Below are 288,358 nucleotides of genomic sequence, written 5' to 3'. Positions count from 1 at the left end.
GTAATAGTCAGGAGCTGACAGGTGTAACAGTCAGGATCTGACAGGTGTAATAATCAGGAGCTGACAGGTGTAATAGTAAGGAGCTGACAGGTGTAACAAACAGTATTTGGCAGATAAAAGAAACAAGAGTCATCAGGGGTAATAAAGTCAGCTACTAACTGATATACGGGTGGTCAGAGCACTGTTTCAGAAGTCTTATCTCATTGTATCCTGCCTCTCTCTGTTCTGTTGCTTGCAAGTTGTCTTTCCTTGTTAAGTCTATAATTTTTACTGCATACGGTGTCTTTGTTGTCTTCTCAACGCACTTCCTCACGACACTGCAGAGCCCTCTGTTTAAAGTGTAGCAAATCGTAAAATTAGGGTCAATAATGTAGTTGGAAGCAAGAGTGAGCTCCTGGAAGCAAGAGTGAGCTCCTGGAAGCTAAGATGAGTCAGACAAATGATCGAAATCTTAGATTAGGGAAGCGCAGGCTATACTCAACATAAGATGAGTCAGACAAATGATCTAAATCTTAGATTAGGGAAGCACAAGCTATACTCAACATAAGATGAGTCAGACAAATGATCTAAATCTTAGATTAGGGAAGCACAGGCTATACTCAACATAAGATGAGTCAGACAAACGATCTAAATCTTAGATTAGGGAAGCACAAGCTATACTCAACATAAGATGAGTCAGACAAATGATCTAAATCTTAGATTAGGGAAGCACAGGCTATACTCAACATAAGATGAGTCAGACAAATGATCTAAATCTTAGATTAAGGAAGCACAGGCTATACTCAACATACGGTAAGACGAGATAAAATGCTTGCAAGCTTTACCAACGGAAATGTTTAATTTACTACAAGAAATGGCCGGAGAGAAACATACCTTCCAAGGATTTCATATGGCTCATACTTTTCATAAAATGGGCAGCCGGATGATTTGCTGCCCTCCAGAAGGGAGTCTGCGATCTCCTCGAATGTCATGTCCGGTGTGGAGCTAAAGCACTTTCTCTCAGTCCTGTAGCCAGTCTTGAGTGAAAGAGAGCTAACAGAAAGGTAGTGAAGATTTCTTCGGTCATCACTATCAGCTACAGTATCTTCCTGGCAACCAAGTTTCCCTGTAGCAACAACAGTATTACACACATGTGTTCTATTGTACACATAAAAGCTCTTCAGTCGAAGACCCCTCATCCTGACCTTGAAACTTCAACACAACATTTTACAGATTAAATAGTCTAAATAGTCTAAAGTGTCAGCTTTTGTTAATGAAGCCCCGAGGGAATATTGCAGCCATCCGATGACACCTGCTGGTCATTTCACAGTCATGGGATTATAACTACACGCTTCTATAATAGTAATAATATCCACACTAGTCCCAATATCCAAAGTACTTACGCAACTTCACATTTGTTGGAAGATAAAGATGTCACACAATAGATACATACCGGCTAGAAACAAAACTGCAGAACAAGTTCAACATTGACCTCATAATTGACAATACATAGTAGTACAACTAGTAGTAACTGCTACTTGCCCAACCACAAGACACACACACACATAGCCTAATGCTGTTCTAATTCACCAGCCCAAATAGACTGTCTATTGGTTACCAAAGCAAATTACCTACCCAAGTCAATGGGAGATGAATCTAACAGACTTTCAGGATGAGTGAAGAAGAGTCTGCAACATGTTTGCACCATGTTTTTTCTTGCACACCATCTAGTTACTGAGTGAGCCACAGGCCTTAACGTCAATGACTTATGACAATAGAGAAATGGTATCGCGTTAAGGCTTTTATCCTAACTATTGTGCTTGCTTATTGTACTTGTGCCAAATCACGACAGACATGCCAACTTGAAGGCTCGTAAGGGTGGAGCGATATTTTCCTAATACAGTCATACCTGACATACGAGTTTAATGCGTTCCGGGACTGAGCTCGTATGCCAATTTACTCGTGTTTCAAGGCATTATTTCCTTATGAAAATAACTAAATACAAATTAACTCATTTCATAATATGAAAAAAAACACATAAAACCGGATTTACAGTGGAAAAACGTGTTTTTAATTGCTGTAATTCAGTACCTATGCTAAAAAAGTAACAAATACATATTTAGTTGTTAAAATCTGCAATAAAATGTCACACTACTATGTACACCATTGGAAGTTTTACCTTTCAGACAGACGTAGTGGCTAATGGCGGTCTGAGAGAAACTTGACAGCAGTAACAGAAACTTTCAATTTATCTTTAATTAATTTAGCTTACTTAAGACTAACTAAAAGCTAAGTTTTAATCTTTTACTATTCTCTCTTTAATTTTGTCATATTAATTTTGTATTCTCTGCTTCAGGTTTGGCGCTTTTTCATCTCATTCACTATAACTTTTAGCCAACATTTTAAGACATTTTTTAAACTGATTCGCAGAGAAAGACCGAGTGATGCTGTTTTTGAATGTGGCCTCTCGAATACTTGGCCATAGAGTGGCCATCAAGAACTGGCTCGCATGCTCGTATCTCAAAGATTACTTGTATCTCAAATAATAAACTTGGTTGAAGTTCTGCTTTTACTCTTATGGGGCACTCTTACGTTGAAGTATGACTGTACTAAGCCGATGCAATGCAACCGACACCAACCACAAGACGCGTGAAACTGATAATATCTACTACCTCTCATACTAAGTACTTATCAAGGGTACTACTTCTGACCCCAAGCACTTATGGAAGGTTATTTTTCAAGCAGATTAGTTGGATGTTGTGCATAAAATCTATCGTACGAAGAATCGTCACATGAAGGTCAAAGTTGCATCCTACAGAGACTACATTTAATACAGACATCAGTCACGTAACTATTATGAATATACCTCTGTATGAAGTAGGCCTACTAATGTTCCAAACAACCACTTTAAATTTAATAGAACACTACAGAGTCAGCTATATTCTTGACAATTGTTACCGCAGGGTCAGACTAGAAACCAGAAATAAAACAGAAACTTTTTTATTTCTGTATTCATGGCATCCAGAATGCGAAAATCTAATGCAACGTCACAACGAGTCAAAACTATTGGCAAGTATGCGATCGGGTCAAAAATAATAGCCACATACCGCATTGCTTTTACTTGTATTGCACGTGAAAGGTGGAGCACGTGTTGCGTGACAGCCAAAACGTGAGAATGCTAGCAACGGGCGGGCGTAAAATGTAGCAATGACTTGAAGGTCACCTGTAATCAACTGAACTGGTACAATACATGGAGTTCAGTTTAGACCCATGCACCACCTTGTTGAAATAACAATTCTCACCAATCGAATAATTCAGATCTTTCACTGGATCTTCATTGTTTAGACGTGTCTTCAGTGCATAATATTATTGCCCATGTGCTGGATTCAAACAGGTTAAGAGAGATACAGGAGAATTACATCATTGCTATATTTATAACCATATTGATTTCCATGAATCAAATCATGTAGTCATATACTACTTAATCAAACACTGACAATGCAAAAGGTTTACCGATTGTCAAACATGGACACTATACTACATACACCAACCAATGCCATGAGGCCGATGCAAAGATGTTGGTCGGCGTGAAATGTAAATACATTGACTTCGATAAGTCAATATGCTGAGATATCAACCTTAACACATGAATGCCATTATTGGTATCTATGATATATGAACAAGAAACTGAAACCATTTTTAACGCACGTCTGAGGTAGCAGATGTTTCAGCAATGGTAAGTAGGAATATCTTGGTAAATACTAGCACCAATTTAATTTAATCACAATACGGTCTGTAAGTGTACATAAAAATATAGTTTTTGAATAAGGGGTATTTTACACATGCCTCAAAAACCTTTATCTCGATCTAGCATAGGGACCTTCATCTCAGTGTAGCATAGGGACCTCAGTTTGGCATAGGGACCTCAGTTTGGCATAGGGACCTCAGTCTAGCATAGGGATCTTCATCTTAATGTAGCATAGGGACCTCAGTCTATCATAGGGACCTCAGTCTAGCGTGGGGACCTCAGGCTATCATAGGAACCTCAGTCTATCATAGGGACCTTAGTCTATCATAGGAACCTCAGTCTATCATAGGGACCTCAGTCTATCATAGGGACCTCAGTCTAGCGTGGGGACCTCAGGCTATCATAGGGACCTCAGTCTATCATAGGGACCTTAGTCTATCATAGGAACCTCAGTCTATCATAGAGACCTCAGTCTAGCACAGAAACCCAACATTTTTCTTAAACCTTGTTGGTTTAATTCAAATAATCAGGAAATCTTTTAAAAACTTTTTTTATATTGATACAAATCAGCAGCAGTTTTGCACGCAATTTAACCAAACTGTGTCTACTATAGACATCATCAAGGTGTATAACCAAACTGTGTCTACTATAGACATCATCAAAGTGTATAACCATAAAAAAACATTAAAAAGTTCATTACCAAGGATGAGACAATCTTAAGCATTACTTGACTCGATAAACTTGACTCCTTTCTTTATGAGACACGCATAAGCGATCAATAGCCTCTTCAGAGCCTTTTATATGTACTGCTAATGTGATAAAGAATACTTACACCAAAATTTACATCAATAATTGGTAACGCTCACATTAGCATCCCTCCCGATTCACCAGCCATTAAGATTACGGACTCAGGTTCATCAATCATATTTTATTGATGAACCCGAGTGTTATTGTATTTGATTAGCTGTTTACGCTATTGCGTTCGCTTTTAGTAACATAGTAATAATGATGAGCCAACTGATGCCATGTATAGCAACTTAGCAAGCCTACATGACAAATACAGACACATTATAAATTCATGAACAAACATTGCATCTAACTACACTAACTGGATATGCTAGAACAAATTTAAAGTAAATGTAGTGCATACTAGTCTTGACATGAAATCCCAACACTACTCAATAAATCAATTTACTTTTGTGTAAATCTTGTCCATCTGTGCAATTTTTTTCACAAGATATTTCTTTGTTCCTTACTATATTGTAGAGCAGGTTTTTGTGAGTATTATGGAGAGAAAAGGTTACTTGATGACAACTAGAAAGCAGTGGAGTATTGCAGAAGTAATCAAAATTGAATGAATGCATCATTTATATGGTCATATAGGGAAACACTTGGCTTTTCATAGTAAATTGATAGACATCTAGAAGCACACAACTTGCATCCCGAAACCAAATAACTCAGCATTAAGAAAAAGGTCAACCTATAACTCAACAAGTTCACGCCACAGGACACATACTCAAAAGTCAATGCTACCAGCCACCAAGGTCTTTAGGATATTCTTAAAAATTCCCAATATTATGTGGACAGAGTTTCAATCAGTTTTTGGTTTTCTCACACAAGGTAAACCTAAGATGAAATAACTATGAGCATAATAATAATACAATATGATAATAACAAAGAACTTTGATGAGAAGTGCCTCAGTGTAACTGGTGATTTAAACACAACCTATGCACAGCCTCGCTGCCTTTCCACGGCCACAAATGGCTAGAACGAATACAATAAAAAGTATGGACTCGGTAGATTGTAGCCTACTTATTACAAAGAACTTGCTAGAATAATCCTCATTAACAGTGTATTACAAAACAGAGTCAAATGTAAATAACAACTGAAATATTAGAGGTTAGGAAGTTAGAATGTTTAGCTACTAACTGCAGACAATAATAAGTTGCCAAAGTTGGTTGACCCGGCGCAGACTCATCATCAAACAATGGTGAAGGATAAAAGCAACCTGAGCATATCTAAGGTAGCCGCAAAAGCTCTTCACAGCATCAAAAAGTGGTCTTTGGACTTGAAAAAATAGAAACTGCAAAGCGGATCTTACAACCTTGATGAATTAGAACTCGCTTCATAAGTGCTCTAACTAGCGGTGTTACATTTGTGTTTTGAAGTGCCATTTAACCATTTTTGTTACAAGGCTTTTCCATACTCACAAGAGTTTTTATACTTTATATTCAGCTCTTGTCTAAGAGATTACAGACAAACATCTAGACCTATAACAAAGACAGATGCTCCATTAGAGTTTCACTATTAAGCACTACATAGTGCTATATGTGTAAGGATGTTCAGATAAGATTGTGTTTTCTTAACTTCTACAATGTGAAACTTCAGCATTCGTTTGTGATTTTACCTGTATATTTAGAATTTTTCATTGGCTTGTATTCCTTTCTATTCGCGTGATGGAATGACTTAAACATCATTTTTCACAATCATTTCATTCATGAACACACATTTCATCATTCTTGTCTTCCCAAAAAGAAAAAGCCAATTTATTTGCAATCGAAATACCTGCAATAGAATTTATCAATGACAACCCATCCCAAACAGAAATAATGTGGGCGCTACAGTTACCATTTAGTTTTATAGAGAAAACTTTTGTTGAAAATAGCTTATTTCCGAATGAAATAATAAGCCTGAACTCTGGGTTGCTATTATTGGCAAATATTAGCCATTGTTTACCATAAATCAAGACAGTAATTCACCACAAATCTAAATATGTTGCTAACAGGGCCAACATCTTAACCAAGCTCGCCTGCTTGCATTTTGAAGCTAATATGTTAAAACGTTGACAGTGTGGAAAAGTATTGAAGTGATAGCTATGGACTAGAGCTTAGTCTTCTAAACTGCAGTATCGTAAGAAAAGTAAGATTATTATGAAATAGTCCATTTTAATGGTAATAAGCTGCTTCAATGCATTGTATTGTATTTTCTTTGCTATGTACAATTTAAGATATTAATTCAACACATTTTATATATTTGAAAATGGTGGCTTTGACTGAGCAGATTTATCTCATTTTATAAATACTGACTTTAGGTCCTCTCAACTATGAATATTTAGGATTGTATCACCACGACTCAGTTGTCATGCACTCAAAAAAATGCAACATTTACTAGCTTAACAATTAAAGCTCACAACCAAGTACTTCATATCAGAACTCAGTTTAAAATCACATACACATCACCTCAAAAATACGCTTAGATGTCGAGTCATCATTCTCACTAAAAATAAGCAGAAATGAAATAGTCTAATGAAAAGTTTTTTTGTAAAACTCTTCCGAGGCTTATTTCCAAAATATCGATTCTTCAACATGAATATTATCCAATGAACTGTCTCACAAGCCGTTACACAAATTGGTGAACAGAGTTTGTTCTTAAATTAAACAAATCGTCATTCACCATAATTGTAGTTGTGTAATAAAGATTCGCACCCACTGCCATCATATTAATCTTTTAATTCAAAAGATTAAATATTTTTATATAAATCTGCTACATAAAAAACCCAAACTACACCCACTGTCCTCCGACTATTAATTGCGGTCATCATATAGCCTTACCTATTTTAACATTTCTGCATTATATTTTTGTTTTCATAATTAGAAATCTGTTGCAATCGATATGTAATAATATTGTTGTAATACATAAATACACAATATGTAATAATGCATTGTTGTAATAATTCTGCTGTAATATATATGTATATATATTACAGCAGAATTATTACAACAATGCATTATTACATATTGTGTACTTATATGTAAACCAGAAACCGTATATATATACATAATAGCTGTGCTACTCGGCATTGCCCAGGTAATAGAAAAGTCTTTGGACAAAAAATTGATTTGTATTTAATGTATAACAACATTTGCCATTCTAACTTTCAAACTACATATCATGAGAAAAGTGTTTTGTGTAGTGGACATAAATTAAGAGAGAAAATAAAAATAACTGTAAAGGTTTTCAAACATAGTCAAACAACTTTTAAACTTCATATCATGAGGAAAATGTTTCGTGCAGTTCAAATAAATAAAATAAAGCGACTATAAAAAGGTTTAGATGTAAATGTGAAATAATTAGCAAGTAATAGCTAAATTAAGTCAGTTTTGCTATGATTACAATAAAAGATGATTCTGTAATGATACAATTGATACGAACTGAGAAAACAAAATAAAAATCTTGAATATGTTGGATTAATAATAACGAGTTTTGCATAGAAGTGTGTGTATAAAAAAAGTTACTGTTTCAGCAGAAGCTGTCCATCAAAACTTCGAATACGACGATACTGGTACCTCTTGATACTAGTAGAAATGTAAAAATGAGATATGGTACCTACTTTCTTTGTCTGACCAAACGGAGAGATAATGTGAATTGGCCTTGACCCAGATGTAGTAATTGAACCTTACGAAAAATATTTTTAATAGAGGTATTGTAACGCGTGGCCGCATTGGTAAAATAATCAGTGCGCGTTATAGCTATATTCATAGCCAGAATGACAGACAGATCCACATACTTTGAGAAATATATATAGATATATACGTATATATATATATATATACTAGTTATAAAAAATAGTTGTACTTATCTTTGCAACTACTGTCAGTTTACTGACCTCTCTGGTCAATTCTTTTTGCTCCAATTTCTTGTAGAGCTCTTTTATTTTAGTATTACTTTACTGTACTAGCTTATCATATAGCAGAGCCCTAGTTGTAATTATATATATATAGATATAGAATGATCCATTACGCCCCTAGACATTACATGGATACTTACTAAAATAAAAAAATTAAATAGAATGTTTTCCCTTTTTCTCACTAAAATGAAACAAGGAATTATCTGCAATTTACTATGATGACGACGTTAGCACCAGTTTATCTAATAAAACTCTGACACAACTATAAAATAAGAACTTGAATTGGTTCAAGCAAAAATGAGAAGCATTAGTACCTTTTTAGGTAGAATACGATTTATTAAAAGAAACATAATTCTTAATGCCAATGCCATATTGACCAGATTCAACCTTTTCAATAAATTTTTTATCAAAATCCTGTTGCCGAGACTCAAGTGTATCTATAGTATGTTCTCCTATACAGTTAGTGACAATTTCGAGTCTGAAAATCCATCTAATGGCATGTCTCTAGACGCTCTCTAGCATATCTATTAAAACTTATGATATGGCAGCCACACCTGACAGCCCTAGTTTGAAAATCTATCTAATGACATATCTCTGGAGACAAACCTATATTCAAAAATTGGCCTCACAACTGCTTTACAAGCGATCAGTTTGTTCTTAGAAGAAAGTTTTAAAAAGGTTTTTTTTATTAAGCCCGCAGTCTTGTTATCACTCTTGGCAACTTTTGATATATGTTCATGTCATTTGAAATTATTTTTTTTAAAGACGCCTTAGTATCTTACACTGTCCACTTGTGGAACAGGAGTGCTATTTAGCTCTACAGTAAAACTGGAAAAATCTTTCCCAACCTCCATATGAACGCATTGGGCAGGGTTTAAAGTAATGCCCCATTACACAGACCAGTCATACAGTTCTGTTACGTTATCTTGAAGGCCAGCAGCCCCGCAAATTGTGATATCCATGCCTAATTAGGTGTCATCTGCATAAAGCTGGCAGAATGCACTTTTTACAGCCAGGGGCATGTCGTTTACAAAGAAAAACAGCAAGGGGCCCAGAACAGATCCCTGCGTGACTCCAGAGGGAACAGCAAACCAGTCTGACATCATGCCGTTGATAGTAACAAAGTTTGGTTCCTCAACCACATCTCCCACCACCACCCTACATAAACATCTAATCCATAAGCCTTGATTTTACTAACAAGTAGATAATGAGGCCCCTTATCAAAGGTATTAACAAAGTCAAAAAAATAAGATAAGCCTTTCGCTCGGCTAGAGCCTGTGTTGCATGGTGAATAACATCAAGAAGTTGAGTTGTGGTGCTATACCGTCTAAAAAGACCATGTTGGCTACTACTTATCAAATTGAAACGATTCAAGTGTTACCAGATGAAACTAACTATGACATCAATGATATACAGCCCAATGATTTGGGCTGTGTATCATTGATGACATGCTTAATCATTTTAGAAATAACAGAAGTGAGACTAATAGGCCTGTAGTTATTGGGGAAATCTCTTCGCCCGCTCTTAAATATGGCCACAATTATATGCATAACTATTATCATAAAACTTATCCTTAACCACTTTGTGTTTAAAAAACACTCGTATTAATCCTCAAAGTTTGCTTTTCACATAATTTAGGCTTTTAGTTCCAACATTATCATATTAGTTAGACCGGACAGGATAGTTCGGACCATACTATAGTCCGAACCTCGACTGGTTTGAAACTCGACGAGTTTGAATATCGACAACGGTTGGTCCAATCTCGACAGCAGTTTTACTATTTTACCATCTACTATTTTCATAATAAATGAGCGATTTATATGTAAAAGATTTATTTGTGCAAAAATATCTTGTGATCCATTTGATGCAGCACTCTCCAGCTTTTGTAGGCCTAACAATATTTTGCCCAACCTAAATATAGAACGAATGCTAAAACAAGTAACAATCATAAATATGGTTGACTGTTAAGCTAGCAAAATGTTTTATTTGAAATCTAAACTTAAGTGAGTAGCTTTGATTGTTATTTCTTGACGTGAGGGTATAACTGCAAAAAGACATTTATTATTTGTTGAAGATTAAATTATTGTAAAACTGCATCAGCTTTTGTCGATGTTCGGACCAACCTTTGTCTAGATTCGGACCAACCTCTGTCGAGATTGGGACTTGTCTAGGTTCGGACTTGTCGATGTTGGGACTGTTTTCCGTTAGACCACCATTAGTTGGTTTTTGTTTGTTTAGTTTGTATACTACTATTTAGTTTACTTGCTGTAGTACTTTGTATGAAAAAATATGACTATTGCTTACCACAACAACGATTACTCGTGTATATATAACTAGCGGTAGCTAGATTATCTTACCATTTCCAATGGTGAGACCTGATAGCACTAATCGCTATAGTTCGTCCTTGGCAAATATTTAGATCAGATTTTTACTTTGAGACGGGCCTTAGTTTGGGATCGTTACGCCAAGTGAATAGCGTACATGTAGTGTAGTTTGTGTGTGGGGTGTGTAGTTTCGATTTGGAATTGCTTCCTCGTTATTACTAAATATTTTTCGGATCATTTCATCCACGATATACATCCACTTAGTTTTTTGCAAGACAGTGGAGTTACAAATTTTAGCCATTATTGACTTTCAAATCATAGAGCGTACACATAATCAGACAACAACTTTTATAGCATCACACAGTTAGTAGCTTGAGCATTACAAATACATGTACATATGTGTTATGTACATATGTACATACGCATACTTGCTACTCATCATTCATCGAACACCAATGGCTTATTACTTCCCATGACAATGCAATTTTCAAAGACTCACATAGTTTTAATTAGCGCAAAGCTGAAAAGTTCAACATTTTTGACCCAACCAATCAATTTGGTCTTCTAGAAACTCATTTGGTGGTAGTGATATAAGAAGTTAAATTAATCTAGCACATACATGTATAGTAGCACTACTGTAACAGTGCTAGTATTAAAGCGTTGATGCTCAAGGGAGACAATTACATACAGTTTAATTTATAAATCAGCGCATTTTGATTCCTAACGAAGTAGGAATCAATACAAGCTTAGCTTTTCGTGAATTGTGATATTATGTAGTCGATAGCCTACAACAACTATTCGCTATTCGTCTATAGCCTACAACAACTCAACAACTTTATCGCTAAGGCTTACAGCATCCCGGGGTTGATACTCCCCCAAAAGGCTCATTAGGTTCGGCCCAAAATCAAATTTTAGAGGGGGTTTTCAGACTATGGGGCACCGTCAGTGAATTTGCTACTTTAAGGAGGGGGGTGGTTTTCATAGCCAAGCCAGTAAAAGGGCCCATGTTTCTCATAGCTTGACCTGATTAGATGTTCTCCTAGATACATGAGCGATACATATGCTATAGGTTTAGTGGAAATTATTTTTATAGCTTCTGAATCATATTGGATGTTTAGCAGGGCATGGAACCTGGGCACCACTAGGAACTCCCGGTGTTTAGGGGGTGTATTTCAAATTGACCAACCAGGTGATTGGGTGTACAATATCCAAGTCTGGGCCTAGCCAGGTGGGTGTTTCTTTCAGAGTATCAACCCTGGGACAGTATTCCTCATTGGTGATTATTATAGATTCATAGGTATTAGCTGCAAAACTACAATCAACAGCAGTAGCCTGAGAGACAAATATGACAACCACTGATGCCCAGGTATACAATAATCTGCTGTTGATTGAATGTTTCTCTCTGTTAGACTTAGCACTTGCCATTACTGTATTGGCCACATACTGTATTGTTTACTGGTTGTAGGTTGTGTTCTGCACTAGGAAAGCGATGCTGTATTTGCTAATAGTGACCAATAATAGAAAATTACAATAAATACGAAGTATACATGATTAAAGCTTATAATTGATAGCTCAATGGTATAACATGATATTGCATTGAGCTCATTTACTTGATCAAAGAATTTTACAAAACTCAAAAGCCCAAAACTCTGACAAATAATTCAACAAAAAAACTACTGGCGTAATATAAGTTGCTCGTACAAAACCAGAGAATGAGCCAGAGAGATAGGAGCAAGCTTTCTTTAGGGATTGTTGTAAAGACTAGTTTGACTGGAAAGAAAATAAATATGATTGTTGAGCATTTGAAAAAATAATCGTTAACACAGTTGCAGTTGCATCCGGTAAATCTTTAGAATAAAAATTAATGACTTGTATGAACAGTTGGCACCCAGCAGTAAAGCTAATTAGTGAACCAATCAGAAGTAAGTAAGAACAGAGTGACAGTTGATTGGAACACAGAGGTCATCCTCTGAATCATTGGTTTAGCTACTGTAGAAGTCTGCGGGTTGAGAGGAGAGAAGCTGGCTGGTCACATCTGAGTCCATTTCTCGTAATCTGCTCAAGATACAACTAGAATTCAACTGAAACAACGTTTGCAGAGGGACTATGGGAAATGCAGACCAGCTAGGGTGAAGGACAACCTCAGATCTTATATAGCTGATGCTGACACATCTACGTAATCTAATATCACACGTTCAACAAAAGTTGTTTTTTCGCTGCTAAGCTTTCCTCTTAGCATGACATTCATTGACTATGATAGCAAAACTGTTGCTCAATGCATTTACCGTAAAACCTCTAATTGAATGCCACCTCTATTTGAACGCCACCTCCAATTGATCACCACCCTGAGAGAAAGGTTGAAACATAGAGCGCCCATTCTCTAATTGAACGCCACCTCCATTTGACCACCACTTTGACATTATTTGATCTATACAAGCCCATAATATCAATTTGATCAGGAGAAAAATGTCCACAAAATCGTATTAATAACGAATCGTTTGTATCAATAACAATTAATTTTCTTGTTCAATTCCAAAGCTTTTCGTTTTTTTCCGTTAAAACTTTGAAAGCAACTCCAATCAATAACAGCCTCAGGCTAATACTAGATCCTTGTTTAACACAGTCTTGATACTTCGAAGTACATTTATATAAAAAACGGTTTACATTTACGATGGTAGATGAACGACTAATTTTAGGGTCAAGGTTGCGTTTAGCAAGCAAAACTTTTACGCATTGCATTTATGCTAAATGCAGCGTGTAAAAGTATTGCTCTACCTAAAACTTGTTTGGACGCTACTATCAACTACTTCAGCAGTGCAGAAGAAGAGTTGAGGTTAGAAGACATTGTGGAAGGTATTGGACAACCAGAAGAAGCTTGTTTCATCGAAAGCAACTATCAGATCGCACATATCCGAGGAAACGATTCAAATATTTTTGTTTCTGCATGTAATATAAGTATGGTTCGTTTATATGTCACTTGTTCATGAATATATATTTTTTAGCATTTGATTGATTATCATATGAATCAATGCTCATAACTCTTCTATTGCGCATGCAAAGCTAGTTTTGGTTGCAAACTGTAGAAAATATATCAAGGAGTGAAATGAGCTTTTATTTAACATTGTTGAATATATATATATAATATAAATATGCCTTCAAATTTAGAATGAAATAAAAAATTGAATGCTCTAACAAATTGCAAAGCATGGCACAGGCCATAATATCATCACGGATTAATTGTAAGCTATAGGTAACAACTGGTAGACATACCTCTCGGCTTCGCAATGCATATTTTATTTAGAAATCTTTGACAAGTTAGAGGTAAGTTAGCAGATTTATTGCAGCCAAAAGGTTTAATATCGCTCTACAGAAAAAAGAGAGCAAAATGTAAGTGACATTCCGTTCGCCTGAAAAAGGGCTAAATTTACCTTCCCAAAATTCAGATGAACCATTTGAAAAATACAATGCCAGCCTCTATTTGAACGCCACCTCCAAGTGACCACCACTAAAGAAGGTTAAAAAATAGAGCACCATGGCATTCAATTAGAGGTTTTACGGTACTTGTACAATATTGCAAAAACCAAAGAAAAACATGGGAAAACACACATTTATACACACAAATTATAAGTTTCATACAAAACTATGATTAGCTCTACACCATCAACTTTGCGTGTATGTAACATTGATTTTAATTTGTTTTCTCTTATGCTACTTCAATTTATACTATTTTACAATATTGTATAAATAAAGCATCTACCAAATTTTTTTAAATCGATGAAGCCATTTTTCATATCATATCACTATGCAAGAAAAAGGGCCAGCACGTTATCATGTTTTGCAAAACAATGATTTGGAACCTGTGGTCCGACTGTGTGGAGTATTGAAACGCGAACGTGACAACCGTGTAAGTCTTCAGGCTTTCCAATTAAACTAACTCTAGAGCGTTAAAAGTGTTTGTCATTGTTCCGCAGTAAGACATAAACATATGAAAGCAGCATGAACGTTCACAACTCATCTCATCGACAACTGCCAGTTTTGGTCTTTTGGGAAAGTAATAAGATTTTTCACAGCAAATGATAAAACTAATAGCTGATCAGGGTTAACCAATAAAATGTTTATAATTGTTAGTTGCAGTTGCATGCTACTCAAACTACCTTCATCCCATATGACAAATAAAAACAGGATATAATTTTAATGTTCTGTATGCATGCCATACAATGATTACTTATTTCAAAATCTAAATCTTGAATACAGAATGATAGTAATGGTTCATAAGAATATACAGTAGGCGCCCCTACAACGTAAATAATCTGTTCCAGGAACATTTACGTTATCGGGAATTTACGTTATAAGAACAGTTATATAGGTGTAAATTGCCTAATCCTTCTCAAGATCTTTTCAAACTCTACCTCTTTGGTCATGTAGAAAGAAAAAACTTGAGGTAACACATTCAAGCTGTGGGATGTACCGTAACTGCAGCATTATTGATTTGCATCAACAACTTTTCTCCTTTCACTGATCAATCGCACTGGTTTTATAGACCATGATCGCAGTAATTTTACAATAAGTAGATGGGAAGTGCACATATTCGACATTTATTGACAATGATTTGCTGAATTTCTTCTAAACAGCTAAGCCTATTATTCAAAGAAAAACTAATAACAAATATTTTATACGTCTACAATACAACAAGACAAAATATTTTCACTAGAAAAACGGTACTACCCATTCGTCGTCATCTGTATCCAAGGGTCAAGGTTAGGATAAGAGAGAACTTTCGACAATACTCCAACTCGTCGCATTCAAATTGGTAGACCGACGCTGTAACGCCTGCACCAATCGATCGCCTTTGTTTTTTATGAACAATTGCGCAGCTATCCTATTCTCTGTTTTGTCGACACATCTGATGATCTATCACGACGAACTAAAATGCTGTATATCTAATAAATATAAAGTTGTATGCACATCATTTTTTTTTCGCAAGTGCAGCGAGATAGATTAACATTCAAATTGAATTTAAGAACCCGCCCGACTCGACACTTTACGTTATATGGAATTTTTTACGTAGTACGAAGCAATAACTTTACATAAATCCTTTATGTTATCTGGAATTTACATTATAGGAGCATTTATGTATATAAATAGGAGAATCACATACAAAGCAGGAAACTTCTTAAAGGTGAACTATTCACTGTAGAGGAATAGCTACACTAGTTATTATTTACATAGCAAGGAAGAGCAGAGGCTGCTCCTTAGACTTACTTAGCTGACTGAAGCAGACGAGTTATACATTTTGTAAACTTTTTAAAGCCTATTAGCACTGGATCCCAGTTGTGGTAGTGAGATAGAACTGTAATAGCCACAAATGAGAAGATAACTGGCACCATGCCAGCATAAAACATCCAGCTATAAGTTACCTGCAAAGAGATTTGGTTTAACTGTTAGCTTCTGCGGAGTGAAACTGGATGGCAAAGAGGACCAAAGTGATCATATAAACTTGTACATTTAGTAAACTGTAATAAAGTGTCATCAAATACACACTAAACAAATCAGTTCATCAAACATATCCAACTCAAGCATATGTACAGATGTTAAAAGAGTTTAAATCTAAATTGGCAGTGTTAGATGAACACTATAGGAGTATGGCGCCTTACAGTGCCTCGCGTTGCGTGTTCACAACTCGAGTTGTACAACTCGAGTTGCACAACTCGAGTTGTGAACACGCGACGCGACTTTGTAAAAGTAAGGTGCAATATATTGGTATTACGGTAGCATAACCGTAGATCTGGTTATATTAACGATAGTACATCAATAGGCACCTGTTAGCTAATAGAAATTAAACTATGTATGTACTGTAAAACTAGAGCTAATGGCGAATTATAGTTTGCCAAGTTTGCAACTCGAGTTGTACAACTTGAGTTATATTCACCAACTTGAGTTTGTAAATATAACTCAAGTTGTAAAACTCGAGTTAAACAACTCGAGTTCATCAAAACCCAAGCCGAGTTCTTTCAACAACAACTCGGCTTGAGAACATGGAACGCGAAGCACTTTTTTGGTACATCATTAAATGCCGTTGACATAATTTCTATGTTTGATCATTTCCGGTGTTAATTCAGTTTCTTGTCAGGTTCTAAAAAGAGAACTCTTTTTGTCATTTGAAAAAGAAGTGGCCCAGCTCCCACATAGATTGTTTTTTAGTTTGCTTCTTACATTCTACAATTGTTTTTGTCTCGTTATATTTATAGAAATAAATATGCGTAAATATCGCCAATATATATAATTTAAATGTGTATAAATATTTAAATTATTATTATCAAATTTCTGTAAATGTTCTGTAAATGAGACACCCCAATTACTCCCTTTGCTTTTTACAAACCCGTGTTTGTCTTGCGTAACACAACTTGAGTTCATCAAAAACCCAGGCCGAGTTGTACAACTCGAGTTGTGAACACGCAACACGAGGCACTGTAAGGCGCCATAATAGGAGAGTTGCCTATTTGTTGTTGAAGTCTGGTTAGTTGAATCTCTAAAAGGTTGTTAACTCAAGACTCAGTTGCATCAAGTGACAAGTTCATAAAAACTAGGTACTTATAATCAGCCCTGTAAAAATACCTACTGATATACTTATAAAAAGCGACTCACCTAGCATGCTATAATAAACATATTTGTATAGTCAACTACCGGAAGTAAACTACATACACCGAGTATTTAAAAATAAATAATATCACTCTGATATGTCAGACCGAACAATGTTGTCTTTACCCAGGAGATTAATTATGATTCTTTCTCTGAAATTTTAACAAAATGTTGAAGATTTTAATGAGGAGTTATTTTGCCCTTGATAAATAATTTCTGCCAAGGTATACCAGCTTGTGGTTGACTGTGTTTATATGCTCTAGCTCCAATTTATGGATACTCCCGATAGTGCGGAGAAGGTTATATACACATACGCCTAATTGGATTTCTTGATATTTAACATCGGCGATGTACAAAAGTATAAGAGGGGTTCCAATCCATCAAACACCCATTTCATGGCCACTGCATATATAGGAGCAAACAAATATAAGGAAACGGTCCAACAGGAATACAAATGCTGGGTATTGTACCTTTTTAATAAATATATCAAATAGCATTGTGAGAGGAGAGACGAGTCCAAGAGCAAGTGTCGCGAGTAGAGATGAGGTAAGGAAGCAACCCCTACAACATACATCCACAGTTAGTACAAGATAGCGACATGGGAGATGAATAAAAGGCTGTGAATATATAGACTACGACTATAGCTTAGCATTACTGTGGCCTGAAAAGATCAAACTTACCAGAGCCAGAGAAGTTCGGACAGCATCGTTCCAATTAGCCCATTGATGACGAGTAGCAACCATTGTAGTGGGGTTGGTAGGATAAATGTCTCCAACTGGGTGAAGTGCAAGATGAGCAAACCAGGCCATAATAGCAACATGTTAAATAACCCAACAAAGCCTGCAACAGAATGATATGCGATGTGCTGGCCTTCTACGTCAAGCAGGAATAAACCACAAGATAGTGAGAAATAATAGATCCATCCCGCAATTAGTTGGACAAAGGTCTCAGTGTAATATCATAACTTCATACCAAAGAACATGGGTATATCAAGTTTCCCTTCATCCGGCACCTTTCTCTTGAGAGTGACTAAGTAAAGAGCATAAGCCAGAGAACCAACTACAGACCAAATAGCACCGATTGGCACCGGCTCCAGACTCATATCGGAGAGACAAATCATGACAGTCCCTCCAGCGCTACAATCATAACAGCCAATATCATGGTAGAAGTGACAGAATAGTGCTATGCAATTGAAGCAGTAACATTGACACACTAGCAGCTAGACAAAACCTAAAAGTATATCATCATCAGACTATGTGTGAACTGAGAGAGATACCTGTATGTGAAGGGAGAGAGAGAGAGATACCTGTATGTGAAGGGAGAGAGATGCCTGTATGTGAAGGGAGAGAGAGATACCTGTATGCGAAGGGAGAGAGATACCTGTATGTGAAGGGAGAGAGAGATACCTGTATGTAAAGGGAGAGAGATACCTGTATGTGAAGGGAGAGAGAGAGATGCCTTTATGTGAAGGGAGAGAGAGATGCCTATATTTGAAGGGAGAGAGCGATACTTGTATGTGAAGGGAGAGAGATGCCTGTATGTGAAAGGAGAGAGAGATGCATGTATGTGAAGGGAGAGAGAGATACATGTATGTGAAGGGAGAGAGATACTTGTTGTGAAGGGAGAGAGAGAGATACCTGTATGTGAAGGGAGAGAGATACCTGTATGTGAAGAGAGAGATACCTGTTGTGAAGGGAGAGAGAGATACCTGTATGTGAAGGAAGAGAGATGCCTGTATTTGAAGAGAGAGATACCTGTATGCGAAAGGAGAGAGAGATACCTGTATGCGAAAGGAGAGAGATACCTGTATGTGAAAGGAGAGAGAGAGATGCCTGTATGTGAAGGGAGAGAGAGATATCTGTATGTGAAGGGAGAGAAATACCTGTATGTGAAGGGAGAGAGATACCTGTATGTGAAGGGAGAGAGAGATACCTGTATGCGAAGGGAGCGAAATACCTGTATGTGAAGGGAGAGAGATACCTGTATGTGAAGGGAGAGAGAGATATCTGTATGTGAAGGGAGAAAGAGAGATACCTGTATGTGAAGGGAGAAAGAGAGATACCTGTATGTGAAGGGAGAGAAATACCTGTATGTGAAGGGAGAGAGATACCTGTATGTGAAGGGAGAGAGAGATACCTGTACGCGAAGGGAGAGAAATACCTGTATGTGAAGGGAGAGAGATACCTGTATGTGAAGGGAGAGAGAGATACCTGGATGTGAAGGGTGAGAGAGAGAGAGATACCTGCACGTAAAGGGAGAGAGAGATACCTGTATGTGAAGGGAGAGAGAGAGATACCTGTATGAGAAGGGAGAGAGAGATGCCTGTATGTGAAGGGAGAGAGAGATACCTGGATATACAGGAAGAGAAACTCCTGTTTATAGAGGGAGATAGAGAGATACATGTAGCTGTATTTAAAGGAAAAGAGAGTTATCCGTATATAAATGCAGAGTGGCTCTTATTGCTTTGAAAAAGAAAAGTGAGTTGGAACTGTGTGCAATGACTAGTCCATCTACAACCTTTCTATAAAAGTCAATGAAATAACAAGTATTATGAGCTATGCCAGCAAGCCTTTATAACCTTTGACACAATAGTAATATTCTTCAATAAACATTGAAATTGTGCCACTTGACCGAGAAATGCTCCCAATATGAAATACACAGCTCTGGATTACAGGAGGTGAAAGCAGTTAGGTCCACGAGCAGGCTATTAGGAGAGCCATTACCTGAACAAGACAGCAAAGAGCTTGGAGAGAGTGAACTTATCCGCAGGTCCACTCGACCAGATGGCAGCAAGAATTAGTGTGAAAAGGCCAGACAAGGAAGAGAGAATGTTAACCACACCGGCCTCAGTTTGTAAGAGTGCCTCTTGGTAGGAGAAGTTGGCGAGGAACCACTACAAAAAACAGTAATCAGCGAGATCTACTTCGATCACAGACCACCCTAACTAAACACATTCGTTACTATGAACTAATGAAAAGCCTTGTTGGAGACACTGCCATAGTAAACCATGAGACCCTGCTAACATGTTCATCGACCCAAAAATGTATGTTATGGGCCACAGTACAAACTACAATGCTTTTACACAGAAGAATGTTCATAATATAGTGCAAGCAAGGTTGGGAAGGGCCCAATTAACAATCTTATAACTTTTTCCCATAAATTTAAATAGAGTTGTCTGCTCATAGCAAAGTTTTACTAATGCTGAATAGCATAAAATGGAGGATAGATAAGACAGAGTAGATAATCTACTGATCTATATAACATAACAAATGATGACATCTGCAGCAATAGCATGACAGTGCTAGCATTACTCATCGTAGATAATCTAGCATAAACATGGTCAGATCAAAGGTCGCTAAATGCTAAATTTATCTTACAGCAGCAAATGTGGAACGGAAAATAACAATTTTAGAAGCTAATGATCTGACATTCCGCCCTAGCATGCCAGTTATATTGCCCCACCAAACAGATAACTACAGGTATGTACCAACTGCCTCATACTGACTATATGCAATTTTGATACAGTACTGACTATAAGCTGTTACTTATACAGTACTGACTGTAGGTAGTTACTGGTGCAGTATTGACTATATGCTGTTACTTATACAGTACTGACTGTAGGTAGTTAGTGATGCAGTACTGACTATATGCTGTTACTTATACAGTACTGACTGTATGTAGTTATTGATACTGTACTGAATATGTGCAGTTACGGAAGCAGGACTACCTACTACATCTACCGTGCTACAGCTATGATAGACACAAACGAGGGGTCATTCACCAAGGAGATGCTGTCTTCACTCCAACACTCACCAACCCACAAAAAATGACAGCCAGCTTGCAAATAACTGGAACAGAATATTTGCGTCGCACTCTTGCACGCTCTTCCTGAGCACGCAAGAACAATTCATAGGGCAGTCGCGCAAGGTTAGCTTCTTCTGCATCAGCTTCTGACATAACACGCACTTCCATGTGGTCGTTGAATCGCACTCTCCGATCAGCCAAACTGTCTACTCTTGGACCGACTGCCTCTGTCAACCAGAGATGAATGTGAAGGAATAACTAAAATGTTCACAAACAGTTAAACAGAATGGAAGCCAAGTTATACCCATAATCCTTCAACATTTCCTATGTGACATGAAACAGCAAGCTAGTTTTCTTGGAAACTGAATTCAGCTCAACTTTCAACACACTAAACATGGCAGATTTACTTTTGAGAAAAGATATCTCAGAACGCTCCAAAACTTATATTGAGTAAACAGTGTGCGCAAAGGCTAGGTGCTACAAGTGTGGAGGACAAAATAAGCAGAAAACGTAAAGCTAATCAGCTACGTATAGAAAAGCATGTAATAAAGCATTATCCTTCCTTCTCAGTCTATATTTTGTTTAGCAAGTCAAGTTATGATGCAGCAAAGATAAAGGTTGCCTCTCTAACACTTACCGTTATCAGACGAGTCTATGCTACTGTATCCATCATCATCATTAATAGGCACATACACCGGGTCACTCTAGAATAGCCATATGAAAACCTCATGATGACATCTGCATCTAAACACAGGCCATACAGATATACCACTCCCCCTCCTCAACTCATCAATCCACCCAATCACCACTTCCAAAACCGCCACTCCCTTCCCCCAACTCACTCCCTTCCTCCAACTCACTCCCTTCCCCCAACTCACTTCACTCCCCCAACTCACTCCCTTCCCCCAACTCACTCCCCTCCCCCAACTCACTCCCTTCCTCCAATTCACTCACCTCCCCCAACTCACTCCCTTCCCCCAACTCACTCCCTTCCTCCAACTCACTCCCTTCCTCCAACTCACTACCCTCCCCCAACTCACTCCCTTCCCCCAACTCACTTGACTCCCCCAACTCACTCCCTTCCCCCAACTCACTTCACTCCCCCAACTCACTCCCTTCCCCCAACTCACTCCCTTCCCCCAACTCACTTCACTCCCCTAACTCACTCCCTTCCCCCAACTCACTTCCCTCCCCCAACTCACTCCCTTCCTCCAATTCACTCACCTCCCCCAACTCACTCCCTTCCCCCAACTCACTCCCTTCCTCCAACTCACTACCCTCCCCCAACTCACTCCCTTCCCCCAACTCACTTGACTCCCCCAACTCACTCCCTTCCCCCAACTCACTTGACTCCCCCAACTCACTCCCTTCCCCCAACTCACTCCCTTCCCCCAACTCACTCCCTTCCCCCAACTCACTCCCTTCCCCCAACTCACTCCCCTCCCCCAACTCACTCCCTTCCCCCAACTCACTTCACTCCCCCAACTCACTCCCTTCCTCCAACTCACTCCCCTCCCCCAACTCACTCCCTTCCCCCAACTCACTCCCTTCCCCCAACTCACTCCCTTCCCCCAACTCACTCCCCTTCCCCCAACTCACTCCCTTCCCCCAACTCACTCCCTTCCCCCAACTCACTCCCCTCCCCAACTCACTCCCTTCTCCCCAACTCACTCCCCTTCCCCCAACTCACTCCCTTCCCCCAACTCACTCCCTTCCCCCAACTCACTCCCCTCCCCAACTCACTCCCTTCCCCCAACTCACTCCCTTCCCCAACTCACTCCCTTCCCCCAACTCACTCCCTTCCCCCAACTCACTCCCTTCCCCCAACTCACTCCCTTCCCCCAACTCACTCCCCTCCCCCAACTCACTCCCCTTCCCCCAACTCACTCCCTTCCCCCAACTCACTCCCTTCCCCCAACTCACTCCCCTCCCCCAACTCACTTCACTCCCCCAACTCACTCCCTTCCTCCAACTCACTCCCCTCCCCCAACTCACTCCCTTCCCCCAACTCACTCCCTTCCCACAACTCACTCCCTTCTCCCAACTCACTCCCCTTCCCCCAACTCACTCCCTTCCCCCAACTCACTCCCTTCCCCCAACTCACTCCCCTCCCCAACTCACTCCCTTCTCCCCAACTCACTCCCCTTCCCCCAACTCACTCCCTTCCCCCAACTCACTCCCTTCCCCCAACTCACTCCCTTCCCCCAACTCACTCCCCTCCCCAACTCACTCCCTTCTCCCCAACTCACTCCCCTTCCCCCAACTCACTCCCTTCCCCCAACTCACTCCCTTCCCCCAACTCACTCCCTTCCCCCAACTCACTCCCCTCCCCAACTCACTCCCTTCTCCCCAACTCACTCCCCTTCCCCCAACTCACTCCCTTCCCCCAACTCACTCCCTTCCCCCAACTCACTCCCCTCCCCAACTCACTCCCTTCCCCCAACTCACTCCCTTCCCCCAACTCACTCCCCTCCCCCAACTCACTCCCCTTCCCCCAACTCACTCCCTTCCCCCAACTCACTCCCTTCCCCCAACTCACTCCCCTCCCCCAACTCACTCCCTTCCCCCAACTCACTTCACTCCCCCAACTCACTCCCTTCCTCCAACTCACTCCCCTCCCCCAACTCACTCCTTCCCCCAACTCACTCCCTTCCCACAACTCACTCCCTTCTCCCAACTCACTCCCCTTCCCCCAACTCACTCCCTTCCCCCAACTCACTCCCTTCCCCCAACTCACTCCCCTCCCCAACTCACTCCCTTCTCCCCAACTCACTCCCCTTCCCCCAACTCACTCCCTTCCCCCAACTCACTCCCTTCCCCCAACTCACTCCCTTCCCCCAACTCACTCCCCTCCCCAACTCACTCCCTTCTCCCCAACTCACTCCCCTTCCCCCAACTCACTCCCTTCCCCCAACTCACTCCCTTCCCCCAACTCACTCCCCTCCCCAACTCACTCCCTTCCCCCAACTCACTCCCTTCCCCAACTCACTCCCCTACCCCAACTCACTCCTTCCCCCAATTCACTCCCCTCCCCCAACTCACTCCCTTCCCCAACTCACTCCCTTCCCCCAACTCACTCCCTTCACCCAACTCACTCCCTTCCTCCAACTCACTCCCTTCCCCCAACTCACTCCCATCCCCCAACTCACTCCCTTCCCCCAACTCACTCCCCTCCCCCAACTCACTCCCTTCCCCCAACTCACTCCCCTCCCCCAACTCACTCCCCTCCCCCAACTCACTCCCCTCCCCCAACTCACTCCCCTCCCCCAACTCACTCCCTTCTCCCAACTCACTCCCTTCTCCCAACTCACTCCCTTCTCCCGACTCACTCCCTTCCTCCAACTCACTCCCTTCCTCCAACTCACTCCCTTCCCTCCAACTCTCTCCTTCCCCCCAACTCACTCCCATCCCCCAACTCACTCCCATCCCCCAACTCACTCCCCTCCCTCAACTCACTCCCCTCCCTCAACTCACTCCCCTCCCAGGAGCATCATAAATTGCTTAGCAAACAGCCAGCTGGACATGGAATAAATGTAAGCTGCTATCGCCTGAGGTTGTTAATAAAATTGACTCGACATGATGCAGTTTGATAGCTGTCATCTGTCGTTTCTCACCTTTACTTCAGATAGGAATGATACTTATCATGCAGCAAGACAGCATTTTAAGAATCAATCATTTCTGCCAAACTATGCGCTATATTACATGTTATTGAGACATTACTTTCATATGATTTATACCTTAGGCTCATTCCCTCTTTCTGTCATTCACTTGTGATAAACATTTTGGACTATGACCAGAGTTTGACCAAGAAGGATTAGAGCCAAACCACATTTACACAGCTGGACTGTTGACATCCATTTCGAACAATAAAAATGTTCACTTTTCGCAACTGCCACCACTTCAATGCCAGCAATCGATTCATACACTGTCGGACATCTATCTGATGAGCTCATACTCACCAGAATTTTAGAGAGTTCTGCCTGAGACTGATAAACCTACAACAACATGCACCAGGTTGCCATCTCAGTAAAAGCATAGAAGGCTCCCAAAACCACTGAGCTGTGAAATTAACTACCAAAGACTAGCATAATAACACTAGGCTGGATTTTTAGACAGACAACATCACATGATATGCACCAACTAATCTGTAGTTGGTGCATATCATGTGATGTTGTTGACATTTAATCCAACTAGTCTGCAGTTACTGGTTGGAAGAAAAAAAGGCATAGTATTTAAAACTTTCACAAGGTACTGCAAAGGTTTCTTACAAGCTGTTTTCTCATGCAAGAACTAAAGGAATTTTTGGTAAAGTTATTGCATACCATTGAGCAGTGACACCGCTGCCTCCATGACTTTCGGCATATAAACCCGGACAGATACAGAGTAAAAATTGTTGTCTTGACATATGTGGTGAAGAATGGCTTGTTGTAGTCGGTATTCTTGAACAAGAACTGTAATAAGAAAGAAAGGAATGTGCAAAAACTTTAAAACAGGCCTACTCCTTTTATGATATGTCACATTCATCTATTAACAAGTTTAGCATTAAATCAGAAACTAACCTCAGTTAACTCTGAAGAACCAACCCATAGCAGATCAACCACCAGGAGAAAAAACAGCCCGAGTAGAAGACGTTTTTTGTTTGTCCAATGCTGAAACATTTTGCTTATGGCTCAGAAAATGTCATGAGGTCTTTTCACGAGGTTTGTTCTAAAATTATTCCAATATTCCTTGAGAATGTAATAACCTAGACAATACCACAAACCGATCCGCAGCCTAGTTTGACAGATGTTAACCAGCGTGTTCATAAAATCTATATTAAAGAATAGAGAAAGTATGATATTATGATGCTTCATTATGTATCTTGAGGTGTTGACTGATGTTCTAAAAAGAATCAAGGAGATTGGCCCACCAGAAGCTGAGATATAGCCAGTCAAACACAGGTCTACCTAATAATGAATCAGAGGAAAAATCCTTCGAAAATACCGAAAATTGTGACGCATAAAATCAACTTATTGGACATATGCCGTAGTTGCACACCCTTACCTCCGTTGCGTATACTGATTTTTTTAGGCTGCGATATGTGAAACGCTTCTTGTGATAGTAAAGAATTTACCGACTAGCTCTGGTTTCTCAGGAAAACCAAGCAAACATTGTGTGGTAAAGGCAGTTGCCCACAACCCCTTGCCATGATTTTTCAAAACATAAGAGCAGATTTTGACTATCGCGCCTCAAATTTTAACTCTATCTCCACGGATGTGCTCCGAAAATCCTCTGTTCAACGAACGGCGCTTGTATAGTCTATATTATACGACATCCATCATTTGCAGTTTGTTTAGAATAAGAAATGGGAATGTAAACTTTTGTTCTTTCGTCATCTTTCTACTTTGTACCTACTGCAGCATTCAGTTGATTTTCATGATTATCGTCACTATTAACCGACTGTAAGTTCACTACAGCCATAATTTTGAAAAGAATAACTTGACTGTGCTGCTCTTGCTGTAAGAAAAGAAAACGATAACTTTTGATTTGATTCTTTTATCTATTATATTATGTATGATTATTTTTTATGATTACCTAATATAATTAAATTAAGAAACTATTTTTTATGATTAATATAATAATCATAATGCATATTATACAAAATAATAATATAACTGTGTATAGAGTAAATGATGTATTTAATATAATTTGTAGAAAATTCCAAATGATAACTGAGATTGATGATTGATTTAATTGATTCCATTTAATAGCTATAGATATGAAAATCTGAACAGCGCTAAAGATGAGTCTGAATAGGGAAGTCAAGTGGGAGAACAACAAAACGGAGCTGAACTAGCAAGATAGCGAAATAATAGATGCGTGTAATTAGTTCATGCTAAAACTAATCTACACGTCAGAGGGACTGGTTCGGAATTCTCAGAGCAATGATTGTTAGGCCTAATTTGAGTGTTCTATACTTCCAGGGATTAAACCAATTAAAACGCCGTGATTGTTATAGGAGCGCGCATTAGTTGGCTTAATTGACCAATGGCACACAAGTCAATTTCGTACGTCATACATTGATACTAATATGAGGATTAACAAAACACGTCTTTTGGCAGACCTGTGTTTGACTGGCTATATCTCAGCTTCTGGTGGGTCAATCTCCTTGATTCTTTTTTTAGAACATCAGTCAACACCTCAAGATACGCAATAAAGCATCATAATATCATACTTTCTCTATTCTTTAATAAAGCCAACTTTGCCATGGGTGCGTCTGATAGCCTGCGTGAACGCTGAATTCCACATTTCCTGACCGATTTTATCCAAATGTCACGCGCATCTGCTCTGTTTCTTCCACCACCTCGCTAAAATTACTGGGTTTCCAAACTCTGTCTGGTTCCTGTGAGCCAGCCTCTTAAACGCCCCCTACAGGCTATCTGATTCAAAATAAAAGAAATCTCTGAGTATCATCAGACTGAATGCTAGTCATTCCTGAAACCATCGGCGAATGAGCATAAAAAAATAATGTAATAAGGCATATGACTTGCATATGACAACATATTATTTTTATACAAGTTTAGACATGACCACGTATATTAGTCATTTCATAGACATATTTTCCTATATTAATACAAGAAAGAGAATAACAAAGAGAAACACAAAGGTTCAACTATAATTAACTACTGTAATTCAGCAAAATTCCAATTCAATAACATTAATACTCTGGCACTTTGATTAAAGGTTGACTTGCAACAAAATTCACATTACAGTTATTTGGTATCAAAAGATTCACCATGTCTTACTCTGTTGTGTTATAAGTGCCAAATATGTGGAAATGTGATTACAAGCTCTTAAAAGCTAAAAAACGAAAAGCCGCCGTAGATTGGAATCTCTTTATTTCGATGACGTAGTCATGAAATTTGGTTATTGTCTTGTCATGTGATGTTCTCACGTGAATTGAAAGGCCAATACAAAGCTCAATATAAAACTTATCGTAGTACTAGTTTATGACAAACACTTCGGGTTTCACCGAAGACCCCGTATCAAATATAGATGCTCGCTACTTCACAGTTTTGTTTCGGCATAATTCAATCGTCAAGTCGTTTTCTGATCATGTGACCCAATACTTCGCAAATAATTTTTGCAGCACTTTTCGATTATAACAGGTGACCAACAGACTCGTCATGATTATCAGACAATGATATGTACTCCTTCGAGCTAAGGTTGAAAAGTTTAATGATTTTTCACGGTAAGTTATAAGATATCACTGCTAGAAGTGACAGCATTACAATGACAATAAAATAGACGCATAAGAACAATAGACATAGTTTTATTGAATGCGTGAAGTATATTTGTGAAAATATTTCGACGAATAAGGTTGCATGAAAGTGTAAACAGAAACCATCTCTCATAACTACATCACATTTGAGCCGTTTTGGAAAGGGAATCCAAACTACGGCGGTCTCGTGTGGCTGCGATTTTCTGTTCGTTTTTGAGCTTTTAAGAGCTTGTAACCCCATTTCCATACATTTTGCATCTACAACACAACAGAGTAAGACATGGTGAATCTTTTCATATCAAATAACGGTAATGTGAATTTTGTTGCAAGTCAACCTTTAAGAATTTAATCAACATCCCAGCCAATATGTAGATTCATTATAAATCAAATACAATACCAGACTGGTTCACACCTCAGGTACCCCTCCAAACAAACACAAATAATTGGGTCATTAAAGCATCATTAAAGGTGAAGAGCTCTGCAGACAACATAAAAAGCTTTTTGTGATGCCCTCTGAATGTCTTAAATGTGATAAAGTAAAATAGGAGAGAGATTTATGTTAAGTTGTTTCCATTCAAAATTTCTAAAGGCCAAAAACAAGTAATCAACTATTGAACTTTTCATTGTATTTGGTGTGCATCCGAAACTTAAAGCCCTTTTTAGCTGAAAATGCATCAAGTGTACCAGATAGGCCGTCAGCAGCTAAATGTTTTCTAAAGTAAAAGCTGAACATGAAAAACATAGTGCCTTTAAGCATGTTATAGGATGTATAAGTCATGCAGCGGATCTTGAGGTCATATGTTGCTCAAATCAGCAGTTTGAAAGATAGATATTACATGCATCTATCAAATGTTCCATTCAGTTTGGGTGTTACTATAAAGTTGAAAGCCATTTATTCATAGCTATTCACAAATGCTCTCCCTGACAAAATAAACAATAGCAGTGAGTAGATTCCATAAAAACTTGGAGTACTTTGTCAACTTTGTACAACACTTTTGCAGTTAATCAGAACTCTAGATATTTGAACTAAACTTCAGAAGATGCAACTGATCCCAACAAAGGAGACCTGACCATAAACTTTTTTTATAAACTTGATACAGTAGCTACTTTTTCATATGTTTATTATTTATTTTAAAACCAATTTTAAATCGCTCCTTTCGTGATGGTACCAGCGCAACACTTCAGAGAAATGTATACAGTACAAAATTAAAAGATGGACTGTTTTCTTAGTTTTTGTGCAGCTAAAAATAGTGCGCTAGTCATAAGAAATAACTTTGTTTTTAATTTTTCTTGCAAAAACAAATCATAGGGAAATGGCCTATATTTTCATGTTTTCGATCCATGCTTTTTTGTTCACACGATGATTTTTTGACAAGCTTAACTTTGGGAGATGCAACTTTATGAAATTATCGGAAAGACCTACCATTACATTAAATTATTGTTAGAACTCAACTGATTACTACAAAAAATTATAACTGAATATCGTAACAACGCAATGTATTTGGTACAACTAACATCGTAGCCGACTGTGGAAACTTAGACCTGATCATCTTCATTCAACAAAACAATGATCAATAAAATATGTGGACAATATTTGCGCCAATAGTGTTAATGGCTATACTGAACTGTTCAATGCTAGCAAACTCTTTCAATAAAGATAGGTATACAGAGGTGTAGACTTATCCATTCGGGAGATGGATAGTGCGTAAGTAGAGGGGGTATGACAATGTGAATGTAAAATTGACCTAACCTATTTATATCATTTGTCCATATATTTCATATTGTCTGCATTGTATTTTCGATTAACTTTTTGTGCTCTCAGTTTTAGATAGTTCAGGTATACTTTTTCATCATCACTCTTTTCTCTATGTGATTATTAGATGACTTCATATATTTTTTTAAAGAATTGATTATAATATGATTGTTCGTTTTTTATAGTTACATGTACTTCCCTTCATAAAATGGAAATTATTGCATTTTTTGACTACTATTATTTGCGCCAGTCTTCTTATGATCCATGACTTTAAAGTCATAGCAGGAAAGTGTGAAGTGCTGTTCTATATTATTCAAACACAAAAAGATCAAACTAAGGCAAGAGAATGGCATCCATATGATATTTAACATTCTTGGCTTCCATCAGGTGCAAACTTGACATTCTAACACAATGCAAAGACATTAGTGAATTTATCCGAGTTCTTGCTGTCTGTATATTTTGCTTGTAAGGCAACCATTGGGTGTTTGTGAACCCTCTTAATGTCACTATGCTGCAACTGTCAGTAAGATTGAATTGATAGCTAGCAGAATGTCCAAGACGGAAACTAGATATGTGATAAAAAAAACTGACAATTGATAAAGCGCTGCATATTGTGTGCTTACAAAAAGCTTCACTGTAAAGCAGATAATTGAAATTGTGACTGATCGCAATTATTCTTAGGCCTTTAAGTAAAATATCTCTTTTGAATGCAGTCTAATAAATTGCAGTTATTGAGAAATGGTTATATGATTTTTTATATAACAAGTAAAGCAATGCATTGCATGCAAAACGGATAATATTGATGTGAGAGAAAAGGTTTCACTCCATATATATACTAAATTATCGATGAGGATAGCCATGAATCCATAAAACATTAGATAAATAGTAAGCCAAATGACTTTTGTCTAAATTGTTCATAGTAAGGAGCGTACTAAAAACACTACAATGGGATCTTGTAGTATGACTCAAAGGTTTACAATTGACCTTGTACATTGTATACTAAAATCCTTGTAATCTATGAAGCTAGAAGGATAAGACATTGTTAAGTGTTGTAGGGGAACTTAACACAACGTGTGGTAGGTGCAGGGGCGAATCTACTGTGGTGTATATAGTGCAAATGCACCACCCTAAATATGGCAAAAAAATTAAAAAAACGATTTAAAATCCATCAAGAATTTAGTGAATTACATTTCATTTCACTGAGAACTTGCTTTGGGAAGAAATGAACAAAAACGGCCTAGTAGGGCTCGTAATAACTATCAAGTTTTAATAACCTTGACCTGAATTTTTTTAGCATATAAACAAATGTGGGTGGTCCCAATAGACATCCCCAATTGAGCCACAAATTTTTTGAAAGAAGTTCTACAAGCAATTTTAAAAGCAAAATTTCTCAGAAGAAAGATTAAAAATGAACTCGGGATAATTTCTTTCAACAACAAAACAATTCTAAAAAGTATTCCCTACTATGTCTGTTTTATAAGAGCATCGTTGTGTAGCTAATACTAAAAAACATTTTTCATGGTAGTTTGCAGAAATGCTGGCTTATTTCTGCAAAGCCAAACCAAATGGCTGTTGAGGTTTTGTGATTGATTTTGTCTTGATTTTATTTTATTGCACAATTGTTTGTTAACTTTTTATTTACATGTAATCTTGATATACATAGTATAATAAACATCTTAAAACACCAATTTAATTAATCATATCTAATGTCAATTTTTACCTCAAAACTTGTTGTTTGCTGCGAATGAATGATTACACTTTTTTGGGCTAAAACACACCTCTTCTTCATTCTAAGATGCCTAAATTTCAAAAAGTTCCCCTAGCGCGGGACCAGGCAAGAGGTTGGCCCACGCACCCACTCCTACCCTAAATAGATCACACAAATTTTGCATCACACACTTTTTCTCCTAGATCCTCCCCTGAGGTGAGTTAGACCCAACATCCTACATATGTGTGATATAAGGATTATGGCTAATTAGAGAAAACAACAATGCTTTTACGACTCTTTTCAAGTGGAAATGCAATAAGAAACACTGTGCCTGTACCAAGTAAATCAACTCTCGTTCAGTTGGTGTTTATCAGAGCATTTAATAGTCCTTACAGCTGAACAGGTCAAACTGATAAAGAATGCCTCTCCAATGAGTTGCTGAGGAGAGTCACCTAAAGTGTACTCGTTAAAACAGGAAATTTTCTGTAGTTCTCTACTTTGGTGGTAACAAGATATTGGAGGGTAATGAAAGGGCTGAAGCCCATGAGCTACTTGATCAGTTATCCAGTGCAAGAGCTATGGAATGACAAGATGATATCCAAACGCACATGAAAGAGGTGTCAGATCGATAGATGTGCCACTTGTGGCAATGATGGAGATATAATGTTGGCTAACGACAAGCTTCGATTCACAAAACCTGCAGGTGTGATATCATTACTCGGTGATGCATAAAACAAGCAACAGAGATTCGAGTTATTCGTACTTATTACATATATGTTGGTTGTGACTGGTGTGGTTAGTGGCAGACATAAACGGAGAAGAGGCCGCCTTTGATGCTTCTAGCGGCCAGTCCAGCAACGAAGCCAAAATCAAGGCTCAATTTAGCCCGATGATAACTGATGGCAAGATAGGTGGGAGACAAGGGTTTTGCGACAGATTGTTCCATCCGTTTTTCATAGGGTATGCACGAGTATGAGGCACTGGAATAACGGAACAATAGCAAGTTGTGTGTAGCTATTGCAACCTTCCTAAACGTGGTCACTTTATTAGTGGCGTAAATAAGAGACAGGATAAGCTTTAAAAACGAGTTACTTTTCTATGGCGGATATGCATTATTTTGCGACTAAAACGGTGTAGCGAGCACTTTATAGCATTATGTTTGATATTTTGTTGCAAACTAACGTTCATTAAAGGATAACAGCGAGTTTCGTTTAACTACTGTATATAGTAACCAATATATGCAGAGAATTGGCTATGGCGACTAACGCTATGGTTGTTGGCGTCCTAAGTATATGAAATTTTGTTCATCAAAACTTTATTAGCGGTTTTAGAAGAAATCAAAACTTGTATTTCCATCATTTAATTTATTTTGCAAAAAATATATGTTACTTACCAAGCAAACGCTTTAGGTGGTACAAAAACATAACATCCCGTGATAAAACTTCGTTACAGTCTAGCCCAATCCGCCAACTGCTGTTAGTTGACGCCGATCAAGGTATGGAGTGCTCTTGACCTATGGTCCGCTCATTTAGCCCTTTTTATCAAGTCGGCTAATTTTCGCAAAAAGAAGGACAACTTCAACTTTGTCGCAAACATGGCAGGCTGCACTAATATGATGCTTGATGCCCAAGGGGTTCACTTTTTTGTATTCTTCCCAAAGGGCTAGTCTGAGATACGATAAAATGCACCCTTTCCACTGACTTACACATTATTAAAAAAATTTCACCTTATCACTTCATCACCACAGACTAATTGCCCCTTTTTTGCTCATGAATACCCCCTTCCACTGTGTGGAAAAGGGTACCCAAGCTAAAAAAACACCCTTTTTTATGAAAACACTCTAGAGTGTCAGGCCACCAAAAAACACCCCTAAAACGTGTTTTTTTTTGTCAAGCTTTTGGGGATGCAAGTTGAGAGTGAACCCCCTGGGGCTTGATGATATCCAAATGAGCAAAATCAGCCATAATAGTGTTGTTGGTTGGTGAATTGTTCAACGTTATCGCGCGGCAAAATACGTAATACATTCATACAAGCTACATTGTTTACACTATAAATATCTATGTAGGTCTATATTTCCGATGCTGTCATTTGTAAACATATACATTACATTCACTAGCTTGGTAGTTATTTGTGTCAAAGAGTACGTTTTGCTATATTTGCTAGTGGTGCAACCTTTGCACTATGCTAAATTGAAAATGAGACTCATGATTAAAGACTTCAAACTCATTCCATCATTAATATAAAACTGCCAATGCGGCTCACAAATTTTGAAAACTTTTTAAATCACTTTTTCAATCATGAAAAGCTTATAGCTGGAAGAAGAAAACTACTACAATCAAAAATGCAAATTTTTATGACGCAGTGACAGCTGAAAAATCATGTTGGCAATTACGTACTAGAGACAGTCAAATTAAGGCTATATGAAATAGTCCACATAAAATATAACCATAGATATTTCAGTTACTAGATAGTTCAGTCCAGTTGTATTGGAATTTGTATAATAAAACAGATCGCCTGTAGACAGATCCAATTACACTAAGTTGATTCCTTGAATAGTTTGCGTTGTAATTAGAATCTCAGAAAGTTTAGCATGAATATATTGTTTAACCATGAAAAGAACATAGGCCTAGCTCTTCACAAATATGTTGCGTATATTATGGAGAAAGAAACATGAATATGCTCATAACATTAAATGACGAATATGAGCATTAAGGTATTTATTCTGCCATGTCAAATGTAATAGATTACCTTATGAATATGCTTACAGTGAATCATGAAGTGATACACATATTTTCACATCAGGGAATGAGGAATTTAGGCATACATATATATTCATGATATAACGGAGTAAAAACTATATGCAAAATAAAGTTTTTAGGTACATGTTATCAAAATGGAAAAACTACTTCTTTTGTTTGTAGCAATAAAAAGTTATCATCGTTAAATAGTAAGCAAACTGCTGAGTAATAAGCTAAGCTGACTTCTAAAGAATCATTAAAAGTTTGAATCAAAGCGCAGTAGGCATGGAACACAACTCAAGATATTCTTGTGTGTATAAGACATATATTTTGCCTACATCACTCATTTTGAACACGAAAACTAAAGGTCATGTCGTTCAAATCTAGAGATATTGCTAAGTATTAAAAATTTGATTACGTAGTATAAAATTATACAAAAAACATTATGTATTATGAGCTCAATGCAACAATATGATGAAGTTTTTAATACAAAAAGATGAAAGTACAAAGAATATCCTAAAATACACAACTGAGGCCTCCAAGTATCAATACAACTGATAAGTTTTAGTAAAGAATATCTAAAATCAAGCAATTCCATAATACTAATGTTAGCATGAAGAATCTTGACTTCTCAGTCATCAGGTTATTCTTTGGGGGCTTCAGATTCTTTTGTTGTTGGGTCAGTTAGCTCTGCAGATTGTGTGAGGGTTTCGCTTTCTTCGGCTGTGATATCCTGTGCAAGCTGCTCCTTTGGAGGTGGCACAGCTTCGGTTGATGTTTCACCTTTCTCTCCTGCAGAAGCCTCTCCATCCTTCGCTGTTAATATTTCTCTTTCCTTTGGTGTTGATGTCCCTTCAGCCTTCACTGTTGATGCTGTTCCTTCTTTTGATGTTGATTCCTCGTCATCCTTCTCAACAGATGTTGCCTCTTTCTCTACAGAAGAATCTTCTGTTGATGCCATGCCATCTTTTGACTCTTTCTTTTCTCGTTCAGCGCGTTCTTTCGCTTCCCGCTCCTCTTTTTCTTTGTCCCGTTTTGCCTGCTGGATTCTAATGAGCGCTCGTTCATCAGCTTCTTTTTTCATTCGAATTTCCCGCATTCGAATTTCATCTTCTCTCCTGATCTTCTCATCGAGAATTTTGTCATCTATAATATACTGTTTTAGTCTTCGCTCACCCTCCTCGTCAAGCACTTCTCCGCAATCAACCACCTGGATGGGTTTTTTAGCTATACCGTTAGTCTGACCTAATTCAAACATCTTGTCTAAAATATCAAATCCTTTTTTAACGATCCCGAATGCAACATGCTTTCCATCCAGCCATTCTATTTTGTCCGCAATTATGAAAAACTGACACATATTTTTGTTTCTTCCATTATTGGCCATTGACACAATACCTAAAACAAAAACATAGGATGTACATATAGTTAAAATACTAGGAAAAAAACAGCAACAACAACTCATCATACCGAACAAGTGCTTCTAAAACTTGTAAATCATGTTTCCATGTTAATTTTCGGTGTAGTTGCAAAATAGTATTTGTTTAGAGCTACATGGTTGTACTTAGCTGCACAAAAACCATTTCATATTGGTAACACATTGTTGGATATTTTTGTTCCAACAGCCAGCTAAGAGTTTATACATATAAGGTAAGGCCAAGAATATTACAGTATTACTGTTGCATATAGAATGTACACTAATTTGCCACAACAAAGATATGCTAAATATGAAATAATTGTAAACTCAATAAAATTACCTTCAAATGTAATTAATTTACTTTAATAAATTAAACCATAATGCACCTTAAAAGAAACACATAATGTATTGTTGGAATGAGAATTGTCATATCAGTAGGTAGTAGGCCTACTGCTTAATTTTAAACACGTTTGAAACCATTAAGCTGTCATCTTTAGAACTATCTGACTACAGCTGATTAACGGTGATTAACAGTTGTGACAACAAACTGTTACAATGATTATGAAACAACTATCTTATATCGTTAGATTTGTGCTCAAGATAAATTCAGATTTGCCTCCCTTTTTGAGACAGTATATCCAAATGCTGCTGCGCAATGCTTTCTAGGTTTACTTTTATTTAACAGTTTTTATTTTTCTAAATAATCTAACAAATGGAAACTAACTTTTTTGTTTATATAATATTTAAACACATTTAACTATGACATAATAAACAAACTGTCCAGCAATAAGCTTTACTGTCTTCCAAACAATCTACTAGCCAGATATATAGTTTGCATTAAAATGCAGTAGACCTAAAGTACTTAGCAATACACAACTAAGGGGACTCGGAAAGGTATGCAGATCCTACATCGTAGTTAGCAGCAATTTGAGATACCAAGACATAAGGTTTCATAACAACAGCAAAAACGAGAAACCAGATTGCAAATTGTTGCAAAAGTATTCTACAGGTGCGTATCTATTCCAAAGTAAAGCACATTCATTTGTCCTATAATTGTTTGAGCGAACATGTAAAATAGGGCTTTAGACTCTTACACCTTGAATCAAAAATTTAGTGCAAATTGAAAGAGGAAAACCTCTAATGATTGTCATACCTCGTCTATCATGCTTTACTGTAAAATTCTCATCTTCAAAGAAGTAGCCATACTTTGATTTACTACCAAAGGGGTTCAACCTAGAGAAGTCGCCCCCTTGACATATGAAGTTCGGTATGACTCTGAACTTGGTACCTTTGTATGAGTACCGCTCTCTCAATGACTTTTGCTCACAAAAATACCGAAAGTTCTCTGCTGTACGTGGAACAATGTCATAGAACAGCTACAAAACAAAAGAGAATATCTGATTGGCATTATTAGCAAAATATATAGAAATAATCAAAATGTGAGTAAACAGCATTATTCAGATACAGCTTTCCACGGAATTTGTGAAAAAAAGATGGACTTACGAAAAAAAAATTACTTTCTGCGTATGCAACCCCCTACCACCTAGAGCTGCTCAAGTGCGGAAACCTAAATGCTTCAAGTCTATTCTAGTTCGATGTCAGCATTATGCTGAGAAACCTTCTGGGAAATTGATAAACTAATAATAAAATTAACAGCTTAATGAATGTTCATCGTTTAAAATATGGAGAATGCAACCTCTTTCAACATAAGATTTGCTTGTTAAAGCCTGGTTCTCATTCCATCCTGAACAGTTGGTGGTGTGCCTGCGGCACCCAGGGAGGCTGTATATTCTCAGCACCTATGGTACCAGCAGTGATCACGCGATGAAGGAATTGTATGCTCTTAGACAACAGTATCTTTTATGGAATGAGTTAAGATATAACATATGTTTCCGGGTCAAGGTCATATTTTTGCACAATTTTTACAAATTTTTTTGCCAAATCCCTTATGGAAATCGTATGCGCAATGCATTCTGGGTGCGCTGGACGGTGTACAGTTCTCATTACCGGCGACATTCTGCAATCTACATCAGGGACTGTAAAAAAGTTCAACTCGCTGAGCTTTGCCAGCGGTGGCCGCCAGCAAAAAAAATTGCTGTCGGCCTGCTGGTTTTCAACAACCCTAGCAGCAACAGGTTGCACAACCGCCGCTTCTTACGATGAGGGGAGAACTGAGCTTGAGTTTCTATTAAAATTTTTATCAAAATGGTTTATAACCATTTTAATAAAAATTATGTAAACAATTAATCCGGCTCAATACTGGTGGCATCTATAATAAGCAAGCATTCTTTACAATGGGCATCGCTGTCACTAAAATAAATGGTTGATGCCACAAATTTGGTCTCGATATTATCCAGGTAAAAAGTAAGAAGTATAAAAGTGCCTGTTTCTTTCAAAACCATGTTTGACATAATAATGAGAAGTAAATTTGTAATCATTAGGTTTTAATCTTGTATGTGATTTAAATATATAGTGGCCAATAACAACACAACTTCTGCCTAAAATTACGTTATAAAGGAAGATATGCTGCATTTATTGAGAATTCCACAATTTTTTATTTTACAATATTTGTATATAGATTCATCAAAATAAGGCATAAGAATGTTTGGACAAGTAGAGAAATCAGAACAGAATTGTCTTCCTTGAACATCTCTGCTAAAGGAACACCATTGTGTGTTGAAGGCTACTAGATAAATCAGTGCGCTTTTTTAAATTTGTGTATTGCCAGACGAGTGGTGTGAATGTCTTTTAGAATTTCACTTTTTCCACTGATTGGTAGTGCTATTCTCTGATTACGCAGCAGTAGATTGCCATCAAGAGTGTGTTGTGAGTTTTTCTAGGCCCGTTTGTTTTGAGATTTGTTTCGACATTGGAGAAATAGGCTATCCACAGTTAATGAAGTGTATCAAAAATGGTAGGACTATGCTCTTATTCTGTTTGATTTCAAAATCATATATTTGAGATCCACCGGCCCTGGTACTGTAGATACAGTGGCTATCGTTATTTCCCAAAGGAGTCATGTGTCTTCAACATCTCGTTTCATTGATCAGGACTTTTTGGTTCAGAAGATAATCTATGTTATTGCATTTACGAATGAAATGCATGCATATGTTTGGGTTCGAAACAGTTGTCTCTGAATTTTAGATGTAAGGTGATTGACAGTTTTAGAGTTGAAGATAGTAAAAATGGCTTATGAAAGGTTTTAATTGTCATATCTGCAAATCCTGTAACTTACAATTCGAATCTAATGCATGCTCAAATTATTTCTAACACTTCTAGCTCTATAGGCACCCCGGTAGATTCAATGTAGGTTAAACTTCGTGATTTGGAGATGGCGAGTCAAATAAAATAGAAAACTCCCTTGTCCTTGGTTTGAGGTATAAAGCCTGATGACAATTGGTTTTTGCGTATCATACCATACAAGGCAAGAAGCTTTGGAGGGTTCTGTTACGATATTTTTTATAGCTTAGGTCAAACTGTGTCCCATGTCCATTTTTTGGTTCAGTAACATTCCTAGTGGCTGAGTTCAGAAATTTTAGTAATCACAAAAATGGCTGAAGTTCTGTGATATATGCAAGATTGGGCAACTTAAATATGTTCTGTATAGAGTCTGCTATTCAGGTTTGGATGCACATGTTGCTCACTGATGATATGACCAAGGAATCTCATTGAATTTTTACTAACAAAACATTTTTATGGTTTAATGTCATACCAGCATCTCCAGGGTTAGCCGATTAAAATCAAATGATTTAAATCATCCTAAAAAAACCATGTTTGATTTATTTTTTTTCAGAACTTTCTCATCTCAAAGGCTGTGATTGTATAATTGATTTTTAGCTGTGGTCAAAGTTTGAAACATTAACTAGAAATTCCCCTGTCATACAGCCCACGACCGAAGTGATAATGGAAAAAAGAAAGAGTACTGCTGGTTGTTGAAAAAGTAGTTGTCAGCAGGAATTGACAGAGTATAGTGTAAATGAGAGTTGTTCGAGATAATATAAAATACATTTGAGAGAGCATGACTCCAAAAAGGTGCAACTAACAATTTATTTTGAAGGTAAAGTTAGGTTGAAACAAGATATATATGAGTAATTGGTTAATTGTTGATATTACAGCTGTATTTGGTAGTGTAATATAAATAAATATATAAAGGTGAAAAAGTTCTATTTTAAAGTGTAAGTATAGAAAAATGTTAGGAATGTTGTGAATGGAAAGTATATGGGGAATGTAAAGTTGTATATAAAGTAATAGAAATGGAATAATGGTATATGATATAGAATAATGCTGTATATAGATTTATATGTAGGCCCTATATAAGTATATGTAAAGTATTTTGTATACGAACTAATAACAAAGGAAATATATAATAATAGAAATATAGAAAAGGAGACACATCAAGTGTTTAGAAAAAGTTCATAAAGAAAATAATAGAAATAGTTTTGTTAGATAAGTGCAGTGTTCTATTAAAGGTAGCGCAGTCTAGTCTCCTCTCTTTTACGTTGTAGGATTTGGTCATTGATAGCTAATCGAGTGATGCCCTCCCTAGCGAAGTTGTTAACAAGTAAGTCATTAATGTTTCGAACTCGAGAGAGGGAAGAGTATAGTTCATATTGGAAAAAGTTCGTTTCCTGTTACAACGGTAAAATATTGAGAGTTGGTTTGTGTGAGCCGATGAATAGTAACTTTAAGATCTTGAAATTGGATTTTACTGAAGGAGAGCAAATTTTTCAGTTTCCCTAATAATAGGGGAAAGTATAGTTCAGTAAAATCTAATCTCAAGATCTTAAAGTTACTATTCTCAATATTTTGCCGTTGTAACAGGAAACGAACTTTTTCCAATATGAACTATACTCTTCCGAGAGAGAGCAACAAATGATATTCCAGCGGTAATTTCGGCCATAGACTGGTGAAATGTGCACGTTTTTTTCGTGAAATGCGCACGGCTTTATGGTTCTACCATCTGTCGCACGGCTTTATGGACGTTTTGTTGGCCGGTCCTAATTTTGATTAAAAAGGCTTGTCAGGTTTTAATGGTGATTTTAGGCCAAATTAATCTTTCTAGTTATGTATAATCCGATCAGATGGGTAAGTTTTAGGATATTGTCGACACTTTTCAAAGACTTGGTAACATATTTAAATAGGTTTATATGTGTTTTGTATCATTATTATACTTAAACGACTCCACAGAAAAATGATTAAATTTTTTGATGGGATTTCGGTACAGGGTTTGGGTATGGCGGTTGATGGATACTTCTCGGGAGTTGTGTGCACATATGCATTTATCATAAAGCTCCCAAACACTCGCTTCGCTCGTGTTTGGTCATGGGAAATGGCTAAGCAATAGTTATTAAGTACAAATTTCTTTTGTAAGTGATGAGTGGCCAGGTTCTGGGTGCTGCTGTTTCAAGGGCTGGAATAGAGCATATGTTTTTAACATTTTGTATCATGCATTCCAAGCTTAGAAACAGGTTTGGTGTAAAAAGGCATTGAAACTTGCATCCATTTACAAGGTCCTGAACACCGGATACTGAATGCTGACATGAATTCATCCCCAAAAATGGGACTTATAGAGAGTCTACTGTGAATATGAGCTGCACAACTTGGTCAAAATAGAAACTTTTAATAAATTAAAGTGATGCAAAGTTGTTTTATTATGTTGCTAATGTTTTTATGTGGCACACTTCAAAAAAAATAAAATAATATTATGTTAATGGTAATGAAAAAAGCTGGTAATCGATGTTTTTAAAAAAATCCGATTTAAATAAAAAAAATCATGATTTTTTTCCAGCCCTGGGCATCTCTGAGATAGTTTGGCACCTTGTACACAAAGCCAGCATATATTTTTCCTCACTACATGTAATAATACTGTATACCAACACATCGTTTACATGACGTACTACATCATCGAGAATATCAAACATAAAAAGTTAAATACATACAAAGATTACCAAGTTGAACGAACATAAGTAATACAAGAGTTAGTTTTAATCTTAGTTCGTATCTTGCTTTTTGAAACATGAATTTAGCAAATACATTTTAATATAAGGCTTTTCGCACAGTGCGTCCCCCAAACGCATCGCTATATTAATCACTATATATTAATGTTACCAATGATATACAGTAGCATCAATGATATACCATTAGTATATTATTGATGTTACTAATTTACGACAGTGCAATAGTCATGCAAGCTTAAATGTTGGCAAATGACGACTGGTCATGAAAATCAGAAATAGTAAAGTAGACAAAAATCCCTAGATACCTTGAAAACCATTCTACCTTCAGGTACACCGTCAATGGTGATATCAAACCAAACATCAGGATTTTTACCCTCCATGAACGTCGGCATGTTGGCAACCCAAAATATTATCGTAAAGCGACAGTTTTAAGTTTAGGTGAGGAGCTGTTGAGAAACGAAACTTCCCAAACGATAACGCAACAATTTATCGCTTGCTAAAAGTAAACATTCGTAGCACGCCGAGCTAACACGAGTGTATTTACAACGCAAAACTAGGCAGAAAAATGACACTTTTTCCGCTTAGATTTTATCTAAACGACATACATTCGCGCAGTGCGCGTATAGGGGTCACACAAAGAGTCAGTCCAATTGACCTACCCATAGAATTATCTTTCACGGGAGATAACTCTGTGGCACTACCTAATACCGTAGTAGGCGCGGCATTGGCCTGTCTTGTCAAACTGTTGTTCTGCGGAGTTGTCCTCCCGTCGAGCGGGCGAGCAACACAAGTTTAGAGGTAAAAATTGACATTAGATATGATTAATTAAATTGGTGTTTTATAATTTTTCTTATACTGTGTGTATCAAAATTACATGTAAACAGAAAGTTAACAAACATTTGTGCAATAAAATCTAGACAAAATCAATCACAAAACCTCAACAGCCATTTGGTTTGGCTGTTGTGTTGCTCACTCGACGGGGAGACAACTCCGCAAAAACAACAGTTTGTCAAGACAGGCTAGTGCGGCATATAGCACATGTATACCTATCGACGTAGGTATGTCGAGGACAGCATATCGTTGAGGCAAGTTACAGGTATTGTGGAGTTGCTCCCAAAAACTTGTGTCCTACTGTGAGTGTCATTAGGTTTAATTCGCTAGTTGTTTACCAGTTCGTTATTAACAGAGCTGCTTTCAAATCACCTATTTGTATTTGAAATAAAATCAGGTAGAAACTGATTTGATTACAATCAAATAAATAAAACCTGTTCTTATAGAATGATATCTAATACATCAAAAAACTAGCCTGATGCACTCAATTCAAATCCCAAATCGCTAATTGATACTCTGAAAGAAATACCCACCTGGCTAGGCCCAGACTTGGATATTGGACCCCCAATCACCTGGTTGGTCAATTCGAAATACTCACCCTAAACACTGGGAGTTCCCTAGTAGGGCGCCCAGGTTTCACGCCCCTCTAAACATCCAATATGATTCAGAAGCTATAAAAATAATTTCCACTAGGCCTAGAGCATATGTATCTCCTATGTATCTAGGGGAACACCTAATCAGGCCAATCAATGAAAGAAAAAACTCACTAAGTTCAGAAAAACTTACTAAATTTTATTTGGGGTTCATTATAGATGTGGAAACTCTCCCAAAGTAGCAAATTAACTGACAGTGTTCCATGGTCTGGAAGCCTTCCTTAAAATGTGATTTTGGGCCGAGCCTAATTGGCCTTCGAGGGAGGGGGTATCAAACCAGGGAGCATGGATACCACTGATCCTGACTGTGTTAGAACAAAGAAGCTGGTGTGAAAAGTGCACGGCTATAAAATTGTTCCTGTATAAGTTAATAGTAATATCAAGGTATAACTATAGGAATAAGTATAACAAGACAACAATGAATATAGTACTTACTGCTGGTGTGATGCACAGACTGCTGGTATGACTCACGCATACTAGAACGCAATGGTGTATAAAAAATCTACCAGTTCATTATGGAGCCTTATAGTGCCCCGTTTTCCATGTTCTCAACCCGAGTTGTTGAACTTGGGTTGAGAACATGGTTACATACATAGTTTTATAGTACATCCATACATAGTTTAATTTCTATTAGCTAACGGGTGCTTGTCGGTGTACCATTGTTAATATAACCAGATCTATGGTTATGCTACCGTAATACCAGTATATTGCACTTTATATTTACACCGAGTTTATACTCAGTGTGAGTATCGGTTTACACTTGCAACTCGGTTTATCAACTCGGGTTGCAAACCTGGGACACTCTAATCCGGCCATACTAGTGCGTTGTAAACTCGAGTTCCTGGTAAAAGAAATAAGTTCTAATTTTACAGTACATACATAGTTTAATTTCTATTAGCTAACGGGTGCCTGTCAGTGTACCATTGTTAATATAACCAGATCTACGGTTATGCTACTGTAATACCAGTCTATTGCACCTTATATCTACAAACTCGAGTTTGTAAACTCGGGTTGTAATACTGGGCTTGCAACTCGGCTTATCAACTCGGGTTGCAAACCCGGGACACTCTAATCCGCCATAGTACATGCTAATGCAGACGGGATGTTAAGTTGCGAAGAACATTCCTTATCACAGTATATTATACATAAGGCAGCACAAATGCGGGTGTATTTTGAAGCTGCTGACGCACAAGTTGTTATATTAATCCTGAGGAAAAGAGAGAAGTTGCTTGTAGTTTCCTACCTCTATTTTGACCTGAATGAAAACATTTAATGTATATCTTATGTGAGCTTATAAAGCATGGAAGCTCTGCCCAGCCCACTTACACATCACATGATTATTAGCCTAACTAAAAGTGGCCAAAATAATTTTTGAAAGTATAAGAAAGGTGTAATTGTTGATGTGAAATCAGTATGAGTTTGAGTTCAAAATTGTCAGGTCTATCTACTATAATTGACCATTGGTTTGCGTTGAGCACATGATGCACAACAGAGTAATAGCAAATTTTGCATACAGTTTAACACAGGGATAATAGTATATTTTTTATTACCTCAATGACGGGTAATCATGTACACGGTGTTACCAAAGTTTATGCAATGTTTGCTATTAGTCAGGCATTATCTGTTTATCTACTACTGTATATAAACGGCAATCGTTGTCTGTGTGTGCGCGCACGTGTGTGCGCACGTGTGTGAGTGCGTGTGTGTGCGCGTGTGTGTGTCCGCCTTATAGAGTACCGTACTTTTCGGAATATTAGCCGCTACTAGGTATTTAGGGTGCATTAACGGGAATCTCTGGTTAGTATGCCTCTATACATAACCTATTCATCGTTTCAGTTCTCACACACAAATGACGTCACATTCTGTTAGTTATCTCTGCCTCTTTCCAGTGCCCAATGGTACCGTTCCGTTTTAAACAGTAAAGTTGCTGCCATGCTAAAAAACACCATCCTGAGTTCTGCGGCCTATACAAAGGTGTCTATACAGCTATACAAATGTACTAATCATTAAATAAAATAAATTAATGAGTAGTAATTTACATGTAATTAATATTTACTGCCAACGTATACCGAGAAGGTCATGTGAATGTTTGTTTCTTGGGGTCACTGGAAAAAACGGCGTTCTCACCTACTAAATTTATACATCAGGTGAGTACTTTAAAAGGAGAGTACTTCTCATTCAAAGTTGTATTGTCTATGAATTGCCACACCTCCAATGCATAACCCTTTCACTCGCGTTCGTGTACAAATTTAGCTATTGGCCTACTTCCAGCCATTTTGCCGATATTGCTTCATGATATGTATACAATATTGTTTCAAAAACGAGTAAATTCATAAAAGAATCTACTTCAGTGAAAGCGTTTAAAACGTTGGATTTGCCACTGTTTGTGATTGTAAACATGTTCATTTCCTTCCGCAGCCGAGTTACTTTTACTTTTTTTCAGCTACGAGTGCTACAGAACTACAGCTACTACAGAACTTGCACGGGTACTGCTACTGCGTTTTACCTACTAAATTTCTACTTTAAAAAGTTAAGTACTTCTCATTCAACGTTGTAGTGTATTGACTATGAATTGCAACACCACTACTTAATAACGTTGGATTTGCCACTGTTCGTGATAGTGGGACATGTTCATTTCCTTCAGCAGCTGAGTTACTAATTTTTTTACAGATACGAGTAGGCCTACTATAACTTACTACTACAGAACTTGCACGAGTACTCCGATTGTTGCCATAGGTGATGGTGAAAAGAAAGAGAGCAGCTGGTATCGACTTACTGTCACCCTGCTTTAGTCATGACCAGCTGTACATCGCCTGCTCAAAAGTAGGCACAAGCCAAAAACGGTTTATTCATACACCCGACAGAAAAACAAAAACTGTTGTCTATCCGCAAGTGTTGCGTTGAACTAACATTGTGTTATTGTTATGTCATGCTATGTTCTTCATGTTCTGCTATATCACATGCAGCATTTTCTAACATATTTTTCAGTATATAGCCTATATACAGTCAAACATGGATAACTCGAACTTCAAGGGACCGAGCAAAAGTGTTCGAATTATCAGAGCATTCAAGTTATCAGAGCACTGTCACAAGTCCATATATTTACTTATTTATTAGTAGATACATGTACATATACAAACTATAATATAAATCAAAAGCACAAATGGCTTGTTTCAAATTAAATGCTTCTAATGTAAAGTTTAAAACGTTTTCATGAAAAAGTATAGAGATTTTTCTATCACTTGAGATTGGTTTGTTGTTTGAGGTGATGTTATTGCCAGGACGTTTTTCAGATTGACATTGGCAAAACTTGATCGTTGTTGAAATTCTCAAAAGAAAAGACATTTTTTTCTTTTGGGGTTTTACCCACCATCAATTTTGCCGTTTTTTCTTGAAGTTTATGCAGATTACTTTACTTTACCTGGGATTCGTTAAGAGCAACACTCCGAGGCAGTTCAATTAGAAGTTTTACGAGGTTTTACGGTACATTCTATATCACTCACGCTTTTTTAATAGATACTTATTGAATGTACACACGTATTCTGTGTTTAGGTCAAACGATGAATAGTTTTTTGTAGCTCAAACAACGTATACGTTTAATTACAACATTTTTTAAGACGTTTTAAACATTCAACATTCCGACGTTGATTCAACACGGAATCAACGTCGGAAAACTATTCATCACGGGCTAGCCGAGTCACGCACGCAAAGATTTTCGCCACGCACATACAAAACAACATGCGATTTTTGTTTTGTATGTGCGTGGCGAAAATTCTTGCGCGCGTGACCCGGCTAGCCCGTGCTATTCATCGTATCGCTGTATAAATCAAATTTCACCAAACTTTTAGAAAAGTCGTTGACAAAAATATTTTGCCGATGGTGGTAATAACGACGCTTATGAATTACGAAAAGATGAAGTTTACCTCTATGGCTTTGAATAAAGTGATTTTCTAAAGCGAAAACAACCGTTTCGGTAGCTGTTGGGCAAAAAAACAGTTCGAATTAACAGTGTTGAATTCGAGTTATCTATAGCAATTTATCATTACGTGGGAACGGACCAAAGGAAATGTTCGAATTAACCATTTTTTCGAGCTATCCGTGGACGAGTTATCCATGTTTGACTGTATTTTCATGCATTCGTTTTCCTTATTGTATCTCAAAAAAAGGCTATCATGTTGGCGTTGTTTTATTATTGTAAGGTGCTAATGTTGTATCTGCCTTGATATCATACTGTCTGTGCTGGTATACATATAAATCTTATCGACACAACCTCATTACTGTTTGTATATACCATGTCAAAACACAGGCTATAGACGAAAAACTGGTGAGCCATGATTAGTGTTTTAAGCATGTAGAAGTCTTCATTCAATCCATGCTGGCAATAGCAAAATAGTTTGTATAATTTTTTAAAAGATGCAAAATTTTTCAATACTGCCAGTTTGAAGAACTTCAGTTTGCCTAACAATGTCAATTTCATTATCAGTTTCCTGTACACAAATAGGGCAACGCTGATTTGAGTGGTTTGAGACTGATGCATTGTAGATTAGCTGTAAAACGTATTGCAGATTTCCATTGTTCTCCCAACATTATTGACATATATGACTGCATACGTGTATGCATAGTGTGATCAGGGCAAAAAAATTCAGTAAACTGCATATTTGGAGTTGTTTTACAGTATGAAAGACAACTCTCAATAAAGCTCTTGCTGTACATGAATCTGTTCCTGTGGATGGGTAATGCAGCTAGCAGTTTGAGGCTGTGGCGTCACTCGAGGATGTGCGGGAGACCTTTTTTGCCCCAAGTGCAGCGAGAGTCTCCAGGCGCGGCTTTCCGGATGAATGAGTTGGTGAGTGCAAGGCGATTGAGTGCTAGGCGATTGATTGCGAGGTGATTGATTGCGAGTGCGAGGCGATTGGTTGCGAGGCAATTAATTGCGAGGCGATTGGTTGTGAGTGCGAGGCAATTGATTGTGAGGCGAGGCAATTGATTGCGAGGCGAGTACAAGGCGATTGAGTGCGAGGCGATTGATTGCGAGGTGATTGATTGCGAGGCAATTGGTTGCGAGGCGCTTATATGCGAGGCGATTGGTTGCGAGGCGATTGATTGCAAGGCGAGTGCGAGGCAATTGATTGCGAGGCGAGTGCAAGACGATTGAGTGCGAGGCGATTGATTGTGAGGCGAGTGGGAGGTGATTGCGAGGCGAGTGCAAAGCGATTGATTGCGAGGTGAGTGCAAGAGTGCGATTGTCAACTGCTCGGCGGGTAAGACTGGTCAGCCGAGGCGGGGTCTCGGCGGCAGAAGTGCGCGACCGTCAACTGCAAATATAGACGGGTATGAACGGATGCATGAATCTAGACACATGAATCTAGAATATTTACTAGATTTTACATGCGTCTAGCTGTAAAATACATTGCAGATTTCCATTGTTCTCCCCAACATTATTGGCATGTATATGTGTATGCATACACTGATCAGGACAACAATTTCAGTAGGCTACATATTTGGAGTTACAGTCAAACATGGATAACTCGTCCACGGATAGCTCGAAAAAATGGTTAATTCGAACATTTCCTTTGGTCCGTTCCCACGTAATGATAAATTGCTATAGATAACTCGAATTCAACACTGTTAATTCGAACTGTTTTTTTGCCCAACAGCTACCGAAACGGTTGTTTTCGCTTTAGAAAATCACTTTATTCAAAGCCATAGAGGTAAACTTCATCTTTTCGTAATTCATAAGCGTCGTTATTACCACCATCGGCAAAATATTTTTGTCAACGACTTTTCTAAAAGTTTGGTGAAATTTGATTTATACAGCGATACGATGAATAGCACGGGCTAGCCGGGTCACGCGCGCAAGAATTTTCGCCACGCACATACAAAACAAAAATCGCATGTTGTTTTGTATGTGCGTGGCGAAAATCTTTGCGTGCGTGACTCGGCTAGCCCGTGATGAATAGTTTTCCGACGTTGATTCCGTGTTGAATCAACGTCGGAATGTTGAATGTTTAAAACGTCTTAAAAAATGTTGTAATTAAACGTATACGTTGTTTGAGCTACAAAAAACTATTCATCGTTTGACCTAAACACAGAATACGTGTGTACATTCAATAAGTATCTATTAAAAAAGCGTGAGTGATATAGAATGTACCGTAAAACCTCGTAAAACTTCTAATTGAACTGCCTCGGAGTGTTGCTCTTAACGAATCCCAGGTAAAGTAAAGTAATCTGCATAAACTTCAAGAAAAAACGGCAAAATTGATGGTGGGTAAAACCCCAAAAGAAAAAAATGTCTTTTCTTTTGAGAATTTCAACAACGATCAAGTTTTGCCAATGTCAATCTGAAAAACGTCCTGGCAATAACATCACCTCAAACAACAAACCAATCTCAAGTGATAGAAAAATCTCTATACTTTTTCATGAAAACGTTTTAAACTTTACATTAGAAGCATTTAATTTGAAACAAGCCATTTGTGCTTTTGATTTATATTATAGTTTGTATATGTACATGTATCTACTAATAAATAAGTAAATATATGGACTTGTGACAGTGCTCTGATAACTTGAATGCTCTGATAATTCGAACACTTTTGCTCGGTCCCTTGAAGTTCGAGTTATCCATGTTTGACTGTACTTTACAGTATGAAAGACAGCTCTCAATAAACCTTATGCTGCACGTGAATCTGTTCCTGTAGGCGGGTAATGCAGCTAGTGTCTATATAAATCTCAGTGTCCGTTTGTTGTGTGTCCAATTATGAAAATAAAGTTTTAGGAATAAAAAGACTGCTTCGCGCTGGAATTCAACTGAGAAACCCGAGTTCTGCAGACAGGCGAGCTATCCCCTACACCGCAAAACCTAATTGCCAAACTATAAAATACCTGTACAGACTTATTACACATGCCATTAGTTAAATACCCATGCTTTATCTAGCATACTTGAACTGATTTACTGAAAGAAAAATTTCACTGGAAGAAAAGTACACGCCCATACTTTTCAAAACTGCTCTAAATATATGTATACACTAGTAGTAGTTGATATATAGAGAGATACTAGTTGAATGTCCGAGTAATAAAAAAGTCTTTGCACACAAAACTTATTTGTGTTTAACATATACAACATTTACCATTCTAACTTTTAAACTTCATAAAGAGAAAAGTTTTTTTGCGCAGTTCAAATTAAATTAGGAGTTAAAATAAACAATGAGTATACGAAGACACTGTATAAAAAGGTTATTGTTGCTGCAGAAACTCGTCAGATTGAAAGTTGTGACGGGTGATACTAGTAGGCACCTCTCGATGCTGTTATAAATGTAAAAATTAAATATCAAACTTTCTTTGTCTGATACTTTGTTTGACCAAATGGAGAGAGAATGTAGAAGCAATTCCTACTCCGGACACCCATACAATTGTCCATGTAAAAAGTATTTCGCTCTTAGAGCTTTACCAAAACCAGAAATATGAGTGTAACGGCACATTTGAAATTGAAACCGCACATTTGAAAATCACAAATTGAAAAATAGGTGATGGTAAATGAAATTAGCTTTAAAAACGCAAAAGGTAATATTAAGTAATAATAAAAAGTGCACATTTGATGTGTGCAATCGCAAAGAGGATATACAGGATATGGTAAGAGTGATAAAATGTAAAGAACGGCCTTGTGGTTACGCACGTTTTTTTCATCACTTGATTGAACAACGATGTTATATATTGTACTGCATACAAGTAACGGCAATGAGTAAATAATAACTGAAATATTTCTTTCCTTGATGTTATATCACTTACCTGTTGCCATTAAACTTCAGAAACAAAAAATTTGAAAAATTTGATCCAGATAAAGAATTGAAAGATGCCTTGAATGCATTACAAATTCACTTTTACTCATTTTTTTTACTTTCAGAGTAGACGTTGCAGGAATTGACCTGAAAGCAAATGTCGATAGCATTTGTCTCGTTTTCATTTTATCATATATAATAAAAATGTTTCATTAAATATAAAATAAAGTTACTATATCTAGAATGGTTCTACCACTCTAGATACAGTAACTCCACACATTATTATAATAGTATAATAGCAGTTCACCAATCATTATTATATAATGAGTAAGTATATTCTGAGATGGCTTCCATTATTATTAAATAAAGTAGCTGTGAATCACAAATCTCCTTTAAGTAATCATATAAAAACAAGATATCTAAATTAGCAAAAGGTAAGGACATCATACAGATAAATAAATAAATTTAACTTCTGCCATTACTTCAACATTTCGCGATTGATTTTCCTCGATGAAAATATCGTTCAGAGGCCACAGTACCTGGCATTAGGCTAGTTATTAGCCTAATGCCAGTTACTGTGGCCTACTAGCCACTATTAAACCTACTAGCCGCTAGTAGGTTTAATACTTTTTTATAGATCTGGAACTACTTATTTGAAAGCAGTAAGTTTTATATTATTTGAAAGCCAAGAAAGTAATAGTACTGTATCAATTAATTCAACGAATTTTATAATGGGAGTAAATGTGCATGTGTAGTTGGCATCAAATCACTCTAAATGTCAAATTATTATAATTTATGGACACGCCCAGATACAACATTCATTGGAGTTTGTATTCAGACACGGTGTTAAAAGTTAAGTGTGATACGGTGAGTTTCTTAATAATATCACACCAGTGGTATGTTTATCAAAAACTCAGTAAGCAACAGATCACTGGTACATTTGTTCAAATTCAAAACGCAACTGATTAGTCCATGTACATAGTCTAACACAAAGTCATTGCATCAAGCATGACGTAATGTAAGCATTGCAATAGTCTGTACATTCTACATAGGCAATAGGCAATACATTCTACAACAACATAAAAGAAAGAAATATAAGTACATGTATCACAAGGTGATTGTTTCAGTTCGAGTAGCGAACTACTATACAAAACCTAAATTACATACTTAGAGTTACCTATATGATTTAGGAGTTACAAGATCATGAAGTATTGCAAAGCAATGATGCAATATTACCTAAAGGAAGTCCTGCTTCCTGGAGTACTTTACTCTAGTTAGCAGAAGTATTTAGTAAAATTGGCAATATAGGAATTGTTTCCGAAACTACATCTGCCTGCTCTCTCCCTCTCTATGGCAGGAAGGTGGGAAAGGAGGTGAATAAACTCTCTTCTCTCAGAGATTTAGGACTTCTTGGTGTGCCGTTTTGGGTGAATTTTGCTTGCTCTATATCGTTCTGGTTGAGTCAACCCTTGGTTAGCTATTTACTACAGGCTCTGTGGGCTTCGAGCAGCCAATCACCTGGCTTGGCGCTTCTTCCCTGCTTTCCCTCTTTTGATTTTCCCCTCCTTTATAGTTTCCTTGAGTCATTGTTGAGTTTTATCAGCAGGTTGTGTTTATTTGCACTTCTTACCTAATGTCTTACGCAACAACTTTTTTAGGGCTATCGCAGTAAGCGGTCAAGGCTTCCTGATGTTGGACTCAGCATGGTAACACACAAAAGTTAGACTGTTCGGCAACAAATTTGCCAAAATTAGCTATACATGTAACTCAAAACTATTAGTAGTAAAATTATGAAATGAATTATACAGCAATCCTCATCCTAAGATGTTGCGAGTTAAGAGCTGTCATTCCACCAAAGGCAAATTTTAAAGTTATTAACATGCCAGTTGCGATGATTGTGTTGGTTAGCGCAATAATAACAGTGCGAATAATAGGAAGATATAGCCACGCTCTAATGGTTTCAGAGTAGGGCTATTCAGGCATGGTTTCCTACATGGCCTAATTGTCCCAATTAGGCCACATAGGAATCAGCTTTGCTCAAGGCTCAGACACCCGATTTGCAGTTGGCTAATGCTCATATAATTTGTCGACTAACTCCCAATGATATCCATACATGTTTTGGAAGCTGATGATACTTATATCTCAGACATTTGATGTTTCACAACATGAATATCTAGGACAGTAATAACAACCTAATCTCTTACAAGCGTGCCCAATTATAGCACATAGTATGATCAAACCCAGCAGATCGCAGTCAAGTAGAAGCATATATTTAACAAATGACTTGCTGTTACCAAAGCATTGCTTCATAAAAATGTCACAAAATAACATAAAGGAGATATGCACAAATGTAATGCGTTACAACGGCTCATGAACCAGAAAATTGGTTGCAGGGTAAAAGAAAATGAGAAATGCAATGCCGGACAGATGTGAAAAAGAACAATTAGCATTGCCCTGATGCAGTAATGGTAACTTTCTTTGATGTTGAACCATCTTGGCTGCCAACACCTTCCATTGCCTTCACCACCTCGTATCCTTGAACGACTTTGCCAAAAACAACATGTTTGCCATCGAGCCATGGAGTGTTACCAGTGCAGATGAAGAATTGAGAACCATTAGTATTCTTGCCAGCGTTTGCCATGGAGAGGCAACCTTGAAAAAATATGCAAATACACATAACAAAAAATAATCACATTTCACTATATTATAATAAATACAATGAAAATAAATAATTCTCTCTGAAGGTGGAAAATTCCACAAGCATTACAGCATATTAGTGGTCATCATAATGCAACACTACCTGCTCCAGAGTGCTTCAAAGCAAAATTCTCATCTTCAAACTTGTTTCCATAAATGGACTTGCCGCCAGTGCCATTATGGTTGGTGAAATCGCCACCTTGGCACATGAACCCGGGAATAATCCTATGGAAGGAGCTTTTGGCAAAGCCAAATCCCTTTTCTCCAGTGCATAATGCACGGAAGTTCTCACAGGTCTTGGGAACGACGTCATTGCGAAGCTACAATATAATAAGGTAGCTAAGTCCGGGCGAACTTATAGGATAGCTTTACTCTCCAAAATGAGGATCGACAGTGTTCTATCATTCAGTAATGATGAAATAAGCATATCTGAAACCACGAGAATCGCACACGTATCTTACTCACTTAAATATATGCCACTTCCTATAAACTTGACCGCAGCCTTTTACCCAGAACTATCATGACACGAGGGTATTACCAAAAGCTGAAAATCACTAAAGAGTTCTATGCACTGTAACAATGTGATAACGCTATAGCATACTGGTTCCTCCTGAGACCCTCTACTTGCACCTAGTAATTTAGAGCGTAAATAGTCTCAGAAGTACAAGTCTATTCAAAAAGTGATAAGGAAACAAAGATGAGTCACAGCTAACGAGTGTTTTACTAGCCGAAATTAATCATATAAACCACATACCTCCATTGTTATTCTGCCTGCATTGTTTCCACCAATACTGATATCAAAGTAGACTTGGACGAGAGACATGGTGTCGCGAATTTGATCAATTTGTTAATAGCACAACCTACTATGGCGGGAACCTCAGGAAGAAAGAAAGGTACTACTTTTCATTGACAAAATTCTACCGCAGTGTGCATTTTTTGTTTTGGTTTAGTTATAGTTTTATAGTCAATTTTTTTTTGTTGCAAAACGCAGTTGTAAATATTTAATTAGTAACTTTTTATTTAGTCATTAACAAAATAAAAAATTACTAGCTAACTCTTGAATTTTAGAACAATTTATCCAAACACTAATTATTACAGCGTAGTAACTTGCTATAAACCCGCATTGAAAGGCTTCTGTCGATAGGTGCCTAGAAATTTAATACAGCGTTACAGCTAAAGTTTTTCCGGTGCTGTTGGCAGTAGTTTACAGATCGAAGCAAAGCGATCAGAACTGTTCATTCCCGTGAAAGTGTGATATCTGTTTGATGAAGACTGTGTACATGAAACTAACAGTACGTAGTTATGAGCACAAGGACTACGTGCATAGTAGTCGTAAATATCCGTTAAGGAGAATGTCAAAATATCTGAGAGCCTACACAGTTTGTTAGCTTAGAACTGTTTATACAGATTATAGACCGGGTGAAGATTTTTATTCGGTGATCTCAAAAATGTATTTGATATTTCGAGCTAAATTCGAAAAAGGAGCAAGTTGCAGGATTACAAAATGCAGCAGGAGATATTTTGCAATTTTAGAAAAACAAAATTCAGATTTCCTAACAGCTAGCTGGAAACTTATTCAAGTATTGCGTTTTTACTGGAGTCTAAGCAGCAGATAAAAAGTGCAGACAAGACTTGTTAACGGGTGCAGTTCATGGTTACTACTTTATTTGTCGTGAGAGACACCTACGAACGTACGCTTTTAGATAGGTACCGAGTGCGAAACGCATATACACAGGTTCAATGTCGATCTCACTTGTTGAAAATATGGTACATCATTGCTATGCAATAGCTTGCTGGTTGATTAAAAGCTGAAATTTTGTGAGTTTTATCAATAAGCGTTTCTAGGTTCCGTGATCCATCTAAGCAAGTTGGCACCAAACCATTTAGAATTCTACTATGGAGGAAAAACTGACTTTGGATCATCATGTTTAAAGCCATCTGGTATATAGAATCAGATGCTTTTGACTGTCAAATCAGATTGTTCTCACTGAGAGCCTCTAAAGGCAAAAATACGCGAGAACTCAGTTTTAAGAACTTAAAAAAAGGTGTGAGGTTTAAAGTTTTCTAGGCAACTGGACAATCTGTAGTACTTTTTACTTAGCTAGTTTAAAGGCAACTTATGAGAATAAACCAGTATTCGATACTCTGCCATCTATATGTCATGCGAAATAATATTAATTGTAACAAAGCTGGTGTAGGCTAGTCAATGTAGTTTAGAAGCATAAAATTGCGCATTATTGCAGCAAGCCTGAATCATGAATATTCTATTTGTCTCACACGAGTAATCTCTGAACTTTTAGCAAAGTACAGTCATACTTCAACTTACGAGCTTAATGCGTTCCGAGACTGAGCTCGTATGTCAATTTACTCGCATGTTGGTGCAATTTATTTATATATAGAACAATTAAATATATATTTATTGGTTTTCATACTCTGTAAATGCAAATAAAACACTCAAAACAAGATATTGTAACAGAAAAAACATGTTGATTATTGTCCTAACTTACCACTTGCTTTCAAAAAGCAACAAATAAAAAATAATGCAAGGAAATTTGTTAAATTAAAATGTAAAATTAAATACATACAATAGCAGCTAACGCTAGCATTTGCCAGAGAGAGATATATAAGTTATCCTTCATTACAACGGTTGACTTTGATAAATTTGGATTTTATCAGTCCTAAAAGACAAACTTAGAAGCAAATCTAAAAGCAAACTTTCATTTTTAACTTAACGTGATTAAAATTTCTTCGACGTTCATAGTTTGAAGTTTCTCGCTAGTTAGCTAATTATTCCTTTGTTTCGCTTTTACGACTAGCCGGCCGTTTTAAGATGAACCTATCTAAGGACGTTTGCCTTTGTCGCCCTTTCAACATGTCGCGATTAGGACGAACACAGGTGTCGTCACAAAGGTTAAATGCACGACCACTAGCCAACTTGTCCGAATGTCTATTTTTATAGTTTTGATAGATAGCAACGGCCTTTTCAAATAGCGTCGTTTCAGTTACGCTGTCACCGGCCAATTGTTTATCTTATATCCAATGCCTGAGCGGTCTCTCCATCAGCGGTGGTGAAGGCGCCGCGCCGTTTAGAAACTACGGTTAGTACTTTTGCGAGCTAAATGCCCTGAATATAATCCTTCTGTTTGATAATTGTGGATGTATTTCTGTCATATTGTTGAGCTAGCTCAATCATGCATACACATTTCGCATATTTTTCAATAATTTTCCGTTTAATATCAATTGTTATCATTTGCTTTTTCTTTGCATTATTTTTCATTTTACTGGCAAACTTTCGGTCTACGCACAGTACTTTTAATTCACATAATTCTGCACTGAAAAGCGTGCACAAAAATACGGTACAAAAGTATAACCTGTGCAGTTGAAAAATACAGATTGATGCTGTTGTCATAAAACCCCTCCGGCATACTTGGCAACTGACTCACGTGCTCGTAACTCAAATATGGCTCGTATGTTAGTGCTAAAACTTGCTTAAAAGCTGGCTCGTATCTTAAGTTTCTCGTACGTTGGAGCACTCGTAAGTTGAAGTATTACTGTATGTGTAAAAAAAGTAAAACATGTAGTGCCGTTATGTAATTGTTAGGTCAATAATTTTATTGAAACCACAAAAGATGCATAATTTATTAAAAAAAATTATAATATTTTACCATTATCATTTTTTTTAATGGTGCATTCTAAAGCAGTTAGCATTTCATTGGTATGCAAGATATTGTCAAAAAGAAGACACTTTCTCCTCTGTTGCAATTGGTTGTTTAAAATAAAATGTTACTTTTGCTGTTGTGCCTCTCGTGATACTACATGTTATACTACATGTTATACTACATGTTATAACACTGCACACTTATTGATGCAATGTTGTAAGCAATCACAGGAGTGCTATATTAGATCTGCCGTTTCAATGTTTTTCAAAGTTACAATCTGCATTGATGCTAAATGTATAGCCAGTGTGCATGATGATATTATAAAACATTTAGCATAGATTCTTTTAGGAATGTAGCTATTGAATTGTTTATCCTTTGTTTTTTTAGGAATGTAACTAGTGATTGTTGGGCTGAAAAACACTATTTCAGGGTTCCGTATTTACAACACTCATTGGTGTTCTGAGTTCTCTGGTTTGCCTACTGCATATGAACTACATTTATCTAGTCACAAATGTTTTCTGTTATTTGGAGGTCTGTTGTCAAGCATCTCAGTGTTTATGGTCACTAGATTTGGCAAAACAGAATGTTTTGTACTGGATTAGTAACAAAAACTCAACAATTTATGTCGTTTTTAATCACTATTGAAGATCAAAAGCATAAATTAGGATTAAAAACCCTTTTTTAGCCCACTATGAGATGTCGTAGCCTGTTGACTTTGTTGTCACTGCTGTCTCTTAGACCAATTTTGATAATTCACTAGCAATTTTTTATGCTGTAGGTATGCATTTGATGTTTATGGCATTGGTGTTTATATCCTATTCACCGCCAGTAGATGCACTTTATGATGGAATGTACTGTGGTAAAGAAAACTGTTATGATGGTAAGTTTTTTGTCTTTATCAGATGCTAAAAAGATTAATCAACCTGTGGAGCACTTTCCATTATTTTTGTTTTCTTTTACATCCTTAAAAAACTGTGTCTTTATATAGATTAACACAGGTGTTAAGTGGCCCACCTGGTGCTTGAATTGTCTATTAAGCACCTCAGCTTACTCACCCGTCTCAAGATCATAGTAGTTTCCAACTCCTGCTCTGTTTATTATCTGTTCATCGTTTGCTATTGTGGGCTTTGTACCTGCTGTCTGTTTTGTAGGCGATATTTTGTCTTGTCCATCTACAACTGGTGGTAGTAATACTGCTTTGTGTTTCCGCCATTCATGAGTGAGATGTGTTGTTACCATCTTTCTCTAGTGAAACCGTTTTTTTTTTTGGCTGCCGTTGTATTCTCCTTGGTCACCACGATAATCGGCTTGTCAAGGTAGTGGATCTGTCTGCATATGAACGTCTCAGAGAAAGTTAGTTTGACTCTCAATAACGTTATATGGAAGCTCTCAACGATGTTAGAGTCGTTCAAGATTAAACCCTCTCTATGCACTACCTAAAAGAACAAGCATACATTGTTTGGTGTCCCTCTGCTGCTTTCATCAACAAAGGGTTTTCAGGATGTTTTCACACAGGCTATATCATCAGTCAATTCATGTATTACCTATTTGTGTTAAAAATTGTCTGTTTGTGAGTACAGTAGACGCTCCTACAACGTAGATAATCCGTTCCGAGGACATTTATGTTATAGGGATTTTGCATTATATGTACCATACAATGTATGTAATTACCTAATATCTTCCAAGATCATCTCAAACTCACCATGTTGGTCCTTCAGATAGGAAAAACCAAATTTGACTTTTTAGTTTAATGATGTTAACTTAGGTGTTGTTGGTATGTATCGACATCTTTGCTCTTTTTTCTCATCACTTTCATTTGGTTTAAGGTTCATGATTACAGTAATTCTTGGCAGCGCACACCTTTAATGTCAATTTAAATCCTCTTTTGTCATTTCTCTGGACAGCAAGGTTTAGGCTGCAGAGAAAAAAAGTAAAAATACTATATATGTCTAAAATGAAGTACAATAAAAATATATTTACTATAGTAAGAGTGGTGTCTGACTGTCTGTTTGTGTGAAGCCTGGGTTACAGGTTGAAATAAAAGATTGCTTTTAACAAGACTCCAACTTGTGACATTCAGCTTGGTAGACCGATACACGAATAACTACACCAATCAACTGTCTTTAGATATTTTGGAATAATTGTACACATACTTATTCTCTGTGCTTTATCGGCACACTTGAGTATGTCTCACGGCGCACTAGACTGCCACGGTACTAGTATATATAGTCGAGATAGTCCTATATGTCATTGCCTCTCCCAAGTGCAGCAAGAGAGAAAACAATGCTTTTTAGGCTATGAGACTCTCGTTATTCAAATCCATTTTGTGAATTTGCACTGACTCGATGCTTTACCTTCTATGGAATTTCTTACCTAATTCGAAGCCAAAATGTTTACATTTAGTGAAACTTGTGAAAGAAGGTGTACATTATAGGAGCATCTACTGTACTTGCTTTTCTTAGTTCTTTGATCATCAATGGTTAGTCTTATGTGGTTGGTGAAAGTATCATGGTTCTGTCGATGGTCTGCACCTTGAAGAGTCCTCATTACCAGCAAGAAGTTTGAATGGATTTGGTTTCGCAACTTTTTTATGTCGGTTCTGGTAAGGGTGTAAATATCATTACACATTTTAACCTTTTATCACTCTCCATGGTACTAACTACTGGCTGAAAGGTTTTTACTCGTGGTGCATTATTTGTACTTTATTTTCTGTTTGCTATTCATTTTCATTAGTAGGCTTAGCCATTATTCTACATATATAACACTAACAAATAAAGAAAAGGTTTCTGGGTTAAAGCATGCTTTTATACATCTTGACTTTTTGCAAGGATTTAAAATTTATGCTTATGATGGCAGACAACTTCGTAATTAATGAAGTTTAGTCAACCAAAGAGTTAATTTTGGCCTCATCAAATCTGTCACGTTTTTAGCTTGAAGGCTCGAGTTTTGATCTATTATACTTTTGGATGTTTAAAGAAATGTTAGGAAAATTTGGTCTTTTATATGAAGTATATCTACTGGCATGAGGTTTCTCTTTGTGCCCCACTATGGTATCTCTTCTAAGCAGGAGCAATACAATATTTTACGCATCATGATCATCTTACTCTTCTCTCTGTACCTATAATAGATGTTGATGTGCCTTTTCCAGTTGCAATCTTCTAAAGAACTTTTTTTCTTCAAATTTTGAAGAAGATGTAAATCTTTAATGTCTGTGGTTTGAGTTTGGCTCAGAATGTAGTCCTAAACATTCGTTATTAACCCAATAAAAGTCTTTGTCCTCAAAGACTAGCAGAAGCCCTGGACTACAACAAATAGTTTATTTCTTATATCATTTTTTTCTCATTTTCAGGCCAAAAATTTCACAAACTTTGCCATATTACAAAAAGGAATTGTAAATAGCTGACAATAGCTGTTTTGACAGATGCATTGACAGATCCAATCCCACTTTTAACCCTCATCTTTTATTTTTATCCAAGTTTGTAATAGATATGCAGACCATTATCTGAAACATGGATGTTCTCAGTTTTACCTTTTGTCCTTAATATTGCTGCCGCATGATTTTTGAAACAAGATTTAAAGTAATATATTATTGGCTAATTATTCAAATGGTCTGATGGTTTATCGATCCCGTAAAATTGCTTTTTGCAATAGCAACTGCTAAAGATGAAAAATCTCCTTTATCAAAAAAACAATCTATGGACACATAATTTCAATAGACATCTGGAGGTAACTCTCACGGTTGTGGTGACTTTACATTTACAAACAATAACGTGTAACCTGCACTTCATGTAGTACTAACAAGAGTTGCTCCAATAGCTATAAAGGAAGATCTCATAGGACTATATATGCACCTTGATCAATAGCATTGTAACTTGGCTATGAGAACATGCAGGAGGGTGAGATTTTTTTATTACGAGAATCCTGCTTAAAATTTCATATTTTTCTTAAAGTGTTTTTAACTTTCTCAAATTTTCCACATCATAATATAACATCTTATCTAAAACTGTATAAAAATTGTAAACTGGTCTGTTAGTCCATGATATTTTGACAATTTTGTGACGTCTCCTCGAAATCCTAATAGGTAAAAGTTGACTTAGTATGCATGACTATTTATCTAGACTCAGTCTTAAGGTTTTCTATTTTTCTTGGAACTTCAATTGCAATGTTACTTTAGTCTCTTTATAGTTGTATGTTATAGAAAGTTTAATAAAAACTATGTTCAAACTTGATCACTAAGGCTACAATTATCTATAAGAACGATTTATCTCCCAAGTTAGCCTCAGCTACAAATACTGTAATGTCACACCTCTATGCTATGCGCATGGTATGCACCTTGTTTGGTCTTACTTATGCTATTAGTTTTGCCTTGTTAGTCTTCCTATCTCAGCCTGTCGGTTCCACAAAATGTTTTCTCTATTTTATAGTGCTGGGAGTCTCTAAAGACGATTCCAAGGTAAAGTATTCCCCCCTAAGCTTAGCTAAACCAGTGCAGACAGAAATTTACTAGCGGGATGGGTGGTCACTGGTTACCCCCCCCCCTCAGAGTAATTAGGTAAAATGTGGGGGCAACATGGTTAGCAGGTATTATTAAGGTCGAAAAACTACTTGCTGATGAGTTAGATTTGAGATACTCCAGTCTAATGTTGCATGTTTCGATAAAGGTTGTTTGTGCATGTTTCCCAAAGAACTCTTTCTCATGGCAATATCTGTATGTGCAGTACAAATTTTCCTAGAATTGTTTTCTTGCACATTTGAGGAGGTAATATGTCATATGTTCTATCATTTCATTAATTGATGAGACAACCTTTAATATTACAGCAGTTTTTTCATGAATTAAAATGTTTTAGGGGGATATCGCCAAAGCTTACAGGAAACTAGCACGAGTCTGGCATCCCGATATGCATCAGGGAGCAGAGGCTAAGCAAAAGGCTGAAAAAGAGTTTCAAAGAGTAGCGACTGCGTATGAGGTAGGGGAGAGGGTGCAGTCTTTCATAATGTCATTTATTAATGTCACAATATTACTTAGGGTCCCACTCTTTTTGGAACCATTGAAGTTGTTAGGGATAAATTGTGTAGAACCACTGCTTGTGTGTTATTTGCTTTAGATTTCTAAAAAAACACACACAATCTATACTCTTGTTGATATACATATTTATTTAAATACATTTTATATATATTTATATTGCTTATGTTGTCTGGTTCTCTGTGCCCTGACATGCATAAGTTCTAGTGTATAGTAAAAGCGCTCTCTCGCTACTTGGTATTTTATATTTCATAGCCACAGTTTTAACCTCTACATAAATTCGACGATAGTCTGAACATATAAAAAACAAACTTATTAGTCTAAAAGTTTCTTATATATTACTAACGAGATTCATTATTTCTTTAAAGGCGACAAGCCACACCCTGCGGCTTTTGGATTTTGCGCAGTTCATTTGCTTGTTGCATAGCAACCAATAATAGTAGCTAAATTATTTTGTAGCTGTGTTCTCCATAAAATTCTCTACAAGATACACCCTATTTGAAATCTTATATCGGCAAATTAAGTGGTTTTACCGTACTTTTTTTTTCAAAATTGACAATTCAAACATGAAGGCTAAATTGCCCGAGCCAAATATCTGGTTTGATATTGCTTATTGCCATGAAATCAGTGATACGAATGACATGAATTTTGTTATGCGAGATCTCCAGAAGTTTCTGATTCTTTTTGATCAGGTTTTTGATCATAAATTTTTGATCAAGCGATCTGACTGGTAAGTTACCCTTCCTCAACTATCGTTTTACAGACACTTGGTTTTGGAAGTTTCTCAGTAAATATTTTGTCTAGAAATGAATTTTTTCTTTGAAATAATCCATCAGCATTTCGTACCAACTTACATTGAAGCTTCCCAATCCAAGCTTCAAAGAATACAAAAGAGCATTGATCACACAACTTCTAAAATCCTACTCATAACTCCTCATGGTGCTTGATGGAAACACGCTCTCTGTAGAACATAACAATAAAGCTATTATCGTATGATGACAAGGTTTCAGTGCTCATTATGATGTACATGGCTAACATGAGAGATCACAAAACATGCGTAACATTATAGTTTTGTTTCTATAGCCAATAATCTCCTGTATTTTAGGGCTGATTTAGAAATTGTTTCTCTAAACTATTTTTCCCCATTATTATGGAATGGATGAATTTAGTAAAGCTAGCTATTTTGTATATCGCTAGAAAGGAGATTTTGTGCTGAATAAGATGCATATTTTGGTTTAAACAAATGCCAATTATTTCTGAAGTTATGAAAGGTTATATACGGCCATGACGACTTTTGAAATTTTTTTAGAAATTCATTCCAGTTTTTGAAGAAGTTGAGCAAACATGGGTCATATGTCAAAGGTTACATTAGGAAAGATTACTCCTAAAAAGCATTGCAGTAACCAATAAGAAAATGAACAAGTAGGTCAGTCTATACCACATATATCAGGTAAAGTAGTACAGTGAAGCAAATACATGTATTTACATTATAGGCAGCATTTGTTTTTACTAAAACTGGTTCGCAAGAACTAAACTATGGTTAAATAAACTATGGTAAACGCATAAACTATGGTGGATCTATTTCGTATACTAAATATAGAGTTGATACTACTTTGTAGTTTTTCACTTTTCACAGTCAGGGCTGGTCTTCATTAACAGTGATAAGCGAGGGTCCCTTGTATATTTTGTTCATATGTCATGTGACATATTGTTCAAATGTCATATGTTGCTAAGTCATTAATTGTGACAAAAAAGGACCGCTGTATGTAGACAGTTTTTATTTTATGCAGGGCTGGAGTCTTGCCAACACCTATAATAGTCAGCAACAATATATAAAAATGTGTGACAATACAGCAGTATGATCTGAAGATAATGATCAGTAAGGGTCCCTTGTATATTTTGTTCATATGTCATAACTGCTAGAGATTGCACTTACGATGTAATATTTTACAGATACTGAGGGATGCTGACTCAAGGAGTGACTACGATTATATGTTGGATAATCCAGGTAGTAAAATGTATATTTATATAGTCTTAAAATAATAGACTAGAAAATATATAGATGTACAAAATATATATCCGCTAATATATTTGTATATATTTATATTAATCAATGTATGTATAGCTATATAAACTACATGCTTTGACATGCTCAGGCATTTCTTTTTTGTATACCGTTACTCGTGGTCAGTTTTGCTTGTTGCTGATACCCTCTACAGGTTTAGTCAGCTTTAAGGTGCAAACACACAAGGCGATTTTATCGCGTGCGTCATGAAGAGCGCGGAGTTATTATTGGTGAACATCGATACGAAAAAGTTCCCAGCCATAAAATTGCATTCTGAGAAAACCTACCGATCGAAATGTATCTCGTGCGCGATAAAGTTGTGATAGAGAATTTCTAGCGTTATTGCTCCGCATGAGCTCGCTGAGCGACTTCTAGTGCAGATTAGCTCCATGCACCGCGAGATCACACTAGATATCGCCTAGTGTGTTTGCACCTTTACTGAGATTTCAACAAGAATGCTGAGTAAACTTCAATTGCCTGGATCCTTTTACGACTAGATTGGATTTTGTCCTTCTAAAGGAGCTTCACACATTTATTATAGATACATGCTGCCTGTTCATATAAATGATAACAATCTCTCTATGATATAATTATAGGAGTCGTTTCTGTCTTAGGAGTTGCCTATATATGGTAGGCATGAGTCATTTGGACTATTGTAAATACGATCAAACCTCGAAATTCGACGTAAATCCATACTGATATCTGCTTCATATGATAAGACCATGTATTTTGACGCAAATATGCTCATAAGAATACATTCATTTTAATTTGTTCCACTTTTAAAAAGTCAATGATAAATGCTCTGTGGTTTATACACAGAGCATTAAACCAAATGCTCTGTGTATAAAGCTATATGCATATGAGAAGTAATTTTAAAACGCTAACTTATATGTAAGAAACTAAATAAGTAATTATTAATATAAAAGGTTTCTTGTCACCATCACCTTTATATTAATAACAGGTAAATTTAAATGTGATATTGACAATATAGGAGATGGTTGACACACAGCTATGCTATGCAATAAAAATGTAGAGCTAGGCCAATTTAGATTATGTGAACTTTATAATGACGTAACGTACACTACATACGTGTATTTGTATTTCTGATTTTCATATTTTATTTTTAAATGTTAGTTTTGACTGATCATGACTAGCTGCTTCACTTTCACTTGTGTTCATGTTTCTTGTCTTCACATAGCTCACCTTTTTTCACCATAACTACTAGCTAACTACTAGGTAGAGATGACGCGAATATGTTTTTCACTTCTAGTATTTATGGCTTTAATCGTAAGAAAGGCGTTGCCTTCTTTTATTTTGTTACAACTACTGTCACTCATCCTAATCTTTTAAGATTCATGTTTTTAAAACTACAAAAGGAAAAGTATAAAACACTTTTTAATAATCTTTGTGCAGCATATAACCAAAGTGTCTTAGGGAACTGTGTATATACACACTTATTTACAAAGCTGCGATGTTTTGAATACTTTCAAATATAATTTGTTTCAAAATTATTTCGTATGTTGAGACACTAATTTGCTCAAACTTCATGTCGTGTGTCGAGTAATTCATTTATAGAGATGATCGCAAATCGTGGTTTGACTCATTAGTGAAAATACAAATTGTGTGTCATTTTGAATGTTCCGTAAAACCATTTTAGTAACTAAATAAAATTTAATATTTATGTTTTCCATCAATTTTCAAGAGGCAGGTTCTGTTGACATTTTCAAAAGCACATTTGTCAAAGCTCTGATCAAACTTAATTCAGCGATATGGCCTATTATAGTCTGTCGTAATCTCACTCTCTACACCAACTTGGCATTCTTAGCATAAAATGCTGTTGCGGTGCACTGCTGCACCATTCCATTCAACTGAGCATGCAGAACCTAAAGGTGCATCTGCGGGGGGGCGATGTTACTTTGTTGGTGATTCTTGTGGTGCTCTAAAATGCACAGAAGTTGGCTGTTTGCTGTCCACCACCATGGTACTCTGAACCAGCTGATGCTCTGAACCAGCTGATGCTCAGAACCAGCCAAGCGTGATATTTGATAAATTGCCAATATTATTCGTTTTTAAATTAAAAAAAATCATTAGCAGCTGCAATTTAGTACACAGCTGTGAGTTTCAGTCGCTAAACTTTTTGAATTGTTTAAAGAAGTCTATCTTTGTGATTGACAGTGAGCATAAGCAAATCATTGACTTGTTAGAATCTTATCAAGTCAACCTATCATGTCTTTTAAAAAATCTGCTTTTCCTGGTTTGTCGTAGCTTGCGACAAATCACTTCAATCATTTTAAATGATTCTAAATTCAATCACCACAAAATTCACTTCATCATCTGGAAATTGTTTAAGACATTTGGTTTATTATGCTAAACGTATAAAAGGTGGTTGAATATACTATTATTGTTATTATTATTGCATTATTGTTATTGAATACATTATTATTATTACATGTAAATTATTATTGAATATATTGTTATTTTTATTACTTGTATATTTTTATTGAATATGTTATTATTTTTTTCACATGTATATTATTGTTATTGAATATATGTATATCATTATTATTGCAGATGAGTTCTACTACCACTACTACCGCTACTACTACAGGAGGGTATCACCTAAGGTTGATGTGAGAATAGTCATAGCTGTTACCATCAGCGTTATATCTGCGTGTCAGTATTATGTGGCCTGGAGCAACTATACCTCTGCCATCAACTACCTTATCCAAGTGCCCAAGCACCGCATGCGCGCTATGGACATCGCCCGCAAGGAGAAACTCATTGAGATTGATAAAAAGAAGCTGCGTGGCAAAAGCAAGGTTATTATTTGTGTATGAATTTTGTAAAATGTGGTCTGTGCGACAGCCGCAATACTGAGACTATAAATGTCTTTGTCGTAATTTCTATCATAATAGCACTCTACTACAAAGTGTTAGTTTTAAATAGTAGGACTACGCTAACATGTGTTGCGCTTTTCAACTGGTAAATTTAACATAAATTCGTAAATTAATTTAAGGTAAAAAAAATAGGGCAGATGTTTAAAAATTGGTGTTAATGTGGATGAGAATGCGCTTAATATTAATACAGGTGGTTATCGGACAATTTTAGGTAAAATATGCATGTACAAACAACGCGCAGGCTATGCTTTATGTGGGTGAAATTGTCTATCTTGGACTGATCTTGTAGAGTGAAATAAGAGAGGAAGAAGAAGCGGTTCTCAAAAAGATTTTGCAAGAAAAAATGGATATAAGGTAACCAATATTGGTATTTAGTAAAATATCGTTAGATTGAAGGTATATATTTATCTTATCAGCTGGTCACCGCTTCACTCATCCTGTATTTTGTTTATTCAGCGATGAAGATAGGTTTGTTTCTGTCTCAGTGTCTTAGCTTTTGGTGCTGGGAGTATGTAGCTGTCTTCTTCCTCATCAATCCCATGCTTTGTTAACTTCTGCAGCTGACGGTGTCTACGCTTCGTCATGTTGTATAAATCCTCTTTTATGCTGACTCTAGTAACGCATGTTATTCATCTAAGTTATTCTTTAGAGGTGGGTACAGGAGGCCTCGCTGGACAGATGTGTTGTGGGTGCGGCTTATAATCTTTCCCTACACTTTGGCTGTTTATATCAAGTGGTATGCCACATGGGTTTGGCGCTTTGATATCAACAAGGAAGACTATGGAGAAGAGGAAAAACTATATCTTATTAAAAAATATATGAAGTGCAACGAAACGCAATGGGAGGTAAGCTGATCATTTACCGTGTTTGTTTTTGTGTTCTGTGACTAGTTGCTGAATTAACTCTCGTTACTAAATTAATTTTTTTACCGGGACACTTAAATATTTGTAAAACCTAACATTTGGCAAGGGCACACATAAATTGTCGAAACTTTAACCACACTATAAAAATATGTTGATACCAAATTAATCAGCATAAAATTCTACATCAGCTGATGCCATAAAAAAGGCTACAAATGTGTTGCAGACTGAGCTTTGACACATTTCACCCTTTTTTGCAACTACCATTAGCATGTTCCGAGTTGGACGAGTTATCAATATCGTTATAGCTCAAGTCACTATTATTACTGTTAAAACTAAAAGAATCACTCTCACTAGTACTATTTTTCAATATTAAAGCACCCAAGTCTGTTGATCTACATTTAATGAAACTTCTGTATCTGCAATGCGTCTGACACAGCTGGCCGTTGTGAAAAACAAATTACCGGTAAGTTTTTTAAAAGCGAAACTAAGCTCAGAATAGGTGGTAAACATGCCATAAAACTTCTATTTAAACACCATGGCGCTATATTTTTGAACTCTTTCCCTATTGTGGCGTTTTATTAGAGGTGAAGCTCTTAGCTATTAGATGGTGGCACCATAGTTTTTCGATTAGCTCGTCAGAATTTTGGGAAGATAAAGTTAAACCTTTTTACGGGTATATTTTGTACTCTCTTTCGAATGTAGTGACATTAATGCTTGTTGGCCTCAGCGTTTTCGTAAACTGTTTTTCATATACATCGAAGTATCAGATCAAGTGAAGCAAGGAACTATTTTGACTAAGATATGTTAACCGGGTACCGATCTTAATTATTTCGATGGTGTCGCTTTCAAAGTTAGAAAACCATATAGCTTTGGAATTAGAAAACTTCAATACGCCATAACAATGCCTGCTATTATGTCGTACGGTGTTCCTGAAGAGAGTTCTCATCATTCATCAAAACTCTCTGAAGTCTTCAGGTCAGGTTGTAAAAACCAGATTGTGGCACAAATCTGAAGACAATGGATCGGATTTAAACCTTAATGACTTCGAATCAGAGTGTACTTTTGATGATTGTGATGATCAATCTTCTCAGGTACATCATTACTATAACCATGCCAACCACTACGGCAAGGACAAAATAATTGTTTTTGATAAACATTATAACATCATCATCATAACAGTATTATTATAATTATTGTAAGTATTGTTATATTTATTATAACATTATTAGTCATTATCAATAGCATTTTGTGGACACTTTTTACTGATCATTTTCTATTATGGTTTTGTGAAGATCAAGGGATGTCAAAGTGGTGGTCTATTTGAGGTAACGTTCATTTAAAAGGTGTCACTATATTCTTCTACTATTTTCCTATAGTGATGTTCTATTCGAGGTGGCGTTGTATTAGATGTGCTGTTCAAATAAAGGTGCTGTTCAAATAGAGGTTTACCCAGTATCTTTTCTGGCTCAACGCAGGCAGATGATTGTTTACTTTTGTTAAAGTACAGACATTATAGGCTCATTAAATAACTACTCACTAATCAAAAACATTTTCCATGAAACCTAATAAGGTCATCCCGCATGGCTCTTGGTCATACGCAAATGCTTTGCCGAGCAGCACTGCAAGGCTCATGGTACTCAAAGAATTAAATTCTTTTTAGACATTTCATATTAAATGTGTGCATTGTCATTATGCAGCTGCCTTTAGTCTGTTATGTATTGTTCTTCTCGCTATGGAAGAATATTCACAATACAATGTTGATTTGTATCATAATATGACTGAAAGATCGGCTTTATGCATCATATATTTATGTGAAAACGAAGATACTAGATACTATTACATATTGTAAGTAGTTTGGTAACACTAAAAATGGGTGCAGGATGATGAGCTACAAATTATTAGTCACTTCACCGCGTCTTCTGGGACAATAGTATTGTATCAGATCGCCATTTCATTGTCTTAGAAGTAGCCTATAGTAAATCACTGGTTTACCCAGCTGTTTTTTTGGTTATCTTGGAAATGTTGGGATTTGTAGCATGCTTGCTATTTTACTGTACAGTGTATATGAAAGAGAGTTATTTTGAGAGGATATGGTTGCATTTTATCAGTACATATTAATGGCTATATTAGCTTTACTTGCAGCAATGAAGAATCAAGCATTCTTCATTTGGTTATTGCTCACTCCTGCATTTCCTCACCCGGAGTTCACATTCCTTTTCTTCATTTTTGTCTGGTTGTGGTCATAGCGTAAACGCTTAGTTTATTATTAATATTTTGGTAACCTAAAAATGTAAATGATACAACAGAAACACTTGAACAAAAAATACTTGGTATACACTTACAAAGTTTATAGTTAAGTTCTGCATTGTGTTGAGTTAGAATTTCATAGCTTATACTTACAGAGTGTAGATGATGAGCAGAGAGAAGAATATCTCAGACTAGAGCTGTGGAAAAAGGAAGAATTTGATGTAGGTTTCTAACTCCCGTTATATTTTCTTCTTTTACAATCATTTGTCTATAGATGGCTGTTTGTACTAACAAGCATTCTCTAGTGATAGTGTACAATAACTACAGCTGTTGTATATACATGTATATGTATATAAATGTTTATGCTGCTGTTAGCTGTACACTCTGGTATTGTGTATGTATAGCAATTTGTACACTCTGGCACTACATTTGAAGTTAATGTTACTCTACTATTGTGTCTGTATGGTCTGCTATGTGTATAATTTAGCTGTATGTTCGTTGCTACACGTTTTCCCAGATATCATAGACCTATTAACTATACTGTATAAGTATAGTTAATAGGTTTATGCCAGATATGTACTTGGATACATTATATTGTACCACCTTAGCCTAGCCTGTGGTTATAGTGTTAGCCCATATACTTGCTACTAAACACAAATGGTTGGTTGTGCCAAACAATTATACTGTTGATTATGTTGCTATTGTTAGGTATATAAGGCGGAACAGGAAGCAGAGATGAAGGCTAAACTAGCACAAAGTTCTCGATATAAATCCATCCGCAGATACATTAAGAATAACAAGCAACAAATGACATTCGGTCCAGAATGATACAGCTCAAAAGGCAAAAATATCTTGTGTCATACACAAGCGAGGTTTTGGATTATAATCTCTAACATTTACTGACAGTATTGGCCGTCTTTGGATAATATCTTGCGTGTGTCATAGTCATGACTACACGACGATGTTCCTCATTCAATTTTATGTAGCATTTAATGCAGTATATTTACTGTAAATATTTGCATTCATTTGTATGAACCCATCTGTCTGTAGAATTTAGCTTCCTGTATACACTTGGCTGATAGAAATTTTGTACTTGCAGTAAAATTAAAGGTGCTGTTTTCCTAACCTCATAATATACAAATTTATTTTACATGCCTGTGCTTCTTTGTTAAGAAGTATTAAAAATAAACCTATATCATATAATGTTTATCTTCTCAAATTCAATTTAAACATCATCTTGTAGCGCAACAATGGGATATTGGATTTTCATTTTACACATAGACATGTACTTCTTTCAATTTGATAAAAAAAGTATAAAGTCGTTACGTCTAGCTATTATCAACTATGAAACTCACTACGAAAACCTCTTCACACCCGTTATTTAACACCCGTCAAATCATCACACCTGTTATTTAAAATATTTAATTATATATATATATATATATATATAACTAGGTGAATGCTCGGGTGATGGAAATGATAAGAACGGCTTAGCCATGTGGTTATGTGCATTTGTTAGTATACAAATGTACTTGTGATTTAAATGTTGAGAGTGCAAATCCAGTACGAAAATGATTTTTCGTTGCTAAACTTTATCGCTGTAAATGGACAAACGAACGACAAACAGACAAACATTTAGATTTATATATATACACATGTATATAATATGTATATATATATGTATATATATATATGTATATATATATAATATGTATATATAGATTAAAGCTAATTGTAAGCGTTTGACAAACTAATGTTAATGTGTAGACAAATATTATCGCAAGTCTGGCAACTTGTAGGCAGCATGCTATTGGTGTGTGTATATAGCAATGTAGGTGTTTTAAAACTAGCAATAAGCTGTGTATTATAAAAGCTTATGCTATAGGAAAACAGCTGTTCTACAGGAGAGTTGCAAACAAGCAAAAACACATGGGCAGGAAATAATGAGTGTAAAGTAGCAAACGTCTGAAACTCACTTCCTTTTTTTCTCCTGCCTAGAAGTTTATGCTTATGCTCTTTGATTCGGAAATTCAAACTATTCCCAGGCAACCCAGCTTTCAGACTTTGTATCTTAACACCGTGTAGCCGCTAAGGATCAACCAAAAAGGATCAGGGTTAAACCAGCTATTTATAGACCAAGTAAGCACGCCGGCAGTTATATGCATGTTGAACAAGAGTCAAATAATGCAGCATCAATTCTACTATCTTGCAATGGGCCTATCATGGTACATGAATTGCATTTGCAGTTTTTCTTTGCTTTAGTATTATCCTATATCTGATTTCAACAGTTCATTGATCACACACCACACACAGTCATTCCAAAAAGCTGATTGCAGTTTAGACAGTAAAAATCTGCTGTAAAACTGCTCAAAATAAAGTTAAGTATGTTTCACAGTGCAATGATCTGTTTACTTTCATCCATCCCTAAACAACACCATTGATGTAGGCTGTAGCCTCTAGTTACGAGTAAGCTTATTGAGCGATGAATCGGATCATTTCCATAATTTTTTGATCGTTTGATATTGCAGCATATTTATCTCGTCGAAGTTGTCTACCCATTGTACGGGAGACCGCGGACAATATTTTCTACGGATGCGATGCAAATTTAGTACATGTACGTAATAATTTATGTCGCATCAAACTAAGTTACTATAAAAATATTCGGCAACATAGCGTTACGCACTATTTAACTTCAGAACTTATTTTTTACCCAGATTATATTTAGTATTTGAGCTTTGCAAACTAAACTGTTTAAAAAAAACAAAGTTTTTACTGATAATTTGAGGACTTGTCGCGCGCTCGAGCGTATATGCGCGCAGAAGGCTGTGAATATCGAAGATGATGAGATTTGTCACATCGAATGTATTCTCGTATTTTTTTTATTATTTTTTCCAACTTTTAGGTTCACAAAATAAATTTTTCATGACATTTTTAAATTTTCATGCATAGATCTTACTTTAGTTTACTGCTAAAGAAAGTGTCGGCTGTTACTCCATTTGACAATACGACGTCTATGTAATGTCACTTGCGATAGTTTTACTTCGGTTGTTGCTAAGTAATTTAACCGGATGCAAACAACGGATACTTCTCGTAAATGTAAAAGAAGCTCATAGGTTGTTGAGATTACTTAGTTGTACGTATATTTCTGTCTCCGAAAGACAATGGGAACACGTACATACAATCCGTCCGTGAGAGTTGGAAATTGGAATGAAGATATTCAGTTAGAAGAGGTAAGTCGCTTTTTACTGTATATTTTGCGTTGATAATGCTTGGAGAAACGCAGTCAGCAATTATACTTGATAACATAAATTCTCTCTACCAAATAAGAACCAGAAAATAATATTATTGTATCATGGCCATACAGCTAAATTTCGAACTTTTTTAAATTATTTAGATTATCATTAAGACTATCAATAACGGCTATGCGTACATTGTGCTATCAAAATGCTGTTCAAACTCGATATATTTCAGCAAATACTAGCTGTTAATCATGTATGCTTCGAACATACATAACACTACTAGCAACCTGATACAAAAGATACCCTGTAAAATGTTTTATGTGGTACAAAAGTAAGAGTAGTTTTTTAAATGCCAAACAGTGCAATCAGTTGTGCATAGACTGTTTTGCGTTTTTTGTAGGATACTGTCAAAGACTTTTTGGAAAAAAGAGAAAGAGGAGAGCTGCTGATTCAAAAATCGGCAGACTTTGCAGCAATCGTTTTGAAGGAGGTATGAACTTAAGGGTATATATATAGTTGTATATATATATATATAGTATATATATGCCAGTTGCTATATATATATATATATATATATATATATATATATATATATATATATATATATATATATATATATATATATATAGTTGTTTAATAATACCAATAATAAGACAATAAGACAAAAGAAAATAGTTCTCAAATTGCATTAGTTGATAGTGGTGCACAATCTTTTATTATAGGTTTGATACTTTCTTACAGGCCAGGTTAAGTGTTGTCAATGATGCCAGTGTACATATTGGTGACACTGTTCAGCTCGTTAACCCTATGGCTAAAGATAGGACAAAGTACTTTGCTAATATAGATCCACGCGATGAGTCCTGCCTTTCAGTAAACATTTCGGCATCTAAACTCCTGGAGGAACGAAAGATAGCTGGAACATGCCAAATTTCTTCATCTGTGCAGCACATTTTGCCAGTTGCTAGGAACACGTTTATCATTGAAAGGTTGGTTATATGTCAATATGTAAGTATAATTACCATATATGATATTGGTATATTATAATTGTACTAGGTGAATGCCCGGCGTTGCCCGGGTAATAAAAAAGTCTTTGGACAAAAATTTTATTTGTATCTAACATATAACAACATTCGCCATTCTAACTTTCAAACTTCATATCTTTGCTTCATAAAACTTCATAAATTAAGAGAGGAAATAAAAACAGCTGTAAAGATTTTCAAACTTTGTCAAATAACTGTAACTTTCAAACTTCATATCATGAAGAAAATGTTTTGAGAAGGCCAAATAAATTTTCAAAAAATAAAACCACTTTAAAAGGGTTTAAATGTAAATGTGAAATAATTAGCAAGTAATTGCTAAATTAAGTGTGTTTCGCTACAATTACAATAAAAGATGATTCGGTAATGATACAATTAATATGAACTGAGAAAACAAAATAAAAATCCTTAATATGTAGAATTAATAATAGCAATTTTTGCTTAGAAGTGTGTGCACATGCTTGTATATAAAAGGTTACTGTTCAACCAGAAGCTATCCATTAAAACTTTGAATATGACGATACTGGTACCTCTCGATACTGGTACAAGTGTAGAAATGAAATATCGTACTGCCTTTGTCTGACCGAACAGAGAGAGCATGCAGAGGCTCTTCTTCCGGAGATACTACAATTGTCTGCATAAAAAGAATTGGCCTTGACTGCGGTATAGCAGTTGAACCTTACAAAAAACTGAAAATAGAAGTTCAAGAAAACATGAAAACACCAAAAAGCATTGTGTTTCATAGAATTAATCGATTTCAAATAATATGTCATTTAGCCTGTGCATACACTATACAGTATATGATAGAGTTGTTGATCAATACGCTTTGTATAGCTCTGCGGTAAAGGGCATCGATTTAAAACTTGCGGTTGCAATCTTCGTGAGTTCGAGTCCAGCAAAAAGTAAAATTTTAATATGCAAGATTTTCATAGCTATAGCCGGACATACCGAAAAACAGACGGACGACAAACTTTGAGATATATATATAGATCAGTTAATTTCTATATTCGTCTTACTAGTGTATGTCTTAAAAATGGTATTTGCTTGAATTAGTACACATTTAGATGTAAGATGATGCTTTGTTTTAACATTATTGGTTTGTTATATAGAGGTGATTATAGTTCAGTTTTTCAGTGGGTAATTTTCTATCATTCACTTTACAGATTTTAACTAAAATAAAATATCGTTTGTAGGTCGTTTGTAGGATAGTAAAATTAGTAGACTATTTACTTATTAATATTATTATTAATTGTTTTGATTAAGTATTATTAATATTTATTATTAATAAAACATCAGTTATTTAATATATTATTAAATATCATTAAAATGGTTATGGACTGCCCAAGAAAAGTACATGTATATATATAAAGTAGACAATGTTGATCACCTAGTAACATAACTAGTCTATATGTAAAAGATAGTAAGGTTTTTAGCTTGAGCATTACTTGCATAAATCACAAAGACAAGTCTTTATTGATTACATTTTCAGTAAGAATTCTGAACTATTTGTTTGTAGCGTGGATGGAGCACCTCTTCAGAGTCAGCTTCATTTCAATCAAGCATTTTGTATCAGGACCACACAAGATGGCGGAAATGTAAGCTGGGTAAATGCAAATTGAGGGGTACATCCTGTTTAAATTTAAAGTAGTTCATGAGGTGATAACTCTCTTTTCTATTTCTAGCTGTATTTGAGCAGTGATACACTCAGCATACAGAGGCAGGCAAAGAAATCTAGACATCAAGAGGTGCTGTTAGTACCAGAACGGAGTTACTTGTGCCAGTGGCATGTTATCTCTCTCAATCCTCAGCTCAGGATGGAAATGGAAGGCCGGCCTGTTCCTGTAAGACTGCAGTTTTGGCTCAATTAATCTACATGAATAAGAGTCGAATGTAGTGAATTGTCATAGAAAATTGACTTGCTGTGGTATAGCGCACCATTTTATCCTCGTTGAATTTTTGAGAGGCAATCCGTACATGTTTTTGGTGCTACTTAGACATAATACCACATCTCATTCTTTATGCTTTAGGCCAATGAGCGAGTAATAATTGTCCACAGTAAAACTGGACAGGCTCTATGCATTGAAGAGGCGCACAAAGTCAAGTAAGTTTCATTAAGTTCTGTCAGCTACTTTTTGTTATCAAGGAACAAATAACTTCGTAGTTAAGTTACCAAGGGCAAAATTGCATCCTTAGTTCAAGATGTTAGCTAAGCATTGATGTCTACCAAAGATGCTTCAAAAGTTTTCATTGTTTTAGGTCGTTGTATTTAAGCCACAGACAACTCCCTAGTTAGGATTGTTCGCAATGGTTTGTTGATGTCAATATAGTTAATGCAAAGTTAAATAGTTTAAGCTAATTGCTGCTGCAAATAACCATATGATGCTTTATCCTTCTATTGCTAGAACGATGCTAGGATTTGAGTATGAAGTAACAGCTACAACATCGCTAGATTCTCATAAAGCAGAGAAGGAGTGCAACCACTGGATCTTCAAATCAGGCAATTGAGTCAAGGTCAATGCATGACATATGATGCTGAAGAATGAATATGATATGTTTACTTATATGTATTTAGAGCAAACCTTCAGAAGAACTTCAGCTCACTGTGTTCTGATCAATACTGACACTCAATGGGACAGCATATTTGTAGGAACTATATTTTTGTTCAACAAATTAACGAGAGCGATGTAATATTGTGTACATGCTGGCTTCAATTATAGATACATACATGTAAATATAATTCTAGCAATGATATTATGACCTCACAGCATCGATCTTTGGAAAGATTTTGATCTGAGTGTGATATGGTAGTCTAAACAATTTGAGTTCATCTCAATTGTGCTCACCAATTCACTCTGGAAAAAGTTGAACAACGTACAAACTTGTACTTTTCATAGGATTATAAGCTCAATATTTGCCACACAGGGCAAAGACAGCCAGAAGTAAGTCAGTATGAACCTAGCAGCGGTTAGTTCCTTTATATAAACTTACCCACAGCGATGACAAACCAATAAAGACATTAATATAAACTAGTGATTAATTACAAAAGCTTGTCTCTGAATAATAACTGCTAAATGGTATGCCTCGTCATCTGCAGTGTTCAAAAGGTAGGAGTTGCGTTCTCCATACAATAACAGCTCCGCTTGCTTCTGTATGCACCAAGTCGTTAGCAAAACAATTTCATTAGCTGTAAAGTTTGCAAAATGAAGCATCATTCTTCAAAAATCCAATAATTTATAGGGTTGTTAATTTATAGAAGGTTGACAGCAGGGGGATAAAAGAAAGCTAACTTTAACTTCCGACTTACTCCCCCCACAGTGGACACTAATCCAAGTCTACTCTTTGACCTAATACTGTAGTTAGGAGTTGTTAAAATACCAATAAAACCAGTAGAATTATTTGCCATTATTTATTGTTTACTTCAATTTTTAGTTGTAATTGAATCACAATGTAGCAATACACTGCAGCATTCTTCTAGCGAGCTTGTTGAAATAGTCAAATTATTTCTGCGTCGCATGGTGCAAGTAAGCGATTAAATCTGCTCGTTCTTTTTCTTTTTTGATTCCCTCGAATACCATTTTTGTTCCAGGTATATACTTTTTTGGGCCTTTTAAATATTCTTGCAATGTTTCTGCGCTCCACGTGATGCCTGAAACGATGCCACACTTCTAATGAAAGGCTCCGCCTTTTTATAAGCGCACTATTAATCTTAAGAATGAGTGCAAGGTATGGTGCGCACAAGTACGCATCAGTTACAACGTTCATGACTAAATTAATTTCAAACAGAAACATTTTTTCATGCTCTCACATGATCTGCACCTGTTTGAGGCGCATGCAGTTTTGTTAAGCTGTCACCACATAAATTTAGTCACTCACTTAAATTTGTAAAGTTTTTATGAGCCATTCAGTAATTTAAGCACTCTGCTAATGCTGGCAGGTCAGAAAGGCTTGTTCACCAAACATGCTCTGTACATTATCTCCCAATCAGTATTCAACACATTGCATGTTACTGCAGTTTGTGCTAACAATGATCTTGAACTATCCCGCTGTCATTACCTATAGCGTTTAAATGTGTATACGTGTTTTAAAGTAAAAGGTTACAGAAAATATTTTCAATCCTATTTAATACAGTTGAAAGAGATACAGACACACATGTGCTTGCTAGAATGATAGTCTCAGTAAGTGTTAGAAAGCGTTCTTTACAGGGCGAGCACTAAAAATCAAATAAATTTAATTACTGATTTTTAATTGATCATGATTTTTTTCTGGGAAAATTCGAATTTATGAAAACAAAAACAATATTTTTGTTTTCATAAATTTGCAAAAATCAGTTTTTCTTGACAAAAAATCGTGTTCTGATATGTGTTTAGTAAATTTGTAAACACTCCTCTGCCATGAATTAGCAAGTGTGATGGAGATAATTGCTGCATATGTACTACAATGCTACAGAAGGACCTTTGAAGTTGGAACCTATGAGTTTATTTAGTAAACCTCAAAGCAGGGTTACTCAATATGAGGTAGCAACTGTAACTGGTACAGATTTTCCTTCACTACTCTGTTTAATAAATTACATTATGATACCAAATCTTTCCTGCAATCAGCTGAACTGCAAGCATTGAAACAGTATTCTCTATTTTTGGTTTCATTCACTTTAAAATAAAAAAGCTGCTAGGGACTGAAAACTGGCAGCTTGGTATTTATATTTCGCATGGTCAACTGCATCAACCACACCAAGAATGTGCTTAAATATTCCAGTGCCTCTGTATTTATGTATATGTATGTCTTCGGCTTTCATTCATAGTTTGTGTGAAACTGCTAATATCTCTACTCGTCTAACTAACATGCGGTTCGGTTCGCACATTATTTTATATGACCGTTGAAGACGCGAAATATAAGAAGTTGTCCAATTAAGGCATGTAAGTCCACTAATACTGACAAGTGGGCTCACCAGCATTCTGATTTGAAATGCCATACACAGACAATTTGCGTGAGCACACATGAATGAAAAGATTGAATTTATCAAAAAAATTATCAACGTCAAAAATATTGATGTAAATTGACAAAAATCTAGTTTTTTAGACAAATAATCGTGAGGTTTCCTAACCTTTTTCCCTTGTCTAAGATATAGCCTATTGATAGCTACAAATGATATTTTTTATCCTTATTTTTTAGTTTGAGAATGTTAAATGGTGATCAGGTATTCCTGAGACGCCAGCTCTACAATATTATTATTCAAACTCTATCAATCACTAGTTTTTATTTATTACTAGAGACGGTAAAATGCATGATTTGAAAGAAAGCAAACACTTCCTTTAGTAAGGGAGACTTCATTGTGAAACTTTGTGGAAGAGTAGATTGTGTAGATGGTTAGGAGGCCACTAGATATGAACGTTCTCTACCAATAGTTAATCTCCAGAAAAATCATTTCATTAATCCAACAAGTCCTAACTATCTATAAAAAGTCAAAGTTTGTGTGAAATGTGTTAAATTTCAATTTTGATATGAACCGCATGTATCTGATTTCACTCAAGCTAGCAGCTTGTTGTATATTTCATCTTGGGTTCTCCGTTTTCGATTGCCTTCTCTGTTTCATCTTAATTATCTGAATCTAACTATTAATCTCTCATCCCATATACATGAACTTACCTTTCGTCACATTTGCACTCGTATAGTTAAATCCAACTGCCTGACCTGTCGACCTCCCAATGAGTCCACTCAAGTTAGGGCCAGTCTTGTGTTTCCCATCCTTTTCGACGGTGTGACATTGAGCACACTTCTGTACAAATATTTTCTTTCCTTTTGCGACATTCCCTTTAGGCTCCTCATCCATGGTGGAAACTATGTATTACAAAACGACGTGCTTTTCTCTTCCCAACCTTTCTCTCAAGGAAAACTGACTGACACAAGTGCGGTGAATTTTAACAATTTTAGGACTGCAACAATCTCAATCACCTAATAGTAGTGCATGTGGATAGTGCAAGTTTGTCAGGTGTATGCTAACAGTGATTCGCGTTCTCTACAATAGTAGACAACTTCAAACTTTAAATCCTCTATCAACATTCATGCATTTTAAAATAAAACAAAAAATATAAAGCTATTTTTGAACGAATTAAAAAATTGATTAATAGATAGAATCTACATTAACAATACAGGATGAAGAGGTAGGTGAAGAATGTTAAAATAACATAAAAAGTGCGGTTATATGCATTAATGTGACACCGATAATGAAATGATATGCATAATATATACAAATAATAGCGTTCGCACTAGTGTACTACTAAGGGAACAAACAGCAGCAGTAGAGGAGAGAGTCATGCTTGCTGGTTGTAGGCCACCAGCGGCAGGCGAAGTAAACTGCTGTACCCTTGTTCGGTTACTCCAGCGCGGCTGTCGTGACGCGTATCGTCTGACGTCCTCGAAAGCGCTACTCGCCATGTTGGCGAAGAGAGGCTCTCCCGTCATATAAAGGTCAAAGACACACGAGTCAAAAAAGAAATCTGTAACTAACTGATCTCTGCACATCTGCTGGGCAGTGGCATATGATAATTTCTGGCTTGATGTGCCGACTGAAACATTAGTAAGAACTTCACCAACGTTGACACGCTCAGTGATGGGACAACTGTCGACGCACAGCTGACGCAGTGAGTGTATATCAGGGTTATTTATCGTACCGTTTAATACTTTGTCAGGTATACGTATTCCTACACTAAAATATTGCCCATTTATCTGGCGAATTATGACGGTAGAATCTATGTATCGCAGATATATCTCTACCTACAACAGAGAACATGCGCGTCGGTTAACATACTCAGCATGGAATGGCCTAAAAAATCACTAGCGTTGAATAAGATCACTGACACACGAGCATATACTCTCTAAGGAAAACAGCTGTTCATACCTACATTTCTATAATTAACTGCTAATACAAGAGAAAAAGATTGCATACGCATGTAAGAGCAGGTAATTCTGTCAGTAACCCAGGCATCACACGCTTTGTTAGCCTTGGAGAATGTCGCTTACGACTTGCACACAAACATTGCACAAGGCTGAGTGTCAAAGGGCATCACTACTGGTACAAATGGGAAAATGAGCAAAAAAGATCAACACCCAAAACTAAAAAAATGTTTTGACTGACACGGAAATCGCATATTTTCAATATTTGTCTTTTCATCATAATAAAATTCCTGCATTAATTTTTATAGACTTTGTATTTGTGAGAAAAACTGCTTTACTCCGAATGTTTGCCCTCATGCTGGAAGTCATGGAAGATTAGGCTCCTACAAGCTCTACAATTGCTAATAACGCTGCTCATCTTGGACCCGCTATATACAGCAGCATTCAGCTGATAATACGCGAGCTTTACCGCTGCCAGCTGACCTCAGCGCCTAGGCCTAACAACATCCCCAGGGCTATCATCCGCATAGCCAACCATTATCACTTGATGTTTTCCTATTTAAGAAAGGTCAACCTTCATTTTGGCACGCTAATGTAATGCTGTTCATTGAATGATATCTTTTTGATACAATACATTGCCAGAAAACTGCCAGTAGCTTGGCATTTGTAAGCACTCAGCGAGCGCAACGATCAAGGCGCAGGCAAAGCAATGCTATCAAAGAGCAGGTTACGCTATCCAGTGAATAGTCTGATGGTGAGCAAGTTATGGCATACAAATAGAGTCAGTCTGTTACAATAATTACTCTAACCAATAAGCGCTGTGCAAGCCACTGGCAACCACAAAGACGGCTTGCCTTACGTGATAAACCCAGAGTCACACTGCCTAATGGGGGCCCTACCTATGGCCTATCATCACTCGGAAGGTGGCTGGTACATTCATAAGCTTGAATAGCTACCACAGCAGGACCCCTCTGACATAATGAACAATGGCTATCAGAAAGACCACATATTTCATACAGGCTGTGAAAACATGTCAGTCACTGCTAGACTTTCTTTCTATGCCCTACATCACTGAAAGCTTTCGGTATGCTCAATGAAAAGTAAACACCGCTGCTTGATGCCGATGGTTAAGCATATCTTAACAGAAACTTATCGAAGCATTTCAAATTATATAACACTAGCCGAGGATGTGCACTGGTAGCTGTTCAAGAGGTTGTAATAGTCATATTTTAACAGTTGACAAAAAGAGTTTGTGAGGAATTTGGGAAAAGTTATGGCAGCCAAACTTCACACGAGAGCATCACTTCAGAAGTGGCAAATGGCTAGGCACAGGTAACCACAAAGGGTCAATCTACACATACCTGCTCGCCTGGAGTCACAGTCTTGACTTGAATGCTGCCATAAGAGCCATACTCTTTCATTCCATCTGAGAAGGATGAGGGCAGAGAACCAGTCTCAGCTGAGTAAAAAACAGGTTCCCTTGAACCACAGAAGGCACCGCTGTGAGACCCACTGCCACTGGCTTTCACCACGACGGTTACCTTTGACAGAAAAGACAATCATAGAGATCCCAACTGCATAATTTAGGTGTTGTACAAGATAAGAATATTACAGTAGAAAAACCGATGAATGCAACACCATAATACGAGCAACAAGTTTCCAGGACAGGCTCGTTGAATGCTATTCGTTACAAACACAGCAGCAAAATATTTGCACTGTGAGGAAGCTCTCAGAGAGTAGCTGGCATAGACTGATGTGGAGTGAGGAAATGACACCTGCCGCGAGTTGTCACTGTGATACTTCAAACTATTCAGCAATTATCACCCAGTGGAGTTAGACAGATCTTAATTAAAATGATCCCTGATGCAACATAGCATGTGAAAGGGTACATAAAAAGAGAAAGGGTGGAGAAGTAGAGAAGGGGCAGAGAAGAGTACACAAGAAAAGGAGTAGCAAAGAAAACAAGGGGTAGAAAGGAAAAGAAGGGGTAGAAAAGAAGGGGTAGGGAGGAAGAGAAGGGGTAGAGAGGAAGAGAAGGGGTAGAGAAGAAGAGAAGGGGTAGCGAAGAAGAGAAGGGGTAAAGAAGAAGAGAAGGGGTAGAGAAAAAGAGAAGGGGTAGAGAAGAAGAGAAGGGGTAGAGAAGAAGAGAAGGGGTAGAGAAGAAGGGAAGGGGTAGAGAGGAAGAGAAGGGGTAGAGAAGGGGTAGAGAAGAAGAGAAGGGGTAGAGAAGAAGGGAAGGGGTAGAGAAGAAGGGAAGGGGTAGAGAAAAAGAGAAGGGGTAGAGAAGAAGAGAAGGGGTAGAGAAGAAGGGAAGGGGTAGAGAGGAAGAGAAGGGGTAGAGAGGAAGAGAAGGGGTAGAGAGGAAGAGAAGGGGTAGAGAGGAAGAGAAGGGGTAGAGAAGAAGAGAAGGGGTAGAGAAGAAGGGAAGGGGTAGAAAAGAAGAGAAGGGGTAGAGAAGAAGGGAAGAAGTAACGATGAAGAGAAGGAGTAGCGAAGAAGAGTAGAGAAGAAGAGAAGGGGGTAGACAAGAAGAGCAGGTAAAGCCGTACTGGATTAGGATTTGTTGAGCACAGATTATGGGTGATTAGCCACACCTCGCTCTCCCTTGTGGAGCGCTTTGGTCAGCCTTTGTCTGCCACTGGCTTACTGTGCAGCGGCCAGCACTTGTGCCTACGCAACCCAACCGTGATAGCAAATCTGCCATAAATCACGAAAATTTGACTTTATTTTCACTTTGAATATGCAAATAGGACAGAAGAGATCTTTCTTTCAGAGGGCTAGAGGCCATGCGTCATGCTCAGTTTGGAAAGATATTCAACGTGTGTACTATAGCTATAGATGTCTTAGCAACGATTAAATGTTTGTATCTAAGCAGTTTGACTTCTAGCAATGATTTGGCAAGAGAGCAAACCAAAAAATGTAAAAATTCTTTGATGACATACTTTGGTGAAATAATCTGAGTAATAAATCAATGAATGAAGTTCAAATTAGCTGCTCCAAGAGTTATCAAGCAAACTACGAACGAAAAGAGACTGGGGACAAACTGGGTAAGTCTCATGTTGAATAAGAATTAGAGATTGAAGATGGAGTGGAGGGGAGCTGGCGCAAGCTACGCCACTGTTGAGCTGAACAAGCTAAACAAAACAACTTCTCTTCCCACAAATGAAAGAGACAAAAAGGCCTTTAGTGACAACGGACACTAATGCTGAGATAAAAGGGTTTCAATAAAGCTGCTACTTGAAGCGTAAAGTTCTGATGAATGTATCAACTGAACGCATTGCATTTTCATTCCCCACACACCTCTCAAACAAAAGCTCTCTTATTTATGCTGCGCTAATCAAACACATGCGATGATAGCCATTTGAAAGGAGTCGGGATGAAAAGCACACCACAATGATGGCTTGTGGCTTCCACTGGGCCACTCAACGCAGTCGATTGAATGCAGCCAGGCGCACGGGGCAAACTCGGCATGGCCGAGGTAGCACCTGTTTCCTTATTGCTCCTAGCTCAGCCGAGTTTTGGCAATTAGAAAATGGAATCCCACGCTGTATTTGACACTCTCGGGCTTGTATATATGCAAAGTAGAAACAGAACATCACATTGAAGTGATTTGTAAGGCAATGAGTTGATTGCAGACATCTGTATGCCCTACATTATAGATAGGGAATAGAAGACAGCTACTGACGGAGCACACCCGCCGTAGATGATAGAGCTAATGTGATACAAACTAGGCAAGCCCTTATCAGGGTGGCTAGCATAGTGAAACAAGCTCAAGGGTTGTCGTGCATCTTGTAGAACAACGCTATCTGCTTGTCGACATGAGCCGTAAAGATAACACGCTGAGCCAGGCTACCCATGGTGGCCCCACTCGAGCTTCAAGCCTGTAGAGAAGACGCGATAACAGACTGAAAATTTCTATTAATGCATTTACACACTAGTCCCAAAGTCACAACCATTCCATTGACAATTGAAACAAGTACCATCAGCTGGCACATCATCCAAAGCTTGAAACCAACCTTTTGTGTGACGGTGGCAGCACGAGTGCTGGCAGACAGAGGAGAGTTGGTTACTTGAACAGTTAAGAACTCGTTGTCTATGAGTGGCCAGGCTCCCTCGAGTTTGCATGTGACCTCCTCACCACTGAATGTGACGAGGTGTGGATCTCCAAACAGAGCGCAGTATGTGTAGACAGGTTCGCCTTTGAATTTACAAGGAGTTGTTGGCTTCACATAGACTGGACCAGGGCCCTCAGGGTAGATCGGGCCATCGTCTGTGCAGTTGTTCGTCCTAAACTCGGCGCGGAGCACACGTTTTGTGCCCTGATAATCAAGAGAGCCAGCGCAAACGGCGCTGTCCATCTCATCAAGACACGCTCTGTAGGTTCTCAGAACCGTACACTTGCGGGCCTGCTGGTTGCTAACCCCTGGCACATCTGCTTGGTAGTACGTGTTGGCCTCCTGGTAAACTTCCCAACATGGTTGAGCATTGCAACTACCGTCCTCACCTACAAACCATAGAAACTTTCTATTTAAAAAATTAACCTGGTTTGAAGAATGCTTTTGAAAGCTGCAGTCTCTGAAAGAAAGGAAGTGTCAGCAAAGTTGAAAGGCATAATTTCATGGCAGTATAAAAACTTGGCAGAGCCTAACAGGTACTTGGGCTTGTGAGAGCAAACAGTAGTTATAATGACAGCGTATCATATAGACAGGATGCAGTAATAACAATTCAATACAATTTAAACACTGGTCAAAGCAAATAACAAAAATTTCAAAGCTATGTAAATCTTATTCCATTGCAGCGCTCAGGTGACATACTAGAATGTCTCGCTTCAAACAAACAAGTCAGAGCTCCGTGGCTCCTTAATTCTCCTCCTAAATGCTCAGAGACCGGGTAATGAGCCATAAGAGCAACTACCACAGTAATGCATCTCAACCATTACAGACTGAGTTATGCTAGGTTAAAACATCATAACTAGACTTACACATAGATACTTACCATTAGCAAGCATGAGCTGAATGAGAAGACTTGCCAGAAGACATAATGATGTACCTCCCTTCCATTCCAGCATTCCCATATGGACTAAAGATGCAACTTCTGGTAAACTTCTTGTCACATTTCCAAAGTTGCTTTCTTTCCAATACAGTGTCTCAAACCATCAGCTAAGGTTACTACTTCTGTTAACGAAAATCCCTAAAATATGTAGGTAAAGGTTTATTCTAGATATCACTGTCGTGTAAAACAACAAGAGAAAACCATTACGCTACATATTACATACCATTACGGCACATACTTATGTAATGTTTGATATTAGAAAACACTGTCACATTGATTATTCGATCCATGCAAATCAAACTCAAAAATAACTAATAACCAGTTGATTAAGGGATACGATTCATTAGCACAAGTATAGTCTACTACTTTTGACATATACATAAAATCATTAAATAAAAGGCTACATCTATGATATTAAACAATGTGCAAAAATGCTTAGCAGAATGGTTTGAAACATACTTTATCAATTCGTGGTACACCATGGTAGAACATACAAGCACTGGAAAGAAGATAGGAAGAAGTGATACTGGCAATACAATTGCACTTTATTATCAATACTTAACGCTATCTAATCAATTAGCAAAAATACATAAACATACACATTTCTAAACTGAGAAGGTCTGTAATGGTAGGCTAGCTATCTGATTCAGAATGAGTGACTATTTCGGAATCGTTCTATTTGTGTTATTTGGTAATAAGATTGTAAAAAATGTTAACAGTAAAGATTCGCTTCGGTATATTATAGGGTATACTATTCCAGAGTTTTATTTTATTCGATGAAATGTTACCGAATTCCTTATTACTATAAGACTAATACAATTAATTAATTGCTCAATTCATGGAACTATTTTTAAAATAGGACAGGTTCTATATTTCTATAATTAGCTTCAAGAAAGATTTTGTTACAGTTTTGACAAGTCACTAACTAATTGCAATGTGTAAGTCTCCTAAAAACGCACAGTCTACAGACAACCACAGTTTACGACAACCTTGCGCTGACAATGATGTAAACCATAGTTGAAAGGCAAAATTATCGTAATCGTTAGAAACTAAGGAAATGTTAGAGTATTTGGCTTCAAGTTTAGATATTATCAATAACTTTCAAATAAACAGAAGGTTTTGAAACACCGATGGTACCGTTAAATGGTTTTACCAACTATTTAAAGCTCTGAACTATTTTCAAACCCTACTCATTATACGAACAAATAATAGCGTAATATGTTTATATATTCACTATTTATAAAACAAACATAAAACTTACTTGGTAATATAGAAATATATCCTTTGGTTTCTATTTAGTTTATAACTGTACGAATAATTAAATGCACTGTTGTAAAATGAAACGCAACGAGAAGTTTCGGAAATCAAGAAATAACTATGTTCTTCATTTGGTAAACATCAACCACTCGTTGACCGTTTCGAGATTGTAGCCCGTAGTCCTGCCGCTTTGCATGGTGTCCAATAATCGGTGGTTATTATAACCGCTTGTCCTCATCCACAAAGACTGTGGGCGGGAATTTCTTTTCGGCATTATCTATTAGTCTGATTTTGTACCTTTAATAGTCGTAACAGAGGCGTCCACTCAATCGCGCTTTATGATTGTAATATAACGCTATTTCGTAGCATTTATCTAAATTATATATGAATGTAAGATAAGCTTTAAAAAAGTCATATTTATCTTATGTTTTAGATAAAAAAAACTTTCAGAACCATTGCAGACGACAGTTGGTGGCTACTACATCAATGCTAAGAATAGACAACTCCGGAGTAGAGAAGTGGCCGAGGACAGGACGTATACAAAGAATCGCCTTGGGTGGTGACAAGCTTAGAAATTGCTATCGGACAATGTCACAAGACTAGCTGTTATTCAACTATTCAAACCTGTGTTGTACCTTTTTCGCAAAGATTTATTATTATCTAGCATGCTAAAGAATTATAAATGTACGTTACTACATATTGTTCTTTTTTATATACCCCAGCACACCCTCATACCATAAGGTGGGCTTGTACCTTAAGGTGGGCTTGTATAATCACTGTTAGTGAACACAGATTTATTAAGATAAGCATAGCTGAAAGCAAAAAGCCCTTGATTTATAAGCTTCAGATATGTTCACCTTTTGCAGAATTATTGGTTTAAGAATCAGGCATCTCCTTCTAGGCGAGTCAGCATGCAGAATGTTATATAGTGTTCAACTCGGCTTGGTCCTCTTAGTTGTATTCCTTAAAAATATTGAATCATTGATGAGTCAATTTTAATGTTGTCTTAGACCAGTACCTAACCGTATAGATTCAGACAAAGGATATTTGTAGAATTATTTGGCGACTGTCAAGCTATCATTGATGGTATTTGTATGCTATTACAATTAAAGTAATGCTGGCCCAATATTCACACCAAAAGCAACATCAATAAAACAAGCTTTTATAGACACAGGAGTATTTGTAATAATTAGTAAAAGCTAATCAATGGTGAAAGCCACCTACTAATAACCAATATAACTGGTTACTCAAGCTAGAAAGCTTTTGCTTTCTACAAGACTTTATACTCTAATATTGGCATATAGTTAATATAATATAATTATGTTAAGTGATAGTCTGCTTTGTGGACTTTTTATTTGACATCTCAGCCCCATAGCCTTTTTCACCTCCTCTTCATCAACAAAAGTGTCTCGACTCAAAGAAACTTCCTCAATCAGAATGTTTGTTAAATAACTGGGCACTCACAATATGACATGGTAAATATGCAAAATTCATGTCAAACTAGCCTGTGTTCTCGCAATATTACACACTAAATATGTATAACTCATTTCAAACTAGCCTGTGTTCTCACGATATGACACAGTAAATATGCATAACTCATGTCAAACTAGCCTGTGTTCTCGCAATACAACACACTAAATATGTATAACTCATTTCAAACTAGCCTGTGTTCTCACGATATGACACAGTAAATATGCATAACTCATGTCAAACTAGCCTGTGTTCTCGCAATACAACACACTAAATATGTATAACTCATTTCAAACTAGCCTGTGTTCTCACGATATGACACAGTAAATATGCATAACTCATGTCAAACTAGCCTGTGTTCTCACAATATGACACGGTAAATATGCATAACTCATGTCAAACTAGCCCGTGTTTTCCCAACAGGTTATGCCAGCTTTCTCCACATTTCTAGCCATCCCTAAAACAACATTTACAGAAGTCTTGATTGTTTATACATCAAATGTTTATGTATCCTTCATGCCTATCATCTCTACACTTTTGAACTTTTTTCAAACAGAATAGAAAATGTGGCTAAAATTTTACAATCAAAATCAATTGTTAGGATCTCCTTCCTATTCATTGCCAATAGTGAGACCAATTGATTATCTTTTGTAATAGATATAGACATACCTCTTTGCATTCTTGTCAAGGCTAGCTAAGTTAACATACATCTCTGACGCGTTATCCACTCTATAGAAGCTATGCGATAAACTTGTGAGAAAAACAATAACAAGAATGATCATTGACATTTCTAAAATTTAACGCCAATATCTCAAAATACTTGCTGATTCATCATTTTTGTATTCATCTAAACATTTGCCAGGTTCGGCGTTTGATCCTCCTCAGGCCTGTGAAGCACCTTATAATGAAACACTCACTTTTTATCTCAAGAGTTGAGAGTCCTTCGTAAAACATAGTTGCCTTAAAGTAAACATTCGTGGTCTCCTCGAACCAAGCTAATGCCTTGGCAACTGTTGGTCTTACATCAATGGCAAAAGTTCTTTTTGGCAGTTTAACTAGAAAAAAACCAATACATTTTTGTGACAAACCCTTAATGACTCTAATTACAAATACCTTATTTTATGTGTGGTTGTATTTGAGTGTTGTATATTCTTAACCTGGGTAAAGGACTCACCACACATTAACAAGTTTAGTATAGGTTTCTACCAGGTCTGTCAAAGGTCTTCTCGTTAGTTCTCTATTCCTGCTGAACTATCAGTGATAAACGCGCACATAGTTAAGTTCAAGGTTATACTTGACTTACTGATGCGAGTCATGACTTACTGTTGCGAGTCATGACTTACTGATGCGAGTCATGACTTACTGATGCGAGTCATGACTTACTGTTGCGAGTCATGACTTACTGATGCGAGTCATGACTTACTGATGCAAGTCATGACTTACTGATGCAAGTCATGACTTACTGATGCGAGTCATAACTTAGTTTCTACTATGACCTTTCTCTTTAGTTCATCCCTCGTCTAATCTATCATTTTCATGATTTCAACTACTTGCACTATGAGTGAGAAATCTTTTGATTCAATTTCGATAGTAATCCAAAAAAGATACATGTAGAAGTTGTATCTAAATGGTGTGATCGTTGTTATACTCACCCTGTAACAGTGATCTAGAAGTTAAACCTTACAGATTATCTTCTTGAAGATTTTTCTTGAAGGTATCTTATTGTTAATTTTTTATTCGAACTGGGTACGATTGTTATACTATGAATGTTGTACTACTATTGTTGTACTACAAATTTTGTAGTACAAATTTTGTACTATTAATGTTGTACTATGAATGTTGTACTACGAATGTTGTACTACGAATGTTGTACTACGAATGTTGTACTACGAATGTTGTACTACGAATGTTGTACTACGAATGTTGTACTACGAATGTTGTACTACAAATGTTGCCTACTTTTGTTGGCATGGGGTTCATGAGTCAAAATTGAATGTCGCTATGATTGTTTTGAACCCATACAATTGGTCTCATCTTTTACGTGAGCTTTCTCAATGCATGTTAGCCTTCAGGTCATCCATCCATCTGTCTAAAGCTACACTTACAGATAATAAGCTAAGTCCACCCATCTGTCTGAAGTCACACTTTCAGATCAGAAGCTAAATCCATCCATTTTTCTGAAGCCACTCTTACAGATCAGAAGTTAACTCCATCCGTCTGTCTGAAGCCACACTTACAGATCAGAAGTTAACTCCACCCGTCTGTCTGAAGTCACACTTACAGATCAGAAGTCAAGTCCACCCATCTGTCTGAAGTCACACTTACAGATCAGAAGTTAAGTCCACCAATCTGTTTGAAGCCACACTTACAGATCAGAAGCTAAGTCTACCCATTTGTCTGAAGCTACACTTACGGATCAGAAGCTAAGTCCATCCATTTGTCTGAAGCTACACTTACAGATCAGAAGCTAAGTCCACCCATCTGTCTGAAGTCACACTTACAGATCAGAAGTTAAGTCCATCCATTTGTCTGAAGCTACACTTACAGATCAGAAGCTAAGTCTACCCATTTGTCTGAAGCTACACTTACAGATCAGAAGCTACGTCCACCCATCTGTCTGAAGCTACACTTACAGATCAGAAGCTAAGTCCGCCTATCTGTCACGAAGCCACGCTCACATTTACAAATCAGGAAAATTAAATACTTTCAATGAGATTCAAACTCATGACTTCCGTTTTGGGAGTCTGACGCTCCATCACTCGCACCAACCGACCGCCTTTTCGCATGTTGGAATACTTGTGCAGTTAGTTATTACATCTGACGATCTATTACAGCACTTTCGGTGCCTGGTTACTAGTGAATTATACAAATATAGGCTAGCTAACTTGCAGCCATGCAAATTAGGTAATCAATGCCCATCGCTCATTCAACAGCCAAGCTTAACTTTTGGACTGAATACAAAATAACTACTGAAGTTGTCACATCTTTATGTCATGGTACATACTGAAATACCTTTCGTCAATATTTTTGCTCATTAAATAGTATCAGCACCGTATCCTGAGTGAACAGAGTAACTGTCTGAGGCGATGCGATGAAGTAATCACTGAATAAGCTTAACAAACTTTCATTCCACAGCTAAGTTATGCCGACATATGCGAGTAAAAATGGCTGGAAACAGGATATTAAACAATGGCAGTATGTACTTTGTACTACCACTCAATATATATTGATACAGTTGTAGGGGTCTATAGTAATCTAGAAGCATTCAATTCAATTGTAAAGCAAGTTGATTATTTGAGGTCAACGCGGTTTCAATTATGCACGCAATTGGCTTCACATGGAACTCCATGTGGATATATTGATGGTAATTATCATACATGTATATGCATACTTCACTACGTATTAACTGAGTGATAACAGATTTCAGGAATAAGCAATGCTCACTTCAAAACTAACAGGTGTGTTGTAGAAATAATGTTGATATGTTGTATAAATGTGTAATTAACGTGAGAATTCTCTTACATATAGGACTGAAGTGGACTTATGGCTGATGAAGAGATCACTTAGTAGCACAAATATGAATACCACATGAAAAAAGTCAACTAAAATTAATTTCTAATAAAAGTTATTGTGTCATCATCTCATTTGTCACTGTTGTCTCAATAAGGATATAATTGAAAAGGGACCCGCAAGGGTTGTTTGAAGAACATCCACCTCATGATGAGATTATAAATTTATATTTAATTGAAAATATGATAAATATCACTTGTAAAAATGAAGTTTTATGGCTATTTAATTGCAAGTAATTGAAATAGTCAAGTAAATGCACTAGTATTTAAACATCACGTTATAGATATTCAATGTTGTTAGATGCTTTTAAATTTTTTGCAAGTATTAATTTTATACTAACTCATGTAAACATTGCTTGCTTTAGCCAGGAGTATACTTAAAGTTGATGGCCGTGTCAGTGATTTTAGCAGAAAACTTAACCATATGTTTTCTGCTTGTTTAACCTTAATATGGTATTCAGTTAAAAATATCGTTTCAATCAAAATGACTGCTATGAAGTGGCTACTATTGATACCAATTAAGATACCGTAAAACCCCTATTTGAATGCTACCTATATTTGATCGCCACTATAGAAGGGTTGAAAAATAGAGCTCCATGGCATTCAAATAAAGGTTTTACAATAGTTATAATCTCTACTTTCAGTCCAGATACATGAACCATGTACACCAATGAGTTACTGTTTGTATCACATGGTTGATAGAGTTCAGTTGGCTAACTTACCTATTGAGAAGGAAACTGGTTTTGAGAAAAAAGGGGACGTCATGGTAAAGATAAGATATAACAAAGGTACATATATACCGTATATTCATACTAGCTGCATTATCCGTCAATGGAAACAGATTCAAGTACAGCAAGAGATTTATTAAGAGTTGTCTTTCATACTGTAAAACGACTCCAAATATGCAGTCTACTGTAATTGTTGCACTGATCAGACTATGTCAACACATATGCAGTCATATATATTAATAATGTTGGAGAGAACAATGAAAATCTGCCACGTGTTTTACAGCTAGTCTACAATGCATCAGTCTCAAACCACTTAAATTAGAGTTGTCCTATTTTTGTGCAGAGAATTGATAATGAAATTGACATTGCTAGGCAAACTGAAGTTCTTCAAACTGACAGTATTGAAAAATTTTGCATCTTTTAAGAAATTTTACGAAATATTTTGCTAATGCACTGCTGAGCTATTGCCAGCATTTATTGAATAGAGACTTTTACATGCTTAAAAGTTAAAACACTAATCATGGCTCACCAGTTCTTCATCTATAGCCTGTATTTTGACATGGTATATACAAACAGTGCAGCAGTAATGTGGTTGTGTTGATAAAGTTTATTATCAGTAAAATTTACATGTATAACAGCACAGACAGTATGATATCAAGGCAAATACAGCATTAGCACCTTACAATAATAAAACATAACGCCAACATGATAGCCTTTTTGCCGAGCAGAAACTGCTGAGTAAACACGGTTACAGCTAGAACAGGCCAGAACTGCTACTAAAAGCATTTCTAAAAGTGAATGAGATGGTGTGCTGTTTTGTAATATACCCTGCTCTTTTTCTTCTCACCGTCGCCTATCGCAACGCTCCGAGTACCCGCGCAAGTTCTGTAGTAGCTGGAGTTCTGTAGTACTCATCGCTGGAAAAAAGTAAAAGTAACTCAGCCGCAAAAGGAAAGGAACATATTTACTATCACCAACAGTGGCAAATCCAACATTTTTAAGTAGTGGAGATGTGGCAATTCATAGACGCAATTCATTGTGTTTAAATGAAACAACATAGGCTAGCAGTATTTCTTTTATTTCTTTATACAAGTACATGTATCAGCATAAGTTTATCGATTAATCAATACACCAATCAATACATCAATCAGTTCATTGATCAGCACATCGATCAATACATTGAATAATACATAAATCAATACATGTACATTGATCGATACATTGATCAATACATCGATCAATACCTGATTTAATGGACCTTAATATTGGAAAGAATGGAGCTTTACTCATTACTTGCTAGTATTAAACCAAGATTCTGCCTCAAGTTGAGTCATGCTATTATAGGTACATGTACTTCTCGTAACTCATTACCGAAGTAGGTTCAGCATAAATTAAACTTCATTTGTTGTAAGTTAATGAAAGTTTGAGTAATTTATCTCTATCACCATCTCTAAATTTACTCATTGTGTGTCCTACACTTCTGTTCTCATTACTATCAGATGTAATAGTAATAATAGCTTTATTTGTTATAAAATATAAAGAGTTCGTTTTATTGAATTAATCTTTATAAAGGCATTATTATAAAATTGTAGACTGTGGAACAAAGTAAATAAATTACAGGATACTACTTTAGAAGTAATATGTGTTCCACCATGTGACAGTTTTAACATATGAAGCAGATCTCAGAATGCATCATAGGTAAAGATTTGACTACTCGTGGGGTCTGTTGAGTGTATAGAAAGACAGTCTTACGTTTACTGAATCAGACTGGCAGCAGTTTAGAGATTCAGTCAGATGATACTTTGGTGTTTGTTTGTGTCAATAGCACTGCGATAGTTCTGCAGATGACTTGAAAATTGATAAAGCTGAAAAAATTTCTAACAACTTAAAAAACAGGTTTGAATGCAAATGAAGTATTATACCAAGACTGATGCGTGTCCAGTTGTCTTCAAAACTGAGGGAATCGTTGTCATATCATTCAGGACATCGTAGGTACGATAGGTAGGACCTATCATAGGTACATGTATTTCTCTCAACTGACTAGACGATTAGGCTCAGCATGAATCACCAAGAACTAAACCAGAGCTGAGGACATCCCAAGATTAAACGTACATTTCTCATAGTCAAATATATTACATACGGCTGAACTAGGTTGAAAGTAAGTGTGGTACATACAGTTTGGCGAGACCATTGTCACATAGGGTACATACAGCTGTACTAGATAGAAGGTAAGTAGGGTACATACAGTTGGGTGAGGCCATAGTCAAGTAGGGTACATACAGTTGTACTAAATAGAAGGTAAGTATGGTGCATATAGCTTGGTGCGGCTATAGTCAAGTAGGGTACATCCATCTGAATTGTTAAAGATGATGGCTCAGTGAAGCTGTTAGCTATTTATGTTGAGTAAAGCATAATATAGCTAGCAAGCAGCTATTAATAGCTCGCTGGCTATAATAGCTAACAAACCACTATTAATGATTAAAGTAAATGTGACTTTAATAGATGAATGTTTGTACCCAGTCAGCTTCCTAAATATTGCCATTTCCAGAAGAGAGTTGAGTGTATGTAGTACAAGTTTAACGGGTTACAGAGATTACGCCTACAAGAGGATTCGGCTACAAGAGGTTTCGCCTACACTTCCTAGAGGTTACGTCTACACTTCCTGGAGGTTACGTCTACACTTCCTGGAGATTACGTCTACAGTTATGGAGATGGTGCATACCATTGATTGTTGAAGAAAAAATGTAAGAAAAATGGTAAAAAGTAATGCAATAATAGTGTTTTCACTTAACATTGATTGAAAAAACATACTATTGATTAAAGTCATCTATCAATCAGAACGAAAATCGTGGAAGTGTAAAATAAAAACAATTTAATATCTCCTTTCCTTTCTTGGCTTTCTTAACGATTACTACCACTGCTACTATTACTACTGGTGGCTGTCCGGAGCCACAAGAACGCTAAGATGTGTGCTTAAAATCTCAAAGCTTTGGTAGATGCTTTGAGTCTGATAAAATCATCACCACCTTAGGGTGGTAGTACCATTCGTTGTACTACGAATTATTATTTATTGATAGTTTGTAATTAATTAATAGTCTGCAACTAACGGTGAACTAGTATTAATAATTTGATATATTGGGCGTTGGTCTGTCTGCTTATAGTAATTTAATAGTCAAACGAGTGTGGGTAAATGAATGAGACAAAATAATATGATTATTTGCGAATAAATAACAAAAAAATAAATAGTTGTTTTATAACTAAATTGTTCCATTCTTCTGGTCACTTTTAATGTTTTACGCATTGCTTTGTTTTAGCTTGCTTTGTAAAACATTGTTTTAGCAATGTCTTATGCATTGCTAATATATACAGAGTAGTAGTAATATTATATCTTTGGTATATTATACCATATACATAATATATATTACATATAATTATGTAGTGGTTTTATTATTTTGTGTTGCAAGCAAGGTTGATTGATCGAAAGGTTGAATCATGAGTTAAAACTGTTTGTCTTGGGATGGCTAATTGTGATAAGTAACATTACATTCAAAATTTCATCCTCTTAGCAGTACAATTAGTCTAAAACTGTAAATTATGAAACGCCAATACCGTGTAGCAGGCTGTACGCTACCATTTTCCATGTATGTAGCTTTGTACGCAACATCTAAATTACAAGTCCCAAGTAGCGAATGGGACCAATGTCAATATTGGTATATTGATATTGGTCCTGATCAATAAGTCAATATCACCACCCAGAATTTTACTAAAAACATTATGACAAAGTTTAACTCATCTGTCTTTCAAGGTTTCAAAATAATTAATTTCTCATAGTTGAAGAAAACTAACTCTGCTTTTTTGTCTATACAAAAATCTCAGTGCAGCGTGTTGAGTTCACTTTAGTAAAGTAATATCCTTTGTAAGGTAAAGGTCACAAACCATGCAGCCATACTCAGGACCAGGTCTAACTCGTGAAGTATCAGCTATCTTTCTTGTCTTTTGATCTGCATCTTTCAGAACCATTGTAAGCATGCCGATTAATTGCTCTTCCTCGGATTCAATTTTAAAAATATGTTGATTAAATTTCAGATCATTCTGCAACTCTACCACAAAACAAGGATTAGAAGTCACACTTTGAAGATGGTGATCATATAAGATGAGAAAGTTATTTGTATCCATTGGCAAAGACGACTTGCCAATAGAGAGATGGTAATACTTTTGTGGATTAAATCATGTGCCAAATTTTGGCTCAAGATTCAAGAGAGCATAAATCTTGTTGCAGCATGGGAGCTTTGTCTTGTGTAGCTGTTGAGGCTTTGTGTTATCAGCTAAGTTGTCAGTTCATCTTCGGCCACTTTTTTGGCACTCACATGGAGTCCCTTAATACCTCGTCTCTTAGCCTACCAAGCATCATTTTATGCAATATGTAGCAGGCACAAAAATAGCTCTAGACTCTCTCAACAAGCGGTTTGGGAGTTGTCTGTTAGAGTTTTGCTGTTGTTGAGCACACGACTCCTTTCTTAAAGCTAGTCTAAACAGGCTAAACTAGCTCATACAATGATTAGCAGGGCTTTTGGCTCACAAAAATGAAGCAAAGGTTTAATCATTATATTACTGTTTGAACATTTTAGAATATTATACCTATAACCTAGCTTAAGTTGATTTGTTCTGTATCTTGCAAAAATCTTGCAAAATCTTGCATTTGTTCTCTGTGCAAATTTTCTTATCCGCTCACTGTTGGGTTTCTGATGTATCGAGGTAGAGAAAGTAAATTGCATTATCATACTTTCTAATATTCTCAAAAAACATACTGCTTTTTCATGACCTTCTACTCTACTTTGTAGAACATTGAAAGTCGATTGAGAAAGAATGATGACAGTCAGAAGATAGGGTGATATGACGATACATACGTTATTGAACAAATACTAGTACAAGTACAGATACTACCATTTTAAGATGTATCATTGACATGATGGTGCTTATATGTGATGAATGAGAAAATGGAGCAAACAAATCTGTAACTGGATGTTTGTATTTTTTTGCAGAATAAATCCTAAACTTATAATCTATCTATTGATTCAATTGATGAAATAGGAAAACTTCAGCAAGTAAAAATACTGCAAGAATGTGTACTTAACATATAAACTGTTGTGTGTACAAAAGTAGCCCAATTCCTCCAAATTATACAAAAGTGAGTAATTTTGTATAAGTCTAAATGATATTCACTTCGAAATAGTCTTTTAATGTATGCTTATTATATAGCAAAGCTAAAGAGAAGGAGCAGTTATAGTAGCCATGCAAGGAGATTGAGAAATGGGTTTTTACTTCATTTCAAAGATATTTATTACAGCATTACAATGTGGTTGAAGCTATGGCCACTTTAGCATAATTTTATCAAACGTGCTTAATTGTTTTGTGGTATTTTTGTTAATTTAGAGTTGGCTCCTTTATATGTCATATTTTTTCTTGCTAAAACAATATTGTTTAGTAAATAATTTTTTTTTTATCAAAGTAAAATAACAGGTTATATGCAGAAAAATCAAATTTTTATGAGAGCCTTCTTTTGCTCATTTATGATGGATGACACTATTGTAAATCATAACTTGTATTTGTAATTTACTCTGTATATATGCATATGTACCCAAGGGTGATCTCAACCGGCTGTGAGGGAGGCTCCATGTAAAAGTGAAACATAATGGTATGCAATAGGAGATAAAAAACAACTCCAAAGTTATGAAATGATATATTGACCAACAACCATTGATCACTTTTAGTGATGGGCTGCTGATAACATAGAAATACTCAGTTATTGACATGTGTCTGTATGTATAAGAGTAACAACTTCAAAAATACATACGCTTGTTTTTTGCTTAATAATTCAATAAAAATGTGGTTTTAACTTCAATAACACGGTGTGTTACAAATGAACGACTGTTAAATCACCATGGTTCCCAATAATCAACTCGAATTAAATTTATATATTTGCAAGGATTTGATATATGGATGATTATAGGATTTGATATAAAAATAATTTACATAATAAAATACATCAACACACGTTCATAACATGCATTCATCGAGCCATTCGTAATTTTCTGCATCACAATTCACAGAATTAAAGTAGGGGCAATATCCTAGATCGTAGGCATAGTCTATCAGCTTGTAGACGTAATCTCCTGTAGGCAAAATCACTTGTAGACGTAGTCTCCTGTAGGCAAAATCACTTGTAGGCGTATTCTCCTGTAGGCAAAATCACTTGTAGGCGTAATCTCCTGTAGGCAAAATCACTTGTAGGCGTAATCTCTGGCACCCAGTTTAACGTAGCTAAGTTATAGTCATGCAGGTTGTACAGTTGAATTTAAGTTCATTCAGTTCAACTACTTTGATTTAAATATTCCATTTATTTTAAGCTTACCCAAAATTCTAATATAAAAAATCGCATGTCAGCTTCTAGCACAGTTAGCTGGTATAACTAAAGATTTAAAGTAGAATTCAGAAAGTGTTCTTCAACAAAATGAAGATTGCCTTAAATTCTAAATGAAACAAGTTAGATAGTGATGAAATTAGAATAAGTGCATGTGTCATCACAGAGTTAGCAAAGCCTATTTTACATTCTCATCAGTGGCTTTACTGCATAAATGTTAAAATATTTTATAATGCAAAATTTTTTTTATCATAGCTATAGCTATGTATTTTTTGTTATGTTTAATCTAAGCAACTTTTTATCGAGTTTTTTTTAAATGCTGAATCGAAGCTATACTCATGGTGTGAAAACTGGCTGGTAATAGGTCAAGTATTTTATGCTGTTATCTGATGATGTCGGTAAACCAGTTTGTAGACTTTGAGGAAAGGCATGGCTGATGAGAAGCCCTCTTAAACCAGAGCAGATGTAGGTATTGTTACAGAAGGTTCAACTCATTGATTAAACCGATAGTTTTGCGATGTTAACCATACCATCTGTTGATCTTGTTTCGATTAAGGATATCGAAAACACAAAGAACACAAAGTTTGTAAACTGACCTGCCTGTCAGTAAGTTGTCTCATACTTACAGGTGTCCATCATCTGTCTTTTGTACTGGTAAAATTTTTGCAATTTCAAAGTTTTTGATTTCTTTTAATTGTTTTAAAAATTATTGTGCTAATAAAACTTATGTAACTTGAAAAGCTTTTGAAATTTGTTTCTTAAATTGTTTCAAATTTATAAAAATAAAACTTTTGCAACTTTAAAGTTTTTGAATTTTTTTCTTAAAGTTGTTTTTTAATTTTCAAGATTCAATTTTCTATAAAAGGATAAATAATGAGATACAAAAATTTGGTGTTTTATTTCATCAAAATTCTGGTTTTATACAATGATTTAAAAGGATTAGCACAAAAAGATCTTCAAAATTTTTTTGGTAAGGTTTGAGTTTCTTGGAGCATATCAAAAAATTCAATTTGATTTCTGGTGTGACTATATTTGACAGAATGGTATATGAAGTTATGAAACAGATGACTTAGTAGATCTGCCAACTGTTTCTTTGTTTTCAGTTAAAAAGCTGCTAAGCTGTATGACACCTCTGACATGTGACACTTGTTCTAAGCAGGTGGCTGTCAGTTATTGCATAAATTGTCGAGAGAAGATATGTAACATCCTTAATCAGGTGGGTTTGCTTTTCGCTCTCCAGACGTGTTCATGCAAGGCAAAAACAAATTAAAGAATTAATTCATTTTTAATGATATAGTATTCAAATGTTTTGCATAATTTTTAGTCTTGTGCTACTAGCCCAGCTTGTTTTTTACCTTTGTGATCTGACTATTTGCTCGATCTACAAAATACATGCAATGGTGTTCAACGAATAAATACACATGTACCAGTGAGTAAAACTATGATAAATTTAGTGTTTAAATAAGACAGCGTATGTTATATAATAAAAAAATATAATATAATATAAACAAAAAATATAATAACACTTCGGTAAAACCCGAAGTGTTTGTCATAAACTAGTACTACGATAAGTTTTATATTGAGCTTTTTATTGGCCTTTCAATTCACGTGAGAACATACGTGACAAGACGATAACCAAATTTCGTGGTTACGTCATCGAAATAAAGAGATTCCAATCTACGGCGGCATTTCGTTTTTGAGCTTTTAAGAGCTTGTAATCACATTTCCACATATTTGGCACTTACAACACAACAGAGTAAGACATGGTAAATCTTTTGATACCAAATAACTGTAATGTGAATTTTGTTGCAAGTCAACCTTTAAGAAAAGCACAAGATAACATGTATAATCATAGCCATGCTTTACATAATTGTTCCACACGAAGCAAAAACGTACCTTAGAATGAATTTGGTCATTTCAGAGTTTTGCTTCCATAAGATGCTGTTTGTCTGAGAACTTAAAAAATTTTTTTATTTTACTTGTCATTTTCGTAAATCAAAAGTTGTCACGAACTTGCTTCAACAAACCTCTGACTGAAGTGGCAAAATTTTGATTTAGTAAATTAACACCAAAAATGTCATCCACTTCCTTTTGAATGTATCCCTAATTGAATCATAACTAGTTATTTTGATTTTATTGACATCATGAGTAACAATAGTTGTAGGTTGAAAAATTTAACTTAAAAATGTGTGAGATGCACTTATTTGTAATAAAGTCACATACCGAAGCATCAGTACGTGAAAGGCTCAAAGATTGAATTTACTAGTCGAGTTACTAGTTGAGAGTTGAAATAAATCAGATTCAGAATCTACCAAATATTCATATACTAATTGTTAACAGGTGTTAGTGGTAACACAAATCTAGAAATATAGACATTGAAATCAAACAAAGAATCAAGTGTCTCAAACCAAGATGGCTGCCATCGTTCTTAATAACATCCTTTTTACAAGAAAATCACATTTAGTGTAGGCTTCGATCAAACCTGATAGAATATTTGAAAAGTTTGTGGTTTATGAATACTAAAATGTGCCAAGTTTTAAATTTTATGCTTTGACTTAGTTACTACATAATTAATGATCTCATTCTAAGGTACACACTAGCTAGGAGAGGCTTCAATGCCATCCCATATTCTGCTTGAAAAGCAAGACAGTAGTCCTCCACTTTACGGTTCCAGTATCAAGAATTCAATTGTACTATGCAATTCCCATATTACAATTGAATTCCCATACACTTAATGAGAGCGGTGAGCAATAGTTTAAAGAATGCTGCCAGCTATACCCCAAAGTGAAAGTTTGCTAATGAAACCTGTCACGTAGCTGACTCCATGTAAGCTTATGTAAAAGCATTTTTACATTGAATGATGAATGTGCTTAAATCGTTGGAGTTGTTTACCCTTTCTGCAGTGTACCACTGTATTACTCCTACATAAACCTATCCAAAATATATGGGCTGTGAAAAGAGTCCATATTTGTAAGCCAAGTTTATAAACGTTTAAAATTTAAACAGTGTAAATTGGGACGGGAATCATCTTTTGGGGATAACATAACAAACGAATCCAATCACTTTATGGTGAGGAGCTGTAGTAATTGTTATCCTATTTCTTTGCAGGACACCAAGAAAGTATTACATAAAATAATATCTATTTTGTCACATAGTAGCAAATTTTTGATCAAAAATAGGGTTATATTGCAGCTATGCAAGTATAAAATTATTACAGGTAAGTATATAGATAAATTAATAAATAAATTAATAATAAATTATTAGATAAATTAATATTACTCATATAAGTATGTATATAAGTATGTATATGGATTTATATGGTGATGCAAAGTTAGCTTCCAGAGTAGAAAGTGAACTAATAGCTCCAATTGTAGCAACCTAAATGGTCACAACCTTTTGTATATGCCATACCCTATAAACCCTATAAACCCTATAAACCCTATAAACCCTATAAACCCTATAAACCCTATAAACCCTATAAACCCTATAAACCCTATAAACCTAGTTTGTTTTTAATTAACCTATTAAACGATACAACTAGATTTATTGTGTTAAAAGTATCAGTTTTAATGACATAACATAGACTCTACAAAATAAGTTATGACATTCTTTAACAGAGTCACCTGGCATACTTTGGTGAGAGACATGATGTTATACCTATTTCTCTGTATCAAGCTTTGCTGATTACCTAATATAAAACACACTTGTGTGAACACCACCATCAAGCACTTAGCAAAGCTTGTCAGATGTGTGACAAATTCATTTGAAACGAGCATGACATTCGCAACGAATGGTGTCAAGGAAGCGCAGAAAATGTGTTTTTACATATACATCAGCACTGTCATGAAAGATACTAAAGATCAGATAGTCTGCTAAAACTAAAAACTAAACTACTGTATTTTACCCAATTTTTTTACACGCTATTATTGTTCAGATAGAAGATTCGAACATTGGTTCCAGTCTCAAAAAATTGAGAGAGGAGATAACTTTTAAGTTCAGCACTTTGCTTCAGGCTGCTAACAAAAAGATGACAGAGATGTGTAAGTTGGATAAGGAAGTATGGAGGGTACCAGATAAGGAAGAACATGTGTAGAGCAGTTAAAGATGGTGGATATTATTTGCGAGGAGCAGGTGAGTGTAGGTGTAGATAAAACAGTATAGGTGGAGGGTAGTGCAGGTGAGTGTAGGTGTAAATAAAACAGTATAGGTAGAGGGTAGTGCAGGTGAGTGTAAGTGTAGATGAAACAGTGTAGGTTGAGGGTAGTGCAGGTGAGTGTAGATGTAGATAAAATAGTGTAGGTGGATGGTAGTGCAGGTGAGTGTAGGTGTAAATAAAACAGTGTAGGTGGAGGGTAGTGCAGGTGAGTGTAGATGTAGATAAAATAGTGTAGGTGGATGGTAGTGCAGGTGAGTGTAGGTGTAAATAAAACAGTGTAGGTGGAGGGTAGTGCAGGTGAGTGTAGATGTAGATAAAACAATGTAGGTGGAGGGTAGTGCGGGTGAGTGTAGGTGTAGATAAAACAGTGTAGGTGGGGGGTAGTGCAGGTGAGTGTAGGTGTAGATAAAACAGGGAGAGAAAATTAACGTTTAAGCTTTAAACCTCTTGCTATGCTTTTTTCAAAATATTAAATGGTGGAAAAGTGTTGTCAGACCTGAAGTCGCGACGCAACAACCTCTGCATAAGCCTGAGAAATAAGATTATTTGCTAAATTGATGTCTCATTCATAATAGCAGTTACAAAATGGCTCCTTATATTTTTGAGTACAGTAAAGGCTCCAATAACATAAACCTCTTATAACTTAAATTCCATTTAACGTAAAAAGTTCATGTCAAATTTTTTTTATCACATAAAAAAATTTATATAACGTAAAGTATCAAGTTAATACAAGTTTTCAAATTTGATTTGAATAGCAGGAATCTCATAGTTAGCCTTGAAAATATTGTTTTAGTTGTTCGGAACAGATTGTTTACATTGTTGGAGAGTCTACTGTATCTTACATTCCTTGCTGGGTGCTCATGATTCGCTGGGATTAAGAACACCAGTATAGCTTTTGACCTAAAGGTAGATGATACGGTAGAAGGTTTACGGTTGGTCTAAAGTCTTGGATGAAAATTGTTCATATTGATTAGGATAATAGAATATACTGTAAAAAGAACTGTACACGATAGTAATCACTGCACAAGTTTTCTACTTGTTAGCTCTTTTGCAACGATATGGAATTTTTAATCATTTTATGTTTGGCTCATGACATGAAACGAAATTTTGATTTTTTGGTAACTCAATTGTAAATACTTTTTGCTTTCACACCAAAGCCATCATCAGCATAGAATGTTCAACCTTGAAAGAGCGTATCTATGACTACCAGATCAGATTAACCAATCGTGTTGACGTATTCAACTCTGAGCTTATGGCTAAAAAGGAATGTCTGGAAGAATCTCGTGCAAAGGTACATACATGTAGATGGATGAAGGTCAGTCATGTGACGGAAAAGATTAAAGGGAGGCAGCAGATGTCGGAGGACCTAAAAGATGAAGCTATCGTATCAACCACTGAGATAGCTCAACCTCAGTGTAGAGTTTGTTGGAAACTCTAAATATTGAATTCACTCAGGATTTTAAGAGAGACGATTTCACTGGTGAAGTGTGCGGTTCACAATCTTCATTTTTTACCGTGAAACCTGAAATAATATTTCAGTACCATTTTTATACCAACTTGCTAAACACAATAATTATGAATGTAATAAAATATGAAAAGTTACAGTATGATAGCAAGTAAAAGTACTGAACACCAAATGAAATGTGACAAGAAACAATATAACATGGTATAATAAAATAAAACAGCATATGCAACTAACCTGTAATCTCTAATAAATAATCCCTTAGCAATTGACAACTTAATAATTAAGAGTAATAATTCAAATCTGGCTGCCTTCTACAGAAGTTAGAAAAACGTCACGCTATGAGTTAAGCAAAACCTTAGCTTATGACTCAACGCAGGCAACTATCATTGATCAGCAGGAATTAGACCAATTTAACTCAGCATGAACTCCAGAAAGGCTAAACTAATGAACTTTTCCTACACTCAGCATAAGAGGTAATATAAGACAGGAACTAGAGAGTTCAATTCTAATGGCAGTAAAGCTATAGACACAAGATCGTGCTTATATAAAATGGTTTTAAGATATACTACTGAATGTCTGGTGTTGCACAGGTAATAAACACAGTTTTGCACAGAAAATTTATTTTTATTTAGCATATACTACATTTACTACTCTAGCTGAAGAACTGAAGATTGCTCTTACCAAGCATGAAATTATAATAGTAATCAAGTGTTTTATCTAAAGTTATAGTCTGTTTTATTGATTTTAATAATTTTTAAATATACTAATGTTTAGGGTGGCGGGTTCACCGGTATGTGTATCAACCATCAAAATTTTCTACAATGTGTAATATTTAAAGAATTTGATCGTTGTACACATAGATATAGTAAACCATATATATAGGGTTTACTATATCTATGGTTGTACAAGAAGTTCATTCGAGGAAAATGGAAATACAAATTTTTTTAAACTTCAAATCATGAGAAAAGTGTTTTATGTAATTCAAATAAATTTAGAGAAACAATAAAACAACAGTCGAGGTGTTTAAATATAAAATAATTAGCAAATAATGACTAGATAAAATCTGTTTTACTTTAATATTTACAATAAAAGCTATTTGATGATACAATTAATGCAGACTGAGAAAACAAAATAAAAATCGTGAATATGTTGAATTAATAATAACAATGAGTACATAAAAGTGTGTGTAAAAAAAGATTACTGTTCCAGCTATCCATTAAAATTTTGAATACGCCGATACTGGTACCTCCCGATACTGTTATAAACATAAAAAAAAGGTAATTAAATGCATCAATGAAGCGCACGAGGGTACTTTGTCTGCCTGAACAGGGAAATAATATAGAGGCGAGTCTGACTTGAGAATGTCTATGTGAAGAGTTTTTAGTCTTACAATTTTTAGCTATTGCCCTTTCCAAGAACTGGAATTTGAAGATTGAAATTGCACCGTTACAGTAACACAGTAAAGGATCATTTGAAATAGAAACACCACATTTGAAAACTACACTTTAAAAAATAGGTAATGGGTTTTTAAATGATTTTTAAAAGATGTTAAAAATAAAAACAAATGCACAAGGCAATATTGATTAATAATAAAAAGTACATACTCATTTAGCTTGTATCCTGCAATCGCTATAAGGATACAAGGATACGGTAGATAACAAAGCTGTGACAATAAGAATGACTTAGCCTTGTGGTTAGGTGTGTGTGTTTGCAAACTTAGGATTGCAACTGCCCTGTGTTCAATTCCAGTGCTGTGTGGGTTTTTCATTGCTAAATATTAATTGCTATAATTGAGCACTAAGATTTCTATAGATTGAGCTGATCTATAGAAATCTTGAATATCCCTTAAGAAAAATGACCTAAAGTTGTTGTACCACGAGTTGTCAACTAATCTTTTATCACCTCGAGACATCCACAAGACACTGACTGCAGATCATTCCAAACAGGCTTTTAATTACTCTGATCTTTCTGCTCTTAATTTGTCAAATGCCTGTAATCAGATTTTAAAATCTTAAAAAATATGTAGATCAAAGTACGTAAATATTTTTTGAGAGTCACATGAAAATGCAAACACATACCTTTGCCTCGCAGTCTTTGCAATAAGAAATTCAAACTCGTAAGTGTTTTATTACATCATCAGATAACATATTGCTGCAACTGACACAACTAGATAATAAAAAACAAATTATTGACTAAAAGTTTGTAAACCAATTCAGACTTCTTCATAACAAAAATGGCACCACTGAAAAAGTAAAGTATGCTTATGTCAGTATGGTGATTGTTAACCATTTTTTAGCACCATTTGATTGATTATATCAATTGTTTGTTTATGAAACCACCTTAGACAGATTGAGATTTAGTATGGTAATGAGGAATATACTGCAGTGCTGACTACAGTTGGGTAGGTATAGCACCCCGATTCTAGCTCCATAAGTGAAAAAAATATCTTGGCATGAAGTTAGCTGTTACTAATGATGATAGTCTGTATGCGATTGTCTTCAGCTCCAAATAGTATTTGGTCATTGCTAGAACTTGATAATTATATCAAAAGTTTAGACGTGAACCCTAGATATTAACAGTTTGGCAGCTACTATTGTTACTGAAAGGCTATAGCAATTGGGAAGATTACAGATGTATATAATAATGAGAAAACAACTCCTTATAATACTAGCGCAGTGGTGTGTAATGTGCTAAGTTTGAACATAAAGAGATGGTAAGTTGATAAAACATGACATCATAGATGAGTAATCTGAGAAGAAACAACTTAGAGTCAGCCAAACCTTGACTTTTGGTCGCTTCTACATATGAATTACATAAAGTTTTTAACATACAAAGTAAATTTTTCCTATCATTAAAATAATTCTAACATAAAAAACTTACAAAACTTAACAGTTTTTAAGCAAATGCCAAACAGCTAAAAAAAAACATAAAATAGTCATAAAATGATAAAAAATGTATAAGTTGTACTAATATACTCTATATACAAAAATTTATAATAGAATTAAAACAATTACACCGCATATTTCTGTCTCTAACATTTTATGTCTCTGATAGAAGTTGAAGGTGAAAAAGAGATGCCACCAGGGTGCCACCATAACTCTGCTCTGAAAAAAAGATAAGTGAACTATTTAACTTTCTAATTTAATTTTCTAATTTATATATATATAAATATATAAATATATATATATATGTATATATATATATGTATATATATAGAAAAGGTAGAGAAAAAGAAAAGGTAGAGAAATATCTCCCTCTTGGAGAAGAGATTGAAAAATGCTGGGATGTAAGAACAACTGTAATCCCAGTAGTCATTGGGGCACTGGGCGCAATAACACCGGCGCATAAAATGTGGCTTGCCCAAATACCAACAGCAATCAACTCAGGTGAGTTGCAGAAAAGTGCGCTACTGGGAACAGCTAAGATTTTGAGGTGAGTGCTCAAACTCCCAGATCTTACAATTAATACAATTAATACAAACTGAGAAAACAAAATAAAAATTCTGAATATGCTGAATTAATAATTACAATTTGTGCATAGAACTGTGTGTGTATAAAGAAGGTTACTGTTCCACCAGAAGCTATCCATCAAAATTTTGAATACGACAATACTGGTAGCTCTCGATACTAGTACAAATGTAAAAATAAGATATCAGAATGTTGTTGTCTGGTACTTTATCTGACTGAATGGAGAGAGAATGTAGAAGCTATTCTTACACGAGATAATACAATTGTCTGCGTGAAAAGTATTGACCTTTGCGGATTTAGCAATTGGACCTTACAAAAAGCTGGAAATAGAAGTGTTACCGCACATTTGAAATTGAAATGACATATTTAAAAATTACAAATTAGAAAAATAGGTAATGGTAGCAAAAAGTTAGTTTTTAAACAATTTCCTTAAATAACAAATGCAAAAGGTAATATTAGTTAAGAATCAAAAGTGCACATTTAGCGTATGCATGCGGTATACGGTATACGATAAGAGTGATAGAATGCTAAGGACTGAGTAACTCAGTGGTTAAATGAGTGGTTTGAAACTTGCCGTTGCAATCACTGTGAGCTCAAATCCAGTGAACTTTGCATTACAAGCTACATGTATATCTGGACATACCGAAGTACAGACAGACATACAAATTGAGATTTATATATATATATATATAGATAATTAGTGGAATATTCCAGTGTTGCACGGGTATTAAAAATCACCTTATAAACAGTGATAGCAATGCCACGCTTATAAACAATGCCACTTGCCATTAGCCTGGCACATTGCCAATGATTAATTTAAGTAAGCTAGTTATCTACGGTTCTTACTAATACATAGAATGGTGTTGCCCCGTCAGGGAGAGTGGTAGCATACTTTCACCCACATAGCGACGTATATCGCCAAATGCTATATTGGTAAGGCCTTTACTTAGCGAACAGGAGGTTCCGAGAACAAATATTCCGCGGTATGTATTCTTCATTCCAAGATTTTAATAGCTATAACTGAACATACCGAAGTACACAAGTACACACAGACAAGCTTTGAGATTTATATACAGTATATAAAAAAGTAGATCAGTCTAATACAATAATAAACTTACAATTGATATGGTATATGATCTCCTCTGTAGCAACCTGGTATGTCAGCTGCTCATGGGTATGTACTATAATACAAAGCCACTATATATGTAGTTATTGCCATAACAAACTTGGTTTTTATAAGCAGTTGGTAATGCTTCATTGAAAGACTGTCTTAGTTGTTCTGGTCACAAAGGTTTGATAAGACTAGTTTCGATACTGAACTGCGGGCTACGTATGTTGTGCACGTATGTACTGCACCGCAGGCTATGGGCTATGTTGGTAACTTGTTCAGACTGCATCTTGGGAACTATTTTCACCTTAGGCACTACCATATCAGCTGATTAATATTTACTGTCGTTATACATATACTGTGTTGGCTATATAAGTTGAACTATAGGATATTTCATGATACTTTTCTGAGTGAGGTCTAATCTTCACTTTCAAAGTTGCATCTGGCTGTTTCTTTGCATAATTACAAGCCGCAAACTGAATAGAGGTTGAATCTCCGTAGGAGATAAGCTCCTACATTAAAATATAGAGTTGCAAGCAAATACAAGAGAATAAGAGCTGCAAGTCAAAGAGCTGCCGTCCATCCATGGACAGATGAGTATCAGGAAAACAGCTTGTTTGTTGCTGGATGGAATAATAAAAATGTAAAAATATACAATATACATCTATATATATATTTCTCAAAGTTTGTCGTCGGTTTCTGTCATCTGTTTTCTGTCATCTGTCGTCTGTCCTTCGGTAGTCCAGATATAGTTATTAATTAATATCTTGGATTGAAGAATCCATATTGCAAAAGATTTGATCTCGGACCCTCCAGCTTGCCAGTCCATATCTTACCAACTCAGCCACACGATATCACATACATGTATGTCATATATGCCATTATATGTCGTCATATATGTCGCTATATGAAAGCCAATACGCTACCGCTTTCCATCACGGCGCAAAGTGATGACATAACGAGAAGCGGTAGCTCTTATTAGTAAGCTTACTCAAATTATCCATGGGCACTTTCAGCAAACTAATAGCAAGTGGCAGACAACACTCATTACCTCTCGTTGTTTATAATCGGAATTTTAATACACGAGCAACGCCGGGTAGCGCAGCGAGTTATTTATAAAGGATTCTGCTTGTCTTTTTAAAAGGTGCTGATGCTTTAGACTAAGAACTTTAAATAATCAGTTTGATACTCCTAAATTTTTTAGTTTTGTTTGTTATTGGTCACCAACTTTCTACTGTATCTGACTGTTGCTCATACGCGTTTTCTTGACTGGGTAGTGTTCATTTGATAACTTTTTCAACTATGGGCTGCTTGTTCTAACATATGTAATATGTTGCAGATTTTCTTGTTTAATTTAATCATGATCATCCCTAGAAGTTTTATTAGGCAGCTGGCTATTAATAAATTACTTTAACACTGCTGTCATTGAAAAGGATTTCTGAAGGATATGCACTGCGCCACAACAATAATCTTTCAAAGCTACAATTTGGTCTAGGTTCAGTACAAATGTTTATATTTTTATCGTAAACAGTGTTGGCTACAAAAAGCATGGGGTAGCAGCTGGTCTATGTGAGATCAAGTTAACTTGTGTGGAGTTGTTTTCTCCTGTGAAACTAACATCACGGTAGGTAGACAGTATTTACCAGGTTAAACCATATGAAGTTAGCTTCAAGCTAGTAAATAGGTGTATTATTTTTCAAACTGCTAGCTAATCAGTTAGTCTTTGAATTTGTTATATACTGTAAAGATCCTCTGTTAAATACTGTTCAGATGCTCTGTTATATACTGTACAGATGCTCTGTTATACACTGTACAGATGCTCTGTTACATGGTATTGTTTATTGTTTGCTCTGTTACATGCTCAGTACATGGTATTGTTTATAAAAACTGCTACACCAACACTGTTATAATATTTTTATGAAAAGGAAATTAGTAGCAAAAAATTTGGTTCCTGCATGATCTGCAACAAAGACTCCCTGTGTTTTGTTGTCTGTTTATGAAAGAATATGATGCAAGTGTGTGATTTGTTAACTAAAACCAAAAATGTTGACTGTTTTTAACAAGATAGACAACTCCGTATAGAGTCCATTTACTATAAACACGATGGAAAACTTTCGCTCTTTTGTAGCGGATCAGTCAAACAATGATGATCAAATCATGCAAAACTTAAAAAATATAAACAAGCAACCCTACGAAATGTAAAAGTTTGTGTTCATAGCAACAACAAACTATTTTGTACAGGAGTGATTTTCAAAGCAACAGAACTGATTTTTTTTCCTTTTCATTTTGGGCCTCTAAAAACACTTTCTCACCAGCATATGGACCAAACCATTATAATATTCCAATTCAGTTTATTTACCATTTTTTAAAGATCTATGTTTCTCTGTAACTAGTGCTCCCTATTTGTTCAGTCTTCAATGTTCAGAGTGACCAAGTTGAACCAAGTAGATCACCAAGTAGTGGCCAAAGTCATTAGTTTGAAGATAGTTATACATGTAGATTAACAAGTAAAGTATATGTCAATAGGCATATACAGTGCAGCCTTGATAGACATTGTGTGACGTTCCTTGTTCATTGTATAAAAAGGATTGTAAAGGTTTGAGCATAATAACTGCGTTTTGTGGAAAAGTATATTTTGGATATCTGACTAAACATGAGTGAGCAAGTCAAATGCTATGAGAACCATATTAAAATTTGTGGCTATAAATTTAAAAAAAAAACAACTTTGTCAATCTTCTTCTATGAAGATGTTTAGAGCTCCTGGTGGTAGTTTAATTTGAATGACACGTTTTTTGAATAATATTATTTCCACTTTTTATTATTATTATTATTATTTTTGTAGAAAAACTTTTTATAATCATAAACATGATGTGTCTGATAATTCAGTGAATTGTTCATAATTAATTTACGTCGAGCGGACAGAGTTTCTCATGAATAGATTGCATACACAGCTGCAAAATCAATTTGACAATTTAAACTAGACCATGTTGTTGCAATTATCATATATTTTATTAAACTTCAGAATTAAAATACTAGATCAACTCAAGCATTTCCTGTGAAATCAAAAACAGCTGACAGCAACTGTTCATATTAATCAACCTTCGCTTGGCAAGAGATGTCCAACAGGTAAAGCCTGAGGACTGCAACTAATACATCAAGTGACTCTATAATAGCTAGGATTTAGATTGATGATTTGAATTATCATGAAATTTATAACTAAAATGATCTAAAGATATATAAATCATAACTACGGATAGGTAAATATTGAATAGTCGACATTCGTGAATGAAAGTTACCGTTTCTGTAGGATTAAATCCAAAACATTCCGCTGTGTAACGGTACCCAAGTTACAGAGAGTTCAGTAACACTGACATCATCTAGCAGCTTGCGACTGCTGGAAGTCGTCATAAAGTTGAGTTAGTTTTTTATTTAACGCTGAGGGAACTGATGCTGTTGACTAAAGCTGGTTGGGTAGCCAGACAGGCTGCCTGCAGTATTGCAGCTGAGACCACCATAGCTGCTGCCGGGATATCCCGCTGCCACTGCCGGCATTAAACTGCTGCCAGCATTCTGACAGCTATATGCAGAATAATTGTTCGTTTGGGCGGTTGGAATGATCGGCGACTGATTCCAGATGTTCTCTGTATTTGGTTTAGACATAGGTGGCTGGATTGCTCCTGAGTAAGATTGTTGAGAAAAGGCTGAGCTGAGGGCGAGATGGCTGAAAGACGCAGTCGGATACGCATTATGCTTGTAACTAGAAGTATTGTAGATGTTACCCAAATGTCCAGAGTAAGATCCAAAGCCACTCATCTGATTCGCTGTCTCATGGGCTCGAAATCTCTGCAGCTTAAACCTCTTGGCCCTGCGTAGAAACGAGCCATTTGAAAACATATCTCCACACGACGGATGCAGTGCCCAGTAGTTACCCTTTCCCGGTCTGCCTTGCGACCGAGGTATCTTTATGAAGCAGTCATTTAGGCTGAGATTGTGGCGAATCGAGTTTTGCCATCTTTGTTGGTTCTCCTTGAAATATGGAAACCTTTCCATGATGAAGCTGTAGACCTCATTGAGTGTCATCATTCCGGTTGAAGAGCTCTCTAGTGCCATCGTGATTAGCGCGATGTAGGAATAGGGAGGCTTGACATCGGCGAACCTCCGCTTATGCTGAGGGGAGGTCTTGCCTATGTGGTGATCTGACGAGCTAACTTCTCTCTCAGATGAGCTACTGCTGCCAGAAGCCTGCTGTTTATCCGCTGTTAAATGGTGATTCCAAATGTCGGATATATTATCTTTTTTTCCATGACTTGAAGTTTCCGGTGGACAGGTGCTACTAGCACCGCATACCGAGTGCATGTTGCTAAATGGTTTGCATAAGCAACTTCTGCATTCCTACCCCTTGCATGACCTATCAGAGAGTGCAGTGACTAACTGCAGCACCTCTAGCCGCATTTTGTTGTATTTCTATCCACTTTGTAAATGCTGTTTGCATTATGCATAATGGTGACTTCACGGATTGGATGGCATAGTGTATCTCATTGTTCTCTTTCTATATCTTTTATGAGCTTCTTCATGTCGTCTATAATTCCTCGTTTGGTATAAACGATTCTGGTGAAACTCCGCCCAGTGCACACACAAATCTTATCTTGCTATTTGAATACTAAAATTTAAAAATTTTAATTTATTCATTGTTAGCTAAAGTCAACGAAAAGTTTTATGATAAAGTACAGGCTTTTTTGTGACACTTATTTTTCTCTACCGATGTAAAGATGGCATTTTATTACTCTTTATATTTATTCCAATTGATAGGCAAATAACCTAATAATTCAGTTTATTAAAATATATTAAATAATTATAATATAATATTCATAATATTATTAATAATACTATATTTAATAAACTTTATTAAATAATATATATATCAATATATATTATTTATTAGAGCTTATTAAAATATGTGATACATTAATATGTAATACATGTTTATTTCAAGTGGTTCCATAATTATGATCACCACTGTAAAATTACCTTAATTAGCAGCTATAAAAGAATTGTAAATTTGATAAAAGCTTTGGATAATTGACTATTTTTATCAGAGTCTTCTATATATGTTATGCTACAGTTCACATATATTATATGTTTATATATATTACGTTTCAAACACAGGTAATCCTTCAAACGTGTAATATATGTAAAAAATATTTGATTTGCAGTCAACAAAATATTTTTAACTGAAATGTTCCATATGGATAACAAAAAAATGTTATGAAAGTTTCCTTATAAATGAAAATACTTTCTTGTTTTTCTACATGAGCTGTGCGCTTTTGGTGATGTTATAAATCTTTGGTTAACATGACAGTTCGTGAAAACTTGGATGCATGTAAAATAGAGTCAAGCATGATAGAATTGGTGAGTGAGGCTTCGGAGATATCTAGTGCAACCATCTTTTACTTTACCCCTGGCTGACTAGAAGGTAAGGTAAGAACTCAAGGAGCATATGATTTCAAATCAGACACAGCTGCTGCTGTTCTTGGTAGAAGAGCACAACTAGCCATTTGCTTTTGTTGTGTTGTTCAAAGACAATAACCAGACTACTTTCATCAGTAATATGCTTGCAGCGATCTTGAAAATCACCAAAACACTTAAAATCAGATATTACTTTACAAAATTTTTGTTTTAATCTAAAAAAAAGCGAATCAGCAGTTTAGGAGTATGCGGCAACAAAGGTTATGACAGAAGCCTTAGCTTCCACAATAATTTTTTGTGAGAAATTATTTATCTTTTAATGTTCAATAACATATTTACATACAAATTTACCTGGTAACAAGCTCTCAACAATCCGTGCATCTTGAAATGTATAGCATATTTCAAGTTGGCACAACTTTAGAGAAAATATTTTGTGAGAAATTACTGGATGTACTTTTACTCAGCTTTATAGAAAAACTAATCTCTGATTTCTCTACCAGTAAGATTATTATATCTGGTGGTACAATATAATATATTATTATATATTATATATAATAATATATTATATTAATATATATTTCAATATTATTATATTATTGAAATATTATGGCGTGTACTGGCATATCTGGTGAAACCCAATCTGACTAGCCAATACAAGATATGATCTATGAGCCTTTTGACGGATTGTGATATGTTAAATAACACAGATTTTGCATCATATTGGTTTTATTACGCCTGATGCCTACAGCCTTTTAGACATTTTCCAAGTTGTTGTTAAATGCCCCAATTTAATACAAATAATAAATTATGCTATCACATATTTATAAATCCTTGAGCACCTCCATTGCGCTATATACGCTTTGAGCACCTCCATCGCGCTATATACGCTTTGAGCACCTCCATCGCGCTATATACGCTTTGAGCACCTCCATCGCGCTATATACGCTTTGAGCACCTCCATCGCGCTGTATACGCTTTGAGCACCTCCATCGCGCTATATACGCTTTGAGCACCTCCATCGCGCTATATACGCTTTGAGCACCTCCATCGCGCTATATACGCTTTGAGCACCTCCATCGCGCTATATACGCTTTGAGCACCTCCATCGCGCTATATACGCTTTGACAGCTAAAAGTTATGTTGCTTCATTCTATGAACCAAATATTTATTTCTGAGATAAAAAAGTGAGTTGATATTAACTTTAGTTACACCGGTCACTGCCAAATTAGAACATGAGACAAAAACAAAATATATACATAATATTTATTCTTCCCTGTATATGTAAGGATGTTTTCTTCACATTCACACTAAATGATGTGACAAAGCGTTCTACTTCTTTAGAGTGTCAAGTAACTATGGAGTACTTTTATTTATTTGAGCAAACCATGTCTAGCAAGATCTTACCGTTGATAGTGCAAAATCTTTTTATTCCAGTTTTATTTAAAAATGTCACACACCCTCAAATTTGTATTTTAAGCCAATACACTTCTAATGTGGACTGATAACAGATCTCCATTAGGCAAGGGAGTTTAATTGCTCATTTGTTATGAGCTCGCTAAAATAATGTAAGAAATGACCTCCCAGTAATTACGACTACGAAATTTAATACAATTTATAATGCCACTGGTTTCTTAGTGTAAGAAATCTTTGCAGTGCTAAGAGATTTTCATTAGATAGAAGTTAATACTATCGTGATCAGAGATGTACGTTTGCACACACCGACTGACCAAATAATTAGCTCTTCTACTGGACCTGTCACAAGACAGAAGTCTGCACCAAGACGGGCCCGATGTGAGTGCTTATACCGTTACACGTTGTTGTTACAAACTGTCAAAAGCCTCTGGTTTCACCTAAATGAGACATTAGGCAAAGAAAAACACTGCAATGTCATATCCCTTTATCTCTCCTTTTCACAGCGCCACTGGTTGTTGGTGCTTGACCCCAACTGTAGCTCACCAGACCAGGAATAGGGTTAATCTCTGTGGTAATACTCTCCTATTTACCTCTCTAAACATGAACTTTACAACTATTTTCTGAAGGATTAAATTTTTCTGAGAAAAAATAGCTTGAACTGTATAAAATTAAAACAACCGACTTCCAACAAATAAAACTGAACAAACAAGAGAATGATACATGCATATTATTTTGAAACACTGCAAGAGGAAGAACAGACAGAGAAGCCTACTATCTTACTCTACTGGATAGCCATGCAAGCTATAGGGTTAAATAACCTCTCACCATGGCACCTCCTCTGAAAGCTTTCAAAAGCTTGCCAATTCTTGTTGCTGGTGTCAGTTTTGATTTTTATACTTGAATTTGTGACCAAGATTGACTGTGCACATTTGTGAAGCAATTAATAGCAAGCGGAGAGAATCATTATTAAGCCTTTTTGTGATGCAACTGTGTTAATTAAAAGAAATGAAGAGGAACATTGAGATTGGTCATTTGTTTATTAAAGCAATAACTGTGAAATAGTATTGTTACTCACTTTTTAAAACTACAGCTCATTATTTGATTGACATTTTAGAATCTTTAAAAAATTTGCATGTGGATTATTGTTTTATAATGATTGTTTGTTGTTTGTGTCAACTTGAAATATGCTGTACATTCCAAGACACACGGATTATTGTGAAGAGCTCGTTGCCGGCTGAATTTTTATCTATGTTATTAAATTGTAAATGTTGAAACAATGGCAGGACAACAAATTCTAGCAATTATAGTCGATCCTCGTGTGAACTTCTGTAGCACCATGTACATCCATTTAAATCCATTCAGGGACATCTATGAGACCTATTTACTTCTCAGTCAGCAAACTAGTCCAACCTATTAGCCACTTTAAAGTATAGTGATTTGAGTGCAACTTAGGAGGTTTTCAACATTTCGTGAGACTTTTCATTACACGCTGAATGGTGCTTCGTATGTCACCGTTATCTCAAATAAGGTCTAGTATTCCACAGAAGATCATAGGCCACAAGTTTGGCAGTACAGTAATGTCATACTGCTTAGCTATCCATAAACTACTAGAGGTTCACTAGCAACTGCCAGATACATCACCCTTTCTCTGCGAGTCATTATATTTCTGCTCATTTCATAAGAAATAGTTGGCTAAAGGCTTCCAGGATTGAATCACAGGGAAGAATAGAGATTTCAAGCTATTGCAGGGCCACTAAAATCTCCATGTCCATCAGCCATTCATAGAATAGTCTAGTTTATCAATTACAGATGTGATGTGTAAAAGAACGGAGCACGTAAGACGGTCAATGTTCTTGAACGAACATCAAACGCGTGTATAATAAAATACTCAATATATTACTGTTCATTTCCAGACTACAAGAATTCAAGCACAATTGGTTTCCAGCAATCGTTGTTGCCAGCTTGGCCTGGTTGATAAGTCACTCTGGAGGAAAGTAGATCAACAGATCCGATGCACACACCAACAGCTGGCACGCTGTCCGCAGTGCAACACCCACGCGCATTTGCAGGAGCAGCTGTTAGTGGCGCACCTAGCACTCAGCCTGACTCGGAATACGAGCTATAACGGCCTCGATCTATGCAAACGCATGACAGCAGAGCTCCTCCAGAGCCTAGGATAAGTCCCTCTTAATTCGTTTCTTAGGAGGTCCTGGAGGAGGGTTCTGGTGACTAGCAAGAGCTCGGAAGGCGTCGGCTATTAGATGTGAGTGACTCCTAGTCATGGTTCTCCAGCCCTCTGTATCCATAACCTCAGTTGCATGGCTGTAATAGTGGGCAGCATATAGTAAATATACAGTAGATATATGGTGGATATATAGTGGATATATGGTGGATATATATGGTGGATATATAGTGGATATATGGTTGATATATAGTGGATATATGGTGGATATATGGCGGATATATAGTGGATATATGGTGGATACATAGTGGATATATGAACAGTATCTATAGCAGTGGTTCTTAACCTTTTTCAGTGTATTTCCCACTTTGACAAACCACATTTCGAGATTTCCCCCTCTCTAACAGCCAAAGATTGTGGTATTTTTGCCACTCTCAGATTGCAGGAGGAGGCTTTTCAGATAGCAATTTGCTATACAGTCAAAATGAATCAATTATTAATTGAACTGTGATAGAAATCATATTTTATGGATAGTTTATCATGATATACTTTTTATTTATAAAAAATGAAGTTCAAGATAAACACAACAATAGAGTAATTTAAATATCCAATAATTTGCTTGACACATCACGAGGCTTGGTTTTCGTATTAATACAGTTTTACTCACAATAAAAGCATGTATCTGCACCATGTATGTGGTGAAAATACAGTACAACAGCTATATCCTTGAAATGCGCGTAATCAACATTCTCAATCTGAAGTTTGAGAATTTCCCACCTCAAATCCTCAAATTTCCCACTGGTGGGAAATTTCTCACTGGTTAAGAAACCCTGATCTATAGTGAGCAGTAATATAATAGGCGTGGCACAAGTATGAACTAAAACAAACCCTGAAGCAGCAACTCTATATACCGAGTTACACCAAAAGTAAACATGGATTTGCCACCTTTGGTGCGATTGCGCATTCAAGCACCGCCTACTACACACATATTTTTATGTAACACTCGATATGACAGTTCACAAAATTGACGACTTATGTTTTCAATATGTTTATATATGAGAAACTGTATTTTTAGTTTTTATATTCAAGTAAGGTTGTCAACGACCAAATTCAATAGATGTGGTAACAAATGTTGCTGACTTTCCAAATACTGTGACAGCGATGCAGTATTGCTTAATGGCTTATGATAACAAGGATACAGCGTACTAAAAGAGGCATTGCGAACCAATTACCTAACTATATGAACTTTTAACATATGATCTAAAATTAGATCAAACATTTGTTTTGTCATACAAAGTAACTTTCAAAATAGAACGTTCAAAGTTTTTTTAAACATCGTTGTATTTTTTCAAATCGGTAGCTACCCGTATGTACACAGTTCTCCTTCATATAGTTTAGTTCTAACATATTTGAATAATATTACACCATGCTTCATACAGAATGCTTCGGGAACCTTAAAATCAGTGACCATAAGAAGCTTAGTGTGAGTGGTGATAGTGGTAAGCAAACAATTAAAACAAAGATTAAATGTAAACAAAGATTAAATGTAAACAAAGATTAAATGTAAACAAAGATTAAATGTAAACAAAGATTAAATGTAAACAAAGATTAAATGTAAACAAAGATTAAATGTAAACAAAGATTAAATGTAAACAAAGATTAAATGTAAACAAAGATTAAATGTAAACAAAGATTAAATGTAAACAAAGATTAAATGTAAACAAAGATTAAATGTAAACAAAGATTAAATGTAAACAAAGATTAAATGTAAACAAAGATTAAATGTAAACAAAGATTAAATGTAAACAAAGATTAAATGTAAACAAAGATTAAATGTAAACAAAATCAAATGTATAAAAATATATGTACTGCCAAAGCTGCACATCTGTTGATCTGCTTTTTGACGATGAAAGGGAAGTGTCAATAAAAACCCCAGGTTATTAATTTATGTTTCTTACATATATTTCAATATTTGTTTTACCGAGTTTAATATATAATACATTAGTTTTAATGCTATATGCATCTGAAAGATTTATTAGAAAGTTTTTTACCTGTGAAACCAATTAAACAAAATACAATGTGATCTTCCGGGAATATTTGCTCCAACATATGATGGTTTTGACATAAGAAGTATCAAAATGAATTAACTCTATGTAGAAGCTGGAGTGTACTAGCTTCAGCATACTATAGGCATCAAACACAAACACGATCTTATGTCCTTACCATCTACACAAATCAATTTGCATTATGTAAAATTACTCTGTATTGAATTAATATTTGGTTGAGAAATCATTTTTGCCAATATGCAGACTGTTGCTGTCACAGCTCTTGTAAGCCTTGTTCACACCGAAAGTTGCTCACACAAAGTACTGCAGGAGAACTGTTGTAATGCATATGTGAAGATTAGTGTAGAATGGTGTATGATGGTGTATGATTGGTGTATGATGCAAATAAAAATGTTTCGCATTGGTGAACGTTTCCATCACAAGGTGATCCATGAAAGCGTCAGACGGTGTCTTAATAGTTATAGTTTTCGCTAAATTAGCATAAATATTAGAAGTTATATTTACAAGCGGTTACCAAAATTTTAACTATTTTATTTTTCCTACAATTTATTGTCTATTAACGCAATCAATTATACAAACAGCTTAAAAGCAGAACATGATCAGTACAGGGTAAACTTGATATTCACATAGATAAGGATATTCACATACTTATAAGGTTTTTTATCTTTAGATGTAATAGTTAAGGGAACAGTCAAAGGCTAAACAGTCGAGAGAAAACCTCACATGAGGTATGTAGACATAATTTGTGCACGACTCGAATGATCTCCAGTCATAACCAGATTTTATGGTTGATAGAGTTATGAGTTACATCATATTTAATAGACCTCAAATAGACTTCTGTGTCCTCGATATACCAATAAAGCCTCATTTGCAGTTTTATGTCAATTGCCCAGTCATGCCTCCTACACCTTCCAGCATACTACGGCGCTCCATAAATACTATTTAATAATCCAGCTAATTTTTTCAGGCTGAATTTTTAAAATCAAAATGTTATCCTTGACAGGTGGTTAAAATGCTACAATATTTATGGATATCATAATACAGAAATATAATATTTATCGTTTCAGTAATCATGCAGCCATATCACTCCCACCAATATTATTCGCCAGGGCAATGCATCTGCAGCATATACTGCTATTTATCCATTGTCTAGATATGGCTAATAATATCACAGAAATGCCTCAAAATGCACAATATTTTCTTACGAGAATTCATGCCAGCTCAATGAGATAAGAAAACAAGATGCGCGTGTATTCTAACAGCAGATAAAATATTGATGTAGGATTTTGGCTAAGCTCGACAATGGGCTTGGGAGAGAGTCGGGTAGAAGTGCGGATGAATGGCGAGTGAATGGCGAGTTGTGCCTGTTATGAAAACATCTGATAATTGAGAAAGAAGGGAAGAGAGAGAGGAGGTGATTAGGGAGAAGATGCGATAGAGAAAGAACAACAGAAACGGTTAACTGTCCTGCACACAATGTGCTGAATAGAAAGGGAATGAATGATGAATCTGTTAGCAAATGGTCAAAAGGATTCCAGGTAATTAAATGTTCCATTTGGCCATGAAATAGTAAAATAGTGAAATATACCCTTTAATGGTCTCCCAAAGGTGAAGACAGATCAAAGCATGCAGCTACGTACGCTGTTCAATTAGGCAGATATGTGGAACAGTTATGTCAATGTTTTTTAACGCATTGATCATAAACCATTGTACAGAGAGAGAGAGATTCTACTTCTGAATAAATAATACTACAGCTTGTTAAGTTGTAAATTAATTTAAATTAATTAACAATTAACTAAATTATGAAATTTCATGTAAATAAAATGAAAATGCAATTTAAGAAACCTTCAAATTATTTTAAAATACATGCTAATCTAAATATATCAATTGTTCCATCATTTGCAAAGTTTGACGAACTTCAGCGTTCGGTGAGAGACTGCAAGTTGTTACAATAATGAAAACCTTGATCCCTGTTATTGTAAGACCTGGCTATAGTCTATGAAGTTCTTCGCTAGCATTCTAAGGGTACAGATTGATACATAAGGGGTATGCATAGGGTAGGGGGGGGTATGTGTAGAGAGTTAATCCAAGGAGTATCCATGTGTAGAGGGTTTATATACGGTGTTCAGACTCCGATTAAACACACCAGGCAATTTCGGAAGAATTTCAGAAGTTCTTGTGATGATTGGGTAAATGAGTTGTAGATGCCATATGGAATGTATGTGTAGGTATGGAATGCATATAAACATTAATAAAAGTTGTGGCCACAAAGCTTTGTAAATATTTAATGTGTGTAGGCAATTCTAAGCATTCACTTGTCATATAATAGGCGTTCTCATTAACTGCTAAAAATGCTTTTACTGGACTCATCTATTGGTCATCTTCAATCAAAGGAGTAATTCATTATTAATCACTAATAGTCACAAAGGTCTTAACGATTGCTCACAGCATACCCTCCGTCCCGCCAATGGTAAATATTTTTTGCGCCTTGAGGGGTGGACAAAGAGGATGTGAAACTGCTTGTAAGGAAAATACCACATCCATGCCGAGCTGATTGAAATTTTTAGGCAATAAAACATTTTTTAAAATCACATAGAACCAATTAAAATTAGTACTTTGAAATTACAACAACGAAAGGATGGAAAGAGATAAAAATAAAAATGAATGCAGTATGTTGGTTACAGGCTATTGTGAGTGAAAACGATGGGGGGGGGGGGAATGCGGGCGGTTGAGTATGGCAAAAGAAAGAGAAATTGAGGCTAGATTTGAAGGTAAATGACAAAAGATAACATCATAGAGGACAGAGTAGGTGGTGAATTATGGAAGAAAAAGGAAGGAAAATAAATGTGGCTAATTGATAATGATAAGAAAATAGCGAAGAATAGTTGTGAAGCCTTACGGTAAAGAAAATGAGATAGAAGGCAGATGTTGGTATGCTACGGTTAACCAATGAGAAGACAGCACTAACCTGTTTACAAAATCAAGGGCGTGGGTCTTTAGTTGCTCAGCTGAGTGCAGATCTGCAAGGACTAGAATCTCACATACATTCTCTATCGACAGATTACCACAGAGTGCCTCTTCACACATCACCTTTAGTCGTTCGAGTGCGTACTGTAACAACAGGTTAAGTTATCACGACTAACGATAATGCTAAGGCATATAAAGAGAATGGCCTGTAAAAAATAAACTAAAACCGGTTTTCAAGGTCTGCGGTATGTTTCTCATGACCAGAAGATGTGAGTAAACAGTAACAGTACCTTAGAATGCAATACAATACCGGATTGGCTATAGAACAGAGTAATCATAACGACATCATTACGAGTTAATAATTTTTGTAACTGCCAATTTACTTCAAGTGAGCACATCGACCAATCTACAATGCCGATTTATTAATTAAAACACAAATGTATGTTCGTCGTTCTTATGTTTGTCATGCTAGGTTATTAGTGCATACTTATTCTGTACTCAATCTGTTCTGATTGATTGTCACTAATAAAATATTTGTTGCAATTTGAACAGGTTCAGATTGCAGCTCGGCTGATTTTTAAAACACTTTTGATTGGCCGAGAACAAAAGATTTTTGAAGTTTATCAACAGATCAAAGATTTGGTGAAATCTTCTGAATTATCGGTTCGTGTATAGACAAAACAACTTTAACAATTAAGGTAACTCTCATCAGTGATGAGACATGTTTCGAGCTAATGACAATCGCACATGACCAACTTAGTGAAATGAACTCATCGTGAATGGCTATAGCAACTGCAATATTTCTACCGATTAAAAATTGGAAAAAAATTAAGTAACTCCGCAGAAATAATTGACTAAACTAAAAAAATTGTAGTTCTTTTTTTAATATTTACTTTTACTATGAAATTTAGTATAAAACAGTGAAAATTTCGATGAATTTGATAATTAAGGTTGTACAGTGTTTAAAAACAGCTATGCTACCTGACCTATGGTGGTTATGGTATGATTAGTTCTGATACTAACTGTATGGATAACACTTGTGCAGCGAGAACTAATGCAGCAGTACTGTGTAACAGTGCACCCCAGTTATGGTGTCCCCGGTTTCGTCAGTGTTTTTTCATCCCTTCACTACGGCATTATTTTCACCGTACACCATCAACAAAAATATCTCTCGACATCCAAATTTGGCAGTCTGTATGGTAAATAAATTGAGGTTTAGTTTAGTACAATACATACTGAACATTAGCTTTAAATGTGTGTTTAGTAAGTTAAAATCATTTAAGCTAAATTAAAAGTTTATGTTGTACGTCTGTCTCGAAGGTAAGAGCTCCATACGGTACACACTGTACACAGTAATTTTACATTTGTTCCTTTCATAAAAACACGAAAGTTACTGTAGGTAACTATAGTTACATGTACCAAGGTTAATATATATTGTTCTGTTACTAATTTTCAACATGTACAGTACGTACATGTATATAAAATTTTGATGTTTCTACCAAGGGGTGTTTGCATTAGATAATTACTCTGGGTTTCTATATCCTATATATGAAATTTTGCCAACACCAGAACGAATCAATGTCGTATGGCAGGGGTCCACTGTCCATGTAAATATTTTTCTCCTGTGTATCGTTTATTCGGTCCAGGACAAGGTATTTAATGTTTTAAACCAGATCCAGTAGCAAAGCAGCTACTAGAACTACTACTACTAGAACTACTACTACTAGAACTACTACTACTACTACTAGAACTACTAGAGAACTTACTAGAACTACTTCTACTTCAAAACAATCTCATGTGTGTCTTTAACCCTAATCCTCGTAGTACCAAAATCATGAAGAAACAAGAGGATTCATTCTACCCACTCATATTGCTAATTGTAGTCATCTTGTACAAGTTTTACAGTTATTTCATACGCAAACTTTAAGATTTTTTTAAACTGTAAAATAATGAATGAAGTGACAAAGAAAAGATTCTTTTTTGAACATTATTCAAAATTATAGCGCAAATCAAAAAGCTAAAGATCTTTGAAAAACCGAGATTAATCTCGGTTCCAATATTAAAAGAAATCTGGAGATAATAAAGAATAATTTAACAGTTGGTTGTACTATTTCCTTTCGATTGTTACAAGATTATAATTGCGTAATTACGAGATTGCATAATTACGAGGCTAACTTCTGTAGCTAACTTATTACTTGTCTCTGTTGAGTCGTGAAAAGTGTAAAAGGAGTCCCTACATAATTTGTAGACAAAATGAAGCTTTCGAGCATTATGAAAAGGAGAAAGATAAATTTTTTTGCAGCCTTGAGTTTTTGCTACAAAATGCTAGGGCAAAAGTGTGCTAATAATAGAAAGGGAGCAATTCTGTCTTAGGAGTAGTGAAGGCAGTATGATGCATAGCACCCATTAGTGCCATCAGGAGGGACTGACTTTATGGTATAATCTAAAAAGAAATTTGATTGCTGCTAACAGAAAGCTCACGAAATTATTGCTAAAATAGTGAAAAACATAAAAAAGCAATTTGAATGAGTAGTTTTAATGAATTAGATGGAAAAGGAGAGCTAGAGACAGTAAAGCATGTGTTAGATAGTAGCTAGCTAGTAGTATCTAACACATGCTTTACTGTCTCTAGTTAGCTACTGTACTAGCTAGTAGCTAAGACATGCTAGTAGCTGGCTAGTAGCTATTAGCTAGTTAGCTAGTTAGCTAATAGAATAGCTAGCTAGTTGCTAACTACTAGCTAGTACAGTAGCTAACTACTAGCTTTCACTCAACATATCTTACAATATGTGACAAATGCTTCTGTACAACATAACGGAAGTATCGCGCAGCTAAATAAGCCATTCTTAGCTCCTGCGAATGGCTATGTGGCGCCATGTGAAAACTTGTAAAACACATTTTGACTGCTCAGTTAAGCAATCAAGGAAGCAGAATATGTGTCAGTATGAAGTCAGTCAGTGTCAAGTTGGTGATGGCTACATGGAAGACACGAGAACTGACCAACATACAATAATATGTCTGACTGCGTGAGATTCTAGTGACACAATGCATGTTGATATAAACCGCTGCGAGCATAGGGTTGCCAGTATCAACTAATGTCTGCTGGGAACAAAGGCTTGTCACTAGCGCTGCTAACACCTGTCACCAAGTCCAATCACCAATCACACGGGAGGTCAATTACAGTATCAGATTATTACTAGATGCTAATCGGTCCAGAACACCTTCCAGCACGGAGACTGGAAAGAGTAAATAACAGCAATAGGGAAAATATGATAGTCTCACTTTGTCTGCGGCTGAAAGCAACTCCGCCACCATTTTTTCGAGATTAGAAGCTTTTCCTGTGTATATGAACTGAAGCATCTCCTTCATTACCTCCTCCTCTACGTCGTAGACGGCCACTCGATTCTGAGCAACATAATAGCCATGAATTTAATTCCCGAATCTGGCAAGGAGTTTCGTAATACCACAAGAATGAGCTAAAGAGAAATTAAACCTTAGAAATAATTCTTGTAAAGCAGCTGTTTAAAAGGTCATGAGGGAGTTGCATTCCACTTCCATGAACAAGGAAAGATAATTTCCTAGCACAACCATACCTGTTTACTTTCTTCCATATCATGTTCAAACATCGCATGGAACACCGGGGAACGTGCTGCAAACAAATACCAGTAGTATGGAGCATTCTTGTAAGTGATAGAGTGAGGGCTGCTGCTATCGAAAGGCTTTCCAGCGATCCATGACTAGATCTAATCTCAAATGTATATCTTATAGCTACTTCCTGTCACAGATGAAGTGTTTGCATTCACACAAGCATAGCTGATGGAAGTTAATGCTCAAGGATATTTTTAACTCTTTCGAGTCAATACCAGGCATGGACATACCTGATAAAATTGACTTGTGAACTTTAAACTCCTTGCTGCCAACAGCCAACGTTACATCTGAACAATTAGACGAGTCTAGAAGCTGTGACAAGTCTTCGCTCAATCTAGATGGTGGTACTTTGACTGGTAGACTGTTTGATTGACCAGATATATTGACTGTCTCTCCGACCACACTTACCTACAGACGACATGACATTTCAGAACTATATTTTAGCTCTCTGATCATACATCAGCCTGTTCTTCCTTCCACGCATGACACACTTTCATCTAAGGGCACCAGACCAGGTGTCTATCCCTAGGTAAAAATGACTATGGAATGGACAACATTTTAATTCTCTCTAAGATATTATTTATAATAGTTTATATTATTATATATTATATTTATTATTTATAATAGTTTTAAACATGCTTTAACAGTTGCGCAGTCTGACCAACAGTTTGACAAACAGCAATTGTTATCGTTATAGCTGCGCAGTTGACCCCTTACTTGGTTAACTGACAAACTATATGTTATTACTAGACTAGTTTTTATGTCTGAGGCTTATATAAAACCTGATTTAAGGTAACCTAATATTGTCACAAAACTATCTAAATAATAACAGATAAGTTTCTCTTCGAATTATTTTTTCATATATCTGGTGTTACAGAATAGCAGTCTATCTTGGGTCACTGTTAATAACGTCCCGCTGCTTATGATGTGCTGATGCCTATTGCTGACTATCATTACAAATCCTATTATATCATTTTTGAGGTAGGTCAAACAACGTCAGCAACATATATTAGAAATTGCATTTTAATTTTGATTTAGTCAAAACTTGCTTTAATATAGCAACTACTTATCCAAAAGCTACCACTTTTAGATGACCTAAAAATAAGAAAAATTACCCAGTTTTTGCTATGGACACAAATTCCTGTGCAGACGGCTGCGACAACACAGTGGGCAGGATCTAAATGTACTATTGCGTTAAGGCGAAACCAAAATGGACAAATCGAAGTACGATCATGACACAACTCATGTGTAACACTACCTTTAAGGAGACATGTTCAGTAAAATGACATAGTAAGTTCAGTAAAATCACGAACAGCTAGTCGGGTGCTGGAAATAACAAGTTTCACTAGGTAGAGTATTAAACATCATTTACATATTCCCATATTATACCACATATGATTTGTTCAAGTCGTAGGGATATAATCAATCTACCCACAAAAAATAGTGGCACATGCTTGACAGGTTTAAAATTTACAGGAATATCTAGTATTTGTGTTGCCTCGGTACAAAAAATAAGATTAATATAATTATTTAGAATTGACAGCATGGGTATTAAGACTCAAGGATAAGAATGTAGGTTTCCACTTGACCTTGACACCGAGACTGCCCTACTTACTAGGATCATGTACTTTCATGGTCTAGTCCCAATATAGCAACAGTTGACACCGGCATTTTAATTGCAATTGCCGCTAACCACTAGGGCATTGGTATACTGGCATCACATACATATTATCGACAGCGCAAGCATATCACCTCCAGCACAACACTTGTCAACGACCTCACATACATCATGCCATTGGCTGCATTCAGTCATGTCTACGACAGCTCATACTTATCACCGGTACCACAAACATGTGCTAGCAGGTATTCAATGGTAACCCTCGGCTTTGTGTAACCAGAAAGGCATGTGATGCTAAGCTTCTTTTTGTTCCATTCCAAAATCATAAGTAAAATACCCTGCAGAGTAATTCTCTCCCAGATTCCAAGAGAAAACGGTTCTTCATTTACCGACTAGGCTACGCGCCTAAACACAGAATACGCTGTTTTCACTTGAATCACGTTGAAGCAGCCATTCGAATACAGGCCTGATGGGAACCACACATTGTAATTATTATTCTCCCAATAGCTTAGTAGTAGGTGTTGCTACTAACAACTAAACATACTGTGATATGCCTCCATAGACTCCTGAACAAGCACACTTATAATTGAGGGCCAGGCAAAGCCTTAGTTAATTATTCTACAGAAAATATTTACTTTGGAGGATCTTTTGACACCTTGTAGGAAGTAGAAACAATCTACGTAATTACACAACTTTATCTCTAATGAGTGCCAAAAAGTATGGAAAAACCCACATATTGCTGCCAATGCTGACTTCTCAGTGAAAGTACATGTACACAGTATGGCGTAGACCAGATTAGTAAAATGACGTGACATGGATTTACGCAGTAAAAACTTCGAGGCATCGATGCAGACCATTCCTCAAATATAACACTGCTCAATAGTTATAAAAGAGAGGAAAAACGAAAACCATTTTGTTAGACCGATAATCAATATGCCCGCACACTCTCTATAACTTTAGCCAAACACAAATAGAAAAAGGTGAAGCAGTTTAGGAAAACAAGGCCTACAATATATGCCAGCTCGCTGAGCGGCATCAGACGGGGTAACCAGTCCAACGACTTGTTGTCTATACAAATTGTATCAACATCCTAATGATATTGCGAACAAGAATGCAAACATCTGAAAGGAAATCAGGAGCCATGGAATAATTTTTATATTAACACGAATGTTGTATAAATCGACTACGTATGTAACATCTTAAGAGAGAGATGATTATGTCTGAAGGTTTTACGTTCTGCTATGAGAATCAATCATATGATCACATATTATGAGTCGAGTTGCAGATATTACGATCTCACTGTTTTCATCATAACGCTGTTAACTTTTATATTAAAACTTCAGTTTTTGCCAAAAATTGACTTTTAAAGGATTCGTTCAAACTTTATGAAGAGAATCCACTGTATCAGCAAGATTTTACATCCCGAAAATAAGTTGGGTAAAACATCCAGTCAGGATTATATGATGTATAGCATCATAAAATGTTTGTAAGAAACGATGCATGTCCTACAATAGACTTAGCGCACTCCACATGAAGTGTTCACACAAAAGGACAATGCTCCAAAAAATGAGAGCTTTCAGTAGCGAAGAAATACAGCTAATGGCAAGATGCAGTCTTTGTATCAAACATTTCTACACGTATTTAAAATTTGATAAACAACACTCAACTGATAATACCATTTGCACTTTGCATTTGGTGAAATAATTTTTAACCAATTTTATTAAGTATAATGTTAGCAAATACACTTTTAAAGTGCATATTTTGGTTTTAGCATAAAACTTGAGAGAATAACATAGATCAAGGTCACTTATTGTTGTTTTATAGAAGACTTGAGACATGCACACTAGCAGATCTCTGCCTGAGAAACTAATTCTTACGTAAAGCAAGCTGCTCTTGAATTCCTACCATAAACTTAAATGCAGGTTGATATTGCATCAACTTCATCTTATTGCAATAAACAAGCTTCATCGTATATACTCTTTATTTAGACAATTGAAAGTGTATTCCTTTAATAATGATTACAGACATAAATGAACAAACAAAATTGCCTTGTAACCATAGAAACATAAATACACACCCCTTTTCTTTTTCATTTAAGCCGAGGAAGTTTCCGATGTGGGCTAAAAACGAGAGATTAAATTTTTCTCTCATATGATACTCTCGGTAGCACAAGCTAAGTGTGCCCTTGAGTGGTCTATGTAAAATTGTCTATAATTGTCACAGTGGTTTCTCTTTAGTGTTAACAATGGAACAATTCTTATTAGAGACAAGCTCGTAAAATATGTAATGTATCGCTGACAATTAAAATGAAAGATTGAGCTAACGAATGATCCTGCTGGATACATCATTTGATATAATTATTTTAAAAACAAGGTGAGACCTTTTACATTAATGATGACATTTACGCAATGCCGATCTTAGTTGAATACGTCACAACCCTAATTTGTTAGCTGACTGGCCCTCAACCGACTAGCTCTTTACACTGAGAGAACGAGCTTAACATTTTGGAACTCTGTAAGTTGTTCAGTATCCACAAAATTTAATGAGCTTATTTACAACTATACAGTGTGCTGTTGTAATCTCTAGGTACCTGTTGAAGTATACAGAAAGTACACAGAAAGCATTTGCATTGTTTTATGCATGAAATAACACTGTGAACTGTGCAGTAATTGGTTCCAGAAGCAACTTTATCACTTCATTCTGGTCAATTCTTGGAAGGTGAATTCTTGGAAAGTCAGTGCTTGGAGCACGACACTTGAATAAATTTGAGTCATTTTAAAAAATGGGCGTGTCCCTACAAAACGCCAAAAACGGCTGAATACTAAAAATACTAGAAAGTAAACAGACTTTTACTAATAACTGGTTGCCAATGTTAGGTTGCTCATAAGATACTAGGCGCGATGACTATATCAAGTTGTGAAAAGATAATTAAAATTTTGGGAATAATTTATAAAAGTAAATTTTCATGTGAAGTTGTTTCGCAGTTACTTGATGAGTTCTGAAGGTGCGGAATACTTCTGCAATGCCATGTTCTTATTCAATTCTGTCTTGTTCAAGACGATGCAATGTATTTGTTGATAGCACGTTGTTACCTGCAAGCTAAAGAGTTTGCCACATCAACGACAAAAAGCGAAGCCTAAAACTACAGTTAGCCGAGTACCTCACAGAAGATTGTCAGCTTGTCATCTGGCAGCAAGCCATTTACTTCATCCAATAAAAAGTCTCTTCTAATAAATTTCTTAAATCCCCAGTCTTTGCCGGTCACAAATCTGTAAGCTCTTTGAGACTCTGCAACAGTGATAAAATGACAAATCACTATGACATACGCACATGCACCCAACACACAAAAACTACCTACAACTATATATGAATAATGATTCCTTGACAAATGAAGTGAGAAACAGGAGTTGTGTGCTCATGTAAGCCTCGAAAGCTTCCAGAGTGTTAAGAGCTAAACTGAAGCAACTGAAGTTTGAGAGGAGCGGACGCATGGGTTCAAACCACACCAAAATAACTAACATCCAGATATTCCTGTTCTGCGGCCACACATTGCCATCTGAATCATGATGGTAAGCTCCATTTGTGAAAATGCAGAAAACGGTGTTTTGTGATAGTAAGTTGTCCAAGCAAATGCAAACTTGGGTTACACGGCCGAATCAAACCGGGCATGATTCATTCCGGCAGCTATTCAGTTGCAGGCTTTAGGCTTTTGCTCTCTATGATTACTTCTCTCATTGGAAGCTGGGGCTCAAATGCCCCATAACTAGGAATTCATAGGGTGAACAGCTCTCACCGTTGAAAATCGTAATAAGATTCAAAAAACTGTTATCAGAATGTTTATACTAATACTACTTATACAGCTGTTGTAAACACGAGTATAACAAGTTAATCACGAGTATAACAAGTTAATCACGAGTATAACAAGTTAATATTGAGTATAACAAGTTAATCACGAGTATAACAAGTTAATCACGAGTATAACAAGTTAATCACGAGTATAACAAGTTAATCACGAGTATAACAAGTTAATCTTGAGTATAACAAGTTAATCACGAGTATAACAAGTTAATCACGAGTATAACAAGTTAATCACGAGTATAACAAGTTAATCTTGAGTATAACAAGTTAATCATGAGTATAACAAGTTAATCACAAGTATAACAAGTTAATCTTGAGTATAACAAGTTAATCACGAGTATAACAAGTTAATCATGAGTATAACAAGTTAATCACGAGTATAACAAGTTAATCACGAGTATAACAAGTTAATATTGAGTATAACAAGTTTATCACGAGTATAACAAGTTAATCACGAGTATAACAAGTTAATATTGAGTATAACAAGTTAATCACGAGTATAACAAGTTAATCATGAGTATAACAAGTTAATCATGAGTATAAAAAACAAGAACTCCTCCCAGACATTAAAGCCTGAATAAAATACAATCGCAATACTGATGATTATATCTATCCGCCGCATAGCAAGCCACCAATGCCTGCTGTGATGGCAACAAGCACAAGCAGTTCAGTGCCCTTCCAGTATTCATGAGTCTGAGGGCATAAAGCAACGGTAGCCGTAGGGAGAGTTTGACTGAACTCATCTGTTTAATTCACTTTGAGGTATGTACTATCTACTCATGAAGACCAATAAGAAAACTAGTTGAAAGCGCATTCATGTAGGCTCAATTCCTCTTTCAACTTCACGGTAATAAAATCCCAAGAGCTAGGATGGGAAATGTGAGACAGTAAATGACAAGTGAAGCTTTAACAGAGAGCCAGCTGTTCAGTAATATGTAATATAATAATATGTGGTACATGTTTCTCACGAGAGTGACATTCCTTGACAACCTTGAGTATCGCCAACAGAAAATGAAGAGAATGTGAGTTAGTTTAGGAGTCTCTGAGATAGCTCTTTATTTACGTAACTATACAATAAGTCCATGCTGTACTATGATACTATAATGCTGTACTATGAGTCATGCCTCTACTCGTGACTAGTCACTACTCATGACTAGTCACGAGTACAAGTTGTGAGTGACTAGTCAGTACTCACTAGTCACTTACATGTCATTAGTGACTAGTCACTCACTAGCCATGAGTCAGTACTCACAGCTAGTCAATACTCACAGCTAGTCAGTCACAGCTAGTCACCCACAACTTTCCAGTACTCATAGCTAGTCACTTGTGGCTAGTCAGTACTCACAACTACCCAGTGTGGACTACTTGCCAGGGTATGACATGAACCATTAAAATCTAATGATGATATTGAAAAAGCAATTGAAATAACATCAGTGAAAAAATACAACACCATGTAACCCACAGGCTTGTTCGCCTCATGCAACTTGTCAATCATAACTTCCAAGAGAAAATGGCAAAACACTTGCATGTAGAATGCGATGACGACTGCCAGACATCAGCTATGAAGTGTCTGATTTATTAATTGGTGAGACCATTATAAATTTAGCCTGTGTGTAACTTTTTATCTGCTGCAAAACTCTTCCTCGAATTTATGTCTGTGAAATATACCTTAAAAACCTCTAATTGAATGCCACCTCTAATTGAATGCCACCTCTATTTGAACGCCGCCTCTATTTGAATGCCACCTTTATTTGACCGCCGCTACGAGAGAAGGGTTGAATAATAGAGCGCTACCCTCTATTCGAACGGCACCTCCATTTAACCCCCACTTTGACTATCTTTGATCTTTATGAACCCATAATATCACGTGATCAGTAGAAAAGTGTCCACAAAATCGTATTAATAATGAATCGTTTACATTAATAACAATTAATTCTCTCATTGTCCAACTCCAAAGCTTTTCACTTTTTTTTCGTTAAAACTTTGAAAACAACACCATAGAAAGAATTAATAATGGTCTCAGGCTAATAGTAGTTCCTTATTAAACGCGGTCTTTCCACTTCGAAGTACATGTAACTATATAAAAACGGTTTGAATTTACGTTGGTAGATAAACTTTGAAAGCAACACCATAGAAATAATTAATATCTGTCTCAGGCTAATAGAAATTCCTTGTTTAACGCGGTCTTTCTACTTCGAATTGGCCTACATATATAAAAACGGTTTAAATTTACGATGGTAAATGAACTTTCAAAGCAACACCATAAAAATAATTAATATCTGTCTCAGACTAATAGTAGTTCCTTGTTTAACGAGGTCTTTCTACTTCGAAGTGGCCTACATATATCAAAAACCGTTTAAATTTACGATAGTAGATGAACTTTCAAAACAACACCATAGAAATAATTAATATTTGTCTCCGGCTAATAGTAGTTCCTTGTTTGACGCGGCGTTCCTTGGTTTTCTACTTCGAAGTAGCCTACATATATAAAAATCGGTTTAAATTTACGATGGTAGATGAACTTTCAAAGCAAACCAGAGAAATAATTAATATCTGTCTCAGGCTAATACAATGACGGATTTACTGTAGTGCATATGGTGCAAACGCACCACCAAAAATATAGCAGAAAAAAAAGATTAAAAATCCATCAAGAATTGAGTGAATTACATTTCACTTCACTGAGAAATTGCTTTGGGAGAAAATGAACAAAAAAGGCCTAGTAGGCTCGTTATAACGATCAAGTTTTAATAACCTTGACCTGAATTTGTTTAGCTTATAAACAAATGAGGGTGGTCCCAATAGACATCTCCAATGGAGCCTCAACTCTTTTAAAAGAAGTACTACAAGCAATTTGAAAAGCATAATGTCTCAGAAGAAAGACCAAAAACCAACTTTGGATAATTTCTTTCAACAACACAACAATTCTAAAAAGTATGCCCTACTATGTCTGTTTTATAAGAGCACCGTTGTGTAGCTAATGCTACAAAACATGTTTTATTTTTTCATTTATAATTATATTACACAAATTTTGCACCACACACTTTTTTCCTAGATTCGCCCCTGTAATAGTAATTCCTTGTTTAACGTGGTCTTTCTACTTCGAAGTAGCCTACATATATAAAAAACGGTTTAAATTTACGATGGTAGGTGAACTTTCAAAGCCACACTATAGAAATAATTAATATCTGTCTCAGGCTAATAGTAGTTCCTTGTTTAACACAGTCCTTATACTTTGAAGAGCATGCATATAAAAACGGTTTTCAAGTTTTGGAGCAAAGGTTCCGTTTAGCGAGCAAACTTTTACGCGTTGCATTTGGGCTAAATGCAGCGTGTAAAAGTTTTGCTCTGCCAAAAAAAATGTTTAGACCCTAATATCCACTAGTTCAGCAGTGCAGAAGAAGAGTTAAGGCCATGTGTGCCAGGTGTTGGACAACTAGAAGATGTTCGTTCCATCGAAAGCAACAATCAGAACGCGGCTATCCGAGCAAACGATGGAAATATTTTTGTTTTAAAAACATTAATCTTTGTTTCTGCATGTAATATAAGTATGGTTCGTTTATGTCATTTGTTCATGAATATATATTTGTATCATTTGATAGATTATCACTTATAACTTATAAATATGCAGATTTATAGCATGTTATTTAATAGCATCCTTGCGGCTATCTTAACGCAGCTTACAATGAATCGATGCTCATAAATCCACTTCTATTGCACATATAAAGCTAGTTTTGGCTGCAAACTGTAGCAAACATATCAATGAGTGCGATGAACCTTTAAGCAACAATGTTAAATATAGATATAAAATAGAAATGTCTTCAAATTTAGAAGCAAATAAAAATTCCAACAAATTGCAAAGAAGAACACAGGCTATAATATAATTTACGCAGGTCAATTGCAAGCAATAGATATCATCAACTGGTAGAGATATTTCTCGGTTTTTCGATGCATATTTATTAAGAGATCTTTGACAAGTTGGAGGTAAGTTAGCAGATTTATTGCATCCAAAAGGTTTAATATCGCTCTACAGGAAAAAGAGCAAAATATAGTTGACATTCACGTCGCCCGTAATAGAGCTAATTTATTTTCGCCAACTTCTGACGAACAATTTGAAAAATACACCGACAGCCTCTATTTGAACGCCACCTCCAATCGACCACCACTATAATAGAGGAAGGGTTGAAAAATAGAGCATCAGGGTGTTCAATTAGAGGTTTTACGTTATTTTTAAATTAGCACAAATGCTTTAATATACCTGTTCTTGCATCATCAGAAGGCATATAGACTGGCAGCCATGTACTCAACATTAGTAGTCCAAGTACAATATGACAATGTTATTAGTTGACCTATTTATAAAGAGACCAGTTAGTTTTGTGAGGGAAATTGAAGAGAGCTGCTGTCTTTACCAACAATACCATAATTCCATTTTTTGCAAATACTTCAAACAAACTACATATCACAAAGAACTATTGTCGTGTTGATATGAAGAAGTGACTTCGGGAGATTTTATTCATGAAATTGATGAACTAGACTATTGCAGGTATTTCAATTTGTTTATTTGTGGTCTATTGTCGTGAGACATAACTTTGCTACACAGCTACATGACAATAAAAAATGCTATTTTTATACAACAAACAAAATTAATATCTTCAGCCACATGGACAGGCCATGATTGATTTTACTGATATGTGGAGTTTTCACATGGTATAGAGTTGGCAACTGTGTTTATACTACCTATAATTGCCATTTTACTGTCATTGATTTCCATTAACTTGGGATTGTGAGTTCATATTTTTACAAACCTACCAGTGCCAGTTCCCATATTTTTATTTGTCATTTATTTTTGACCCTTTGCTTTGGACATATCTAACACAGCGACCTCTCACTGCCTTGGACACCCATGAGTGGTAGACTTCTGTAATCGTGATGTCCTACAGACTTCCCTCAAACCAACATATTTTTTTAATCAAGATGTTAGCATCCTGCTTTCTACACTTCTTCAAGCTCTCAATGAACTGCTCCTGCGCTAGTACTTCTACTACAATCATGTGCATTTCACAAACTTGTCTCGAGGGATGCCATGCTAAACTATACTGTCTTTTCCGATTCACTCACTACCGCTGCTCGTACCTCCAGATCTAAGCGGTGTCTCCTCACCCAGATCCGTTAAGATTAACTTACCGATCCCTTTTCCCTTCTCCTGACCCATGCGTGGAGAGTCTAGTTCCAACATTTTTCATTATATCCAACATCGCAACCACCATGTTGCGATGTTGTCATTACAAGATTGAAAGCGCAAAATAAAACAAATCTCATTGAAGAAATCCTTCCTTAACCAAAGCGATGATTAGAACCAAGTACTAAAAAAAATTTGTAATGAAAGTGTTCCACTTTGTAAACGAAAATCAATTTCAAAACTAGAAAAATTTATTTCATTTAAAGCAATCTTGCCTACTTCCAGACGTTTCTACGCAAATGCTTTTAGATGTATATGATGTCGCTCAATGCATATTATGTGGTTACCGCAATAGATTAATCGGTTTTAATAAAAATTTTCAACAGTTTATGCTAACCAGGCAAGCTCTCCGAGTTAACCTCAGAGAAGTTTGAATGACACATAACATTGAGTAATCAAATCAATATGGTTACTAAATGCCAAATTTTTCAACATAACATTATTTGCACTGCTGAACATGTCCAAGTTTGAGATAATACTTCATAGTTGTGGCTTGTAACACATGAACGACTTGACCTTTAAATCATGGCTACAACAATTTCAATTCTGAACATGAAGCCTGGATTATAGCAAATGCATGAGAAGATCACGTGTGAGACAGCGACCAAGCAGGTACGTGTAAGTGAGAGCATGAGTGCATGACTCCCAATAAAACCTCGCAACGACCCTCATACTAGTCTGAGTAAACCAGCATCAACAACTACATTTTAAGAATACCACAAACTGCATTGGTATTGACAAAAATGTCCCTGCACTTTTCACACAGACGAAAATACTTGCTATCTACATACCCATTGCTTTGGTTTCCTCACGCTTGGCATTCAAAATAGAAAACTTAAACTTTGCCCGTACTTCTGTTTTGTTGCACGCTACTAGGAGTAAATATAGTGAGAGATAATCTTTGCTTTCTTCATCAAGTCCCTTAGGATTCACCCGCAAGCACCTGTTAAACAGTAACATCGAGCAACTGACCTCAGCTTCTCTATTGTCACCCTTGCTACTCATCAAATCTTTCTACGATTCTTGACAAATGGAATTTTTGCTTAAATAATTTAAACAGACTTGACAAAAAAACAACAAAATTTAAACTGTCAAAGAAAAAACATTTTTTAATAGCTTTTAGTGACTTCATCGATTACAACACGAAAACCAGTGACATATTATAAACTGACATTTTTATCACAAAACTTTCCTTCCAATGCCTGCTTTAGTTAATATATGCTTGCTCCTAGCGACACCGTTGTCTCATACTGGCCACAAAAAGTGTTTATCAAGAATATTGTTTTCCAAGAATAATATTTGAAGATGAACTTTCGCAAAATTTTAGCATTTTTGATGTTTGAGATAATCTGACTGCCAGGTTGTTTCAAGAAATAAATCAACAAAACTTGATCACAGTTAAAACAATGAAGTGTCAAGGAGTGATTTCATTTCACTTATTATCGATAAATAGTGATAATGGGAACTGAAGAGTTCATAACGACCTTCTACTTGTGCCCATAACCGTTTAGAAAGTGAGATGTTACTAGGTTATGGTCAGGTAGCTAGCACACAACGCAGAATGATATAAGCTACCAGGGCTGACCTATGCATATCCTGTATCCAAGAACTGTGAAGGCAAGGCTGGCACTAATGCCTCATTAAAGAAAACATAAATTCACAAATAGTTGACCCATAACATTGACCGTATGCGACACATTGAAGCTGGTAAAAGTAAACGTTTAGAGTGTGTTGGTGAGCTATTGACTCTCTATCAAAGATTAGATGAGTAACATCATAGGAATTTGAATATGTTGCTGTAAACAGTCAATTGGCAGCTGATAACAGAAATATTATTTTAGCATCTTGAAAGGTCTTTACAAACAGAAGAGAATGGTAACTTTTTCATTCCTTTTGCTTACCCTTGTAGGCATAAAAATATTTATTATCGGGTGGAGGTACATCATAAAAAACTGTTGAGGCCCATGCTCGCATATAAACTTAGGAGTTATCTTCTTTATGGCGAGTCTTAGGCAAAAGAATCTACCGTACTTTTCGGACTATTAGCTGCTACTTTTTTCTGATGTTTTGAGCCATGCGGCTTATATAAGGGGGCAGCTAAACTGTGATTCTTTCTTTCACCACAGGGCGAATTAACCGGAATCTCTGGTTAGTGCGCTTCTAGCGGTGAAAGAAAAAACGAAACAATGCCTAACGGCACTGTTCCGTTATTAAAAGCACCGTCATGAGTTCTGTGGTCTATACAAAAGGTGTGGCCGATGTATTGTTTTAGTATCGGTTTTTTGAAAATAAAGCAGATGCGGTTTATATAGGGGTATGGTTAATAGTCCGAAAAGTACGGTAATAATAAAATTTCTAACATTTTTATAATTGGCAACCCACTTGCTACTGTAGCAAACATTAATTATTGAGTGAGATTTGAAGTTGCATATATATTTAATAATCCTTAAAGACACCCATTATTAATTGAAGACCTCAACGGAAGAACGATCAATGTCACAATTGTTCAAAGTTGAGATATAGCCATTTTAGAGTTTACAAACTTTTTTGGAAAAGAATTGCAAATTATATCATAGAAACTTTTTAGCTGGTGGTCAATAAGGATGTTACCTGTGAATGTGATCAACAAAAAGCGGTAGACATAATTTGGGGTGGCACAACATGGCCTAAGTTTAAACCACTACACGGACATTGATCGATTTACTTTGGAAATCAATGACAACTCTCTATGCATTGTTTTATTAGGTGATAATGTTACGATGTTATAACATTCTAATTTTAAATGCTATATCGCAGTAAAATATGGGGTTTCTACCATCCAAATTTCACGCAAACAAAAATGAACATGTCACAGTACTACAACAACAACTTTTTTAATGTGTCCTAGAAAAACTGCAATATTTTGTTTTGCATTACACTACACGCTTTTGCACACACTTCTTTTTGCTTATTGGTACTCTTCGAATATTTCCCTTCACTCCCACTGCCTCTGACCATTGTATCAAGTTATTAACTTTTTCACTGCCATCCATGTAGGCTACAAATTTAGCTATCGTCCTACTGCCAGCCATTTTGCTGAAAACTGCATATGTTTCTTCATGATATGCATACAAATTTTTTCAATTTGAACCTCTATCTAGAACGTTTTTGTAATATATTTTATTTTTCACCCTTGTTAACAAACAGTGCAATGAAAAAAATTCAATGTCTCTACACTTTGTGCATTTTTAAAGCTATGTGAAGCTACGATCGCCACGAAGCTAAAGCGATACTCAAGAATGTTTTTATTCTTACACAACTATTAATTTCACCACTATTAAAGTCAGTACTGCTACTTGAATTGTCTGTGTAATCACGAAAATCTGATTCTGAATTAGCAATAATTTCATCAACATATGTAATTATCTGTTTGTTAACATGGGCGGCACATACAAAAGCTTGCACAAAAAATGTTCGTTTTCAGGTTGGAAATTCTCAAACAAAAATTTGAAATTGCTTCATTGTTTTATGGTAATTTTATAACGAAATCTGACATAATCAGCATGAGCAACTCTATGTTTTCTAACTTGAGAGGTATTTAAGAAAGCTATAATAACACTAAATAGTTCAAACGTCTCAAAGAAAAACAATCGTTATAAGTTGGAAATTCCCAAACAAGTATGCCTTGCTATTGGCTGAAAGTAATCACATGACTGGAAAATGATCGTTGTTGCTGTGTAGCCCTTGGACATTGATCATTGTTGCAAAGAGCTGGTTTATTTTAAGCAGGAATATCTCTGGACCTTGATCATTTTTGCTGAAACTTTGTTACAGAGACTAAACTTTGTGGCCAGAACTATGCAGAGAAGATAAATCTAGTATTTTAAGAAAATGTGACATTGATCGTTCTTCCGTTGAGGTCTTCAATTGTATATACTGTCAACAGGAACAAAATGACTGACCACCTCCTTTTATGTACCAACTATTATAGCAAAAACTACATCAATTCTTCTCTAAAAGCTTATAGGGCAGGTAAATGGTCATACATATACCCGCTAGGCATACATCCTACGCAAACAATGGCAATACCACCTAGATCAAAGCAATTAGTTGAGTCGAGGCCTACTACTACACACCGCCATTTAGTAAGTAGAACACAAAGTAGGACAATGCAGCTATATAAAGGGTACTCAGTTCAAAGAGATTGATGGAACCACAGCGGTGCCCTACTTAACAATCCCAGAATTACTGGCATCGGAACAAATTTAGATGATGACATTAATTTCTCACAACAAACAGACCAAATTTATGAACACTGAGGCGTTATATAGAAACAGGGGCTATATAGAAACAGGCGTTATATAGAAACAGGGGCTATATAGAAACAGGGGTTATATAGAAACAGGCGTTATATAGAAACAGGGGCTAACCATTTTAACTTGTCATTCACACCGGCGGCAAAACAAGAACTCCGCAAAACCTCGCCCATTTCCTCTCGACAGAAACTGAAGTTGTTTATCGTCCACATGTAGGAGAATTTGACGACTTTTACCTACAACATATGCATAATTCACGGAGTTAAAAAATGCACTATCATACCTATTAGTGTGATAGTGCAATTTTCATTAGCATGACTGTTACTGGGGTTTCCTTGAGAAATAGAGGAAATGGAAAACAAAAGCAGAATGCATGCTAAACTTTGAGCACTAGAGTTGAACCCGAAGTTAATATGAAACCCGCCGGTCATCAACTTGAATAAATATCAAATACAAATATATCAAATATATCTGAATACATATCTCTAGTGACCTCAATCAGGGCGATGTGAATAGCTGGTTTTTACGATGTTTTGTAATCAATGAAGATACTTTTTTTTTAAACAGGTATCTTTATTGCTTATATGAGCAATTTGCATCATGAAAATCATTTATTTTTGGTTTGGGTAAATAGAATGTGATTGTCCTTTTACAGCCCTTGGAGATTCCTGATGAAAAATATGTTTTTTTTAAACACACTTGAAACACAGCTGCCCGTTTAGTTTATATGTCAAACAAACCATGTGAACCAATGGAAGGTATGTGGAATCCAGTTTCGTTACCAGGAAATTTTGTTGGCTAACTCACAGCGTTGTTCATTCATATTCAGATAGGAAGATTGAATCACGAGAGACCAAACAAGTAAATATAACAATGCTAGGCTATTGCTCTAAAAACAAGCTGAGATTCTCAAAACAGACAAATTTATGATTCGAAAGTACGTGGTCTTAACTCCTTAATAAAAGGTATTTGAAGTCAATTTGTTCTCGAGACTGATAAAATAACGTCCAAGACAGCAAGCGGCAGCACAGTTATAGGCTTTAGTTCTATAGTATTCAGTAAAGATGGCATAAATGCATGCTGCGCTAGAATAAACCTAGGTTATCATAAAATTCATATTTTTCGTCACATTAGCACTTTTCAACTTCTGGCCACACGCTTTGTTTTTAAATTTAATATTTTGTTGAGTATGTTTTGGAGTCTTTTCCCAATGCGCTTCTCATCGCGGTACTACTGTCAACGGTAGCCTAGAGGTTTTTATCCGTTAGACAAAAGTTTCATATAAATATTCTCATATATGATATTGTAGAGACATTTGGACAAAACCAAAGAGCATAACTCCAATGTTTAGTTTGTTTTAACACTTGCAACTATAAAACCTACAACCATCGCAAATCCTTTTTCACTTCCAACAAGATGAAGTGAATTAAGTTGTTCTGGTGTAAAGGACTCTCTACTATCTCAAATGTAGCCTCCACAGTTAACCCTCTACTTACTATACTAATACCACAGAGAGAAGCAACTGACCCAAAACATAGAATTGCGGTACCAGATCCTTACCTCTAAAACTAAAGTACTTTTCAACATACAATTCTTGATGTTTACAAATGCTGAAAAATTATCAGACAATTAAAACATTACAAGTCATTAAACTTCACCTACGTGTATGTTACAAGTTACGCTCCATAGCACCACATCTACCTCCCAACCTAGGCTATGTATCACCATGACTAAATTTTCACTTGTGTGCAGCTGAAGTGAAGTAACACTAAAATATCTCCTTTATTAATTACTCCTTTAGTAAAACCACTTTATATACGTTTTCATGCGTTTACATAGTTTAATTTGTTTTGATGCGTAATAACCTGGAGTATTTATTAAAGACTTATTGTAGGTTTTTTAGGTAAAACCGTGCTACAAATTAAGTGCAGACAGAGTAGCTACACCTTATAGTGCATAAACTGCACATACAAATATATATCTAAATATATATATTTGACATAATGTTTAATGGTTTCTATACACACAACAGATCTCAGAACAAACTATAAATGTAGAGTTGACTAGATATTAAAAATGAAATCAGCATAGTCCCTTCATAAAAGAACCAAGCTTGCCTTTCTAAATAGCTCCTTTTCTTCAATCGATTTTGTAAATGCAAAGTTGTTATTAACTTGAAGCAAACAACAATTCAACGCCGGCTATTAACAGTTAATTGAGAGAGAGTAGCTGGTGAGTAAAAGTACAGGGGAACTGGAGAGAGCTCAAGTGTTTCCTTATAACCACAATATCCACACTATGATTGTAGAAAGCCTTCCGCAGTGTCTACAGTTACGTAAACACAAGACTGGTAGCCCGCAAGAGTGCCAGTTCTAGTCACAACAATCTGAATAGGAGACTGGAGACGACTCTACTTCACTAAGTATCACTATCTATGTCTACGTAAAAAGAGCAGAGGTTATCAGAAGCCTGCATAAATATATTTCAACATGAATCTTTATTCTCTTTCACCAACTTATCCAACTGCATCCTCCGCAGGGTCCAACAGAACCCAAATATGTAAGCTCTCTGACTCCTCGGTGTCACATTAACAAACCTAGTTAACAGTGTTTATATTGACACGATCTATTGACATGACATCGATTTTTACCAACATATTGTCAATCTCAGCCGGTTGCTTTTATTGTACGGCTATTATTTTGTGTAACTATCTATGCTAGATATGGAGCTTGCTCACAGCTTGTTTTGTTAAAAACAACATTTCTGACCAGCCAGTAAATGTTTTAAACTTTGATAGATTTGAGGAGTCATTAAGTTCCTGTCAGTGTCCATAATTATGATTGAACACCTTTATTACACTAGCTACTGACACCTCAAGCAGTACTTTTAGCTAGATTCAAAAATATACATGTTAGCAAACTTCTATCTCTAGCCTGTACTGAAGTTACAAGCTCAGAGTAAAACTAAAAATAAAGTGCTCTACAATCCATAGAAAAATACAAGCTTATAAATATAAATGAATGCAAGTTAATAAAAATATATATATTATTGATACGTACTGTTGAGTTTGTAGCTGTGAACAATCTTCCATCCGTGTCTAACAGAGGACTCTGTTAGACACGGATGTGGTTTGTTTGAAGCTAACACAGTCTATGCTATGATACAGATGATTCAACTTTATTAAAATAAATCTAAAAATGAACTTTTTGCAAACTTTCAGCGTGTCACAACATAACAAAAAAAGAGAAAAGTGAACGAGAGGACTGAGTATCAACTACACAAGCTGCTACTCAAATGGTTACATACACCACTTCTGTCAGAAAGAAAAATAAGACTTGCCTGCCCACTCAATTGATAGACAGGGGTGCAACAAGTACACTTTAAATTTCATTATAGTAAAATGAAATACTGGTTGAAAAGCTGTATTATTAAAAAAAGATTTGAGCTTGTTCATATAAGAAACTGGTATCTAGGCAGTTACGAAAAAACTGTCATCATGATGAGTTGCAAAAAGACTAACCTGTGTGTAGCACCAGTTCTCAGCTGTTGGACATGGCATATCAGGGGGAGGTGGTGTGAAACTTCGACTTGAAGAAGATGGAGGTCTTGCGGCGTCTGCCTCCATACCGCTGCTTGTCTCGTTTGGATCACTAATCATGGCACATAGATGAGGAAAGTTCTCCCAGAGTCGTTTGTTGTCGTGGTACAAGGGAGGCGTAATGAGACTCACCAATTGGGAAGAAACGTCGGGAGCCGCTGTCTTTCTGTCGACAAGCAATGAACTAGACTGAGCCATCTGACAAGGCATTTGCGTTGACAGCTAGAACTTGCATGAGAAACAAGGCTAGCAGAGCGAGTGGCTAGGAGGCTTTATAACAGCCTGCATTCGGCGCAGGCTAAATACTGGCTGATGATAAAGGGCCTGTCTATAGCGCAAGGACTGCTCAAGAGTGCAGCTCACCTCTTAGATTTGACTATTACGATGGAGGCAGAGGGAGTGAACAATAGAATGTTTGCCAATATGCCATCCGTAGCGGCCACATGTACTTTAAGGGTGTATCATGATACTCTGACACGAGTGTGGTAAAAGTGGTAAAGGATATACAACAGATTTTATGCCCAGGACATCTTTACTATGTAGTCTTGGAATTTGAACTAGAGCCTAGCAGCACTCTATCGAGTCTCACGTAGCCTCAGTCTTTATTTTACATCCAGCCTTAGGGGTGGTTCACAAGGGCTATGCATTGGAGCTAGAAACTTTACTAATGCAACCGAATCAAAATGTGTAGCATGAAATTCCAGCTTTCACACATTCTCACAACAAGTAGTTGTCTGCCTACAATTAATACCACTAAGAAACTCGTCAACTCACGAAACATTGGCCACATCTGCACCACAGTGGAAAGCATGTTAATGAATTCCTTCTCAAGAACAGCACAAGATACCGAGCAACTAACATGTGCAAACCCGCAAAATTCCTCAATTACTATAAAGCAGAAGATAAGTTAATAATAATTATTCATCAATGCAAAGATGAAGCCATAGAAATACTTTTGTGAGTTTCAAATAAGAATATGCGGAGGGGGGGGGAAAGAAATGGGAGATCGGCCAAAATCGAAAAGAGACTCCTACTATTTAATCCGTGTTACTTCAAACCCTAATATATGGATTAATTGAAATGCTAACTGAATGAACAAATGATGTACCAGAGTCCCGCACACTAACCTAAACAGAGTTTATACAACAACCTCTGCGCTGTAAGTGCAACACAATCATGTTAATGGGTTGTCTTCTCTCGTTTTAGTACAAGGAGATTAAATAAAGTGTTTTCTATTAGTGTCTTTCCATCAGAGAGCATCAGCGCGATGACACAGTTTGTGTCGACGGATCCTCGATAAAAATGTTAATACTATCATAACTAAACTGCTTAGGTATGCCATCAAGATGTAACGAAACTTGATTTATCGGTGTACAAATTACCATAGTAGACATAACATAGTGATATTTTGTCGGTCACTCGTACTAGGCTATACACTTTGCTACAAACTTTCAATACAAAACCAATAGCCTATACGTTACAATAAATTAACCACCCTCCGCCATACTCACATAGCAAAGTAAACAAAAAGTTGGAAGTCTACAAATTGTAGCCTCTATATATGCTACCCTTCTCCTTGACCTTTATCACGTCAAGTCACACACCACATGATTACTGTAGCGGAAGTCTTATGCTGTTACATGAAACGCTAGGTTATAGTTCGATATACATTATACAGTGATACCCAGCTGGTTGGTGCCTTATCTTTCGGTTCCTTAGTAAGTATATCGCTTCCTTAGTATATCGCTTCCTTAGTATATCGCAGGTTTTTCAATAGCTAGATTTCTATAAAGCTTGAGAAACATAGAGGGCGGAGGGGCACACATAAATTCGATAACAACCCGACTAACTAAATAAGCAAGCTATTAGCCTTTTAAACTAAAAACAATAATACAATAATAAACATAACTGTTGCTCCTAAAATTGCTTCACAATTATTCCACAAGAATTGCTTCAGCACTTTAATCTCAGCAACATATTTTCCTTACCGTTGGCAACATGAACCAGTAAGCCAGTTTGGACACTTGTTTTCAGGTAAAACAAGATAATGAAATAAATATTTTTTTCCACAAACCACCTCACATTTATCAACTGTGGCCGATATAATGCATGCAACAAATTGGGGGGGGGGGGAACTGACACAGCTCCACCGCTTCCTCCTGTTCATGGCTAGCGGTCATCCCCATTATGCTCTCCAAGAAAATGGGGTGGTACAAACCTACTGAAGACCCTGCAGATGAGTACTACTTTCCTACCAAAAGTTTGAATATTTTGTTAATTAAAATATAACATTAATAAAGGTCAAATAAAATGATAAATAAAACATGAATATGTTAAACAATACTATTTTATTTACTCTGAGGTTTGGAATGACTCCCTCTGGTATAACCTTATCGACAACCATGACCAAATGCAGATTGGTTTGAGTTAATCGCTCTGAATGAGATTTTATCACAACCTTGGATCAACCTAAGATTCTTTTTCCAAATAAATGTACACAGTGTTTACATAGGGTTCATCTCTGATTCAATAAGCTGCAGCTAGCAGAAAAACAACAGAATTAGTTTGTCTAGGAAACCATGAGAGTCGGAGGTAGGCTGTTGCAGAATTGATGAGTCAACTGTAACTAGCGAAGACCAGGATACACATAGACTATATCCTCAAGCATGATGTGAGCTAAGTCTAACATGTCAAACAAGTTCTTACCCGCAGACTATAAACATGTCATGCATGAAGAGCATTTGGATGAAGTGAGGAGTGATGATTGTACCCAGTTACAGTAGTTAATGCTCAAATAACATTTATGCCTAAACAAGCGAGTAGAAACTTTACATCGTTCATTTTCATAACTATACATCGTTGGTGTGAAATGAAACCGCAGTGTTTTATTAAACTGCTTCTAGTTTAAGGTTCAAGGCTACGGTAAGCCCAAGTTATTCAGAACTCTCCGGATGCCTCCAAGCAATCTAGGTTATACATAGTTCATAGTAGAAGTTGTAAGCCCCTGAACTGGAATGAACAGCAAGTTTGCATTTTGTAAAAAACAACTAACAAAGTTTTTGCTATTTTTAGTAATGCCCGTCTAAACTGTCTTTTAAACACTATTTTAGACACGACATTGTTTTCAATCATGAGCAAGGTAACCAAATAACAAGAATTTGCCAATTTACAAAGCACAGGTGAATGTTTGCTTAGCAAATTTAGATATCATCTCGTTGAAAGAATGATACATTGTAGCTATATATTGAACAAATTCTCATTCATTCTAGTTATCATTAGCAAACAGCTCACTCTGTCATATTTACCAGATTACTTACATAAATGCTAGTACGGCGCACCCTCCAGTTACGATGACTCTGTTATACAATTTTTTCGTCTCACAATGCGTAACATGACGTTTTACAGTATATGACATATAAAAATTTTTTTCCTCGAAATTCAAATTTGGCAGTCAGTGTGCTAAATACGTCGGAATAACGATAAAGCTGATATGCTATTCGGCGAAATCCCTCCCAGAATGCATGAAAGAGATACGATGCATGCTCTCTTTTAGTTCAGCGTTATTCGTTATAAGTTATAGTGAAAGCAAACCCGGAAACAGATCGATGATAATATTTTAGTCAATGACAAAGTTGAAGTTTAGTAAAATACACACTAAAACTTGGCTTCAAGTAGGCCTATGTGTTTGGTAAGCTAAATTCATTAAAATTAGATTCAATGTTTACGTTATACGTCTGTCTCAAACTTCCACGGTAGTACTGCACATAGTAATGTTGCATTTTATTGCCAATCATAACCACTAAATACACTGAAGTTACTGTAGGTAACTATAGTCACAAAGGTTAATCTACTATTTTGTTACTAATTTTTAATATGTACAGTACAAATATAAACTTTTGATGGTTTTCACCACACCACGGTGTGTTTGCATTAGAAAAATACTACAGGGTTCTATACCACTCTCTCTACACAACATTTTCGCCTTATCATGCCAACAGTGGAATGAATTAGAATCGTATGGCCAGGGTCTACTGTAATCCGTCAGCTTGACCATTCAGAGCAGCTGACAAATTCCCTATAACCTAACTAAGTGATAATCAGTTAGTAAAACATCAATGCTTTTGTAGATATTTACTGAGGCTAATAGCCTAATAATAACTAGAAACCAAGATGCAGTATATCGCTCAGCTACAATAAAGCTGATTAACAAACACTTACACACATATATTTGAGCTAACCTAATTTGCAAAGCAAAAATCTTCTAAATGTTTGGTTGTTCTAAGAAACAGGACATACGACAACATTTCGCCACAGCAATACGCCACTCAATCATCTATCATGATTGGGCAATCTAAAACTTACACAGACAGCTCTAGGATATTGCTGATTCATACCAATGACACCTTTAGCTTTGGAGAGCATTACCTTGAGCCTTTGAATAGCTTTAACATCAATGAAACTGAGTGATAGCATGAAGTGATAATAACAGATGACAGGCCTGCCGCCTTTGAAGAGTCTATAATTTATCCAAACAACTCAAGCTTGCAATATGTTGCCAGATGAAATGTATTATCAATAGATAAACAGCAGCAGGACTATAACTGCCTACACTAATTATACCAAGTCACCTAATCCAACTCACCGATGAGTGAGCTACCCTAAGACAGTAGCAATGCTCCTGCCATTTCCTGTTCTATTCTCATACGGATCGATTTTCAAGAAACAAATAACATCAATAAACTGCTAATCAAAAATAATGACAAATACATTCCTCAATAATAAACTGTCCAATCAAACGCAAAATTCACTTGTGCCTGACCAAACAAAAGTGAGCGCAGCCAAAGCTATTCCGTAATAATCTCTTCTCAAAACTGACCATGACATCTTCACTTTCGTTGCTATGTCACCAGCTATGTACTTACATGTCTTATGCAAAGCTCCTTGCAGGTAACACCTGGCACGATTTAGGATCATGCCAGGAGCAAATCATGGGCAGTTCTTATGAGTCAGCAGGTTCTAAGATAAGAAAACTCCTTATGGTCTAAAACTATGGACAAATTATTTTGTCTAACTCAAAGACAATATTCATAGTAAACATTTTAACTTACCAAAGATGGTATAAATGAGTAGCTACTATTCAAACATGGAAGCCTTTACTGTCCAAATAATAATCACTTTTGCCTGCTGTGAAGGCTTTCTACAAACATTTGATGAAAACCACACTTTGCTCAGCAACTAATGACATATTCGCTGGTTGTACAAACCTGTATGCAAGAGATACACTTTCAGATGAGGCTAGCATACATATAGAGAATTACTTACTAGACAAATCTACATGTATTTGTCTAGTAAGAATCGAAAACAGCTAAACTTGTCAAATAGTATAGATGAGTTAGACTATCTTAAAGGTTGACTAGCAACAAAATTCACATTACAGTTATTTGGTATCAAAAGATTCACCATGTCTTACTCTGCTGTGTTGTAGGTGCAAAATATGTGGAAATGTGATTACAAGCTCTTAAAAATTAAAAAACGAACAGTTAATCGCCGCCATCAAATTGAGCCGATTTTAACAAAATAGGTTGCTACTCCATTGCTTTCGATTAGCAAAGAAAAAGCTCAAACGTGTGATAGTATTGATTGTTCTACGTATTTGCGACAATGATTAGGAACAACTTTAATTAACACCCTTGCAGTAAAATAATCTTAAAACAATAGTTTAATGTACCACTACATGTTTTTTGAGACTTTTTTTCCATATTAGCCAAAAATGCATTATTAATATGTAATGTATGTATAACCTTGTTTTGACGCCTAGTTTTCTTTCCCTGTTCATTGATAAATTTCAGGACTACTATATGGCACCTCCGTACATTATTGTTTATGTTACTATGTTTAAAAAGTTGGCCAAGTTTAATCGTTTCCATTGTTTAATTGTGTGTAAACCTAACAAAAAGAAAATATGTATTATTTGCAATTTTAAATAGTCGAGAAATATGAAAACAGCTCAATGTCTTATTACATAGCTCATGAAGAAATATGGTGCAATTGAGAGTGCCAGAACACGCTATCCAATAAGTAGCAGAACAAAGAAGACAAATCCCAATTTCAACTTGAAACAAAAAATGAAACAATTGATATTCATGTTGGATTTTCTCTAAAGCTTTTGTAATAACTGACATATTAATACAAGTGAATTTAACCTGAGCTTTGCTAGATGATCTTCTTAAAAGGATATAATACTCATAAGTCTGAAAAGCAAAGTTTGTTAAGTAGACCTTGTTGGGTGATAAACTAAAATAAACATGAAGTTTTAACTTTATGATGGTGATTAACCCTTCCTCATTATTACACATTATATTTGCTGGCTGGTGAATGACAATACAGCAAAAAATACTGCAACAAAATAATATGAATCTGAGTTTAGTTTAGCTATTACTGGTTGAACAAAACTGTTCCGTACAAATCATATATATATGATTATATATATGATTATCCCACGACCAAACAAGGCGAAGCGATTGGTTGGGAGATTTATGATAAATGCACATGTGCACACAACTCCCGAAAATTATTCATCAACAATGAGACGAACCCTTGAATCAAAATTTCATCAACAAATTTAACCATCGTTTTGTAGTCATTAAAGTATAATAACGATACAAAACACGTACAAACCTATTTAAATATGTTACCAAGTCTTTGTAAACCGTCGTTATTATCTTAAAACTTACCCATCTGATCGAATTATACACAAATAGACAGATTTATTTGGACGAAAATCGTTATTAAAACTTGTCAAGCCTGACTTTTATAAAAGTTAAGACCGGAAATTGAAACGCCGAGCGACAAAGAATAGAGCGATTAAATCGTGCGCATTTCACGAAAAAATAACGTGCACTTTTCACCAGTCTATAGCATTGTCGAATTGCCGAAGGTTTCGGTGATTAACGTAGGAGTACTGAAATCGTTTCATTTTTGCCGATTTCAAATTAACTGACATTTCAGACACATTTGAATACTTTGGTATTTTAACTGATGTCCAACGCAGTGTAAGTAAAGGAAATAACGATGATATTTTTCTATAACGATTTTTATGAGATTACGATATTTAATTATAAGTTTGGATATTCTTCTTGATATTGCTAGCTATGACGTTTTGAAATGTAAACAAAATTGCACATTGGTTTTCTATTATTACTGTATTACTATTATTAAGTTTGGATATTCTTTTTGATACTTCTTGATATTGTTAGCTATGACGTTTTTAAATGTAAAAAAAATTGTTCATTAGTTTTCTATTATTACTGTATTACTATATTAATAATATTGATTATTCTAATAATATCAGTGCATTTTACTTCTAATATTGCATTTCTCCTTTTGCAGGGGGAGAGATATAAACATATAATCTTTTCCTTTCATTATTGCTGTTTGTCATGACCAAACACTTTTTTAAATAGATTTTCTAAAAATCTATATAATAAATATCACTTCTTGATATTGCTAGCTATGACGTTTTGAAATGTAAACAAAATTGTGCATTGGTTTTATATTATTACTATATTAATAATATTGGTTATTCTAATAATATCAGTGCATTCTACTTCTAATATTGGCCAATATTGCATTTCTCCTATTGCAGGGGGAGAGATATAAACATATAATCTTTTCTTTCATTATTGCTGTTTGTTGTATATAATAACACTCCCACCCAGTACATTCCAGCTACCATTGCGGTTATCCTATTGCACTGCAGTGTCATTTGACTGCTAATATTGCATTTCTCAACCATCAGTACCCTTTCTTTTTTTTAATATCACTTTGGTCGTGGGCTGTATGACAGTGGAATTTCTAGTATATATATATATATATGTATATATCAGACGCCCCTATAATGTAAACCTATCACATAAAATCCATTTGATAAAAATGTTATGTAAAGTTTTTGTATCGTATTATGTAAGAAATTCCATATAACGAAACACCTGAAATTGGTGCAAGTACCAAAATTTGATTTAGCCTCAAATGTATCATTTTCTCTCTTGCCACAATTGCAAAAGAAAACAACATAATAGGGGTGTCTATTATATATTTTTACATTGTTTTAGACAAATACAAAGTTTTGGAAAAAAGTGAAAAAATCAATTTCAATCAACATTGAAGGAATGCGTTCTCCTTAACATAAAATCACCGTAATCATGTACACTAAACCAAGAGCAAGCGATAAAAAAAGGGAAAAGTTGTCCATACAAACCAATTATACCACAGTTATTGTACAGCCCTTAAACTAAAAAGTTAAGTTTTTCGCCACTTTGAAGAACCAAAGGTGTGAGTTTGGGCAAATCCCGGAATGGATTAAGCTATTTACAAGTATATGTAATTTACGCTTTGTATTATGTAAAAACCATATAACATAAACATTCTTGGAACAGATTATTTATTTTGTAGGGGCGTCTACTGTATATGATAGTCACTCATTTTGCACACCCTGAACTGCAAATAGTTTGGGTCGACTCTTCTCAAGGCCAGTTCCCATTAGACATTGGTTAATGTATTCAAATTGTTGTTGATGAAGTTACACTTCATTGCATTGAGTTACACCTCATCCATAACATGGTGAGAGTTTTCACAACGGCGTAACCTACTAATAGTAGTACTAGTAGTAGGTACTACTAGTACTACTATTAGGTAGTAAGTACAATTTGTACTAGTAATAGTGGTACTACTAATAGTAGTATCAGTAGCAATACAGGTGATACTACTATATTAGTATCAGTAGTTTAGTAGCATATTAGATTAGTAGTACTACTACTACCTAGTAGGCCTACTACTAATCTACACTGCCTATTAATAAGAGCTCAGAACAGACTGTGTGAGCCAAGGTTGTCATGATGATACATTTGTTAAAATCGATAATATTTGCTCACAACTAAAAATACACTTATACTTCCTAGATGGTGAATTGGTATTACTCAAATTATACAGCTATGGGCATAAAAACAGTTTTTCTTCAGATACAAACTACTACATACAGAGTAAACTCATTCCGAGATCGGCTTTGTATGCTCAAACTGTAGCATATTAGAACAAATATTCCCATATGAATACACTGTACTTTGTTTGTTTCATTGATCACTAACCTACAACATGTCATTAATAAATACTATATAAGTAATTTAGCACTGATGTAAACGTACTTCATTAGAATAATGTAAAAACTTTATAGGTAACATAAATGAAATCATTAAATAAAAAGTAATTTAGCTGAAAGCGTTTCATCAATTTTTTGTGTCTTTTTACTGTCAATTACATAACTGCGATACTTTGAAAAAGCCTGGTGGAAATTACTGTGAATGTAGAGTTAAGTATTTGCTGGTATTTTATGTTGCACAAAAAAAATTATCTGGTAAGAAAATCGTGAGAAAGTAGTCTGTATATATATGACAACTGGACGCATATTAATTTACCAGAGGTACTCGTTTATGGATAATACTCCGCATTTACAGCTTTTGAAAAATATCAGTGGATTTTCAGTAGATAATGAAATTCAGTCAAACTTGAATCTCCTCAGCATAAATCCTTTACGAAGTTTAGTTTAAAATTTGAACAACTAGTTACTTCTACAACTAGAACTTTCAGGTATAATTTTCAATGCTACTTAAAGCATTTAATGACCTTATTAAAGAATTATCAGAGGTTTTTAGGACTGTGAAGCAATGTGTTCTTGTAGGAATGTTAGCTCCAAAATAACTAAGATAGTTTGTGTACAAAGCCAGTCTTGGAGCAAATTAACTTCATATGTAGAGGTTTAACTGTATAAAACAACTAAGTGGCTAAAATATAGCAAAACCTATAATAGCATAAGCCTATTTAAAATACTTAAAGTTCTATACTAAATTAATGAATATAACTTAATTCTGCCTTCATAAATGCTATTCAACAGCATCAATTTTTACATTGGCTCAATTTTCACAGCACTTTCGGCTCTCAGAATGCGTAAGCCAAAGGTTTGCTCTAGACCTTTATGATATAACTTTCGGTTAAGTTTTTAAAAGAGGCGACATCATCAACTTATTTATTACAGATAAGGCTACACGTTGAACAGAAAGAGAGACAAAGCAGTCATTTTTTGTCATGCAATTAAACAATATGTTCGTTAAGACTAAATGCTTCAAAAATTTATTGCAATAATGTAGGAATTGAAAGAACATCATTATATACATTTGCATATACAACTGGCTAAGTCTTACATATATTTTAATTTGTTTTAAAGGGTTGCTACACGACAACCAAAGCAAATTTTTGATGTGGGAAGTTTCATTTGAAATAAGCAGCTGAAGTAACTAAAAATTAAAAGTTTACAGTGCAATAGCTTCAGTAATGCTTAAGCTGGTTTGGCCAGAGTTTAAAGCTCATGTTTGATTGAAGCACATATAATTAGTGAATGCAGGAATCACTTCATTTCTACTTATTACAGCAGTTACTACTTTGCTGCTGAAAAGTAGTAACTGCTGTTTTAAGTAGGCTATATCATTATTCATGATCTGGGTGCTTATAAGCTAGGCAAAAATCAACCAATATAAACGGAATCGCGCGACAATAAACAAAGAAGTAATCGAAACTACTTAAATATCCGGAGTTTGATTCAACTTTGCGTAACCGATTGTTACAAACTGCCTGAACTGGCTGTGATTTATGCACTTCAGAAGCTTCGCTTTGATTAAAAAAATAAGGTTTTGATACTTCATCCAAGCATTTCATATACAACTATAATGATTATTAAACAAAATATAAACATAAAATCATATGCAGCAATGACATTTTATTCTATTTAATTTGCAATTCTTGATACATGTGTTATGTTTGAGCCACCAGCCTGTAAATGTTTAAGGCTGGAAGTTTGCCAAATATGCAATAAGAACGCTACTTAATTTTTTGTCGAATGATACCAAAACATGTAGTGTACATCTGAAAACTATGTTGCTTCGATAGAACAAGTTGCATTGGCAACAAAACATCGTATGCCGATGCCAAGATAGTTTGAAACACTTTCTATTTGAAACACCTAATGTTGCTCCGGTTGACATAGCTCATTGCATAGTTTTCCTAGTGAGCTACAGCAAAAACCTAGTCTGTTTGTTGCCTAAAAAGTAAATTTTTGTAGCAATTTTCATATCTTTTACACTCTCCAGAAGTTATACTCTCCAAAGATAATGTTTATATCTGTGAGGATACATACTCAGACAGCTCTCAGATACCAAACATGTATGATTGACCTTCACAACGTAAAACAAAACTGGACTGACTGAACCTAAAACTTGAAAACTTTAGTAAGATAAACAGTGCTTACTTAGTGTTGATTATAATTTGAAAATATTTTGTATTACAATCTAACATATTTAACGTCTGACAATTTTGAGCATATGAAAGCTACTTGGTTCCCGGTTTTATTCATACCATGCACTTTAGCAGTTTTCAAACAAATAAGATTACTCTAATAAAGTAAGTTTAAAATCACAACACCATTTAACAACTCTCAAGTCGACTCTTTATGACGACATTATTGTTAAATACAAAAATGTTGTACATGTACTAAACTCATCTTGTCTCAAGTATTTGTCTCGTCAGTCAATGTTGCCAGCAGCTATTTTATGTTTTGAATAAACCGCTTGACGTGAGACAGTTTTAAATTACTTTTTTAATACTTTTGGCAGCAGTTTCAAAATGTTAACAATGGTAGTAAAAATCAGCAGTAATGTTCATAAGATTCTGTAGTCTTTTTATCAATTACCCCGACAGTACGTAGCACTTTCTTTTTACCTCAAAGGTCTTTTGTATTAAAATAATTATTGAATAAAAAAACCGGGTTTGTGCCAAATAAGGGTACTTGCAATTTCGTACTTCCTGCGACTTGATAATTGAAAACAATTTAACAGACGAAATGCTTCACTTTTTCTGCTACAACATACTATTGTGAGAGGTAAAAAAATTCTTTTTAAACGAAGATAAACGAAACGACAACAACTGTTTGAACTGCGACATTTATATCAAGTTATTCCATGCATAAAACGAAGATGCCAGTTTTCAACAACAATGAAAGCGAATTTGTTAAGAAAAAAAAAATTAGACGGCAACTAATGACAACTATTTTTACGATATGAGCTTAAAACAAGCTCCGTTCTTGATTGTTGTGTAGCAGTAGTGTGATGGAATGAAATTCTTACCATCGACTTTAGCTCTACATTCGTATACATTGCTATTACGTAAGTGCGTCTAGAAACGAATAAGAGCCTGCAAAACTCACCGGTATGTTAGCACTAGGAAAGTGAGACTTTCATTTTAATCTAAAACGTGGTAGATGACAAGCTCGGCAGAAGTCTTGATTAGGCAGTTACTTTTAGGTTTGAGATGATTTCTCCGACCAATTAAATTGGAAAAGGCAACATCCTACTCGTACTATAGTTTTATTCTAACAAACTACAGTTGATGCATTCGCAACGGCTGTCATACTCAGAATAAGTGAACACATTAAGCCAGTCATAGAAATTGTAAACGTTTAACTCTATAATTGACAAAATTACAATTTAAGGTCTCGGTCTAGAATTACGGTTTAAGTCTTATTATTTTAGCAATTCTTATTCATAAGTCTTGAACTCAATTATTTTTAATCTTTGCAAAAAACTCTTCTAAGTTGGTTTTTCAAACTGCAAACTTTAAAAAAGAATTCAGTTTACTTTAAAAGAAAACACAAAAATACTAGCATTTTTGTAACGACGACATAGTTTGTGAAAATAGCAAGAATCGACCAATTGAAACGTTTACAGTTTTCATGCGAGTTGTCTGCTCACGACAATCACTGGAACTCGATTATGAGCTTATTATGTAGCATCTAATATCTGAATAACTACAGCAAAAACGTGGCAACACCACACACTATATGTTATTTGGAGCTTTTACAATTAGATCAAACGTTGATACATTGTGCAAATGTTTTAACACGAATATTATTCTCTTAAAAACCGGTCACATTACTAACAGCTACATGTAAATGTTGAGGTACGCTGCTATCGAAGAGCGACTAAGTCTTCGACCTGAAGCGTAATAAGAACGGCAAATTACATAAACGCCATTCATAGAGCGGTCCAACCTTTGTGCTAATTGAGTCGATAAAATAAAGGCCGTTTGTATTTTACTATCAACTTTGGATAAACTCTATATGAGGTAAAATTGTAGATTGCTGCAGATAGTCGTTGGACATCCGCTTTGTTGGAAAGCTTGTAAACCAGTTTTTGTTTTAATTCATTGCAATTTTTTCCGAATGTATATTATATTGTTGCATTTAATCGCATGAAATGGGCGGAAATCAAAGCATAGAAGTGCCTGGTGGAGGTTCTGAAGGTTATCATGTATTAAGGGTAAATGCATTGCACCAACATCTAAATCGTTTTTATTGCATTGCTACATATATATTTCGACTCTATTGCATGAATGAAATATCATGTATAACTTGGTATCTTATGCAGTAGTTTTATGTTTTATTTGTGCCCGTTGTAGTTATCACATTGGAGGAAACTATTTTTTATCGTGAATGATATACTAACCGCTACACTAAAAGATCTGATAAATTGCTACTATAATAATCACTAATATCCAATTTTTCAAAAAATGGATTTTTGATAGAGACGGCTTTAGCTTACTGGACACATGGTCTCGCTCAAATCTGTTAATAGTTATATGTATTTTGTATATATATTTTTTGTGAAGTGTGGTAGATGCATTACTTATTAGTATCCTAATTTCATCACTAATTATAATACCACTAAAACCAATTAAAAATATTTTTTAGTGTGGTAGTTTTAGTGATAGTGTAAAGAATGATTTAGTTTTCAGCATTAAAGTAGGATTTGTACATTTGCAGTCATATATAACAAATCAAACAATAGTTATCATGCAATCTTAGAATGAATGTACTGAAACTATCATTAGGGAGCAAGACGAGAACTCAAAAAACCACCTTTCAATTTGGCATATGGTTTTTACTATTAATTTGTTAATAATAAACTTGTCCAAAGAGTTGACAAAAGTTTTGGTAGCAAATGCCAAAAGGTACAAGTCAACTAATTCCTTTGTCAAATTTCCACCGAGATGCTGCAAACAGCTGCTTGTAGTTCATTTAGATGTTTATAATCTATCTGCATATAAAGCGTTTTGAGATATTAAATCTCTATCTGTGATATATATACATATATCATACATATAATTTATGCCATGTATATATATATACATATATATATCATACATATAATTTATGCCATATATATACATATATGGTATAGATTACTTCATGGCAATAATTACACTAGACGCTCCTACAACGTAAATAATTCGTTCCAAGAACATTTTAATTCCTGGAACGAATTATTTACTAAAATTTCCTGGAATTCACGTTATAAGAACAGTAAAATGCATATAAATTGCCTAATCCATTCCAAGATCTTTTCGAACTCACCCCTTTGGCCATGCAAAAAGAAAAAAACTTCACTTAACTCTTCTAATTTGTAGGCTGTACCGTAACTGCAGCATTATTGGTTTGGATCGACAAATTTTCTATTTTTTCTGTTCAATCTTACAGGTTTTATAAACCACGGTTGCAGTAATATTTGCTATAAGTTGATGGGGAGAGCGCACATCTTCGACGTTCATTTATAATCATTTCCTTATTTTTTCTAAACAGCAAAGCGAATTCTGCAAAGTAAAACTAATAACAAATATTTTATATGTCTAAAAAAAAGCAAAACAACAAAATATTTTGCCATAAAAAGTGGTACTACCTGTTCGTCGACTATCTATATCCAGAGGCCAAGGCTAGGATAAAAGTGAACTTTCGATTATGCTTCAACTCGTCACATTCAGATTGGTAGACTGACACTGTAACACTTACACCAATTGATCGTTTTTGTATTTATGAACAATTGCACAACAACTGTTCTCTGTTTTTCCAACACATATGACGATCTATCACGACGAACTAGAATGTCACGAAAGTTTTGTATATATACAGTAAGTCTTCGACTTACGACCGCGTTTGGTTCTGGCTGGTCGTAAATCAATATGGACGTAAGTCGATTCTGTATATTTTGTTGATTCTGATCAAACTTGAATGAATTTAGCTTACTAAACACATACTTGAAGGAAGCTTTAGTATGTATTTTCGTAAACTTCAAACTTTTAATTAAGATTTTATCATTTATCTGTTTGCGAATCCGTTCTTACCATAACAGATAACTTTGAACTCGCCATAGCGAGCATCTCTTAGTAACGTATATAATCAGTACACAAATCGCCAAATTTTCATTACAAATACAAATTTTCATTTTGAATGACATTATTGTTGATATCATGTGGCAGAAAAAATTCGTCTTAACGGAAAAATGATGAAAAAGCTCAATGAAAATAACGAAGAACGACTTACGCTATGCCTCGCATGAACTGCTTGACCTTCCCACAGACGTGGCCATAAAGTCGAGGGGATGTATGTCGCATCGGTCGTAAGTCGACGATTACCTGTAATAGATATAGCTTTATCATCCGTCTATAGCGTCGTAGCTATAGCGTCGTCTTTCTCTCGCAAGTGCGGCGAGATAAAGTAACATTTAAATCGAATTTGAGAACTATGACGAACATTCGACGCTTTATGTTATATGGAATTTTTATACTGGAATTACGTTTTAGGAGGTATATGTTATCGGAGCATCTACTGTATTAGTGATTATAGTTATAGTTTTATTACCTAACTACAAACCTATTATCAATCGGTTTTGAGTTGCGTTTCTGCTTTTTAATAGAAATTATCAAACACATTCTAGAAAAATCCTGGCTAGTTTGAATAAGATTGTCAATGACTTATATGAGGACCTCCAATGAATTGCATGAAAAACTTAGTATTTTACTTTTCAAGATTTTTGCACCAAAACTCTAACTGAAGTGTACTGATAAATTTTATTGCTTCAGATAATCTCTCCCTCCCTCTCTTGCACATACTAGTTTGTGCCATCAATATTCATAAAGGTTGATGCATAACATTATGGTACCTGTCTCAACGGTGCTTGATGATGCATTGCATCACATATTGACTTATATATTTTCAATTGCATTTGCAGACATGAATAGGTAGGTAAAAAATATTAAGCTAAAACAAACACCTGTAATAAATTGAAGACGTTCACACTAAACTCGTGACAGTTACACTTAGTGTTACTAAGGTTTTGTTCATGTCTCTTCAATTTTGGATCTAAATTATTGTTTTCCTTTATTGTTTGTATTTTATATACCTCATCGCAAAGGTTTCTGCGACACTATTCACAGATCTTCATAGATATCATCCAGTTAGAATTGTTTTATTATGCGCTGGGTGTAATAGAGTACAGGTGGGTAGGTGGTATGAGTAAAATAGTTTGAGGTGCCTCAAACGGTAACCTGCATAATCATGTTGCCAGCAGAGATATTTTCTTCGAGACAGGAAAGCTTTGTTTCCTAATGAGTAGAAAATTTCAAAATATATTTAGTCGGGTAATATGGTATTTAGTTTGTTTCTCAAGATTAATGCTAGTTTTTTGTGGATTTTAAAGTTGAGCTATATTTGGCGGAACGCGATGTAAAAATTAGCATCATAATTGGTCATAGTTGCATTCGGATTGTTCTTTTGTCTCTCTAAGAGCTGTTATATTGTTAATTTCTGCTACTTGTAGGTACAAGACAATTCTCCAGGCTCTGATGCAGGTCTAGAAGCTTTCTTTGATTTCATTGTTGCAATTGGTAACACTAGATTGGTAAGATAATTCCATAAATGTTCTAAAAATACTCCATCGTTTTCTATTGCCTTTGCTATTATAGTAATTCTATCTCTGTTTCATAATTCATTAGCTCTCATGTACCATTTTTTTGAAAAAAATTTAATTTTGATTTCTGATGGAAAAAAATTTCTTGAAATGTGCGTACTGTTTAAAAATATATAAAGGTGGATTAGGACCAGGTAATGTGAACTAAATTCTTTTATCTTATGTTTCTGTCAATAAAAGTCATGTTGAAATGTAATGATTGTCCTTATCGATCCAATATTTTTTTGTTAAATATCTTAGTGTATACTTGAGCGAGTTTAGGCACATCCATTATAGCTGTAAGGATTATTAATGATCAAAATGTGCTAGCTATAGGAAATAAGTGTTATATTAGCCACTAATTTTTAAGGGCAATTCAAGGTTGTTTAGGACATTACCTTTTATGAGACCATACATCAATCAGTTTGAAAATGGAAGCATAGCTAGCTGATTATGGATAGAAGAGTTGACCTGCTAAAGTGAACCAGTTGCTCAATAATCAGAGTCCTGTTTTCACATTTCGTTTCGTACAGTCTCTAAGGAATAAGTGGGTGAATTGATGGGTGAAAGGGTGTACATAGTCTTATTTTGCTAATATGTTCTCAATTGAGTACTAATTTGTGTTCAATATACACACTTTATGTTACCAGTGGTTCTTATTTACTTATCAGCATTTTGATATGTTGTTTGCCTTTTCTTATATATAGTTCCAATACAGTCATACATAGATTTCAATCGTTGTAAAAAAATTTTTCTACATGCCAAATTTGAACAAATATTTTCTAATTCTAAATTCAGTATGAGTACTGATATATTGTCCAAACCCTGATGAAACATTGCAAATCGTACATCAATACATTTGTGACTAGTTTGAATAACGTACAACTGTACATCATACTTTCTTTTTTGGTCACAAAATAATGGATCTCTAGAAAACTAGTGCAATGTAAAAAATAAATGGGTTTGATGGGTGAAGGGGTATAATCTTATGATGAGAAATGAAAGAAGGCATTGCTCGTGATTCAAGTATGAAATTATAGATAAACATGCGCAAACATCTTCAAATCATTTCTTTGAAAATTTCGTGAAGCGAGGAAAAAAATGAAGCTGATGTATTAAACTTTTCACTCATTTTTACTTTCTCAAAAGAGAAAGTAAAAAATGAGGGAAAATAAGTGAGACTGACTGGTAATCGACAATAATATTTAAAAAATTTCAAATATAAAAACAGCAATACATAATTGTATATAAATAGGTTTTCTAAATTTAAAGTTGACACGGTTTCAGTGAGATTAGCTTTAAATTTATCACTTCTGTCTAAATATGGTCGGTTCCCTGTATCACCAAGGTTACACCTCAATTCATCCGTCTTCAATGCCCCACATAGTGACCTTAGAAACCTTTTTTATTGATTACTACTTACTTTAGTTTACATTCAGTCGTTATGTAATATTATATACTGCAATTATTTTAATGCTATATGTAATTTCCTGAAGCATTTATTGTCGAGTTTTTGAGCTGTGGAATGAATTACACTAAATACAACTAATTCTCCAAAAATGATTTGTTTTGACATACGTACTATAATGAAGTAAATATCAGAACTGATTACCTTCGTATATGGAGGTATGCCTAGTCAATAGTAGCAATTACCTAGTTTTAAACTTTATTTTTTTTGTTTTATTTTGTGTCAAACAAAGAATTTTTAGTCTGTTGTTGCATGACTGTTTGTGAAACAGAATATATTTCTGTAAAACTGTTAACTCTTCCAGATAGCAAGCCTTGAGATTTTTCATGTGAAACAGACAAATGTGCTGAAGCAAGAGAAAGGTTAAGGGAGATAACTTCCAATGTTTATTTTAGTAAACAAGCATTATATAATTGTCCTTTGTTGTTGCGACACTTGTTTTATATATGAAGACAGTGTTAGGTGTGTTTGGAGCAAGAAAAAATGCGTTTGGCTTTTTGACAATGAGTTATCCTGGTCTGACGTACTAAAGATAGTTGAATGTGACATCATTTTAGAATCAAGACAATGATACACTGAAAGACTTACTAAAAGCAAATGTGGAGAAGCCAATAAAGATGACAGTGTTCAGCAGCAAGACACAACTTATCCGTGACCTTATGATCACTCCGAGTCTGAGCTGGGGTGGCCAGGGTCTTCTTGGTGTTAGCATTAGATTCTGTTCATTTGAGGGAGCTAGTGAAAACATTTGGCACGTGCTGGTATGTACCGTTCTCTTTTATGGTATCCTGGGTAGCTGTTCAACAGCTTCGCTTCTTATTGTAGTCCTGTGTAACGTATAAGCATAGAGTTAACTTCGCTTCTAATTGTAGTGCTGTGTAAAGTATAAGTATAGAGTTAGCTTTGTGTCTAATTGTAGTGCTACGTAAAGTATAAGCATAGAGTTAACTTCGTGTCTAATTGTAGTGCTGTGTAAAGTATAAACATAGAGTTAACTTCGTGTCTAATTGTAGTGCTATGTAAAGCATAAGTATAGAGTTAGCTGGTCTGCAGTTTTTAACAGTTCATAAACATTTCTATAAATATGTTATGAACCAGGTTCCCACTATCAGAACTATCAGAAGATAGTTCTTAGTGACTGGTGAATGACTATACAAATACACCAGCATGTATTCACTGTGTTTATCGTTTCTTTGATTATCTTCGCCATATCATTATTCTTAATTCGCGAATCGGTTATGAACTCCCCGTCATCTGGTCCTTGTTGTCTGGGATATTGTAAGACATTGTCAATGAGTTTAAACTCCTCGTCATCTGGTCCTTGTTGTCTGGGATATTGTAAGACATTGTCAATGAGTTTAAACTCCCCGTCATCTGGTCCTTGTTGTCTGGGATATTGTAAGACATTGTCAATGAGTTTAAACTCCTCGTCATCTGGTCCTTGTTGTCTGGGATATTGTAAGACATTGTCAATGAGTTTAAACTCCTCGTCATCCGGTCCTTGTTGTCTGGGATATTGTAAGACATTGTCAATGAGTTTAAACTCCTCGTCATCTGGTCCTTGTTGTCTGGGATATTGTAAGACATTGTCAATGAGTTTAAACTCCTCGTCATCTGGTCCTTGTTGTCTGGGATATTGTAAGACATTGTCAATGAGTTTAAACTCCCCGTCATCTGGTCCTTGTTGTCTGGGATATTGTAAGACATTGTCAATGAGTTTAAACTCCCCGTCATCCGGTCCTTGTTGTCTGGGATATTGTAAGACATTGTCAATGAGTTTAAACTCCTCGTCATCTGGTCCTTGTTGTCTGGGATATTGTAAGACATTGTCAATGAGTTTAAACTCCCCGTCATCTGGTCCTTGTTGTCTGGGATATTGTAAGACATTGTCAATGAGTTTAAACTCCCCGTCATCTGGTCCTTGTTGTCTGGGATATTGTAAGACATTGTCAATGAGTTTAAACTCCTCGTCATCTGGTCCTTGTTGTCTGGGATATTGTAAGACATTGTCAATGAGTTTAAACTCCTCGTCATCTGGTCCTTGTTGTCTGGGATATTGTAAGACATTGTCAATGAGTTTAAACTCCCCGTCATCTGGTCCTTGTTGTCTGGGATATTGTAAGACATTGTCAATGAGTTTAAACTCCCCGTCATCTGGTCCTTGTTGTCTGGGATATTGTAAGACATTGTCAATGAGTTTAAACTCCCCGTCATCTGGTCCTTGTTGTCTGGGATATTGTAAGACATTGTCAATGAGTTTAAACTCCCCGTCATCTGGTCCTTGTTGTCTGGGATATTGTAAGACATTGTCAATGAGTTTAAACTCCCCGTCATCCGGTCCTTGTTGTCTGGGATATTGTAAGACATTGTCAATGAGTTTAAACTCCTCGTCATCTGGTCCTTGTTGTCTGGGATATTGTAAGACATTGTCAATGAGTTTAAACTCCTCGTCATCTGGTCCTTGTTGTCTGGGATATTGTAAGACATTGTCAATGAGTTTAAACTCCTCGTCATCTGGTCCTTGTTGTCTGGGATATTGTAAGACATTGTCAATGAGTTTAAACTCCTCGTCATCTGGTCCTTGTTGTCTGGGATATTGTAAGACATTGTCAATGAGTTTAAACTCCCCGTCATCTGGTCCTTGTTGTCTGGGATATTGTAAGACATTGTCAATGAGTTTAAACTCCCCGTCATCCGGTCCTTGTTGTCTGGGATATTGTAAGACATTGTCAATGAGTTTAAACTCCTCGTCATCTGGTCCTTGTTGTCTGGGATATTGTAAGACATTGTCAATGAGTTTAAACTCCCCGTCATCTGGTCCTTGTTGTCTGGGATATTGTAAGACATTGTCAATGAGTTTAAACTCCCCGTCATCTGGTCCTTGTTGTCTGGGATATTGTAAGACATTGTCAATGAGTTTAAACTCCTCGTCATCTGGTCCTTGTTGTCTGGGATATTGTAAGACATTGTCAATGAGTTTAAACTCCTCGTCATCTGGTCCTTGTTGTCTGGGATATTGTAAGACATTGTCAATGAGTTTAAACTCCCCGTCATCTGGTCCTTGTTGTCTGGGATATTGTAAGACATTGTCAATGAGTTTAAACTCCCCGTCATCTGGTCCTTGTTGTCTGGGATATTGTAAGACATTGTCAATGAGTTTAAACTCCCCGTCATCTGGTCCTTGCTGTCTGGGATATTGTAAGACATTGTCAATGAGTTTAAACTCCCCGTCATCCGGTCCTTGTTGTCTGGGATATTGTAAGACATTGTCAATGAGTTTAAACTCCTCGTCATCTGGTCCTTGTTGTCTGGGATATTGTAAGACATTGTCAATGAGTTTAAACTCCTCGTCATCTGGTCCTTGTTGTCTGGGATATTGTAAGACATTGTCAATGAGTTTAAACTCCTCGTCATCTGGTCCTTGTTGTCTGGGATATTGTAAGACATTGTCAATGAGTTTAAACTCCCCGTCATCTGGTCCTTGTTGTCTGGGATATTGTAAGACATTGTCAATGAGTTTAAACTCCCCGTCATCCGGTCCTTGTTGTCTGGGATATTGTAAGACATTGTCAATGAGTTTAAACTCCTCGTCATCTGGTCCTTGTTGTCTGGGATATTGTAAGACATTGTCAATGAGTTTAAACTCCCCGTCATCCGGTCCTTGTTGTCTGGGATATTGTAAGACATTGTCAATGAGTTTAAACTCCTCGTCATCTGGTCCTTGTTGTCTGGGATATTGTAAGACATTGTCAATGAGTTTAAACTCCTCGTCATCCGGTCCTTGTTGTCTGGGATATTGTAAGACATTGTCAATGAGTTTAAACTCCTCGTCATCTGGTCCTTGTTGTCTGGGATATTGTAAGACATTGTCAATGAGTTTAAACTCCTCGTCATCCGGTCCTTGTTGTCTGGGATATTGTAAGACATTGTCAATGAGTTTAAACTCCTCGTCATCTGGTCCTTGTTGTCTGGGATATTGTAAGACATTGTCAATGAGTTTAAACTCCTCGTCATCTGGTCCTTGTTGTCTGGGATATTGTAAGACATTGTCAATGAGTTTAAACTCCCCGTCATCCGGTCCTTGTTGTCTGGGATATTGTAAGACATTGTCAATGAGTTTAAACTCCTCGTCATCTGGTCCTTGTTGTCTGGGATATTGTAAGACATTGTCAATGAGTTTAAACTCCCCGTCATCTGGTCCTTGTTGTCTGGGATATTGTAAGACATTGTCAATGAGTTTAAACTCCTCGTCATCTGGTCCTTGTTGTCTGGGATATTGTAAGACATTGTCAATGAGTTTAAACTCCTCGTCATCTGGTCCTTGTTGTCTGGGATATTGTAAGACATTGTCAATGAGTTTAAACTCCTCGTCATCTGGTCCTTGTTGTCTGGGATATTGTAAGACATTGTCAATGAGTTTAAACTCCCCGTCATCTGGTCCTTGTTGTCTGGGATATTGTAAGACATTGTCAATGAGTTTAAACTCCTCGTCATCTGGTCCTTGTTGTCTGGGATATTGTAAGACATTGTCAATGAGTTTAAACTCCTCGTCATCTGGTCCTTGTTGTCTGGGATATTGTAAGACATTGTCAATGAGTTTAAACTCCTCGTCATCTGGTCCTTGTTGTCTGGGATATTGTAAGACATTGTCAATGAGTTTAAACTCCCTGTCATCTGGTCCTTGTTGTCTGGGATATTGTAAGACATTGTCAATGAGTTTAAACTCCTCGTCATCTGGTCCTTGTTGTCTGGGATATTGTAAGACATTGTCAATGAGTTTAAACTCCTCGTCATCTGGTCCTTGTTGTCTGGGATATTGTAAGACATTGTCAATGAGTTTAAACGGTTGCAGACCATGATATATGCTGATTGTGTTTAATTTTGAAACAGTTTATCAGTCAGCAATACTTACCTATAACCGATGATTGTTATTCGTCAATAAAACACGTTTAAATGTTGTGCAATTTTTATGTTTAAAAGCTATAGATATAGACTACTTTTTAAATTTTTGTTGTTGTTTAACACTGTATTATTGCTTAAACAGTTGTAAAGAGCATTTCTTGCAGCGCTTGAACAAGAGATGATAAGGAAAGTGCATACAGATCTAGTTTTACCCAAATTAGAAAATAATTGTGGTTTTTTACCTTTAAAATATTTAAATCTCCTGTCACTCTTTTTTAATACAGTACCGAGGTTTATTGATTGCCTAAGTTATTTTTATTGACGTCGCGCAGCAGAGCTTGACATCGCCCAATATTGCGGTCTCTCAAGTGAATATCACCACATCTGGTGCCGTTTCCGTTGTTCTCATCCACCAGTCAATGTTGTTACAGGAAGTGCAGCCAAGCTCTCCCGCTGCTGCCGCTGGATTGAGATCTGATGTTGACTATATTATCGGTGCTGACACTGTTCTTAATGAGGTCAGTACTCATTTACATCTAAGAATTATTGAAAGCTCTATGTGATACTTACTGTGATGAGACCACTGCATGATGGAAGGCTAGATATTTTATACATAATCTCATAGATTTCGACAATAAAGTTGTCCTCTCATTTTTCAGCAGCTTTTTTGTATAACTGATATTTCACTTGTCTCCTTGCATGAGTGACTGATAATTGCTCAAGCTAAGTTTGTTAGTAACGTTATTATTTGATAGTTTTGAGTAAATTCAAGTATGTTGCATTTGTAACTGTATACAAAAATTAAGATGGGATTTTCAGCTTCATACTGATAGTACTTATGTGGGTGACAGTGTATCTGTTCCGTTGCTAGAAGCTTCGTAAAGTGCAAAGATGATCGTTTTGGCTGTTTTGTTAAAACTTAGTTGGTCCTGTGTGGCTGGTAGTTCCTAGTTATACAAGATAAAATGTGTTGAGGACTACGAACTTGTGACATTATTCGTTGTCTGCTGGAGTGTTTCCATGATCTGCTAAAGTAGGGTCAAAAGAGGGTCTCTTGCAGTACATTATCATAATTGGGCACTGTTTAATTGCCATTGGTCACATAAGCTCTACAAAATGTCTGCAAGAGCTTCATTCCATATTGCAAGTTGGAACTTCCCTGTCAAAGCAAGGCATTCTTTTTAAACATCCATTCTAATTGGCTTTAGTGTTTCTAGGTTGGCATTTCATATACCACTATAGCCAATGAGTAGTTTTGAATATTGCATTGTTGTAATTGGGACAATGACTGTCCAGGCCTGAAAGTAAATGTCTAAGGGTTTGTGCTTTCTACGTATCATTTAACATCAAAAAATATTTAAAAAGGTAGCCATCGGTGAAAGAATAAGGAAACTCTAAAAATCAATTTATGCCCAGCATATGAATAAATTCTTGTGTGGGTGGCATCGGTATCAGTTGTATTTACGTGAACACGGTTTTGACCTACGTGATCTTGATCTGTCACATCATTGGATGTAGCTTGTTTAGCTATGTCAGAGGCTTGCAATATAACTCTTAGCAATACGAAAAATATGTTAGTCTTTATGTCAGTGGTCTTCACATTCCACCACGTTTACTTTCAGTCTGAAGACCTATTCACCTTAATTGAGAGCCATGAAGGTAAAGCGCTTAAGCTATATGTATACAATCTGGATGATGACAGATGCCGAGAGGTTACGCTGACGCCCAATGGTGCTTGGGGCGGTGAAGGGAGTCTTGGATGCGGCATCGGATATGGTTATCTCCATAGAATTCCTTCAGATGTTTTAGAAGAAAAGGCAAAGGCCAGGGCGGCAGCAGCCCCTGTCACGCAACACTCGGCTCCTCCAGCTCCATCTGTCGTTCAAGCTCCCGCTAGCGCATCTAAACCTATCGCTGACGGATTCTCTGATGTAAGTAGTCATGACTTGTGTCTAGTGCGTCTGCTATCATCTTACTGTATCTTAGGATGTTTGTTTCCACCACAACCTTTCAATAGCATAGATGTACTAAATAACGGTTAGTAATACATATATTCTTGGTTAGATAGTAGCTCTGTACTACATCTACTTACATGATTTGTATAGCCTCATTGTGACCAGGTATCATATGTGCCTAGATGATTAGTATAGTATCATTTTGACAGAAACTCCATGTGCCTAGATGATTAGTATAGTATCATGATGACAGATACTACATGTGCCTAGATGATTGGTATAGTCTCATGATGACAGATACTACATGTGCCTAGATGATTAGTATTGTCTCATGATGACAGAAACTCCATGTGCCTAGATGATTAGTATAGTCTCATGATGACAGAAACTCCATGTGCCTAGATGATTAGTATAGTCTCATGATGACAGAAACTCCATGTGCCTAGATGATTAGTATAGTCTCATGATGACAGATACTACATGTGCCTAGATGATTAGTATAGTCTCATGATGACAGAAACTCCATGTGCCTAGATGATTAGTATAGTCTCATGATGACAGAAACTCCATGTGCCTAGATGATTAGTATAGTCTCATGATGACAGATACTACATGTGCCTAGATGATTAGTATAGTCTCATGATGACAGAAACTCCATGTGCCTAGATGATTAGTATAGTCTCATGATGACAGAAACTCCATGTGCCTAGATGATTAGTATAGTCTCATGATGACAGAAACTCCATGTGCCTAGATGAATGGTATAGTATCATGATGACAGATACTACATGTGTCTAGATGATTGGTATAGTCTCATGATGACAGATACTCCATGTGCCTAGACGATTAGTATAGTCTCATGATGACAGATACTACATGTGCCTAGATGAATGGTATAGTATCATGATGACAGATACTACATGTGTCTAGATGATTGGTATAGTCTCATGATGACAGATACTCCATGTGCCTAGACGATTAGTATAGTCTCATGATGACAGATACTACATGTGCCTAGATGATTGGTATAGTATCATTTTGACAGAAACTCCATGTGCCTAGACGATTGATACAGTATCATTTTGACAGAAACTCCGTGTGCCTAGATGATTAGTATAGTTTCATTTTGACAGAAACTCCATGTGCCTAGATGATTAGTATAGTATCATTTTGACAGAAACTCCATGTGCCTAGATGATTGGTATAGTATCATTTTGACAGAAACTCCATGTGCCTAGATGATTGGTATAGTATCATTTTGACAGAAACTCCGTGTGCCTAGATGATTAGTATAGTTTCATTTTGACAGAAACTCCGTGTGCCTAGATGATTAGTATAGTATCATTTTGACAGAAACTCCATGTGCCTAGATGATTGGTATAGTATCATTTTGACAGAAACTCCATGTGCCTAGATGATTGGTATAGTATCATTTTGACAGAAACTCCGTGTGCCTAGATGATTAGTATAGTATCATTTTGACAGAAACTCCGTGTGCCTAGACGATTGGTATAGTATCATTTTGACAGAAACTCCATGTGCCTAGATGATTAGTATAGTATCATTTTGACAGATACTACATGTGCCTAGATGATTACTATAGTCTCATTTTGACAGGTGCCACTCGATGTGTCCGAGAATAGTACGAGTCATTCATCATCTGCGCCTCCTGCAGACATAAATGGCCTGGAACTGTCAGCCTCTCTCGTTTCTACTGGTAGGTTTGTTTGCAGTTGCAAGATGCAGACTATTTTTATGATAAAAAATGACTTGCATATTTAAGATTTTTGGTTGATGTGCTGGCATAATCCTATACCATAAATCTTATTACAGTTAAGACTGTTGTTTTTAGGGATTCAGAAAATTCCTTATTTACTAGATGTTTCTCTAGAGTTCAGCCCCAGATTCCAGTTGAAAATGAATTTATTTGCATGCTGAAATACCTTTGTTACTTACAGCAACTACTACTATGCCTACGATTCCTCCAAGTCGGTACACGCCTCCAGCTAGCTACCCTGGTCTCACATCCTCAGACGCCCTTCTTTCATCTAGTGGTCCAAGCAGCTCTCAGTCAGCCATAGTCAGCTCAGTTATACCTGGGGAACCCACTCCTCTTGCGGGTAGGCTTCCAACTATTTGACTTTCACAATTTTTTTATATTATGGTAAAAATTCTTTAGATTTGATGGTGGTCCTCACAATCCATACTTGGCAGCTTTCATATATTTTGGTCAATGAGTCACAGTCAGCTTTGAAAACATTAATAATGCTTGATCTTTTTGTTGGTGCTACTTAACTAGTTTCCTTCAATTTTACAGCTCAGCCAAAGGTCGCTGTCTCACTAACCTCTACCATGCCAGATATAAGCAGCTTAAATATATCTAGTACAAGCTCTGCCGGAGAGCCTGGTGAGTTTCTCTTACTTCTTCCAATAATGAATCATCACCATACCTGCCAGTTCACCACTGATGGCGTTCGTCGTGCGACTTCCCCAGCTTAGAAGTACTTTCAAAAGTTGACACGCTAAGCTAATATGTTCAGAGATTTTCTCATAAGCCATATATGTTGTATGTGGGAGCAAATATTCTTACAAGATTAAACCATATTTCTTATTTCTTTCCAAAATCCTTAGTAATTAATACGTCAGGTGATTACTTAGCATTAATAGACAACTATGTAAAAAATTAAATTAATCATGTAATAATTAATAAAATGTTTTTATTGCTGCTTGGCCTTTACCTTTACGATACAGAAAACATGTGACGCTTAAAGCACATAAATTACATAATTTTTTTATTGTATATTTCAATACATAAGAGTCTTGGCTTTCGAATGAGCTATTGTTTGCCATGGTGAGACAGACATTGGTTGGTGTTTATAGGATTTCCCCAGAGCTCTACCACAGAAATGTTTACTGGCATAGGCTCGGAAATTGTGACGTCACAATTTTCTTATGCAGTGTTGTGTGCTGTCACCGCCTATTTTATTGCTTACCGCCTATATTTATCAACTACGATAATGACGCTAGTGTCAGGCGAAGATAGGACAACTCCAGAGAACCAATGAAGATGACAAAGGAATCTGTGTCATTATTTCTCCATGTACAGATTATTTCTATGATAACTAACTCAGATTCCAAGCCCCATACTATGTTTTCCCGATGATATTATGCACTAGCCTTCTCATTTTATTGTGATGTAGAGGGTCGCGACTGAGACTAATTAGTTTCAAGCATTGCGTGATCTCGTGAAAGTGCGATTGACATGTAGTCCTAGGGCCACGCAACCGCAGGTCACAATTTAATCGATGTGATTTCATTACCTTTATCAGGCCTGTATTCCCTGGTTGCAAATTGGGGCGGCTAATGTTAGGCGACTAGTTATGAGCATCTGGGGGTCTGGAGGGGCGGTATCAGCCCCCTCAACAGGTTTCTTTCATGTAGGGCCTCAACCGGGCATCTCACGTAAAGTTTTAAAAGATTTTATCGGAAAGTATAAACATTTTTTCTATTATTTGAGATTTGTTTGTTTTAGGTGATGTGACTGCCAGGACGTTTTCAGATTAAAATAGGCTAAACTTGACCGCAGTTGAAACGCTCAGAAAAAAACATCTTTTTTCTTTTGAGCGTTTCAACAAAGATCAATTTTGCTGATTTTATTTTAAGTTCATCCCAAGGTTTTTACGCTTTCGTTGGGCCATTGCCAAACGGATGTTTGGTAAAACTTTACCTTTTGCAAACCTTTATAAAAGTCGTTAACAAAAATATTTTGCCGATCATGATAATAATGACACCCAAGAACTATTAAAAGTTAACGTTTATCTCTATGGCTTGGAATAAAATCCTATTCTATAGCGATACAAACCGTTCCCGTAGCAGTTGGGCAAATAACTGTTCGAGTTAATGATCTTGAGGTCGAGTTATCTAAAGCAGTTTATCATTGCGTGGGAACGGACCAAACAAATCCGTTCGAGTTAACCAAGTGTTCGTGATAAAATTTTACATTTTATGCGAGGGCGAGTTCTCCGAGTTTGACTATATTTAGCCGTCAAAAATTCCTAAAAAGTTGGGGCGGCTCAGCCCGCCAGCCGCCCCAGGGAATACGAGCCTGACCTTTATCAACGACAGTACATTTATTGAAGCATAATTAATTAACCCAGAACATGTTTGTATTGGTCTGGCGTCAGCACGATCCCGGGCATTGTTGATTATCTAGAATCCTAGTTTATTATTAGCGCTCTCTGGGTTCAACAGCACCGATTGTCACAGAAAAGCGCAGCCTCAATGGCAGCGAAAGGAATCGACTACCTAAGGCTAAATAATAATTGTGACATCACATTTTGAGAACCTGAACCAAATGTTTTTTTTGCAGGTCATACTTTTGACACCCTGTTTTTCACAGTTCTATTATTCTTTGTGTATTGAATATAGGCTCACTCGAAAGCCAAGACTCCGATGTATTGAAGTATATAATAAAAAAATTATGTGATTTATGTGCTTTAAGTAATGGTGATGATTGAGATATGGAGCTAGTCGAACTTCATTTTCGTGAATGTTGAATTAACAGAGCTTATTTATATGAATTTCGTTATATTTTTGACACATTATATTTAGTCTTTGATTAGCATATCTAGCCTTTCAGGCTTTCTCTTTCATTGCATCACTTTATTTTCCTTTCTCATGACAACCATTAGATAACCGTTATCAAATTTTTTAAAGCTTTGATCTGACAATGTGTAATCGCGTGTTTTTAAAATGTTTTGCTGTGATTTTAAATTTTTCCCTTTTTATCACCACTACTCACACCCGTACTCATCTTCTTTGAATCCATAACTTTGAAAAAGAGAGAAGGTATGAATCATTCATTGTTTAATATTATTTAAACAATAACTGTCACGAACAACTTTTATCGTATTTACTAGGTAAATCAGACACGCTGATTCCGATTTTGTACTCAAAATAAAGATTAGTCCACTAACCTTCAAAGTCATTTAGACTTTTTTAAAGCGTTTCAATATCCGTTTCGAAAACAACACAATCGGCATTACAAGCTCCGCCCATAAATTGTGACGAAACCTAGCTTTTTCAAAAACGGAAGTTAGGAATGTTTAGTCCGATTTAGAATAATACAGATGGGTGTCTTAAAACCCATTATTATCTAAATCCAGCCTGTAAAATAATTTCAGTTTTTTATGAAAGGGATATAAACTATTTAAAATTGCTTGCAGCTTGTTACATGACGTTTAAATGGGTTGGACGCCGAGAAAAATGAGCTCAAAAAGCGCGGTTTTATCACAAGCTAGCGTTGTTATCACGCTTTTTAAATATGCAATGCTAAATAGTTTATCTACCTTTCAGAAAAGACTGATATTATTTTTAAGGCTGAATTTAGATATTAATGGATTTTAAAACACCCATATTTATTATTCTAAATCGGTCTAAACATCCCTACGTAACTTCTGTTCCTAAAAAGCTAGGTTAAGTCACGTATTTATGGGCGGAGCTTGTTATGCCGATCGTGTTTTTTTCGAGACCGATATTAAAACGCTATAAAAAGTCCTTCATTACTCTGAAAGTTAGTGGCCTAATCTTTATTTTGATTACAAAATCGGAATCAGCGTGTCTGATTTACCTAGCAAATACGATAAAAGTTGTTCGTGGCAGTTATGGTTTAAGCATGATATAACCAAACCATGTGAAGGAGAACTGTGTGCATATGTACCGGTATACAAAACAGCAATATTTTGAGAAACATCTGACGTTGTCTGGTGAAGACTACTCCAGATGTAAAGTCAAATGTTTGCTCTAATTTCACACAATACTGATCAGTTCATATGTGGAGGTGATTAAAAATTAAACAGTGGCTGTAGGGTTGTTAATCTCATGTGGCTACACTTCAATATTGATCATCTTGAACTCATCCAAAGAAATTGTTGATCAAATCAGCTGATATATTAGTGCGTGTTGAAGAATTTTTTTATATAGCAGCATTATTTTATACTTGACAATTTAACCCTTTGAAAGACGTAGCAACATTTATGTCGCCTATAATCTGCACTCCTCCAGTCAGAACGTCGCCGGCTTTAGATTTTTTTTTAAATGATTTTTCATATATATCAAAGTATCAGACTGACTCAAACGAGAGACTACTTTAAATAAAAAGTATAAGACTTACAGAATTATTGCTTATATCGATCGTGTTGTTTCAAAGTTTTGGGGTAAAAAGCGGGAAAATTTAAGAGTTAGATAACGAACTTCGTTACGCAGTAACAATCGTTGCTAGGATGCCGCTCCTGATGAGCATTCTAATGGTTCATCTAAACGTTTTTAAGTATTCAAATCAGGTTGTAAACCATCTTGAATGTTGTAAATGAATTTGAAAACAATACATCGGATTTAGTTACAACTTGGTGGCGTCGAACTCAAGTGTAGTTCTGATGGTTCTGACGATCGATCACTGTAACTATGACAATGATAATAATGAAAGAATTCAAGGAAAGAATTAAGTAAATTATGAAAGAAGGATATTTATGTAATCTAGTCATTATTAGTACCAGTTGTGGAGAATTTTTTACTGTTCATTTCACACACATACATGTATGCTCTATACCTTCCACCAGGTTTCTACAATATTTGGGAACCAGACTCTTAAACCCTCACCTGGGGCTATCAGATTAAATGTGAAAAAATCCCATTCATCACTAGGCTTGCTGCTAATTTCTAATTGAAAGAATTTTACGAAGGTCTAATAGTCGGGATCCATCATAAAAGGGTTATAGACAATATTTGAACTGATACTCGGTTCTTTATTTGTAAGATAATTCTCTAAGCTTATTGTCACTGCCTTAAACTGGTATAAGCTCTAGCATTTTACAAAGCATTCTTTCTCCGAGATAATCCAGTTTTTCACCTAGATCTGCAGTCTGCTTTCCGCATGCATTAGGTTATCTATCTTATTGCTCAGCCTAATTAATATATGCTATAACGTTGTTTTTTTCTTGGTATTCAAAATTATTGACGTGACATATTTTTGAGTTTTTTGAATGCAACTTTATGAACTGTTGGTTTGCCAATCTGTTTTCAGTATTGCGCTATAGCTCAGCTATAATTGTCACAAATGGCTATCGAGACAAGTGACATCTAAATTTATGTGAGCCTGCAAATAACTGTAGCTGCGCTTTATGATTTTGCTTGTCATGCAGGTTTTAACTATTAGTGCCAGCTTTTACTTTGAACTAGTAATCTGATGTTGTGCTGTTCATTTGTCCATGTAAAGCAAGGCCCGTTGATATGTTACAGCCTCCACTCCTATGCCAGCCCTACCCCCTTTCAACTCTGATGTTCTATCATCTTTGAACCTACCACCCTTAGACTTGAGTAAGCTGCCTTCTTTTGATACCAATCTACTAAAGAACTCTCAACCAGGTTTGTGTTTTTTTCATTTGCTTATGCGTACAATTTGGTTTTTTGTGCTGTAGCTTGTTTGCCATATTGCAATATGGGCATTTGCGTTTGTACATGTTGATACATAGGACTGCAATAAAAGTTGTTCTATTTATGTAGGTGCGCTGCCAGCTGATTTAAGCTCATTGCCTCCACTTCCACAAATGCCGACGTTAAACCTAGGCACTGCTCCTGCAATGACTACTGCACCACCCACTACTACTAGCTAACCTAGCATTTATATTCCACCCACATATATCTCTAATGAGGGGATAACCATACATGCTATTAGTTCTTTTTTCTTTTAATTATTCACATTGAGTTTGAAATTTTAACATATTTATGAATAAATAACGCTTTACATCAACATCCTTTATAGCACTATTTTGTCCCTAAGCAAATATGTACATTCTGCCAGTTTAGGCTTGATAGATAAGTGCAAGATATTGAAATCAATTGAAAATGTATTTGTCAAAACTCATGCTTAAAGGTCAAGATATGAATTTGGTATAAAACCTACTTGTTATACTATTGTTTGATTGCAAGTATGACCACTATTGTTACGCTTTTAATGGTAAGTAATTGCGCAGTTTAAAAGTATAGATACCAACCAGCTAGTGTGCTATTGTACAACTACGATAGATTTCATGTCAATTTTTAAAATACTATATGCGACAGAGTGCCAAATTAGATTGGGGATAGTTGATTTTAGAAATATTTGGAGTATTAATGATCTACAGCAGAGTCAGCCTGCCAGTTTTTACTTTCATGTTTAGCGCACAAGACGTCATAATATGCATAATTTTATAACAACCCCAATTTAAAAATAGCATGATTACAACATTGACTTGTTGGTAGTACAACATCATCATGGTGATGTGTAGAGCGAATCGGCTGATCTATTAACTCCTATTGACTTAACACTAAAACCTGTGCAATTATTCCATAGTTTGTGCATCTGAGACTGCATATTTTATTGAAAATATATAAAACTGACTTTGGATGAGAAAGGCAAGAACCTTACACACATGGTAATGGATAATACCAGTGATTTAGACGATCCTATATCATTGATAATACAAAGATTGACCAAATAGAAATTGAACTAATAAAAAACTAGTGAATCAAATGAGATTTGGGAGCAGTTAAGATGGACCACTGAATTAAACATCCATTAAAAATTTTACCCATTGAACAAACACCCATTGAAAATAACTAGACCTTAGATAGTTCTTATCTAAGGTGGGTTGGACTAGATTCCTGCTTGGAAGCGGCAGTGTATTCTGATTTTAATATAGGGATTTACTATAGTTTTGAGTAGAATGTTGGCATGCACTGTGCATGTAAAACCTTGATTGAGGTTATGTAATAAGACATGTTATTGTCCGTGATATTACTTGTTTAAAAGCTCTCTGTATGATACCATAGCTCTCCATGTGTGAATGTAAGCACTTTTCTGCAGCAATACATATTCGACCTATCAATGGGGTCACCAATCCTCCTCTGTTTTCAACTGAGATTAGGGTTATGTCATCACTACTTCTACTTCCCAGTACTTCTACATTGGTCAAGAACTTGATACAGTCATCACATTAGAGTTAGAAAAAAAATCCTCATCACCGAATTCCTCATCTTCACCTTCCTCAGCTTTTGTCTCTTCCTTCTTTTTTCTAGCCAGAGAATGTAGCAGCAGTTGGCCAGTTTTTTCAGCCCCTCTCGCATCCAGATCATTACAGTCAGCATTGGGATTTGTTGTAATATCTGCTTTTATGAGCATTGCCCCGAAGTGCAGATCTAAAGCCCTGCACATCCGGGTTATTGTTATAGCCACCCTTAGATCGTATTGTGGAAAACAGAGTCTCAATGTGATCCTGGTTGACCTTAAAGGTTAGGAAGTAGTTGATGTAAGGGTAGTTGCTGAAAAGATATTGAGCATCGCCATATACAGGATTTGGCTGCTGATTCACAACCAATGATGAAGGTTTTTTTATTATTTTCCACTAGCAGCTTTCCGCTTGGTGTCTTTAATTGGCATAGATAGGTAGCTTATATTGTTGAGAACTTCTTGTTTTGAGTTCAAGTTCTGTCTTCTTACGGGCAATTCAGGATATACCTGGGGTGTTGTAGTCTCCTCTAATGACATTTCACTAAGAATTTAATCTTATTGTTACATTTACGACTTAAAAACTAGTATGACAAGCATGCTTTCACTACTCAACTCATTGCTCGATTGAAGGCTCTGATGCTGTGATGCACATCACTGCGATGCAACGTCGTGAAAACAACAGCCAATTATATGCCTCAATTTTGCTCCATTATACCGTAATGATAGCTATTTGCCAATCTAGGGTTTACTATATCTGTGGCAATTTCACATGTGCCATGCAAAAATTAAGGCTAAAAAGACAGCCATGCAGACAGCAAATGATATTACCGACATGGTGAGACGCACATATAAAAGTACTGGATTACACTCATACTCATTGGTAAACTTGGGGGTACTCTAGCATTGAAGCATCCTAAATACATGTAAACAATTCACTATGAAATTCTATGAATCAGAGCTGAAGATTTACCAAAAGAATACTAAATTGGGTTAAGATCTGCCACACAGCAGCCCACAGCATCTATAAATTCTGTGAACTTTTTTAAAAACCCACTTAAAGACCATCGTATTTCGGAAGCAATCCTAACAAGATATTAATATTTTACTTCCTAGCTTCATACAAAATAGTGGCGAATGTTAAAAACAGAGACTGACTGGATTTTGCTAAAGTAAACATCTGACAAAGGCCTATTAAAGCCAAGGAACTTTGTGCATTGATCAGGAAAAATGGTAATGCCATCAAACTTGCATTATGATTGAATGAATCACTACTTGTACAAGTTCATTAACATAAGACTGTAGGTGGTAGTAACTGCAATTTATTCTTTGATTTTAAAACCAGCACCAATTGTATGCAGAAAAATATGGTGATGGCAAAGCAATGGAAGCTAAGCTTGATAGGTCATCATGTTCTCCCTCAACCATCCGGAGAAGTAGGACACTCTTGTGTAGACGCTTGGATAGCCTCTGGTTTGGCAACCAGAGATTCCCCAGCTGGTAGCACCAGCCAAATACATCTGACCATTCACCATGCAAGATAGAGGACCACCAGAGTCACCCTATCATAACAAACAAACTTGGGGTAATTTGGATTAACTTTTCTGTACAAGGTACCTATGCACTATTAACGATCGCTGTATCAGCAACAAAAAAATACATGTAAATACTGTAGATATTTTATCCATCAGCCTTGTCTCCATGATCACTGAGCAACAACAACAAAAATGCTGTAATAACTATGGCTAATCTAAAAAAAACACTCTAGAGCTCTATAAAACAATATAGGTATGTTGCTAATATATTTATGCTAATAACCTACTCAACAATATTTCAGATTTGACAAGCCAACAAAAAGCAACCTTAATTTGGTAGGTTAATGCTTTGCCTGTATATTAAAGTATTAACATCTTGTTAGCAAGACTAAAGAGATTGCAATATCTATAGAACCTGTAATGATACTACATGAATATTTAACAAATTTAATGAGTATTGCTGAATTATGATCAACAAGTCTTTTGTTAGGTGCACAGGACACTTTTAACACTACCCATAACTTCCGGTAGCTTTTTGTATAGTGTACATAAACATATAAATTTATGAATATAATACTAAAAGTGCTGGATTTTGCTGAGACTAAGTCTATGCCACTCAATAAAAGAATTGATAAATATTAACTCTTACTTGGATGCTAAGAGACTAACTGCATACCATTTCTAGATTACTGCCAGTGTACTATTAGGCATAATGGCATCAAATAATATTAATTACTATATATTATATACTAATAAAATCTAGTCAACGATTCGAATTTTTTGTTGTAGTAGTCGTGTCTGGTTACTTTCCTCAACTTTTATCCGAAACAATATAATCTTGAACTTGAATATTGATAGATGTGCATGCTAACTTTCACATACACACTCGTTCACTACTTATGAAAACCTTGGATGGTTCCAGTGCGAAACACTTACATTGCATGCACCGGTGTCACCATTTTCCACACAAATATGTCCACTGTTGATATAATAACTTCCCCAGGCTCTCTCACAGGCTGATTGTGTTCTGATGTCAACTCTCAGTTCCTGCAACTTGGTCCTGTCTTGAGAACCTAAAAGTAGAAGTATGTAATTAAAGAAGATTGTTGGATCTACATATTGCTACCTACTTTGTGTTGACACTTGTATTTGTAAGTTTTAAAAATATAAAAATATTTGTTATTAGCTACTGTTACAAGTATAAATAAACACAAATTTGAATGAGTTGGTTTACACAGTGTCATTCAGATATTAACCAAGCAAGTGGACTAAAATAGATAGAAATTGAATAATTTGGTGCCTACCTTGGGTAAGACCCCATCCTGAGATGTAGCAGTTGGTGTTACCATCAAAATCCATTCCAGCACTTGGAATTCTGATGGTTGCAGATTTTGTATTGAGACTGATTGGTTGGCTTACTCTAAGCAGAGCAATGTCATTGGGAAATCCAGCGGAATTTGGTTGATAGCTTTCATGCTAAAACAGCAATTTACAAAAAGTTTAGTAATTGCTTTGTATCACAGGTTAGTACTTAAAATGATGGGTAGGCTATATAGTTTCAATAATACATGCCCCAGGGTATTAATCCAATCATAGGGAATCTTTAGCAAATGGCTACTGTTGAGGTACGAAAAGAACATCAGCTATAAATGTCTGATAAGCAATACATTAGTATACATGTAACTGAACCAAAAACTGTAATCTAAAAATATAATAAATTTGGAAATGAATTACCTTCTAAATAAATTTGGAAAGTACCGAAGGTGGTAGCAACACCTAAACCACTTACCATGATGACCTCAGCCAAACTGTGAACCACCTCTGTAGAATCTCGGTCAAGGTCATGTTCAGAAACGGCGACAGACAAGTCTCTTGTTCGGCTTCTGTAAACGTAATTGTACTAATTCTGCCTACATAGTAACAAACAAAGCGCTTTTTCAACAAAAACTTGCTACTAGAAAAAGAAAAGCTAGACAGCAATATTGAGTAAAATCATTTAGTTTTTTGACCATTTAACTACCTCTTTTGGATGAAAAGATCAAACCAAGGGAGCCATTATTATTTTGTTAGGGTCCGATTGTTTGTTGACGGAAACCTGGCTGACTTTTGTTATACTGTACTTTGCATTGCTAATGCTTACCCATCAACACAGTGAGCAGCAGTGACAAGCCAATATTCTGAAACAATTGAAGCTCCACAGATATGACTTCCTCGGAGTTGCAACGAAGCCTGCCATGGATGACTATGTGCATCAGCCTCTGATCCACCTACAATCCTTGGCTTTGATGGCACTGAAGAAACATAATATGAATGTTAGCTAATCAAATGGTACACTGCATGCTTTGGCTTTTTACTAAAAGCACACACATTCGAGTCACAGTTCCAGTCATTTAGACTCTATAGAGATAAATAAATATTCTAGCAAATAACTGAAAGCCAAAAGTTATTACCAGCCAATGCGCTTGTGAACAGAAAAGCTGCAACAAGTATCTTCCACATAATGATTTGTTGGTAGAAATAGCAACCAAGAGACGAAACAACCAACCTGAAATTTGGTAAGTAAACGCTGGCTTATATATCCATCTTTGTCTGGGAAAAAGCCATCTGGCAATAAAATAATTTGACCGTTGATAAAGAGGGTAATAGTAATAAAGAACTTAACAGGCAAAAAATTACGAATGTAGATTCATGTGACTGTTAACTACTAGTAGCAGCTGGCTCTGGGACAAGTTGGTACTTGAGCCACTTGAGTGACATTTGCCTAAGTGCAGCGTCACCAATACTTGTGGGTGCATATGGTCAAATTCTTCAGATAACATAGGCTTAGTTGAAACTTTGCCATATTCCTCTTAGATGACAATTAGAAATAAGGCATAATGATTTTTTACTTTACACTGAAAAAAATTATGATTGTTTCTGAGCATTCTCTCCACTACTGTTTTATTTATATATATATGAAATGTTAAATATTTCAGGTAATGATCATTGGTCAGTTTATTAATATGTATAAATATAAGTAAGTCTGCATCTCAGTACAGCATCGAAAAACTACAGAGATGCTATTCTTTGCCATCTGCAATTCCTCCGGCAGTTATGGCAAATGTTGCTTCATTCTCTGGCATGTTTGGACTAAAAAGATAATACATACTAAAGATTGTATATGCTTTTAAAATCCATCAAACTCCACAATTTGATGACAAACAAGCGATAAGTATAAACTTGAAGGTTGTCTCCGAGCTTGCGCTGACATTGTCAACACTGATACGCATAATATCTAACAATCTTAGCAAAAATTATCCTCCTTCCTTTTCACAACTGGTTTCAAGCGGAGACATATATAGCCCCATAGGAAGCTACAGCATAAGAGGTTTATAAGAACTACATTATAATCAACATGCAAGAACTAAACTTGCTACCAATTACCGTATATAATATGTACTCATTTGCACATAAAATGAGACAACAGAGACAAGCATTAAATATGGTGATATAATAAAGCAGATACTCTTGTAAAAGTTACTGCTATATACTTAGAATAGTAAAAAAAGGATGTTATTTTTAATTGTAGGATAAAAATATGTAGACAAGCAAAAACTCAAAGTTACTGTAACCCTTAAAATACTCGCCTATCATATATTTTTGCTATTCGAAGTTCACCTCTCCCCTTCCTTAAAGCAATTCTTGTAGTTGAAGCATGGGCTAGTATGTGTCCACCAACTGGTTTCTTTGGATCAGCTTGGAAGGACATGGTAGCGCCAGGATCTGCTGTCATCTGGTTTGTTATGAACACTGCTACATTAAATTCTAAAAAGCATCACAGCACGCCAGTAGTGATTTTTAGCTATTACATCTATCAATACTACTATTTATGAACAGTACAAACATCTTCCCACCTTCTGAAATCTTTTGCAGTCGAGAAAGCATCTGCGCTAACTTCTGTTGGCGGTCAGCGAGCTCACCTCGTCCAGAAAAGTCTACCCTGAACAGGGCCATGATTGAGTCAACTACCTAAATTATATCAATTTAACTTTGTTAACTTAATCGAATACTAATAGCTAAAATACAAGGGATGTTACTATGAATGCAAACTTGAAGCGACAACTCAAACTTTTTAATTTCTAGTTTAAAAACATTAGCATATAGCTATACACAATATCACGTACATGTATTATTGTGAACACAAACAATTGATTTCTCATTCAAAGTTTTGCGGCAAGTCAAAACTACTATGCAATAGTGTTTTTGCACGAAGCTAAATTGACTACCAAAATTAAAAATTTAATCTAGCTCTGGATGACCGAATACCAGTAATTTAAAAACTCCTGGCTCCTCATGAAACTTGGCAGCAACAAAATCAAGAAGCTCAAACTGATGCTCGCTTGTGTAAGCTCTTGCATAAAGGACATTATCTAGCACAGCACTTTGGTCCAGTCCGAACCGGTCAGCAATATCTCTGAGTCTATCTGGTCGACTATGACAGGAATTAAGGGCACACAACAAATAAGAACAGAGCTGTACCAGCTCAGTACAAGATAACAAAAATACTTTATAAAGAAACTGCGGATACATTTTCATTAGAGCTTTCTAACATCACTATATCTATGCTGATAACAATTGACACTTTCAGATTACTATATAGAATGAATGTGTAGAGTACTGAGTTGAGTGTTGAATTTGAACTTTTAGTAACTCATAAAACTAGTGTTGTATCATCTACATAAACATTAAATTATGCAAGTTCCCATGAGAAAATACTGGAATTATGAATGGCATCATTAGTGCTAGCTGAGAATAAAATAACAATTGTTACGCTCTAACATTATAAAGAGCTAAATCGAATGCTATGCAAAATTAAGCTTAAAAATGAAACTGTGAGGATACAAAGTGTTTTCAGTATCCAAGAATATGACCTTCCCTCCAGCATAGCCATTGCTTCCTGGCATCTGAGTGGATACTGCAAAATGTATATGAGACAATCAGACAAAACATAAGTGTGAAATAATCTTTTAACACTCGTATATTGTTCTTCATGCCACTCAATCACAAATTAGTACACTTGATAAGACAATATATGAATTCATCATATTAGGCTGGTCCTTTTACTTTATTATAAAATATTATGTGGTATGTAATCCAACCCAATCTAAAAATAATAAAAGCAATGTCCATTCGTCTGTCTGAAGCCACGCCAAGAGCATTAGGAATAAAATTGTCTCACGGGGAAATTGAACTTGGGTAGTACAGTACCTGCACTTAAACGAAAGAAAACAATTATCTGTATGCGATGAGCCAATAAAAGTATGTAAACAACCCATCCTGAGCGTAGTTTCGCTTCGCAAAATCTTCTATTCTCATCGCAGTTTATTGTTAGCAATGACCAGTTGTGCTAGACGCATTACTTACAGAGCTCTACAAATTTTGACTAATTTTAGATCTATGGACTGAGTGATTGTTCTCGAACAATAGTTCAATAACAAAGAGTTATGGGGTATTCATATTAATAGCTGAGAGTTATAATTAATATTTTATTAGTAGTAATAATGCTGTATGCTGTAATAATATTGATAAATCGTCCGACTCGGACATTCTCACGATCTTTTCTAAAATGGCTGAAAAAGTGTTCGTTTTCATTTTACAAAGGATTTGTGGTATTTTTCATTGCATCAGCTGATGTAAAATTTTATGATGATTGATTTGATATCAAAATATTTTTATAGACCGTTTGGTTAAAAAGTTATGAAGATTTATACACCCCCATGTGAAATATTAGGTTTTATCGAATATGTAATTCTGTCCCGATAACGAAATTAATTTGGTAGCGAAAGAGTTAATTATGCGCATACTGATTACTCTTGACGATCTCTCACAGTGCACGGAACTGCCGAGCGTACTAGTATCAATAAAAGAATTACTGAATAATGCATCATTTCATGTAAATCCAAAGTGATGCGAGAGAGAATGATTAACAAATAACAAACATATACACATACGTTGCAATTACACATTGCAATTACGTTACCATTAATACAACTAGTAAGACTACTAGGAAGTAATAGCACTTCATACATATATCATTACATAAATACTGTTAAAGGAAATCAAAAAATAATCGTGTTACTACTTGAGGAAAAACTATATTTTCGACGCCAATTAATTAAACATACCTAATACTAATGCATTGGAAAAGCCCAGTCACCTTACCACATAAAGTGTGTGAAAGCTGTGTTTTACCAGATCTGAATTCACCAAATACTTCCGTGATTGACATGCTTTCAATGCCTCCGCCTACTAATTTACTGCAAAAGAATGTGTAATACATGAAGCATGGAAGCTAAATGAGCCTGTGCAAACGACAAATATCTTTGCAAGGTCTCTCAACAAATATTACAATAAAATTCTGATCTGACAAGATTGATGGGATAGCAAAAGTAAAGTATTTGCAACAATCTCATGAAAGACATATTGCATATACTGGTATATGTATGTGCGTAATAGCCGATTGGAATTTAATTAATACCATCTTATCACAAAAAAAATGAAAATAAGTCAAGTGGTTTTATCATAAGAACTTATACTGCATACTGAACTTACTCTAGCTCCGAACTTCCTGTTGACAGCTTGAAAACTGCTTTCCTTTTATCGGCAAACTCTAAAGCTGTGCAGAAGCCCCCTTCCTTTGAAAGCATTTGAGAGGTTTATTTTAACATTGCATATATTACTTTATTCAATTGTGGCAAATCTCTATCAACAATCACCTAAGCTTATAAATTTGTCGACACACTGCGCGAAATTTGAACAAATCTAAAAAAACATAAAAAATAAATTTACCCATTTTTTAAAAATATAAGTCACTGTATGCTACACTGCATACTCTACCACTCACGATACATGTACTTGGAAATCTATGCATTGCTGGGCCTATACCTCTAAAGCAACTATACTCTAAAGTAAAGCGACAATAACTATATATTTTTACTGACTATTACTTGGCCAATTAAGTAATTACGAACAATACAGATTGCATTTGTTTTAAGAGCTACATGTAACTGCCTAAAGTGTTTATCATTGTTTGAGGCGCTAGAACTAATTAAACCGAACATTATGCATTCTTATAAGAATATTTGCTCTACCATACAACGGTTTCAACATACAAAGGAAATATTATAACGGATTAATATACTGTTGTCATTTGATTAGCAGCATTAGCTCTATGCAACAAATAGTTATGCTAAACAAAAATGAAATACTATAAAACCTCTAACTCAATGCAATGATGCTTGATTTTTTAACCCTTCCTCTATAGTGGCGGTTAATTGAATGTGGTGTTCAAATAGTTGCTAACGTTGCATTTTTCAAATAGCTTGTCAGAATTTTTGAAAATAAATTTAGCACTTTCAAGGACAAAGCGATGTCACCTATATTTTGCCCTTTACTTTCAGCGGAGCGATATTAAATCATTTGGATGCAATAAATCTGCTAATTTACCTCCAACTTGTGAAAGATCTCTTAATAACTATGCATTGAGAAACAGTGAAATATCTCTACCAGCTGATATGGCTTGCAATTAACCTGCGATGATATTTTAGCCTGTGTCCCGCTTTACAATTTGTTGGAGCTTTCAATTTTTATTTCATTCTAAATTTGAAGACATATTTTTATGTTTTATCTATATTTACCAATGTTGCATAAAAGCTCATTGGACTCATTGATATGTTTCCTACAGTTTGCAGCCAAAACTACCTTTTTATATGCAATAGAAGATAAGTTACGAGCGTCGATCAATTGTAAGATCAGATTACCGCAATGATGCTATCAAATAATATGCTATAAATCTGCATGTTTATAAGTTATATAATGATAATCTATCAAACGCTACAAATATATATTCATGGATAAGTGAAATAAACAAACCATACTTATACTACATTTCAAAAATATTTTTTTTAAAGTAAGTTATTTTTTAGATGTAAAAAACAACATTAACATTTTAAGACAAAAATATTTAAATCGTTTGCTCAAGTAGCTGCATTCTGATTGTCACTTTTGATGAAATTAACATCTTCTGGTTGTCCAATACCTTCCACAATGTCTTCTGACCTCAACTCTTCTTCAGCAGTGTTGAACTAGTCAATACTAACATCCAAACGATTTTTTGGCGGAGCAAAACTTTTACGCGTTGCATTTAGCACAAATGCAATGCATAAAAGTTTTGCCTGTTAAACGTAACCTTTGGCCTAGAACTAGTCGTCTATCTACCATCGTATATGTAAACCATTTTTTTATGTACTGTACATGTACTTCGAAGTATCAAGATCGGGTTAAACAAGGAACTACTATTAGCCTGAGACAGTTATTAATTATTTCTATGATGTTGCTTCCAAAGTTTTAACAAAAAAAAGTGATATGCGTTGGAGTTGGACAACAAGAGAATCGATTGTTATTGATGCCAGCGATTCACTATTAATACGATTTTTTGGACACTTTTCTAGTTTGTACCGACCACTTGATATCATGGGTTCATAAAGATCAAAGATTGTTAAAGTGGCGGTCAAATAGATGTGGCATTCAAATAGAGGGCGGCGCTCTATTTTTCAACCCTTCTCTCATAGTGGCGGTCAAATAGAGGAGGCGTTCAAATAGAGGTGGCGTTCAAATAGTGGTGGCGTTCAAATAGAGATGGCGTTCAAATAGTATGGTGGCTATCAATTAGAGGGTTTATGGTAGTTAAGTTGCTGAATATTATAGTTATATGTTCAAACTTTACACTATAAAGCTTTTTTAAAGTAACGTAAGTTACTTTAAAGAATAATAAGCTACTTTAAAGGTTGACTTGCAACAAAATTCACATTAGTTATTTGATATGAAAAGATTCACCATGTCTTACTCTGTTGTGTTGTAGGTGCAAAATATGTGAAAATGTGATTACAAGCTCTTAAAAGCTCAAAAACGAACAGAAAATCGCAGCCACACGAGACCGCCGTAGTTTGGATTCCCTTTCTAAAACGGTTCAAATGTGACGCAGTTGTGAGAGATGGTTTCTGTTTACACTTTCATGCAAGCTTATTTGTCGAAATATTTTCCCAAATATACTTCACTCATTCAATAAAACCATGTCTATTGCTCTTACGCGTCTATTTTATCGTCATTGTAATGCTGTCACTTTTAGCGGTGATATCCTATAACTTACCGTAAAAATTCGGTTAATTTTTTAGCCTTATCTTGAAGGAGTACATATCATTGTCTGATAATCATGACGAGTCTGTTGGTCACTTGTGATAATCGAAAAGTGCTGCAGAAAATATTTGTGAAGTATTGGGTCACATGATCAGATTACGATTTGCCGATTTAGACAAAACCGAAACAAAACTGTAAAGTAGCGAGCATCTATATTTGATACGGGTCTTCGGTAAAACCCGAAGTGTTTGTCATAAACTAATGCTACGATAAGTTTTATATTGAGCTTTTTATTGGCCTTTCAATTCACGTGAGAACATCATGTGACAAGGCAATAGCCAAATTTTATGACTACGTCATCGAAATAAAGAGATTCCAATCTACTGCAGCTTTTCGTTTTTGAGCTTTTAAGAGCTTGTAATCACATTTCCACATATTTGGCACCTACAACACAACAGAGTAAGACACGGTGAATCTTTTGATACCAAATAGCTGTAATGTTATTGTGCGTAAAAATTTTATTGCAAGTCAACCTTTAAAGAAAGTTACTTTAAAAGACCTCTTATCAAAACTTAAACATGACATCAAGTGGGTCAATTGAGTTAGTTACCCCAGCTACTTTAGCACACGCTTCCTTTATTTTTTCCATCTTTGCTTCGGATATTCCTTTGATGGTGCAAAGTCTCTTTCTTGTTGTCATCTGCACACCCTACAAATACACAAAGCTAATTTTATTAAAAATATCTGTGCATATTTTCAACACACAATTTTTACTTTCAGGAGCACTCGTGTGTACACATTCTCTGCAATTGAAACAACAGGTTCTTTGAACTAGCTTTTTGAACAATAGAACAATACATTACCTTAACAGTACATATTCCTGCTTGCTTCAATTTCTTCAAATCAGCCGCATTCTACATAATAAACTTTGTTACATTATTATTCAACAACCGGTTATCTGTGATCACTAAATAACGAGGCTATCTCCTTACAACAAAAATAGATGTAACCCACCAATCAGGATCTTAGACGAAATGTACTTAAACAACAGTACTGCTAGATAGTACCAGCGTGGACATAAATTTAGGAACTAGATGACTCATATTGCTCACAAACTTAGTACTTTTTCTGGCTGGCCAGCCCTCTAGGTTTATGTTACCGACGACCTACGACAATTAACCACACATAATATACCAAGTACAGCATTTATATCATACTAAAACTAACATGGTGGCAGCTAGACCATCCTGAAGTGTGAAGGAGTTCTGAATCTGACTGAGTACTTTTTCTACGACATACACTCTACATGAATGGTAAAGAACCTACGACACCTGAGTGTTATATTTACTGCTAGTAACTATACTGTGTTGTGGTTGTCCAACTAGACAGTGTGTCCATTGCTTTGTGATTGATAGACTCCTTGGGGTTGTCGCCCCCTGCTGCTCTGTTCCTAGAGGGCAACTTAGCTGAGAATTGGAGGAGATGGAGGAGGAACTTTAAAAATTTCTTGGTGACTATAAACTCCATTGCTGCTTCAGCAGATGATGATGGTACCTGGCCAGCAGGCAATACAGCCATCTGGATAAAACAAATACCTATTTTAAGACATTGCATTGGTGACGATGCCGTAGAAGTACTTGATCAATTTGAGTTTGACCCTACTGCTGACCCTGCGGAGAGTGCCAACAGATTGCCAGATGTACTAGCAGAGTTTGAGCTATACTTTAATCCAAGAAAGAATAAGTTATACGAATGGCACTTCTTTTGGTCCCTTACACAGTAAAGTGGTAAACCTGTTGACATGTTTGTCAGAAAACTGAAAATACAAGCAACCAAGTGCGAGTTCGGTGACATGAAGGACATGATGATGCACTGTAGATGTGCTTCGGCATCTCTGCTCAAAAATTGAAGGAAAAACTTCTGCAGGATCCTGAGATCATCCTTGATTGAGCAATCAACGCAGTCCGAGCAGCTGAAGTCACTAAAACGCAGCTGCAAACCTTGAACAATGAGAAATCGATCAGTGTAGTTGCCGATGTACGTCCCAAATCTGATTCTCAACCCGTTCCTCCACCCAGAAAATTCAAATGCAAATTCTGCTCTTATGAGCATATGAGGGGAAAATGCCCTGCCTATGGGAAAGAATGTAGGAAATGCAAAAAGCTAAACCATTTTGCTAATGCCTGCGAAAGCAAGGAGGTTAGTGCAATAACCAGATTCGACTACACAGGTGAGAATGTGGCTAACATGAATCAGTTATTTGTTGGTGCTGTTGAGAACAAAGATGGTGAGGGTAACTGGATGAAAGAATACATGATCAGTCACAATGGTCAGAGCACCCTATTCAATTTCAAGATTGATACTGGTGCTGAGGCAAACATCTTACCGATCGCCATTGTCAAGAACGTCAACCCAACCATAGTAACTAGTAAAGCCAATCCCACATCGTATAGTGGACACAAAACCAACAACATTGGTAAGGCAAAATTGAGTATGTCACATAATTGAGTGAACAATGGCGATGTCTGGTTTGAGTTGGTGGACAGCCACTTCTCTCCAATTCTAGGCCTGGTTGCGAGTGTAAAACTAGGTCTGGTAAAGCGTGTAGACACAATCACGACAGAGAGTATTCTTGAGAATTCTCTGACTGCTTTGAAGGTATTGGTTGTCTAAATCGTGAGCACAAAGTAGTAGTTGACCAAGAAATCAAGCCAGTTGTTAACTGTGCTAGAATTCCACTGCCAATGATAGATCGAGTGAAAACTGAACTCGAGTCTTTGGAACAAGCCAACATCATTTCCAAGGTAGATCAGCCTCCGCCGTCGGTCAGTAGTATTGGTGGTGGTTGAAAAAAAGAACGGCAGTGTAGGAATTTGCCTTGATCCACATGAGCTGAGCAAAGCGATATTTCATGAATATCACCACATTCCAACACTGGATGATATTGCCCACAAACTTGCAGGCATGAAGATATTCACAATTGTTGACATGAAACATGGCTATTGGCATGTTCCGCTTGATCATCAGAGCCAACTACTCACCACTTCCAACACCCTATTTGGACGATTTGCCTTCAACAGATTGCCATTTGGTGTAAGCTCTGCAGCTGAAGAATTCGAGAAGAGAGTAAAAGAGATATTCGTTGACCTGAATGTGGCAATATACTCTGATGACCTGATCGTATATGGCAAGAACCAGGGCGAACATGATGACAACCTCAAAAAGCTGATGATGCGTGCCAGAGAGCACAATGTAAAGTTTAACAAAGATAAGATCCAGCTGAATCAGAGTGAAGTGAGGTACTTGGAACACATCGTCTCGGCAGAAGGGCTCAAGGCTGACCCAGAGAAGGTTGAGGCTATAACTAGCATGGAAACAATCAAAGAACTTCTAAGCTAAACTATAGTGCTAGAATACTTCAATGTACAGAAGCCCACGACGCTACAAGTAGACTCATCACAATCCGGGCTTGGTGCCGTCGTACTATCGGACAATCATCCAATTGCCTATGTTTCAAGAGCCCTAACTGAGACAGAGCAGAACTGGCCGCAAATAGATGAAGAATTGTTAGCGATCGTGTTTGGTTTTGAAAGATTCCACAGCTATGTCTATGGCCACCACATTGATGTACAAACAGATCACAATCCGCTAGTCAGCATCATCAAGAAGGACTTACATGAAGCCTCACCCAGACTTCAGAGACTGTTGCTACGCCTCTTCAAGTATGACATTCGGCGCGTCACTTATGTTCCTGGAAAATTCCTTTACCTAGCCGACCCCTTGTCTTGCGCCTACCTAGCTAATGAAGATGGAGAACTACAGGAAGAGGTAGTGATGGTTCACGCAATTTAGATACAAGATGAGACAAAAGATCGACTGACCATGGCCTGTGAGATGGACTCAGTCATACAGGAGCTTGAGGAGTGCCACTCTCAAAGGATGGGCCTGGGGAAAAAACAGCATCTCCAGTAATCTTGCACACGTACTGGAGTGTTAAAGATGAGCTCTATATTAAAGATGGGTTTGTATATAGAGGGTAGCAACTACTCTACAGGATGATTTTATTCGCAGAGTTAAATTTCACGCAAATTGCCTTTTTCATGCATATTCGCGAATTAATTTATTTGCGGTTGAACACTCTCTATCAAGTGTTAACTCTAATGCGGTTAGCGATAGAGTTAACCTTACGCATGCCCACACCGCGTGTTTCGGTTTCTATTTAGTTTAACACTACGAGTCGATCATGCTAAGCTATAAATTTCTTGCTGTGTTCAGTGGTTTTTATGAATATTCATCGATTTGGAGGCCTTTGATGAACCAACAACTTGTGGTAACTAATGAGATTTTTTTAAAACTATTTACTAAATTAATAATTGAATTTTACTTTGGCTCTTCGGTAAAACGCAATATTTATTTTTTCCATCCCTACCGCTTCATTATTTGTTTTAGTGTGAGAGATTTTTCATCATACACAGAGGCACAATGACTGCAAGGGTGGTAGATGTCATCCCTAGAAGACCACCAATCATTCAGGGAGGTATTGAGATTGAGGTAGAAGTGACTGCAGCTGCTAACGATGAGAATATATGTTTTAAAACAGGAACAAAAATGCCTTTACGAGCACAAATTTTTGGCCAACCGACAGAACTTTGCAATAGTAATCCGCGAGGAAAGTTCTGATGACAACTACCTTACCAGCCATGTAGTAGCGAGAGAATCGCCTTTAACATCTACCCAAAACAGCGATAGCGATATAGAGCTGCTATTACCAAAATAACTAGTCAGAGAGCACCATTACACGCTAGTATTTACTTATCAAGAGAATCAGTTTAATTTTATTGCCAGACAACCACCATATGGGCAAAAATGTTTTCATTTATTCCATTCATGGTTTGTAAAGTTTTATTTGTATTTGAAATATTTTATTTGTACACTCAAGTTTGTAATAAATTATAATATATCTATATATGAAATAAAATATATAATATAATCATGTTTGCTGCAGCGATATCAAAAAGTTGTTGTTGATGAAGGGGTTTGGGTCTAGGTTGACTATTTGCTTCTCAGCCAATGTTCCTGCTTTGGTGAATATTACTACTTGTCTTTAGTTTTCGGTTCTGTTTCATTCTCAATCTGCAATAAACACAAAAGAAAAATATTAACATGTGTAAAGGAAGTACAAAAACAATAGCTGAAGTATTTAATGAACGCGATCAATTTTTAAACAAAAGAATTAACTAATGCAGTTAATTATGAAAAAACGTATCTGCACTGCAAATCAAATACATACCATAATGTCAAGATCAGAATCATTATCATCCTCGACTTTGGTATTAGAGGTTGATAGAGTTGATTTCTACGTAAAAAAATTGTAGGAGAGTTTTGCGATGACGACGCCATGTCTAATAACTTGTAAAAACCTTGAATAATTTTGTAACGAAGTTTGATGCGTTGGCAATGGGGTTAATTCGAAGCCTCCGCAATGATTTTTATAAAGTTTTGGAACTTGGCTACGTTTAGTACTTCTGCCTAGCAGCTATTTTTGCAATGACGCCATTCTGCATATCTTGTGACAACCTTGAATAATTTTGTAAAGAAATGTGATGCATTGGCAATAGGGTTAACTCGGAGCCCCGGCGATTATTTTAAAAAGGTTTTGGAACTCAGCTACGTTTAGTAATTATGCATAGCGGCTATTTTTGCGATGACACTATTCTGCATATCTTGTGACAATCTTGAATAATTTTGTAAAGAAATGTGATGCATTGGCAATGGGGTTAGCTCGAAGCCCTGGCGATTATTTTAAAAAGGTTTTGGAATTCAGCTACGTTTAGTAATTATGCCTAGCGGCTATTTTTGCGATGACACCATTCTGCATATCTTGTGACAACCTTGAATAATTTTGTAAAGAAATGTGACGCATTGGCAATGGGGTTAACTCGAAGCCCCGGCGATTATTTTGAAAAGGTTTTGGAACTCAGCTACGTTTAGTATTTATGCCTAGCGACTAGTTTTTAAATTTGAGGCAGTAGTTATTCTCCCTTGTGATTAAAAATACAACTAATTATTCGCGAAATTTAATAATTCGCAGAATTGACTGTTCGCGAAATTGTGAATTTTTATATGCATCGAAAATTTTCATCCTGTAGAGAAGTTATTCTCGAGACCTTGAGATTTGAGCATCTCTCTAAGATTCATCAAGGACATCTTGGAACGCGAAAATGCATCGACAGAGCTCATCAAAGTCTATACTGGCCTCGCATGGCTGCTAAGATAAAGATGGTAGCGCGGTGCTCAATCTACCAACAACACGCTAATCAACAATCTCACACTGTCCCCAAACTACCATGGAATAAGATTGGCATGGATATCATGGACTTCCAGAACAAAAGCATCTCTTTTTAGTCGATTTTCACTCTCACTATTCAGAGATTTGTCTGATAAGTCACAAGTGAAGATGTGGTTGCAGCACTAAAGTCTATTTTTGTTGTTCATGGTGTCCCAGTAGAGGTCATTGCAGACAATATGCCTTTCAGCAGCTATGCCATGAGAAACTTTGACAGCGAGTGGAGATTTAATATTACTACCTCCAGTCCACACTATGCCAAGTCCAATGACATGGCTGAATGATACGTACAGACCATAAAACAATTCATGAAAAAAACTGGTGATTCTGGCTGTGACATATATGCTGCTCTCATAGCTTACAAACAAAAACCCGTATCTGGACTGGCTTTCAGCCCAGCTGATATGCTTTTCAACAGGAATATTCGCAGCCCACTTTCCACCACTTTAGGGACCCTAGCTCCCTCAGTACCCAATGTTCTGGACGCTTTGCAAACTCGTCAGAATGAACAGAAAGACAGACATGACAAGAGCTCCAGGACCCTGAAACCTTTCTCCATCGGAGATGATGTGCTAGTCAGGACTAGCGAGGAAACTGCATGGACACCCGGACAAGTGATGGCACATCACCAACATCTAAGGTCGTACATCATAGATAATGGTACCTCCTTAGTAAGAAAAAATCGTGTCCATCTTAAACCGAATTGTGGTCAAGCTGGACCAGTGAACACACCACCCATAGAGAAAGATCTTGACCAGGACGAGGGTGTTATGCCACGAAGCTCATCTCCAACTCCAGCCAGAAGGAGTCTTCGTGAGACCAGAGGAATTCTACCTAAGCGATTTGATGGATTTCAAATGGAATAGGGCCAGGCCCTCTCAACGGTACATATTTACCATATAGCACTTACTCCCAACCTATTAATCACACTAGCTCGTTTGCTTCCGTACTCACTTGTAGCACCTACATACTTATCTCGAGAAGGGTTTTTCTGTTATCAAATCAGATTATGGGTCAATCGTATTCGTTATTCATTTAAGCTAGCTCTTCTACCTTCTGTATATCTTATGGAGAAGGGAGGATGTTACATTATTATTCAACAACCGGATATCATGTGAACACTAACTAACGAGGCTATCTCCTTACAACAAAAATATATGTAACCTACCAATGTGGATCTTAGACGACATGTACCTAAACAACAGTACTGCTAGATAGTACTTGCGTGGACATAAATAAAGGAACTAGATGGCTCATGTTGCTCATCAACTTAGTACTTTTTCTGGTTGGCCAGCCCTCTAGGTTTATGTTTCCGACGACCTACGACGATCAACAATACATAATATACCAGGTACAGCTTTATATCATACTAAAACTAACAAACTTGACAACTGCATTTGTAAGTAATAAAGATTAGAAGATGCAGGCAGTACTCTTGTAATCCTTACTTTTAATTTATTATGTTTCAATTTCTGACTATAAGCTATTATGATAATGCTTGATATTAAAGCTTTATGGTCCGCTTACCGTATGTAAAAGCTCATCATAGTATAAAAAACTTGACAACCTAATATAGATAGCAATTTTGTAAGTGCAGTCATACTCACAATTCCTTGACTTTGTAGCATGTCTATGTCTTGAAAAAATGATTCCTAAAATAGATTGAAGCTTTAGTCTATTAAGGATATACAACATACGTACTTGCAAACTATGTCACGTTATGTAAGCAAGCTAGCAGCAAACACCACTGTAATATCTGATCACTAATCAATATCACCTTTGCGCAGATTGTTTAAACTTACCTATTATGCTAAAATACAATCTAAAAACACCTAATTAAGCAAAATATATTTAGTAGTAAAAACGGTTTCAATTCATAAGCTAAATAGAGAGTATTAATATTTTAAAGCAACATACCACCAAAACACTTGCACGCTTGAATGCTTACTTCGATAAACACAAAATGTTGGCTAAACTAAACAATCAGTGATAATGTAAAGGTAAATACGCCAGCAGTATGCCAATCTGACACAATATTGACTGATACATATGTATAGCATTGGGATAGCATTCCGTTTAATAACTTTCTTCTACAATGCCGAAACGTTACCAAAACCACTGCACTTTTCGCATCATTAAGACTTTAAACATTACATCGTCGTCCAAATCATCTTGGTCAAACTCTTCAACAACTTGATCTCCTTGTAGCATGTTTTCTGATGTTCACGCGTTTATTTACAACCTGGTTTGATGGTAATATATTTAAATCAAAACCTAACACGCTTAAGTGTATCGTCTGCTTTGGGTAATCATATAAGCTCGCGATACCATATTTGCAATTAGTCTTTTGTTTTTATTGTATATGCATTAATTCAGGTTGTAGGAACCCGATCTATGAAAGTAACACATCGGTTATGGATTTTGGACGGACAGATGTTTGCCTGTTTGAAGTTCGGCCTACTGAAATGGCGAATTCTCACACGGAAGTACTGTACGTACCTAATTTACGATGTGTTGACCATAGACGGATACCTCTAATGGTCCAATTTTTCATCTCGAACTGATTAGTTAAAATCTTTCATTGACGCGTGAACGACGCGCAGCGTTTGTAAATTACCTGCGCTATGTTTGGTGTCCGATGGCAACAGTCAGCTTATCCATTGCTACTTGACATACCGACCGGTATTTCCGTTTTATCCCATGCTTTTTACCAATACTTGATCTCAAAGCTTTATCGCACAGAGGTTCACGATGGCGGAATTTGTACAACAAACCCTGGAAGAGATGACAAATGAAGTCCAACAGCTGGAACGCGTTGGTCTTTTTGATTTAGTCGAAATAAAGTAAGCACAACATTTTGCTACATGACACGAATTACGAATAGTTCATAATATATCAGATTTGAAACAGCTCCGTTCAATAGGTACCTAAAAACCAAAAGCTTATTAATACCAATTTAATGCATGCATGTAATGCATGAAACATACAACTATGCAGTTTTTGAGACTTTGTTCATATCTCTAGCGTGCCTTTCACTGACCACAAACCTCCAAAGGTGTTTATATATTTATTATATATATATTATATTTATGTTTATATATATATATATATATATATATTACATATTAAATGAGGTTTGGGCACAACATTTTGACGACAGAATTTGTGGTTTGAGCTGTGTAATTGAAGGTTTATTAGGTTTATTTCTAAAAATTACATGTATTCTTGTTGTAGAAAAATGATAGGTAGACGAAAGAAGTACGAATACAAATTGAGAAGAAGAGTGAAGGCAAAGGAGGACTATCTAACATACATTAAATATGAACAGAATGTGCTAGATCTTATTGCTATTCGTCGAAAGGTATGCAAATTTCATGCAGTTGTGTTTGGAACAAATTATTCTCAAGAAGCCTAACCCTTGTGAAGCCAAACAGTGTTACTTTAAAATTTGATTTGTTCACCAATGGTCACAAGCAACTGCAGTCACTTTTAAATCAATAAATTTAGCTACTTTAATTGTATCGCAAAGCTATATTGTTGTGGAATGATAATTTTAAGGCTGTAATCTCACACTTGCGTTTAAGTTTGTTGGTGCTTAACTCCTATAGGCATAGGCCTAAATGAAAAACTATTTTCCAACTGTTTTACTGCGCTTGGTCCAACTTTGAAGGTTTACTGACAGCACAAAATGTTATTGCAATTACTAGGGTTGGTTCCAAGAAATCAAAAGCCATAAATCATAATTTGAATCAATTTTTTTCAGGGGAAAATGTCATTTTTTAGTTTTTTCATAAATGCAAAATCAATGTTTCTTGACAAACAACTTGTTTTGGTGTGAGTGTAACAAATCTGTAAACACTCCTCTACTGTGAATTATCAAGTGTGATGGAGATAATTGATTGCACGCGTAGTAAACAATGGGCAGTTGGTATTTGTGTTTCGCATGATCAACAACATTGATCACACCAAGAGGTGATGTGTTTAAATTTCTCACAGTGTCTTTTTACGCCTTTGACTCTCATTCGTAATCTGTGGGAACCTGCTGACAGCTCTACTTCATTAACTTGTAGTTTGCACATTGTAATCGTATATGGCTGTTGAATGCAGAATGAATGTGTCCAATTAAAATATGTAAGTCACTAATGCTGAAAAGTAGGTTCACCAGCATTCTAATGTGATGTGCAATACACAAACAATTTTCATGAGCAAAAATGCAAGGAAAAATCAATTTAATCAAAAACTTCATTTAAATCAGAAAATCAGGTTATTTCGATTTTTTTTGACAAAATCAAAATTTTCCAATCCTGGCCAGTAACCTTACATGTTGCGGTTTTAATAATATTTTTATGTAATTTTTACCAAATACGAGGTGTTACTAACATTTTTAAGCTGTAAAAATGTGCTGAAAGATTTGCAATTTTTCCAAAATGTTGTCTGGAAACTGCTATGACGCTATATAATCATATTAAACTATTAAAGTCACTCATTTTTTGAACTAGATCATCTCAAAAAAAATTTTCATTCCAACTCCTTATTGGTCTAAACAGAACATGCATTACAAGGTTTCAAACATGACTTACAGGAATAGCTAATTTTTGCAAACACCTTTTTGAATTTTCATTTAGTGTAAAGGAAGGCTTTTTGCTAGCTCACTCCACAAAATTATTACTCACTAGCCGATTGGTGTAATTCTAGAACCACTATTCAAAAATTTATGCAACACTGAATTTATCTGAATTTCTGGTATCTGCTTCAACTGCTTATAATTATCTGCCATATTGGATAATTATACCGCTGTAGCATGGTGACTAGATAGGGGAAATGTATAAGAATGGTTGCCAACATGTGATTTTGTCTCGCGCTCAACCATTAGCCATGCATGGATGTTTACGTGGTATTTCATGCGTCGACGTTCTGCCGACACAAATAACCTCCTTATGTCACAGCTTGGAGCTTGCATTGTGAGTATATTTGTCTCACAAACTAGCTTTTCGTTATTGTAACATCAAAATCATTGTTGCAAAATAAAATATTTTTACAAATTGACGTAATTTTAAAGGTTGACTTGCAACAAAATTCACATTACAGTTATTTGGTATCAAAAGATTCACCATGTCTTACTCTGTTGTGTTGTAGGTGCCAAATATGTGGAAATGTGATTACAAGCTCTTAAAAGCTCAAAAACGAAAAGCCGTCGAACATTGGAATCTCTTTATTTCTCTGACGTAGTCATGATAGTTTGGTTATTGTCTTGTCACGTGATGTTCTCACGTGAATTGAAAGGCCAATAAAAAGCTTAATATAAACTTATCGTAGCACTAGTTTATGACAAACACTTTTGGTTTTACCGAAGATCCCGTATCAAATATAGATGCTCGCTACTTTACAGTTTTGTTTCGGCTTGAACTAATCGTCAAGTCGTAATCTGATCATGTGACCCAATACTTCGAAAATAATTTTTGCAGCACTTTTCGATTATCACAGTTGACCAACAGGCTCGTCATGATTATCAGACAATGATATGTACTCCTTTGAGCTAAGGTTAAAAAGTTTATCGAATTTTTACGGTAAGTTATAAGATATCAGTGCTAAAAGTGACAGCATTACAATGACGATAAAATAGACGCTTAAGAACAATAGACATAGTTTTATTGAATGCGTGAAGTATATTTGTGAAAATGTTTCGACGACTAAGGTTGCATGAAAGTGTAAACAGAAACCATCTACCACAGCTACGTCACATTTGAGCCGTTTTGGAAAGAGAATCCAAACTACGACGGTCTCGTGTGGCTGCGATTAACTGTTCGTTTTTGAGCTTTTAGAGCTTGTAATCACATTCCCACATATTTTGCACCTACAACGCAACAGAGTAAGACATGGTGAATCTTTTGATATCAAATAACTGTAATGTGAAATTTGTTGCAAGTCAACCTTTAAGATGCTGTCAGTTAACCTTTTAAACTTACGATGCAAACAATTTTTCATGTACTAATTCAAAAAAGTTAGCAAATGAGTGTCATGAAGTTAAGGATGCATGTCTATGTATCTAGTTTCTATGTATCTAGTATCTATGGATCTACTATCTATGGATCTAGTATTTATGTATCTAGTATCTATGGATCTAGTATCTATGGATCTAGTATCTATGGATCTAGTATCTATGGATCTAGTATCTATGTATCTAGTATTTATGTATCTACTATACATATGGATCTATATATCTGTATCTGTATGGATCTATATATCTGTATATGGATCTAGTATCTATGGATCTAATATTTATGGATTTAGTATCGATGGATCTAGTATCGATGGATCTAGTATCTATGAATATAGTATCTACATGTATGTATCTAGTGTCTATGGATCTAGTCTTTGAAATAAGATTTTTAAGCTAGGTAATCATTTTATCAGTCATTAATAATGAAAACAAATAACCCCTTGATTTTTATGTTGGCCGTTCAGTTTTGGCAAAATTACTCCTCGAATAGTCAAGGAGTAATTAACTCAAATTTATGTAAAATCATCATCATATGATGAGTTTTTGAGGCAATCCTTCTTTGGCAATTTTTTGGAATTGTATCATCTGACAAATTGAAAATTCTAGTTAGCTAACTATAGATATTTACTGCTTCGAGCAACATATTATTGCTGCATCATTTCCTGTTCAAGATTTCTAAAGAGCTTTGTTGAAATAACTGTAAAATCCGCTAAAAACACTAATATAATCATGGTTGTGTTTTCATTCAACCAAATGCTATGAATACGCATAGCTAAGGAAATTAACCTTGTGGCAGAACTGTTTCATGTGTTGAATCATTGATGGTTAAATATTGCAAACACGGTAAATGCAAAATCCTTTATTTATCCACTTTTGCTTAGAATCTTAAGCCAGTTAGGTATAATCGATAGCTATGGCGAGCATTGTGGCTTCTTGGGATGTTCTGTATTGTGGTTTTATGTAGCACCACTTGATAATATGTGTTTGTAGCAAGATGGTTACAGACATAAAAAGGCCGAGATTGAAGGAGCAATATTACAGAGGATATTGAGTCTGTACAAAATTGCCTGCAGAAATTGGCCGGTAAGTTTTGAAAACCATGCACTGAAATGCTAAATCTCCTTCTCTTCTTCATAGCAGTAAGTAGCTGGAATATGTATTCATGAAATAATAAATTAACGGAAATATTTCAGTTTAAAAAAACAAAAACTAGTTCAAGTACCCAAGAAATCATAAACGCATCAGATTATCTTTGAAATATATGCATGTGTTGCATATATGCATATATATATACATATTGTATTGCATGTACTGACAAAGTAATATCGCTTAAACCATAACTGTCACGTACAACTTTTGTTGTATTTTCTAGGTAAATCAGACGCTGATTCCGATTTTTCTCTCAAAATAAAGATTGGTCCACTAACCTTCAAAGTCATTAAGGCTTTTTTAAAGCGTTTCAATATCCATCTCGCAAACAACACAATCGGCATTACAAGCTCGGCCATAAATATGTGACGAAACCTAGCTTTTTCAGGAGCGGAAGTTAGAGATGTTTAGTCCGATTTAGAATAATAGAGATGGGTGTCTTAAAACCCATTATTAACTAAATCTGGCCTGTAAAATAATCTCAGTCTTTTATGACAGGTATATAAACTATTTAAAAGTGCTCTTAGCTTATTACATGATGTTTAAATGGGCTGAACGTCGAGAAAAATGAGCTCAAAGAGCGCGGTTTTATCACAAGCTAGCGTTGTTATCGCGCTTTTTTGAGCTCATTTTTAACCAAGTAATGTTAAATAGCTTATCTACCTTTCAGAAAAGACTGAGATTATTTTTAAAGCTGAATTTAGATAATAATGGATTTTAAAACAATCATCTCTATTATTCTAAATCGGTCTAAACATCCCTACTTAACTTCCATTCCTAAAAAGCTAGGTTACGTCACGTATTTATGGGCGGAGCTTGTGCCGATCGTGTTGTTTTCGAGACCGATATTAAAACGCTGTAAAAAAGCCTTCATTACTCTGAAAGTTAGTGGACCAATCTTTATTTTGAGTACAAAATCGGAATCAGCGTGTCTGATTTACCTAGTAAATACGATAAAAGTTGTACGTGACAGTTATGGTTTAAGAATATGACCAAACATTTTCAGAATTCATCAGGCAACAACCAACGTTGAACAATTAATTTATCAAGTGTCAATTTTGTATTAAAAAGTTACTATTCATGAGTTAAACAATTCTAAACAAAGTGGTCATGTCAAGATTGCATTAATCAACGAGAACTTTATAATAAAATACTCACAAAATTTTTTTCCCTAATTTGAGTTCCCCCAAGTATTATAAAAAATATTTTGAAGCACTATTTGTTTTTGTGACATGCAACAATCTTCTCCATCATGAAAATAAATTTTAATCATGCATCAATGCTAGTGAAAAGTAATATATTTTATAGTTGAGTAAATGTTGTTGTTAGTTTCTATATTAAAAATTTATGGTTACACAATTGCTTTTGATCAAACTTTCAGTTGATTTATTCCTTTTTGAAGGCATATACCAAACGGTAAAGTAAGTTGAGTTACATTTTTAGAATATTTTCTTCTAGCTTAATTGCACAAACTCTAACTTCAGACTGAACTCACCCATGAAAGCCAAGGCATACTCTGGCCCTTTTTCTAAAGCCGCTAAAAACTTTTGATTTAGTATAGCATCAACGGGTGGTCTGTAGACTAAAGGAGCATGACATTCCAGGAGATTTTATCCAGATTATCTGCCATCTCTGATGAAGAGTAGCTAACTTGAAAATATATGACTTCATTTAACTTGCACGGACTTCTACTAATGGATTTCCTCCACTTATATGGATATCTGTGACATACTATTTGAAACAATGGGAACAGGACTGCATTACGCAGATGTTTGAACGGTCTAGTTTACTGCTACAGCATCTGCAGAACTACACCAATAGTGTGTCAGGCTAACTGTGAGAAAATCCAAAAAAATATATTGACATGGAAAATAAAAATTAACAACCATAACACTGACATCTATTCGGGTCTTGGCTCCAAAAGCTTCCATCAGCCAATCATTTAAACACTTCCTCAGAGCTTATCTGAATAAACCCAGCAAGGCCTAACATAAGTTTATTAACACATCTCCTCTGTCTCTCTCTTGGCTCTTCTATGTGTGAAGGTGAGACGGGAATTGATGCGAGGTTTGGTCAAGCTAAACTACACCCATCAACTCATCACAAAAAGTATCATCAATCACTAGGCTTTTCCAGACTATAAAAGTATTCGACTGGCTCTCCCAGACTATAAAAGTATTCGACTGGCATAGTCCAAGTCCATAGTCCAGTCTCAAGAACTGTACAAAGTAATAGTCAAGAGTAATGGCCAAAAAGACATAAAAAATGATCATGAAAATGGGTGCGAATATGAAGTGCATACCTGCCTAGGGGTGCATGTTTTTATAGACTTACATCAGCGTTTCTCTCAACCTATTTGAACAATCACTCTATACATCCATGCCATTACAAAAAGGAAAAACTTTTGAAACTGTGTGATTTTGTCGTTTGCCACCGCATACTGCAAATATTTTTGTACAGATTTCAAATTAACACGTATTTCAAACAATTGCTGTTTCTCAGATGAGGAGACCGCCAAACACTAATTGTTCTACTGGCCAGAAGGCAGCGTGCAAATCCAATATGAACTGACTGGGAGTTGGTCATTAAATATAAATCACTAACTCAAATGTTGTCATTTTGACAGCAAGCCGTAGACACTATAACGGAACTAGTGGATTGTATGGCATCCAAGGTCATCTGCAACCGATGTTACTATGGTGCCGGGCACTGCAGTATAATACTACCAGATAAGAATCTCGATGCTAACCAAAAGCTTTATATACTGACACTTAACAGATAAATGATAGTCACCTTATACATACACATCTCTACAAATTTTTTAAAAACTCAGATTGAGATTAATAATCTCAATCCAAAAACAAAGAGACCGATGATGTCTGTGTATATCTTACCATTTTATTGTGCATTACACGCATCATCTCTTCATCTTGTGTGCAAATAAAGGCGTTTTGTTCTGTTAATATTCCCAAAATAAAAAATTCATCATCATTGCTAGCAAAAACTAAAACCCTTGATAGAAAGTATTTTTCTTTAATTATCACCCCTTTTTTTACTTCTACTCACTTACACCACTCTGCATATGAACACTTTCTGTTATAATCACACAAATGAAACCGATACGAGTAATAGTATGGTTATCCTATCTTGAATTCTTCATAACTATTGCTGGCTTATTGCTCTAAGTTTTTTTGTGAACAATACCGTGTGATAACATTGCAATACTCATCAAATTTATCACAAAATTTATAATCTTTGCAGGATTCTCAAGAGTTATGGCTGAGCAGAATCAATTTTCTTCAGACAAAAATGGTGAGTTTCGTCTAGTGCATCTGTCTTGGTTAATACCATGATTACAAGCCCCATTAGAGCTTTTTGATTAACTTTTCAGATAAATGGTTCGTAAAAAACATGAGGTAGGCCCTACAGCGCACCTTCATGATATGATATACGATTTTTTTCACCTCATGAAACGGAACATGATGATTTTTTCACCTCGCCATACGAATCTTATTTCACCGTGCGAATTCAACAAAATTTTGCCCGAGTTCAAATTTGACAGTCAGTGTGCTTATGACTACATCAAAATAACAAAGACACCAAAATGCTGTTTGCCGAAAATATTTTCAGAATGCCTGTAAGAGACACACGATGACCGATTTCTCTCAGTTTAGCAATTCTTGTGTGTAAAAGGGTAATATTTTCCCGACAAAGTCAATAGTAAAGTTTGAGTTGCGATTCCTTCATACGGAATTTTAGTCATCAGACAACTTCTACTAACCTGTTAACATCAATCCACTTCGCTACAAAGACAGCATCGTTTGGGTTTTCTTGCCGAATTAGGTTGAAAAATGTTTTAAACAGGTCCGCTGAAAGTTATAGTGAAAGCGAAGACGAAAATTGATTAGTGATAAAATTTTAGTGATCAAAAGTTGAAATTAGGTAAAATAGTTAAAATACATACTAAAACTTAGCTTTAAGTGTGTCTGTTTAGTAAGGTAAACTTATTTTAAGTGAATTCAAAGTTTTTGTTATATGTACGTCTAACTTGAATCTAAGAACTTTCTACCGTACGTAATAGTACTCAGCACATTGTAACGTTGTATTTTAATGCAGATCATAACCAATAAATTCACCAAATATAATAAAGTTACTGTAGGTAACTATAGTTATTAAGGTTAACATATTATTTTGTTCCTAATTTTTAATATGTACAGCACTTATATAAAATTTTGACGATTTTCACCAGGGGATGTTTGCATTATATAATTATTATGGTTTCTATATCCCTCCATACAATTGTTTCACCATACGAGGCCAACTGTATCAAAATCATATCTTGAGGAACACTTATTTATCCTTTTTAGTTTTTAACCCATTCCAGACATCGAGCCCAACACACAACTTTTAAATCATTTCTTAATACAGTGCACCCTCAGGATACAATTTCGATCCATTCCGGGGTTGGCATCGTATGGTGAAAAAATCGTATGTAAGGGTAATAGAAACCATAGTAATTATACAATGCAAACATCTCCTGGTGAAAAGCATCCAAATTTTATATAAGTGCTCTACATATTACAAATTAGGAACAAAATAATATGTTAACCTTGATAACTATAGTTACCTACAGTAACTTTATTATATTTGGTGAATTTATTGGTTATGATCTGCATTAAAATACAACGTTACAATGTGCTGAGTACTATTACGTACGGTAGAAAGTTCTTAGATTCAAGTTAGACGTACATATAACAAAAACTTTGAATTCACTTAAAATAAGTTTACCTTACTAAACAGACACACTTGAAGCTAAGTTTTAGTATGTATTTTAACTATTTTACCTAATTTCAACTTTTGATCACTAAAATTTTATCACTAATCAATTTTTGTCTTCGCTTTCACTATAACTTTCAGCGGACCTGTTTAAAACATTTTTCAACCTAATTCTGCAAGAAAACCCAAACCAAGCTGTTTTCGTAACGAAATAGATTTTTGTTAGTAGGTTAATAGAAGTTGTCTAACCACTAGGTTTTCTGTATAAAGGGATTGCAACTCCAATTTTGCTTCTGGTTTGAAGGGAAAATGTTACCGCTTTACACACAAGAATTGCTGAACTGAGAGAAATCGGTCATCGTGTCTGTTTCCGGCGTTCTGGAAATATTTTCGACGCACAGGATTTTGGTGTCTTTATTATTTTGACGGACATCATAAGCACACCAACTGCCAAATTTGAACTAGGGTGAATATTTTGTTGAATTCGTATGGTGAAATAAGATTCGTATGGGGAGGTGAAAGAATCATCACGTTCCACATCGTAAGGTGAAAAAATCATATATCAGAGTAATTGTATCCTGAGGGTTCCCTATACAGGGGAAAGGCACAGCTACCTTAAAGCCTTCGGCTTAAACACTTTTAGTATCACATTATAAAGTTTTACAGACACTCTCTTTAACTAAAAAGGCATCAAATTAAATGCACTAATTTACATATTGCAATGTCTAAAAATAGCAAGGTAAAAAGTTGTTCCATGAATCTCAAACTAAACTAAAATACTGGGAGATTAAATTTGATACCTCATTGTATACCTGTATGTACAGTACAGTCTTACAACATAAATAATCCACTTTACGTTATAGGAACGTTTACGTTCTAGGGAGTTTACGCTATGCGAACAGTACAGGTAAAATACCTAATCCGTTCCAAGAGCTTTCAAAACTCACTCCTTTGGCCATACAAAAAGAAAAAACACTAGACTCAACCTTTTAATTTATTGATTGTACCGTAATTAATATCATTGATTTGTATTGGCAATTTTTTCCTTTCTCTTATCACTTTCACTCAGTTTATAGTCCATGATTGCGGTAATTTTACAATACGATTCACGATGATTTGTTCATTTTTTTCTAGACAGCAAAGTTTATTCTGCAATGGAAAAATAATGAAATATATTTTGTGTGTCTACGAAACAGGACAAAAAATTGTTTACCGTATAAGAGTGGTGTCTATCTGTCTATTCGTCTCCAAGGTTCAAGGTTAGGATAAAAAAATAGCTTTCGGCGATATACCAACTCGTGACATTCAGATTGATCGACCGCCACTCTTAACACCTGCACCCATTCTGAATAGTTGCGCGACTCTCGATTTTCTGTGCTTTATTGACACACCTGTCTTTCTCCCATGGCAAACTAGACGGCCAGAGTGTATGTGCGTGCGTGTGTGTGTATAACAGAGATGTCTGTCATTTTCTATCCCAAATGCGGCAAGAGAGAAAGCGATTTATTTCAAGGCAAACTGCGAGATTTTCGTTATTCAAATTGAATTTCAGAACTTGCACAGACTTGAAACTTTATATAGATTTTTTACGTAGTATGAAGCCAAATCTTTACATAAGTTTTTCGCGTTACGTGAAATTCACGTTATAGGAGGTTTACGTTATAGAGCCGTCTACTGTTATAGGAAGTATACGTTATAGAGGTGTTTACTGTAATAAAGGGTATACATTATAGAGACGTCTACTGTAATCTACTATATAAACGGCAATCGTTGTCTGTGTATGTATGTATGTGTGTGTGTGTGTGTCCGCCTTATAGAGTACCGTACTTTTTGGACTATTAGCCGCTACTAGGTATCTAGGGCACATTAACGGGAATCTCCGGTTAGTGCGCCTCTATACATAACCTGTTCATCGTTTTTACACAAAATCACGTGATCTCTGGTTAGCGCACCTCTTTACGGTGCCCAATCACACTGTTCCGTTTTAAACAGCAAAGTTGCTGCCGTGTTAAAAAGCACCGTCCTGAGTTCTGCAGCCTATACAAAGGAGTCTATACAGCTATACAAATGTATTACTCATTAAATAAAATAAACTAATGAGTAGTACTTTACATGTAATTAATATTTACTGCCAACGTGTACCGAGAAGGTCATGTGAACGTTTGTTTCTGGGGGCCATTGGAAAAAACGCTGTTCTCACCGATTAAATTTATACATCAAAAAGGTGAGTTCTTCTCATTCAATGTTGTATTGTCTATGAATTGCCACACCTCCACTACATAACCCTTTCACTTGCGTCCATGTACAAATTTAGCTATCAGCCTACTGCCAACCATTTTGCCGATATTGCTTCATGATATTTTTTCAATTTGAAACTCCATCTAGAACGTTTGTTTTGGTTATATATTTCATTTTTTCCAACATGTTAACAACACTGCTATGCAAAAAAATTCATTGTATCTATACTTTGTGTATTTTAATTATCTGTGTAATCACAAAAAGCTGAGTCGGCTATAATGTCATCAACACAAGTAATTGTTTTCTAACTCGGTAGCGTTTTTAAAACTTACACAAAAATGGTTGTTTTTAAGTTGGAAATTCTCAAACAAAGATTTAAAATTAAATTTTAGGGTAATTTTATAGAGAAATCTTTGGACAACACTGTCACTACCATGAAAGTCTTAAAGATCGTTGGCTATGTTATCAACGAACAATAAAATTCAGTTACTAGCAATTGCTGGGAAAGTCGCAAAAGTGTGTCTACGGGGGTCGACCATAGAAAACGCATAAATGAGTCTACTTCAGTGAAATGGTTGAAAACGTTGGATTGTCACTGTTTGTGATAGTAAACATGCTCATTCCCTTCCGCCGCTGAGTTGCTTTTACTTTTTTTCCAGCTACGAGTACCACAGAACTACAGCTACTACAGAACTTGCACGGGCCCTTCCAGCGTTGCGATAGGCGACGGTGAGAAGAAAGCGAGTAGCGTATATTACAAAAAAGCACACCGTCTCATTCACTTTTAGAAACGCTTGAAGCAGTACAATGCAGTCAAACGGCTCAGAGCAGCCGCTACAACGGCCAGACGTGCCGAAACCTCCGAGCAGATGCAGCGGCGTTAAGTTCATGATGCACTAGCTACAACAACTGCTCGGCAAGCTGAATTTTCATAGCAGATGAAACGGCGACAACAGCAAGATGCACTAACTACAGCAGCTGCTGCCAGGCGCCGTGTATGGGCAGAAAACTTCGCACTTGACTACAGTCCTGCAACACAGTATAGGGCCGAATTTTTCTATGGGACGAATGTCCAAAAATGCTCCAGATGTAATGCCTTACGTTGAAAAGGCGAGAGGCCATATATGTAGTTTATATAGTAGATTTTATTGATAATAAATTTTATCAACACAACCACATTACTGCTGCACAGTTTGTATATACCATGTCAAAACACAGGCTATAGACGAAGCACTAGTGAGTCACGATTAGTGTTTTAAGCATGTAGAAATCTCAATTCAATAAATGCTGACGATAGCTTAGCAGTGCAAGAGCAAAATATTTTCTAGAATTTCTTAAAATATGGAAAACTTTTCAATACTGCCAGTTTGAAGAACTTCAGTTTGCCTAGCAATGTCAATTTCATTATCAGTTCTGTGTACAAAATTAGAACAACTCCGATTTGAGTGGTTCGAGACTGATGCGTTGTAGGCTAGCTGTAGAACACATTGCATATTTCTATCGGTCTCTCCAACATTATTGACATGATCGACTGCATATGTGTATGCAGTCTGATCAGCACCAAAAATTCAGTAGATTGCATATTTGGAGTTGTTTTACAGTATGAAAGACAACTCTCAATAAAACTATTGCTTTATGTAAATCTGTTCCCGAACACGAGTAATGCAGCTAGTAAGAGGTATACGTTGTAGAGCCGTCTACTGTAATAGGAAGTGTACGTTATAGAGGCGTCTACAGCTGTAATAGGATGTATATGTTATAGATGCATTTACTGTAATAGCAGGTATACGTTATAGAGGCGTTTACTGTAATAGGGGGTATACGTTATCGAGGCGTCTACTATAATAGGAGGTATACGTTATAGAGGAGTCTACTGTAATAGGAGGTATATATTATAGAGCTGTCCACCGTAATGGGTGTAAGTTATAGAGGCGTTTACTCTAATAGGATGTATACATTATAGAGGCGTTTACTGTTATAGGAGGTATACGTTATAGAGGCGTCTACTGTAATAGAAGGTATACGTTATAGAGCTGTCTACTGTAATAGGAGGTATACGTTATAGAGGTGTCTACTGTAATAGGATGTATATGTTATAGAGGCATTTACTGTGATAGAAGGTATACGTTATGGAGGCATTTACTGTAATAGGGAGTGTACGTTATAGAGGCGTCTACTGTTATAGAGGTATATGTTATAGAGGCGTTTACTGTTATAGGAGGTATACGTTATAGAGGCGTCTACTGTAATAGAAGGTATATGTTATAAAAGGCGTCTACTGTAATAGGAGGTATACGTTATAGAGATGTCTACTGTAATAAGAGGTATAGGGTCAAGTGGGGTAAGTACACCATCGAAAAAGGGTAATTCAATTTCGCAGTCTTACTGCTTTGCTTTAACTAAACATTTGAGTATAATATTGGTCATTGTGAAACTCCAGAATGTTCTGAGCAAGAATATCAGCACAATAAGACTGTTAATTAAATATCATTGCTTTATATGAAGCGCTAAAAAATTTGTGTCTAGGTGGTGCATTTACCCCATATACAGGGGTAAACGCACCACCTAGCCTTCTTTGCCATTGTTATGCATTGGTTGATAAACAGAGGCAAATGCACCAAATTGCTGATATTGAAATTATATAAAATTCAATAGAGATGAAAAAAAAAGTTTTTTTGAGTTTGTACCGCACCACTGAAATGTTGATCGTATTGAACATTAAAAATTTGAAAATTAGCAATTCTATACCATTGCAATTCAAGTGACCAGTTTTACTCAAGTGAACCACAAATTTGACATAGACTAACTCAAAAGTATACCAACAAAGACTATAGAGATTGGAGAACTTAAAATGAGATTGAACCGTCTCTTTTGATGGAGAACTACATGTTTGCTGGGTGGTGCACTTGCCCTGCCCTTGTTATATATTAAGGTGCACATAGGTTAATGTTAATGTGTACTACATAGGTGCACTTGCCCCTGTCTCTAAAATTATCAGGGGCAAGTGCACCACCCCATTTAAAATAATACAACATTATTTGTTTGGATTAAAACAAGAAAAAAAGTATTCTATGGACAGACACCAGTTGCACTCAATAGTTAGCCAAAACAAATATCCACTAAAATGAAAGTTATAAAATTATCAGTGAACAGCTCTAAATTTAAAGCCAACAACTTAAATAGCGCATTTACGTTTTTGTTGCTCACTTCACAAAAAATTTGAAATCCAGAATGCAGGGACTATAGCTTCCTGTGGAGGATCATGGGTAATAGTCCTGCAACTCATAGACAGCTATGCAGGGATTGGCTGATAAAATATGAACAGCTGGTGCACTTGCCCCAATGGTGCACTTACCCCACTTGACTATACGTTATAAAGGCGTCTACTATAATAGGATGTATACGTTATAGAGGCATTTACTGTAATAGAGGGTATACGTTATAGAGGCGTCTACTGTTATAGAGGTATACGTTATCGAGGCGTCTACTGTTATAGGAGGTATACGTTATCGAGGCGTTTACTGTATTAATTTACTGAGCTGAGTGTACAATAAAATAGTAAAAAATATCCAGTGTATACATATATTCAAAATGTTTGATGGCAAACTGGTTGTAATAATTTTTTAAATAGGTAATGACTAGCTGCGTAAAAGCATGTTAAAAAATCAAATCCAAAATATAGCACTTTTACATTTATAATAATGTCAGTTTATGTAGTTCATTGGGATCTTCTAAGATCTGTTGAACTCTCAAGCGTGACCTGTTGGGTATTTTGCTCACAGCTCATTATGTGTGTTGCTTGTAGAGAAATAAGTCACTGGTGTCATCAACATTCAACAGGATGTTAAAGGTCATTACTAACAAGCCTAGTAAGTATACTGCCTCTTTTCCCCAGTAATTTCTTATCTTCGATATTATTGCGTCGCTATAATAAACATTTGTTCACAATTAAGTTTAACCCTTTCGGTGCCATTATTACATTTTGGCAAGAACGCATAAATGACCCGATTGCCAGTTTTGCATTTTTGCGAATCTGCAATGGCTCAGATTCGATGACACTTAACGATGGGTAAATGAGCATAATATGTTTACAAACCTAATATATTCGCAGTAAAATTATATTTAAATTGCCTTTGAAGCAGTTTTAGACAATTAGGACGAGTATTTAATTATTAGTGCTAAAAGAAATTAATAACTGCAGAATAGCACTTATTTAATTGTGATTTTGCAAGTGCTCTTTTGAAATTTATTCACATTTTTAAAACTGTGACAGTCTCCTTAGCCCAAGGTCCAACACAGTATTAACATCTATACATCTATGATATGTTAAAAAGGAAATGCTATTTTGCTTGGTAATTACTAATCTCAATAAAAGCATGTGAGATAAGCTTTTATTAGTGAGATGAGCAATTACCAAGCAAAATAATTAATTTTGCTTGGTAATTATTTTGCTTGTTACCAAGCAAAATAACAACCACGTTTTTCAAAAGTCGGTGATTCGAAAACTTTCATTTCTTTAAAAAAAGACATACGTTTGTTTATGTATGGCATTTTATATCTAACGTTGTTACAATGTCCCTTAGGTTAGATTCAAAACCTTTCTTGTTTGAAGCACTCGGTCTTTAATTTTAGGAAGTTTCTGCTATCGATAATTATATTTTGTTATGCTTACGTTTTCTGAGCTCCATTTCTGTTTTTTTTTTATTCGTATTACGAAATATAACTTTGCATTAATTTATTCTAGCTTAACCAAACTGTTCACATTATCTTAACACTTCTAGCAGTAAAACAAAACGGCTAGCATTTATGAAATATAACTAAAGCTTGTTGACAGTTCTATTTTTATTTCAACTATTTCAATTATTTGGTGTTCAGCATCATCCGGTTTGCTATAAGGTCACCCAAGACATGTACTGTTGCTCATATTCTGTTGCTGAAAGAGTTATAATGGCTTATGGTTGATTTGGGCTAGATATACCAAGTAATAACACAACAAGAGCCTAACAAAATGCTGTGTTTTGAGCGAAAACACAGCATTTGCAGCGCCGTAGCAAAAATGCAGCGCCGTAGCTTTTGCTCAACCAATAATGCAACAGTCAAAGGGTTAAATCGTATATTTAGCTTTTGTAAAAAAATGGTTGGTATCTTTTAGTTATGTCAGCAAAATGCTTGATCTCCAAAGTTTTCATGAAAATACAATCTCACCTGTAAACAAAACCAAGTCTGAATTTTAGGTATATTGTATATAAGGCTTAAAATAACCTTTAAAATAACCTGAGTTCATGTGTGGCTACCATTTTCCCCTCGCTTTAGAATAAGATGCGCCAAGATTAACAAACATTACAAATTAACTCTAAGTCGGATAAAACAATTATTTTTGATTTTGCCAAAATTATCTAGTATACGATTGATCTACACGTAAAAGCAAATCATAATTCGGGTAGTAAATCCGTGAGTAAAATCTCTCACAGCTGTGTTAAGAATGCACAACAAACAGGCTACCTAGATAAGAACCTTTCATTATATAAAACCTTTATTTATGCCTACCTTACATGTAAAGGTGGGTACAATATTTTAACAGAAAAATTAAGCTAAATGAAAAGTTTGTTTGAACTTTGGAAATGAATGACTCGTGAGATATTCTGAAGCGGGGTGAGGTGATGAGGTGGTTATTGTTGGATAATCTGTACACTAGCTAATCTTTTTTTTATGTCATTCGTATTATTGATAAGTAAAGGCACATTGGCTTTCTCATTTTTGTGTGTGTAAAAGTTCTTATAATTCTCTACTATGTAACTTTGTTTTTGATGAAAGAAAATAAGAGATTCACTTAACTGTGGTATCATAATTTTTAAGGTAAATTAATATAAATCCTGCTTGATGTTCGAAGAAACGCAATATAGTACCACAAAGTTTGTTTCTTATTATAATTGTCACCTGTCCTCCAGCCGAACACAATGCGGAGTATGCAGGCATTAAAGATCAGTTGGATCAGGATTTTGGTAAACAATAATAAAACACAATTAGAAAATAAAGAACTGTCTCTTCTTTTCCTTTTTTCCTGTTAAAAAAGAAAACTGTTCCTATTTCTCTGTTTTGTAGCTTGTAAGGGCTAATTCATTATATTTTTGTAACCCATTTTCTGAATTGTCATTAACATTCGCTAAAATTATTTGAAATGCATTCTTAACACTGTTAATGTATTTTGCTAATGCTTTCAACTTAAGACCTAACGATGTCACCTTATTTGTAACATAGCATTTCTACAACTCATATTTTAATTGTGGCCCCGACATGTTTTCAAATACAGTTTGCAGTTGAATTTTCTGAAGGTATTATTAGTTGCATGTTTTGGCAATTGTCATACTTCCGGGAAGTAGAACTATTTCATACCTTGTTAAATATCAAAATTGTCCAACTAGACTTGTTTCATTAAGTACTTGTACACAAGTTTTACATCTGGTCTTCTGTCCAGATCTTTGGCTGATGGCTGCCAAATATGAATTTGACACTGTCTACTCTATGGAATCTGCTAGGCATATTATGCAGAAGGCTCTATCTTTCAACAGTCGATCGACCATTCTATGGCATGAGGTAGGTCTAGTACCACTATGTGACTGTACTGCGTTTTCTTAAATGGGCTAATTTGCAATTAGGGGATTGGCAATAACTTGTTCACGGTGTATATAACATTTTTCATGGCAGTTTTTAGTCATGAGGTTGCAATAGTTTGATGCACCTGCTGTTATGCTTCTCGGACTCAGTAGGCCTGCCTAAGTATAGAGTTTGACAAATCATTCGACGATTCAATAAAATAAAACTACTGTTATTTCTCTGCTGTTAGTTCAATAATCTGTGAATCTTGAAATGATTTGAAGGCATAAGACTTGTTTCTCAAACAGGTTAGAATCATAGCTTCAGCTATTTTAGTTGTTGGTATCCCGCATCCGATATATTTAAACCCGATGTTCATCAGGCCTTTGAGTAACAAATTTTCTTCTATTTTGGTTGCAGTTCTTCCGGCTTGAGCTTCTTTTCATAGACTTTGTAAGTATCCTTTATGATATCCAAGGTGTCTGAGCTTACATGCATTGGAGTGTGTATATGTATTGGATTGTGTATACGTATTGGATTGTGTATATGTATTGGAATGTGTATATGCATTGGAGTGTGTATATGCATTGGAGTGTGTATATGCATCGGAGTGTGTATATTCATTGAAGTGTGTATATGCATTGGAGTGTGTATATTCATTGGAGCGTGTATATGCATTGGAGTATGTATATGCATTGGAGTGTGTATATGCATTGGAGTGTGTATATGCATTGAAGTGTGTATATGTATTGGAGTGTGAATATGTATTGGAATGTTCAAATGGAGAAGCATTGCATGTTCATATGTAGAAGCATCGGTGTGTTCATATATAGAACTTTTTAACTTAATGGATAGAGATGCCCCGATTCTAAATTCACCAGCCGATTCAGATACCGATCCGATATACCGATCCTAATTGAAAAATAATCCGATTCAGATACCGATTCAGATCTTTTGTGTTGCATAGATAGTAGCTCATTTTATTATGCAAATACAAACATAATGCAAAGAAAACATGAATATTATTGTATTTATTTGTTTGCATTTATGGAAAAAAATATATACATATTCACATACTGACATACCGTGCATGTAGTAACAAAACAGTCCATGTTTCTTGTAATTTGTAAATAAAGGTAATTACTGTTAGTGGTACAGTTCTATCTGTGATAACGAAGTCCCTCTTCTATTGTTGGATGAACTGCTGTGCCTGTACAAGTTTAGAGCAAATCAATGTTTCTTTTAAAAACCGTTAGTGATTCAATTATCTCAGTAAGACGTCTCTTTTCTTCCATCATTATCAATGTAGCCGAGCGTACTGAAGGGGGATTCCCTTGCAACAGATGTTGGAGGACAGGCTACATACCGATACGCCACTGGGGTTACCGTTTTTTGTACAATACAAACGATCCATTGTATCGTCAGGATCAAGAGAGTGATGGATAACTTTATGCGTCGACTGTTTAAATTACTTTCGTAATGCTAGTAAATAGAAATATTACACTGCGTTCTTGTTTCCCACTTTTGTTATCTTGTTCGTGATTGCTTGCAATAAAACCTATCGCTGTAATTGGGAAATACCACACTTTTTGTTTACGTTCTGGCTAAAAAGTTTCCTTCGCTGTGTTGATCAGGCTATAGACATGAAATAAATTGTGTGGCAGGCCTGAAATTCATTAAGTAAAAGTAAGAAGCTTACAGCTGATGATTTTTTTATTAGTACAGCAGGCTAAAATACAGTTTTCTGCTAAATGGTTGATCTGTAAAAAGTATCGGAAGGTTCAGATTTTTTAAGAAAAGATCGGCCGATACCGATTCAGATACTTGACACTCATATCGGCACCGATTCCGATACCAAAATCGGGGCAACTCTATTAATGGATGTACATTAGCTGTGGTATTACTGGTTTGTGTCAACAATTTTTCCTTTTTTTTCTCTCACTTTCATTTGGTTTAGGCTTCATTATCTTTGTTTACGTCAAGTTAAGGGCAACACTTACCTTCAATGTCAATTTAAATCGATTTTTACCACTGTTTCTTTAAACGGCAAAGTCCATGCTGCAAAGAAAAAAGTATATGTTGCATATGTCTAAAGTAAAGTGAAACAAAAATATATATGACTATTGCAAGAGGGTGTTTATCTGTTCGTCCGGTCATTTTTCCCAAGCTAGTTTTAGAGGTTAGGACAAAAGTCTGATTTCATTGACTCCAATTTGTGACATTCACATTTGTAGATCAACAATCTAGCACCTGCACCATTGGACCGCCTTTAGGTATCTTTGAATAATTGTGCAGCTATATATTCTCTTTGCTTTATCGGCATACCTGATGATCTCTCACAGCATGCTAGACTCTGAGATTGCTAGTACAGTGAATTCCATGCTACGGCGTAACCCGTTACATTTTCCACACAATGTTTTTGGACCTCAGCTCTTTTTCTGCACTGCTGAACTAGTCAATATTAGTGTCCAAACAACTTTTTAGCAAAGCAAAACTTTTACACGCTGCATCTTGTACAAATGCAACAGGTAAAACTTTGGCTTGCTAAGCACATCTTTTAACCTAAAATATAAACCGTTTTTCACATTCGTCGAAGTATCAAGACTACGTTAATCAAACAATGAACTGCTATTAGCCCGATGCAATGACTAGTTGTTTTTATGGTGCTACTTTCAACGTTTTAACGAAGAAAAACTGAAACACTTTGAAATCCGACAATGATCTTAGAAACAACGAAAGAATTAATTGTTATTGAGGTAACAGAGTCATTATTAGTATGATTTTTTGGACATTTCTACTGATCACTTGCTATTATGTGTTTGTAAAAATCAAAGAATGTCAGTGGTGGTTGAATGGAGGTGGTGGTCAAATAAAAGTGGCGCTCAATTGGAGGTTTTCCAGTCTATATATATAGATGCTAGCGGAATGCCTGGCATTGCTCTGGTATTAAAATCAGCTTATAAACAGTGTCAGATAATTTGGTTGCCTGCCATTAGCCTGGCACATTGCCAATGGCTTATTCAAGTATGCTAGCGTTGCGAAACTTACTAACAAGAGCCATGAGAGCAAGCTTTAGTGCTGTTATGTCATGATGTAATGCTATGGTATTTTAAACCACAGAGCGACATATATTGCCCAATGAATCCATCAATTTTGCGTTGCACAATTAGTACGATATTTGCATGGAGAACGGGTGGTTCCAAGAGCAAATCCAGCATGAAATGGATATTTTATTCCTAAATTTTAATAGCCATAGCTGGACAAACGGAACTGCATACATATGTACACATGAACATTAAGATTTATATATACATGTACATCTTCTATATATAAATGTGAAAGTATGTGTGTCCCTCCAGCTATAGCTATTATTAGAATAGCTTTAGCTGGACAACGCTGATGCAACGTCATGATGTACCGTCATTAGAAGCCTAGCGCTTATTAACTAGCATACTGAAATTTTCCATTGGCAATGTGCCAGGCTAATAGCAAGTGGCAGGCAACTCTCATTTTCATTTTTTATAAGGCGATTTTTAATACTATTTTCCATTAGCTATTTGCTAGGATAATAGCAAGTGGTAGGCAACTCTCATCACTTCTCATTGTTTATAAGCTGATTTTAATACCATTTTATATTGGCAATGTGCCAGGTTAATAGCAAGTGGTAGACAACTTTCATCACTTCTCACTGTTTATAATCTGATTTTTTAATACCCAGGCAATGCCAGGAGGCACAGCCAGTAGATGTATATATATATACATGTGTATGTTTATGTCTCAATATAAATTCCATGAACTGTCCAACTTTCCTAGTTATGTAGCTTTTTTCTTCACATTAAAAAGAAAATTGTTGGATTTCTAACCTGGTTCTGGGTGTAGATATGTCTCACATGTTTTCCATTAATAATTATAGTAATAGAATAAAATTCCATAGGTAAATTTTTTTTGTTTTTAATAAAGGAACATTTTTACTTTTTTTGGAATGTGACGCAAAACACCATTTTGTTGATGACTATCAATGACAATAAAAAGTTATGCACTCACTTGTTTAAAATTAGCTCTGTGCATGTCTTTATTAGACAATTTATTATTTGTGTCAAGGTTTGATGCTTTTTGTATTTACAAGTATCGAGCTGTTCGCTAGTTTCAGGATAATTATTTGTGTGAATTTCTTAAACTTGGTGACTTTGTGTCTGGATGCCTAGATGCTCTGTTATTTACAGGTTCGGCGGCGCCAAAAACTCAAGGAGGCAAGATTACTCTCTAAAGTAGACATTCCCAAGGTGGGTTATTCTCTAATATCTTATACTATTGTAACGTGGAATGCTCGAGTGTCTGCCATTGTGTGCTATGTGAGAAGACAAGGTTTTTGGCTCGATGAGAGCAGACACCCGCTGCTCAGCTGTATACCAGAAGAACTAGGAGTTGGTTGTTCCTCAACATATAAGGCAGTGTCTTTAACGCCCACTTACCATTTTTTATACGCAAGCCAATAAATGGGTTTCCAGTCGTTGAAATACGTTTTGCTTGCTTAGGGCAGCACAGTAGCATCAGCAGAAAATAAGACAACATGTATCGACTTGCAATGTGTTACCATGCTTTGAATGGGTTTGGAGCTGCTTCTTTTCTGGATCATAGAAACGGTAAAATCCTAAAGCATTCGATGCCTTTTCGTCTCACTTAATTTGTGCTAAGGCGTTTGCTGTTCGAGTACTATTCGACATCAAAAAGACAGGGTTTGCTCGATTTAAACCAGATGGTCTAAGCCCGGTTTGAACCAGGTAGTCTAAGCCCGGTTTGAACCAGATGATGTAACCCCGGTTTAAACCAGGTGGTCTAGCCCTGGGTTAAACCATGTGATCTAAACCCGGTTTAAACCAGGTGGTCTAAAGCCGGTTCAAACCAGGTGATCTAAACCCGGTTTAAACCAGGTAGTATAAACCAGGTCGAAAAACCCATGGTGTTATGGTTTTTTTCACTTTTTCTCAAATGTTATTGGTAATGATAAGCAATATTTATGGAATTTATCTATTGTTCCTTTAATGCAAATTTAGGCCTCAAATCAAAGGATTTAGTACCCAATTCAATATCCAGGCTTTAAAGTGTTAATGTCAGACTCTTTCTGCTTTCATGAAAATAATGCTATCAAGTTTTGATGCCAGACCCATTTGTTTTCACTTATACCAAATCCCAAACCCCTTACCCAGTTTGCACTAATAAACATCAAACAAAATCAAAAATATTAATATTGGGAAATTCATGACATGTTCTCCTTTCATTCGGTAACTAGCGACTTACCGTAAAACCTTTATTTGAATGCCATGTCGCTCTATTTTTCAACCCTTTCTTGAGAGTGGCGCTTTATTTGAGGTGGCATTCAAATTAAGGGTGGCGTTGTATTTTTTTAAACGCCTCGCCAGAATATTGATAAGACTAATTTAACCCTTTCACGGGCAAATCAAGTGTCGCCTATATTTTGCACTCTCCTTCAGGTGGAGCGACATTAAGCCTTTGGGTGGAAGAAATTTGCTAACTTACCTCTAACTTGTCGCAGACCTCTTAATAAATATACACGGGAAAGCTGATACATGTCTCTACCAGTTGATATCTATTACTTACAATTAACTTGTGATGATCTTATAACCTGCGTTGCAATTAATTTTGTTGGAGCTTTCAAGTTTTTCATTTCATTTTAAATTTGAAGGCATATTTTCATTTTATAACTATATTTATCAATGTTGCCTAAAAGCCCATTGCACTCATTGATATGTTTGCTACAGTTTGCAGCCAAAACAACCTTTTTTGTGCAATAGAAGAGGAGTTACGACTGTCGATCCATTATAAGTCGGTTCATATTACCGCAATCATGCTATCAAATAATATGCTATAAATCTGCAAACTCCTAAGTTATATAATAATCTATCAAATGCTGCAAAAATATCTATTCAAGTACAAGTGACAAACAAACCATATTTATAATACATTCAGAAACAAAAATTATCATTTTAAAACCAAAAATGACATTTTTATAACCAAAGTATTAGCCTCGTTTGCTCGCCCAGTTGCGTTCTAATTGTTGTTTTCATTTGGAACTATTCCATATTGTTCTGGCTGTTTAATACCTTCCACAGTGTCTTCTGATTTCAATTCCTTTTCTGCACAGCTCAGCTAGTAGATATTGTGGTCCAAACAGTTTTTAGCAGAGCAAAACTTTAATGTGATGCGATAAAGAGAAACCACATGTAATCAAAGTAGCCTAAAAATTTTTGTCTCAAAATACTTTTTAACGTACATCGAAGTATCAAGACTGCGTTAAAAAAAGAACTACTATCAGCTTGATACAGTTACCAATTATTTCTATGGTGTTGCATGAAAATGTTTTTACGAAAAAACCATAAAGATATGGAGTTGGGAAACGGCCTTCGCTACGAACAGGAACAACGAAACAATTGTTATTGATGTAATTGAATCATTATTAGTAGAGTTTTGTGGACACTTTTCTACTGGTCACTCGCTATTATGGGTTTATAAAAATCAAAAATGTACAATAGCAGCGGTCTAATAGAAGTATTGCTCAAATAGAAGTGGCATTTGATTAAACGGTGCGCTCTATTATTCAACTCTTCTCTTATAATGGCGGTCAAATAGAAGTGGTGTTCAAATAGAAGTGGTGTTCAAGTAAAGGTGGCATTCAAATACAGGTTTCACCATATCTATATCTACAAGCATTGCAAAATCTTTGAATCTCACTGCCTCGAAAACAGGATCTGTACGACAGTATTTTGTGCGAACAGTTGAAGGAAAGGGTTTCAAAGCTAAATGGAAAAAGTATGACATATTCATTTAAGGTCATGTGGCCCACCTCAGGATGCATATTGAAAAATGTGCAACAGATGTTGACTGTGTTGTGGCTGAAACTGTGGATACCATCAGTCAACGTCAGTTGGACGCATCAACAAGTGGAGCCAGAACAGCCCTGCTAGAGAACCAACAAGAAAAACTTAGAAATTCTCTTTGCCGATGAATTCGAATTAATAATACTCGACTAAGCTCTCCTTAGCGTAGGTAAAACAAAATTCAGTATTGCGATCAATTGCTATCAGAAATTTTGGACAAGTGCAACTAGCTGACAATGCATGAATTGAAACGTTACCTTGACCCGAAGCGATTCTACTTCAACAAGTTTTGTTTCAAGGGATACATCAAAAATCTTTGAAAGATCTATCGGCGTAACTATAGTAATCTATAGTGTAACTCTGAATCGTTGAATCGATAAGGTGCAAATTCATCGGAAGTGGGCAACTCCAAACCTATTCGAATCATGGAAACACAGTGATTGCAATATTAGTTCTGTGACATTTATTAGGCCTGCTTAAAGTCAATGATTGCTCTATCCTTGTCAAATTTTATTAACTTGTGGTCAGAAATGAGCTACCTTGTTTGGCACTTTAGCGCTTCATGTAGCAATTATATTGGTGATTACAACTTCTTTGTGGTATGCCCCACTTTTATTTATTGTCAAATTCTGCTCAGAGTTCGGAATCACCGATATAATCAGATATCATATTATTATTCACATATAACTCAAAAGTTTGAAACCCGCTAGCCACTAAACCTATGTGCTGTAAAAATATAAGTGTTTATGTTTGTATACGTCCATGATTAGTATTCATATGATTACTCGGTGCTAGTCAGTATCTATACATGTAAACTTGTGGATCAGTCGTTGTTGTGTAAGTCGGACACTATTATTTCAAATTTCTGTTGAACAATTAAGATATTGCCAAAGTAGGTGTGAACTAGATGTTGATTAGTTGATGGCAAAAGAGAGAACAGCAACCTGGGCAGTAGTGTGCTAGTCAGTTTGTGGTCCTCTAGTAGTTTAGTATAATGTGTATGTATTGCAATTGCTGAAAGTCAGGATATCCTAGTTAATTAGAGATGTATACTTTGAAATATCAGCTGTAATCGCTGATTTCTGTTAAATTCTGCGCAAATGAAAAAATAATGTTTAATAACACTAGTGATCAATAGTTACTGGCAGTAAGTAACCTTGCTTTGAAACCAACAACTGCGGTAGCCACAAGAATAAAGTTGACGCTCCTACAACATAAATAATCCATTCCAAGAATTTTTATGTTATATTGATTTTATGTAATACGAACAGTAAAATACATGTATATTTGAATTGCCTAATCCTTTACAAGATCTTTCCAAACTCACTACTTTGGCATTACAAAAAGGAAAAACTAGTCTTAACTTTTCCATTTGTTGGATGCACCGTAACTGCAGTATTACTAGGTTGCATCGACAGAATTTCTCTTGTTTCTGATCGATTTCACTGGTTTTATAGATCATGATTGTGGTAGTTTTACAATAAATTGTTGGGGAACAAATATCTTCGACATCCATTTACAACAATTTGTTTGTCTGGTCTATACAGCAAAGTCTATTTTGCAAAGTGAAACCAACAAAAAATATTTTATATGTTACAATAAGCAAAACAACAATATATTTTTATTATAAAAAGAGTAGTGTCTACCTGCTCGCCGTTTGTCTGTATCTAAGGGTCAAGGTTATGATACAAAAATAACTTTCAACGATATTTCAACTCGTGACATTCAAATTGATAGACTGGCGTTGTAACACCTGTATAAATCGATCGCTTTTAAGTGTTTATGAACAAATGCGCAGCTACTCGTTCTCTTCCATACATCTGACGATCTATCATGACGAACAAAAATGTCATGCAAGTTGTATATATATATATATAATATATATAACTTGCATGCGTACATACGTACATCCGCTATACGTACATCGGCTTTTCTCACAAGTGCGGCAAAATATGTTACCATTCAAATTGAATTTGAGAACTTGCCCCGATGACATGACGTTATATGGAATTATTTACATAGTACAAAGCAAAAACTTTACATAAATCCTTTACATTGTGTGGAATTTACATTATAGTAGCGTCTACTGTATGTATATATATGTATATGGCCACATTATTGTTAAATGTAAGGGGCAGTTTTGAGCTTTGGACCTTGTGTTGCTACATCTATAGAAAGTTAAGATCATTTTTATCAGCGTTTGCATATTAGATTGCTATTATTCTTATTATTGCTGTATTTAAATTAATTGCAATATGGCTCTGCATACGTCGGAACTGCTCCAAGCTTGTACGTACTATCCTGCAGGAAGATATTATGCTAAAGGAAAAATTACTATTGCCTAAAATTATAAATTAATCACTAGGCATAGTCAGTAAACATAGCTGAGTACCACAGTTTTTTTTACCATTGTCAGGGGTTAGAGTTGCGCCTATTCTTTACCAAATTTCTTGAGAATTCAGCATGTCGTCGTCGTTATTTCAAAAGTCACTTTCGTATTGTTTCACTGAAATCACTTCCAACAACTTCTAACGCTGAAGTTGATGACATTGACTAGGATGATTTTTATTTGGACATCATGGTGTGTACATTAATATGATTTACAGATGTTTACGTATACAATAGACGTCAATAGTAAGTTAAAGAGTGCTATAGTAACACTTGTGAAGGATTTGCACTCTATTATTAGCTGGATTCACCTATTAATTTATTCGCGTAGGTGTTCCTCCACAAATAAAATAGTCCCCGAACATGCATAAACAAAATGTTTGCGAACCTCAACTCCGTAAATAATATTGTCCTGTAGGGTATTCTTTATTCTATTAACTACTTTGCAAAAGAAAACTGCGATGGAATAAGATTAGTCAAATAAGAAGACACTTATGTAGATGAAGTAACCTATTGGCTGGCAATGATGTCTATAGACTGTTGTCTATGAACCAACCTGATTGTTTGTAGTTTTAGTATGTATGCTAAGTTTATCAATCATTTTTGTTGGCTACCATCAACTTTTAGTTGACAAATACACTATACTATGTTAAATCGGAATTTAGTTTCTGACATGAACCTCTTAAAATCGTACCAAAAATAGCATATCCTGTACAGGATCTAATAATAATATGAACATTTGAGATTTACTACTAATACTCATGATAAGGTTAGGTTGTTCTAATCGTTCCGTTTCCTTGGCAGTATGCAGAGGATGGAGGCCTCTCTGAGAAGGTGATGAATGGAGAGATAGCCATTAAGACGTTCAATTATGCTCTGAAAGAGCTTCCAGGTATTTTGCTACGTTATGTTACAAATGTATTAGCTACTGTTTGGTAATCTTCGTTACTACATTCCAGGGTTGAAACAAAATCAAATAAAACCTTTGTTGGAATAAACCAGGTTTTTTTGGTTAAAACCGGTTTTTATGGTTTATATAATTTGACAAGGTTTTTGCAATTTGAAGTCTAATTAACATCTCTTACTATAGCTGCATGATTGAGTATTGATTATACATGCGCGGAATCATCTGTTAAAGCTGGTGCTGTGGAAATTGTTATGAGAAAAAGGAGAGAAAACATGGAAATTTCAGAATGAACTTTTGATCAAACAAGAATGAAGAAATGCAAAGCATAAATCTTATCACATAAAGTGGATATATTACGTACAGCTCTAAGTATAAGTAGGAATTTTAATCCCAGTGATTAATGGTGTGGTAGTGAAGAGCAGCTTGACATTCTGTTACGTGAGCTTTAAGCCTATCTGCGTGACCTCGCGTAGCGACGGCACATCTATTACATTTTGCCTTAAAACCTTTGCTATTTGCAGTTTGAGTGAAAAACTGCTAAACGGGATCCTGTTTGCGAGGCATGTTGGAAATTTGAGGCACAACTTTAACTTTTTAAACCACAAAAAACTTGATAAGCTGAATTCTAACAATCCAACTACTGTGGCTTGTGCCCAATAAATGAAATATTTTTTGCAAACCTAAAGCTTTGGTCCAAAAGGATTTTATTGTTTTATTTTCCAATTGTAAACAATCCTCTCTCACTAGCCAGACTTGAGAAAGTCTTCATTCATTATTAGAGACGATTGGATTAGTATATTTCACATGGTTTTCATTATTACATCAGTACTGATCATCATATCATTTGATAAAAGCAATTGAAAATGAAATTAACTAATTCATTGTTGTGCTAGGATTTCATGTAGTTGCAACTTAAGCTCTACCACCACCCTACTATGTGCTAAACAAACTTCCACAGCTGATAATTACATAGAATCACATTTCTACTGCACAGGAATCACTGGGAGCTTAAAATTTTTTTTTCACAAAAAATGATGAAGAAACCATACAAACCGCTTTTTTTCGGCAGGTTTAAACCAGCCTATTGGCTGGCAATGGTGTTTATAGCCTGTTGTCTATGAACCAACCTGATTGCTAGTAGTTTTAGTATGCATGCTAAGCTTATCAATCATTTCTGTCAGTTACCGTCAACTTTTAGTTGACAAATACATCAGGTTAGATCGGAATTTAGTTTCTGACATGAACCTCTTAAAATCATACCAAAAATAGCATATCCTGTACAGGATCTAATAATAATATGAACATTTGAGATTTGCCACTAACACTCATGATAAGGTTATTTTGTTCTAATCGTTCCGTTGCCATGACAGTATGCAGAGGATGGAGGCCTCTCTGAGAAGGTGATGAATGGAGAGATAGCCATTAGGAAGGGTTGGCTGGGTTTAAACCCAGCCAACCCTTCTACCACCGCTAATTGACCAGGCAGCATCCAGTGTCTGCTCAGTTAAGCACAGCTGTTGGTTTATATATTCCCATGTTATATGTTACCTGTTATTATACTGGTATGTTATATATACAGTCAAACATGGATAACTCGAATTTCACGGGACCGAGCGAAAGTGGTCGAGTTATCAGAGCGTTCAAGTTATCAAAGCACTGTCACGAGTCCATGTCTTTATATATTTATTAGTAGATATATGTACATATATAAACTATAATATAAATCAAAAGCATAAATGGCTTGTTTCAAATTAAACGCTTCTAATGTAAAGTTTAAAACTTTTTTATCAAAAAGTATAGGAGATTTTTCTATCACTCGAGGTTGGTTTGTTGTTTGAGGTGATGTTATTGCCAGGAAGTTTTTTAGATTAAAATTGGCAAAACTTGATCGTTATTGAAATGCTCAGAAGAAAAAATATCTTTTTCTTTTGAGTGTTTTAACCAAGATCAATTTTGCCGATTTTTCTTGAAGTTTATGCGAAGGTCACTTCACTTTTCCATGCTTCCGAAAGGCGAGATGTTTGGTAAAATTCAAATTTCATCAAACCTTTAGAAAAGTCGTTGACAAAAATATTTTGCCGATGGTGGTAATAACGACGCCTATGAATTACGAAAAGTTGAGGTTTACCTCTATGACTTGTAATAAAGTGATTTTCTAAAGCGATAACAACTGTCTCGGCAGCCGTTGGCCAAAAAACTGTTCGAGTTAACAGAGTTGAGGTCGAGTCATCTAAAGTAATTTATCATTACGACCAATTCGACCATTACGACCATTCATTGACCAAAGAAACCGTTCGAGTTAACCATGTGTTCGAGCTATCTGAGGGCGAGTTATCCATGTTTGACTGTATGTACAGTGAAACTCGGTTAACTCGAACTTCACAGGCCCGAGAGAAAGTGTTTGAGTTATCAGAACGTTCAAGTTATGAGAACACTGTCACAAGTGCATGTATTTATCAGTACATATACAAACTATATATAAATCAAAAGCATAGATTGCTTGTTGCAAGTTAAGAGGCCTCTTATGTAATGTTTTAACAATTTTTATCAGCAAGTATAAATATTTTTTTCTATTACTTGAGATTTGTTTGTTGGTTTGTTTTAAGTGATGTGATTGCCAGGACGTTTTAAGATTAAAATAGGCAAAACTTGATCGCAGTTAAAACGCTCAGAAAAAAGATATATTTTTCTTTTTTGAGCGTTTCAACAAAAACAATTTTGCCAATTTTTCTTAAAGTTTATCTGTAGGTTACCTCGCTTCTCGTTGCTTTTCAAGGGATATCCCAAAGCGGATGTTTGGTAAAATTTGTTTTTTTTTGTAAACCTTTAGAAAAGTCGTTAACGAAAATATTTTGCCGATAGTGGTAATAATGACGCCTAAGAACTACTAAAAGTTGATGTTTATTTCTATGGCTTGGAATAAAGTGATATTCTAAAGCGATAACAACCGTCTCGGTAGCCGTTGGGCAAAAAACTGTTCAAGTTAACGAAGTTGCGGTCGATTTATCTAAAGCAATTTATCATTGCGTGGGAACGGACCAAACGAATCCGTTCCAGTTAACCATGTGCTCGAGCTATCCAAGGGCGAATTATCCTAGTTTCACTGTATATATTATATATACGTATATGTTATATGCACGTATATGTTATATATACGTATATGTTATATATACGTATATGTTATATATTACCGATCCTAGACCTTCTTTTCATCAGGTTTTTGTGTCTTTTACCAATTTTAATCATTCTTTAATTTCTATTTGCAGATGACTTGCAGTTTGCTGCAGGTTTTGTAGATATAGCTAAAGAGTTCTCATGGACAGAAGAAGTTATTTGTCGCATGCTCAACACGTGAGTTCATTCTGTTATGTAGTTTAAGTGCTATCCAAGCTACATTATTATTGTTTTAATATTGAGGTGCCACATTCGCTACCACATTCTGTCAGCACTGACTGTCAGCAACTATCTGATCATTGTGTGTCATACCTTTGCTCATATGTTTTGCTGTACGAACAGGAGGATGAATTGTATCTGTTTTAATGTGGTTTCTGCTTTTTTTGTTTTTATAATGAGTTGCCAATTATGGGCAACAATAACCCTATTAAACAGGTTTAATTTGCTGATTATTGATTTTCTCAGCTTGAATTCAATCTCAATTGACATTGAATTTTATTTATGCTTATTTTATAGAATGTATTCTATCAAAAGAGGAATATTCAATTAAATAGTGACTTTTTACACTCCGTTATTTTATACAAATGATCAGCCGCTGTGTATTGTAAGATTAAAGGTCTTAGGTGTATAATTGGCTAGGGAGTAACATAGATTTCGAAAGTAACTATCACAGATACTCGCTGTTATTCTCTTATTTTCTATCGTATTTGCAGCCTCTTCAACAAGTTTCCTAAGAAACCTCAGGTATGGCGAATGGAGGTCAACCGATTCATAAATAGCCTGGACAGTGAGTCAGCAGGTATGGCTCAATGTTGCGAGTTCATCGGTTGTTCTCTTTTTGGCTTTGAAAAACGTCACGAAAAACCTTGTTTGTAGAAGTAGAAGACAATAAGCTATCTCTCTCTTGTTATCTGATATAATTATCAGCATTTAATGCATCTGCTATCATTATAACGAGCCAGTAGCTTTCCTTATGTTTTTCTACAATTTTATCCCGCAGCTTCCATCGATGTAACTAAAAACAAGTTGGTAAAAAAAATTATTCCAATTTGGATTTTTTTCCAACTATGAGCAATGGTAGAGTGTCCAAGTGTTTGTCTGATTGCTTTCACATTTAAGAGATGTAAATGCGGATAGTAAATGCTGTCGTTTAGTGAAACTGTTTCATCTTAGTAAAAATCATTTTTCTACACAAAAGTGATTAAGTTACACTCTGCGAACTCGGTGCACTCTCAAAGTACACTTGGTTTCTGTTAGATGTACAAGCATAATTCCTACTAGTTGTACTTATGCCTACTAGGTTATAATTTCCTTATTTTCACAAAATCTGATGCAGTATTACTGCATGAGTTATCCACTCATGAAGTAAAAGTTGTGTAAGGCAATGGTTGCTTTTTTAAATTAAATCCAACTAGTTTGTTTGCCAGTCTCATGCACTGCGAGAGGTCGTCATGAGTAATCGGTGTATGCACAATTATCTCGCGAAGTGGTGAGGTGACCGAGTGATGTAGTGGTAGCATTTGCCATTAAAATTGATCCCACGGGTTCGATTCCTGTGCGAGGCAATCTTTTTTCCTAACGCTCTTAGCGTGGCTTTCTGCAGACAGACGGACACAACTCTTATTATGGTGAATATTGGGATATCCACTTCTATATCTAAACTAGAGAATAAGTTTTAAATAATATTTATCTTTCATTTTTTTGTTATCTAATTGACAGTTTTACTCATTCATCTGCATTTAAACTGCTCAGTTAAGGTTTTTAATAAAAGCTTGTTTGCATTATAAGCGCTATAGGTTATAGGTTGGTATACTTTAGGTGTATTATGTTGACTATTAAAAGATCAGATATCTTTGCTATTCTCAGCTTCACTCGGTTTACGCAGTTCAACCAGAAACCAATTTATTAAATTGGTGTCTAATATATTTGATGCCGATGTCGGCAGAAAAATTTATGTCCAAAAGTATTCCGAAGAACGATACGATTTTTTTTGTTTCATTCCAACTTTTATTGCTAAACATTACAAAACCATTTATTTAGAACCATTGGCATTATTAAAGGTTGACTTGCAACAAAATTCAAATTACAGTTATTTAGTATCAAAAGATTCACCACTTTTTAATATTAATAATAAAAAACAAGTCTTGAATACCTTGAGTTTACTTTGAATGTAACTTTTAAAAAATATTTTAATCCAGATTAACCCAAAGTGTAATTTAATTGATAGTCGTTTCTTGTCAAGGTTTTGTTATAAAAAAGGAGCAATGGCATATTATTAGATAAAATCTCAGTGTTTGTTTTTTGTTGTCATCCCTGTGTCCAGCTATAGCGATTAAAATCAAGCTATTAAAAATCTGCTTTGTAGAGGATTTCAACTCTAGACATTCCAGCCGCAAGTTTACAAACAAGTTTACAACAAGGCTAAGCCTTTCTTATCATTACTAACACTTCCATATAGGTATATCCTTATCACGATTTCACACCCTAAAAATGTGTGCTTACTATTATTAATTAATATTATCTTTCACTATTGTTATTTTTTAAAAAGATTTTAAAAGCTTATTTTTTTCACCATTGCCTTTTCTAATCTGTAATTTTCAAATGTGCCGTTACACTTTCAAATGTGCCGTTACACTCCTATTTCCAGTTTCTGTAAATCTATAACACCTAAAGATTTCTCACATGGACAAATATATTATCTGGAGTAGGAATTGCCTCCACATTCTGTCTCCTTTCGGTTAAACAAAGTATCAGACAAAGACAGTCCAATATCTCATTTTTACGTTTGTACCAGTATCGTCCATCAAAACTTTGAATACAACGAGCTTCTGTAATGGAGACAACTGTATTTTCAAAAATGAGAGAAACTTTTTGAAACGCAAACTGATATCGAATATTGAATTCTGGGTAAGAGTATTCAAATAACAACAGCTCATAGAAGTTAGTGATTGTCAGAAAAATGTAACTATGGGGTTAACTTCTGTCTAAAACACCGAAGTTCTTGAACACATTTAAAAGATGTACCATAAATTCTGGTGTGACTCGAGATCTAAAGTTTGATTTAAAAATCTTGGTTTCGACATATACCTGCCGTATAAGTCAACCCCCTTATTTGGCTGAAATCATGTGATCACTAATAGTTTATACGGCATAAAAGGCTGGTAACAAAATATGACTTTCAAAAACGCCCATGCTTTTTTTGTGCCGTCGGCAATATGTACAATTAACGAAAGATCGAGAGATGACAGTTCTAGTGAAGAGCACAAGACACAAAAACAATACTTTACCATTCTATTGGCCCGTCTCGCCAATAGAACAAAACTGCCACCTCTGATAATATTGTAGTTTATGTACATTTTACCCAAAAAGTCCCGCAAGACAGATTTCTGTCAGGAATTGTGATTCATATAAAAAAAGAAGATGAATTGTAGACAGGTGGGTCTGTGGGCTTGTACTACGAAAAACTAATTAAATTTAAAAAAAACATGTTATTCTAGGAGAGAATCCTAGCAATTACAATTTGAAATGTAAATACTAGGACTTTGTGTTTGATCCATCTCATGTTCAGTAGGATTAATAGTATTTTACTATTTTATAAATAAACCCCTACATGTTAAATCATGTAATTTTGATTTGCAAGGATTTTTAAAGTTGAATTTTACTAGAATTCGTGTCACGAAAAACAACCGTCGTATAAGTCGACGATGGGTTTTTAAACCTGAAATTTGGTGTTAAACTTTCAACTTATACGTCAGACTTTAATGTTTTAGAAATCTGCTTCAAGTAATCTTAACAATGGATAATTAAATTGCACAAAATAGATTGCACAAAGATATCACTAACCTCCACCCCTCTCCATAAGATCGCATTTATTTTCTATCTACCCTGCAATAAGATTACTCTCTTAAATATAATTGTTTGGTTTGCAGATTTTTCTACCCAGTTTGACCAGGTGCAGAAGAAGTGCGCCAAGTTGTTGAAAAAGATGTTAAAGGCAGTTGAATCTGGTGAGTTGTTTACTTGAGTAAGTGTACTTGAGGAGTATACTCGAATAAGTAACATTGTAAGAAAAAACTAATCGTTTTTTCTTAATGTTGCTAAACAACTAGTAACAAAAATGTTACTAAACAACTTGCTCTACCTAAGTTCCATCATTAGCGTGTGCAGTTAATCTCAAATGCCGACTAAAATAGGGTATATACATGTGAGTTTAGGCCTGTCCGTGTGTAGTATTTTCAAATGCATATTGGGAGTTGTTTGGCCATGTGTGCTTTTAACACCTATAGTGCAATGATTGCAAAAAAAAAATTTTAAAAGCTGTTTTATAATTGATTTTGTACTTATATCGCATTTCCTCGTTGAAGATGTTCATAAGTTGACACATGACAGTCGTTTCATCGCTTTGAGTTTTCATCATAATTAGTAAAGGGCCATTATCAATTGTTTAGGCCAGTTTGCCATAGCTCAGCTGTAAATATTCAATGAACGAACATAAATTGGCGTATAAAATGTCGAAATTGAGCTTGTTGTCATACAGTATCATTTGAGCAATAGATGTTTTGCCGGTTTTACGTTTTCACGCTTCATTGCTTTTGTATGAAAGACAGACTTTTTCAAAATTAAACAAAACGCAAACATAACTGTTACTTGTTAACTTCAAAAAGTTTACAAACATTATCAATGAGAAAATTTGTGTGGTTCATCTAACTGTCATGAAACCTCTATATCCTCCATGCAAATAGTGTAAATATAAATATCAAACACGGTCAAATCTTTACCACATGGCTAGGTAGAAGGTTTTCTGTTTCAATCCAATTTGTTGGAAATAGTAAGTTTGGGTAATTTCAATATATGTTCTAAGTCGTTGTTTTGAAACTTTAATAGTGCGAAAACAAACTCCAACTTTTTTGCTGTGTTAATGTAGCGTTTTAGATATAAGCGCACAAACTCTCAATCAAGTGGAGGTCGAATTCACTGATGTTAGTGAAACACATTTGACGATTGGTTGCCTGTATTTATTTCACCTTATAACACCGTGAAGTTTGAAAACAATTTAATAGTTAATTAGTACAAATAAAGTCATAAATTTGATCAAAAGTAATACACCAGAAGACAGCAAATACAAGATTCAAAACTTGTTACAAATGTGGAGGAAGTTGCCTATATAACAAACATACATTTAGTTCAAAGTAACTTTAGCACAAGAAATAAACAAGTACAAAACATATAATTAAACTACTGACTTAGTCTCCTCGGGAATACAAGTCTTATAAAATGTAGTGTCTTTTGTTCTGCTAATATTAATGGTCCGTTTAGACTTTAAAGTCTTTTAAATTCAGTTATAAATGTAGTGTCTTGAACTGACCATCTTGACTGGTTCAGGCTTTGCTCAAAACTGGGCCAGATCATCAAAATAAGTTTTATGAGGCAAAAAGTATTGATATCAAATGTCACAAGTTCTCATCAAAACAATGCTGTATGTGCATGATAAGTGAAAGTAATTAAGAAACAAGTTGCTGACGCTCACAAAGTCACAATGGTCTCTTCAGGTGACACCACAGTGTGAATTATTAAGGTTGACTAACTAGTGGGATATAGAAACTAGTCGTTGTTTATATTTTATATGTATATTTTATTGGTGATTGAAACAAAGCTTTGATACAAAAAGCATATTCAAAAGTAATTCAGAATATTTCTTTACAGTTGATATTACTTGTTTAGTTCTAGTTTTGACTTCTATATTCAAATATATTGAGAAATTTGTAAAACAATGATTAGATCTCGCAAGTTCAATTGAGAAAAATACTTGTTTGTTCCATTTCAGTTAGGATTTGTTTTTCATGCTTATCTCCCAGCAATGCTAAAGGGGTAATGTTCTAACCACTTCCACCTTTGATCCATAAAACACCCGAGTGTCCACTAGCCAATGATCAGGTATATTTTGCAAAATAAATAGATAGTCTCATCATTCTGAACAGTTGTTTATAGTCAGTCAATCATAGACTTGCAGAACAATCAGGGGAAATGTGGATTGATTTTATTCGAATTTTAGACAATTCCATTTCAGTTTCACTTTGGAGTCTGTTCAGCATTAATAGTTGTTAAGATTTCGGATTTCATGCTTCAAAGATCGCCAGATCTGTTATTAATAATAATTTAAAACTGTTAAATATTTCTTGTTACAAACTTTAAAATAAAACCATATTAACCACTAGAATCACTACCTATGTAAAGGTTATTTAGAATGTAAGGTCGCAACATGATTAACAGGACAAAATTCAAAACAGCAGCTGCTGTGCTGAAGTTGAAGTGCACATGTCTTCAATTCACAAAAGCTACTGCAGCATTATTAAAGATTCAATACAGTTCAATCTCACTGAATGTTTAGCAATAAGTCAAATCTTAAACTAAAACCTTTAGTTTAAGATTTCCGTCGACATTGAGAGCCAAATATTATCAAAAATTTCTCTGACCTTACGGTGGATTGGCTACCTCAGCAGTTGCAAATAACTATTTCTCATCATCTTTATTGAGTTATAATTGTGCAGTTTCACTGATTATTGAAACACAAAAACTACAAAACAAATTTTTCAAAATTCAATTTTTATTATTATATATTAGAATGTTTGTGTAGTTTGTTGTAAAGAAACTGGCTGGAACTTGGAAAATTCTAAATCCTGTATAACTAAGCTTTAAAATATAGCAAATATTAAAAATTGTTGGAAACCTCAGAATATTCAAATGGGCATTTCAAAATAGATCCACATTTATATTGAGCAAGTAAGACTTTCATGCTCTATTGCAGCAACACTGTATCACCATATTTCTTAGAGTGGGGTACATTTATAACTACTAAAATAAAGGAAACGCAACTTGTGTAAGGCAGAGCAATTGTATTTTCACCCAAAATATTCACTTATATTGCAGCTTTCACCTTGCAATATTCACATACACTGAGAAATCGGCTGAAATCTTATAACAGAAAACAGATTATGGACTAGTGTACATATACGTAGTTTACCTATTTTTCTTTTTTGATACCTTTGAGGGGCACTAAGTGGCAGTTTTGATTTACAAGTGAATTCCCAGAGTTCTGCGATAGTTACTGGCAGCGGTGTTACACAATGCGATAGTTAGGGTTGATATCAAAGTACAGGCAAACTCGGATAACTCAAACTTCACGGGACCGAACGAAAGTGTTCGAGTTATCAGAGCACTGTCACAAGTCCATGTATATATTAGTAGATAAATGTGCATATACAAACTATATATAAATCAAAGCATAGATGGCTTGTTGCAAATTAAAGGGCGTCTACTGTAAAGTTTAAAAAAATCTCATCAGAAAGTATAGACTTTTCTATCATTTGAGATTGGTTTGTCGTTTTAGGTGATGTGATTGCCAGGACGTTTTCAGATTAAAATTGGCACAACTTGATCGCTGTTGAAATGTTGCTCAGAAGAAAAGACATCTTTTCCTTTTGAGCATTTTAACCAAGATCAAGTTTGTTGATTTTTCTTTAAGTTTATTCGAAAGTCAACGCACTTTTCCTTGCTTTCGGAGGGCCATCGCTAAGCGGATGTTTGGTAAAATTTGATTTTTTGCAAACCTTTAGAAAAGTCGTTAACAAAAATATTTTGCTGATGATGGTAATGACATCGTCTAAGAACTACTAAAAGTTGAGGTTTATCGCTATGGCTGGAATAAAGTGATATTCTAAAGCGATAACAATTGTTTTGGTAGCCGTTGGGCAAAAAACTGTTTGAGTTAACAAAGTTGAGGTCGAGTTATCTAAAGCAATTTATCATTGCATGGGAACGGACCAAAGAAACCGTTCGAGTTAACCATGTATTCGAGCTATCCAAGGGTGAGTTATCCGAGTTTGACTGTAGTTGAAAGATAAACAATCATTGTAATATATGCATAAACTGTGATATAAAGCACGAATATCCCCCTTCCTAAACATGTTATGATCGACGCCTGTTAAATTCCTTTGTGATTTTGTAAAAAATGGATGATCTCAGTATTTTTTTTGTTTACATTACTCCATCTTGTATTATATGGAAAATGTCACTGCTGTGGAAGCAAGTTATCTGAAAGTGAACAAACTTGAAAGTTATTTGTGAGGAATTCAATCTGGTAATTCATTTTTAAATCATGGTAACTCAAAGTTTCCAAAATGGCAGCACAAAAGCCTTTTCGTCACCTATGCTAATATTTAAGCCTAGATTGATGATTTTTAAACTATTCAAAAGGAAGATTTTTAGTTGAAAAGACATACCGATGGAGTCTATTGCTGTTCAATTACCAATGAATAGCTTTTGACAGGCGTTAATTGGTAGAGGATGAGCTGGAGCAGTTGAAAGACATCTAAATTTTGTCTAACCTTACTCTATCTTCTAATCATTATTAGCACAGACAACTCTTATTATCGTTCGCGGTTCACCAGCATGGCCATTTGTACGGTTTATCACTCTTTGCACTTCCTGCAAGCTGTTCCTCTCTAATTCATACACGCAAGTCTTATGAATAGGAAGCTTAATTAAAAAGGAGTCATTGTTACATCACAGTCTGTCAAATAATTTTGCAGTCTTTACTCTCCGAGACTATGACTCATGCTATTCATTTTTTATTTAGCTGTAACTGAGCAGTAGTAGCCCTTGCGTAAAAAGGCTGCAAGCACTGGCAATAGTCTTGTTGGATTATTGCGATGATATGGCAACTTATGTTTCAAGCTCTGTCATTGGCTGCTGGCAAAAATCACAATAGTCAAACGCTGTTCAACTTTCACAAGCGGACCACAGACAAAACCTTCCCAAACTACACTGAACAGGTGATAGTCAGCACGAGATTGTCACAGCTGGCTTATCAGCTTCCATCTTCTATTGAGGGTAGCGATTTTCTTAATGACCTTGTTTTGTGTAGGAGTATGACCATGTAATCACAGGCAACACAGCTTTATGTGAACAAAAGCTGCCGAGCCTAATGCTGCACATTTCTGCCTTGCCCCACGCCCAATTTTAGAATCACACTTTAACCAATTAGGAGCATTTTCTCTGCTGTTTACTCGGAGAACTTAGCTTTGATTGTATACAAATTAAGTTCCTGTTCTGTTTATTCATGTATGCTTTAATTTGGTTACTAAATGGCAGTTGGTCCAGTCAACTCATCTCAGAGATACAAATAGTTTCACAGACAAGTAACCCTTGCTTCAAGACAGCCGCTGAGTGTGATTCGGTGAAATAAATACCACAGGCACTGTAAAATCATTTTAAGCCATGATAGTATTGAACTGTTACTCCACTTAGCACCAATCGTCTTGTTAAGGGCTCTTGAAAGATCTAGCTTGTCTTGAACATTTATTAAAAAGAACAAAGTCTCTGCTCGCATGGTTTATAAACAAACATAGTTGCTGTCACAGCATCAGTTATTAATTTTCTATATTGGCAATTAGTTTACATGAACTTACAAATACATGAGTATTTTTAGTGCTTTTCTTCACTAATGTACTTTTTATTGTTTTGAATTCTTCCAATAATAGCAAGCCAGTATGACTTTGCTTCAGCTTTTTGCTGGAGGGGAGTGTTGTCTGCATTAACTATGTTCACTTTTCAATGTCCAGTAAATGACATGGGAAAGTAAATAGGAACACAGAAATGAGAGTGAAAAAATCACTAATGGGTGTCATGTATTAAGCCTTTTTCACAATAGCACGAGTGCTCGCATGTCATTTATTTCCCTTCTCGGGTTCCATGTTTGCTAAAGAATGTTCATTCGCCTAACTAAGCATTCAAGTTCAACAATGTTTGTCGACAAAACATAAATTGCAAAAAATTAATGTTGCAAAATCCGTCAGATCTTTGTTCTATATCCAACGAGGGTTCAGCTGTCTCTTAACCATCACAACTATTTACATTTATGTACAAAGACTGAATGTATCACTACAATGGACTGGTCTCATATTTCATTTATAACATCAATGGCAATATATATCACGAATGTCTGTTGCTCCAAGATTGTATCTAGCTCTCTTCGTTTTGCTATACCTGAGATGATTCCATAGAGGAATAATTGTCCGTATTTGATGAACAACTAACAGCTATGTTCGGCTGCCATGAGGTAGGTGGTGGTTCATATCGACTTCTGTATATACTGTTGCTAAGCTCTTGGCTTTGCTGCTCGTACCAAGAAGGGGAATATGATGCATAATTGCTAGCAACATCAAGCTGGTTGCTTGTAGTTGGTTGAGCCCCTGGTACCAATTTACTTGTAGAGGTGTAACGGATTGTATCTCTCTCCTCAGGTTGAAGACTCTTTATAGCAGCGGCAACCAAGTGCTTTTCGCTGTTTTCTCCTTTTTGCTGTAACTGCAAGGCTACTCTTTGAACGTCCGACATTTTTTCATATATTTTCACCTGGCTGTGTATTTCTTCGTTAAGTTTTTCATGCGATGGATAATAACCTTTCCTTAAAAGGTCACTTCCTCTCCTACCTTTATGTATTTCTGCTTCGGTTGTCAGTTGCAATCCCTGTAACCCAAGGAAACTGATTACCATAAGCCATTTTTAAACAAAGAAGTTGTCACGGAAAGTTGGTTTTCGCATACCCACCGGAATAAGTTCAGTTTCATAGCAACAGCCTATCAGATTCAAAAATTTGTTTGATGGTGGCATTGTTCTGATATGAACAACTTTTTTTACATGACAGCTATGACAGTTGCTTGTTCTTTGCTAAGTTAGCAATTATTACCCACTATCCAGTTCTTACCTCATTCTCGTAGGAATGTTTGCTGCTTTGAAGGGCCTTTGCTTCTAAAATTATTCCTCCCGCCGCTAACTTTTCATCCAAACTCGTTTCTGCTTCTTCGACATCGATGGCGCTATCATCACTGTGTTGCGACCATTTGTCGAACTTCTCACAGCTTCTATTGTTGTTTTTTGATTTGTCTAATCCACCTGGTGGAGGTGGTAGCGCTCTTCGAGACAGTCTCATCATTTTTTTCCTCAAATTTCTTTTGTACAAACAAAAGAGAAATCCTAAGAATACAGTAATAGTTATTACTGTTGGCACTATGATCCCCAAATAGAAAAGGGCTGCCAGTGTGGTATTCATGGTTGAAATAGTGACACTTTTAATAAAGTTCAAATGCTCTGTGGCTGCTCGTCTGTCAGTGTTGGTTGAAGTGCTTCGAGTAGCTGATTAAGGCTTTATGGTCATCTTCTGCCTATCACATTACAAAACGCTTTCTTCCCTTCGTCTCTGTCGACTGAAAGTAAAATCAATAGCAATTAATATAAGTAGCATTCACTAGCATTTACTGTTATGGTAACTGCTAAACTATATCATTTCATTCGCAGATGAAAAATAATATAGAATTGTCTGCCTCCTCGAATATACATACGGTCGAGGTATATTTCCGTATTTTCTAGAACAGCATTCATCAAACATGGAGTGTGTATATTGTTATCGCTATGTATAGCTGTTGTTTTGGCATATCTACAATTATTTGTCAGCTGCATATATTCCTTGCTTTGGAAGGCCAATAACTTCTTTTTAAATTTAAATTTTTAACTCAACTAAATCACCCATTTTACGCAAGCATGCACATGCTAACGCCCGCAGTTATAGTTCTGATGAGATCTTATGTCTGATTCTTGTGCACCTCCCAACCCCTTACGCGCAGGATGCGATGTCATGCAAAAACAGGATTTATGAGAACCAGCCCAGTTCAATGAGAAACTCACGCAAAGTACGCTGCTTAGTTCAAACCATTAAAACATTGTCTCCGAGCACTTCATCTCATACAACCACTGAGATTCATGGAGATCATTACAAAAACTTGGGCATGCATGATAATTTTCTTTTACTTTCACAAGTGAAGTGCCAATCAAAGCCTCACATTCAATTTGGGTTTATGTTGATATGCTCAAGATTATCATTGGCTAAGAAGTAACATGTAAAATAGCCAATAAGTAAGGTCAGAAAGACAGTTTAATTTTTGTCATTTAAAAAAACCATTTTTGCTTGTTACAATGGAAATTATTATTTATTAACACTACACTAGTATCATTTCGATGTACTTTGAGACCGAATGGCAACCAAAGCAACGCTTGCAACATCAGAAACTGCAATCGAGAGATGCAATCGAAGCATAAAAGTTTGGCTTTGAATTTTTAGTTTCGTAGTTCTGTTTTCATTTTAATGGCCGCTTTTGAGAAACTGATTGTTTTAGCTGAGCTATGCATACATCTGAAGCTTTGATTTGGCTGTTGTGTAGATGTATCAGAACTAGGCATTAGTATATACATGTTTATCATCTAACTTGTTGGCCAAGATTGTAAACATGCGATGCGAGCTTATTGCATGTGTCCCCTAACTAAAATGTGTGATATAGAATATTTTGTGAAATGGTCGTCAATACTGGCAGACCTAACCATTTAGTACAGCTGACCATTAGCATGAGATACTGGTTTGAACAGTTTAAATGTGCGCCATCAATTAATAGATCCTACTAGTAAAACCTGAGCAGCAATTGCAAATCATTTTACAGCCGAGGTCACTCCGATGTATGAGAGCTTGGTACGTTGCTTCACATTTCTCTGTTGGCCTCACAATGCTTCTTTGTAATCAGATTTTTATCATTTGAATAATGCTGTTTGTTCAACTATTTACTAGACTATTAGAGATCTAAGTGATTTACATCAGTCAATACCTCCTTTGAGCAAATAAACTTGAGAGCGAACCATCAAGTTTCGCCTGGTGCAGCTGTCTATTGGCATAAAGATAATCCTACAAGTCTTCCCCTAGCGGCTCCAAGATGCAATCGATAGGATTGTTGTGTTGTCATTGTTTGATAGTTAGTAATTGATACCATCACTTGTATTATCTTCCCATCGACACACTCCTTTGAGATCAGCTTTCGGGAGCGGTTTGTGAATAAGGATCAATGCGCATAAACAAAAAAGTCATCAATACGCGTCTTAGCATATTGAAAAATTACAGTAAATGTTATTTATTGCAATTGTTGCCAAAATTAACTATTGTAAAATAACAAATGTAGATTATCTATTAGCATCAAGTTCTTGCGGTAGTTTGCTTAGCATTTTCTTTGAGATCGCTAACATGCATGTATTAATAACCAGTCTTGTAGTATAAACATGGTTAGGATTGCATAAATTAACTGACAGATCACACCCTTATATGTAAAAGGATTGTTTACAGCGTGTTATGCCAAAAAACTGCATTATCAGCGAATAGTGGCACGACCCGAATAGTGGCACGACCCGAATAGTGGCACAAACCTTCGGAATCTCACTCTTAAGATCTGCTGCATTAATTTGCTGTTTTCAGCAGTATGTTTATTTATCATATGAGAAGATCACATGTGACTAGCTGCTAGACGACGACTGTTTTGACTATGAGAACTGGCAGGTTAAAACAATTTTCAGCTGATTAGCTGCACAAAGGCATCAGTGTTTGTCGCAAAGTAATCAGGTGCAGTATTGGGCACTTGCACTGGAACATGTTGAAAGGGTGCATGAATATGTCACGCATGATTTATCATTGACAAATGAAAATAGGCATGATTTGATAGCAACAAACTTTACAAGATGTTCCTATTGAACATGAACTCAATCGCATATTTGTCATTGTTTTCTAAAATACTCGGAAAATGTTTGTCATGATCGCCATGCTTTTGGTCACTCAGCCGATCAAAACACATTTTTGTTCTAGTCATACATACAATCCATTGTCAATCTCAATGCAACAGCTTGATTCAATGTTTTGTATAAATAGTATTTTCTGCAGTCTATCATATTCAAATTCGCAATTCTATGAAAGATGCAATCTGTGTTGATAGTTCATGATTATATTATGAAGCATGAAACACAGAGTTGACACGCATAAAAGTTCACTCATTACCTTTTTCAATATACTCTGAAGTGTTGCTACTTAGTTCTGCCCACTAAGTAGGTGTTTCAACAAGCGTTGAAGTATTATTGAAACTAGGTTAGTAAACACTCTAATTAGTTAAACAAGTAGTCACGGACCCACTCTTTATAATCTTCAACTTTGTGTTTGTCATGAATCAAACAGCCAATAAGTCACGATCTCTAATAGGGTATAAGTTTAAACAAAGTTCAACATGTATACTATGTGATTTTGATTGCCGATCTGCAGACGATTACTCGCGAGTGGATAGAATGTTGCCATGTCAGAGTGACGACTAGACAAAACTAATTCGAAATGGTGAAATTCTAGTCGCACCGCTTAGCATGAAACCTGACAAAAGTGCTAATTCAAATTATTGAAATGAAACTGAATATGCTCAGTGAGTGGGAACATCATGATGTGCCGCTGTGAAACTAGTTACACAACACTTGAACCTTTAACGCTCCATTTACTAACTGTTTTAGCTCAAATCTGGCCGCTGCAAGCGGCCAGATTTTATGATTTTTCTATATTCACCTGTTAAAAACTTTGCTTCTACTAATTCGCTGTTAGTTTTTGTCAAAACTTCACAAAATATAAGCACATAAATTAGATGAATTTGATAAAAATGGCAGAAATGCAGAATGAAATGCAATACATCTGTATTATATTGATTATGCATTTCCCTTTCTAATAAATATGACCAACCCTAAATATCTGTCTATGAATAGCTTTTGTTGAAATCCATCTCAATGTACATCTCGGTATTACAGAAAGTCTTTGAGCAAATGATCAACTTACCTGAATGCAAGTTTTCTGATATTATGCACTGGGTGTCTTGTGGGATCGGCAACACAATACACTCCGAGCTAAATGTGAATACTGCGTTATGATGTTGCAAGTAAACCTCGCATACCTATGGAGTGTGGGAATGTGAATGAGCATTGCTTCAATTGTGTTCGCAATAGCTTAGCAGTTCTCTCGTCTGATTGGTTGACACCGTTGCAACGAAAGTAGCCGTTGTTACAGGCGAGTAAACATTATACAATGCATTTATAAAGATTAGCCCAAACGTAATCCTGACGAATTATACTCGTTGAGATTCACCTTTTTGCAGTTATCTGTTTCCAACAAATATAGCCAATAAATGTTAAATAATGAAATAGTGTAATCCGTTAGGCAGCTCGTACACACACTACCAAAGGTACTGGTGGTTAAACTCGCAGCTTATATGTTTGCCAATAAAATTTGGAGGGCCTCAGTGGCAGGTGTCGCCACCTTATTCTGAAAATAAATATTCTATGTAACTTCGGCGGGCTAGATAATCTTCTTTCTCAGTACTATAAGATGCATCTATATACGTTAGCCAGCACTCTAATCAAGATCTTTCAAAGCTTTTTAACACTCGATTACCAAAGTGAGGGACATGTTGCATTCTCCATGTTAGTCTGTCTAAGTACACATAATTATATAACAGCAATATTACTTGTAGCACTATTTTACCTGTGCCATATCAGGTTATACAGCAGCGCTGCCATTCACTAGTGTTACATGCTACAAAGTTTTGTCGTTTTCATCTTCGCAGCATGTAACTGGTTCAAAACGTCAAATCTTTAAATCTTCAAAGCAATTCAAACCTCCGTTTCAAGGGGGGTATTTTTGAAAACATCGTAGCAACAACGAAGTACTGCGTATCATGTAAACATCGATATTTGTATTATTGCGCAAATCTTTGCGATCGGAGGTTGGATTTTCATCGTTTTCATTAGTGACGTCCTTACAGCATCTCTGTTTCTAATGCACGTGTTTTAAGAATATTATCTTCAAAATAATAATTATTAACTCCGAAATCTAAAGAAAAATTTCTTACACGCTTTGACATTAGCGTTTGACCTTAGGCGCATTTTATGAGTGCCAGCCGCGATAAAAATTATACACCCCGTCGTAAATAAAAGCGCAACAGAGTAATATAGAAAACGCGGTGTTGTACGACAATTTCTTCGTAGCACGTAAACTCATCAGCTACGAATAATTGCGAGTTGTGCGACCACTCCTGCGTATCATGTAAATTCGTCCTCCTCATTTCTACGATCGAAACCACAACTTCGAAGCTTAAAAATTCGTTGCATGTAACACTAGTGATTCTAATCGTCAAGCTAATTTAATGTCTATCGGGTTTTTATACGATGCCTCTATTGATCGCTTGTTAATTCGTAACCTATTTATATATACTCACACGACATAAGACAAGTGGACATTAGACAAGTGCGCAATGATTGCTCATAGTCACCAGTCTCAACTTTCAAGTTGAATGATTTGTATTCACGTTAACAGTCATTGGTTTCCTAGCTAGCTATCAATCAAACAAATGTTAGATAGCTACCACAACGTTACGATTGGGTAGCAACCATTCTATAATCCTTTTTTGCTGACTCGCTTGGTAAGATTTCACTTACCAAACCAGTCGGGAACAACTGACGAAGTTTCCTAGGTTTTGTTAGCTAGCTGCTCAGTTTCATAAATAAACTTGTGCAAAATTGGTAGAATTGATAAGAAAATATCGATAGTTTTGTATTATTTGTGATTGTTTTTTTATGTTTGAGGCAATATAAAGGCAGTATCTCTCTCTGCTTATGACGTCATAAGCGGAGAAACCAACAGAGTAGAGATGGGTAACGCTGCAACTTGAACGCAATAATAGATATCAACTATAGCAACTAGTGATGCCGTTTCACACAAATTTTAATCTTGGGACCGTCTCTATTCTGGTATTGATACGAGCGTTTTAACATTGATAGAGTTTTGTGAATTTTAATCTTGAAACATCTTGGCAGTCAGATCACGTCAAACGTCTAAAACGATCGCAAATGATAGAAAAATGTCGATAGTTTCGGATAAAATTACTAAAATTTTGTGTAAGTTCATCTTTAAGTTTGGCTGTGCATCTCAACTTTAAAAATTCATACCATTGCTTATAATTCTTCATATGCCAACAGAAGGGTGCCAACAGAAGGGTGCCAACAGAAGGGTGAGAGTGGAGGGTTAGATTATGGCTACAGTCATTGCATCACTAAATCTAATCTACACTGTGTTACTCTGCTTTGATGACATCTTTGGAAAGAGTTGTTATGCCTTCACAGAAATAATAGCTTGTTGGTTCTATCCGATCGGAGAAGATTTTAGAGCCTAATTCTATAAATTTTAGTTTATTGTCATGCCAAAACCAAGTAGGTTCAGAAACTGATAAACTGTTGAGAACAATTTTATAGCTTTCAATCTATTCCCGCTATTTATCACTATTGATTTTGTTTTAAATTGAATACAATTTAAATGTATTGTTTTTATAGAAAACGGAATGATCACTGGAAATTATATGTGGTCGTTAATTCAAGCTAGAGATATCTATCGTAGGTTGAAATCTTTGAAGATAATGGTTTCTATTAATTGTAGAAGCATTAATAGGACCCACTTTTTGAAGGATAAAATACAGAAGAAAAGTTTAATTCCAGAGATCAAATCTTCACCATATTGTGCTTTTCCTAAGACCTATTTGCCGGTCAAATCTGTACTGCTGTCAGTCTGACTTTGTTAAGCTGTGTATTACCTATGCATTTCAGTCTTATACGCTTGTAGCATTTTGCTAAACACAAAGTTTATACATTTCCATTAAAATTATGTTTTAACGAAACATGTTTAAATATTAAGTTGACAAAAAAGAAGAGAACTTCATTTTACTCCTTAGAAACTTGAGTGTTCATCGTGTGTTAAGTTTTGGTCTTTATCTATATAAATCTACATGTTTGTTTGACGTTTGTTGGTCTGTCATCCATATGTCCAGCTATAGCGATTGAGTTTTAGAAAAAAAAAGAATCGGAGACAATGGTTTTGCAGACAGGCATGTTATCCACTACGCCGCATGGCCTACTTAAATAATTAGCACACTTGAAGAATAGTTCTAGCCCACTTAAAGATCATGATTGCTTGAAAAGTGAAAATCATGCCGCGTAACGATTATAAGTATAATTATTCCAAAATGTGGTAAGTTAGCTGCTTGGCTTAGCGGTAGTGTGCTTGGCTTGACATCTGTGCATCCACAGAATGTACAGGTTTGATTCCCATGAGCTACATTTTTTTAATGCCCAGATAGAAGGACGGATACGGCTCTCATTATAGAAAAGATTTAGACTAGCTTGAGTTGCTCAAATTCATTGAGTAAATAAATAACAAATCAATAAATAACAGAAATAAACCAACACCTTTATTTAAAATTTGAAATGGTAAATGTTTTTTATTGCTCTTGCAACAACAGGCATTCACCTAGTTTTTTTTATAAATCAAGAGTTTGGTTTTTTTTTATAAGCACTGTTGTGTTAAAATGATTGTTGGGTGTATGTGGAAAAGTTAGCGGCAGCTTACATCAAAGCTGATTTGTGTTGAAACTTTGCCTTTCGATAATTTCTAACAATTTTATATTTTGGCAAGTTCACATATTGTCAAAATCTAAACCTTGCTTGTCGAGTCCACTCAGCTTCGTGTCAGTCTGTGGCAACAAGTCTGCTGACCCCCTGTCACAAGACATCATTATATCAATTGGCTTCCAGTATCGCTCTCAAACAATAAAACCTCATCTTGGCTCTAGTTTCACTAATAACATAATACAATGTAACAGCTCTCGTGATAAGCTCGCTGTGACAAAACAAGTGGTAAATATTGTTCCGTCAATTGTGATAGGTTACACTTGTATTCATCTTACCTATTCAAGTAAGAATAATTGTTTGGTCTGGAGGCTCTAACAAGGTTCAATTGGAGGTTCTAATTTAGTTGAAGTCTGTTTCCTGTACATTCAACCATGCGATGTTGTTAAGAGTGATACTCGAGTGAGATGTAACTCTATACTCCGTACACAGAGTAATATGTTCTCTCATGCTGGTACTAGCCTCTCAAATACCAAACGGAATTTGATAATGCTAGTGAGTTTTAGATTCTTTATCTACGCTGGTAGAAATCTGCAGCTTTCTGTGCTGCATTACTTTTGGCATATAGCAGTCTCCAAACTTTTTAAAGGCATGCTTATAATTCTCAAATCAGATAGAACGCAACGTGAGTTGGCTCGCTTGACTCGTTATTGTAAGTCATAGAGCTTTCTTTAATTTTGTTCACAGCACAGTGTAATTATACACAATATCAAAGCTATCTTTCTCCAATTGTCTAGATAGCAATAACTTAGCGTTGGCTAGTCAGCAACCTAAAGGCTAGTTCACACTACAGCAGGTGCTCCTAAAACATAAATAATTCATTCCAGAACCGTTTACGTTATAAGAAATTTACATTATGAAAACAATAACATACATGTAAATTGCCTAAAAACTCATCCTTTTGTCCATGCAAAAGAAAAAAACTTGACTTAACTCTTTTAGTTTGTGTGCTGTATCGTAACTGCAGCACTATTGGTTTGCATGGATAACTTTTCTCCTTTTTATGATCAATTTTACAAGTGAATGGGGACTGCCTATTTTCGACATTCATTTGCTACGATTTCCTTATTTTTTCTAAACAGCAAAGTCTGTTCTGCAAAGTAAAACTAATAACAAATATTTTGTACGTCTACAATAAGGCAAACAACAAAATATTTTTATAAAAAAGTGGTTCTACCTGGCTGTCATCTATCTGTATCCAGGGGTTCGAGGTCAGGATATAAGATAGCTGTCGACGATACTCCAACTCGTGAACCGACGCTGTAACACCTGTACCAAACGATCGCCTTTGTATTTATGAACTGTGTAGCTATCCTATTCTCCTTTTTGTTGACACATTTTATGATCTATCACGACGAACTAGAATGTCGCATAAGTTATATATATCGCTATACACATGGCGGTTTTTCTTCCGCAAGTGCGGCGAGATAAACTAACATCGAATTCGAAAACTCGCACGACTTGACACTTTACCTTATATGAAATTTTTTACATAGTAAGAAACAAAATCTTTTCATAAATTTCTTACGTTATCTGGAATTTATGTTATAAGAGGTAAACGCTATAGGAGGTATACGTTATAAGAGGTATACGTTATAGGAACGTCTACTGTATATAGCCGTATGTCAGCATTTTCCTTTTGACGTTCATCGTCAATTCTGGGAACCGTAAACCAATAGCATAGACGAAGCAAGGTGGATATATCGTGAAAGTTTGCAGCCATTAAATTTTCTTGAAATTCCACCGAGCATCTACGACCGCCTTAACAATGTGAACCATTTCGGTGATAGTAATTCGGGATTAGTGTGGCTTGTTTCCATTCATGATAGTTGCTGTGGGACTAGTATTTGATTCAAGCGCGCGCAAACAAAAAATTTTTTTGCAAAAGTTTAAAAAAAATAAAAACACTATGTCACGGAGAATTTGCTGATGTAAATGCGGATAGGTTTGTGATAGCGTGAATATTGTTATCATTGACGATCACCGAGGTGTAGTGGCATCAATGCCGAGATACGGCGATATAGTGTGAACCAGCCTTTACATAACATGAGCTCCTTTTCTTCATTATCTACAAAGGGCAACCTCTATAGTTGCAAAGCACTTTCTTTCTGCAAAGCACAAATGATCTCATGAGAACAAGTTCATAAATCTCAAAGGAAGCCACCACACTTGTATTGTGTTACAAATTCTACATAAAGCGAGCTTGTGTTTTTTTTATGCACATGAGACATGAAATATCAAGAGAGATATCGTTACGCTCTCATTAATGCGTAAACATGAGGGTTACTGAACGAGTGGAATCAATGAAACAGTTAAAACAGTTGTCTTGAAAAAGTGTGAATGGTCACACTTTTATTACATCTTTGCATCACACAATAAAGGGATAGCCACACAACAAACCTAAGTAACCCAATGCACATATTTTTGCCAAAGCATCCACTCAAGCCCAAGAAATTCATAATCGCTCCAGCTATTTGCTGTCCTATTGGTAGGCTACTCCTTTTGCCATGTTTTGACTCACAATTTAGTTCACCATTTATGAGGAAATAAGTAAATGTTACATTTATTAATAGTCGAGTTGGTTCAATCAAACACAATCTTTGGTTGCCCCTTGTCTGCCAAAATCGAGCATGACTGAAGGTTTTCTGTTGCTAGTTTTTGAGATTCAGTTGCTTTTGCTTCTCTTAACAAAAGATTTAGTTTGGTTGTAGCGTGGCCAGCCCTGTGGTCAGCTTTATGGAAGATGCTTTAGGTCATTCTATTGTGTAGATGATTAGCTACTGATTACATCATAATCGTCATTGGTAGCTCCAGTATTACCAGGCGACACTAACAAATGTGTACACCCATACCAGTTGGACAAACTCCCTTATGTTGTCTTTATGTGGATCGCATCAGCTACATCTTCTGCTTGTTTTTAAATCATTGTTTGAGAAGTAAAGTATTTGAAGACATGTTATTCGAGCATTGCTTACAACTGCAACTATTTAGGTTATGGGAGCCAAGCCCTGAGAAGTTTCAAATGATGTCATTAATGTTTAGCGCATGTTTTTTAGATAAATGCCTCTAGATATATTTGCGGTTGATTATACTAGCAGAGCGCTATTTGCTGACAGTTGAGCATTTCTTTTGTGAATGCATTCCAGCTGGTACTTTTTGATCTGAATGTATAAATATTTCTGGTAATTAAGGTGTTGTGGTCACGCAGTTGGTATATGTACTAATTAGTGCCTTTGTAAACAATAGTAATAATTTGTGACAAGCTATTAAACCAAGCATTTTAACATAGGGAGAGCTCCTAACCTTGGGTATGGTTTGGGGTCATTAGACAGAGTAACAATAGGAATCAATGGTCTATGCAATCGTTAGCTGAATACAATGAATAGACCTTTCTGTATTACACTTCTCTAAATAGGTGTTGATCTGTATTTAATAGCCAATGTTGTGTATGAAAAATCACACAGTGTTCAGGTGCCGAAAAATCACTTCCTGTTTCTGCTAAGTTAGATTTTTATGTCAATGAAAATCTACCTATAATTATCTTGCCTCTTCTCCAAATAATTTCATATATATGTCATAATAAAGGTTCAGATACTGCATGAGAGTATAGAGAGTCTGACATGGGAAAAACAGGTTGAGGCCTGTTTCCCAAAAAGTTTGCTGGTGTTGGTTGTGTCAATTTTATACATTTGAGGTTAGTCTACACAGTAAGCTGGATATAGGACTATGGTCATCTAGGTGGAAAAATAATTCAAAAGATTTTCCCGTTCATATTCAGTAACATACATGTAGTTTGAAAATTATGTTTAATGAAAACTCGGCTTTCTCCGACATTTTTATTCACCTAGCTGAAAGGATATATGCTCTCCTGTTGCCACTCGTGTAAGCATTGACTATATCTACCCTCTAGTATATTCTATCTAGTCATTGTGAACACTTTAGTATACTCTAGCTAGCCTTTGTGAACACTTTAGTATGCTCTAGCTGGCCATTGTGAAGTAGTTGCGTTTTCTAGACCCAAGTCATGTGTCAACTCTGGCTCAGTTACAAGTACTTGAGAGCAGTTCCAAAACCTGTGCCAATATGATTGTTCACCATGTCTACCATTGAAGTGATGACATCAGCTGTCAATTTTTAAGTTGCTCGTGTCTGTTTCAGTGTGTGCTGTGGGTGCACTAGAGAGCTATTTATTTCAAATAAAAAATTAGATTAAGTCAAGAAAAGTTTGTCTCATAAATTTTACTGTTGTTTCAATATTTAAGCTGACAAGGAAATTTTAAGTAAGTCTTATTAGTGCCCACTCTAAATATTGCTCAGACTACTTTCAATGTTTCACTTTGCTATTACTAGAATAATTATAACAGTGTCATGATGATTTATTTTTACATTGATATGTGTGAGCGAGCTTAAAAATTTTTTTTAAATTAACATTGATTCGCTGCTCAATACATTCTCAATTTGCTTAAGCATTCCCGCACTCGCTTCTCTATATTGCATTTTTTTATCAAATGATAATCTCATTTTTACTGTTAATTTTTAGTAACTGTCCTTTTATAAACTTATAAATGCCTGTTATGATGGATTATATGTAATAGTGGCAGCAATAGCCAACATAAGCTAGTATTCACACACTCCAGAAACATTTTATCTTCTCATGAAGCCAAGTCATATATTCTCATTCGGTTCCAACACCTTTCATGCGAAATATAAAGGATTGGATTTTTTTATTTATCCAATAAAATGCTCCTGACAACATCTTTTATAGTTGTGTATTTTGGATCAGTTATTTAAAATTATTGCTTTGCAGTTTATTTTCTATTAAACTCTAATTTGAGTTATTTAGGTATTTTGTTTCATTTCAATCCCCATGAGTTTGACACTTTCTTGATGATTCATTGCATAAGCTATTTGTATAGGCCTACCAGTAGTTGATTGCATGAAAATAGCATTACATGAAAATAGCTATTCCCTAATCGAAATGGGAACTTTTTTAATGCCAGGTGGGCTTTAAAACTCACAGCAGCAATAATTCAACTGTTATTCATAAAACGCAGTATTACATGGCAGTGTTTGCCAATGGTACAGTGGAACAACCAGCATTCAGGCGAATATTCCATGATGTGGATGCCAAAGCCTTAAAAGCTAATCAATCAGCCACTTGTCATACAAACCAAGTTTCTAGTTCTAAAAAGTGCAGCACTTGTAAGCAAACAAACCTCTAAGAAATTATCACTTGTATGTAACCCACAGGTTATTATTATTAAATATGTATACTTTCAAAAGCTTTAAAACTTTTATTGCAATATATTTACTTTGCATTATGGGTACCTGCATCTGCTTAATGACTACATGTTGAGTGAAGCTCTCGAAAACAAATTTAACCTAAATTTGTTAGCTTCGGCATAAAAAACTTGGCATAGGCAACTGTCAACAGGTGTCTGCTATCACTAGATAGATCCTTAAAACAAGCATTCCTCATCCATCAAGTGTGTCATGATTCAGTTCCTGCATATTGATTATCAGATTGGTGTTCTGGTTGCTAAATTTGGGCCAGCTGGCCTTGTCTGCCATTACTTCTAATTAATTATGTTGTCGGCATGTTGAATTATGCATGTTTTACCTGAAGGAAATTAATTGTTATGCTATATTCTGGCCTTAAAAATATTATGTTTTTATTACCAATATTTTGCTCATGTTTAATAATATCTGCAATGGTACCACAGAAGCCCTGGAAATGCAGCTTTGCATCATTTTAAATGATTTCCTTTGGAATTTTTGGTTAAAATTACTAAAGTGGGCAAGTTGCTTGTCATGAAGCGATTATCATGAAGTCTAAATCTCTCCTTAACATAGTTTCAATAAAACCAGAAGCATGTATGGAGGTTAGATAGTCCAACCAGGCTAGTGGTCATGTAGTTGGATATATCACTGACATTCCTGCCAGCTTCGCTGTTGGTGAAGTAGTGAGATTCACTGTAAGTGTCGTAGTCAGACACACTATGGGCGGCGTAGTCATACACACTATGGACGGTGTAGTCAGACACACTATGGACGGTGTAGTCAGACACGCTATGGACTGTGTAGTCAGACACGCTATGGACGGTGTAGTCATATATACTGTAAGTGGTATAGTCATATACACTGCTGGTGGTCACATACACTGCTGCTGTAGTCACATTGACGATGAATGATACATTTTGGGTAGTTTAGTTGAATACATAGTAAGTAGGGAAATTGCAGGGTCTCCTTTTTGAGGCGTTATCAAAGTGGTAGCTGTGCAAAGTAGATGATTACAATATCTTGAAGGATGCGATCATAGAACTATTTCCTCTTGACTGAAATTGTATTATGAAAACTTATTTTTCTGCTAATTTGAAGTGGGTTCGCGCATGGCATCAAGGGCTCTACCTATCCCATTAAGTGAACTATAGTTCTTGAAATGAACTACTTCTGTTATGCTTTCAGTCAAAGATGCGGTTTCTTAGTAGATATTTACATCGGTAATCCATCGAAAGCGAATTTATCCTAGGTAATTCAGTGAATGATTCGACACTTAAATCACCATTACAAAAATTGCACCGGGGAAACAACAAGTCACATTCAACACTGACTACATCCGCTTAAAATTATCAGCTAACCATCTGTAATCAGCTAAAATGATTTGTCACAATTAATTATTAGATTATGTTGGCATTTAACTTCTACAGTAGCCAAAGTTCAGCAGAATGATCACTTTTAAAGAAAAATGAATGATGGGACTGTTGTGATCAGTGTAACTTGAGGGTGTGTCCATACTTTGGGAAGATTAGCGTCTCAGTTCTCCTTTCAATTCTCCAAACACAGCTTCCCTACTCATTTTCATTGCCAAGTCTACGACTGATAAATCTTCGGCTGATAAATTTACGACTGTATTTATACGACTGCGTCGTATAAATCTACGACACATTTCTTTGTTTTGATTGAAATAAAAAATGCCCTGAACAATGAAAAACAGACATAATCGGAATCTATGAAAACAATGTTGTTGGAAGATCCTTCCTTCTACCAATCATCTGAAAATGATGAAGGGTGTGTCAGTGAAATAATTCCTCAGAATAAAAGCTCTTATTGGTTTATGATTTGCAATCAATTTTGTTGAAAAACATTGTGGATACAAAGTGTCATGATTGTTCAGTATTTAGACTTGCTGATAGGTAGTGATTAGTTATGAAAAATACACTTTCACACGCAAATACGCTTTATTTATTTTCACAATTGATTCTTGCACCCCATGAATACCGGCTTGCATTCCTAATCGGGAAAAACTAACATGATTTGACCATTGTAGAGGAATCCTGGTCCGTTTACCTTGAGGTCACCCAACAGCTGCTTGAACTCAACAGATCTGATGAGTTGGAGTCGCGATTCCTTCTGCTCCTAGCACTTGCTGACAAGAAAGGCTTTCTCTCAGTGGACTGGATGCTGATCTGGGTACTATAGGCTATATTCATGCTATTATACTAGTCAGTTAGGTGTTGAATCTCCTTATCTCATGCACTCTGGGTGTCAAGGCGCTATCCATAGGTTTTTTTGACGTCATCAAGTCGTTTGCACATGCGTTCGTTCACGAAAAAGCCGCCATATTTGTAGAAAACGATCGTTTTTCTTATATTTATTAGTACTTTTAGATGTTGTTTTGATCCTATAATAAAAAAAATTTTTAAATTCTTTTAAATTTAAAAGACCAAACAAAAGCATCATTTTCAAAATATCAAATTGTCTATAAAGATGGCCGACAACGATAAAATGACGTCACGAAAAAAATGAAGGATAGTTTGTCACGAGAATTGACCACTGCTATCAATGCCATTTGAGTAGACTTTTTCTCATGTTTAGATATTAGATTTAGCCTGTCTGAGAGATTTGAATGTATTGTGTTGAAACAAATTATTTTACATTGCCAATAGTATTACCTAACAATACTGTTTTAGTATCAAACATAGGTTCGGAGGTAGGGTTGGTGATAGAGATAGGCAGGCAGTGTAACATATTTTAACATACACTCGGTAAGGTTTAAAGTAATTTGACTAATAAATATAATTACATATTATATTATTTTTATTTTCTTTTTAATTACCATCTTCAACGTTAGTGTCTTTACTTCACTTCTAAAAAATACTTGCGATTCTTCCAGAAACTTTGAATGTCATATGTTGGAAATTACTTCATATTTAAATTTGAATATTTGCTCAACTTGCATTCTAGATTAAAAGATTTTTGTGTTAAATCAATTATAAATAGATGTTTGATTATATTGGAATTTGAATTATTTCGTCATTACAACAAAATATTATCTCATCTTTTTATGACTTGAAAAATCAACTTATTTGAAATAGTCGGCAAATATTTGAAATAGTTATTATGTGGGTTTCTGAGACAAATAGGTTAGGTATTGCAGTAATCAGATAAGGCAGGCTGTCCATTTTCTTTTGTACCGTAAAAAATGACTGTTGAACAAGTGTACTTTTTCTTTTGACTGTACTGACGTGCTTCTGTACCTAATGCATCACCACTTGTAGCAGAAGTATATGTAACTTGGCTTTTATATAAGAAAATGTTGCCTAGTGCTTGTGTAACTATTAAGTGTTTTTGACAATGCCAACTTGCTGAGACGTGTCGCTAAAATATATATAACCCTGGCCTCCTTACTAATGCCTAGTAGCATCAATCTAATTACGTAGCCTCAATGTTGTTTTAAATCAATTACATCAGGTCACAAATGACCTTTTGACACTAGCAGCTAGTTACTCATTCTAGAGGGACTTGCAAACTGGTCACACAACTCCTTGTTGGCTCTTCACTCTTGGTTCTATTTAGGTATAGCTAAAGACTCAACTACACATTGCATCAAACTCATAAACAATAAACAACAGTTAGAGTAGTAGTAGCATATTAATATGGCATGTGTGTACCATGTTTTGTTTGTATTTTGTACTCCCATTCATCTTTGGTGTTGCATGTTTTTAATTTTGAGCTATCAGCAACATTCATTTGAACCATTTAGGATTTGTCTACTCGATGCTCTTAGCACTAATTTTTCTGCAAGGTCCGTTTCGAATTCCTTATGATTAGGAAATTCATAGTGTGATAGTACACATAATTGGGTTTGGGTTCCAATTGTGTCTCACTTACAAGTGTATGGGAATTACAGTAATTTCTGCCTTGATCAGGGTACTCAAGATCGCGTGATAAACTAGTCAGATATGCTCTTTTAACAGGTTACCATGTGTGTTAATGCAGTTTTACAGCGGTAGCTCAAAATCTTTATAAATAGTTTAATCTAAATGTGCTATAATAACCAAATAACAATAAAAAAACCTCTGTGTATGCTAGAAATGTTTGTATTGGATTCATCAGTTATTTGTGGAGTAGTCACTGTATCAGTTACATATCGCAAAAAGCAGCATTTAGAGGACAACTCCAATTTTATGGACTAAATTAGTGCCTACCATGTACTCCAGTTCGCAATAAGTATTATTCAATTATCCCTACGGTTACCTAATTATACATTGTTCAATTACTTCAGCTAACATTTGTTTCAACCTCATAGAAATATTAGTTTATAGTCTACAACAAAGCAGCGATGATTATTGTAACATTAATCCATTATGATTTTAACCCATTCAGGACTAATTAGTTATTGGTTGACTGCTCCCCCAGCCCAATTAATTTTTCACTAGCCTTACAATTAAAATAGAGCTACACAAAATTGAGTATAACTAGAGTTCTTTTCAAAATAATCTTGATTTGTTTTTTGCAGCTTAACAAAGACATTCCAGGCTACAATGTGATATAAATTTTTGTGCACCTTTACAAATTCTACTGACCACAATTTCTAATAATTCTGTGAACTTTTATTTTATCAAAATTGTTTTTCATGTTTCCTAGCAGCTCACAAGCAGTTTTTTGATACTGACATTGTTGGACCTATGTTAGATTGATAGCAAACTTTATCAGCAGCAAATAAAAAAAAGGATTTCTCAATTCCGAGCAATAGAACAAGTGTTACTAGCTTCTAACCAACACTACGTCACTGACAGTTTTATCAATTATATAATCAAACAATTTGTTAATTTATATTGAAATGCATTGCAGAGGTTATTATGAATATATTATGCATAAAAAATACTCAAGTTACCAGCTAACAGACAATCAATTACCAGCAAAAAAAATAGGTGTAAAAATGCAGTAAAATATATTGTAAAAAATACAGTAAAAATGAAAATGCATGAAAACGAAACAATATATACATGTATAATAAGGGTGAGTTCATTAAAAAATTATGACACGGTGAGAGTTATTTGATGCCAACTACACATGCATATTTGCTGCCATTATAAGTTAGTTGATGCAGTATTCATCAGATATTGGTGTTGAAGCCCTAGGCTCATCATCAACGGCATCATCACTCACAAGCCCTTGACTGTCTTCACCTTCATGTAGCAAATATGATACAGCCTAAAAAAATTGTGCTTTAGTAGCTTTTCAGGGTAAATACCTGATAACAAATTGAAAATAAGTAGTCTACTGCAGCTAACAATTGGTAATACAAATTGCAAATATTTTTTGATACTGTAAATATAAACACAAAAAGTCATGAAGATGATTACTGTGGTAAGTGTCCCCTATCGACCAATATTAGAGCCTAGTGGTTGGGGCTAGTTTATAGTAGATGTTGAGGTTGAGAACTATATGCTTGACTAATTGTGAGTTGAACAATTGGATATAAATGAAATAAGAAATTTTTATTATCTTGTAGTTCTACAAGGAAATCATAAAACTATTGTTTATTATGGGGTAATAGAGTGATGAGTTCATGCTGCAAAAAGATCTAAATTTTATTGGATTGAAAATGTTATAATCATGTGTATCATGAAAAAAATCCATATCTTACACTGTTAGAATAAAGTTTGTTAGAAATTCACAAGAAAAATTTCGGCTTTTTATCGTTTTTTTTCGGTAAAATTCTATAAATAGCCACATAAAACTTACCTTCTTCCATCAGAAAATTCTCATTTTCTTCTTGAACATTACTTTTGTTGCTATTTTCTTTCCCTGAGCTGATTACCACATCTAATTCACTTAAACATTTTGCCATCGTTCGGATAAACCTTTTCCAAAATGGCGATCATCAAATTTCCAAAACAGTTGATATCTATCACATAATTTGTTAGTTAAAACTTTCTTGTCCAATCACATATTTGGTATCAAAATGATGCCCAGACTCTTAAACTTCGTTTGGTGAATGAATAAAACCGATGTACCTAAACAGCTAAGCAATAGAGCAAATCAAAGTTTAACCCGAGTACTTCGGGAATGGGCCCTGGAGAGCACAACTCTTCCCGAGGTATTCGGGAACAGTCCTGAGTGGGTTAATATAGTCATGTCACGGTCAACAAACTATTCATAAATTTTGTTAAATATGCGCCTATATTATTTGTCGTTTTCTTAGTGTTCTCTAATTTGTTTCAGATTCAGGTGACCGCTCGAAAGGGCGACGTAGCTGAAGTTTTGGCGATGTTTAAGGATGCTAGTAAGAAGTATAGCTCATGCATCTTTATGTGGAAGGCATACATAGAGTATGTGTCTCTTGCTGTCGATATCCATAAAGCCATTGCTATCTTTCATAGAGCAAGGAAATCTATCCATAAGGTCAGTTTTATATCTAACTGAAGGAGTTTTGCTCTCTTTGTGTAATTCGTTATCGTAGAATTTAACTATTCACACCGACTTCTGATTTTCAATCGTAGATTTCTTGTTTCAATGCACTTTCTACCTGATGTATTTTGGTGTCATATGATGTTGCATTCTAAACATGGCCAAAAATTTTATGTTTATGAACTAAGCTAAAATTACACTCATTTTCATGTTATATTAAAACAAAATACAATAATTTTTATCAACTTATTAACTAAGATATTTCGAGTGAGCATATCAGATAGCTAGTCGTAAACCATCTTTGCATTCTTACACAATCCATATTACAGCACGTTCTAGTTCCCAGATTAGTTTAACACTTCCTTGATGATTGTTTGCATAAGTTATTTGTATACAAAGTAGTTTATTGCTTTAAACATGAAAATTCCTTGATTTTAATGGTGTAAACGCTGTTGTTACTCAGTTACTAAAATCTATTGATGAACACTCAGAGTGCGATTTCTAGGGTGCACCTACTTATCAGTTTCAGGCTAAGCAAGTCGGGTTACTTCAAGTTCTTTTACCTTTTCATAATTAGAACTTTAATGAGATGAATTGAGTAAAATGTAACTTCTGGTGTTACTGTGCAAAAATTGCAGCATATTTATGACCTGGTTCTTATCTCAGAAATGTGCATACATGTTGCTAGTGTTTGTTTTGAGGGGTATCGAAATAGAGAGTTGGTCTTTCAATCGATTGAGAACTATTTCTTATATATTGACAAAGGATGGCCAAATAACGTTCAAAATGGTCTTCTGAAAAAACCATCCACAAATGTAAAGATCTAAAATGAGCCAAAATTTCTTTATTTTATTTTACATTTAATCAAAGTATCTCTACAACATAAATGTTTGCATTTTCTGCCATTATTTTAACACATATGCCCTCTGATAGCACACCATACTAACAGTATTTGGTTAGCTATAGCAAATGACTATTATTGGAAAGGTACCACTAGATATTGTCACCAGATATTTTTAAACAACCCTAGAACTTTATCAAATGATTTTCAGGAATTTTAATATATATACGGTTTGTTTTCTTTCATATTAATTGGGACTTTTGGTTAGATATTATTTCTGCTCATCTTTAATAATCAGTAAAAGTGAAGTTTTGAGTCCTATGTCGATCGTTCGGTTTGGACTGAAATTATTCTTCTAAAGCCAACGAACAGTTCCATCACTACACAGTTAAACCCTGACCTATGGTTGTCTCAACATACAAATTCTTTGACATACCAGGTAAAATTTGAGAAAATATTTCTCGTCGTATAAATTAATTTTCAATGCATGGGAAATTTTTTAAAGCATTATAGTTTTCAAGAGCTTGAATGATGATAAATTGTATTTCTGACTTGCGGTGACAAAAGGGTAAGGAGGCAATTCCTTGCTTACTTACAACACAAGTATCTGAAAAAATATTACAAATATCTTCAGGTCAATTATTTAAGCAATCTCCAAAGTCATCTAGTAGAACTTACCATGAGGGGGGTAAGTGAAGTGAGTCGGAAAAAAGACTGCCTAAAACTAGGGAAAGTTGAGAGACCGGCCATTACCACTCAAAGCAAGATGTTAAAAATATCGTTTATACCCTTTATGGTCTTTGTCTATGGCCGCAATCACAATGTTGTCTGGTTTAACTCGGGATCTGATGTACAATAACTGATAACTGATGTACAATGAATTTTAATTGCTTCTCATTTGAGTATTAAAGTCAAAAAAACAATTTTGTGTTAAACGCGATTTTATAAACTACTTGTGAAGCTAAAATGCATTTTTAAACTCGATAGGTAGTGTGCTATTTGAATTATGATTAATTTAGAGAAAGTTGATTACGCTTTATCAATATGCTAGGAAGCAAAAGCATTAACTAGTTCGAAATAGTACTTGGTTTGTTATTTGGTAAAACATAGCGATGTTTCCTTGTTCAATGTAGAAAAGGGTTGACTGAGCCTTGGGCAGCAACCTGGTTAAGGTGTTTGTATTAGGAATTTTCTTCCTCAGTCTTCGAGAGAAGACAATTTAGCTAAAATAACTCTTTTGAAAGGAAGGTGATTTTGGTTTTTATTCCCTCTTTTGAAAAGGGTGAAATTCAAGGTTATCTGTGCTATTACACATAGATAGCTGGTTGTTATTACTTGCTTCTCTGTAAGTCATTGCCTTTTGCTTATGTGTGGGGATATTAAATCATAACTGTCACGTACAACTTTTATCGTATTTACTAGGTAAATCAGACACGCTGATTCCGATTTTGTACTCAAAATAAAGATTGGTCCACTAACTTTCAGAGTATTGAAGGCTTTTTTACAGCGTTTTAATATCGGTCTCGAAAACAACACGATCGGCACAACAAGCTCTGCCCATAAATACGTGACGTAACCTAGCTTTTTAGGAACGGAATTTAGGAATGTTTAGACTGATCTAGAATAATAGAGATGGGTGTTTTAAAATCCATTATTATCTAAATTCAGTCTTAAAAATAATCTCAGTCTTTTCTGAAAGGTAGATAAGCTATTTAACATTGCATATTTAAAATGAGCTAAAAAAGTGCCATAACAACGCTAGCTTGTGATAAAATCGCGCTTTTTTGAGCTCATTTTTCCCGGCGTTCAGCCCATTTAAACATCATGTAACAATCTACGAGCAATTTTAAATAGTTTATATAGCTTTCATAAAAGACTGAGATTATTTTACAGGCTGGATTTAGTTAATAATGGGTTTTAAGACACCCATCTCTATTATTCTAAATCGGACTAAGCATCCCTAACTTCCGTTCCTGAAGAAGCTAGATTTCGTCACATATTTATGGGCGGAGCTTGTTATGCCTATTGTGTTGTTTTAGAGACGCTTGATATTGAAACGTTTTAAAAAAGCCTTAATGACTTTGAAGGTTAGGGGACCAATCTTTATTTTGAGTACAAAATCGGAATCAGCGTGTCTGATTTACCTAGCAAATACGATAAAAGTTGTACGTGACAGTTATGGTTTAAGTTAATATTGTGTTTTCTATTCGTTGTCAGGTGAAACTTGTGCCCAGGAATAATGCTATCACCAATTAAAATTTCTCAAGTACTAGCTGTTGTTTGCCGTGTTAGCAGTGCAAGTTATTTCCACAACACAAACGACGTTAAGAAAATTATTGGCCAGTTAGGCTGCTAAAGGGGAATACTTTATGCTGGTGTAATGACTAACTCCATATAATTGTTTGCCAAAACGATTCTCAGATGCACATGAATTGAAAAAATTTTCAAGGCTTTTGTTATTGTAAAATTCTCAGGCCTCCAGCTTCAAGCAACTGTTAGATATGTTGTTTGTGCTGTGGAGAAGGTTATTTATGTACGTGCAGGCCTTTAGCTTAGCTGACACATATTTACAGGAGCCATTGGAGCTCTGGCAGCTGGTGACACAACTGGCTACAGGTCTCCTCAGCGCGAAGGAGCTTGCTCAGCTTTATGAGGTACCCATTATTTCATTCTGTCACAAGGTGACATTTAGTAGGGGCAGCTACTCCACAGCCTGACTGGCAAAAACAAGTCAGCTGGTATAAATGGTTTGTCGTCGGTCTTGTAACTTTGTTATGGCTTTCGTAGGTACAATACGTAGAGTCAACAGGAAAAAAGTCTTTTATCTCTGGGAATATTTTGTACTTAAACCTAATTAAGTATTAATGCTTAGGCTGAAATGTTCTTATGTATAATTTAGTGGAAGTTAATTATTGTTAGCAAGTCATTCACATGAAGCGCCATGTCGCTGTTCACTGTCGCTGTTCACTGGTCTGAAAATGAGCAGATAACTTCTCTTTCATGAATGAATTATCCGAGCGTGCTTCATCTATTAGGCAATTGGTGCGGTTGTGTTAAACTAAGAAAACATGCTGTAAAAGACCTCTGTAATAGCGGTTAAGGATTGCCTTCTCCCAAAATATTTTCCCGTTTATGTGTAGTGTGAATTACCTCGAGATGTTACGCAAGCTATCGCTATTCAATTAAGTAAGGTTTTAGTATATTTCACATATGTAAGAGTTAAATAATTTTTGTTTGCATATAACTGGTCGCAAAATTAATTGATGATGAAGTCATCAAGAATATTTAGCAGTTACCGTGTGTAGAGTCAATCTCAAATATAGTAACTCTATTTATTTGTTTGTTTGTATATTTGGACCAACACCCTAGTGCATCTAAAGCTTGCTTTAGTCTATTATTTATTAATACTAGAGTTTTATATCTTGATTTGGCTTTATGTTTTGGTCAAGCTTTTACTAATAAAAAAATTTGAAACAAAACAGTAATAAAATGACAAATTATCTGAGGCTGGAGGGGTTCGTGGTGGGCTCCCTGCGCATATCAATAGAATTACTCAAGCGAGGCAATACAATCACGCCTTACTCATCACTAGTATTTCATTATGAGCTAGCGATAGGCCTACTTGTGTATACCCTTTGCACAGATGGCAGTTACCTGCGATGGGGTAGCCGGTGAGATGAAGGAACAATACATGCACTGGATTTATGTAACACAAGGAATTCGTAAAGTCAGAACGCTTTATGACAGGTAAATATTTGCAAGTCGATAAAGAATATAATTCATATGTTTTATGGTCTAAACAGAATATACACTTTGTATTTGCCCTGTCACATTGGCAAGAGATTGGCCTACCTCTGTTTCAAGGAGTTCATCATTTACTCACATTCACACTACATCCGGTATAATTAAAAGTGAATTTTTATTTAGCTGCAGCATGCATAGTAGTTAGTTGTGATTTGTTCCTTTGATATCACCAATGTTAAAGCAAAGAGGTCATAGAATTCACATTAGATATGTGAGTCAACTTTTAAGCGATTCAAAGACTCTGGAGAGATGCTATCAATAATTTTATTTACTGTTATATTTTATGCAAGATATAAAATAATGGAAGAGTTGTCTCATCGTGTAGGTGAGAACCCCTACCTTAACAGATACTCTGCAGCTGCATGCACATCAATTACATAAGTACTTTTATCATATATTTTAGTACATCAGAGTCTTGGCTTTCGAATGAGCCTGTATTCAATACACAAAGAATAATAGAAATATGAAAAACAGGGTGTCAAAAGTATGTCCTGCAATAAAAAAACACTTGGTTGTGGTTCCCACAATGTGATGTCATAATTGTCGTTTAGCCTTAGGTCATCGATCCTTTTCGTTGCCATTGAGGCTGCACTTTTCTGTGACAATCGGTGCTCTTAAACCCAGAGACTGCTAATAATAAACTAGCATTCTAGATAATCAACAATGCCTGGGGATCGTGCTAACACCCGACCAATACAAACACATGTTCTGGGTTAATAGATTTCGGGGGATTCTTATAGTTTGCTTTTTTCATCCTTTCGTTTATTTTAAACACTTACAGTAATTATTATTACATCGTTTTATATGATGGCATTGTTTGTCCCATACAGAAATGAATAGTAGCTTGATTAATAACTAATTAGTAATTAAATATCAAAAAGAAAAATATATAAAAATTAAAATATATCATAAATTAAATGGAAAATAGAAAACAAGTGTATTAGACAGTTAAATTAATCACTTTGTGTACAGTTACAGAAAACAAGGCTATTGATAGCGATGTGATTTGATTCATTTTTCAAATCAAATCTTCAAATCAGCCCGAAACTTAAAATCAAATCAAGTTACTTCCAAAACTTTTCAAATCGAATCAAATCACCGTTTGTGTCGAATCAGTACAATATGATTAGTTTCAAATATTCAAATATTCGAATATTCAAATTACCATGATTTGAGAGCAGCTCTGTTAGACAGTTAAATTAATCACTTTGTGTATAATACTAGCTTATAGGCAGATTAAGTTATTTACAGTAGGCTTCTCTATTTTGAACAGTCCCGGAGTGCAGTGAGTCAACTCCAACGATTGATTTAATTCAATTGACTTCTACAACAAAATTAAACAAAAACAGAAATGACTATTAACTACATACCTGGTTGTTAACCACCCTTGATGGTAAAGGTAATGAAATCACATCGATTAAATTGTGACCTGCAGTGGCGTGGCCCTGGGACTATATGTAAGTTGCACTCTTCCGAGATCGTACATTGCTTGAAATTGATTAGCCTCAGTTGTGCTCCTTAACAATCACAATAAAAAAGAGGGCTAGTGCATAATATCATCGGGAAAATATAGTATGGTGCTTTGAATCCGAATTATTTATCATAAAAATAATCTATACTTGGAGAGCTAATAGCACTGATTCCTTTGTCTTCTTCATTGGTTTCTGGAGTTGTCCTACCTTCGCCTGCCACTAGTGTAATTATCGTATTTGATAAATATAAGCGGTAAGCGATAAAATAAGTGGTAAGAGCACACAACACCGCATATGAAAATTGTCATATCATAATTTGCGGGCTTATACCATTGAAAATTTCTGCGGTTGTGTTCTGGGGAAATCCTATAAACACCAACCAATGTCTGTCTCATCATGCCAAACAATGGCTTATTTGAAAGCCAAGATATTGAAGAACCTGAATAAGCTGAAACAGTACTTATGTAATTGATGTGCTTTAAGGTATGGCTATGCTGTCGGTGGACCGAATCCAGACCTTTAGGTGATTGTTTGTGATCCTTGGCAGTACTCAATAATAGTAATATAATAATATACAATATAATAGTAGCCTTTTTAAATCATGAAAATCATAGTTTAAATAATTCATGAGAAATAGTGGGTAAGATTACTAGCAATGCTGAGTAATATTCTTCAAGATATACGGACTGAATAATCTATTGTATGGAAATGGCTAACAGTTAAAGAAAAACAAATAATGATCGGTGTTACCTTATGTTGCTAGGCGATCACAAACTTGCCTATCAACCAACCAAGTAAGAGTTGCTTCCTTGTGTTGTCAACTCATTGAGCAACTTCCGAAATATGCAAATACGTACATAACATCGATACCTTAACGTGATACCACAAATATCTCATCGGAAAACAAACCAAATACTTTGGTTCGTTGCTAGTAAACATAAACTGCAGCAAAAAAGGCGGCATCATGACATGCCAACAAAAGCTATGGACACAGTAAATGGGAAGGGGTTTACTGTTCACTTCCCGCTTTGCCTCAGAAAGTTAGTGTTGACCATTACAAATATGCTGAGGGTTTTGCAAAGCTTTTTTACTAGTTTCCTGAAAGGTTTCAACATTTCAAAAATCATGATAGATATATCAATATACTGTAAAACCTCTATTTGAACGCCACTATATGAGAGCAGGGTTGAAAAAAAGAGCGCTACTCTTTGATTGGCTGCCACCTCTATTTGAGCGCCACTCTGACATTCTTTGATCTTCATGAAACCACAAGAGATCAGTAAAAATTTGTCCTAAATTGGTACTAATAATGACTCGGTTACATCGATGACAATTAATTCTCTCGTTATTTCTGCTCGTATTAAAGTCTATTTTCTAACTCCAAAGCGTTAGTTTTTTGTTAAAACTTTGAAAGCAACACAACAGAAATAATTAATAGCTGCGTCAGGCTAATAGTACATGTAGTTCCTTGTTTAACGCGGTCTCGATATTTATAATGTACTAAGCGTGTGCAGCCATAAGGTCATCATTATTTCTTTGAAAAGTATTTTAAATAGCTACACGTAAAAGTTTTGCTCTGCTAAAAAAATCTTGGACGCTAATATTCTGCAGTGGAGAAAAAGAGTTGAGATCAGCGGACACTGTGGAAGTTATTGAACAGTCAGAAGATAAAATGGTTTCAAACGAAAGCAACAATCAGAACCCAACTGACTGAGCAAACAATGCAAATCTTTTTGTTTCAAGCATTAATTTTTGTTTCTACATGTATTTTAATTATGGCTTGTCTATGTCACTTGTTTTTGAAAATATATTTGTAGCATTTGGTAGATTATTATTATATAACTTATAAATTTGTAGGTTTATAGCTTATCATTTAATAGCATCATTGTGGTATCTAAACTCGGCTGGCAATGGATCGACGCTCATTCTTTCTTCTCTTCTATTCTTCTATAACTTCTCTTCTATTACACATAAAAAACCAGTTTTGGCTGTAAACTGTAGCAAGCATTAATAAGTGTAATGAGCTTTTATGCAACATTATTAAATATAGTTATAAAATAAAAATATGCTTTCAAATTTGGAACAAAATTTTAAAAAATTTTAAAGTTCCAACAAATTGCGACGCAGGCTACAAGATGATCGTAAGTTAATTGCATGCAATAAATATCAACTGGTAAAGATATTACTAAGCTTCCTGATGCATATTTATTTAGAGATCTATGATGGGTTGACAGTAAGTTATAATAGATTTATTGCATTCAAAAAGGTTAATGTTGCTCACCTGAAGGAAAGTGCAAAATATAGGCAACATTTGCTTCCCCCGTAAAAGGGTTAGATTTATCTTCCTAAAATTCTGACGGGTTATGTGAAAAATTCAATGCCACCCTCTATTTGAGCGTCACCTCTAATAAAATGCCACTCTATGAGAGGGGTTAAAGAATAGAGCGCCATGGCGGTCAATTATAGATTTTACGGTATTTGTATGGCTCAAGACTCAACAGCTTGCTGACACACCTGTGGATCTCCAAATGGAGCCTGTCAACATCAAAAATGATTACAATGTTCGAAATGGGTCATGAATCACAATAACTTGCAAGATGATTACCACAAACTATCGGACAGAAATAGTGGAGCTTACATAAGCTGGCAATATAATACGTATCACTTTTTGGTTCCACATACATTTGTCAACAGACATTTAACAGAATGAATCATGCCAAAAACCTGCTCTAGTTTCAAACAGCCACCTTATTTGAGTTTCTGCCACAAAAATGAAATATTTAAAGGCTTGCTGCAGAGAAGCAGTGCCAAATTGCACACTAGCTTCTAACAATAAAGATGGAGCTCCTTACTAGCCGGCCAGGTTGGGGCTTATTTAGACTACAGGCTACTGTTCGGTTTGATGTTGTTTGTTAAAATCTACTCATGGACATTTTCTGAAATAAATTGAATAATATGTCACCTGTATTCATTTATATACAATGTACATGTAGCAATAAATTGCAGCCTCTTTCATTGAACTATGTGTTAAAATCAAGCAAAAACAAAAGCTCTGCTAACAGCTGTATATCCCTGCAAAATTTATATTGTTGATAATTATCTACAATAACTGCTGCCCTTATCCCGGATGATATACCGATGATGCCTAAATGCGCTGGCTCAGTTAGGTGAAGAATGTTTCGTCTCGAGCCCTAAGCTGTGGTAGTGCCTCAACAAGCATTCACTTAAGGGCTGCCTTGCCAAAATTGTTGTTACTGCGCGAAACTTCTGCCTTAATGTTCTGAAAATATTGAACAAAACTAGCATGTAAATTGGTGAAGGAAACAACTGTTTATAGCTGTCACATAGCTGAGCTCAAGTACCATTTCTTTGTTGTTGCCATACATGTCGTTGTATTTCAGGTTAAGGCAGACAGTATCTGTGACAGAGAACTTCTACAAATTGTACATTGCCATGGAGAATTCCGAGGTGAGTCATTGCGTTGTATATGATGCATTTCCATTTGCTTTTCATTTGTCGCAGCACATCCATAATGTGCAATGTAGGATGTTGTGCTTCATTAATGAAAAAAGCTTGTTTTGATCTTCTCTGTCTTAAAGCTTTCTGATCATCTCAACAGGTGGTGCCATCCTCTGACAGGGTTCGAGTTGCATACAGACATTTAATTCATGATTATGGCAGTCATTCAATTGGTGAGTTATTTTTATTACCATTGTTAGACCAGAGTGTTGGTCTGTAACGTGAAGTTGACACAACTCCGCGAATGTAATACATCGGCAGACTTAATTTAAAGAGGCTCACATTTTTCGCCGTAAAACCTTTTCCTACATGTCACCCCAGCCTCCTACTCTTGCCGCATTGCAGTTTCAAATGTCCAGTCGAATCTGATGTTTAATGACTGATAATTCTTTATGGTTAAAGGTGAGAGCTACTTCATCCATATTACTGATATTTCTGATCTCATCTGGCTCTATGAAGTTCTCCGCTAACTTTGTTTTATTGAATGTGTAGAATGGCGCAAGTTTTTCCTCATACTCTGAAGTGAGTCACATTCAACTTACAAGTTGTTGAATTGCGCGGAGAATGGTTTCTGATCTTTCCATCGAGCTCACACATTGACAGTCTTCAATTAATAAGCTACTCTAGAGAAATCGTTCGAAGTGAATTCTAGATAAAAATATTTTGTGTTGAAAACAATGTAAACAGAATTCAACGTTTGTAAAATGGAAGATCAAACGATACATAGGTTACTCCTGGATTGAAAGAGACCAACCATGTAGGCCTAAATATTTCATATTACAGTCATACTTCAACTTACGAGCTTAATGCGTTCCGAGACTGAGCTCGTATGTCAATTTACTCGCATGTTGGTGCAATTTATTTATATATAGAACAATTAAATGTATATTTATTGGTTTCCATACTCTGAAAAATGCAAATAAAACACTCAAAACAAGATATTGTAACAGAAAGAACATGTTGGTTATTGTCCTAACTTACCACTTGCTTTCAAAAAGCAACAAATAAAAAATAATGCAAAGAAATGTGTTAAATTAAAATGTAAAATTAAATACATACAATAGCAGCTAACGCTAGCATTTGCCAGGGAGGGAGATATAAGTTATCCTTCATTACAACAGTTGACTTTGATAAATTTGGATTTTATCAAAATCTTAAAAGACAAACTTAGAAGCAAATCTGAAAGCAAACTTTCATTTTTAACTTAACGTAATTAAAATTTCTTCGGCGTTCATAGTTAGAAGTTTCTCGCTAGTTATCTAATTTTTCCTTTGTTTTGCTTTCATGACTAGCCGGCCGTTTTAAGATGAACCTATTTAAGGACATTTGCCTTTGTCACCCTTTCAACATGTTGCGATTAGGACGAACACAGGTGTCGTCACAAAGGTTTAATGCACGACCACTAGCCAACTTGTCCGAATGTCTATTTTTATAGTTTTGATAGATAGCACCGGCCTTTTCAAATAGCGTCGTTTCAGTTACGCTGTCACCGGCCAATTGTTTATCTTTTATCCAATGCCTGAGCGGTCTCTCCATCAGCGGTGGTGAAGATCGCTGCGCCTTTTAGAAACTACAGTTAGTCATTTTGCGAGCTAAATGTCCTGAATATAATCCTTCTGTTTGATAATTGTGGATGTATTTCTGTCATATTGCTGAGCTAGCCCAATCATGCATACACATTTCGCATATTTTTCAATAATTTTCCGTTTACTATCAATTGTTATCATTTGCTTTTTCTTTGCATTATTTTTCATTTTACTGGCAAACTTTCGGTCTACACACAGTACTTTTAATTCACATAACTCTGCACTGAAAAGCGCGCACAAAAACACGGTACAAAAGTATAACCTGAGCAGTTGAAAAATATAGATTGATGCTGTTGTCATAAAACACCTCCGGCATACTTGGCAACTGACTCGCGTGCTCGTATCTCAAACATTGCTCGTATGTTAGTGCTAAAACTTGCTTAAAAGCTGGCTCGTAGCTCAAGTTTCTCGTACTTAGAGCACTCGTAAGTTGAAGTATTACTGTATATGCCTATTGGCTGCACAATGTATATTGTTGCAGTGTCACTGTTGATCATATGGAAGTAGGTCGTATAGAAGTAGTAGTATCATATGGAAGTAGGTCGTATTTTTAAGCTTCCAGCATATATGGTCCTAAACATCCGGCCTGATTTGTGTATTTAACCTTCAGAGCACTTACATGTTATAATAATTTGGCTAGTAATTTGAGTAAAACTTTTGCTGCTGTATTAATAAAAAATGTTAGCCAATAATCTGTGCTACATGTACAGCACTCACATCTTCACCAGCGCTGTTTTATTATTTTGCTTTCCTTTCATTGTTCTAACAACCTTCTAGCCATAATACATAGTGATCTATTCTAATAGAATGACTGCTACCTTCTCTCTCAACTATGCCTCCTGTGCTGCTAGTTTGAAAGTTGTTCTTTGTGTTTTCTATTTTTATCTTGTGGATTTAAATGCCTTGCTCTGTTCTGCCTTATTAAAAGCTGTGGTTAATTTTCCATTAAATGTTCCATAAACAGTTATACTCACAACTCCACAACGTGTACCATCTACAATACTCTAGTTATCGCTGATTATCCTTTTCATATGATGCTGACAAAATGCTACCGCAAATTCAATTCTCTATTCTTTTAACTTTGCCTTTTGAGTCATCCCATTTTAAACTATCCTGACTATGAAAACTCTTTTGAGTTTGTGAGCTATACGCTGCTCTTAGCAAATGCTTGTTATTAGGACTAATTCCAAATTATCTTAGAGTAAAAGTAATGTAAATCCCGAAAGAATACTTCCCATTCACAACATCTAAGTATTTTTCATGTTCTGAGTACAGCTTTTATTTTCGTCGTCACAGGTTTTCGGTATAAGAAAGCTTCTTGTAATGCATAGGCGTGAGTTCAGGGCTCATTTTTCTCTTGCTTTGAACATGGATGTTGATGTTGCAAAAAACAAGTTAATCCGTATGTATTGGTATAATTGTTGTATGCTGTGATGGGCTTGGAACAAGATTCTCATCCTATTCAGTTTTCCATGAGGCTAATAATAATAATAATGCGCCAATGTGTGTCATCTGCTAGATAGAACCGGAAAAATCCGCAAGCTTAGTGAGTTTTGATTCTCGCAAATTTTTATTGAACGTTGCACAGCATTTTTATTTTTATTGCACAGCATTTGCGAAAATGCTGTGCAAGCTATTCCATTTTAAACATTTTCTACACTTGAGTTGTTCCTATTTCGCAAGCGTGCTAATAAGCGAGACAGAAGTGCGCCGCTGTAACCTCTGGCATAAAATTCCTTATTTTTTTAACCAAGTCCACAACACGCGAATATCCATTGAAACACAACTATCGCACAACTAAACGTGTGCACAACTCCAAATACGCATCCTCCGCACAATGAAAGCAGTGATTTATAACACACCATGTAAGACCTGCAACTATATCAACACTGATTTGTTTGTTTAGCTTTCACTTTCCTAACTCGTATCTATTTATTACTTGTTATAAGTAAGAACACTCGTGCATTCTAGTATAGTTTGGGCTCGGTCGAGTGCAATTTCTTACTACCGTCCATCAAACAATCAACATTTTTTAACTTGTTAAATGGTTGCTGAGAATAGCTTAGCGCTTGCCTTTGCTCAGTAGTATTTCAAATAGTTCACGTAATTATAGCAATAATCTGGAAGGACAAAATTAAAATCTGAAGGGGTAGTTATATAAATGTGTAAAAAAGGTTTGCGGGATACACCTCATCAAACACGACCTTTTTATAACTACATTCTTCAAACAAGCAGTTGTCTCCTTTCATTGATTCTAAAATTGTCTAGCATGTTTTTGTCTCTATTATTTTGTGGTGTATTCTATATCATCTCTGTTTTGAACCTTTTTCAAAAAAATCTTGTCATACCATCAAACCTTCATCATTTTTTTAGAATATGGTTACCATTTTATTTAATATTTAGGATATGTTAGAAACAATATCATTTGCTAACATATCATGCCTCGGTATTATTTTAATGTTCGACCTAATTAAAAATTTTTATCAACTTTCATCTGAGTTTGTGTTATTTTTTTAAGTGTCATTAAATTTTCAATGGAAATGGGAACAAATTTTTCTTTCGTGTAATACTCATTGAACTACCTAATTATTACCTTTAATTGGCAAACATCGTTTTGAATAAATAAATGTACCATTTTTGTGGCATCATTAATTTAAACTGATTGATCAGCTTAGACCATAGCAATGGCGCTGCTTATGATCCAAGGAAGGTTGTTGCAGTTAGCTCTTCACCTACATGTACATGTATGTTGTTAGGTGTTCTTCTACAGCTCATTTGAAAAGCATCAATAGATAGTCCCACTTGTTGCTTCTTTGATGCCGTTATGACAAATATATTGGAGCCTTGACAGCAAATTCAGGAAGTCGTGTCGTGATAACGTCTAGAGCCAGTAGATATAAAGATCATGTGGTGAAATAACTCCGTGTTCAACAGATAATTTTGTTAGATTGGCTATATATAACTCACAGTCGTTCTTAATATAGATCTCGTCATGTCAGCATTTCCGATAGATCGTATCATTTCTGTTACGCGCGGAAGAATCATGATGTTACGCAGTCAAACGGCAGATGTCAGCCGATATCTGCTGTCAATTTATTATTGATCTGTTTCGTGATTACATATGTGCGTAGAGGGAAAATTCTTGTCTCTGTGGCTGAATCTTTATCTTTTATTAATGGCTGTCAGCAACTGGTGACTGGAGGAGGCTAGTATAAAAATGTTATAATAAAATAATGAATGAGGTTTTTGCTGGAGAGTCATTAGTAAGGGGTAATAACTGGTGTCATAGCTTCATAGCTAGGCTTTTGTTGAATCATTATGCATTCATTCGCATCGTGTTAGCGCTGCCTCTCTGCTGCCTCTCTCAACAAGTCATTCAGCTTATCATTCTGTTTTCCATTTCTATCATCGCAATCTTTACAATCCAAATCATTAAATTGCTATATCCCTAACAGCAAAAGAAAGGATAAAATAACCTTTATTCGTTGAAAGGTTATTGACAGACAGTGTTTTGTATTTACAAACATTTTTTATCTATGTATTTTGTGTCATTTAATCTCTAACTGCAGTTTGGGTGGCGCGAGTTGAATTATCGATTTCATGTACTGGAGAGCTAAGAATACCTAATGTTTAATATTTATTCACAGTTTGTCTTATAGTCCCGAGCTTCAATATAGAACTGTGAATAGATAAGCAGCACATGAGTGACATAGAGGATTTCATATTTATATAAATTACAGATACAAATTATTAATGAAATGCAAATAATTTCATTTCTATTGGAAACAAATTATTGCCAATAACGTACAAAAAGATCTACTTTTAACGGCTGGCTTGTATAGCCCAGTACCTACAGTAATTATTGACCAAAAACTTGAACCTTTGAGAAGCTGCACATGCACTTGCAATAGATTCCCTTTTGCAATAAAATGCTGGTTATGTGGAAACGAAAAAATGCTATGAAATGTGTTCTGTTACTTGCCAACTTGCAATTTTTTTTTAATTCTAAAAGTTAACATTTGAAGAAGGGTTAGTATTATAATTTCTATTTACCATATATTTGCATATTAGCTAATCTTTTGACGAAAAAATGCTTCTCTCTTACACAAGTGAAATTAACATGATAAAACTTCTCAAATCATGCAATATCTCCAACATTACCATTATACATGCAAGTATGAAAATTGGCACTGCACTTGAAAAGTTAATTCCTTAAATAATTTGTAACGCATTCTACTGATTCAGCACGTTGTGATTAATTTTAGTTGAAGTTGGTCAACTCTTTTGAAAATAGAGTGCTTCCGTATATCTGTTTTAAATAAGTGTCAGATTAGGTGTTAGATTTAATTGTTGCCATTGTTTCTTGCATTTATTCAAAGTTTGCAATATTAAACTCATGATGTACCACTACCAGCAAAATAATTTGCAATTATAATCAAACTGCAACATAATTTCTTTTTTCCGTCAAATTTTTTTCAGGTCAAGTTTTAAATAAATTTTAAAGATGTAAAATGTGTTTTATTATTATATATATGTAACCCATAAATGAACTTGTATTCAATGTTATACTTTCAATGCTCTGATATGTAGAACAGCAAAAACAGTTTACTATAGCCACATCTCATTGCATAGTTTAACATAATTACATTGAGCTGCATGTTGATTAACTGTTTTACACTGGGTGGCAAATTTCTACTAGCGAGTGAGTCGCAGATGTTTGGGTGGTGATTAGGCAGTTGTTTGTTTGCAAAAAGAAGACAACTTAGTAGGCTTTTATGTTAAAGTATCACTGAAATTCTTGAAGATTTCTTTAGGTTACATGTCATTGATGTATGTATGAAATATATTTTTAATGTCCATGCTGTATAGGCCTATATATATTTTTTATATATATAAAATATATATATATAATATTTTCATCCTGTAGGGTATTGACCAAAAACTTGAACCTTTGACATTATATATACATGTATATAACCTTTGACTGATATATATATATATATATATATATATGTAAGTAAAAAACATTTCAAAACAAAAGAACAACTTTATTGTTTTTAGAAACAAAAGTATTTCTAAAACAAAAAAGTTTTAGAAATACACATCTCTGAAAAACAACACAAGATGAGGCTGTTTGCAAATGGGATAAAAACTTTGTGATATCCTTTCTACTTGAGTTGATTCTCATATAGCTTACTTTAACATTGTAACAGAAATATTGTTAGTCACAGATGGCCAGCGGGTTAAAATCTTTCTACACACGACAAGTTATGCTCTTCGTGTAAATGGAAAGATACCAGTAAATAGGTCCCAACTTGTTCTTGAACTATTTGTAGATGCGTGGCTGGAGATCATAGAGCTAGAGAGAGCTGATGGAGATGTAGGTAAAACTTCAGTCTTATATTCTCAGGCTATCAAGTCTTTAGAGAATGATCTCGTGCAGCAATTTATTCACAAGTACACTCTCCTTTGTAAGAAGACCCGAAAATAAGTCTGCCGGCATCCTGTCACCAATAAACCCCAGCATTTCCCCCTTCACCTACCGCTGATGCAGAGATACTCAAATATTTGCCATGTTATTTTGCAGATAATTTCTGTGGCAATAGATTATGTGAAAACACTTAACAAGGGCGGCTTTGTTTACATCTGTTTTACTAGTAGTCACGCTGCGTGGGCTATTCTCATCAGACCAGTGTTTTCTTGTGTTAGGCAGCCTGTCTTAGGCAGCATGTGTTTGCCAGTGGTGCACTCTTGCCGCATCTGAGTGGCTGCTGTGTAAATGTTTTCCTCCTAGAATCTTTACAATGGCTCGTCTGTTATATTCAACATTTTACTTTCAACAAACTGTTAGTGTCAGTGTTAATATAGTGTCAGAACTGGTCATACAGCTTTCGTAATATGCTGTAAATAAACTGTAAAACATCCATTAGAGCTCTTTTAGATTAATGGATTCAAGTTCGTTTCTATTAAAATATCATCTATTTTTATGGCCTTTTTCTCTCATAAGTGTTCAGTGAATCACTTCAATTTCTTTTTAGGAGTAATTAGAGACTACTTATCAAGGTATCAAATTACTTTAAAGCCATTATATAACCATGGAGTTACATGTATATATAATTCATCTCACGTTATAAAAATCTGAACACAATAGTTTAAGATTCTGTTGATAATTGGGCAATTTAATGATAGCCGTTAACTGTCTTTGTTACAGATAAATTTTTTCCACCGAGTTACTCAACCATGAATTCAGCTCTTCCATTTTCTTGCTTAATTGCCTGTCAGTATCGCAAGCTTTTAATTGTGTTAATATCAGAGTAATTGTAAAAGAAATGTTTCTTTTGTAGATAATCTATTTGTGTGCTTACAATTTGAAAAAATTAGTAAAGTGCTGCCAGTTGTTCCTAGTTCGATCTACTTGTTGCCTATCCTGAGATGATGTAGGCTACAACTCATCATTGTACCAAATAAATAGGCTATGTTCCAGCAGATATGCCTGTCAACTATAATAAATGAAACACAAATAGGGGAGGACTGCAGGTGAACTAATAAACATTGTTTTGTTCACTTATTCACTAATTCTCAGTCATCGCTTGAATCTGATGTTTGAGTTTTTACTTTCTCTTTCATCCCTTGCTTGTACATGCCATGTATTAGGTGAAGGGATGTGTAAGATGTCGTATAATTGTGTCCATCTGCATGTAGATATAGCTGATAACAGAAAGCGTATGAAAATTTTCTACTTGGAAAAATATGAATAATCGATCTGTTCAAGTGCGTGTACTTTAAATTAAGTTGAAGATATTTTTTAAATGAATGCAGTCGAGCACAGGTAGAATAACCAGATAGGTTTTCAGAATGGCAGACAACAAAAGCATACGTGGAGCCAATGAAACTCAAGCAAAACAAGGAGAATTGAATAGCCATAATGGAAGCTGTTGGCCAACTATTTATAGTGACAAGCGCTGACAATAACAGCGCCAAACCAACACACTCTAGGTACCACAGTACTCACTCAGTGCTTCCTGTTCCCAGTGCACTCCCGTATTGATTGGAGTGTCTACAATGAAATAACTCCCACTTGGCAGACTGATTAGTAAGATTTGTCCCTCCGTATCAAAATATCCACGTATCTAACAAGTTTAAAAATAACATAAATAGCTTTAAGGTAATCAGGGTGGGGCTTGTACCCAAGACTACGTATCAGCGAATGGAAAAAGAGTCTGGGCAGGATGTAATTGAGGTTGAGCGTATGGACACCTATTATAACTACTGCTGACACCCTACGCAGGTAGCAGATGATGGCATGACTGCTATTGGTAGCACCTAATGACATGGGAAATGAATCATGAATGAGATCAGTAAAAAAATTTAATCACCGTTTTTAGTTGTTGGAAGTTTCCGAATCGGCCATAAAGAAACAGCGAAGGTGCTAGGTGTTGATCTTGCTGTTACTTAAAAATAGACTCGTAACTAGCTATATGTTTTATATCAATACTCATGAAATCTGAAGCTTTTGAGTGCTTCTCTTCCAAACAATAAAACTACCAGGTTTCTAGCCTGGATAAAGCAGAACTGCAGCGGTCAACTATATGACTTCGTAAAGCAATATATTAACTGGGAAGTTTGAAGACAAGAGCCTGTATAACAAGATTATTTGCAGCTAAATATACTTGAACTAACTGAACGAAATGGCAGCGCATCCACTCACAGTAGTTGGTCATCAACCAAATGGATATATCTGAGTCTTACTTTCTAAGTACTGTTTGTTTAATGCTTTCTCCAGTGTCTAACAAACATCGTATGGGAAAACAAAGTACATATAGAAAAAAGCCTGAAAGAACAAATCGCCATCCATAAGCCAGGATTTTTTTAATGTTTTGAAATTTGATAACGACTTGCCTTAACGCTTGAATGTATATATTCAGAGATTCATGAAAAGACTTCTATAAGCTTTTAAAGATTACGTGTTTATCTATGTACATTTGTATGTAAGTTATATCACTCAAACACAATGTTGAGTATATATTATTAATATAGTGTATATCTAAATTTTTGTAAATACAGTCAAACATGGATCACTCAAACTTCACGGGACCGAGCGAAAGTGTTCGAATTATCAGAGCGTTCAAGTTATCAGAGCAGTGTCACAAGTCCATGTATGTACTTATTTATTAGTAGATACATGTACATATACAAACTATAATATAAATCAAAAGCACAAATGGCTTGTTTCAAATTAAATGCTTCTAATGTAAAGTTTAAAACGTTTTTATCAAAAAGTATAAAGATTTTTCTATCACTTGGGATTGGTTTGTTGTTTGAGGTGATGTTATTGCCGGGACGTTTTTTTAGATTGACATTGGCAAAACTTGATCGTTGTTGAAATGCTCAAAAGAAAAGACATCTTTTTCTTTTGAGCGTTTTACCCACGATCAATTTTGCCGATTTTTCTTGAAGTTTATGCAAAGATTACCTTACTTTACCTGGGATTCGTTAAGAGCAACACTCCGAGACAGTTCAATTAGAAGTTTTACGAGGTTTTACGGTACATTGTATATCATTCACGCTTTTTGAATGGATACTTATTAAATGTACACACGTATTCTGTGTTTAGGTCAAACGATGAATAGTTTTTTTTAGCTAAGACAACGTATACCTTTAATTACAACAATTTTAAAGACGTTTTAAACATGCAACATACCGGCGTTGATTCAACACGGAATTAACGTCGGAAAACTATTCATCGTTTGACCTAAACACAGAATACATGTACGTACGTTCAATAAGTATCCATTCAAAAAGCGTGAGTGATAGAGTGATATACAATGTACCGTAGAACCTTGTAAAATCTCTAATTGAACTGCCTCGGAGTGTTGCTCTTAACGAATACCACTTTCCTTGCTTCCGAAGGGCGATAGCTAAGCGGATGTTTGGAATAAATCAAATTTCACCAAACCTTTAGAAAAGTCGTTGACAAAAATATTCTGCCGATAGTGGTAATAACGAGGCTTATGAATTACGAAAAGATGAGGTTTACCTCTATGGCTTGGAATAAAGTGATTTTCTAAAGCGATAACAACCGTTTCGGTAGCCGTTGGGCAAAAAACAGTTCGAGTTAACAGTGTTGAGTTCGAGTTATCTGTAGCAATTTATCATTACGTGGGAGCGGACCAAAGAAACCGTTCGAATTAACCACGTGTTCGAGCTATCCGTGGGCGAGTTATTCATGTTTGACTGTATTTATTAGTAGATATATGTACATATATAAACTGTAATATAAATCAAAAGCATAAATGGCTTGGTTCAAATTAAATGCATCTAATGTAAAGTTAAAAAAATATTTATCAAAAAGTATAGAGATTTTTCTATCACTTGAGATTGGTTTGTTGTTTGAGGTGATGTTATTGCCGGGACGTTTTTTATATTAAAATCGGTAAAACTTGATCGCCGTTGAAATGCTCACAAGAAAATACTTTTTTTCTCTGAGCGTTTTAACCAAGATCAATTTTGCCAATTTTTTAAGTTTATGCAAAGGTTACCTCACTTTTCCTTGCTTCCGAAGGGCCATCGCTAAGCGGATGTTTGGTAAAAATCAAATTTCACCAAACCTTTAGATGATGGTAATAATGACGCCTAGGAACTACTAAAAGTTGAGGTTTACCTCTATGGCTTGGAATAAAGTGATTTTCTAAAGCGATAACAACTGTTTCGGTAGCCGTTGGGCAAAAAACTGTTTGAGTTAACAGGGTTGAGGTCGAGTTATCTAAAGCAGTTTATCATTACGTGGGAACGGACCAAAGAAACCGTTCGAATTAACCATGTGTTCGCGCTATCCGAGGGCGAGTCATCCATGTTTGACTGTATATGGTCCAGTTCTTTGTAATCAACTTTTCAACAATAATACTGTAAAATAATGCTGTTTCCATACTTAAAAACTTGTAATAAGGGGTTCTTACAAGTAAAATAACTGCACATAAAATGCATATTGGATAAAAGGCATTTGTAAGGGTTTTATATTAAAATATTTAATAAGCATTGTTGTATGGAAATATACTGCTGCTTAAATTTATGAAGTCGGCATCAGTATCTCATACTGTTTGTGTTCACTATGAGCAGCATCCCTTGTCTTTGTATCAATTCATTTAGATTTGTCTCTTGCATTTTACAAAAAACTTGATTGATTATGCAAACATGATGCTGTCAGTCATACCGGCTAGCCATGGCAAGTGATTTTTGTTGTATCAGTTGGCAGCATTTTAGCATCCTGGATCGCATCTCAATGCCTACGTGCTGTTACTAGCAGAGGTTTTCACACAGCGAATGCAGGAAGAAGGATTTACTTGTTTGACCCGCAGCTAATACTCACATCTACGATATTGGAGAAGGTGGATCCAGTAAAATAGTTTGTGTTTATTTTCATCCATTTCATAACCTTTGGGAATTTATACAAATTTAAACCCTACACGTTCTCTATTGTAACCCGCATTTAGCTTTGGATAATTCAGAAATTGACACTGTTCAACTACTATGTTAGCAATTTTATGTATAGACTACCACATCTAGCAGTTCTGTAGTCTGTGTACACCCCTTCACGTGTTTGCTCTGGCAAAGAGCTCATAAAAATTGTCATTTAGGTACATTAATTCCAAAGGTTGGTCAATTTAGCTGCTGGTATATATCTACCGAAGAGCGCTTTGGCCTTACTCTGTAGCGAAGCACTTCAAACTCTTCCCAAACCTTTCTTTTAGAGCCTAGGCTATAGATGAAGCTAAATTTCCCATTCATCGAGTTTGTTGTCATGGCATCTAGTACGGGATATGAGGCAGCCGATATCGCTGACTTGTATAAACTAGTGGTGATGTTGCTGGAGACACGGATTCGTTTACAAAACACCGTGTGGATGCAGTTACACAAGAAAAATAATAGTGGGTTTTTGCTGTCTTGTTGTTAGACAAAGCCTATCGAATGAGATGCTTAGAAATAGCTGTATGGCTCAGCTTCTTTCTTGCACTTCACTTATTAATGTCATAAAAAAATGCTCCTTGCCAATATCTCGTTGGCTCATACATTCAATATTCTAATAGAGTTGTCTAATAGCTTAGAGATTGATTCAGCTCGAGTATTCAATGGTCGCTTATCACACATTTCACGTAATTTATCCAATAAATTCATTTCCGACTAATAAATGTTGTTGTTTTTTGTGGTATTTTCTTCTGGTAGAAGAATGGCTGTTGGTCAGAGTTTTGTGTGGAAATAGGCAGCATTGTTGTTTTATTTAGTTCAAAGTTATAAAATGCTCTGTTTACAGAGCAGTACAAGCGCCTCGCAATCTTTAGATAACTTGTCAATACTTGGCTTCCATGCATTCTCATTTGATTAAAATTAATTTGATATGTTACATTCTTTCCATATCATGATGGCTGTCTTATGGAGAGTTTTAAACATAATGGCTGGTATAACTTGTAGTTCTGGTGGACAAGTTAGTACCTATGCTGCCTATTGGATCACCTGATACAGTTAGTCAACAACAAATAAATTGTATGTATTGCATCATAAATTTTTAGTTCTGTATTGTTTTACAGCAGCTTTTTAGTGTTATGTGTAATTATCAAAAAGTTGCTTGCTGGAAAAAAATTTTAATTTGGAAAATCAGCAACCAATTTCACATCAGTACTAGCAGAGAACATGGCTATGCGTTCCCTTGATCAGAGTCTAAGCTGGCCGGAATGTTGCTAAGCTATGCATCACCTTAGCATGAACGAATGTGGTATCGATATACTTGCAACTTTTGTTTTGCAGATTAGAAATTCGTGTGTGGAGAATTATTTTGTTCAGCCAAGATCCCAGAGGCAGGCAGTTGGTGGTCGCTGCATTTGCCAGAGCACCTTGCAGATCTTGATGCAATTGCACTTGAGAACTCGATCTGCACTAATATCATCTTCAAGCAGTTGTTAAAATGGCATCGCTGACGTATTAGAGTAGCTCGTGAAGCGGCATCTCCTACGCTGATTCAGCTAGGAAATCAACATGTTCCCCAAAATGAAAAGGCATTACGAAGAGAAACGGTTGACAATAGAATGCATGCGAGCATTAAATGTGTCACGGAAGGCTGCTTATCTCACAGGCTCGCTTGTAAAAGGGTCACATCTATATTTGCTCAAACACTTTAAGGATTAAATTACTCTCGAGGGAGAAGGCATGAGAGGAGAGGAAGCGTGGATACCCCATGTTGAGCACGCTTATTCAGCGCTTGCAGAATGCCGGGTTATTGTTGTCTTTCTGCAGCCCAGGCATCAGCTTGTAGAAAGATGGCCCAAGAATGAAAGATCGCCTACAAATGGTTGAAACACCTTATCAGTTTTTTTTCTCCATAATTCCTTAGTGGCTATCCAAAAATAGGGTGCAAATGCATTTTCGTAAGTTGCATAAATAGCTCTTACCCCCTCAAAGTTAACACGTTGAATATATTTCATACACTTGAGATAGAAGGGGAATCCGCAGCAGTGCCTATATTGTGTTTAGGTACTTTTAACGGTTAGAACGATAGAATTCTTAATGCTAACACAGGAGATACAAAGGTACAATTGTATACAAAGGATACAACTGTACACTGAAATAAAAGAAGGAGATAGATATACAATCCAGTGTTTCCTGCAATAATAACAGCTCAGATCCTTAGCAATGATGGTCAAAGTGGCAATACTGGTGTCAACAGTGGTGTAAAGATGATTATAATTGTCACTTGTCACAGGTATCAAGAAGGGCTGCGTGATGTAAAGGGTCCGCTTACGTAACGGCTGGTTCACCGTATCTCTGCGTTGATTCCACAGTACATCAGTGATTGTCGATGATAACGATGTTCCCACTATCACAAACTGATCCGCGTTTGCATCAGTGACATGGTGTTCTCATTTTTCTTTTTAAATTTTTACTAAGGAACCTATTTGTTTTTGCATGACTGAAATCAAATACTAGTCCCGCAGCAATGGTCATAAACGGAAATAAATAAATCACGCTATCGGTGACCACAAATTATTATCGCCAAAATAGTTCACATTTGAAAAGCAGTCATCGATGCTCGGCGAAATATCGAGAAAGTTTGACAGCTGCAGACTTTCCCGACGTGCCCGCGTTGCTTCGTCGATGCCATCGGTTTACGGTTCACATAATCGATGATGAATGCCGAAAGGAAAACGCGGACCAATGGCGATATGGTGTGAACCATGCTTTATGTAAATAATCCGCTGAACCACTTTGGCGGCGAGAAGAGCCTTCGACCTTAGGTTGCTCTCCTTATCAATTTAACCATGCGGATTTTATAAAGGGGACCAATAGCCTTTCAGCGGATAAAATTAAACAAACAGTCGATAGTTATTCATAAGCTGGTCTTCACCATATATAAAGGAAGAATGAGAAAGAAAAGATATAAAAGCACAGCGCTGTCCTTGAATACCCTTTCGACTATTATATTTTGGGTTTTTGCGTTGTTAAACCCGAAGGAATATTTTATTTGAAAGAATTTTGTGTAAAACATCACCATTCTGATATTTTATTAGGCTATAAGAAGTGTTGATACCGATGCACCATAAGCTATAGGGCCTATATGTATATAAATACATACAATTTATATATACCGTAAATATATATAGTGTAATATATAGGAGTTATCAGAAGTTGTCACCCAATAAAATTGGAGCTATATCTGTTTGAAGCAAATTTGTAGTGATTGACTAACAGAGGAGCATTCTCTATATTCTATAATATATTATAATTCACTCTGCACATAGTGCAATGAGTGCTTTTTATTTATTATTCTTTACGAAACTAGTGTTTCTACTAGATATAAATATAATTCTTTTTTCCTTTCATTTTATATATAGCATTAGCCTGGCCTATACATACACGACACAGGCTTTAGAAGCTAAGCAATGTAATACACAGTAGAATCATAATGTGATCTTATGTAAGCCCCATATATCTTTTTGAACACACGAATTCCCTTTTTACAATCCTTCATTTAATGAAATGTCTATATAGGTGCAAGCTGATATTAAATGTTTACCATTCATATACATGTAATAGCATTCAAACTAACCAGCCAATAGAAACTTATTTTATGGGAAGACAAAGTATGCTAGCAGTCATGCAATCAACTGATGCATTTGAATGTCTCTAGTACTTTGATGAGTGTTGTGTGAGAACCTGCCCGATATCATTAGTACTAATTTCAATGACTATTTTAATTGCTGATTAGTATTATTGAGGTAGCCAAGGTCAACAAGATTTTTATAGGATTGCAATTTTTCTATTTGTTGCATATGAATATAAGGTGAACTGTCTTAAAAAAGCCTGAAATCTAAATGGCAGTGATGGCAAGAAAACTCTAGTGGCACCTAGGCGCTGAAATATTGGTGATCGATGGAAAAGTTACTCAAAGCAGATATGGTTTTCCTTCATAACCTGGCTTCATGAAGTTGCATTGATTTCCCCATCTAATCTTAATGGAAAGCACTGCAGATCTTACTTGCTCAAATCTTTGTAAGTTTTGTAAATTTTTAAGCTGAGAAACATGTCTACCGCCTGTGACACTTTCTCCTGAATATTTCTACCACCTGTGAGACTTCCTCCTGAACATACCTCAACCTGCAACACTTTTTCTACATATAGCATGGAATTATAGC

The 288,358-nt window shown here is 35.7% G+C and overlaps 15 protein-coding genes and 1 long non-coding RNA gene across 21 annotated transcripts in view; 5 read left to right on the top strand and 11 right to left on the bottom strand.

Annotated features, from left to right (window-relative positions):
* The window catches only part of LOC137385893 (phosphorylase b kinase gamma catalytic chain, liver/testis isoform-like), a 9,457-nt gene extending 8,357 nt beyond the window's left edge, over positions 1-1,100 (bottom strand). Inside the window, exons 1-2 of the mRNA XM_068072489.1 lie at positions 874-1,100; positions 160-329 (exon numbers count right to left, since the gene is read on the bottom strand). Of these exons, the coding sequence (XP_067928590.1) occupies positions 160-329; positions 874-971 (268 nt within the window). The 5' untranslated portion in view covers positions 972-1,100. The remainder of the gene's footprint in view (positions 1-159; positions 330-873) is intronic.
* An 11,110-nt stretch (positions 1,101-12,210) lies between these two features.
* LOC137385495 (solute carrier family 35 member F5-like) lies at positions 12,211-33,400 on the bottom strand. The gene is made up of 12 exons (XM_068071964.1): positions 33,298-33,400; positions 25,742-25,889; positions 25,505-25,633; positions 25,142-25,177; positions 21,820-21,886; positions 21,192-21,409; positions 20,102-20,271; positions 18,351-18,514; positions 18,059-18,218; positions 17,849-17,939; positions 16,002-16,156; positions 12,211-12,794 (listed from the first exon to the last, which is right to left on the bottom strand). The coding sequence occupies exons 2-12, from the start codon at positions 25,838-25,840 to the stop codon at positions 12,722-12,724; spliced, it is 1,362 nt and encodes a 453-aa protein (XP_067928065.1). The 5' UTR covers positions 25,841-25,889; positions 33,298-33,400; the 3' UTR covers positions 12,211-12,721.
* A 1,190-nt stretch (positions 33,401-34,590) lies between these two features.
* LOC137385971 (uncharacterized) lies at positions 34,591-42,544 on the bottom strand. Of its 2 annotated transcripts, none has more exons than XM_068072605.1 (3): positions 42,319-42,544; positions 37,210-37,432; positions 34,591-36,037 (listed from the first exon to the last, which is right to left on the bottom strand). In XM_068072605.1, the coding sequence occupies exons 1-3, from the start codon at positions 42,403-42,405 to the stop codon at positions 35,286-35,288; spliced, it is 1,062 nt and encodes a 353-aa protein (XP_067928706.1). In that variant the 5' UTR covers positions 42,406-42,544; the 3' UTR covers positions 34,591-35,285. The 2 variants fall into 2 exon arrangements, with proteins under 2 accessions (XP_067928706.1, XP_067928707.1); XM_068072606.1 differs by having other exon boundaries at positions 42,336-42,515.
* Positions 42,545-53,517: 10,973 nt separating this feature from the next.
* On the bottom strand, positions 53,518-54,877 carry LOC137404826 (peptidyl-prolyl cis-trans isomerase-like). Its single transcript, XM_068091055.1, has 3 exons — positions 54,721-54,877; positions 54,070-54,286; positions 53,518-53,921 (listed from the first exon to the last, which is right to left on the bottom strand). The coding sequence occupies exons 1-3, from the start codon at positions 54,787-54,789 to the stop codon at positions 53,713-53,715; spliced, it is 495 nt and encodes a 164-aa protein (XP_067947156.1). The 5' UTR covers positions 54,790-54,877; the 3' UTR covers positions 53,518-53,712.
* A 267-nt stretch (positions 54,878-55,144) lies between these two features.
* LOC137396680 (dnaJ homolog subfamily C member 25 homolog) lies at positions 55,145-71,923 on the top strand. The gene is made up of 10 exons (XM_068082999.1): positions 55,145-55,258; positions 58,404-58,505; positions 62,050-62,078; positions 62,473-62,592; positions 64,602-64,656; positions 67,285-67,532; positions 67,900-67,964; positions 68,260-68,455; positions 70,876-70,941; positions 71,429-71,923. Exons 2-10 carry the CDS (start codon positions 58,406-58,408, stop codon positions 71,546-71,548), a joined length of 999 nt encoding a protein of 332 aa, XP_067939100.1. The 5' UTR covers positions 55,145-55,258; positions 58,404-58,405; the 3' UTR covers positions 71,549-71,923.
* A 1,893-nt stretch (positions 71,924-73,816) lies between these two features.
* On the top strand, positions 73,817-77,723 carry LOC137397335 (cilia- and flagella-associated protein 161-like). Its single transcript, XM_068083629.1, has 7 exons — positions 73,817-73,950; positions 74,360-74,449; positions 74,701-74,945; positions 76,513-76,591; positions 76,679-76,837; positions 77,024-77,097; positions 77,399-77,723. Exons 1-7 carry the CDS (start codon positions 73,882-73,884, stop codon positions 77,499-77,501), a joined length of 819 nt encoding a protein of 272 aa, XP_067939730.1. The 5' UTR covers positions 73,817-73,881; the 3' UTR covers positions 77,502-77,723.
* A 770-nt stretch (positions 77,724-78,493) lies between these two features.
* LOC137397345 (cytochrome c-like) lies at positions 78,494-80,823 on the bottom strand. Its single transcript, XM_068083636.1, has 2 exons — positions 80,640-80,823; positions 78,494-78,642 (listed from the first exon to the last, which is right to left on the bottom strand). The coding sequence occupies exons 1-2, from the start codon at positions 80,821-80,823 to the stop codon at positions 78,494-78,496; spliced, it is 333 nt and encodes a 110-aa protein (XP_067939737.1).
* Positions 80,824-81,039: 216 nt separating this feature from the next.
* On the bottom strand, positions 81,040-88,385 carry LOC137400783 (repulsive guidance molecule B-like). 2 transcript variants are annotated; one of them, XM_068087123.1, is made up of 5 exons: positions 88,201-88,385; positions 86,883-87,077; positions 85,904-86,391; positions 83,249-83,428; positions 81,040-81,767 (listed from the first exon to the last, which is right to left on the bottom strand). In XM_068087123.1, the coding sequence occupies exons 2-5, from the start codon at positions 86,959-86,961 to the stop codon at positions 81,201-81,203; spliced, it is 1,314 nt and encodes a 437-aa protein (XP_067943224.1). In that variant the 5' UTR covers positions 86,962-87,077; positions 88,201-88,385; the 3' UTR covers positions 81,040-81,200. The 2 variants fall into 2 exon arrangements, with proteins under 2 accessions (XP_067943224.1, XP_067943227.1); XM_068087126.1 differs by having other exon boundaries at positions 86,883-87,061.
* A 7,880-nt stretch (positions 88,386-96,265) lies between these two features.
* LOC137408253 (uncharacterized) lies at positions 96,266-99,029 on the top strand. Its single transcript, XR_010980062.1, has 3 exons — positions 96,266-96,707; positions 98,050-98,169; positions 98,805-99,029. It is a non-coding gene; the product is annotated as an uncharacterized lncRNA (long non-coding RNA).
* A 14,980-nt stretch (positions 99,030-114,009) lies between these two features.
* Positions 114,010-114,936, bottom strand: LOC137390906 (forkhead box protein B2-like). Its single transcript, XM_068077225.1, has one exon. It carries the CDS (start codon positions 114,934-114,936, stop codon positions 114,010-114,012), a length of 927 nt encoding a protein of 308 aa, XP_067933326.1.
* Positions 114,937-119,102: 4,166 nt separating this feature from the next.
* On the bottom strand, positions 119,103-159,374 carry LOC137385318 (speckle-type POZ protein B-like). 4 transcript variants are annotated; one of them, XM_068071779.1, is made up of 12 exons: positions 159,235-159,374; positions 152,036-152,124; positions 149,068-149,178; positions 146,850-147,093; positions 143,444-143,565; positions 139,826-139,977; positions 133,101-133,228; positions 128,553-128,730; positions 128,268-128,323; positions 127,957-128,079; positions 124,676-124,818; positions 119,103-119,781 (listed from the first exon to the last, which is right to left on the bottom strand). In XM_068071779.1, the coding sequence occupies exons 4-12, from the start codon at positions 146,985-146,987 to the stop codon at positions 119,631-119,633; spliced, it is 1,191 nt and encodes a 396-aa protein (XP_067927880.1). In that variant the 5' UTR covers positions 146,988-147,093; positions 149,068-149,178; positions 152,036-152,124; positions 159,235-159,374; the 3' UTR covers positions 119,103-119,630. The 4 variants fall into 4 exon arrangements, with proteins under 4 accessions (XP_067927880.1, XP_067927872.1, XP_067927886.1 ...); XM_068071771.1 differs by lacking the exon at positions 149,068-149,178; XM_068071785.1 differs by lacking the exons at positions 149,068-149,178; positions 152,036-152,124 and having other exon boundaries at positions 159,235-159,367.
* Positions 159,375-160,193: 819 nt separating this feature from the next.
* LOC137398920 (Golgi reassembly-stacking protein 2-like) lies at positions 160,194-179,941 on the top strand. The gene is made up of 10 exons (XM_068085091.1): positions 160,194-160,345; positions 163,679-163,759; positions 165,833-166,036; positions 170,609-170,695; positions 171,800-172,108; positions 173,750-173,849; positions 174,091-174,252; positions 174,450-174,539; positions 179,429-179,554; positions 179,693-179,941. Exons 1-10 carry the CDS (start codon positions 160,283-160,285, stop codon positions 179,800-179,802), a joined length of 1,332 nt encoding a protein of 443 aa, XP_067941192.1. The 5' UTR covers positions 160,194-160,282; the 3' UTR covers positions 179,803-179,941.
* Positions 179,942-182,513: 2,572 nt separating this feature from the next.
* LOC137403072 (fibrinolytic enzyme, isozyme C-like) lies at positions 182,514-184,574 on the bottom strand. Its single transcript, XM_068089406.1, has 4 exons — positions 184,500-184,574; positions 184,015-184,186; positions 183,647-183,783; positions 182,514-182,737 (listed from the first exon to the last, which is right to left on the bottom strand). Exons 1-4 carry the CDS (start codon positions 184,500-184,502, stop codon positions 182,567-182,569), a joined length of 483 nt encoding a protein of 160 aa, XP_067945507.1. The 5' UTR covers positions 184,503-184,574; the 3' UTR covers positions 182,514-182,566.
* Positions 184,575-185,769: 1,195 nt separating this feature from the next.
* On the bottom strand, positions 185,770-200,482 carry LOC137396688 (meiotic recombination protein DMC1/LIM15 homolog). The gene is made up of 12 exons (XM_068083006.1): positions 200,385-200,482; positions 199,838-199,882; positions 192,748-192,798; positions 192,504-192,593; positions 190,196-190,201; positions 189,302-189,384; positions 188,912-189,006; positions 187,592-187,664; positions 187,016-187,181; positions 186,604-186,718; positions 186,337-186,514; positions 185,770-185,839 (listed from the first exon to the last, which is right to left on the bottom strand). The coding sequence occupies exons 1-12, from the start codon at positions 200,439-200,441 to the stop codon at positions 185,770-185,772; spliced, it is 1,029 nt and encodes a 342-aa protein (XP_067939107.1). The 5' UTR covers positions 200,442-200,482.
* Positions 200,483-200,952: 470 nt separating this feature from the next.
* LOC137404553 (U3 small nucleolar RNA-associated protein 6 homolog) lies at positions 200,953-279,798 on the top strand. Its single transcript, XM_068090783.1, has 19 exons — positions 200,953-201,073; positions 201,465-201,591; positions 205,222-205,314; positions 208,642-208,692; positions 216,200-216,263; positions 218,870-218,988; positions 219,409-219,441; positions 223,212-223,271; positions 229,077-229,164; positions 232,446-232,530; positions 233,067-233,152; positions 236,283-236,360; positions 258,086-258,228; positions 262,270-262,449; positions 265,870-265,950; positions 266,940-267,043; positions 271,974-272,040; positions 272,192-272,264; positions 279,014-279,798. Exons 1-19 carry the CDS (start codon positions 200,982-200,984, stop codon positions 279,166-279,168), a joined length of 1,779 nt encoding a protein of 592 aa, XP_067946884.1. The 5' UTR covers positions 200,953-200,981; the 3' UTR covers positions 279,169-279,798.
* Positions 242,043-247,207, bottom strand: LOC137406483 (uncharacterized). Its single transcript, XM_068093067.1, has 3 exons — positions 247,085-247,207; positions 243,119-243,617; positions 242,043-242,880 (listed from the first exon to the last, which is right to left on the bottom strand). Exons 2-3 carry the CDS (start codon positions 243,461-243,463, stop codon positions 242,392-242,394), a joined length of 834 nt encoding a protein of 277 aa, XP_067949168.1. The 5' UTR covers positions 243,464-243,617; positions 247,085-247,207; the 3' UTR covers positions 242,043-242,391.
* Positions 279,799-288,358: the final 8,560 nt, after the last annotated feature.

Source organism: Watersipora subatra, chromosome 1 (genome assembly GCF_963576615.1).
Source record: "Watersipora subatra chromosome 1, tzWatSuba1.1, whole genome shotgun sequence".
Lineage (NCBI taxonomy): Eukaryota > Metazoa > Bryozoa > Gymnolaemata > Cheilostomatida > Watersiporidae > Watersipora > Watersipora subatra.
The sequence above is the reverse complement of the archived record's forward strand: the minus strand, read 5'-3'. Positions and strand labels throughout refer to the sequence as shown.

Coding starts and splice junctions, on each gene's coding strand:
- LOC137390906 (XM_068077225.1), bottom strand. CDS start 114,936: ATGCACTCGGTATGCGGTGCTAGTAGCACCTGTCCACCGGAAACTTCA.
- LOC137400783 (XM_068087123.1), bottom strand. CDS start 86,961: ATGGGAATGCTGGAATGGAAGGGAGGTACATCATTATGTCTTCTGGCA. Junction 86,392..86,882: donor TCAGCTCATGCTTGCTAATG/GTAAGTATCTAT, acceptor TATGGTTTGTAG/GTGAGGACGGTAGTTGCAAT. Junction 83,429..85,903: donor CTGCCACCGTCACACAAAAG/GTTGGTTTCAAG, acceptor TTTCTGTCAAAG/GTAACCGTCGTGGTGAAAGC.
- LOC137406483 (XM_068093067.1), bottom strand. CDS start 243,463: ATGAATACCACACTGGCAGCCCTTTTCTATTTGGGGATCATAGTGCCA. Junction 242,881..243,118: donor AACATTCCTACGAGAATGAG/GTAAGAACTGGA, acceptor CTTGGGTTACAG/GGATTGCAACTGACAACCGA.
- LOC137403072 (XM_068089406.1), bottom strand. Junction 183,784..184,014: donor AGGATGGGGTCTTACCCAAG/GTAGGCACCAAA, acceptor TTCTACTTTTAG/GTTCTCAAGACAGGACCAAG. Junction 182,738..183,646: donor GTGACACCGGTGCATGCAAT/GTAAGTGTTTCG, acceptor TTGTTATGATAG/GGTGACTCTGGTGGTCCTCT.
- LOC137385971 (XM_068072605.1), bottom strand. CDS start 42,405: ATGCCGACGTTCATGGAGGGTAAAAATCCTGATGTTTGGTTTGATATC. Junction 37,433..42,318: donor AAGGTAGAATGGTTTTCAAG/GTATCTAGGGAT, acceptor TTTGTTTTGTAG/CTGTTCTATGACATTGTTCC. Junction 36,038..37,209: donor AGTAAAGCATGATAGACGAG/GTATGACAATCA, acceptor TTTTTGTTTTAG/GTATTGTGTCAATGGCCAAT.
- LOC137404826 (XM_068091055.1), bottom strand. CDS start 54,789: ATGTCTCTCGTCCAAGTCTACTTTGATATCAGTATTGGTGGAAACAAT. Junction 54,287..54,720: donor CAGGCAGAATAACAATGGAG/GTATGTGGTTTA, acceptor ATTATATTGTAG/CTTCGCAATGACGTCGTTCC. Junction 53,922..54,069: donor TTTGAAGCACTCTGGAGCAG/GTAGTGTTGCAT, acceptor TATTTTTTCAAG/GTTGCCTCTCCATGGCAAAC.
- LOC137404553 (XM_068090783.1), top strand. CDS start 200,982: ATGGCGGAATTTGTACAACAAACCCTGGAAGAGATGACAAATGAAGTC. Junction 218,989..219,408: donor CGACCATTCTATGGCATGAG/GTAGGTCTAGTA, acceptor TTTTGGTTGCAG/TTCTTCCGGCTTGAGCTTCT. Junction 265,951..266,939: donor AGCTTGCTCAGCTTTATGAG/GTACCCATTATT, acceptor CCCTTTGCACAG/ATGGCAGTTACCTGCGATGG.
- LOC137397335 (XM_068083629.1), top strand. CDS start 73,882: ATGGGAACACGTACATACAATCCGTCCGTGAGAGTTGGAAATTGGAAT. Junction 73,951..74,359: donor AAGATATTCAGTTAGAAGAG/GTAAGTCGCTTT, acceptor CGTTTTTTGTAG/GATACTGTCAAAGACTTTTT. Junction 76,838..77,023: donor TGGAAGGCCGGCCTGTTCCT/GTAAGACTGCAG, acceptor TTTATGCTTTAG/GCCAATGAGCGAGTAATAAT.
- LOC137397345 (XM_068083636.1), bottom strand. CDS start 80,823: ATGGATGAGGAGCCTAAAGGGAATGTCGCAAAAGGAAAGAAAATATTT. Junction 78,643..80,639: donor GAGTGCAAATGTGACGAAAG/GTAAGTTCATGT, acceptor GCATCGTTTCAG/GCATCACGTGGAGCGCAGAA.
- LOC137385495 (XM_068071964.1), bottom strand. CDS start 25,840: ATGTTTCAGCATTGGACAAACAAAAAACGTCTTCTACTCGGGCTGTTT. Junction 25,178..25,504: donor AGCGGTGTCACTGCTCAATG/GTATGCAATAAC, acceptor ATGTTGTTGTAG/GTTTATCAGTCTCAGGCAGA. Junction 21,887..25,141: donor CAGAACTCTCTAAAATTCTG/GTGAGTATGAGC, acceptor TGGCTATTCTAG/AGTGACCCGGTGTATGTGCC.
- LOC137385318 (XM_068071764.1), bottom strand. CDS start 147,137: ATGCCTTGTCAGATGGCTCAGTCTAGTTCATTGCTTGTCGACAGAAAG. Junction 133,229..139,825: donor TGAGGAAACCAAAGCAATGG/GTATGTAGATAG, acceptor TCACTGTTGCAG/AGTCTCAAAGAGCTTACAGA. Junction 128,324..128,552: donor TCACAAGTCAATTTTATCAG/GTATGTCCATGC, acceptor ATTTGTTTGCAG/CACGTTCCCCGGTGTTCCAT.
- LOC137396688 (XM_068083006.1), bottom strand. CDS start 200,441: ATGCTACAAGGAGATCAAGTTGTTGAAGAGTTTGACCAAGATGATTTG. Junction 192,799..199,837: donor TGCTACAAAGTCAAGGAATT/GTGAGTATGACT, acceptor TTTATTATGTAG/AATGCGGCTGATTTGAAGAA. Junction 187,182..187,591: donor TTGGATACTGAAAACACTTT/GTATCCTCACAG, acceptor TTCCTGTCATAG/TCGACCAGATAGACTCAGAG.
- LOC137396680 (XM_068082999.1), top strand. CDS start 58,406: ATGCATTTGATGTTTATGGCATTGGTGTTTATATCCTATTCACCGCCA. Junction 64,657..67,284: donor TTATATGTTGGATAATCCAG/GTAGTAAAATGT, acceptor TTATTATTGCAG/ATGAGTTCTACTACCACTAC. Junction 67,533..67,899: donor AGCTGCGTGGCAAAAGCAAG/GTTATTATTTGT, acceptor CTGATCTTGTAG/AGTGAAATAAGAGAGGAAGA.
- LOC137398920 (XM_068085091.1), top strand. CDS start 160,283: ATGGGCGGAAATCAAAGCATAGAAGTGCCTGGTGGAGGTTCTGAAGGT. Junction 174,253..174,449: donor GGAACCCACTCCTCTTGCGG/GTAGGCTTCCAA, acceptor TCAATTTTACAG/CTCAGCCAAAGGTCGCTGTC. Junction 174,540..179,428: donor AAGCTCTGCCGGAGAGCCTG/GTGAGTTTCTCT, acceptor GATATGTTACAG/CCTCCACTCCTATGCCAGCC.